This window comes from Labrus mixtus, chromosome 21 (genome assembly GCF_963584025.1).
Source record: "Labrus mixtus chromosome 21, fLabMix1.1, whole genome shotgun sequence".
NCBI lineage: Eukaryota > Metazoa > Chordata > Actinopteri > Labriformes > Labridae > Labrus > Labrus mixtus.
The window spans coordinates 23,272,221-23,560,578 of NC_083632.1; the positions used below are offsets into that span (position 1 = coordinate 23,272,221).

At 40.7% G+C, this 288,358-nt stretch overlaps 14 protein-coding genes and 1 pseudogene across 32 annotated transcripts in view; 7 read left to right on the forward strand and 8 right to left on the reverse strand.

Moving 5' to 3' along the window:
* Positions 1-4,771: 4,771 nt before the first annotated feature.
* On the reverse strand, positions 4,772-10,410 carry metrn (meteorin, glial cell differentiation regulator). The gene is made up of 4 exons (XM_061028287.1): positions 10,116-10,410; positions 8,995-9,428; positions 7,371-7,430; positions 4,772-6,622 (listed from the first exon to the last, which is right to left on the reverse strand). The coding sequence occupies exons 1-4, from the start codon at positions 10,220-10,222 to the stop codon at positions 6,309-6,311; spliced, it is 915 nt and encodes a 304-aa protein (XP_060884270.1). The 5' UTR covers positions 10,223-10,410; the 3' UTR covers positions 4,772-6,308.
* Positions 10,411-32,664: 22,254 nt separating this feature from the next.
* stub1 (STIP1 homology and U-Box containing protein 1) lies at positions 32,665-39,628 on the forward strand. Its single transcript, XM_061028292.1, has 8 exons — positions 32,665-32,815; positions 33,608-33,823; positions 33,985-34,183; positions 34,588-34,753; positions 34,877-34,952; positions 35,075-35,131; positions 36,486-36,602; positions 37,857-39,628. The coding sequence occupies exons 2-8, from the start codon at positions 33,710-33,712 to the stop codon at positions 37,980-37,982; spliced, it is 855 nt and encodes a 284-aa protein (XP_060884275.1). The 5' UTR covers positions 32,665-32,815; positions 33,608-33,709; the 3' UTR covers positions 37,983-39,628.
* Positions 39,629-40,283: 655 nt separating this feature from the next.
* On the forward strand, positions 40,284-42,224 carry LOC132955441 (C-reactive protein-like). The gene is made up of 3 exons (XM_061028294.1): positions 40,284-40,418; positions 40,891-40,969; positions 41,094-42,224. The coding sequence occupies exons 1-3, from the start codon at positions 40,416-40,418 to the stop codon at positions 41,702-41,704; spliced, it is 693 nt and encodes a 230-aa protein (XP_060884277.1). The 5' UTR covers positions 40,284-40,415; the 3' UTR covers positions 41,705-42,224.
* Positions 42,225-72,697: 30,473 nt separating this feature from the next.
* prr35 (proline rich 35) lies at positions 72,698-78,620 on the forward strand. The gene is made up of 4 exons (XM_061028278.1): positions 72,698-72,753; positions 73,381-73,412; positions 75,477-77,029; positions 77,367-78,620. The coding sequence occupies exons 3-4, from the start codon at positions 75,630-75,632 to the stop codon at positions 78,184-78,186; spliced, it is 2,220 nt and encodes a 739-aa protein (XP_060884261.1). The 5' UTR covers positions 72,698-72,753; positions 73,381-73,412; positions 75,477-75,629; the 3' UTR covers positions 78,187-78,620.
* Positions 78,621-81,929: 3,309 nt separating this feature from the next.
* Positions 81,930-85,926, forward strand: LOC132955446 (toll-like receptor 13; annotated as a pseudogene).
* Positions 85,927-86,924: 998 nt separating this feature from the next.
* On the reverse strand, positions 86,925-140,067 carry si:ch73-103b11.2 (GRIP and coiled-coil domain-containing protein 2). 5 transcript variants are annotated; one of them, XR_009665958.1, is made up of 27 exons: positions 139,244-140,067; positions 136,522-136,599; positions 134,215-134,280; positions 114,640-114,791; positions 113,311-113,395; positions 108,370-108,408; positions 107,575-107,803; positions 106,607-107,159; positions 105,224-105,365; positions 104,980-105,096; positions 103,325-103,381; positions 103,131-103,199; positions 102,966-103,055; positions 99,740-99,849; positions 99,550-99,588; positions 97,812-98,580; positions 97,598-97,714; positions 93,108-96,839; positions 91,820-91,967; positions 91,636-91,741; positions 91,276-91,435; positions 91,089-91,193; positions 90,907-90,993; positions 90,623-90,785; positions 90,044-90,129; positions 89,804-89,888; positions 86,925-88,275 (listed from the first exon to the last, which is right to left on the reverse strand). XR_009665958.1 is itself a non-coding variant. In XM_061028908.1 (26 exons), the coding sequence occupies exons 1-26, from the start codon at positions 139,361-139,363 to the stop codon at positions 88,204-88,206; spliced, it is 7,491 nt and encodes a 2,496-aa protein (XP_060884891.1). In that variant the 5' UTR covers positions 139,364-140,067; the 3' UTR covers positions 86,925-88,203. The 5 variants fall into 5 exon arrangements, 4 of the variants coding, with proteins under 4 accessions (XP_060884891.1, XP_060884894.1, XP_060884893.1 ...); XM_061028908.1 differs by lacking the exon at positions 89,804-89,888; XM_061028911.1 differs by lacking the exon at positions 89,804-89,888 and having other exon boundaries at positions 106,988-107,159; positions 139,244-140,066.
* Positions 140,068-142,153: 2,086 nt separating this feature from the next.
* Positions 142,154-166,258, reverse strand: LOC132955222 (actin-binding LIM protein 1-like). Of its 11 annotated transcripts, none has more exons than XM_061027976.1 (20): positions 165,853-166,253; positions 159,679-159,819; positions 153,719-153,902; positions 153,532-153,641; positions 152,715-152,841; positions 152,525-152,618; positions 151,935-152,022; positions 151,761-151,822; positions 151,572-151,628; positions 149,995-150,069; positions 149,038-149,208; positions 147,375-147,404; positions 147,107-147,233; positions 146,886-146,975; positions 145,429-145,476; positions 144,541-144,605; positions 144,148-144,201; positions 143,665-143,739; positions 143,176-143,256; positions 142,154-142,991 (listed from the first exon to the last, which is right to left on the reverse strand). In XM_061027976.1, exons 1-20 carry the CDS (start codon positions 166,163-166,165, stop codon positions 142,878-142,880), a joined length of 2,106 nt encoding a protein of 701 aa, XP_060883959.1. In that variant the 5' UTR covers positions 166,166-166,253; the 3' UTR covers positions 142,154-142,877. The 11 variants fall into 11 exon arrangements, with proteins under 11 accessions (XP_060883959.1, XP_060883963.1, XP_060883962.1 ...); XM_061027980.1 differs by lacking the exon at positions 165,853-166,253 and adding an exon at positions 164,392-164,572; XM_061027979.1 differs by lacking the exon at positions 143,665-143,739 and having other exon boundaries at positions 165,853-166,255.
* Positions 166,259-167,767: 1,509 nt separating this feature from the next.
* On the reverse strand, positions 167,768-176,389 carry mfsd1l (major facilitator superfamily domain containing 1-like). Its single transcript, XM_061028317.1, has 13 exons — positions 176,162-176,389; positions 174,511-174,611; positions 174,293-174,402; positions 174,088-174,143; positions 173,833-173,976; positions 173,582-173,740; positions 172,706-172,821; positions 172,499-172,599; positions 171,821-171,932; positions 171,611-171,748; positions 171,373-171,512; positions 171,182-171,293; positions 167,768-170,883 (listed from the first exon to the last, which is right to left on the reverse strand). The coding sequence occupies exons 1-13, from the start codon at positions 176,181-176,183 to the stop codon at positions 170,737-170,739; spliced, it is 1,458 nt and encodes a 485-aa protein (XP_060884300.1). The 5' UTR covers positions 176,184-176,389; the 3' UTR covers positions 167,768-170,736.
* Positions 176,390-176,713: 324 nt separating this feature from the next.
* On the forward strand, positions 176,714-181,587 carry LOC132955472 (probable crossover junction endonuclease EME2). Its single transcript, XM_061028320.1, has 8 exons — positions 176,714-177,280; positions 178,200-178,321; positions 178,535-178,630; positions 178,751-178,869; positions 178,966-179,044; positions 180,460-180,575; positions 180,694-180,883; positions 181,157-181,587. The coding sequence occupies exons 1-8, from the start codon at positions 176,821-176,823 to the stop codon at positions 181,310-181,312; spliced, it is 1,338 nt and encodes a 445-aa protein (XP_060884303.1). The 5' UTR covers positions 176,714-176,820; the 3' UTR covers positions 181,313-181,587.
* LOC132955470 (SPRY domain-containing SOCS box protein 3-like) lies at positions 181,588-187,367 on the reverse strand. 2 transcript variants are annotated; one of them, XM_061028318.1, is made up of 7 exons: positions 187,212-187,367; positions 185,496-185,631; positions 184,202-184,385; positions 183,875-184,062; positions 183,620-183,722; positions 182,650-182,775; positions 181,588-182,554 (listed from the first exon to the last, which is right to left on the reverse strand). In XM_061028318.1, exons 1-7 carry the CDS (start codon positions 187,334-187,336, stop codon positions 182,016-182,018), a joined length of 1,401 nt encoding a protein of 466 aa, XP_060884301.1. In that variant the 5' UTR covers positions 187,337-187,367; the 3' UTR covers positions 181,588-182,015. The 2 variants fall into 2 exon arrangements, with proteins under 2 accessions (XP_060884301.1, XP_060884302.1); XM_061028319.1 differs by having other exon boundaries at positions 185,496-185,664; positions 187,212-187,310.
* Positions 187,368-187,855: 488 nt separating this feature from the next.
* nubp2 (nucleotide binding protein 2 (MinD homolog, E. coli)) lies at positions 187,856-191,108 on the forward strand. The gene is made up of 7 exons (XM_061028321.1): positions 187,856-187,996; positions 188,484-188,599; positions 188,709-188,907; positions 189,053-189,207; positions 190,043-190,153; positions 190,267-190,336; positions 190,853-191,108. Exons 1-7 carry the CDS (start codon positions 187,981-187,983, stop codon positions 190,990-190,992), a joined length of 807 nt encoding a protein of 268 aa, XP_060884304.1. The 5' UTR covers positions 187,856-187,980; the 3' UTR covers positions 190,993-191,108.
* A 745-nt stretch (positions 191,109-191,853) lies between these two features.
* atp6v0cb (ATPase H+ transporting V0 subunit cb) lies at positions 191,854-199,572 on the reverse strand. Its single transcript, XM_061028322.1, has 3 exons — positions 199,296-199,572; positions 193,968-194,151; positions 191,854-192,888 (listed from the first exon to the last, which is right to left on the reverse strand). The coding sequence occupies exons 1-3, from the start codon at positions 199,366-199,368 to the stop codon at positions 192,684-192,686; spliced, it is 462 nt and encodes a 153-aa protein (XP_060884305.1). The 5' UTR covers positions 199,369-199,572; the 3' UTR covers positions 191,854-192,683.
* Positions 199,573-202,503: 2,931 nt separating this feature from the next.
* On the reverse strand, positions 202,504-213,959 carry tbc1d24 (TBC1 domain family, member 24). Of its 2 annotated transcripts, none has more exons than XM_061027689.1 (7): positions 213,830-213,959; positions 210,122-211,221; positions 208,028-208,186; positions 207,363-207,426; positions 206,352-206,447; positions 203,849-204,095; positions 202,504-203,729 (listed from the first exon to the last, which is right to left on the reverse strand). In XM_061027689.1, the coding sequence occupies exons 2-7, from the start codon at positions 211,099-211,101 to the stop codon at positions 203,575-203,577; spliced, it is 1,701 nt and encodes a 566-aa protein (XP_060883672.1). In that variant the 5' UTR covers positions 211,102-211,221; positions 213,830-213,959; the 3' UTR covers positions 202,504-203,574. The 2 variants fall into 2 exon arrangements, with proteins under 2 accessions (XP_060883672.1, XP_060883673.1); XM_061027690.1 differs by lacking the exon at positions 213,830-213,959 and adding an exon at positions 213,636-213,823.
* Positions 213,960-217,135: 3,176 nt separating this feature from the next.
* Positions 217,136-236,636, forward strand: LOC132955691 (alpha-1,6-mannosylglycoprotein 6-beta-N-acetylglucosaminyltransferase B-like). Its single transcript, XM_061028643.1, has 18 exons — positions 217,136-217,272; positions 217,625-217,680; positions 221,335-221,450; positions 224,687-224,816; positions 224,898-225,037; positions 227,307-227,371; positions 227,875-228,048; positions 228,153-228,320; positions 228,721-228,890; positions 229,005-229,136; positions 230,103-230,236; positions 231,709-231,851; positions 232,013-232,168; positions 232,285-232,431; positions 232,528-232,644; positions 232,733-232,807; positions 233,009-233,169; positions 233,316-236,636. The coding sequence occupies exons 2-18, from the start codon at positions 217,655-217,657 to the stop codon at positions 233,512-233,514; spliced, it is 2,253 nt and encodes a 750-aa protein (XP_060884626.1). The 5' UTR covers positions 217,136-217,272; positions 217,625-217,654; the 3' UTR covers positions 233,515-236,636.
* A 43,431-nt stretch (positions 236,637-280,067) lies between these two features.
* The window catches only part of ntn2 (netrin 2), a 39,818-nt gene continuing 31,527 nt past the window's right edge, over positions 280,068-288,358 (reverse strand). For all 3 annotated transcript variants that reach the window (XM_061027574.1, XM_061027575.1, XM_061027572.1), the window contains exons 4-7: positions 288,298-288,358; positions 285,727-285,780; positions 282,255-282,329; positions 280,068-282,161 (exon numbers count right to left, since the gene is read on the reverse strand). The exon at positions 288,298-288,358 is cut by the window's right edge and continues 89 nt beyond it. In XM_061027574.1, the coding sequence (XP_060883557.1) occupies positions 281,776-282,161; positions 282,255-282,329; positions 285,727-285,780; positions 288,298-288,358 (576 nt within the window). In that variant the 3' untranslated portion in view covers positions 280,068-281,775. The remainder of the gene's footprint in view (positions 282,162-282,254; positions 282,330-285,726; positions 285,781-288,297) is intronic.

Consider the following 288,358-nt stretch of genomic DNA (forward strand, 5'->3'; position numbering starts at 1 on the left):
TTTCTCTAATCTCTAAACCCAAACTGAAAAGAGTTAACTACTTTGTCAAAACTCCACAAATATCTTGCAGAATAAAACAGAGCACATGTTGCCTCTTCTAAAAACTGATTCCCTCCACCGATATAAGTCACACAGCTTTTATATGCTTATGTCTTACAGAGCATCGAATAAACACTGATGAGAAGCACAACCATCAAAGGTGTTCATCTATGTTTTGGCTTCATGAGGCCACGTTACATATTCAAATGCACACAAGTGTATTTTATTCTAAAGCAGCTTCAGTCGGACTCAATATGCAACACTAATGTTACCTACTTTATGTAACATGTAGCACCTGTAAGTACAATGAGAAACACTACAAAGAAAATCAGGGCACAGATACAAAGAATAATATTTATTTGTTACTGCAAAACAAAGTGTTTAGCTGAACTGACAGAAAAAAATCCAAAATACAAGAAACAGATCACTTTGCATCCTGCCTTTGAGTTGTTGGTGATCCCTCTTCTTGCCTAACACCTTGAGGCCTCTTTTATACTCAACATGATGCAAGTGTTCTTCCAATTGAGTTTGCACAGCTGCAATAAATAGGTGAGATAAATAGGTAATCAGGTTGTTGCATTAAGAAGGCCAGTGTTTAAAGGTGAACCAAGTGTGCTCAATGATGAAATGTGTGTTCAGAGATTTAGAGAGATATTTGATTGACACCAAGAGGATTGTGCTTAGACAATTTAGTGGTTTGTAGTCATATAGTTGATACACAAGATTCAAGTTTTCAGAATTGTGTGCAGTTTCATTTACTGTGTGTATCAAAAGTAGAAAAACTGTATTTCCTTATTTAGTGCAGCTGGTTCTCTGAAGTCACACAGACAGTGGGAATGTAGGTTTTAAAAATTATTTTGCATGATTCCTTTTTTTTATATTATTTTCCTTTTTACACTGCCAGTTCAAGGCGAGAATTTTAACCCCCTTTTTCACCTCGCACTCAATGTGAAACTCAAAGAGGCCTAACGGTGGGGCAAAGTTGTCCACCACTGATCCATTGGGACAGTAAACAACATCACTGTTACTGTTGGAGAGACAGGGCGGAAAAGCGCTGTGGGTGTATATGAAGCACTGCTGCCTGCTTAAAAGGTGCTTCTGCAATGCCATAATGCAAGGTTAAATCACACAATGCGGGCAATAGTACACTGTCACTGATTCAGTGTGAAACTACTTAGGACTAGTGACGGCTGAGCTTCATTTCAGCTCTTTGTCGCAATTTGCAAAGGGCAAAGACAGCATCCTTGGTTTTTTGGGGCTTTTTGTGCCTTTATTGTAGAGATAGGACAGTGGATAGAGATGGAAATCAGGGAGAGAGAGAATGGGGATTGACATGCGGGATGGGAGCCACAGGTTGGATTCGAGCCTGGGCCGCCCGCGTTGAGGATTATAGCCTCCATATATGGGACGCGCGCACTAACCACTACACCACCAGCGCCCCAGCATCCTTGTTTTTAATATTTTTTACCTTGCAAACTGCAGTCTTTAAGACGCTCTGAAATTGAAAATGTCCAGGTGTCTATCTAGGAACATAAAGGTTAAAAGATGGAACACTTGCTTAGAAGAAGTATAATGGCCCTTGTAGTAAAACTGCAATGAGCTCGTGCAGATCATTTGAATATCAGTCTGGAAAAGAAGCCTGCTTGTTATCTGTCACAATAAATCCAGTGTCTGGTGTTTGCAGGTCTGATTTGTGGACCTCTAAATAGTTTGATAATGGGGGAGTTTTCTGTGTTCTGGGTGGGTCTTGTTGTGTTGGACTTTAAGGGAGTGTCCAGAAGCACTTTGCCTCTGTGCTCTCATCTCTGGAGCTTTGTCTCCGACTCTTTTCCTCCCTCAGGCGCTGATGGAAGTCCACACCTAGCAGCTCTATTAGATCCCCTTTCCTGAGTGCTTCCGCTTTGTTGTGTGGATACCTCACCTCAGTACAGAACAGGACAGAGTGAAGACATGGGTGGGATGGGTGGGGGTGGAGGGATTTTATTGTGTCTCTGCAACTCTTGCAAGAGTCTTGGACAAAATATGTCATATACGTTTAATTTGAACTGTAAACTGTGTTTAAAGGTCATTCATAGTTGACAGTGGTGTAATCTGAATTAGTAAAGAAACTCAAGTATACATTTGAGATACTTAGGAATATCATTACATTTAGTGAAACATTTTACTTTGTGCTGCTCCACTACATCTCAGAAACAAATGTTACACTTTCAGCCCGTTACATATTGTCACAGCTGTAGTTACAGGTTCACTTTTGGATTTCAATTTTCCCGTAAACTTACTGCCCAAGAAAACAGCATTTCAAATGTTGTTATTATTTCAATGTTCATTGAATTTGGATAAACTGCAGGATTACATGTGCCTTTATTTGCTCAATAAAACTGATGCTCGCTCAGTTTAAATACCTTTTTTTTCCTCAATGCATTCTCACAATGCTGAAGAGAGGGTTGTGTTTTTTTTGTTTTAATTGACTAGTAACAGAGACACGGTTCTAACAGGACAGAGATGCAACAGTTATTTCTTACAGAACGTAATGCATTACTAAAGATTAACTTGAGCAGCTAAATACAAAACACACATAAATGTTAATCCAATCTCTTACATAATTGTAAACACCAGATAAGGACTACTGACCTATAAGTTAAGGAAAACATTTAAATACTTTCAAAATGATGCAGAAACTGTAGTGGAGTATTTTCAAAGGTATTATATTTCTTTTTTTTTTTTTTACATGTGTAAAGACCTTGGATTCCTCTTTCAACATTAATTATTCAGGGAGTGCAACACTAAACCGTGCCACTGTGTCATTGTGGCTGCACTGACATAAATGCTGCAGTTTTGGGGGTTCAAGCGAGGGTCACAATGAAGGGACAACAAAGCAGGAAGTTGAGCTTTGTCACAAAATGTCACATGATGTATTAGCTGAGGGGAGTATAATTTGAGTGCTCTTTGTTTTGGCTTATCAGGCCTGCAGCAGTAACCTCAGATGGACTGGAGAAGGGAGGGGGTTGAAGAGTGTGCGTGTGTGTGTATGTGTGCGTGCAGGGCCGTGCAGCTCCGGGCCCCCAGCTATGTGATGTTTTAAAGGAGCACTGAGGCAGTAAATAGCTGGGGAGGCTGGAGGTTCACTCTCATGAACTACTGATGCAGTGGCAAACCAGCATCAGGGTTTCTTTGGGAGTTGGTTTGCAGGACCGGGGAGGCATGTAGAGCTTTTGTGATTTTTTAACCCTAAACACCACGTTAAGTCCACAGCTGCTCTTTTTCAAACCGATTTACTGCATGCTGTAAATCTGAGATTTTAGTGAGGTGTGTGTGAGAATTTTGTGAGGAGAAGAAACAGGTGGTGAATTTATCAGAGGAGTTCAGTTTAGACCATAATCACACAGCATCCATTTTCCAGTTAAAGTGCTGTTATAATGACTAACTGTTGTGTTCCAGGTAGGATGCTAATTTAGAGTATCTGACAAATCATTATCATTATGGTTGCCTTCTTATTCATCACCAAGGCAAAAAGGACAACAAAAAAACATAAAAAATGTAAATCTTGGCATATTTAAAGTCAAAACAACATAAATAGTAACCCATTAGCTATGGTCATTTAGCGACTAATGTTATCTTTCAGCCACTTACGAGCTAATATTACAGCTAGCTAGAAAGTCCATGGGAAGTTGTTTTGTTTAGTTTAGTTGTGTTACATGATACATCAAAACATGTGTATATATTCCTAGCTAATTGAGTGCTATAATGTAGAGCTCAATATGTACCGGTATTTAGTTAATACTAAAGATAGCTAGCTAGGAAGTGGTTGAACGCGATCATTAGCTGTTTTCAAATGGTAGCTAATAGACGATGAAATAGCATATGTTGTGTAACAATGAAATATGGCCAGATGTCCTCTAGGTTTCTCTATCAATTGATATCTCACTATTCATTTGTAACTATTGAATTATAAATAGCATGGGAGGTGAACAGCATTTTAGCTTTACATCAGAGGAAAATGGCCATTGTGCATATCTGTAGGCCTACAGGTGTTCCTGTATTATACACCAGTTTTCCTCTCATCTTTTATAGCAGAAAGTAATGGTGAGCCATAGCAGATTACAGATATATGTGTGGTGCTGTTAATGAACCCCACAAGTACAGATATTAAAAATACACTTTTGCTTAAGGCTGAAAGCATCTTAATGCCCAGTGAGAAAGCATGCATCTTGATCTCTTCAGTGGAATGGAGACATTTACTTCGATTGTCCTCGCGTACATGTGTTCAGGATAAAGCGAGCGACTGTGTGGCACCTCACTTCAGCCCAGGCTGCCAGGCCGCTCCCTTAATGGCAATTTATTACTTCCTGAATCCTTAAAAACGGGAGGCCGAGGACAACAGAATTCCAACTGCTGTTTTCTACCTCCTTCCCCGTCTGAACACACTCAGGCTCCCTAAATCTCTCCTCCTTTTAGGCCTCTCGCTCTCCAAGGCAAGCTGTTTGTTCAGAGTTTTCAAGGAAGTGATTCATTGGCACTTGAAGTGAGTTATGTCTGAGAAAAGTTTACCATGTAAGAAACCTTTGGACCCCGAATGCTTTAATGTAGGTCGGACTGTATTGATGTGTTAGTGGAGAGGTTGAGAGAGCTGATGAATTAATGATCCGGCTGCATTATGTGTGAGGCATGAAATGAGCTCAAAGAGAAAACATAAGAAAGGCTTTGAAAGGATGAAGTGCCAACAACAAGAGAGTTTTCTTACAGGATATTTTAATAACACAGACACATAAAAATAATCCACAATACTGAACACAATTTAGTTCTTTCCACAGACTCTTTTTCTAGAATTTCCTTTATGAACATATATACATTCACATTGATATGGACAAAAATTTACATAAAGACAACAAAAAAATGGCAGTGTATGCATTTAAGATATTAACAGAGCTTCAGCACAAACAGTTATTTGGTATGAACCCCTCAACTTGTTGATATAGTGCACATAAGATATGAAGTCATTTTAACAGGACAGACTTTTGAATAAATGCATATTTAATCTTTCTATTGAGCTTGCCTTGTTCAATGACACGTTTTCACACCAAAAGCTGTTTTGATGTCTAATTGATGTCTTACTGGCAGTTGTAATCAGTTCTGTGAATATTGATGATAATACACTTTTTTTTTTTTTACTTGACATCATCTAATCAACAACAAAAAATAAGAACTGCTTTGGCAACAAGGCTGAAAATCCACTCCAAAACATGTTTTCAATCATTCTCAGTCAAATAAAAAAAAAATTAAATTGCATTGCTACTACGATGAAATGTGTTGTTGGAAAAATCAGTGTGTGAATGTGCAGGTGTGACCTGCCGTGTGAGCGCTTTGAGTAGTCAGAAGACTAGAGAACGCTCGACAATCTCAAATCCATTTACCCAGATGAAACAGGCTTCTTTAATGTGGGCGTCTCCTTTCACAATAAAAATCTCAGAGTTGGCTTGAATGTAAAAGTGCTCTCAGCACCACGTTGAGCTGTGTTAGCTGCTCAGCTCTGTGTCACTATCATGTACGTGCATCACATCATCTGTACATATATTAAATTCTCAATCCCTCTGCTATGCTACATATAGTTGCTTTTTTTTTGGTTTTCAGTGCTTGCAGCGTCACACCTTACAGTTTGTTCCCTTCCCTTCATCAGTGCAAATATATAATCTTTTAAAATGTTTTAGAGAGCTTTTTTTTAAAATATCCTGTATAAAAGTAACACTGCAGATGAGCCCATGTGAGGCTTTTACAGCAACATGACCAGACATCTCTGGACAAAAGAGGCCCAAACTGAATCTTGTCTTGGATGCAGACTCATAGGCAGTAAGCTTTATATCAAACTTTGCAGAAATATTCCTGAGTTTCTACACAGTGACCCTCAATAACCCTGAACTAATGGCCCCACTTCATTTATTCCCAATGGAAAGCTTTGTAAGAGATTTTCTCTGAAGCTGCATGATGGCATTACTCTGTGTGTAGATACCTATAGTCTGCACTTCATGTCCCATCTCCACCTGTTTCCTTCTGACCTTCCTGCCTGCTAATTGCACTGAAATGGTGGTTTAGGGGAAGTCCATTTCACTCCTCGGTCCTTTTGGGAAGACGATTTCCATCGGTGCCATGTTGTAACATCAGCCAACAGATGCACACTGGCTTCTCCCGAAACATGCAGCAGGACTAAGTTGGGCCTAAACCTCAGTCTGGCCTTGACTCTGAGAACAGATGAGTGTCTGCAGAGTGTTTTTTCCTCAGTCTACAGGCAGCTCACAGGGGATCTGCTGCGCTGCTTTGGCCATCATATAAGCCCTCTGGAAGTCCTTGTAGCGGGGCGCGCAGCCCAACCAGGCCTCTCCGAAGTGGACTCGGCCTGTGAAGAGGAAGCTACCGGGCCCGGGCTTGACGCCACACTGGAGCAGAGTCCTGACCTCGCCCCGGCTGCTCAGGCGACTGTTGCCTGTGAACAGGGCGTACTTCTGACGAAACACCCGCGTAGCGCTGACCTTAATCACTGCAGCTCGCAGGGTCTCATCCTCGGCCACCGAGCGGATGTTACCTCGCACAACTGTGGAAAAACAGAACATGAAGGTTATTTAATGATGTAGAGCTTTAACATGTGTTTTTACTTTTAATTACTTGATATTTTTTAAAGAGTTGTTTATGTCAGTAAAGTGTAACTGCAAATCAGCCGCTGTGTCTTTCGACTTACATAATGTTTTTACAGAAAAATGCTTCATTTAGGCCAAAACACAAGTCTATGTATTGGAATCAATATCGGAGAGGAATAAATACTATTGAATATCTGCAGTATTTTTGTCATCTTGCACACTATATAATTGATTCTTTTAGGGCTACGCTAACTAATCCTTTCAGTGCCACTATAGCTCAATCAGAGGCCTGCAGATTCTTCTCTGGGTGGGTGGTGTTAGGATTAGTCCACTACAGTGCCTCCATTAGGGGCTCCTGTGTGTGTGTGTGTGTGTGTGTGTGTGTGTGTGTGTGTGTGTGTGTGTGTGTGTTTGGGGGTGCAGGGAGCTGCTGTTTCACCTTTAACCTTTGCACTTTTGAGAGAAGAGGATTTGGAGGCACTAGGGTGCTCTGACTTTAAACCCGATTTGACACAAACCATTTGTAGATCCTGACCAGAGATCATCTAGTGGATTTAAAATTTGCTGTCAGGGGTCTTTCTTTTTGGTGGTCTGGATCAATTTGTAAATCTTTATAAGTTTGGGAATTGGATTGTGAGTATCAAAGACATTTACATTCCAGGTTCTAAGAGCTATATCAGCAACTTGTTATATCAGTTATCTTACCAAAGTCACTGGTGCAAACAGCCATCAGGATCTCAGTGTTGTTGCAGGGTCTGCAGGCATCTGGAGAAAAGGAAAAAGAAATAAAAGAGAGGAAGAGTCAGTTGGTGACCTCTTATAACTCTCTAAACTGCGACTAAACACCTATATGCTAATACGGATATAAAGGGAATCAACAACGGCGGTCCAGATCAGATGCACAGGAATGTGACATGTAAATCTGGATCTTAAACTTCCAGTAACAAAAGAGAGACCAACCACTGTGGTGTAACAGACAGCTGCTACTTTTACAGTTGGCAGAGGAGGACCAATGGAGCTTTAAGGTGTGAGCTTTTTCAACCCAGACAATTTAAAAGACCAAATGAAACTTCCCCTCTTAAAGCCTTCCAGGGTGTCTACAGTCACACCTCATCAAAGCCTGCAAGAACTAAGGGCTGAGAAGAGTGAGCGTGGGGGGAGGACTTTCATGTTTTTATTTTCACAAGGAGAACAATCCTAATTCCCAAAAATACTTAATTAAATCCTAAATAGACAATGCAACTTCCTATAAGTGGTTACAGGACTTGCAGACAGCAGCAAATAGGTTTGAACAAAACCAACAAAGCTTTTGTCTGACTGCACTGACTGAACTGGGATGTGGGTAGGGGGAGAAAAAAAAGTCCTGGCATTTTTTAAACTTCTCCTTGTGGTTCTTTGGAGGCCCCCTTGCCCACCCTACACATTCTCCTCCTTAGTGAAAACCTCTTGATAAATGAGATTCCTTCCTCTCTAGTCCACAGCAAACCCCCCATCCAAAACCTAACCAGTGTGTGTGTGTGTGGGAGAGAGGGGGGGGTTATACTCCTACAGACACGTCTCCCCACAGAGAGGCAGCTCAACAAAAGAGACAAGCATCTCAGCTGGGCAGAGGCCTCCCTGTCGCCTAGGAGACGGCAGTAATCCCAGAATACTCATGCGGCAGCCATTCAAAGGGGCTCTGGACTCTGGAGAAAGCCCCACATACTGTGCTTTTGTCCCCCCCCTCCCACTCCTCCTGCCCACTCCACAGCTCCACTTCTCCTACTCCAAACCAGCACTCCACTGTGGGGAAAGTTTGACCACTTCCTCCTCTGTGCAGCTCTGCGTGGGCTGTGGAAAGTCCAGGCCACCCTCAGAGGCCTGGGATCGATTATGAATCATTTTAATGGTGTATGATATCACCAGAGCTGTGGTTCAACCGTGCATCCCCCCAGAACTTCTGGAAGGAAGAACCACAGTTTTGAGTTACTTCATGACTTTTTTTGGCCAATGGTGTAAAAAACTGGAAAACATTGCTCTCATGATGACAGCAACACTGATATCAATCTATATCACTATAGATAGATACTGATATCTACACCAACACCAAGTTTTAGTATCGGTCTCCAACACTGCTTAAAATGCAGGTATCAGGGAATACACACCATAGCAGGGAGTGTCTGTCGATGCCAACAAAACAAAACCATTGTGTGTTTTCCACAATATGTATTGTTTAGGTATCAGGAAGGCAAAATGTGATTGGAACATCTCTATGACCGTCCCATCAACATTTGTCTCCCCCTTGTTTAAGTTGTGTTTCAATCCAACATGGCATCTCTCCCTGACTCACCTTCACTGTTGATGCGGTGTGAGTCCAGGGACAGCCGAGCGGTCCAGTCGCCCCTCAGCTCATATCTGAAGGTAGCGATCCTCCTGCTGATGTCCTGGTGAGGAGTCGCTTGAAGGAACAGAGCCACCTTCTCCCCTGGCAGGCGGCTGAAGCAGCGGACCCTGGGCGGGGGAGACGACTCCAAGCGGTCCCCGACGAGGAGCTCCAGGACCCCGTCTCTCTCCAGGTACAGCTGGGCTCCATGGAACTGTTCTGAAGGCTTCACGCAGGCTGTGATGAGGCCTGAGCTGCTGCCACCGGGACCCACCGCCACAGAGGGCAGGCGGGGGGACAGGGAGAGACGCAGGGCTCCTTTGGGATACAGCCAGTCCAGGGTGCCTTCTGAGCAGTGGAGGGAGATCTGCTCCACACTGCCCTGCTGCTGGGACAGACCACTGTGTGAGAGAAAAACAGAAATGAAGGTTAAATAAAGTTGTTTTTTTTAAGCAGGAGCTTGGGGTCCTGGAGGTAAAATCCCCCAAAAACTGAACTCTATATAATAAATGTGAGCCCTGCAAACCTGCAAATCAAGCAGACTTTTCATTACAAAATAATTTAAATTCAACATCAATTTAAAAATACATTTAGATTCAACTTTAGTAGATCTCATGAAGTCACAGTCAGAGAATGCGCCGCCTACTGGCAGCTGTGTGCAAGCGTGGCAAAACCTAAGCATCGTAAAACCTAAACTCCTACAAAAAAACTTCAAAACCTCTGCAGATATTTTTTTTGCAATATATCAATAATAAAAATATTCTTCAATAACGGAATGCACAGTATGCTTTCCCTCCAGACATCAGAGTTAATCCTGCAGTCTCCTCTATGTCTGGACCCCCCTTTGCCTCCTGCAGACAGCAGCCCGGAGGCGGAATCGCAGCAGAGAACTACAAACATTTTCATTTGCGCCCAAAGTGCAAGTCTCAACATGTTGCATTGGAACAAACATTGTCCTTTACCAGCGGTCAGTCCATGTGAAAAACCAAAGAGACACCCGGAGCATCTCTGAGTGGTAGCCTGTATTCAACCATCTTTTACATTCAGCCACATGCAGAAACAGAAAAGATCAAATGGGAAATACTTGCCTTCCTCTCCAGCTGCACTGGTCCTCCGAATAGTTTGACAAAGCCACGTGAAAAATAGCAAAAAGGAAAATCCACATTGCGTTAATCCAAACTCCGGATGAAGCCATTTTCAACGGTGGATGGTGCAAATAAAAGAACACGGTAATAAAAGGTAAATCCAAAAACTGCGTTGTTCCTAAACCTGTGCGACTGAATCTCCTCTATAAAACAAATGTGAGTCTATCTGTGATCAGCTCCATAGTTCAGTATCCTCTTACCCTAAAGTGTCAGATAAGAGAATACCTCTACAGTCTCCTCTAAACTTCTCCGGAGTGTGAGTCAGGGAGACGCAGTGCTCTCAAATTATTCCCTCACTGAGAAACTTCACGGACCAATCAGAGGCCGAGGACCGAAACTTTAAACCACTCACACACTACAGAGGGGGAAGGTCGTCTGAGCTGCAGACACTGAGCATCAGTATGCAGGTTTCCATTCTCCACCGTCTACAGAAGATGCTGCCTTACAAAGTACAACATTTACAGAAACTTACAGCTTACAGCTATGTTTCATTGACTTTCCTTTCATTTCTGATTTGCTCTTTCTTCATTTAAAAAAAAAGAATCATATTGCATTACTGAAATGATTTGATCTGTTAAATTATCACATCTAATGATTTTATTTTTAGCTGTAATTTGAAATCCTGTTTGAAACATAAAAGAACAAGTAAAAAGTTCATTATCACCAACTTTGATGATAATGAGACCCCTAAAAAATAAGTTTTTTTAGTTGCAATGCATCAATGAATCCATTGAATAAAACTCTCATTGACTAATAATTTATGCATGACAGGCGTTTGCTGCAAACAAAAAGGGATATAGCTGTAAAAGAGTCTTAAAATGACAACTTACCATTTTTCTCTAAAATAAAATAAAAAATGAAAATGTTTTGTCTCATGTTTTTCATTATTCAAGAAAATGCTTGAATATCTTTAACCTTCCTTGTTTCATTTATATAAATTGCATCCTGCATCAGGATTGGCTGACAGAATTGTTGTGATGTCACAAAGTCAGATACTCATGCTAATAAAACATACATGCTTACTTACATATCTTAAAAGATTGAAGTACAGCAAATGGAAACGTTCTCTCATCTGCAGTGAAATAAAACATCATCCATCATTCATGTGAGGATGAAACAAGTGATGACACAACAAGCAGGAGTGTCTTATCAAAATGCTTTCTCTTTCTGTTAAGCCAATGTTGATAGGAATTTGATTTCTAGCCACGTTGTTTCAAATTGTAACTGCTTTTAATGGCTCTCAGTGGGTTTTTTTTCTGATTCTGATTTATAGAATAGAATAGAATTACTTTATTGATCCCAAACTGGGAAACTGTGGCGTTACAGCAGCAGGTTATCCAAACACACAATATTAGCAAATAAACACAATATAATATTAAATACAAAGTAAATATAAAAACTAAGAATGAGAATATATACAACCAGGATTTAACTTAGCATTACTAGTCTTAAATACGAAAAGATTAAATACAACATACTTTGCTGGAGATAGATGTAAAGAAAAAATTCTGAGTGTTTGTTGTGTTTGTGATTGTTTTCCTGTGCTTATAATCTCGACGGCATTAGAAATGAGGGAAACCTCAGTGTCCTTTCAAGAATAAATAAAAGTTTGAAATGAAATGAAAGGTTACACAAAGACATTTTTTGTAACGTTTGCTCTTCTGAACGCTCTTATGTTGGTCATAGATTTTAGCAGTTGCCTCCTTCTCCATTACGCCACCATTATAACCATAGCTGCTTTTTCATAGGCTCCTTAAGAAGTTGAATATATTCATGGACGTGGCATCAGACTAAATCAATTAAACCCGTCAGAAGAGCAGACACACAGCTCTGGTCACAGCTGAATAATGATAACCTGATTATCAGACACATCATATACGATGATGATGAAGGTGAGGATGATGAAGATTTGCCTCCTCATGCCCTTTGAACTTCACCACGCTGGGTTTCCCTTTCATGTTGTGGTATTTATAACCAAATCAAATATTCTTTTGTGCTCACGCTGCCATCCATCTCCCCGAGCCACTGACTTTCTGTGTACGTGTGTGTGTGTGGAGTTATGACAAGACCTCAGACCGACACAAAGGCACATGTGCAGAAATCCAGCTGCTTTATTGTGTGCAGCAGGACGGGGGCTTTGTTTTCTGCAGGGCGCTTCAAAGCAGCAGAGTTTAAAGAGACGAGTGACAGGGGGAGACCTCGTCAAGAAGAATGAATACATTAATGCTTAAAGTTAGTGATGGACCTCACAGATATGTCACAGCAGCCATGTGTGCAGAGTGTCTTTAGACAGGGACACTCACTCCTGAGTGCATGTATCTATGACCCTGGTGACCTGCACTGTAGTCTTACCCTGACACTATTATATTCATGCTGTCATGTGGCTGTATGCACTGCTCAACACAACAGGATCTTGAAGTTCAAACATGTTAAGAGGAAATCTATTCCATGTGGTGATCAACAGATTTATTACAACATAAAAAGTCATGGAGAATGGGATGGATGAATAACATTAATATAACAAATATTAATTCATTCAGCTCGTGGTTATGTCATCTCAGAGTTGATGCCTTGTACCAGAGTAATGCAGGAAGTCAGTAGAAGGAGTGGTTCGATGAAAATAAGCCAATTAGCTTTCTTGCTGGGAGTAAGATGAGAAGATTGATACCTCTTTAATGTTTTTTAAAGCTCATGTGAGGAACTTTAAGTTTGTGTCCATTTTTGAGGCCCCCTGTGGACAAAGCTGTTCCTTTTATATCATTGCTGATTTTGTCCTGAACATGTGTCAGTTGTGTTTTTAATCAACACTTCTCCTCCTGCTTTCTTTAAGGCTGATTCTGCAGAGTGCTGTTAGCTTCTTGGTCTGACACCAACCCCGCAGCAACACTTTAAGGCATTAAAGATGACTTTATTGAAGTACTGAAATTTGTCTCTGATGGTCAGGTTTGCTTTTGTAGCTCCGTATAGTGTGCCCATATATTTGAAGCTGGGTTTCATTTCCAGCTAAAAAAACGCTTTAGGGAAACAAGAAGCCAGCAGTCATTTAGCTTAGCTTAGCGTAGCATAAAGGCTGGAATCAGAGAGAAAGTCAAAAACACAGCTTACCAATAAACATGCTATAACAGAATTTAAAGAACAAGGTGGTTTGTTTTAGGGGGGATATGGGAGAGACTAACAATGTTATACGTTTATTTTATTTATGATGAACTCTTAAAACAAAGCAAGTTATTCATTTTTGATGATATATATCACTTTATCATCAATACCAGCGAACACTCACATGTCTTGCCTTTTCTTCTTTTATATGAATGTGACATGAGAATTGTGTCTTAGGACGTCTGTGTTCCTGCAGGAGGAGAAGCTGCATCACACTGGCTCTCCGGTAAAGGTCCCCATGTGAACCATGAGACCTGCTTGTTTCCGCTCTGCATCAGGAACAATACCATCTTTGACTGCGATGAAACTCAGTCTGCTTGTCCTCAAACTCAAAACCACCGAAGCAGATTCCCATAGAGTTCTACATCTCCATTTCTTCCCACCGTCCCGCCAATGAGAGCGTCTTCAAACAGAGCTGCTGTACGCATACGAGACTTTGCACTCATGTGTTAGAGCTGAGTGTGTTGACTCGGTACACTGTAGTCTTTTCTGTGTGTGTGTCTGCAAACATGGGGAGGATGTAGCGACAGTGTGGTGTTACTGGTGTTTATGGGACCTTGACTTTATTTGAAACCTTTCTCTTACTTTTTGTTCCCGCTGAATCAGACATGATGAGACTCAAACATGCTGTACCTGCTATAAACTTCAATATTCTATATGCTGCGATGTGTGCATTATAGCAATTTCAGAAAATTGCACATTTTCCTTTGAAGACTTTTGATGACTATGCAGTTCTTAAACGACAGATCATAAAATGTTATTCAGATGCTTAACCAGTAACAGCTTTAGCACACAGTGATGATAATTTCTTTTGAAGTTCCAGTTTTGAATGACAGCTGGAAATGCCTCCATGAAGGTTACAACACAAGTCAAATATATCTGACATCTAAAGGCTGAATCCTGTAGCCAGACCCTCTCAAAGAAAATTGGTCTTTTATATTAGAAATGGTCATGAAGCAGCAGTATGCCATCTTTAATGTGCCATCTGATCTGTGTTGAGAGGTCAACACGTCCCTGTTCCCAGACTTCTCAGCAGCTTCCCATGGCACCTTAGTGTTAATCCATTTGATCTGATATCGCTGCTGTTTGTTTTCCTGCACAGAGCTGTCTATCTGCTGGTAATGAGATCTAAGACCATGCGAGGATGCTCTGATAGTCGGCCTGCTTTCAGGGTGGCACAATATGGCCTTTTCCTCCACAGGAATGTGCTGTGTCATATGTTCCACTGGTTAGTTGGAGGTAGTCATGGCAACTGTTTTTACTCAATCAATGACCTTATTTAAATGGACTCACATGTACAAGTCCATACTCCCTGGTTCCAGTTTTTTGGGGGGGTTTTCAGGACAGTATCATCAGTTTTAGGAAACACTGTTGGACATGTTTCCATATTTTCTGTCTTTTTTAAATGACCAAACATAAAAGTTAAGGATAGTGAAAATATTGACAGTTGGTTCGTTGATTTAAGCCATTGTTAGTTGACGGGGAAAAAAACACAACATCCTAAAAGCGAGAATGCTAAATACGTAGTGAAGAGTGCCTCATATGCCCCTAAAATAAATGCAGTAATGAAGCCTAAAAGGATTGGGTTAGGTCTGTCTGAAACCCTGAATTTGAGATGGTAGGCTACATTAAAAGCATTATTCTTACTTTACTTTTTTTCACATCATCTGCTGCAAAAACTGCAGCATTAAAAGCGTTTAACTAGTATTTCCATTTCTGCAAATTTTGTCAAAGTCAAAGTTGAAGGTTTGTTATCTGCAGGTGTCCTTTACTAGTGAGATATTTTAAGTATGGTCAGCAGGGTCTCTGAATCAAGCCCATACACCATTGTAGTTCCATGTTGTGATGAGTCAGTGAGAGCAGTGAAGCTGGCATTTTCCCAGCTCTCCATGCAGGTGATGAGCCTCCTGCATGGAGAGGACGGAGTCGAATGGGGGCCAGAGGCTGTGTGAGAAGAACCAACACTATGAGGCCGCTTCGAAGAATTTTGGCTGCTGATATTTACCCTCCGAGCCCCCATGAGAGCCGCATGTGAAAACTGACACCTGCTCTCTTATTGCACTTTCTCAGGATCCTGATTGTGTATGTGTTTGTTTGTATGACAGTAAATTTCTCTTCGTGCCTCTCATCTCCCGGTGTGTGTGTGTGTGTGTGTGTGTGGTGTGTGCATGCGTGTGTGTGTGTGTGTGTGTAAAGCCCAGCGGAAAGTGAATACAAAAGGTTCCTACAGCAGATAAACAGAGTCAGGGAGGGTTGATAGCAAACGCAGCTGGAGTCGTGCAGAGACACCCTGAGAATGCTCTCTAATGCTTTTCTAAACATGTAATAGATCACTTATAGCTTCACTGTCACATGACCGCCCCAGTGTGCTTTAATTTACTCCATTGGGACCTCACAAAATGTTTGCATTAAGATGTCTTATCTCTTATGATAAAGCCACAAATCACAAGAGATGTCTTTTTGGCAGCATGGATAGAATCTTAGTTTACACATTTTCTGCAGAAAATCCCCCCCCCCCCTCTCTCTTTTTCACTTATGCACACATTCTTTTGTTTTAGATGATTGTGCTTTTTAAACTTTTATTCATCAGCGTCATGTGTGTCTTTGCAACAAATCACTGTTTAAAAGATGTGCCTCTCAATCTTCTTGCTTGCACTACAGATATTCAGCAGTCCACTCTTTGCATTCAGCACCCCTAAATATAACCTAATTATAGGGCCTAGGGGTCAGAGGTCACAGCTGGGTGCCCTGGGGACTTCTCATTAGCAAAATGGAGGGAAGAAGCTGCAGGTGTCTTCAATGAACTTCTCTATCTTTTGTGACCAAATTCAGGAAGTTCTCCATCACTGTTTAATTTTCTGTTTTAATCCTCCAGTTCTATTTATTTTTTTACTTGAATCTTTGCACCTTTTTCATTTTGCATTTACTTAAATACACATTTAAAAAAAATTAAGAAAAGTAATTAAACTGAATGCTGTGTCAACTTTTATTTGTACTTTGACATTACCTTTTCAAGTGAATTTGTATCTTTCCTCCATTGTTCCTACTTTTTACCAATATTACAGCCACAGTTCATATCAACTGTGCAGATTTAGTGCTTTTTTCTCACCATTCAAAACTGATAATTTAATTAAATGTAGTACATTGTTTTAGAAGTAGCCAAAAGCATATCAAGTAACAGAGGAATGTCTGTTTGAGCAGGACTGTGATTTGAAGTTAATAACAGCTGTGTTAATATTCAGTACAACAGAACAACATGAATGTTTTATATTGCCTTTAAACAACAGTTCTACAAGCATCATACATAAGTCAAGAGCAGTATGTGTTCTGCCCACACTGCTTATGCAATTTAACTGGAACTATAGACTTTTCAACATATGAATATTTCCACCTACACATAGTTAAAAGTCTCAGAATGCTGATATAGGGCTGTTAGGCGCACTGACACTAGGCCCAGTGGCCCCATAACATCATGAAGCCTGATTGTCCCATTCCCCCGCTGTCCTGCACTCACACTGCTTCAGGAATAACCTGGCCTGAGCACAGTTACCTCTTGTACATTACGTCATAATGCAGCACATGCATGGCTTTACGTGATCATGTAGCGTGCTTACTTTTCAGGCAGAATTAAAAAAAATAGAAAAATCAAAAAAGGACTCACAGTTGAGTCCATCAGAGTCTCTTAGAATGCCTCTTGTCCAATCAGATCACTTGGTTGATACTAACTGTTGCATAGTTAAATTGATCACAACCTTAACTGACTAAAACTATATTATAGTGATGCATGCATCATTAATATCATACACTTCTGTATAAAGAATACTTTTATCTGTTAGGGACAGTTTGCTTATTAATACTGCTGCACACTCAGTCAAGTAAGATTTTGTATGCAGGACTTTGACTTGTATAGTAACTGTAAGTCTTGTATAGTAAAGTGAAATGCTGCTCTGATTCCATCACACAGTGCAGCTCTAAGTGAAGATTAAGACAGCAGAGGGTTCAGGATGCCAGCAACTCACACAGCAGGAACTCTGCCAGCTAATTTCACATTCATCAGCTGAAACTCAATTTCCTCTAAAGCTCTTATTTATTGATTTATTTATGTCAAAATTCCTGCATTTCACTTTTTTCCAACAAGATTTAAAGTTGAAAAAAAAGGAATTATTAGCCTCAATAAATTAATTTCCACTGTTTATTAACCTCTCAGCTCTTCTTAATTGTTGCTGTTGTTGTAAATAAAAAATGCATGATCCTTAAAGCCTGATAATGATAGTATGCTTATCTTGATGAAGAGTTTAGATGCAGTCTCTTATCTCAGTGTACACAGATAATGAAAGTGTCATTGAACTGAGGCTGACTTTAAACAGAGACAGCGTCAACACAGCAGCCAGCCTTCATGTCCTCTGCGTTGATTCTCACATTCCTCAGTGTTCAAAAGCACACAAGGGAAAAGTTTAGCTGCAGGGTAAACAGGCCAGACTAATGTTTCAAATGCAAAACCCCAAAAGGTCTTTAACAGACATTTCGGTCTCTTCAGAATGCACAGGAAGTCTCCTGCGGTACGTGAGGTTTGAGGATACATTTAGACTTCAAAGACAGCGTCGCAGTCTTTGATTGCAGCCACATTGAGTCAAACATGTGTCATGCATTCCCTCATTAGGGCTCGGGTGCATGTGGGTGATCTTGTCATGATTGCCTGACGTTTATTTGCAAAATCATGTCTTTGAATGGTTTGTTTTGTCTTGTTTTTGGAGGGAAACCCCGCTTCAGTCGTTGTCCTTTAGAAGACGCTGTCTCCAGCCTCTTTCACTTCACATTTATGACTCTCATTAGCTGCAAGTGACCAATCCCACTATTAGAAATCCAGATGAGAGCATTGTTATCAGCAGCCTGGTGGGTTTGATAGGCTGTGTTGTTGCAGCCCAGTTGAGGGTCAGACAGAGGTTCCCCCCTGTCTGTCTTCTTTGCGGTTTCCCCTCCCCCCCACTACTTCTAATTGGCCAGATCAATTTGGAGGGAAACTTAACAAGAAGCAGGATCCCTCCAAAACTTCACAATAGGTATAGTGTTTTACATATGTCCACAGGAAAGACAGATGTTGTGGCTCTTGACCACTCCACATTTGAATACCCTTATCTGGATACAATGGGGGAGAAGACAAAGACGAGATGTTTTGGCGGTCAAGGAGATGTATAATTTGGCCAACAAGGCCTGACCGCCAAGATAGACCGCTCAGACTTTTGCTGCTGTGGAGGGAATGATAAGGTTTTATTCAAATAACCGTGAAACTTTGAAACAATTCAAATCATGGATTCCTGAAATATCCACATCTGTGCCAGCTGTCAACATCAGGTACACATAAAGCAGGCCAATTTCATGTCAAACATGGTAACCAAAAATCTTTTTTTTTGATACTATCTTTTTATTGATATTTTCAGGGTAAAACAAGACAAAAGAAAAGAAGGGAATAAAAAAGAAAAAACGGGTAACATGGGTCATACATTAGTCAAAATACACAAATCAGGGTTTTTCAATTAAGAAGAGTTACATTCCGTACAGTACATATTCCATTTCTTCCAGACTTTTATATATTGATCGAACTTTAGCCTTAATGAGAAGGTCAGTCTCTCCATGCAGTGTATTTCGTTGATTATTGCTAACCAATCATCCTTTGATGAGGGGTTTGCCTGCAGCCATTTCCGTGTGATTGCTTTCTTAGCTGCAACCAGAAGGACTTAATAGAGATATTTATCGTCTGACGTGAGATTGTCCGGGATTTTGCCCAGGTATAGTATGATAAAAGAGCAGTCCACGTTTATTCTAACCAAAAATCATTTTGATCCTGAAAATTGGTTAAATGTGAACATCAGCATGTAACTTAAGATTGATGTGTTTAAAGACTTCAACCTGCTCTCAGGTCTGACTGAACTGAGGTGTGTGTGAATATTTCAAGGAATAGTTTGACAGTGTCTCTTAATGTTCTGTTACAGCTGCCACTGTCGGTGTCCAATATACAACATGCTGCCGACAACAATCCTTTGGCAACAGAGAGAGGTGTTTCACAAGTAAACTACAGCAGGAGGATTTCTTTTGTTACAGAACTTATGCAGGTACAGGATCTCACCAGTAACGACATAAAACACAGCGCTTTGTAAACAGAGGATGTTAAAATCCACACAGAAAGAAAGTCCCTCACAGTCGATCTGTGTACAAGATGACAAACATACAAGGCAGTATTTGATTTTCTTTACCTACTAATAGACAAGTTAAAGACTGGGACTACTTTCCAAAGCTTCCTTCCTCCTACAACATGCACTCTAAAATTAGACATATGTCACTATCTCAGTTTTGGCAATAAATGAAACCTTATTTATCGACCGATAGATAGATGTAACTCCTGGATCAAAATCTGAAGAATATTTCTATTAAAGCTGCATTTCATGATTCAAATCTTAACATAAAATGCATGAATTATAAAAATACACATTTGCACTCACATCACATTTTTAGAAGACAATCTCAATATGACCATAGAAGTTCCATTAAACCACAAAGCATCTCATACTGACCTTATAACAAATATGACTCAAACAAATCCTGGATGAACTTTTTTTTATAGTTTGAAGAACAATTTTTGCTTTGTTTTTATTTTTCCATTTAGAAAATAAATCACACACTGACCACACAACACTTGACAGTCAAAAAAAAGCTACAATCTACAAAAGTTAAAGGTTGTGTGGGTATCAGATTTCTTTTTCTTTTTTCCTTTTGCTGCCTGACTGATTCAATCTCCTCCTCCTCTGTCCCTCTTGCTCTGTCAATTGAGTTTGGCTGGGTTAGGTCATCCTTGGCCGTGCAGAATATAATTAGCCTGCCTACACACACACATACACACAGACTTTAAACTTTAAAACCCCCACCTATACAATGGCCGGCTCAGACAATAGACACATGCCAATACTCTGACCCCCTCGGCTATCTCCTCATGCACAACAAACCTCCCTGTTCATCCTCAGAACCTCCACCCTCCTGCTCACTCAGCTCAATAATGACACTGATACACTCACATTTCACATCGTATCAGTGAGGTAATAATGAGCTTAACAGGTGCTGAATCTTCGCTTTGCCTGTGGAGATTTGAAATCAGGCAGGTCATCAGGCTCAATGTCGCCTCTGAGTCTTACGTTCCACGTGATAAAGTTAATAAGGTGTTAAAGTTTCTAAGTTAGCTGCTGTGAAGTTTGTAACCAAAGATGAGCCGAGCTTAAACTTCACAAACAAGTGGAGAAGAATGGCCTGACTGGGACAAGATTACAAAACTCCAGAATGATTCTAAACTTTGTGTTTCCGTTTTAAATTCTGCCGGTGATGTTGTTGTTGGTTTTATTTTTTCCTGAATATTTGTGTGTATTTGTTTAATTTAATTTTTTCTTAGTTCCCTTGTTTAAACTTGTGTTTGTACAAACTGTAAATCTAGGAGCATACATGAAAATAATCCTCAAAATAAATAGTATAATATTCAATCATCTTATTAAATAAAATGTTAAAGTGAGATAATCTCTGGGTAGAAATAACATGATTGAATGACTGTAAATGTACATTAACAATACTCTTCTCTCCTGAGTTGTATCACAAGGACCCTCACATTTTCAACATCAGGATGACACTTTAAATCTATGAAAAGGACCGATGATTGCCCCCTAAATCTTTCTGCAGAGCTCCATTTATCTTTCACCAACCTTCACTGACACTCCATTACTGACCTGCAGTTCATCCCTGAGCCTCTTTTCATTTTAGTTAAAAAAAAAAAAAAAAAAAACATTACACAGGAGTTGCCCCCCCCCCCCCCCCCCCCACTCCAGTGTCCTCCGGCTCATCCATGGATCCTGCCCTTTAAAAACGTATACATCTGTGGCAAATGAGGTGCCCATTGTTTGGAAACCCCTTGAGGGAACCGCCAAAATGTGATGTCTACCATCACATCATTGTGAGGAGACCCCAACCCCCCAACTCCCCGTACACATACACACCTCTTACTTCAGGAGTATCATATCACCTCTCCCTCGGGGGTTAACTGCTGTGTAGGGCTCATGGTAACAGGTGGATTTGAATGTACACAACAGGTGGGGGAGTTTTTGGTGGTTTTCTTGACTTTACCAGTAAATTAACAAGTTTGGAGCCCGGCTAAAATGTTGGGGGTTTTTTTATCTGTCTTTGACATGATAAAAACAGCATGTTCATATTTTAATCCTTGAAGTTTCAAACAAGACTTTGTGTGGTGTTGAAATTGACCTTATTTCCTGTTTTTCTGGATAATAATACTTGTGCAAAGCATACCAGAGACAATAAATATTTATCCTGCTGCTCCAATGTGGTTATTTGGCTTCATTTTCTTTATCTGACCCATGGCTGATGCACAGAGGAAGCTGATAATGGAGGGAAAAAAGGAGGAGAGACAAAACAGAGTCTGTGCTTTGACTGAGTGACTCTACAATAGATGTGGTTTCTTTCTGCGGTGAACTGTGTCGTACTGCAGAGCGGGGAGAATGAGCCAAAAAAGGAATTTGCTGAATAACTAGAGCATAGAGTCCAGACACATTCATGCATGCACAAATATGCATCCACTCGCTTTTTCTCTCTATTCTTGCACGTATAGACAGACATAAATACAGACTTAATACAGAGTCCAAAGTGAAGGATTTTGGGCCTATCTGCACATGTATGCAGGCTAATCAGGGCCTCTCCACAGACAGAAAGCTCAGGGTCACTCAGGGTGAGATGTTTGTGATGGAAATTTGGACGGCAGGCGTAGGAAAACAAAGCCGGAGACAGGACGCCCCAGAGTCGACATACTTTACACATGAGATAACACGCATTGAGGAGTTACAAAAAAAATCTTTCTTACAAAGCTTTCTCATTTTAACGCTGATAAAGAGCTTCATGCAGGCACGATGGCCTTATTAAAGATGCTGTTTGTAGATTTCATTCTGAGAGGTAGCACCAGAGGAAATGTATGAAGTTGTAAAATTCTGATAGCTTGGGGAGTCTGTATGAAGAGATGATTACATTTCAGTACTCAACTCATCTTTGTTTTTCACAGCTGCACAAAAAGTGAATTACTTTTTGTAAATCTTAATAAAAGGTGTGTTTCTTTTCCCTCCAAGTCGCCTCAAACAACCAATGCTGCTCTATTAAAAGCAGTTTTCTGCACTACATCAACAAAAAACAAGCAAACTGTTGCTCATGATTGTTCCTGGCTCCAGTATTGAAAGTGACGTCATCCCAGTCATTCCTCTATCTTTACTAGACATGCAGAGATGGAGGTTATCCGATGGAACCTCCGCGCCTCACTGAGATATCACACAAAGATGGGATTTAATGGCCCTTCGATTGAGCGCTTCTGAAAAGCCGACCTCTGACCCCCCAGCCTTCACCCCTGCTAACCCCTCCCATCCTCCAGGGTCCAGTGCCTGTCATTGGTCATTAGTCAAACCCCTCGCACTGATCTGATTACTGACCAATTTAGGTTCTGCCGACTACACACTTCTTGGATCAAGACAAGCTTCTTTCAGCAACTTTACATGACAACAAATAGTCTGATTGTTGTGGGAAGAGTAAAGGGGACGAGGATTTGATCTATTCAGGCCGGAGAGACGGGCAAAACTTAAAATAGAAGCCAACCCTAGCGCCTTCCAATGGCTATATAGTCCGGATTTATGAGGAAGAGATCAAATGCTATTCTGAATCATATGCAACAAAGGAGGAAATGTTCAAGAGAAGAAGAGAGCGGATGAGTCATCCAAACTAATCATGTATGTGATCCAAACCTCATGAGTAACAGACACAGAACTTCCTCTCAGTGTACCATACACGTATGCCAGCTTTTATTATCCAGCACAGTTGCTAAGGCTATTTTTTAAAACACAGCCACAATCAAATAGTGAATATTCTCAAAGTATGATTTATGTGCAACTCAATGTCCTAAACAATCTACGTTCTAAGTGTGTCTCTTGAAACCCTGACATGCATTAGTTAAATAAACGTAAAGGTGATCCAAGACACTGTTGCATCACTGTTACGCCTTGCCTTCAATGTAAATGTCACAGAGGCACAATGGGTGGGCTAAGTCATTATACTGCTGAACTTGCATTGAAGGTAACGGAGGCAAAATTAAGGCACTGAGGTGTTAATGTACAAAAACAGCTAACACAAGAATATTTGTGTGGACGGACGATGAGGTGGGGTTGTTACTCCAAGTGACTCTAAACTACACTGTAAAAAAAAAACCTAGACTAAATACTTTATCAAAAGTTGAATCCACCTAAAATATTGAGTTAAATTAATTCATCAATTTAAATTGAATATATATTTATATTTTAGTCAACTTAAATAAGTTTAGTTTATAAATTTTTAGTGATTCTCTTTGTTTTTGTGGAAACTTTCAACTTCCTTTCAAATAAAAATTAAAAACAGTATAATCTCTACAGGTTATTAGTTTTATCATAGAAACCAAACAACGTAGGTTCTTCAACCTTTAATAGCAGATCAGATCAAATAGCGCATCTAAACATTTATAAATGTTTTGACCTTGAATACTGTGCTAGCTTGTTGGTAAAAACATTTCCAGCCAAGAATGTGCAAAAAACAGTTTATCATTTATCGGTCACTTTCCTCAGAGTTTTCAGTTGCAATAAACTTATAAAATCAATAATTTACACATTTAATGATGTGATCTTTTTATGGTAAAACAAACACGTCAGAAAAGATCTGAGACAATGTCCAAAATATTTCTTGGCAGCTTTCAGAAATCTCCCAACCTCAGTGTTTTCAGATCATATACGATTTCTGCCCTCGATGACAGTTTGTTACTCTCTGGATGTGTCTTCAGTCTCCTGTCTCGTCCAGACAGAAATAAACATAGTAAACAATCAACACTTATTACAGTGGTAAATGGATCTTGCATGCATTAAATGTAAAGATTTCTGCACAGTAACATATTTTACTCCTGATTTCGCACACCAAGACAACAAAGTGCCAACACACTCGTCCTCAGTTGGCTTGAAACGTCACTTAATAAATCCTTCAAACGGGAGCTTCTTGTTGTGCAGATCTTGTTCTAGCTTTCCTTGCCTGCTCAATAACTACTCAAGAATGTGATAAAAGTTTTAACATACTAAGCGGTCTTTGTTTTTTCTTGTTTTGTTTTTTCAACAATAGTCGAAGAGAGCCTATTTCTTCTGTCGTCGTCGGATGATGCACAGAGGCTTTGCCCGAGAACAGGTACTTCACATTATTAGGATGCATATATGTTTCTTCCATTTTGAATATTTTGAAAAATATTTTTATTTTCATTTTGACTTAGTTGACTTCTCTTTGACTCCCAGACTTAGCAGACTTCTACACAAACACATGTTTGAAGAGGCTGTTTGAGAGAGAGAGAGAGAGAGAGAGAGACTGTAGGTACCACTAGTAGGCCTGCATTCTGGGACCGTAATGTTCTCGAGGGGCAGTACGGCACTAGTAGCTCTTTAAGATAAGATGGTGCCTGGCCATTTAAAGCTTTGTAAGTGAGAAGAAGGATCTTGAATTCTATTCTAGACTGTATAGGGAGCCAGTGCAGAGAAGTCAACACAGGAGTGATGTGGTCCCATTTCCTGGTTCTAGTCAGTACACGAGCTGCAGCGTTCTGGACTAGTTGAAGAGTCTTTAGAGACTTACCAGAGCACCCTGACAAAATGCATGAATTAGTTTTTCTGCATCATTTTGCGACAGGATATTCCTGATCTTAGATATATTACGAAGGTGAAAATAGGCTGTTCTTGAAATTTGCCTGATGTGAGAGCTAAAAGACATATCTTGATCAAATAGAACTCCTAGATTCCTAACAGTGGTGCTAGATGCCAGGCTGATGTCATTAAGGACAGTCACATCACTAGAAAAAGTCTCTCTGAGGTTCTTAGGGCCTAGCACAATAACTTCAGTCTTGTCTGAGTTAAGTAGCAAAACATTTCTGGTCATCCAGGTCCTAACGTCCTTAAGGCACGTTTCTACCTTACATAACTGACTGGTACCATCAGGCTTCATTGATACATAAAGCTGAGTATCATCTGCATAACAATGAAACTGTATGGAGTGTTTCCTCATAATATTTCCCAGAGGAAGCATATATAATGTAAAAAGAATCGGTCCAAGCACTGAACCTTGTGGCACTCCATGGCTAACTTTGGTGTGCATAGATGACTTATCATTAACATGTACAAACTGAGATTGGTCTAATAAGTAGGATTCAAACCAACTTAAAGCAGTCCCTGTAATTCCAAGTAAATGTTGTAGTCTGTATAATAGGTCTGATGGTCAATGGTGTCAAAAGCAGCACTAAGATCTAACAAGACGAGCACAGAGAGAAGTCCCCTGTCTGAAGCTAGAAGTAGATCATTTGTAACTTTAACTAGTGCAGTCTCAGTGCTATGGTGGACTCTAAATCCTGACTGAAACTCCTCAAATAAACTGTCGTCATGGAGAAAGTCACACAGCTGTTTAGCTACCACTTTCTCCAGGATCTTTGAGATAATAGGAAGGTTGGATATAGGCCTGTAGTTAGCTAGAGTTCCTGAATCTAGAGTAGGTTTTTTAAGTAGAGGTTTGATTACCGCTACTTTAAATGACTGTGGTACATAGCCTGCCAGTAAAGACAAATTGATCATATCTAATATAGAGTTGCTAACTAAGGGAACCATAACAAGTCACCTCCGATAATTATTGGGGAGTTGCAAATGCATGATAAGGATGAAAATAAATTGTGAAAAAATTATGGTTCATCACAGTTTGGGCCATAAAGATTACCTATTGTTAATGAACGATTGTTGATTGATATGTTTATGAGTTTTTTTAAATTAAAATACATACTCCTTTGTTTTTTATTTTAGCGACCAGAAAATGAGTGTGTGAATTGTGATGAATTTAGCTTATTGTAGTCTGATTCTGAAAGGTGTGTTTTAGTAGACAGATGTTGGAGTTTAGCCAGATGATTGAATATTTTTGTTTTTTTGCCTGAGAACCCATTCCACGGATGTTCCAGGAGACAGATGTTAGTGCTGACATGTTGAGAGACTTATGAAAGCTTATATGAGACTATCTTAGTTTGTGTGTCAGTGTGAGGGTGATTTTATGTGCGTATGTGCGTGTGTGTGTGTGTGTGTGTGTGTGTGTGTGTGTGTGTGTGTGTGTGTGTGTACATGTATGTGAAACACAGAAAGGCCTGTAAACAAAAAACAAAAAAACGAGAAAACAAACAGATTTAGACACATGGAAACGAATAACAAAATAAATTGGGGTAACAAAAATGCACTGAGTCTGACTAATATCAGACCACCTACTGAGCCATGCCAGACAAAGGTACAAATGTATAACAGATCATTTTAGATGTCCTATAGAAGCCTAATTATTAACGAAGCTGGTGATGCCTGGAGTGTGTTAAAGTTAAAGGAAAGAGAGACACAACATTTTCATAGACTTGAAGTAAAACTAACTTAGAATGTTATGTTATCATGACTTTTTGTTTTTACAGTGTACAAAGAGAGTCAATGTAAAATAGATGTTGACTGGGAGAGAGCAGCACAAACAGAACTCTGGAGTCCGCCATTGCTGTAATCGCCCATCTACTCGCGCATGGCTATTGACTGGAAGCATAGCAACCTCCAGTGTTGAAAAAATTAAGCAGAAATCCTGCAGGTTGTCAAGGTTCTTTTTGAAGCTGTCTACAGAAGTCACATGCAGTACACACCCCATTCAAAAAAGCCAGTTTGAAATGAACATGTTTACAGCCTGGTTCAAAAAAACAAAATTGGTCTGATTAGCTCATGACTCAATTGCACACATTGTACAGGGATTAATTTCTTGATAACTCTTTGATAACTTTTATGAAGGATAAATCACAAAAAGGGGCGTGGCTGACCTGATTGACAGGCTGGTGTGGTGCAATGGTTTGTCAAGAGGCTTAAAACCCGCCTCAGCTCCAGCTCTCTCTCTATCAAAAATATGAAGCGTCTTAACATTCCTAGCCCTTAAATGGGATTTCAACAACATGATTTCAGCAACGGGTAGTATTTATGCACTCAGACCTCTGCCTCTGCCTGCTACTCTCAATTTTTTGCATCCTATTCTTTTACATTAATTGTGTCCATGAGTTTCTTACGATTAGGGCTTTTTTCTTTTTTTTCTATGTAGGAGTACAAAGTTCTAAATGTTTTGGGGATGTGTACCAAGCATGCACACTAGATTTGCACCAATGGACCACATCATAGTATTTAATATGTACCACTGTCTTTTGTGTCTTCTCTGCAAAGAAACTCAAAGCTATAACACAGATCTTCTCCTGATCCGCCCTGAGGAACTGTGATACACACACACACACACACACACACACACACACACACACACACACACACACACACACACACAGCCTAAACAAACCGCTGTCTGGCTAACGCTCACACACACAATTAGCCCTCTGCTCATTATGTCTGCTTTAGCTCTAAAGGACTGCATTGGGTTTTGGGTGTGGGGGCTGGGGATGGGTGGCTCCTGGGGATGGGTGACCCTTGAGAGGATGACCTTAGGGGACAATCCCAGAGTTAGCAGGGGGGATAGGGGGAAGGGGGCATGGACATTCAGGGAGGAAAAGTAACTTCTTGGTGTCCCTGCTGGTTGTGTCCTGTGGAGACCCTCATTGATTTTCTATGTGAAAAACACACTGATTAGTCATCTCCAGTTAATTGCATGAGCTCCACCAGAACGGATGCTTTTGACTCGATAATGTGATGAGATTCAACTAAAACAACTCATTACAAAAAAATCTCCATCTTCTCTTGTGCAGCCTGCAATTAATTACAATCATAAAAAAATATGGTTTCCATCAGGGTGTAGTTGTTTTGTAAAATAAACTATTTTTTATTTGAATGCATCTGTGATTGATTATGGGATGAGTTTCCCTCCACATCCCTGAATTACTCTGACACAAGAGTTTTGATTTCCCTCCAAAAACTCTTTTGTAAAACATCTCCCCCACCACTCATACACAGCAGCCTCCTCTACCCCCAGCCGCCACACATCAATCCTCAGTGTGTGTGCGTGGGTGTGTGTGTTTAGGGAGGTGGGGGTGTCTCAAGCGTGATGTTAACCCCCCAGGATGTAAAGGATTTTTTGACTAACACTACACGTTTAAAAAAAACAAATCCTTGGATCACAGTTTCCTACAGCTTCCTTTAGATTCAAAATAATAATCAGTTAGAATGACTGCAAACAAACCTGTCTTTAATAGTAAGTTGCAGAAAAATGTACAAATTAATTATTGATGTCACTACATCTCCTGAACTCTTTAACTCCATCCAATAACATTATAAAATACAAGTTTTTTCTTGCACCAGAGTTTCAAAACTTCTTAACAAGACCCCCCTGTGTGTGTGCAGTGACCAAATAAATGAGATGGAGCTATGCTTCCCCCCCCCTGTTGTCAGGAAGCTTAATCAGGGCTGCAGAGGTGTGTGGATGATCTATGACCCCAGGGTGTCTCTGGCTTTTCTTTTCCTTCCCTTTATTTTAGCATCAGCACATCCCCCATTTAACTCTTCACCTAAAGAGTCGACTTTTGCAACCAGGCACATTTTTACACAGCCGGTTGTTCACAATAAACGATTACCAAACACTTCTAACCACTAATAGACTGGAGGAGAATACAGGCAGAAAAATCTGATGTAACCTGTAACCCATGTAAAGTGAGCCTGCATGGGCAAAAAGCTGCAGTCTCCCTTCATATTGAAAGTATTTAACTTACAATATTATAAAAAGATAACATAAGCATTTCCTGTATTATTTAGGAATACTGACAACCAGAGTACCTCACTTAAGCTGAAATAACTTCAAGTGTGGTGTTCAAATGATGCTTTTGACTATGAGAATGGCAAAATATATCTGCATGTTAATGTCGGACAGACAAGAGAAACAGAAAAAACCTTCACACATTCATTTCATAAGACAGGTGCGTTGGAGAGCAATGTCTCCATCAGAAACTTAAAGGAAAACGTTTGCCTGATGAAGGTCTAGTACCAAGTAAGACTGTGCGGGACAGATAAGAGAAAAAAACCTCCAGTATCAGGGCATTCATTTTTGATTTATTTCACTTGGATAGTACAAGTTATTCTCATTCTGAAGAAAAGAATCACGTCTCAAGTTTAATTTGTAACTGTTGTGTTAAATCAAGTAATAATGATAAAATATTGATAAAAAAAACACAAGTGTAACCTGCTTCAGTGTGAGATGGACATAACTAAACCTTCCTCCCACTTTTCAGAACATAGTTTAACATCTTTTGTACAGAAAGCTGAAGACATCCAGGACCAGGAGAATGGATATTTAGTCTCCTCTGTGATTGTTAATTGGTTGTTTTAGTGATTTTTAAATGTTCTATTTCTATTTCAATATTTCTCTTCCCTTTGCCTTGATGCGTTAGATGTCTTGTAGGAAGCATTTTGAATTGCCATATTGCTGAAATGTGCTGTACAGTATAAATAATCGTGCTTTGCCATGTAAAAAAAGAGGCCAACTTGCAAGACGTTATATTACCAACTTTAACATTTTGTATGACTGTTTCAGCTAATTGGAATGAAGATCGTTGTGGATATCTGCATGTTGCATCTTTGGGTCCAATCATTTAGAACTGTTAAACATGTGCTTCTTTTCTCAAGTAGAGACAGGTAGCACATTACCGGTGTAAGGTTAATGTGTGATGATGAATCAGGGTCTACCTTTTGTGAGAGCAGCTTCCAATAATTATTAGACAGAACTGCAGTCAGTGCTTGTGCTGTTTGGCGGTTCAACAAGTACATGGAAAGCGAGAAAATTACGCCTGTTGGCTGACATGTGTGCACGTGTCTGAAGAAGCAGTTTTCTTTGTTCTAACAGTGTACAGCAGTGTGTGTGGAGCTGTTAAAAGAGCTCAATATACAAACATTTACACAGACACTGTTACATGAAGGACATACAGTGACACTGAGACAATACAGACACACGCCTGACATAAAAAGAAGCTGTTTAATGGGTTGAAACTGAAATTCAAACAATAATTTCCTGCATTTACATCTTCTTTCAGTTAACACAGAGGAACTATTATTTCACTTGTTTGTCTGTGTTGCATTCAGACCCACTTGAACAAACTGCAATAAGTCTATGAGCCTTTCCCCTTCTCAAAATGAGCAAACCCCCCTAAACAAAGAAGCACCGTTGTAGATAAATACGCCTTTTGTTTTACCCATTTGAACCTGAGGTTTCCCTTAACGCTGAGGAGAGTGTGTTCACCCTTTTTCTCCTTTCAGTCGCTTTGGCGCTGAATTGCGGACAACGCTGCCAAATTGGAAAACGACTACACAGGCAAAGAGAAAGAGCACAATCAATCAGGAAGTGGCAGCTTTTTCAGATGTGCCAAAGGAGCAGGGCAACTTCCTGGTGTGGTTGCCAAGGTGACAAGAAGCTCAGCCAACTGGTGCAGTGGGCAGCAGTTGGGGTTTAAAGGGGGAGTGGAGGAGGATGACGGTTGGGGTATTGGATAAGGGGAGCGAGGATGGGGCAGTTTAAATGTAAGCACTGAGTGCTTCAAACAGCATTCTTGTTGACACTCAGTATGTAGGCTTTCTATTCTGTTAACAATCCTATGCAAACAGTCACTAATCCCTCCAATTATTCCCAATTATGCCTCTGTGATTCTGGATTGTTCTCACCAAATACCTTGCTGTACAACTTTGAATGAGAAATAACCTTTTTAGTTGAAGAGGAATACACTGGCATGGGCAACATTTTAAGGCTTTTGTAAAAAAACAAAAAGAGGGTTTTATAATATAAAGAAGATTCTGGCAAGTGAATTAGGCTACAAAAAAATTGTAAAGATATAATTAGAAAAAAGCATTAATTAATGGTATTAAGTCATCAATTTTGGATTTGCATCATTCCTAGTGATATATACTGTTGCTCTACATGCATATCTTTTTATCTTCTTCAAAACATAAACTACTATGAAATTATAACTATTTTCCAAATCTGATGCATAGTGGGAATTTTTAAACAAGAGTCATAGTTTTTGCGAGTGATTATTGTAAATACAGGCCTGTGAAATTTTTAGTGAACACAAGGAAGGTTTTCAGTACGTGTTGGTTTGAAACTTCTCACTGATTACAGTTTCATATCTCTGAATCTAAACTTGCAGCATTAATGTGTTTCGCTTCATTAGTCTGTGTGTGTGGTACTGAACCCCTAAAAGTTGTGACTGGGGTTCTTAAATTGGATAGGTGGGTGTTCTGGGGGGATCAGGGGACCAGAGTGGCTGAGATGGGTAAACACAGCTGGGGACACACATCGCTGGTGGGTCTGCGTCTCAACGGCCCCCTTCACACATTTATCAGTGTGTTTGCTCAGGGGATGTGCCCTAATCTTCACACGCTGATCTCTGTGCGGAGCCTCCATACAGGCTGGGATGAAAGTGACCCTGGCCACAGTCACAGGCGTGTTAAGTCCTCCATGGCTAAACTTGCATGTTCTTCTCTTTATAAAGGCTGATAAAGGTTATCTGTGGATCTGTCTGTGTGTGGCTGAAGCTCTCTGTGTGTGGGATGTCCCTGATAATATAAACTATAGCCTTGATTATAATCTGACCTCTCTCTGAACATGCCTCCTGCATAAGAACAGATCATTGTCAAGAAGTGTCAAGAGTTTACTGGCCCCCAGACACAAATGTGCTCCCTAACCTACTTATTTATAAGGAGACACGATTTCATGAAATTACCTGTAACTTTATAATATTTCAGTAGGCCTCATGCTTTCTTAATTGAATATAAAACCCTTTTAAAAAAATATGCTAAGTGCTCCAAGTTTTGTAAAAGTTAAAGTAAAGATTTTTTTGGTCTGTCTGTCCTCTCTTTTTCCTAAGGGGTTTACATAAAAACTATGATTATGGAGCGCCATCTGCTGGTTATCATGTTGTATTGTAGTGCTCACTCCTGTTAAATAGCCTAGGTGTTGGATGCATAGGCTGTAAATATTGGGTTGGATGTTGTAAATTAAAGGCAGTAGGCCAACGGATTGTAATATAATCTATTTAGATATATCCTACTAATTGTAAGGGTTCTTTTAGAAAAGTGCTCACACGGGGGATATTTATAAACTCAGTTTTTAATACTCTCTAGAGGTGTATTTTTCACAAGGCAATTATTATTCTAGCTAAAATGTATTTGTTTGCTTAATTGTGACTGATATTTCTTTTTTTCAGATGAGCAGTAAAACGTAAATATCCTTTCGGTTTCCGTCGCCGGCGCGTAGACGTATGACGTCAGCATAACAACAACCTGTCATGACAGCTCGTATGAGAAAAAAAATATAGAGTAAAATTTGATATATAAATCATACAAAACTGTAAAACCTGGATGCAAGATTCCTTATACACGGTAAGGTTTACATACTACAAATCTCAGTATCAATCCTAATTTACAAGGAACTTGGCAAAAAGGGAATAAACTGTGTAGCAAACAAGCTAACCTAGCATTAGCTAATGTTCTGTTTTATGTTGTGGCTAACCGGCGTTGTAGTAAAGATAAAGGCTAAGAAGACATTTTCAGTCACAAAAAGCAAACGTTCAAGCTTACATTTTCCAATTTTGCTGCTGATTTAGTGACATGTTTGGCGCTAGTGGTTAAAAAACTGACTGGGAAGAACCAACAAAAAGCTTTGACTGATCGAAAATACGTAGCCGCTTTCCTAGCTAGCTTAGCTCGCTAACTAGCTAACAGCACCGATCTCTTGAATCCCCAAAACCAAATTTAAAGACAGTGTCGCCCAGTGTCTACATTAGCTGCTGCAACAAATGTGTTTTAAATGTAAGCAAGACAAACGTATTTTTCAGACATAAAGTTGTTTGTTTACAAAGATTCGTCGTACTGTAGGGATGTAACGTTACAGTTTCACGACAGAGTACAATGTTTTCTGATGGCTGAGCTGCTCATCTAGGTACCACTGATGTCCGTCACATGAATAGTTAATTCTCTGGCAATCTAGCCACCTCTCTGTATTTTCGGGATATGTGCACACTCAGCACATTAAAGGAATTATTTTGGGGTGACAGGACTCTGCACCTCATCCGCCCAAGACGCGCATTGCAGGTGCATTGCAGTTAGTGCAAGTTGTCAATGGTGACCTAACTTTACATGCACCGTCTCTCTGATCCTGTTCGTGAGATCCAGGAGGGACAGGGCATTCTTGAACCTGTCAGCTAGCCAGCCGAAGAGACGGGGAACAGGATAGGGAAGCAGGCCGAGGCGGGCCCCGCGGAGCCGGCGGAGAAGATGGCCGGCAGCCCGGAGAAGAGTTCCACCGCGCAGGAGCTGAAGGAGCAGGGGAACAGACTGTTTCTGTGCCGCAAGTACCAGGAGGCTGCTACATGCTACAGTAAAGCTATTGTGAGTAACTGTCGTTTTAAGAAACAATACCTATAGTGGAATTTCTTAAGCTGAGCTTGAATACATGAAGATATACTTTTGTCCATGTAAAAAAGGAGGCTACTTTGCTGTGCAGTAACATCATTGTACACGAGTATTGTCTGGTATTTTCTGTCTTTCAGAACCGTAATCCGTCTGTGGCGGTGTACTACACAAACAGGGCTCTCTGCCATGTGAAGCTGCAGCAGCATGACAAGGCTCTGGCAGATTGTAAGCATGCACTGGAGCTGGACAGCCAGTCAGTAAAGGCCCATTTCTTCTTGGGCCAGTGTCACTTGGAGCTGGAGAACTACGATGAGGCAATAGGCAACCTGCAGAAAGGTCAGAAGAATTGTGAATCTTGTGCAAGCTGGAGAAGTGTGGTAGTGTGTAGAAGCATCTTGCTTTATGTTGCACAATGTTACTCTTGTATTTCCTCATTTGTGTTTATTTCTGTTTCAACTCTGTCATTCTCTCTGCTGTCTGTGAATTCAGTGACGAAATGCTGAGCCTAGAATCCTTCATTCAAAATCTTTGTGTCATCCTTATGAAATTTCTGGGGCACTTTTTGATCACAGCATATATATGCAGCAAGGCATTACATTATGCTTTGATGGGGTTTTAAACACTAGACTGAATGATTGTGGGATGTTTTATATGTCAAAGTTGTTGCAGTTATCATAATGAAAGAAAACTCTGGAAGACAGTTTAATACGTTTTGCGGTTGTGATGCTTTTTTTCTGCAGCTTATAATCTGGCAAAGGAACAGAGGCTGAACTTCGGAGACGACATCCCCAGCGCCTTGCGCATTGCAAAGAAAAAACGTTGGAATAGTATCGAGGAGAAGCGCATCAACCAGGAGAACGAGTTACACGCCTATCTAACCAAACTGATCCTGGCTGAGAAGGAAAGGTGAGGCTGCTTACTTGTGTAGTAATCTCTTGATTATCTCACTGTAATCAGTCTGTCATGTGGGCATCAATATTATTTTGTCAAAGAGAAGTCATAATTCATCATGACTTTGTATTTATGCAGAGAACAAGAGGAATACAAAGAGAAACAGGACGACAATCAAAATGGAGGCGATGTGGCTAAAATAGCTTCTAAACATGTACGTTAAACAACTGGTTTGTGCTAACTGTGCTGACGTGGTTTTAATTAACACATTTATTTAAAATATACCCAAAATGAATATTGATGAATACGTGCTTATGTCAAATGTGTTCCTCCCAGGACAAGTATCTGATGGACATGGATGAGCTCTTCTCTCAAGTGGATGAGAAAAGAAAAGTGAGTATAAATAATTTACTTATTATTATTATTGAGCATGTTATGGTGTAAACTTGTTTCCATCCATGCAATCATATCCTATTCTAACCTGCTTCTACTATAGGTTGGAGAGGAGTTTATCCCAGCATGCAATGGGCAAAAAGTAGAGACACATCCTGCATAAGATATCTCTATCATCCATCACATTCACCCACACAAACCCATCTTCACCAACAGTGCACACACCTACCTCACACCATCATCTCTGATCGTTGACATGGCAACAAGGGAAATGGACGGAAGCACATTTTCTGATTAGTGTGCAGTTCTGATCACTTATTTATTTCAGATGGTTTGAGATTTTTTTAAATGGTAAATGGACTTAAGCTTATAAAGCGCTTTTCTAGTCTTCCGACTACTGAAAGCGCTTTTACACCATCTGTCACACACACCCATTCACACACTGATGGTAGTGATCACTATGTAGTCCATCAGAAGTAACTAATCACATTCATACACCACCACTGAATCAGCGGGAGCAATTCAGGTTTAAGTGTCTTGCCCAAGGACACAACGGACATGTTGCTCAGCTGGGGATCGAACCCTCGACCTTCCGGTTGAGAGGTGACGACTCTACCAACTGAGCCACAACCGCCTTTTAAGCACATGTACATTCTTTGTTCATCATCCCTGTGTTGTATTTATCTGCTTTCTGTGATAGTTGTAAGGGCATCTGTGAGAAGGCACTTTTACCAAAAGCTAGACAGACCGTTGTGTGTGCTGTTACCAGCCCGAGCTGTTTCCATGGTAACCGCCGGTATTTGTTTGCAAGGGCGTGTAGAGGTTCATTATCCGTCTGTACTTAGTTGTTCCCTGAGCTGAGGTAGACTTCATGTAATGACACCTCACAGACTGGTGTGTGTGTGTGTGTGTGTGTGTGTGTGTGTGTGTGTGTGTGTGTGTGTGTGTGTGTGTGTGTGTGTGTGTGTGTGTGTGTGTGTGTGTGTGTGTGTGTGTCAAAGGATGAATGCCTTGAGGTGTCTTAACTCTTGTTTAAAGAAATATATATTTTCTTTGTCTAGTACCTAAATTTCAACAATTGGGATATAATTATAATATAATATGTGTATTCTCAGCCTGACAGCTTTGTTACATTATTCAATCTAAACATTGTAGAAATTAAGAAATGATGAGGCTTTAAAGGAAAGATGTGTGTATGATTGACAAAACACTGTGTCATTAAACTTTTGGGAACCCTGTAAGCCCAGAAAAGATTTTATTTTGTTAGCTAAATTATTGTTCCACTAGACATTTGTTATTTTATATATGCTTTTTAATAGTTTTACTCTATTTGTATCTACTTTTATCCTTTCAGAAGCGAGAGATCCCAGATTACCTGTGTGGGAAGATCAGTTTTGAGCTGATGAGGGAGCCCTGCATCACACCAAGTGGAATCACTTACGATCGCAAGGACATTGAAGAGCACCTACAGGTAAAAGCAGCAGCAGCACTATGCTTCAGTTTAGAGGTTAAATGTTGAGCTAGTTACCTCTGTTATGGTAATACGTTCAGTTCATAAAGTTATCACTCTCAGAAAAGTATGACCTTCAAACAAGCGAAGGATGAGGAAACAGAGAAGTGTGAACGTCTGTGCAGAAACTCAGTGAACGCCACAGTAGCTGCCACAGTGAAAACAGGAAATGCTGTTCCTGTTAATCTTTCACTTTGCTGCGGCTAAACTTGTTTTAATTTCTCTTGATTATCTCGTACAGTCTACCAAATACAAACCATGCTGTTCCACAAAACTGATCTGTCATTTTCACAACCTTCAGATTCAAAGTCGTTTGTTTGAACAGCATTAAAGCTGAAGCTTAATTTACATTCATCCATTTGACAAACTTTTTGTATAGAGACAAATAACGACACACAGATTTGAGTCTTACAAACAGCTGAAGACCAATTTAAAAAATATCACTACTATTCAATAGTTAAATACGTCACCTATGATAATGTGGTACACTCTCACTCTTAGTGAGTTACACATTTTGTCATTTCTAAAACTGTTCTATCAGTATAAACTTTGATCATAAAAATATAGAATGTCAAAATGATGTCTCACCTGAAATCTAGATCTGTATAAATGAAGAGTATTGGAAAGTCTAATATGGGTACAGTCTTTGATCATATTCAAATCTCACTACCATTGCTTCAATATTACTTGTGTGCCAGTATACTATTTGTTTATAGTGTGTAGTTCCTTTGTTACTTTCAGAGTGTAACCTTGAAAAATACACCTTTCATAAGTTTATGAAATAGTTTCATTGACATATATCACGAGAAGCTAAAACCACAGATGCTAACAGTTAGTGCATCTTCACTACAGAATTCCATTACAGTTATCCTGTCTACGATTCGATATCACGATGCATCATCATTGGTTCCATCTTAAATTTTCTATATTACTGCACATGGCTACTTCATCATCATTGAAGACGAGCTGTCATTGATTTCTAAAGCACTTTATATATAATAACAAAGGGAGCTAATATTCATATGTCAACATAAATGTCTTTAAACTGTTCACCAAAATAGAAAAAGAGAGACTGGAAAATCTACAAGCAACATCGTTATGCGATGATTTATGATGTTCTGTCACTGCATTGATGCTGAATGGTCCATGTTCAGGATGCACAGTAGATTATTTTCAACACCTTCTAACAGTAGCATGTCATCGGCTTCTCTGCAGCGAGTGGGTCACTTTGACCCGGTCACCAGGAGTCCTCTGACCCAGGACCAGCTGATCCCAAACCTGGCCATGAAGGAAGTAATCGATGCCTTTATCCAGGAGAACGGCTGGGTGGAGGACTACTAAAGGGACCCCCCGCCTCCCCTCTCTCCGTCATACCCCCCTCAAAACAAAGACTGGACAACACAAGACTTTAGAGAACAGATCACCCTCTTGCCTGGATAAGAACTTTACACAGCAGTCAAAGCCACATTAAGGACTACCAGACGAGAGCCATATTTCCCTGTCCGCCTCCTCCTCCCCACATTTTATCTTTGCTGTAAAACTTCTCGCTCCAATCTTCTGAGGCTTGATGTTTCAGGCTTGCTTCTCCCTTTAAAGCCCTCCTTCATTCTGCTCTTTCTCTACTTTCTCTCTACGATCACTTCATGTCATTACATCTCTAGGCTTGACTCCTTTCTTTAGTCAAAATAAGGGGCCATGTTCTCAGGTCTCACTCCCTCCCTCTCTCTCTCTCTTTCTCTGAGTGCCACAATCCTTTTACAGCATCAGCATTGCACTCCAGTCTTTCACAGAAACCACCAATATTTAAAAAAAAGACATAGGGTGGTTTGACTTATTAAGATATTGGCCTTTTATTTGGCATTTACTACAGTATTTCTTGATCTTTTTTTTTTCCATTCATCCTCCACTTGTTGATGTATATTTGCTGAAGTGGAATCTAAAATGCCAAAAACCTGTTCTCATGAGGTTGACCAGTTTGTATGCAAGTTTTACATCATGATACATGAGGAGTAGTTCTAGAGGATTAGGTCCCTTCTCCCCACCTGACACCATACTGTAAGGTTTTCAGTAGATTGTAAAGGTTTTTCTTCTTCTTTGCATATCAATCCCAACCCCATTACAGACAATTGAAATGAGTTGAATGTATGAACAATGTACTCTTTAGGTTTGACCTGCGGTAATTCAAAATGTGTTGTTTTTTTTATCAGGACAATGAACTAAGGTTTTCATGAAAAGCGGCCTTGAACTCTTTACAAAAAAAAAGGAATGGAAACAACAGCTGCATACAAATATAACATAAATATAAACAAAACAATGACTGCTCACTAAGAAGAACTAACAGTTTTCACATTGCTGGATATTAATGGATAGTGTTGAAATGTTTGACTTTTGGTGGATGACATCAATCGCTCTGGTTGATGTGTAAATGATCTGTGCTGTCTGTGTCGGTCATAAAGAAATGTGTTTGGGCGTTGTGTTTGGCTCGTGCTGTTTGCCTGGAATGACATCAGATCAGATCATCAAGCATGACCTTCAGTTTATTTTCCTTTTTTAGAGGCAAGAAAATGTCTGTTTTTTCTTGTTGCCTTTTTGCTGTTAATCTGACACACTTTCTCTCCACCTGTAACAGAATACGGTTAGAGCAGCGTACACAAATCAATCCTCCGTTTGAAATGCTGGAAGAGTTACGACCATCGGATCTCATTCATACCTCAATCCAAGCTCATTTTCAGTTCAGCACTATCAGTTTACCTGTTTTCCAGCTGAATGTGCGTCTGTGGTGATTTAGGCCTGTGGGTGTTGTGTGTCGGCGTGCAGGCTCTGTAAATACGTTGCTTGTGTATCTCAGATTTTATTTCTTGACAACATAGGTTTCTTGTTTACTGGAGAAATCCTAGAGCTTGACAAACTGTATTAAATGTAGATATGTTGATAACATGAATGCCTGGTTCTGTTTTCATTTGTCCCCATTAAACCGTGACCTCTGACTTTTGTTTGTTGTCGTGTTTTTGACACAAGAGTTTATCATTAAAGAGATACGGAGTATGATGAACACTGAACTTCTGCTCATTTCTTACAGCTTCTCAGCATTAGGGTTAGCTTAATGTTCACTTTGAGTCTGAGAATAATGAATTAATTTTACTGCTTTCAATTCAGAGAGTGATGTGATGTGAGTGAAATGATAAGCCACTTCTTATGAGAACATTTTTTTTGAATGCATGAAGTTTTACCCTTTAAAGCACAGGTTGATGTTTTTATATCAATCACCATCTTTTAAAGTATTAATTTTAAAGACTCTTACAAGAAACCAGTTCCAGTGCAGTGTGCCCAGTCAGTTAACTATAAGGGTCAGTATGCAGAGTCAACAGAAACTGTTGCAGATCAGATATTTATCAAAGATGGCTAGCATGAACTGAATTTATTTGGAACAAATCTCAAAAATCTAGCACATGGTTTCTGTTATGATTTAGGCGAACTGATCCTTTGAGATGATGTGACAGACACCCAACTACAAAAAAAACCTGCAGAAACATCTGAGATCTGCTTACCAAAGACTGTTCCAACTCTGTAAGTTTATCATGTGATTGAGACACATACGTTTCTGCATCAGTCACACAATAAAGGCAGCGTCACTCAGAGCCTCACACACCAGGCCTTTTGTCAGAGCGTGCTCCTGAGAAGAGCTGACATCACAGCCTGTGCTAGGAGGGAAGAGGACCGAGGCACGTGGTGTAGACTGAGTTAGCAACACAGAGGAACACTGACAACATCAAGATGGTAAGAACTAACAATGTTTTTGTTTTGTTACATAATTTGTTCTCTTATGTGTCGATTGTGTTCTCAGATCATAATATCTGCTTAAAGGTGCACTATGAAGTTTTGTTAGAGAAATGTGAAAGTTGGTGAAATGTACAGATATATGTTCATAACTCTATACACAAACTGTCCTCAGAGGAAAATGTGGTTCCTGTTACACTGTTTGAAGATAAAATGCTACATGAGGATTTATGGTGAGGGGCCTGCAACAGTGACCCCGTAACTCTCCTGGTCGCGTTTTAGCTCCAAACAGTGTCCAGGAACCATTTTTTACTTTGAATAAAGTTTGTGTATTTAGTTCAGAAAATATAACATAGAATTGTTTCACTTCTCCAACTTTCAAATTTCACCACCAAATCTACACAGTGCACCTTTAATATCTGCTATAATATTGTCTTCTGTTGATAACGGATGTTTTTGTGTGTGTTTGTAGAGAGTCAACAGTGTGAAGCTTGCTGTGGTTGTACTTGGTGTTTTTGGATGGTCTATGACACTCTCTTCTGCCACTCAAGGTATTTTTACAAAACGTAACTTGAAAAGGTTTTACTTGTGCTCACATTTCTCCTTCAGATTTGTGTTTCCACACTGATTTTTTGGATTCTCATTAACTCTACCATCCCCGGTGCGTTCCTTTAGTGGGTCTGAGCGACAAAGTCCTGGTCTTCCCTTATGAGACCGACTTCAGCTTCGTGGCCCTGATCCCTCAGAAGGAGATGGGACTGAAGGCCTTCACTCTCTGCATGCGCGTGGCCACCGAGCTCCCAGAGGAGCGACAGATCATCCTGTTCGCCTACCGCACGGCCGACTACGACGAGCTCAACGTGTGGCGCGAGAAGGACGGCCGAGTCTCCTTCTACATGAGCGGTGACGGGACCTTGTTCCACCTGCCACCCCTCACCACCTTCCGCACCAGCCTCTGCCTCACCTGGGAGTCCCGCACCGGCCTCTCTGCCTTCTGGGTTGAAGGTAAACGCAGTACCTACCAGGTGTACAAACCAGGGCACACCATCCGTCCAAAGGGCACCGTCCTCCTGGGGCAGGACCCAGACAAACACCTGGGGGGTTTGGAGGCCGTGCAGAGTTTCGTCGGAGAGGTGACAGATCTGAACATGTGGGACTTTGTGCTCTCTAGGAGCATGATCCAGGCCTGGCACTACGGCCACAAAGTCCCCAAGGGCAACATCTTCGACTGGGCCACCATGGAGTACGAGCTGAGCGGGAACGTGATGGTGGTGGACGATGACTGACTGGAGGTGGAGTCTAATGGGAAGAGGGACGAGGCCTTAGAGATCTGTGTTGGACTGATACTCATCTGTGTCATAGTCCTGCTTAGATTTAGTGTTGTTTTATGTTAAAGTACACAGATCTCTTGTTTACTGTTACACCAAGAGAGAGAGAGAAAAAGGTAAAGAAATTTTAAAAAGAAACTCTATTTTATTTAAAATGCCCTTCCAACTCTTGGAGTTGTTGTACATTTTAACTTCTTGAATATTTTCTCTGATTTTGTTGGGATTAACTGGTAAATACTGAATAGAAAAGTTACCAGATGTATCCACTGGGAGGCACTCTAGTTCACATCAAACAGACACTTGAAGCAGTAACATATCTGCATCATTCTAAGGGATTTGGCATCGCTTTGTAAAAGGATGTAATAATAATAATCAATATTTTATCAAAATCTATGAATCTATGGGATGGAGATCAAGCAGATATAAAAATGGTAAATAAGTAACATGATGTATTTAAGAGCACAGCTTGAGAAGCTTTTTAGAAGCATTTTTATAATAGAAGACAACGGTCATCATAATGTGATGGTTTACAATTAAATGTTAAAATACAAAATATTGTGGAGTATTTAAGTAACATTTATAACACGTTAAGTACATGTTTGTTTGTCCAATGACACTGAGGATATTTATTCCTCCTGTAGACTTCATGATTTAGCAACACTGACACAACTAGTCATTATCATGTTTAATATCCATGGCTGGAAAGTTGCCTTTGGTTACTCACTCATGAATTTTCCATGTTTTGACTGATGTAAAAACGCTTTTGGGTCTGAAATAAAATCATGCCATGATGTGCATCACTAATAATGTTTGTAATTAAAGAGAATATTTCTCCTTTGAACTCTCGCAGATTACTTTTTAAAATCTACTTCTGAGACATTTTAAAGGAGTAAAAGCTTCTTGACATTATTTAAAATGTGGAATTATTCCATTTATTTTATTTAATCCTTTATTTGAAATTTAAATTATTGCACAATTTTGGCTAGATCATTGACCAATCATTGCTTTTTAGTGATAAAGCAAAAATGAATTATGATCAGAAATCAGATGTAGGGTGAAGGTGAACACGTTCTTTTTTTTTTTGCAATAACAGCAAATATATATATAAAAAAACAAGTTAACAGAATTACTTAAACTGTGAGGAAACCTGAACATTTATTGATCTGTTTTTTGGACTCATACTGCCACCTTAAATGATTTTTAAACTGCTTTGATAAAATGCCTTTTCAATGAGGATCATTTTAAATCTCTAGACTGGAAAGCTTTCCCTTCTTTGAGGCCTTTTTTTCCCTACATTTCTATTTCTCATAAAGACATAAAAATTCCCTTATGTCCCTATCTGCATTTTTTTCTTTTTCTCCCTCTATGATCATCTTTTTTCCTTTCTTACCAAGTCTTACTATCGTATTTTTAGATTGACACACCTAGATGGTCTTGTTTTAGATATTTATTATCAAGACAAATCCTTGAACTGAATGAAGGTGAAGTTTACTTTCCTTGTCTTGATGAGCAACTTTAATATAATATTTCTGACTTGAATGTGCTTCACAGTGCACATGTTTCTCAACATTTAAAGGTGGTTAACTTCCTGGATCCACATTTTGAATATAGATTTCAGGTGCTGTTATTATGCACCATCCCTTTGTGCTTGTTCTTCCTTAGATTTCTTTCTCAGAGGAACATTTTTCTTGTCTAAATGAAGGGTCTTAAAGTGTCCTATACAGATCATGATATATATATAATATATATGATAATCAGATCATTAGAGAAGTGTTTTGTTTGTATTTTTGAAATATATAAATAATATACAAATTGTGATGTTGTGCAAGAGTGTGCAACATTTTCTCTTTTCACATTCTTTAGTTCTGCATCCTACACACCTAGTTCATAAGATAGCTGGATGTGCCAACATCTCCTTTAGATACAGAGGTAAAACAGCAGATTTGACTTGGAGGATTATACATTTCTTGCAGCTCGAGCTCAGATGTTCTAAATCAGACTGAACCTCCTCTCTGCCCTCTTCCTGTCTGACCTCCATGCAGAGATGAGGAGGGAGAAGTTTCCAGCGCACAGCCCGTGTAGGCTTCCTTCAGGGTGGGAAAGTACTGCATTTGTGTGTGTTTATTCCAAATCAGCCATTGGCTCTCTTGAGCAGCTAAATAAGGAGAAGGCTGGGACGACGAGTTCTGACTGCGGGTCAGCAGCCAAATGTTCCACCTTCTTGGATGTTGCAATGAATCAATCGCAGTGCCCACTCACTGTGAGGTAACACCTTTATGGACCATCTGCCCAGGCCTGGCTTCTCTAAGCCCTCTGGTACACACACACACACACACACACACACACACACACACACACATACACACACACACACACACACACAATGTCTGTTATTTCCTTCTTTTTGCATCTCTGCCTAAGAGGGGAACTTATTCTTCATGCATGCAAAACCTCCCACTTATAAACCTTTTGATTGGGTGGGTATTTAAGTTTTCCTGTCAATGTCTCTTTAATTTTAAATCATCTTTGGGTTCTGCCCAAAAAAATAATAACAGAGCACTTTTTTTTCTTGTAAATTGAATGTAGATAAAATAATATAAATATAAAATCTTCTCCCTTTCTTTGCAGAGATGCTCTTGTTCACACACGCTCCTGTTTGTGCACCACAAAAAGCTCTGTAGGTATGTAACAGAAGGACTAAATAAGTGTCCTCTTCACAAACTGGATAATTATTCCCTCTGTCTTTCTCTATCGCATGTTTTATCCAGCCGAGCAAACCGTTGCAGGGCTCCTTGTCCCGCTCGCGGACAGGGGCCCCCGCCAGTGTGGGCCTGTGAGATCTGCATATTGGCCTGTGGTGGTTTTGAAGCAGTCTGAGGCATGGCAACCCCGCTGTGTGTACTGACTGTGTGTCCGTGCGTGTGGAGCTGGTGAGTGTGTTTTCCACACGAGAGGAGATAGACGGCGTGAGGGAGGCCCCGTGTGAGCCTGGGCGAGGGGGAGACAGAAGGAGGGCCGTTCTGGATTCCTTCGAGCAACTCCAAATAGATTTCCAGGCAAAACATATTTGCATACGCTAAGACAGTGCTACAAGCTATCCGAGTGAGCCGTGGCATGTGTGCATTGAACAGATGGATAATTTTTTTAAGAGCTTTCTTGCAGAAATTTCAGCCCATTAAGTCGAGATATTGGACATTATTCAAACATGAAGCTCACAAAGAAAAAACAGGATCAAGTTGCTCTCGGTTAGGCACTTGATAGATCACAGATTTATCTAAGAATGAAAGAAAACGTGCATGTTTTTAACATGGAATAAAGGGATCCATGCATTACCAAATCTAAGAGTGAAAAAAAAAACAGCAGCTGGACTTGAACACAGCACAGAAACTTAACTGAGCTGCAATCACAGCAAAAAAAAATCCACTTTCGAAGTTAACCAAATAAAAAGATTACAGTTTGTTAACTTGTGCTATTTCATGACACTCATTGGTATGCTTTAAGCAATTGCAAAAACTTTAGGATATTTCCTGATCTGAATATTTGTGCTATAATTTTGATGTAGAAATTGTCCTGGGGCAAAAATTGGGGACAAATTGCAATTTCAGAGGGATGTAGTTAACACATCTTGTCATTTCTATAAAAGTTAAGCTTATACGGTCATCAGCTAATATCAGCTAATATCAAATCAATCAATCTATCTGTGTCTTTATAGCTCAGTGTACAAATCTTATACCAAGACTCTTAACAAATAGAGCAGGTCTACACCGTACTCTTTGTTATATTCACTGATGACAAATATAGCTACAACCTGGATGCCACTTTACTCCTTCACTCTCCTGCTCTCCCTCCCCCTCTCTCTCTCTCTCTCTCTCTCTCTCTCTCTCTCTCTCTCTCTCTCTCTCTCTGAGCTTGTAATGTGCCAGTATGCTCGCTCGTCCTCCCCCTCTGGGCTGTATGAAAAATTCACCAGGCCGTCCCATTAGAGTCAGTCTGAATCAGGGCACCGGCGTTATAATGGCCACACACACCACAGTTTTTATCAATCCACACATAGCAACGCAAATGTTGTGTTTACCAAACAAAAAAAAAATCACAGCAGATGCCATTTTCTTTTTTTGCTGCAGGTCAGGTCAAGTACACACTGCACATACAGATGCACGTTGAGAAGCAGCAGCAGTCCTGTAGTGTTCAAAACAGATGGACTTTACCCTTTTCAGTCTGGGTTTTCACACTGATGGTGCGAGACCTGACCTTTACTGTGTGTGAGGGTGAGGGCAGTTGGCTCGTTACAGTGCGACAACACCTGCAGGCAGAACGGCCGACACTGTACCGTCTACCTCTGAGAAACCTGCACAGGAAGACTGGTCCATAAAAACAGTGAGGGCCAACAGAACCCAAGGAAATTGGGTGGGTGGGGGGTGGGGGATTCAGTGTTTAGTGTGACTGTGTCCAAAAGATGAAGATTCAACTGTAATTTGACTCTGAAGCTGAAATTTTAAACAAAAAACATTACATATAGAAAGTCAGGTTTTTTTAATACTCATTTGGAGTCCCAGTCTGTAAAATAAGTTATGTTGATTTCTGTGATCCTGCAGGAGTTTTTCAAGTGGAAAGCACTATCAGCTGTTTAAATGTGCGATATTTATGCCTCTGTGACATTTTCCCTTCAATACAGTATGAATGTTGTGAAGGCATAACGGAGTGGGAAGAGTGGGGGGTCAGCACTGTGTGTGTGTGTGTGTGTGTGTGTGTGTGTGTGTGTGTGTGTGTGTGTGTGTGTGTGTGTGTGTGTGTGTGCACGATGATGTGTGGAGCTCCCACTGTGTCCTGCTCGAGCTTCTGCAATGTTGTACGCAATGTGAATTCACAGACTGGGACATTGCGGAAACAATATAAATGTGGAATCTACGCCGTAGCATAGGCCGTAGGTAAATGTGGCCCTATACCAAAGCAGAAGCCCACCTACGTAGCCCGTCGTGCACGTCCTCAAAAATGAAATTACGCAAGCCCTGTGATTGGTCTACATTTTCCTGAATCTAAAACATCGGGAAACAGAGACTAATTATGACGAGAAGATAAATAAATGTTCTTTGTATCATGAACGTTACTTTGTTAAACGTAGGCTAATATAGTAGCCTGAGCTAACAATGCTGACCAGTTGAACATTCTGTCCACTCCTTCCATGTTTCCTCTCTCTTTTTTTTTGCAATAACTACAGAATAATCAAATTCTGCCCAATATTTATCTTCTCCAACTCCAACTTATACATGCTCCATTAGTCGCCATGGTTTCCGGAAAACAAGCAGCAGAGAATGGGGCTGGACCAGAAAGTAGCGATACAACTAGAACAGATATACTGTAAGTTTCAAAAGCTACGCAGAGACACCAACACATAAGTATGTAGCTCTCACAATGGCCTATAGGCAAAGCAGAGCTTCATTACGGCGCTGTGGCAGAATTGCACAAAGAAAGAGCTTAGGAGAAAAAAAAGGTTATAGTGTCTTCAGTTTGACTGAGCAACTTTATATTTTTACTAAAAGTGAATAAATACAAATACATGTTTCTTTGTGTATTAGTAATGATGAGGGAGGAATAATATTTATGGCCTTCCTGAATACAAATTGTTTAATAAGAAAGTTAAAAAGGTCTTTGTGACATTTGAACACTGTATGTATTTGAAATAAAAAAATGGTTTGGTCGGACAATAGGCTACTCATATGACTAAAATATACAAAATGAAAGAGGTTCAATCCCACTACCAACTAAAAGTCAGACAATTTTTGTCTCTGCTGCTTTCATTTTGAAAATCTTTTAGAATAAACTTGGAATACAATAAAAATAAAAACCCTAGGCTAGACTGTTACGTTATGTAATTTAAAATATTGTAATCCATTCTGAAATTTTAAGCTAAGAGTTGCTGGTTTCAGGCTCTGAAATTTAAAAATATTTTAAAACATCTTTTTTACGTTTTTCCACGCAAAACGAAATAATGAATTTAATTTGTAACTTTCTTTTTTTTCATAATGCTGTTCTTCTGTTTTTAAAATAATGTATCCCCCCCTGTGGAAGCCTTTTCATCTTGATGTGATGTCTTTTTATGTAGTTTGATTTATTTATTTTTTAAAGTGACACGGTCCATGTTATATTCATGACAGTAACACAGTGAGCAGGGGCTTAGAGGGATGATTGTCTGACAAAAGAGGGAGCCAATCTGAAGAGAAGTGAAGATGTTGTCCTGACACTAAAGTATTGTGAACAAAAAATAAACTGAAACAAAACAAAAATCAATCCAGATGTCTTCACATCCATCTTGGTGCCCGCATGCCAGTTCTAAGCAGTAAAAGAGAGTAAAAGAGCAAGGGGCTCTGTGGTTGAGTGCGTTGTGGCTTTTAGCAGTGAATTCCCCTCCGTCGCCTCTGGGCTGGCCTCTCCTGTGAACATATGAACCGTGCCACAGCGTGTGGTGCTGCGAGACGCTCCATGGCCTCCTGATTAAATATTACAGGCCTCTAAATGGATGGAGATTAGCCTCTGTGGGAATGTTAGGGCTTAATTTACCCCCCGGCCATGTGTGTGTGTGTGTGTGTGTGTGTGTGTGTGTGTGTGTGTGTGTGTGTGTGTGTGTGTGTGTGTGTGTGTGTGTGTGTGTGTGTGTGTGTGTGTGTGTGTGTGTGTGCAGTTAAGAAAGTGAAGGAGAGGTTGTTGAACATGGTCTTCAGTGTAAATGGATGCATGTTTCAGCAGTAGAGAGGATGTGCTGTGGTTTCATGGAGTGAAGGTTCCTGCAGCAGCTGCACAGGATGTTTTGTTGAGCCCATCAAAGTCAAGATTTATAAAATTTCAGCTTCTGAAGTTTCACTTTTAGCATTTTAAGTTTGAAAAAAGAGTTTAAAATTATGAAAACGAGTTATTCTGTTCACCACAAACTCTATTTCTCTACAAATCTACAAACTCATTGAAATCATTGAGTCCGTTTACTGCTATTAAAGGAACAGCCTTTATATTAAGGATAGGGGGATAGGGGGCCCAGAAGTGAGCAAGAATACAGTCACCAACTTTCCCATGTTACCTGTGTTATACCTACATGTAATATAAGAAAGATGAATAAATGCATACATGGATCTGTACATATGTGCATGCATGTTTTGCAGGCAACTGTTTGTTTTGTATTTAGCTGTTTTTCAGGATTTTTTAAACATGATTCATCAACTTTCTAATTGTGTTGTAGGAAATAAATCCTTGATTTATTCAAATAGCAAATAGCGCTATAGGTTTGTTTTGAATGCTAATAAGCTGGATAATGTAATCAGTATATCTGAAGTGTATACTACTGAAAACAATTGAATGGTTTTCAGTAAAAATGTTACATAGATTAATAAAAATATTAATAACTGGTTCCCAAACACATTAAAAGAACGATAAATCAAACATATAAATGTTATTGATGCTATTAATAAAAATTATTATATTAGGAAAGGGAATTTTAAGCTTTTAAAGTGAAAGGTGTATGGTTATATAAAGGCTGCATTGTGGAGCATGTTTTCTGTTTCCCACATTTATAATTAAGATGAATTAAGTCTTGATATGTGTCATTCACTGTATTAATATAATTAATCGTATATATATATATATATATATATATATATTAGCTAAAAGATCAAATGTCTCTTTTGCACTTCAGGCCTCCCATCACCACATTCAGTGGAAATCTTTCCACTTTGTCCATAACTGTTTATCGATGTAAAAGAATGAAATCAAATGACACAAGAGGAATGAGTGACTGTCATTTAAACAGCAGGCTGTTTTCTGTGTTCTGTTATGCCATCTCGACATCCGTTCTGAATTATTGATCACTTGGTTTTGTAGTTCACCTCGTTTAAAATGCTTTTAAGGACGTGAGTGCGTGTTTTGAGGTCTTTGCATGAAAACCCGGAACTTTATTATTTATAAACACACATAACCTTCATGGAACGAGGGATTTTCTTTTTTAATCATCTGCGATACACTCTCACATTCACTGAGCATGGCTGCAGTCTGATAAACATGTGTCTTCTTCTGCAGAAATGTGCATCAGATGTATCACTGCAAGGCCTGCGTTCTGTTCGTTTTCCTCTCTTACCGGACAAACACATCCATCAAACACACGCCACATATGTGTACAGCATCCTTAGACAATGACAAGTGCACCCACACACAGAAACTCAGCACCCTCTCACACATGCACAAACACACACACACACACACACACACACACACACACACACACACACAACCACTCTGCGCCACTGGGCAGGGACTAGCCTGAAAGATTGAAAGCAATTAAAACTATCATCTGCAGTGGCTCTGGGCAGGCCTGTGGCTGCGAGGGGGGAGCTGCCACTGTGCATCAGCCTCTCAGTCTCAGCAACGCGCAGCGACATGAGAGGGAGAGTCGCAGCCCGCACTTAAACACACATACACACACACACACACACACACACGTACACACACACACAAAGAGGCCCCGACACACATGTAAGCTCGCACAGGGCTTTGTCATACAACTAAACAACACTAAACCACACTCCTTCACCTGCTTCAGTGTTTCTGTGTCTTCTTCTAAAGCTGAGCAAATGATGAAGATCATATCTGAAGTATCAGTGTGCAGCGACTGAGTTAGGCTGTTGTTGGCTAATATTGACATTTCAACGTCATCTGGGTGAATACTCTATTCTGATTGGCTAAAGAGTGTCAATTAATTCCTGACAACTGTATACCTGTGATGTAGTTTTGGTTGAACTGTCTGTATACCATTCTTTATTATTTCATTGATCACATATCAGTCTATATCTAAAAGTATCATATGCAAAAGGGATGCAATCAAAGCCACCATAAAATATGATTAGGATGATTACTAGGTTTTTTAAAAACCTAAGAATAGCACTAAGAACCCCTGCACACCAGAGAATGCTGCCTGACACACACACCTCAGTAAACACACTGCCCCCAGATAGAACTGATACTATTGATCATATAGACTAAGTGATCATCTCACATCCCATTCACTCTGTAACTCACTATAGACAATGGTCCACAATGAACATGACACACATGACCTGTTATGTGTTCCAGAAAATGTTGGTGTTGATTTTGGGAACAAGGACATTACTGGTTAGCTAGTTAGTGTTGTTGGTTTACATACTGTTAGTCAACTTAACACAGTCTTATTGACTCTGAATCTCTTTCTCAGCAGCACTTTACTGTCATCCACATTGTTCTGCTACACAACAAACACCACACTTCCTTGTTACTCATCACATGTCCCGTCGTTAGCCAATCAGAGGTCAGGATGATTAAACTCAAGCCATACACAGAGGTAGATTCAATATAATTGGGTCAGTTACTAGGTGCTACTGCAAACATTAAAACATGTAAATATATCAATATTAACTTCATAAACTCAAATATGTAAACAGTTCACTAAATGTTAACTTATTTTTACCTTAAATACACGAATTAACTCAAATATATGAATTTACTTCACTTTTAAATCTTACACTAGCATACCTGTAGCCTGCATACCGTTAACTTTCTACATCATGAGACGAAGAGGTGCGTGAGCTAAGTCTATTTCTTGTTGCTAAGACTTTTTTATGTATTGAAGTAATGAACACTGTTTCTGCTGCATTAAAGCCTGATCTCCCATTAGGTTTAGGCCTGAAAAAATCAGGTAATAGTCAGAGCCTCAGGCATCACAAGGAAAAAACAAATTCATCTTATTTAGCTTAATTTTGAATGCAAAAGGATAGAAACAAAAATGATGGTCTTTTTCTTTTTTTGGAATTTGTTAGGTGACTACAGTCTGAGCAGCACACCCCCCTCCAAAGTGATCATTATCAGTAATTCATGGATGCAATGTTGTCCATTAATTCCTGATAAAGCACTCCTCATTGGGCATTATCCCTCACTTAAAGTAAGAACATTGTATGGATTCATAATGTGCCTGCCTGAAGCACAAGTGGCCGATGTGTCTCCAGAGAGGAAGTCACACAAACAGGGTGGAGGGAAACATGTGGACAAGATGCCTTCAGTGCCCCAATAAATGTTTGTATTTTCTACGTTCATGTGTTACATGAAAAGTCTGGAGCGCCTCGGATACATTCCAGAGCGAAGAGGAAATGTTGTTCCAGAAAATGCTTCATTGTACAGACACACACACACCTGGACACACACGTCCCCTCCATGTGATCTCATTAAATGTAAAGTACTGTAACTCCAAGCTGTTTGGGACAAACTTGGAGCAGTTTACCTGCGTTCAGATCCCTGGGAATGGTGGCTGTCTGCTTCTGTCTTCACCGACCCTTAACAAGTCTCCTCAGGACAACCACGCGACCATTATCAACTACTGTTACTTTTCCCCTCTCTCTCTCTCTCTCTCTCTCTCTCTCTCTCTGTCCTCTCAATCCGATCAGCTCTCCACCTGTCACTCTCACTTAGTGTCGACATTAGCACCGGTGTTTTCCTCATCCTGGTTCTCTTCACCCCTCCCCCGCCACCGTCTCCCCTTGGTGCGTTTGACTACATATCTCCGATATTCAGCCCCTACTTAATTTGACAGGCCCCTGTTTTGTCAGTCTGACAGGCCCAGAGCGAGATACTAATAGGCCACAGAGACCACCAGCAAAGGCACCAGCCAGGGAGGCCCCCGCGGTGCCAGTCCCCATCACACTCCACATCTCTCCAGGCCATGCAGGCAAGATCGAGGGGGTCAGGGGTGGCCGTGCTGTCACACCAAGGCCACGGCAGACTGGACCAGGCCTCAGTACTGACACCCGTCACTGCTCCACTACCACACACACACACACACACACACACACACACACACAAGAGAGCGAAAAGAGCAGCCAGTGGGGGTATCGAGGAATCTAATGACTGCGCCTGCCACTCACAGCCATCACTGCAGTCGTCACAGAGATGGAATGAACTCCACGCTGTTTGTTTGATGGTGCACCGTGGTGGAGCAGCTGGAGACAGAGGAAGCTTATCGATGTTTGTGTGTTTTCCTTTAGGCTGCCTGTCTGACTGTAGGTGATCTGCTAAACTCTGATCATAATTGGAGTTGGAAGGGGGTAACCCTAAATTTGATTCTTCTTTTCTTTAGAAAAGAGGTGAGGGGTGGAGACTGACAGTGAGCACTCGTCGCCCTGTAAATGGTCTTCAGCTTTTCTAGTCTTCTGACTACTCAAAGCTCTTTTACTCTGCAGGTCACACCTACACATTCACACACTGATGGTAGTGATCACTATGTAGTATCATCCATCAGAAGTAACTAATCCCATTCATACACCACCACTGAAGCAAAGGGAGCAATTCAGGTTAAGTGTCTTGCCCAAGGACACATCGGACATGTTGCCCAGCTGGGGATCGAACCGTCAACCTTCCGGTTGGGAGATGACGACTCTACCAACTGAACCACAGCCGCCCCACACTGTAGTTTTTTGTGGTGTGTCCGGTTCTATCGCTACCCGTCGGCCCCCGTCTGCCTTTTTTTGGCCGATTCGACATGTTGAATCGGCATTGGTGCGGTTGGTGAGAGGAATCACTATGATTGGAGGTTCGGAGGTTTCATTTAACTCCAGCTCTCGACACATGTTTGGGAAAGCCCCTTGAGCATGCCACTGTAGTATCCATGCTTTTGTTGTGCCCTGAAAAAGGGTAAAATGAATAAATGGACTCAAGACACGATGCTTCCTCTGTCAGCATCATGCAGAATGAGGCATCGCGGCTGAGAGCTCCCCCTTCCGGCCTCGGCAGGCATAACTAATCGCACATGCATTATCGCTTGATAGACATTACAGGTAGATCACAGATTCATAACTCTTGGTAGACATATCTGTATATTTCAAAGATTTTAAACAAAAAACTTGTTTTTAAAGTGTTTTAAATCCTTCAGACTGCATCTGTTTTAACACTGATATCTTTTACAAATTATTAACCTTAAATGAACTTCTACAATTGTTTTATGACATTTTTTACAAGAATTCAATGTTTTATGTCACTAAAATCATATTTATTTCTCCATGAATTTATTTATAACTTATCAGTTATTTCAAATAAATTACACCTATCACACTTTCACCCATTAGTGCGGTTTCTCCTCATTGGTCTCCTCCGCCTCTTCTTTTCTTTTTCCACTAAAAGACCAAGGGCTGACAACGTCAGCGCCCTTTTCTACTTTTTACCAGACATTATTCTCCATTACACGTAGCTTACCGATAATATGAGTGGTGACCGACAGCGGTGTGAAAATGGTCCTCTTGTATCATAACAACGGACTATCACCCCCTGCTGGCATGGAGAGTTATTTCCTCTCACGAGCAGAACGTCCATGGTGGTTGGCCGTCGGCTGTAGTCTTTGCGGTGTGTTCAAGTGCAACTTGCAACAAGACAAAGGCGTTGGGAGACCGCAGTTGGCCTTCGTCACCACTAGCTCTTTGCTGCCTGCTTGGTGTGTCAGGGTCTTTAAACAAGAGGCTAGAGGAGGGAAAGTACTTAAACAACTTTTATATAGATTGCCATGACAATTGAACAGACATTTATGGAGCCCAGAAAATGCACCCCATTGATGCCACAATTTTTAGTTTTCAGTAAAATATACAAAAAAAAACAGCTACTGGAAGCATAACCATGATATTAGTTGCATGCCTCCTTTCCCAAGACATTTCACTTTTTTGTGCAATATCTTCATGGTGATAGTTGGTGTTGCCATGTAACTCTCCATTATCTGTTTTTATTTGTATTTATGCTATGTACATCTTCCTGTTTGTCGGCTTGCTTGTTTCAATTAAAAAATTATTGATTAGTTGTGGGATTGGCAGAAACATTTTTCACAGCCACTCATCTCAGAAGATTTATTTTATTTACATTTATGTACCTATACAAAGGCATTAGGGTTGCTGGGAAACCTTTAATTATTGTTTAATCAAATGTAAATAAATAAATAAAAAAGAGTTTCAGGACTCAGGAGATGTTTTAACTTTTATCATCATAGTGCTGATGTCACATAGCGCTGTCTGCAGACAGGGAGACAGAGTCTTCTAAACATACTTTAATAATTGGGAATAAAATGTGGTCAAAAGCAATTTGCAAAAACTCTAAATGATCACTTAAACATCCATAATATCTGAAAAATGTCCATCTGTTGAAGAAGATAACGTGATATAATCCCTAAATGCACTTTAGGAATTGATTTCTAAACTACTGTCAGAACTCATTCTGTTCACGTCGAGTACATCATTCAGAACAAACCCTAATTATTTGATTTATGACATTTTTAATCACAATTTTCAGACAATTTGATTTCAGACTTCCTGTAGGCTTTTATAACAGTGTGAAGAGAAAAGTCAAACTGCCAGTTTGTGCAGTGTCGTCTTTGATTTGGACTGTTAACAGGCGCTGTGACAGAGAGAGATCCAGGGGACATACAGACTAGGATGAGAGCCAGAGACAGGGGGTCTGTTGGGGGGACTCCGGGGGTCTTTCGTTTAGTGAATTATTAAGGTTTACTAATACTTCATAAATCTCCTCTTTGTCCTGTCCATTACCAGCCTGTCACATCCTCTCGCCGCTCCTCCACTGACTTGCTGGTTTCATCTTAATGACAGAAGTTAAACTGTGTTCTAGAGGAGATGGAGGATGAGGAGGGGAGGAGGGGTGTGGAGCGGTAGAGGAGGGGTGGGGGACAACAGCACTCTGCAAGTAGGCCCCAGGGCTGGAAGGCTTGGTGAGAGTGTGTGTCAGTTCAGATTGTGTGTGTGTGTGTGTGTGTGTGTGTGTGTGTGTGTGTGTGTGTTCTCTCCAGTCAAAAATTAAACAAATATGTGAATTTGAAGACGATGAGTGAGTGACTGGATCAAAAACAGGAAGTCAATGGTTATCAGTCTGTGCTTTCTCATCAACTCCCCACGCATCTCCACCACCAGCTCACTCCTTCACCCCCCCCCCCCCCCCCCCTCCATCTCTCCTTCTCCCAAAACAGCAAACCTTGCCTCAGTGCGTGCCTGGCGGACTCTCTCCGCGGTCTCGACAGCCGAGCTGGTCGTTGCCCCGAGCGCTGAGGAGCTGTCGCCTCTCGTTAGTGTCGCTGCGGCGACCCGGAGTCCTGCCTGCCTGCTCCTTGATTAGAGGGTGAGGTGGATAGTGTGTGAGTGTGTGTGTGTGTGTGTGTGTGTGTGTGTGTGTGTGTGTGTGTGTGTGTGTGTTTAGTCAAGTAGGAGACGGAGGGGGTCATAGTCGACTTCCCTCCTGCCCGCAGAGCTGCTTTTAAAGATCAGTGATTTGGTCAATTGGCCTGGCAACTCCAATCCCACGGAAGGTCATTGATGACTCAATGGACCAGTCAGCGAGGCAGGCTGTCGTGTCACTATGTGTGTGTCCGCTTCTGTGTGTGTGTGTGTGGCAGCTACCAAACCCCTGAAAATCAATGAGGGCAAAATCTATAAAAATATGATCGGGATGTCAGAAATTCCACCAGATCATCCAGGATTGTTCAGAATTGAAATCTAATTTGAATTACTGCAACATTAGATCAGGTTAATCTCATGGATTGTGTTAGATTTCACAAACAGATATGTTTACATAACAATGGATATTTATAGGTGGCTTTCATTAAAGTATATTCTATGTGTTGTTAAGGTTTTTTTAGTGGTCTCTTTGCTGTTTACAGTTTGTATACTTCAATTTTATTTGATTTTTTTCTGCTGTATCCTCGGAAAATTCTGATTCAGTGTTTCATTATCCTGTAAAGCATTATCAACTATGTTTGAATCAATGGTGGGATGCATGGTGCAGTGTCATAAATACAAATCATGTGAGAGGAATGCCTCTGGTTCGATTCCGATTGCAAACCTTATTTACTGTCTGTATCTGTCCCGTTGCCCTGTGCAAAAGACAAATGGTTCTATAAAAGTCAAGTTGAACTTTGACTATTCACAGTCAGAGATGTGGTCGATAAACTGAAATAAGGTGAATAAAATACCAAACCTTGTGTTTCAGTCATATAGCCTAGGTTTAGCAGAAGATATACGAAAATAGTTACTCAGATCGGTCCAAACAATTCTTGTGGTTCTATCTTATTCTGCTACCTCAGACTTTGATGAATGGTGGATGTTGTCTGACCTTGTGAAAAACTTTGGATGGCCAACTGTCTGCCTGTCTGCTGCTGGATGGCCAGGTCACTGAGTCGCTACACCCTAAGGGAGCCATAAATACTGTGTGTGATTTCACTTCCTGGATGCCCTGCCCTGGGCACAGCTGTCCATCTCTGGGAAATTTCTCTGCCCAAAGGGAGGACTGACTGGCTCCATGGACCTTGTACACAAGCTGCCCATCTGTGACCGTCTTTCATTCACCCCCTGGAAAACTCAAGCAGACAACTTGTTTCACTTTTAATCAAACTGTAATCATTTTTACGAATAACCACCAAAAAGAGAAAATATGCATCCAGCAGTGTCACTGCGTAGGCACCGTAGATAAGCCTCCGCAGTGACACTGCTGAATCTTTGAACAGCTCATTTCACTTTAAAAATCACCTAATCAGCTGAGTTGACCTTGTGACATAAAAACTTTAACTAACAAATTGTATTTTTAAATGCAAAATAATGGAATTTCAAACAGTAAAAATGCAAATTTAGCAATTAATCGCGATAAAAAATGACAGACCCTTTACAAAAGAGCAGGTAAAAACCTTACTCTTTGTTATATTGGAAGAACCATACTGACACTCATATCCCCTGACTTGCTCTCTAGCCCAACTCGCATGTTCAAGTTTTACTTATTTAGAACCCTAAGATAGTCTTTCTAAATGTGTATTCTCTGACTTTTCCTTTGGTTTGAGCTTCAGATTGTCCAATACTTTCGTTTATAACCAGATACCTGCACCACAAGCACCAGGCTCAGTTTTTGTATATTGCTTGGTAGCAAATGTAAGTGTGCCAATACAGAAATTGTGAGAAACTGTATGTGTGATACTGTTAGTATGATGGTGTGTTGACATTAGCATTTAGCTGAAAGCATTACGACTTCTCATTACATTCAATGCATGCAATTATGGTCTGGTTATGTGTCTGTGTTTAAAAATCCGAAGTGATGGACTTTGATAAAAATATATTTCATCACCCATCTACTGTGTATCACAGCTCCAAATTGTTGGATGTGAGAAGAAGGAATCTGCAAGCAGCAGTGAGGATACACGAGAACGACAGCCAGTGAGAGGGAAACAAGACTTCCCTCTAGCTATGGCTTCCTGACTTGTTTATTTGCTAACTGGGTGGAGGGGAGGGGGGTTGGGTTGGGAGAGGGTGAACATATGGTTTGCTAAAACATGGACTTGTAGTTCGGAGGCCGAGGCACCCTAAGGGATGGAGCTGACGGGCTTTGGTCCCTGTCTCCCTCAATTCCTCCCGCTTGGACAGCCAGAGCAGAACAGCCGTCCTCCCAGAGTTCGCAGCACAGAGCAGCATCTCTCTCTCTCTCTTTCTCGCTCTCTCTCTGCTGCTACCCACACCCCCACACCCATCCTTGGTCAAACCTAGAGATGGTGAAGAAGGGGGAGGTGTGGCTCAGGGGAGATCATTGGGGGCTGCTGCTGGGAAACTGACTGACACCATCCACTTGTCCTTGGTCCCCAGAGTGTGTTGAGTCCTGTTGCTGAGGGAATAAAAGCTCCCATCCCTGCAAGATGAAGTGCTGGTACTACAGTCCCAACACATATGGACATTCGCACCGTTCAGATTGTGGGCATGTTTGTAAAGTAACAGATACCCTCTTCTCTGGGAATTTATCAGAATGCAGAAGACATCATTGGTTCAGTCAGACATCTAAAACACTGTACTGTTGAAAGTCAGAATTAAGAGAGACAATATATAGGGTAATGACCTTAAGAGACATAACTGGGTAAAAACAAACCTGGAACAGATCAAACTAAAGTAAGAAAATCTTTAAAGGCTTTATATGTGATTTCTTACACTTAAATGTAATATAAATCAAGTATATCCTCTGAAAATAACTCTGTGAGTCATGACTGTCTACAATGGGTGTAACACCCGAGTCCCACTGTCTGTGATGTTTTCAGAGTTTTCAGAGTCCTATCTTCAGTTTGTTTACATCGCTGGGACGGCCGGCTGACTCCTCCCCTCACGTATAAAAGTTGTTTAATTGAGGGACTAGAGAAAAGAAGAATAACATACTGTACTCACTGCTTAACTGTGTTTCTAGATCACGATCATTTCAGGTAAATTTACATGCAGTGTGAAGATACGAGCATAATAAAGATCACTAGCATTAGCATGCTAACACAACAATGCAGTGCGAGTTGTTTTGGTTTCATGCTGGTGCTCAAGGGCGACATCTGCTGGATCAAAAAATCACATATAAAGCCTTTAAGAGACAGTACTTGTAGGTAAGAAGTCAAAAAGGTGGTACTGAGTTAAGTTAGAACTTATGGAGACAGTTACATCACTGGGTTGCACCAGCTGTAATAATTCCAATGTAGGCTTAAGCTATAACGTAACTCTTAAACCTATCTCATAGTATGTGTAAAGTTCTGTAAAGCTTGGTTGACATGGTGTATCGTTTTCAAAGGTGAGATAACTTTGAGTATGAGGAGGAGCAGAGTGTTAAACTGGCTGTTCGGTGTGTTCCACGCATTAGATTACATCCTTTAGACATGTATGATGAATTTGTTTTGTACACCCACTTTTATTCCGCCCAATTATAGAGTAGGCTACCATGTAATTACCTTATGTAGTAAGGTGTCATAATTTTTGACAATGTCACCTGTCACTGTCGTTATTTAACACAGTTGACGATTAAGGGTGTAAAAATAAGATATCATCTAATGCTTTCTATTTTACACACCTTTTCATCACTGATCAACAACAGAAAGTTATTTTCAGCTGTTAGTCTGTTCTTTTGTAAGGTTCCAGATGCAGCACTGTAGCACACAGTGAACTAGTTAAGATGAACCTTACATCCCCATGGTGCAACCAAACAATGATGACATAAATTAGAACTCAACTCGTTTCAACATTAAGTTAGGCTTTGACATCATAATTTAAGACAGAAGTTACAGCTGGCGCAACAGACCACATAAGGTCAGTACTTCCAAACCAGAACTAGATAAGGACTAAACTTAACAAAACAGTACTGGGTAAAGTCGTGATTTAAAGAGACAGTACTGGGTAAAGTCGTGATTTAAAGATACAGTACTGGGTAAGGTCATGACTTAAAGAGACAGTACTGGGTAAGGTCATGACTTAAAGATACAGTACTGGGTAAAGTCATGATTTAAAGAGACAGTACTGGATTAAGTCATGATTTAAAGAGACAGTACTGGATTAAGTCATGACTTAAATACACCGTATCTGGCAAGGTCAGAACTTAAACAGAAAATACTACCGGAGTTTGAGTTGAGGGTTGTCAATGACCCACCAGCTACTGCAGCTATCTGATACAGATCACTGCGCTTAGATAGACTGTCTCTCTCTCACACACACACACACACACACATCCTCATACACACACCCTCAAGGTCTATGCGTTTACAGACACACTCACTCACTGGGATCAAGGCGCTAATGCACACACATGGTCTCATACACCCTGCATTGATGAACAAACATATGCACACACTCCCTGTGGGTCAGTGACTTAATATGCACATACTTACACACACACACAAACACACACTGGTTCAGTTGTTGATAGACTTATACATGCACACGCCCTGTACACTCCCTGAAGGTCAGCGCTGTGATGGACAGCGGTCCTGATGCGCTCTGACAGACTCGGCTGCTTCCTTTCATTTCCACTTGCTTTTCCCCCATCAGGTGACACCCACAGGTGCCTTGGCAAAGGGAGCCCGCCTCCTGCGGGTGTGTTTGGGGGCAGCTGGTGGAAACGAGAAGGCGGAGACTGAGACGATTATTGGAAACGTGGGCATCCGAGGGCACCAGCTGGTTTCCATCATTGACCCGCAGCAGAGTCACGGGTGTGAACTCCACGTCTCCTCACACTAGATATGAATGATCAACAGTGAATCAGAGGTATCAGCTGCATCTCTTTCCAAATGAATGCTTCTGACAAGTTTATTGTAACCCCTCTAAACTACTGATCTGCCACAAAGTCTCATCCCTACTCCGTGTTAAGACCCAGAGAAGGGCATAGATATCTGCAGAGAAAAAGAGTCATTGCTCCAGTCATGACTGAACGTTCACATCTGCCCTTTTCAGATATCACCCCAGCTCACATTGAAGGCTGTATCTTCACTTTGGAAAACAGCCAGTATACATCTAGCCCTCTTCTGTATAATTGTGTGTGCTCATTTAAGTGTGAAGCTGAAAATGTCTCATAGTGCGCTCCCAGCACTGTTCACTGACATACTGTGGGGGCAATTCACCTCCGAAAAGGACACGTCTGTTGTCAGGACTTTAGAACGTGGAAAGTGGGTCTGATAGCTTAAAAGATGATAACTACCTTTGAAAGAAATAGCTGTTGCAGAGATCCAAAGTTGCTGAAGAGAAGATAGATGATGTCCTAATGGCTGCTCATTAAAATGAAGGTGAGGTTTAAAGGAAGTCAACAGCTTGTTCAGGTGGCTTAGCACATCCTCAGAATTAAATGTGTATGGTGTACATCTTTTCATTTAACCCTTGGCAAGAAATCAAAAGCTAAATTATGTTGAGCTGTTGATTTAAAGTTTTTGTACAATGCTTCATGCTAATTTACAAATTTAGAGAAGAGGTCTTATAGATAAGCACGACGGCGGATTAGGGCCATGTTAAAAAAAAATAGAGAATAAAGTCGTACATTTACAAGATTAAAGTCATACATTTACGAGAATAAACTTGTAAATTTACGAGATTAAGCTCGTAAATCTATGAGTTTAATCTCGTAAATTAACGAGTTCGAGACCAGCCTGTGCGAAAATGATGAAAGTAGAACTCTTAAAGTCTTTAAAGAATAAAATAATAAAGTCGTTGTTTTAGTCTATATCAGAAGAGCAGCAGCTTCCTGTTCTCAAATGACAAACATGGAGCATCTTGTCCTAAAGGTTTCACTAATAAGGAAATAGGATACTTCCTTGGATAGTCGGTAAAAACAGTTCAAGAGAAGTTTTCTCTTCAACTTGAAAGATCTTGTTTATCTGTAAAATGATGAACAGGACACAAACTGTCTCTGTACATGAGACACTTTAACAAGGCAGACCGATAACAGACACAAATAGTTGTGTTGGGGCTTTACTTATGCAGATATGAAACTACACATGCTTTTGGCACATCATCATCTTCACATTGTCATAATATATCAGCACCCTGAAAAGATACTGCAAGAAACTGAAGAAAGAACCACACTGACTGGAAGAAAGTTGTCTGCAGAGGAAAAAGACTTTAAGAGTTCTACTTTCATCATTTTGCGCAGACTGGTCTCGAACTCATTAATTTACGAGATTATTCTCGTAAATTTACAAGTTTAATCTCGTAAATTTACAACTTTATTCTCGTAAATTTACGACTTTAATCTCAAAATTAAAAAAAATAATAATAATTTAACATGGCCCTAATCCTCCGTCGTAGATAAGAGATGAAAACTGACATCTCGGCCCATATTCAGCACAAAACAATGTTTTTCTTTCGATAAAAGTCTCTTACTCCACATTTGCACATCACACTTATCTGAGGTTTGGAAACTGGTATCATTCATGGTGCTGAGATGCCAAGCCAGAAAATGTACTCAGTAGCACTGAAGCTCTGGGTCTGATGAAGTGTCTGTGAGCAGAAGTGAGAAGACATCTTTAGTTTGTGCTCCAAAGCTGTGAACATTTTCAATTATACATGGAGCAGCTTGAGTGTGTACTGACTGTATAACTGCAATAATGATGTAAGATAGTTATTAGCATGATAAAGAATATAATTAAGATTATAATAAAAATGTGAAGTTTTAATACACACTTAAAGTAAAGCATGTTGGTAAAGCTGGAAATAGTTGTTGGAGTTTCTCTCCTTTGAAAATGGGAGAAAAGAAGGAAAGAGAAGAAGCGTGTTGTGAATAATTGATAGTGGCTGAGAGCGATATGAGTTTAGTTAATGTGCCCAGCAGCGCAGACTAAGAGAGGAGCAGTTAGCTATTCCACCTCAGGCCTAAAAGTCAGGCAGTGGAAAGAAGACTCACCCTGGGTTAGAGGTGCGTTTTTTAGTCATCCATCTTCCTGTCTGTATACATTTCTGTTAATATACAAAGTTCATCCTGTTGGATTTTGTTTGTGCATGTGTGAAGATTTTTTTTCTTAATTTGCATGGGTTTTGATTTGTGTGTGGATGTGTGTGGATGTGTGTGTGTGTGTGTGTGTGTGTGTGTGTGTGTGTGTGTGTGTGTGTGTGTGTGTGTGTGTGTGTGTTTGGAGGCATCTGCACAGCTGGATCTCCCTGGTAGCGGTGTTGTTGCAGCCCTCTGGTTCCTTTCTCTGAGTGGTAATAGAGTGCTCCTGTCAGCCGCCCCAGATGCCGCTCCATAAGGACCCTCAACTCTCAAAACTCACCAGGAGAGTTCTGTGCTCACACTGCAAGTCTCTGTTTCCTCATGTCCCTACGTTTCCTACTTCAAGTAAACACTGAGGTTTATGCCTGTAGTTTAAATGTACTTTTATATAATAAGCATTCAAACTTTAGGCACTGCTCATGTTCTTCCTTTTTTCAATGAAGACAAAAGACAGGAAGAAGAAATCAAGACAGACTGCATGGGCAAATCAAAGCCTGGTGTAATATCTCCTTGCATGCATTACTGCCAACATCAATGCCTTGTCACAAAATCTTGACTCAATCTATATGAGGACTGCTGTCAGTCAGTAAGTCAGGTGTGCTGTCAGTCAGTAAGTCAGGTGTGCTGTCAGTCAGTAAGTCAGGTGTGCTGTCAGTCAGTAAGTCAGGTGTGCTGTCAGTCAGTAAGTCAGGTGTGCTGTCAGTCAGTAAGTCAGGTGTGATGTCAGTCAGTAAGTCAGGTGTGCTGTCAGTCAGTAAGTCAGGTGTGATGTCAGTCAGTAAGTCAGGTTTGTTGTCAGTCAGTAAGTCAGGTGTGATGTCAGTCAGTAAGTCAGTTATGATGTCAGTCAGTAAGTCAGGTTTGATGTCAGTCAGTAAGTCAGGTTTGTTGTCAGTCAGTAAGTCAGGTGTGATGTCAGTCAGTAAGTCAGGTTTGTTGTCAGTCAGTAAGTCAGGTGTGATGTCAGTCAGTAAGTCAGTTATGATGTCGGTCAGTAAGTCAGGTGTGATGTCAGTCAGTAAGTCAGGTTTGGTGTCAGTCAGTAAGTCAGGTTTGATGTCAGTCAGTAAGTCAGGTGTGCTGTCAGTCAGTAAGTCAGGTGTGCTGTCAGTCAGTAAGTCAGGTGTGATGTCAGTCAGTAAGTCAGGTGTGCTGTCAGTCAGTAAGTCAGGTTTGTTGTCAGTCAGTAAGTCAGGTGTGATGTCAGTCAGTAAGTCAGTTATGATGTCAGTCAGTAAGTCAGGTTTGTTGTCAGTCAGTAAGTCAGGTGTGATGTCAGTCAGTAAGTCAGTTATGATGTCAGTCAGTAAGTCAGGTTTGTTGTCAGTCAGTAAGTCAGGTGTGATGTCAGTCAGTAAGTCAGGTTTGTTGTCAGTCAGTAAGTCAGGTGTGATGTCAGTCAGTAAGTCAGGTTTGTTGTCAGTCAGTAAGTCAGGTGTGATGTCAGTCAGTAAGTCAGGTTTGTTGTCAGTCAGTAAGTCAGGTGTGATGTCAGTCAGTAAGTCAGGTTTGTTGTCAGTCAGTAAGTCAGTTATGATGTCAGTCAGTAAGTCAGGTGTGATGTCAGTCAGTAAGTCAGTTATGATGTCAGTCAGTAAGTCAGGTGTGATGTCAGTCAGTAAGTCAGGTTTGTTGTCAGTCAGTAAGTCAGGTTTGTTGTCAGTCAGTAAGTCAGGTGTGCTGTCAGTCAGTAAGTCAGGTTTGTTGTCAGTCAGTAAGTCAGGTTTGTTGTCAGTCAGTAAGTCAGGTGTGCTGTCAGTCAGTAAGTCAGGTTTGTTGTCAGTCAGTAAGTCAGGTTTGTTGTCAGTCAGTAAGTCAGGTGTGCTGTCAGTCAGTAAGTCAGGTTTGTTGTCAGTCAGTAAGTCAGGTGTGATGTCAGTCAGTAAGTCAGGTGTGATGTCAGTCAGTAAGTCAGGTGTGATGTCAGTCAGTAAGTCAGGTGTGATGTCAGTCAGTAAGTCAGGTTTGTTGTCAGTCAGTAAGTCAGGTGTGATGTCAGTCAGTAAGTCAGGTTTGATGTCAGTCAGTAAGTCAGGTGTGCTGTCAGTCAGTAAGTCAGGTTTGTTGTCAGTCAGTAAGTCAGGTGTGATGTCAGTCAGTAAGTCAGGTGTGCTGTCAGTCAGTAAGTCAGTTATGATGTCAGTCAGTAAGTCAGTTATGATGTCAGTCAGTAAGTCAGGTGTGATGTCAGTCAGTAAGTCAGGTTTGTTGTCAGTCAGTAAGTCAGGTGTGATGTCAGTCAGTAAGTCAGTTATGATGTCAGTCAGTAAGTCAGGTGTGTTGTCAGTCAGTAAGTCAGGTGTGATGTCAGTCAGTAAGTCAGGTGTGATGTCAGTCAGTAAGTCAGGTGTGCTGTCAGTCAGTAAGTCAGGTGTGTTGTCAGTCAGTAAGTCAGGTGTGATGTCAGTCAGTAAGTCAGGTGTGATGTCAGTCAGTAAGTCAGGTGTGATGTCAGTCAGTAAGTCAGGTGTGCTGTCAGTCAGTAAGTCAGTTATGATGTCAGTCAGTAAGTCAGGTGTGCTGTCAGTCAGTAAGTCAGTTATGATGTCAGTCAGTAAGTCAGGTGTGTTGTCAGTCAGTAAGTCAGGTTTGATGTCAGTCAGTAAGTCAGGTGTGCTGTCAGTCAGTAAGTCAGTTATGATGTCAGTCAGTAAGTCAGTTATGATGTCAGTCAGTAAGTCAGGTGTGATGTCAGTCAGTAAGTCAGGTGTGCTGTCAGTCAGTAAGTCAGGTTTGATGTCAGTCAGTAAGTCAGGTGTACTGTCAGTCAGTAAGTCAGGTTTGATGTCAGTCAGTAAGTCAGGTGTGATGTCAGTCAGTAAGTCAGGTGTGCTGTCAGTCAGTAAGTCAAGTGTGATGTCAGTCAGTAAGTCAGTTATGATGTCAGTCAGTAAGTCAGGTGTGATGTCAGTCAGTAAGTCAGGTGTGATGTCGGTCAGTAAGTCAGGTTTGATGTCGGTCAGTAAGTCAGGTTTGATGTCAGTCAGTAAGTCAGGTTTGATGTCAGTCAGTAAGTCAGGTTTGATGTCAGTCAGTAAGTCAGGTTTGATGTCAGTCAGTAAGTCAGGTTTGTTGTCAGTCAGTAAGTCAGTTATGATGTCAGTCAGTAAGTCAGGTGTGATGTCAGTCAGTAAGTCAGGTTTGATGTCAGTCAGTAAGTCAGGTGTGCTGTCAGTCAGTAAGTCAAGTGTGATGTCAGTCAGTAAGTCAGTTATGATGTCAGTCAGTAAGTCAGGTGTGATGTCAGTCAGTAAGTCAGGTGTGATGTCGGTCAGTAAGTCAGGTTTGATGTCGGTCAGTAAGTCAGGTTTGATGTCAGTCAGTAAGTCAGGTTTGATGTCAGTCAGTAAGTCAGGTTTGATGTCAGTCAGTAAGTCAGGTTTGATGTCAGTCAGTAAGTCAGGTTTGCTGTCGGTCAGTAAGTCAGTAAGTCAGGTGTGATGTCAGTCAGTAAGTCAGGTGTGCTGTCAGTCAGTAAGTCAAGTGTGATGTCGGTCAGTAAGTCAGGTGTGCTGTCAGTCAGTAAGTCAGGTGTGATGTCAGTCAGTAAGTCAGGTGTGATGTCAGTCAGTAAGTCAGGTTTGTTGTCAGTCAGTAAGTCAGGTGTGATGTCAGTCAGTAAGTCAGGTTTGTTGTCAGTCAGTAAGTCAGGTGTGATGTCAGTCAGTAAGTCAGGTTTGTTGTCAGTCAGTAAGTCAGTTATGATGTCAGTCAGTAAGTCAGGTGTGATGTCAGTCAGTAAGTCAGTTATGATGTCAGTCAGTAAGTCAGGTGTGATGTCAGTCAGTAAGTCAGGTTTGTTGTCAGTCAGTAAGTCAGGTTTGTTGTCAGTCAGTAAGTCAGGTGTGCTGTCAGTCAGTAAGTCAGGTTTGTTGTCAGTCAGTAAGTCAGGTTTGTTGTCAGTCAGTAAGTCAGGTGTGCTGTCAGTCAGTAAGTCAGGTTTGTTGTCAGTCAGTAAGTCAGGTTTGTTGTCAGTCAGTAAGTCAGGTGTGCTGTCAGTCAGTAAGTCAGGTTTGTTGTCAGTCAGTAAGTCAGGTGTGATGTCAGTCAGTAAGTCAGGTGTGATGTCAGTCAGTAAGTCAGGTGTGATGTCAGTCAGTAAGTCAGGTGTGATGTCAGTCAGTAAGTCAGGTTTGTTGTCAGTCAGTAAGTCAGGTGTGATGTCAGTCAGTAAGTCAGGTTTGATGTCAGTCAGTAAGTCAGGTGTGCTGTCAGTCAGTAAGTCAGGTTTGTTGTCAGTCAGTAAGTCAGGTGTGATGTCAGTCAGTAAGTCAGGTTTGTTGTCAGTCAGTAAGTCAGTTATGATGTCAGTCAGTAAGTCAGGTTTGTTGTCAGTCAGTAAGTCAGTTATGATGTCAGTCAGTAAGTCAGGTGTGCTGTCAGTCAGTAAGTCAGGTTTGATGTCAGTCAGTAAGTCAGGTTTGATGTCAGTCAGTAAGTCAGTTATGATGTCAGTCAGTAAGTCAGGTTTGTTGTCAGTCAGTAAGTCAGGTGTGATGTCAGTCAGTAAGTCAGGTTTGTTGTCAGTCAGTAAGTCAGGTTTGTTGTCAGTCAGTAAGTCAGGTTTGTTGTCAGTCAGTAAGTCAGGTGTGCTGTCAGTCAGTAAGTCAGGTGTGCTGTCAGTCAGTAAGTCAGTTATGATGTCAGTCAGTAAGTCAGGTGTGTTGTCAGTCAGTAAGTCAGGTTTGTTGTCAGTCAGTAAGTCAGGTGTGCTGTCAGTCAGTAAGTCAGTTATGATGTCAGTCAGTAAGTCAGGTGTGATGTCAGTCAGTAAGTCAGGTGTGATGTCAGTCAGTAAGTCAGTTATGATGTCAGTCAGTAAGTCAGGTGTGATGTCAGTCAGTAAGTCAGGTGTGATGTCAGTCAGTAAGTCAGTTATGATGTCAGTCAGTAAGTCAGGTGTGATGTCAGTCAGTAAGTCAGGTGTGATGTCAGTCAGTAAGTCAGTTATGATGTCAGTCAGTAAGTCAGGTGTGATGTCAGTCAGTAAGTCAGGTTTGTTGTCAGTCAGTAAGTCAGGTGTGATGTCAGTCAGTAAGTCAGTTATGATGTCAGTCAGTAAGTCAGGTGTGTTGTCAGTCAGTAAGTCAGGTTTGATGTCAGTCAGTAAGTCAGGTGTGCTGTCAGTCAGTAAGTCAGTTATGATGTCAGTCAGTAAGTCAGTTATGATGTCAGTCAGTAAGTCAGGTGTGATGTCAGTCAGTAAGTCAGGTTTGTTGTCAGTCAGTAAGTCAGGTGTGATGTCAGTCAGTAAGTCAGTTATGATGTCAGTCAGTAAGTCAGGTGTGTTGTCAGTCAGTAAGTCAGGTGTGATGTCAGTCAGTAAGTCAGGTGTGATGTCAGTCAGTAAGTCAGGTGTGCTGTCAGTCAGTAAGTCAGGTGTGTTGTCAGTCAGTAAGTCAGGTGTGATGTCAGTCAGTAAGTCAGGTGTGATGTCAGTCAGTAAGTCAGGTGTGATGTCAGTCAGTAAGTCAGGTGTGCTGTCAGTCAGTAAGTCAGTTATGATGTCAGTCAGTAAGTCAGGTGTGCTGTCAGTCAGTAAGTCAGTTATGATGTCAGTCAGTAAGTCAGGTGTGTTGTCAGTCAGTAAGTCAGGTTTGATGTCAGTCAGTAAGTCAGGTGTGCTGTCAGTCAGTAAGTCAGTTATGATGTCAGTCAGTAAGTCAGTTATGATGTCAGTCAGTAAGTCAGGTGTGATGTCAGTCAGTAAGTCAGGTGTGCTGTCAGTCAGTAAGTCAGGTTTGATGTCAGTCAGTAAGTCAGGTGTACTGTCAGTCAGTAAGTCAGGTTTGATGTCAGTCAGTAAGTCAGGTGTGATGTCAGTCAGTAAGTCAGGTGTGCTGTCAGTCAGTAAGTCAAGTGTGATGTCAGTCAGTAAGTCAGTTATGATGTCAGTCAGTAAGTCAGGTGTGATGTCAGTCAGTAAGTCAGGTGTGATGTCGGTCAGTAAGTCAGGTTTGATGTCGGTCAGTAAGTCAGGTTTGATGTCAGTCAGTAAGTCAGGTTTGATGTCAGTCAGTAAGTCAGGTTTGATGTCAGTCAGTAAGTCAGGTTTGATGTCAGTCAGTAAGTCAGGTTTGTTGTCAGTCAGTAAGTCAGTTATGATGTCAGTCAGTAAGTCAGGTGTGATGTCAGTCAGTAAGTCAGGTTTGATGTCAGTCAGTAAGTCAGGTGTGCTGTCAGTCAGTAAGTCAAGTGTGATGTCAGTCAGTAAGTCAGTTATGATGTCAGTCAGTAAGTCAGGTGTGATGTCAGTCAGTAAGTCAGGTGTGATGTCGGTCAGTAAGTCAGGTTTGATGTCGGTCAGTAAGTCAGGTTTGATGTCAGTCAGTAAGTCAGGTTTGATGTCAGTCAGTAAGTCAGGTTTGATGTCAGTCAGTAAGTCAGGTTTGATGTCAGTCAGTAAGTCAGGTTTGCTGTCGGTCAGTAAGTCAGTAAGTCAGGTGTGATGTCAGTCAGTAAGTCAGGTGTGCTGTCAGTCAGTAAGTCAAGTGTGATGTCGGTCAGTAAGTCAGGTGTGCTGTCAGTCAGTAAGTCAGGTGTGATGTCAGTCAGTAAGTCAGGTTTGTTGTCAGTCAGTAAGTCAAGTGTGATGTCGGTCAGTAAGTCAGGTGTGCTGTCAGTCAGTAAGTCAGGTTTGATGTCGGTCAGTAAGTCAGGTGTGATGTCAGTCAGTAAGTCAGGTGTGATGTCAGTCAGTAAGTCAGGTTTGATGTCGGTCAGTAAGTCAGGTGTGATGTCAGTCAGTAAGTCAGGTGTGATGTCAGTCAGTAAGTCAGGTTTGATGTCAGTCAGTAAGTCAGGTTTGTTGTCAGTCAGTAAGTCAGGTGTGCTGTCAGTCAGTAAGTCAGGTTTGATGTCGGTCAGTAAGTCAGGTGTGATGTCAGTCAGTAAGTCAGGTGTGATGTCAGTCAGTAAGTCAGGTTTGATGTCGGTCAGTAAGTCAGGTGTGATGTCAGTCAGTAAGTCAGGTTTGGTGTCAGTCAGTAAGTCAGGTTTGATGTCAGTCAGTAAGTCAGGTGTGCTGTCAGTCAGTAAGTCAGGTGTGATGTCAGTCAGTAAGTCAGGTGTGCTGTCAGTCAGTAAGTCAGGTGTGATGTCAGTCAGTAAGTCAGGTGTGCTGTCAGTCAGTAAGTCAGGTTTGGTGTCAGTCAGTAAGTCAGGTGTGATGTCAGTCAGTAAGTCAGGTGTGATGTCAGTCAGTAAGTCAGGTGTGCTGTCAGTCAGTAAGTCAGGTGTGATGTCAGTCAGTAAGTCAGGTTTGGTGTCAGTCAGTAAGTCAGGTGTGCTGTCAGTCAGTAAGTCAGGTTTGGTGTCAGTCAGTAAGTCAGGTGTGCTGTCAGTCAGTAAGTCAGGTGTGATGTCAGTCAGTAAGTCAGGTTTGGTGTCAGTCAGTAAGTCAGGTGTGCTGTCAGTCAGTAAGTCAGGTTTGGTGTCAGTCAGTAAGTCAGGTGTGCTGTCAGTCAGTAAGTCAGGTTTGGTGTCAGTCAGTAAGTCAGGTTTGGTGTCAGTCAGTAAGTCAGGTGTGGTGTAACTTGATCCATTAATGAAGACCCAATGGTCTCATTGGATCATTTTTTTTAATAGACTGGCTGTAAAACATTTTTTTTAATTATAATAGTTGTTCACTGATCAGTGTTATTTGCTTTTGTCATCAAACATGATGGGGAAACTGTCAAAGGATTAGCCCAACAACTCTTAGTTTATCAGAATTAAGTATTTAGATGCGTTAAAGCCTAAATGTAAACTGTCCTAATTTAAAGAACTCAGAGTGTTGGGTTCAAGAAGACTTGTCCTTATGCAGGTTAAAAGAATTGGCATCTCAAATTCAAACAGTCTCATCCAGGACAGATTTGTGAATGAGAAAAAGAGACTAAAAGAATTAGACTCACTTCATATACTTACACTTATCAGTTCAAACTGACACAGTATCTGCAGCCGGAGAGAGACAGTCTTTAAACTCACAGCGTCTCCCTTGAGCCTGCACTTTAAGAAGGATCTTTCTCCTGTTTCTCCTCCTCTTACTCCTCCATGTCACAGTGTGCTCCTGTCGTTCTTCCTGATTTACCAGACATCCTCTTTCCCCTGCTGTCAAATTTGGTACAGATGGTTAGGCTCGTTGGAGCGGCCTGTCAGTCTCCATTTGGCCGCCTCAACGTGACAGCAGCTCTGATGGCTCGTGAAGGGCCCCCGACTTTCCCAGCACACGGACACTGACATTTCTCAAAGGGGCTTGCATGCATGCTTCCCACCCTGCCAGAGGAGGGAAACCAAGAACCTGGAGATGACCCAGAGCTGGCTACAGGCGGAGAGAGTCAGGGATGGAGAGAGAAGAGGAGAAACTGAAGATTTGAGAAGTTGGGGTAGAATTTAGACAAAGATTAAGAGTTAATGAAGGGTGAGGCATTTGAGCATAAGTGGGAGAAAAAGGGGTAGATAATGAAAGGTCAAGTGCAACAGAAGAAAAAGTAAATAATGTCAGGAAACATATGTCAGTCATTGCCTGGATGTGAGATTACAGCTCATGCAGTAACCACTTAAATGTCCTAAAATACGCACTTTTATGTGTGTCCCTCTCTACACCCCTTAGAGAACAGGTCAACTTCATCTGATGAAGTTTAAGAGAAAACAAACTGCTACATGAATCATCAAACGTCCAGGTGCAGACACAAATTCACAGAGCTGTCTCTGATCGCTGCACACAGAGAGAGTGCAGAGCTCCCTTACTTACAGTAAGAACATTATTTTCAGTGTTCAGTTATTAAAGTAATGCATTACAACATTAGAAGAGCAGATTTATTTTTCTTAAAAACGGACGGTGAAATGGGTATTCAAATGCTTACCTGTCTAAGACAGAGCTGCAAAAGATGAAACCTGGAAAAAGGATATGAAAAGAAAAAGTTATTTTAGATTTTTTTTATTATTGAGATAGACAGACAGATTGATAACTTAGAATTAAAGAAGTGTACACCTAAATGTTAACAGTCAAATCAATTTATTTTTTTCACTTTAAAAAAACAGTAAAACATTTTTTTCTCATATTCCTAACCTTCTCATGTCCTTTTTTCACTTCTGAATTTTCCCATGACAAATGAAAATAGCAAAAAAAAATCCTGGAATTATGAGGAACTGATTGTCAGAAGATTTTGAAAAAGAGATTTTATATTATGGCATTAATAGATAAGCCTTTTTTTTGTAAGTTTGCATTGAGCATTTTAAAGGTTTATATTGCCCCTGTAAGCTACACAATAGTGCTCAGACCAAATTAAGCTTTTTGCTATAGATACAAGAAGAAATGTATATGAAATGTATAATAAAAGTAGAATAGATTTCCTCTATTTCTCACATGAGGCTGCAGACAAACAGAGAATTAAACACTTGACCTCACAGCAGAGTGAATCACTTGGATAAATGTCCCTGTTGCCCTCCGTAGCCCTAATCATACTAACCTCTACCTTTATTGTAAATTATTATTCTGCATCTTGGCTGCAAGGTGGAGACCCCGTTTGACAATCCAGAGGGGGGAGAGGGAGGAGGGGGGAGGGGGGGGAGGGGGGGGAGGGGGGGGGGGGCTGCTGTATTGTAACGCCTGCGGGCAATGCTCCCAGTCAATATATATGTGCACAGTCGCTGCTGTGCTTCTGTTTGAGCGGGACGCGCTGAACCTCAGAGCCGCTGCAGAGAGACACAGACACACACCGGGACGCTCAGAGGTACAGTGAATACATTTTATCTCTACTTTGACATGTTTGTGGTTTTGCATGCAGGAAGGTTATAGTTTGTCTAAATTAGGGGATATATTTTAAAAGTAAGTTTAAAAAGAGGCCTGCTCAACATGATGTATTTCGAAGCAAATAAAAAAATAAAAACTGCACATCTTTTATTTTGAAGGTTTTGTAACAAGAAAATGTTAAATTCAATTTGTTTAGTTTCAAACAGTTGTGAGGATGAATATTGTCCCAAAATCTAACAAAATAATTGTTTGTTTTGATTTCCATGAAAACAGTTTTTGAGTTACTTTTCATTGCCATTTCCACTACACATGTAATATAGCTTTATAAAATTGGTTCTAAAGCATTTTCTATGACCAAGATTGTAAAGACCTTGAATTCATTTATTCAGCATTTAAAATGGTTTTTTTTTCTGTTTATGCATACAATTCAACTAATTTAAAATGTTTGTTTGTAGAGAGCTTGTTGTTTTTTAGGTTGTTTGAAGTATAAATAGAGATTGAAGAATATTTGTCTTATTATTTTTTTGTTGTTTTTATATTCTATTAAAGAAATAAAACATAAATAAGATAATGACATTTCATGTTTACTCTATTTCCTCTTTTTCAGATAACCACTCGTCATCCTGACAACAATCCAAGGTACAGTCTCTAAATTAAATACGTTGAAATAAGATAAAAGCTACAGAACATTTTTCCACAGTGTATATTACTGTACTGCCAGGCGGTCCCGTCGAGCTGTCAGCGGTCTGGTTGCATGTAACTTGTCAAAGCTTTTAGTGTGGTGAACCTCCTTAATTGTAACAATAGATGTTCAAGCGGTTTGGCTTGTTTGATCAGCAGCCCTAAAAGCTTAAAACAAGACCGCAGGGTTTGGATATGGGGCAACAGGGGGGCTAAAGTGCAAAGTCAGTGGAGAGCAGAGCAGATAGTAGTGGCCAGGAGAGGGAAAAAAACACTGTAAAAATGATTTTTATTGATTGGATCGTAGCAGCAGCTGTTAGGCTCCATTATAAGCTCAAAACCCAGGTCAGAGCCCCGAGGCGGACAAGTCAACCAATCAAATGGTCAGCCACTAAGCGAGCCAATTCTGAGGGTCCAATTGGGAGGGCAGTTTGCAACAGCCTGCCAGTCTGTGTTAGACTCACCATGTCTTTCATCTTCACTTTTCATGCTGGTTTTTATAGATGAGGTTGTCTGCTGTCTCTCAATATAACAGGCCATCCATCACCTGTGTGTGCTTCACTGGCCTTTATCTCAAAACTATCATGAACAGTCTCTGGATGAGTGTACTTCTTTCCTTCAGCGTAGACCCCAAACATCCCACAGACTTTCATCTGGGAATAACCCGGGGAAAAAAGACAAAAATAAAAGCCCTCAAAGCAGAGTGTTTCAAATTGAGAAGCGCACTTCATCTCACATCTTCTTTCACTGCAGGGTTCACCCGACGGCCTGGCTTTAAGTCTTAGAAGATCACAAAGTTTCTGTAATTGAACAGCTGAAAAAAGCACATAAGTGTTGGGTGCTTAAATTTACTTTAGGGGACTAGAAAAGAGAGATAATAAATTAAACCCATGACCTTACTTGAATGGAAAATTTAAGATGGAAAAAAACACAAAGATAAAAAAAGGTTCAGACAGTGTACAGTTGATAAATCAAAAAAAGAAAAACAGTGGATTACTTTCAAAGCTGTACAGAAACTATACAAGCAAAATAATGAATGTAAGAAAAATAAAAAAGTTCAACATAATAATAAATTACCTGTCAATAGATTGATGGATGCTGGAAGGTAATTATCCTATCGTATAAAACACGTCCAAATAATGAATCGTCCATCATAGTATTTCAAGTTTTAAATTCCTTTTGTGAACCACCTCTCTTGTTTGACACTTAAATGCCTTACAATGACTTTTAACCTCTTGATAAATGCTCTTATTGCTAATCATGTTGTATAGTATAACCAAACTCTTAATGCAGTAGTACTAAGACGAGACTGAGTTCAGGATAGCAGTTGAACTTCTGCACCATGTCCTGACCCAGATCCCAGTCCAGGCACTAATGACGCCCTTTAGGCATGACGCCAGGCTCTCATTAGGAACCAGGCCTCAAACCCCCGACTCCTCTATGCTAACCACAGCCTGGCCTCCGTTGTGCCTGTAGTCGGCCTCCGAGGGTCCAGCCGCAAACCCAAGCAGGCCTGTAAGTGCTTTGAAGGCCCCCTGCACAGGTGCAGTCCCCTGAGACGGCCCTGTTTGCCCCCCAGCCCTGGACCCTGTTAGCGCCTGGTGCTACACTGGAACTAATTAGTAGTGGCAGGTACAGGGAGAAAGGAGTAGCTTGGGCCTCCCTGCAGTTAGGTTAGTGGCAACGCGCAGCTTAGGCAGACAACAAATATGCTCATATGATATACATACTGTACGTGCATAATGATACAGAGCAGCCTTTAGTGCACACACATGTTTAGCTCAGAAATATAGGCACTTCATTTGTGCAAGATGTGTTTTTGTATTCATAACAATTTTTTTTTTTGGTACATTTTAAATGTTTTCTCTATTAATTTGTTTTTTTTTCGAGTTTTCAAGAACAGCTTTATCTTTTTCCAATCTTCATACAGAACTATGTTCTGTAAAGCACTGTGGTCAAGCTTGGTTGTTTTACATGTGCTATATACATAAAGTTGACTCTATTTAAATTCTGTGTTCACAGGTTCAAGAGATGCTATCTTTCATCTACCTACCAAACGGAGAGCCCTGCATCCAATGAAATGAACCCTGGCAAAAAAAAGAGATAAACCAGAAATCCTTCTTCAACTGATATCATTATAACAAAATCACACATCCTAAAGACCAAGAAGTAATCATGTCCAAGGACGAGGCTTGTAAAGTGACGTCCGCCAGCAAACACAAGGAGCGGAAGCCTAAGAAGCCTCACTATATTCCCCGGCCATGGGGCAAACCCTACAACTACAAATGTTTCCAGTGCCCCTTCACCTGCATGGAAAAGTCTCACCTGTACAACCATATGAAATACAGCCTGTGCAAGAACTCCCTTTCTTTGCTCATAGAGTCAGACTGGCCATACAAGAAGGGAAACATCCTGCATCCAGAGCAGCTCCGGCCCTTTCAGCAGGCACACAGCATTCACACTAACGGGAAAGACGGTTTAGAGCAGGTAGCAGGGACTGAGGAGAGGCAAAGGCAGAGCAGGGAAGATGAGGGAAAGGACAGGGAAATCCAGGGAGCAGAAGATGAAGAGGAGGGAGGACACAGAGAGGGAGTAGAGGTTGCGAGGTTGACTAAAGAAAGCACTGGAGACAACCACAGAGAAGATGCTACAGAATTTGCAACAAAGAAAACCAAACAACCAGAGTCTGAGTTTCTGATGGCCGACATGCTCTCCCTGGAGAATCAGCTGTTACGAGCGCGCTCGGTCGAAGTTGAGGCTCAGCTGAAACAGTATAAGCTGTCCAAGACGTGTCTCACTGCTCCTGGCTTGTTGTCTGAGCAATGGCGGATGTTAGCGTCCAGCCACACTAAGGCTAAAGCTGAGGGTGCTCAGTCCCGAGTGAGCACCTCAATACCCTGCTACCCTCCTCCGCCAAACTTGGTGGATTACCAGGATCCCACTGGACTCAACCTGTCAATGCTCGGGGTGGGCTACCCCATCAGTCCCAGCCTCTTCTCCTACATGAACTCAGCTTTTCCCGCTGCAGCAACGAGTGTAACCGCACAGACCCACGCACAGCTTGCCCAGTTTCCCTTCCTAGCATCGGCCGCCCAGCTGATGCACCCGACCTCCGGCACCCATGCTGACAGAACTCTCATCTCCCCTCGCCTCTACTACCCTTTCCTATGTGAGCACACATTCGGGGTGGGCGCCAGTCAGGGTGACTCCAGCAAAGCCCTCAAAACGTCCACAAACAGTCTAGAAGTGAATCCTCTGTCCAGCTTCCAGCCCAAAGTGAATCTATGGAAAGTGCCTGCCTTGCGGCCGGGGACCGCTGCAGTCAGCCAGGCTGGCTGGGTTTCACCTCAACAAGAGGCTGCAGAGCATGGCTACAGGGCGGGGGACAAAACGCAGGCTACAGCCAAGGAAGGCAAAGCAAGCTGGGGTGTAAAGAGGACAGGGGTGCCACTGGGGAACCACGAGGCACCTGTGGAGAAGAAGCCGGCCATTGGTTTCTCTTTGGACCTTTTGAAGAATATTCAGACTGCATCGACTCTCAATATGTCAGTGGACAAACTTATCTTCCCTGGAAGGTAAATGTTTCTATTTTGATTCTGTGGTATTGTAATGAGAAGTACATTTGTCTCTTTAACTGTCATGTGATAATCTGAAATGATATGGAACTTAAGGGACAAGGATGTCCACCAATGAATCTGATTCTGTTCATTCTGTTCTACTTTAATCTTTCAACTATTGGCAAGTGTTTGTACATTGGTGGATTTAAAGTTGAATCTCTGTAAATAATATTACAAACACTTGCTCTTTATATTGGGAGTCATGTTGTGCTATATGAAGAAGAACTGATAGATTGGCGATCTCTAATGTGTTATATTTACGCAAGGCAATGAACTAAAATGTTCCCACCCTTAGTTTACAGGATGCTCAGCTCCAGACTCAACCCTCTGACCTGTGGTACAACGATGCTCTCTCCAGTCTCAACAGTGAAACATCCTCTCTGTCTACCAGCGGGGGACCAAACAGCAAGGACTCCACTGCTCCCCGGACAATGGGGGAGGGGGCTTCACAGTCAGTGGCTACTCTCCTTGGTGATCTTTCCAAGGCATTGCAGGAGTACCAGGAGGCTGAACGCAAAATCTCCCATCTGGAGAAAGAGGACCTCCCCGCCCAACGCCACCTCTGGGAACATTTGAGCAAAATTCGCAGTGAGCTGTCCCACATCCACCAGGCGCTGGAGCGGACTGCTCGTCAGAGCGACGGGCCGCTTGACCTGTCAGTCAAGAAGAACTCCACGGATTCTGTTGCTGACCGTAGAATCAGAGAGGATATTAGCCTTAAAGATAATACAACAGAGACAGAGGATGAAGACGAGGAGCTGGAAGAGAAAAAGGAAGAAGAGGAGAATGAGAGCGAGAGGAAGGCAATGAAGGCATCGTTGGAGAGTCGAAAGCAGTCGTTAGACATGCTGATCAAAATGAGTCAGGCGTCTCTGGTGAACACAGAGGTTCTGTCTCCAGGTGGTCTTGGCATGAGGCCTAATTCTGCTGAGGCCTTGTGGCCGAGCAGAACAACAAAGTGTGAGGCGGACTCCAGCGTCCTGCTCTGCCCTGACGGTCGCTCAGTAGTGTTCACTGATATACCTCCCTCAGCCAAAACCACCAAAAGACCCCCGTCCATACAGCGACTAGACGCCCAGTGTCCCCCAAGCCCTCTGACAGCAACAGACAATTAAATACATCACCTGTACTGTAAAATGATTGATTTAAATGCAGTTGACTTTGATTTTCATCGGCTTGAGGAACTCCTTTTGACATTTAATGTGAAAAACCTCCACAATGTTTGCACCTTAAAGGACAAAACAGAGAATGACAGAAAAGTCCTACAAATGCACTATGGACCTTGATTGTGACATAAGACTCTCCTGAAAAGACGTTTTAAATACATCAGCATTTATAAGAATTACCATCAGGACCATTAGGACAATCTATTATTTCCCAACAATGTTGATCCACAACACTTTGAATGGATTGTAAATAATGCAATTATAATATATGTAAAATCTCTTAAATGGTAAATGCCTTTTATGGACGATGTCATGTTGGGTTGCATTGCACTTGATGAAAAATAATTGTATTATAAACACTGTATTTCTTTGAATAAACAGAGTCAAAAACAAGTACTTTCAATCTTTCAAAATACCCTCGAAAAAAGAGAATTTTATAGTTTGTGATCAAATCATGCAACGAAATGCTAGCACCACCATTAAGGGTCTACATAATGGGTAAAAAGATTGATAGTGGCAGCTTTACCTGAATCTCCTAGATCCGGCCTGACATGGTCAGTTGGCTGTGATAAAGGTGAAGCAGCACCTTAAGGTAAATGGCCACCAGTGAGGTCATTCCCGCCTCCGCTCAGGAATCCAGGAGCTCTCCTCAAAAGGTCAGGGCCTTGAGGGCGTGGCTTAACAAAGAGTAAATAGAGGCTTACCTGTCCCCCCCCAGGATGAGCACCTAGCACTGGGCTGCCCTGCGTCCCTTGGCCCTTTCACCAACCTCACACATAACACAAAAAGGCAAAAGGCCATCTGCCATTCCCAGGCAGTACAGAGTGGAATTTCAGTCTTTAAAATGACTGCATAGGTCGAAATAAATGCATTTTCTTTTTAACTTATATAAATTATTATTTGTTTTATTTATTTATTTATTTGCTTTTTAATGGCTTGATAAATTATTACAAAAATTAAATTTATAATTTCACAACTCCTTGAGTTATACTTCAAGCCAATATTTGGGAACTATTTGAATCCATTGTACCATGAATTATATTTGATCATTATTACTGCTCTTGAGAAGAAGAAAATGGAAAATAAATTAAAATTACTTGAAGATAACAGAGCACCACAATAATTTGATTCTTTAACAGGAATACAATCCTCAAATTCCTTTGCTTTAGCTTTCCTCCTCCAAAAAAACAAGTTTTCATCCATCCATGTGTATTTCCTAAGCATGTTGACCCAGATATCTCTCTCCTCCTCTCCCCAGCAACATTTTAAGCTTCTACTAAAACCTTCTCAGGCAAGCTTTTTGTTCTGTTTTATATCTTCCAAAATCCCACTGGTTTTAAAACAACATATTTTGGACAGAATCCATCTAAATCTTTTATAGAATTAAAGTTTAAAGGCAACAACACAACAGTTGGAAGGAATGAAAAATATCAATATGGATATCACCAAATATCTGTTGTTTATATTAAATGCCAATTTGAATGTTTTAAACATAAAAAATGATGCAGCATCTTTTTCTGAGCATCACTAAAAGCAAGATTCAAGCGAATAGCTCCCTCACGTGGGCAAAGTGTTTAGAGGCAGAGGGGTAGCTGCTGTCAGCACTTACACAGCGGGGAGAAAGAAAGAAAAGAAAAAAACTAAAGCTGCTAATTATAAAATGTTTTGTATACACTATAAGTCTCTAAAATCAGAGTTTCTTTAAATATCGTTAGGGCAGATAACAGGCAAGTACAAAAACAATGAGTTTCACATCCTTCGTCAAATTGACATATGTGTCAAGAGTGCTGAATTGGAGAACTGATGGTCGTTATAAAAAGCTCAGCTGCAAAGATTAAAGCACCACAAGAGGAGCAAGAAAGAGTAAGTTAAAATATTTGATCACTTTTTGGTTTAGAATATGTTAAATAATGCTGTACAGACTAAAATCACTATATATCCAATATTAACAATCAATATTATTTAAGAGTCTGAATAGAAGAAGTAATGCAGTCATGCAAGTAAAAGAGTAAGAAGGAGAAGAGAATACTTATACTATGTACTATATTTATATTAAAATGTTGGTGACCAAGCAGGTCCTCCTGTTGCCTGACATGGACCCTTAATTGAACCTTCGACTTATGTTATATCCAAGTATAGGAGAAATCAACCATTGTTTGAAACTGAACAAAATAAAAAATGCCTAAAAACTGAATTACACACAGTGATTAATGAATAAAACAAACATATTAATAATAATAATGATACATTTTATTTATAAGCGCTTTTCAAAAACTCAAAGACACTGTACAATAGTTAAAAACAGAAAGAACAGCACAGTAAGGACAGACTAACAGACATTGCAACATTACACACAAATAATAAAGATAACAACAATAAAGGTAAACTACAGAAAACAGGAAATACATCACAATCATACATTAAAAGTTTAAAGAGGTGAGTTTTGATCAGTGATTTGAAAGTAGGAGGGTCGGTGCAGTGTTGAATGTGTGTAGGGAGTGAGTTCCAGAGGGAGGGGGCAGCTATGGAGAAGGTTCTGTCCCCCCAGGTTCGGTGTTTGGTTCTAAGAGGGGGAGATAGGAGGTTTTGAAGAACGGAGGCTGCGTGCAGGAGTGTGAGGGTGAAGGAGAGCCGTGAGGTAGGAGGGGGCCTGGTGGTTAAGGGCTTTACGTGTGAGGAGAAGGATTTGAATTGGATACGGTAAGGGACAGGGAGCCAGTGGAGATTTTGCAGGACAGGGGTGATGTGTTCGCGTGTGAGGGTGTGGGTGAGGAGGCGTGCAGCAGAGTTTTGGATGTATTGATGTTCATTAAGGACTTTGAATGATGTGCCAAAAAGGATGCTATTGCAATAGTCGAGTCTGGATGTGATGAATGCATGGATTAGTGTTTCAGCAGCAGAAAATTAGCTATATTTTTGAGGTGAAAGAAGGCGGTTCTTGTGAGCTGGGTGACGTGGTGATCAAAGCTGGCTGTCAAAGATGACTCCAAGATTGCGGATATGATTGAGCTTATATAGCGCTTTTCTAGTCTTCCGACTACTCAAAGCGCTTTTACACTGCAGGTCACACAATTCAGGGTTAAGTGTCTTGCCCAAGGACACATCGGACATGTTGCCCAGCTGGGGATTGAACCCTCGACCTTCGGGATTTAGGGCCGATGATTATTATGTCCGATTTTGCATAGTTAAGAGAGAGGAAGTTGGTGTGCAGCCATGTTTTTATTTCATTGAGGCAGTTTGTCAGGGTATTGATTGATGTTTCTTCTTATGATCATATCTACTTGTATGGGATTGTTTTCATTACAGCAAATAAAGAGGTAGAGCTGGTAAATGGGTAACAGATGCTCATAGTTGTGCATTTTGCAGAAAATTAGCAGCAGCCATTAGCAGAAGAGGCAGATATTTTCCAAAGGAGAATTAAAAACAGAGCTGGTGGATGTGTGAAACGGCAGTTGTTTCAGTTCACCTTTTCAAAGAGGCCATGTCGGTGTTGTATTCACAAATTCATTGTTTCACAGAGGCGTAAATCAGCTACTGCAGGTTTAAAATCTTAAAATATTAGTGCAGCTACCTTTTGATGTGTATCATTTCTAACTTCCTCATGATGCATTCGTGTTTCTTTCTTAATATAGTTTGAGGTTTTTGTAGTTGAACCTCTTTGCAGTCTGTGCAAAAGGAACTGTGAAGAAAAGAAGATGCAAACTGTCCTGTTCCTTCTCCTGCTCTACGCCTCGGCCTGCTGTGGTTTTGGCTTCAGAGGCTGTACTCAGAACATCCCCCAGACAGACACCATGTGGTGCTCCAAAAGGAACATCGCTAACCTCTCTGTCCTTAGCATGATGCCAGATAACATAACTACTATCAACCTGTCTTTGAACAAAATCACAATCATCCCACCTGGGTCGTTCAGTCAGGTGCTAGGGCTCAAAAAGCTAGACCTGAGCCAGAACCAGCTAAGCTTTCTAAAAGGGGGAGAATTCAGAGGCTTGGATGCGCTGGTTTTCCTCAACCTCACCTGCAATAACATCTCACACATCCACTCCAATGCCTTTGGTGGACTCAGCAGACTCAAAACATTGCTTCTGATCCACAACTTTCTATCAACCATCTCCCTAGATATCTTCAGTTCCCTACCAGCTATTCAAGAAGTTGATCTTTCTTTGAACATGCTGAAGGTTTTCAGCTGTGAAGAGTCCAGTGGATCCTCCAGTCTTGGGAAGCTTGATCTTTTCGCAAACAACATCCAGAAGCTGAATGTGAGCTGTTTTCCAGCCCTTGAGTACATCAGGCTGTCCAACAACTCAAAGCTAGAGCTGCAAGCAGATGTTTTCTCCTCAAACCACAGGCTTAAAAGTCTTCTCTGTCAGAGTCTAAATGTAGAAGGTCTACTGAGACTCCCTGAAGATACAAAGAGAAATCTCACTTGGGTGGCATTTTCTCTGTTTGTGGAGAAATCTCCATTAACAATCTGCCAACTTCTAAAAGGAATGGACCAGCTTGAAAAAGTAGAGATATGTGCACTTGTTAAGGAACAGCAAATTCTTTGTTTTGTATACTGTACGTTTAAAGCCATTTGCATTTCATTTGATACAGGTTGATTTGAAAGGATCCAGGTTGCCTCAGAATAACTCCAGCCTGTTGGACTGCCCCAGTCCACCTATGTTTATTATGATGGATGCAAACTTTGGGAATGTGGACCAGTTGTCACTGGGTAGGGGGAATAACAGCAAACTTTATCTCATCAACTTAGGGTTGAGGCAGATATCGCGGACTACATTTGATGGTTACAAAGGACTGAAAACGTTGCAGGTGAACCAAAATAAGCTCATTATTGAGCCGGACACATTCAATGGCCTAACACATCTCACATTTCTAAGTTTTGAGCAAACTTCATGAAATTGACCCTAACTGGTTTGTCCCTCTGATAAATCTTACACGCCTTTCTCTCCTAAAAAATGAAATCACTGAGCTGCCACCCAAGGGATTCAGTGCCCTTATTCATCTCGAGCAGCTTTATCTGCAGTTCAACCTGCTGAAATACATCACCAGGAAGCCCTTCAGTAAGCTGAGGAGGCTGAAAAAGCTCAACCTCAGTTTGTACATCATTGATTTCATAGAAAAAGGCACCTTTCAAGACCTGACATGCTTAAGGTATAAAGTGTTTTCTGCTTGTAATACAATCATACATCCACTTTCATCACTGTCCATTTACTGAACACATCTATTGGTCCCTTAGATACCTGGACCTCAGTGGGAACCGCATCAAGAGACTGACACCACCTATCCTGTCAGGTCTGACAAATTTAATGTCATTTGTGCTGTACAACAACCGCCTCCATTTCAGATCCTATGAATCTCCTTTCATCAACCTTACTTCTCTGGAGGTATGGTATATTTTTAGTCAGTCATTAATGGTGCTGCATCATGTGAATGATTCTGTCCTTTTATCTGTTTATTCTTCTATCCAATTTGAAGTATTTGGAGATGAACTACCAGGGGCCCGGTGGTCAAGGCATTGGAAACATTGGACCACACTTCTTCCAGAATGCGCATCAACTTGTTTCAGTAGGAATTGGGCACAGCATCAAGCTGGACTTTCACCCTGATGCCTTTGTTCCTCTGGTCAAATTAAAATACCTCAGCATAGCAGGAGTTATCATGAAAACGACCAACCTGAGTGCTGTGTTGTCCCCTCTGAAAACATTGAGGAAGCTGACTTTTACAGGGCAGACCTTGAAACTCTGCCTGCTAACCTGTTGCCTCCAAGTAAATTCTCAAGGTCCAGTCAAACCACCTTCACACTGTGGACAAAACAATGCTGGATACATTGCCAAGGTAAAAGAAGCAACAGGAATGTCTCTAAAACAGCTCTTGAAGGAATATATAAAAAATATATAATATTATTTGTGAAGTGCCAATTCATAAGGAGTGTTATCTGGAGACCCTTTTAAAAAGAGCAGGTAAACGACCATACTCATCGTTGAGAAGAATAGGATATGGGGAGATGGGATAAGATGCTGTAAGCTAGTCTTTGTTGGTATCCCCTTTTGCTAGCCCACACATTGTCTGACATGCTATCCCCTGTAAAGATACAACTTTTTACACTTTGGGCTAAGTAAGGATGAAACTGACTTCAAAGTGTATGTTGATTTGAGCCTTAGTAAAGGTTGCCAGATTTTGTTACCATTCAACAAAGCCAGGGTGGCTGTTTCCCCTTTTTAAGGCTAACTTAATTTACTGCTAGCTAGTAGCTTCAAATTTACCATACACAACGTGGTATTGATCTTCTTCTCACCAGTAAAGTTATTTTTACAATAGGTTAGCAGAATTATAACACCAACTCTGTTGTTTTACATGTGTATCATCATATCATTTAACCACTGTTGTAGTTTCTTCCTTTGCCATGACACAAAATCCAGACATTCATTTACTTTTCCCTTCTAAAAACAGGACGGTCTTTATGTATAGATTTAGGTTTATTTGACTAAAATAGGTTATCAATCATGCTTTTTATCAAGTGTTATTTATATTTTTTAAAACAGTTTGTGCCAACAGAATAGCCAAATACATGCTGTACCTTTCCTTTTGACCCAATGTCAATTTCTGTGAAATCATTTTGAATAAAATTATCAATGTTTTCATATTTCCAGATTGCGTTTTTTGGATATTACAGAAAACCCACTTAGCTGTACCTATGATAACGCCTGGTTCAAGACTTGGGCCATCAACAACAATTACACACAGGTATTAAGATACAATGTGACAAAGATATGAAATACAGAAATCAGACTTGACTTTCCTTTGATGATCTCTCCAGGTGTCCAACTTGTACAGCCTGCATTGTGACAACAACATGAGGTCTCCCTACCTGTGGCAGCTCGATGATAAGGCCTGCTCTGGGGGCAAAGACCAGCTGTGGGGGCAAAGGGCCTTCGACTGTGCCTCCACCACAGAGACTTCCGCCCTGGTGCTGCTATGCTCGAGAACATCGAGTCAGCGATTTACAGTTCTCGCCACACCATCTGCGTGGTGACACGACACTTCCTGCAGAGCGAGTGGTGCTCGGTGGAGTTTCAGCTGGCCAGTCTGAGGCTTTTGTTTGACGGCAGTGACGTCCTGCTGCTGGTGTTCTTGGAGGAGATGCCCGAGCACTGTCTGTCTCCCTACATACGTATACGCAAGATCGTGCATAAAAAGACCTACCTGCTGTGGCCTGAGGACCCAAACGAGCTCGAGGCCTTCTGGGTCAGGTTTAGAGACGCTTTAAGGGACGAAGAGGACGAGGACAGAAGAGGAGGAGATGAAGAGTTGGCAAGGCTAATTGGCTAGACAGAATGCAAACTACTTCCACATACTGTCATGGGGGTCAGCCCTATGTTCCCACATTTCTAGGACATTTTCAAAATTAGGTCTTGTGTTCCTACATTTCTCTTCAATTTAAGCCCTATCCTCCCACAAGATTTTTTGGAAGCAAGCAAGTAAATTAATGAATGGATGAGTAATTTCGATATTTTGATCAGCAGCAGGAGAAATCATCACAATCATTACAAGAAAAAATAAAATAGGCTGATGGAAAAGGGTTTCGGCTGAAGCAGAGCTTATAGATGCCGAACCCTGGTTTTCATTTCCTTAAGTCAGACGAACAAAACCAGATAACATAGAAATGTGGGAACATAGACACGCTCCCCTGTCATGTCATCATTCATTTGACTCGTAGTAAAACGCATTAAGAACTCTTTTATTATCTACTCATTCTCTGCTAAGCTATTTGAGACTGTTAAAAGACTAGGCTACTTAAAACTTGAGTATTTATCTTGAAAACTTACTGTATGACAAACACTGAACAAGCTAACATGCCAGGTACAGTGTTCACATACACCATTCCTTTTTCCGGTTAGGTTGCTGCACATGCACGTAGCCTGAAGTCCTCCAAGTAGGCGGGAGTAAAGACTGTGGCTACTGTGCCGCATTTCATTACCCACTATCTCTCCCTGGTTTACTACTCTATCCACTACAGGCAGAAAGCCCAAAAATGAATATTTAAAAAACAAAAAGCATACCCTGTTATGCTTATTAGTGCCAAACTAAATGTCAACTTCACTTACTTTAAATGAAGATTCTTTCCACATTCAGTTGTAATGTATCATGAGATTAACCATAAAGACCTGACAGTTTTTCTTTTTATACTACACTGTTTTTTTGTTGTTTTAAGATTCATTTTTGGGCTTATTGTGCCTTTAATGGAAAGATAGGACAGTGGATAGAGTTGGAAATCAGGGACAGAGTGGGGATTTGAACCTGGGCCACCCGCTTGGAGGACCATGGCCTCCATACATAGCGCCCCTTGTACTACACTGTTAACATGATTGATTGATTCTGCTTTAAAGTTTGGTATTTTAATGTTGGGCTTTATGGGAATTCACTCTTTTTGAAGCCAGCCAACTGGATTTCTTTTTTCATATTTAGGGTGTCCATGTGCTTTACTCTTTTGTTCTGTTCCAAGATTTAAATGCAATATAATATTGCATTGCTGGAAAAGTAAAGTAAGTAATGAAATATGTATTCAGCTTATGATGTGATGATTGCTTTAAAATAAAAACTTACCTGAAAGTGGTCAAGGCTTCAGCAAGGTTTTGTAAAGAAGAAAAGTTTAGCTATGAACACCAAATCAAGCCAACACACGCATGTTAATATAACTCAAAGATGTCCAAACACTTCATTTATTTGACGATATACATTAAAATGAAAATAAAAAATATTCATATATATTTCATATAGAGCTAGTGAGCAAGATACAAGTTTAAAACAAAACACAGAAGTCCTCCGTGTGGCTTATATATACAAGGCGTGGTTTGAATACTATACAGTGTGTATCATAGCTGCACAGGTTTCGTGGATGTTTATATTCTTCTCTTAGTTGAGGCACGACTAGTGAGAGGACAGGGATTGGGCCAAGTGCTTCAAGACTGCCGCTTACAGTAAAACATTTCAATCTCAACTTAACAGTAGGACTTGCAAAGCAAAGCTTATTAGTGTTAAGAGTTCCACACTGAAGCGTTAGGAGAAAGAGGCATCATGATCGTTCTGCAATTCAAATGACACTGTACAGTCATGCAAAGTCCAAAATAGTTTGAAGTATCCAGAGCTGATTTTCTCACAACAAAGCCAAAACTAAGCAAACACAAATTTAAGATTTTAAGAAACTTCAAAAAATAATAATAATCCAGTTTAACAAACAAGTCACAGTTCATTAAATTTGACTGAAGTCTTCATTGTTTGGTTGCACTGTGAGAATTGACTTGAAGTCACTATACCGATTTGAGACAAATAAAATAAAATCCTCAAGTAGTCAAGTGATAAATGCAATCCCAGCCCTCTTCCCGCTTCACACACAGACACTCCATTTTTATAAAACTCTCATACATAAGCAAGATAAGCATCACATTGATTTCCACTATCAATCAAACCATAGTTATAGTACAGCAGATGCAAACCATACTCTGACAGAAATCCAGTAGTTATGTACAACAGAACTGGTGCAAACATTAAAAATGAGATAAAGAAAGTGTAACAATAAAATACAGCAGATACTTAATTTGTATTGGGAAATATATATTATTTATACTGTGTATTGCTGTCTGTTTTGGCATTCAGGAGGATCAATGCTGGCATGTATCCCTCGAACAGCATTTGAACACATCTCCAACTTGGACAGATTAAACACTGAAGTAATCCTTATAGAAACCTTTCAAATGATTCCATTATTACAACCTTTTTCCATTAACTAAAAAAAAATCAAACAAAAACATAACCACTTATCAAGCAGCAGGTCCAAGTTTGGAATTGACCTTCAAAGTGTTTTTATTTCCATTTCCTCTAAGAGTCCCCAGCTGAGTCTGCCACGGCTGTAGCAATCTGACCAATAGAAACAAGGCGAGAGCGAGACAAATCACTGCAGATTGATATTTAAATCTTTTTGGAATCTTTTGCCTCGAAAAGCTTCATACGCTCCTGCACAGTTAGTCCCTCTTTCAGGCTCTGTTCAAGACAAGAAAAAGAAAGTGATTTGTGATTCACAGATTACACAGTTATATCTAATCTCAAGCAAAGGTGACAGGCAAAAGTGGTGATGCTGAAACATTGTCATGCCACACAGAAGGAACTCACTGGTTCACACGATGCACAAAAATACAAACACAGAGTTCAAAAGTCAAACACACACAAAGACAACAGTTATAAAAAGAACATAGAAAAACAATGTTAAACATATGGGATATGTGAAATTAAATAAAGATTAAGTAAATCTGCCGACCTTACACCTACATTCCACTTACTTATGTGACGGGTGTACATCTGTAAATTTATGGATGGATTGATGATGGTCTGGATATTATTGATGATGATGATGATGGTAATGACGATGGTTTTTGTTTGATAAGGACGACTTATAAGATGGTTTCTATACTGATTAGAGCTCTCAAGAACTGCCCTCAATGTTGTGCTTTGCCTCTGGTCACTTCCTGTCAGCACCTGTGTGTCCAATCAGACTCAAAGCTGATCGTTTGCTCTTACTGACATTGTTCCCTTTTTTCTAGATCCTTGCTTGTGTTGTATTTACTCTCTGATGTACGTCGCTTTGGATAAAAGTGTCTGCTAAGTGAATTGTAGAATTGTAGAATTGAAACCTGATAACGACCTGTAGCTGTGGGGGAGACACTCATATAGTATGTTTTTTAACCATCTAGCAGTTGGGAATATGTGTTTAGAGAATATGTAACTGATAGTGAGGATGACTGTATATCAACAATCTGACTGTAAATAGTGTCTAACAGACTTGACATTCAACATAGGCCACTGATAATGGCCTGTTAGCAAGTTAGAAGCCTGTTAGCTAAGCTAGCACATGTTCTCTTTGAAACACAACATAAAAGTTACATTTTTTATTTAATGTATTTGAGGCAAATTCAGGACTAAAAGATAGGTAAGCGCTTTGCAGACACGTTTGATATCATGGGGATCCCGTCTCTTTACACACATGTACAGTATGTAAGGAGGAAACGTTCACCTCTAAACCTGTCTCATTTACATGTATCTTGATTTTAACCTGAAGTGAAACCACATCTTTTTAGTTTTCCAGTTAAGGTTTTGTAAAAATCAAATAAAGTTAGAAGTATGCTAGAAGGGGGGTTGTTTTTAAATCAAGATTGTCAACAGGTGTCACCCTGTTTCCAATCTTCATGCTAAGCTAACCTATTTGGTACGTAGACATGTGAACAGTATAAATTACTCACAAATGGATGTATTTTATGAAAAGCAGACTACTTTAATAAGCGTAGAGATGGGAAATCGATCACCAGAGAGGTTTTTACATGTCCGGTTTTTACTAGTTTTTGGACACTGTTTGCATCACTGCTTAACAACAGCTAATTCTCATGTGTTTGATATTCAATTCAGGGCTCTTGAGTTATTTGCAGTGCAGGGAGGGGCAAAACAGAAAAGTCGGTGGGAGTAAAAATCATGCAATAGTAGTTAGGGCATGCTTTGCTCTACATCATGCTATACCTACAGAGCACATGTTTGGGCGGGGGCTGAGGGGGAATCACCCCACAATAGGAGTGTCAGCTATCCCATGAGACCTGTTCAGTGACGGACTGATGGACAAAACACACACATGACTTACAGGTAAACATGTTGGGACATATCTCTACAGTATGTGGTGGCTAACAGAGGCAAAGTCTGTCTGATTGTTAGAATTTAAAAGCTGAAATCCAGGAAGGACAAACACATTGTTACATCTGACACTCACCTTTGACCGTACACCTCTGGATTGCCTGGAGGTGGATGATCGTTCTTTTTTTAGGAAATCAGGGTTACTTTTCGATTTCATGATATCTAAAACAAAACGAAGGCATGTCATTGCTACCATTGATGTGAATCAGTACACCAGGATCACAAGTGTCACAGCAAATCCTTGAATGAATACTGAATACTGTAAATATACAGTAAATACCTCAGGTCATTAGAAACCTATGGACCTCAGTTCTTTCCCTCTAAGTTCATTTATTACATTAAATACTCAAATAACTGGTATTCAATTTATCAAGGGTTCAAAGGTGGTAAAGTTCAGAGTTTAGTCCTGAAAACAATACACTTGTTATGCTCCATATTAAATGTAGAATTTATAAAATGTTTTAATCTTTCATTACAGTGTTTAACTCTTTACTGACCTCACTGCTAACAAAACCTTAGAGATAAAAAGAAACGTCTTCATTCAAAAGGCTTTAAATTAAATGAATATATATTTAAAAATGTAACACAGAACAATATAATAATATGAGATAATGTACATTACAATATCATAAGAATATCAATATTTTATATTTACCGTATCCAGATGTGACCGTGCCATCCACAGTCTTCTCGCCCAAAGCTTCTGTGGCGATGAGCAGCTTCTCCTTCAGTTTGCTGATGTCACAGTCGGCCTTTGCTTTCACAATGCTGAGCTCCGTGTAGATGTCCTTATATTTGTCTGTGGCGTATTTCTTGTCCTGTTGAAATTAAACTCATGATACTGCCCTCCTTTTTTCAAATGTGGTTTTAACACATGAAGATGTACAGTTACAAACCTTCCAAGACACTGATAGTTTGAATGACATTCAGACTGCTTACCCTTAAAGCCGACTGCAGTTCATCTTTCAAAGAGTGGATTTCCTGTTTCAGATACTGGATCTCTGACTCCTTAATTCGTAGCAACACCTACAAAATAAAGAGACACACACATTCGATTAAAAGAGCAAATCTAACTTGTGTATGTGTGTATTTGTGTATTTTTGCACGGAATGTTTACACACCTCGAGTTCATACACGTCTTTGCCCTGGCTAAGTGTTGGTGCTGTTTCACCGCTGAAACAAGAGCGCATCCGAGTGATCTCTACTGACAGCCGGTTATTCAGTTCCTGTTGTAGGGAATACAGTTATCTTTTAATCTGCAGACAGTAATGTTTACATATGTACGTGTGCATGTATGTGAATTTAGACCTGGTTGTGAGCGTTCAGTTCCTGGTTCTCTCTTTGACACTGCCTGAGTGCCTGCCTCTCGGCCTCTAGGGCCTGGGCCAGGTGAGCATTCTCCAGACATTTCTGAGAGTATTGCTCAGACAACACCTCCAGTTCTCTCTGGATGGACTGCAGCTCCTCTCTGCACAGTCACATAATCACAATATCAAATAGAATTCTTATCCCATGTTGAACAATGGACGTCTCAAATTCTGCATGCTCCAAACTTTTTAAGGTTTTTTTTAATAAATGATGAAGTCAAATGAATACATTAACATGAACCATGATGTGTCCTCTTGGTAAATTGTACATGTCTTAATGTTCCTGTAGGAATAAACTTACTCATATTGTAAGCGAAGTTCATCAATGTCAGAGTTCAGTCCACTGACTTGTGAGCGCTGGGTCTTCTCTAGCTCCTCCTTGTGGGCATTCTTCATAGCTTCAATAGCTACACAAAAGACAGAAAAGTTTAATTTCTTGCTTGAAGTGTAAGAAAAAAAGGTTGAATTATGTTGACATTCTGTACCAGCGATTGTAGCAGCAGTCTCCTCTGCCAGAAGTCTCTCCCTCTCTTCCATCAGTTTGGAAATCTCCCTCTGATGCTGCCTCTGGAGGTCTTGGATTACCTTGTGGTGCGTTTCTTCCATTGCTGCAAAGCCACGTTCACAAGTGGCCTATGGAAAATAAAATGTAATAAGATGTCATCACCAAATGCATATTTCAACTTCCACCTACATTTTAACAAGTGACTTTTAATCCAGTGCAATATCTACAAGGCTACAAAGTGTCATGCAAAAATCAGTAATAAAAGCCATGCAAGCATTTTAACGATTTCAAGCCCGGCTATGCTAGTTAGAGAGTGAGTAGAAATAAACTAATCCAGCTGAGCCTTTTTGTTATAAACAGAATAAGGTTTCCTTTGATTATTGAATGTGGGAAATGGTATGTCGGACATGTGCACTTTTAATAGTAAAGATGTAAAACAATTAGCTTTTCTGTATAATGTAGAACTATTGGGGAAGTCTCAGTCTGAGCCAGGAGGAGTCTTTTGGGAGATACTTTTTTCCATCTATAAATTTTGACTCATTTTTTAATCTTGTGTCTGCTCCAAAGATTTTAGCAAGAGTGCAACTACTGTGTGTATCATCAATGGATGCAGAAGGTGCTAAATTTTAAAAAAGCTTGACTGTATTTTAGCTAAAATTCTCTGTTGAGAATTGAAGTGCTGAAATCTGGACTCAAACTTGGGTTATTCATTTACTGGCAACAAAAGCCTTAGAGGACAAGCCAGGGGAACCCAGAATCATAACTTGATGATTGCACCAGGCCATGAATGGATGTTGGTGCCAATTGATCTTGTGGATGGGGAAATAATTCTCATTCTAAAAAAAGGTACATGGTAAGTCTGGATCATCCAATGTAATCCTTTCAGTAGTTGTTGAGGTACTTTGGTTATAACCAAAGTGGTAGACTGACCAACCATGCCATCCCTGCAACCATTACAGCATTTATATAGTAGCAGGTATTATGGTATTGAGGACCTGAAATGTGCAGAAAAAATATAAGGACACTGCTCAAAGTTGCAATTACAAGTGAACTACAATTTGAAAAGGGAGCAGATGCCATAACTGTTGCAGGTTTCATGTGTGAAAAAAAATCAAAGCACACCATTTCCCAAATTAAAACTCTTTGTGCATATTAGTGGAATGATGAACAAAATCAGCAGGCAGCTTAGCTATTTAACTATTAATATTCTACTCTTGTTTCTAATTGAAAAAAATATTTCACTAAGGTAAAATGAAAGAGCAAAAAACCTTAAGACTTTCAAAGTCTCTCTGGTATTTCTCTCTCAGGCTGGCCACATCTCCTTCTAGGTGCTTGTTCTCTAGTTCGTCCCTCATGGTGTTCATCTGAGTCTCCAGCTCTTGGATACGATCCTTCAGAACCACCATGGAGTCCACCTCTGACATGTTTTCCCCCTTCCCCTGTTCCTCCTCTTCCATCGGTGTAGCAGCCTCATCAAAGGGAAGCCAATGAGAACCCTCAGGACCTTTTTTGTCCTGTTGGTGCATTTGGACACGATGAATGTTTTCCATATACTGGGCATGTAACTTTTCAACCTCCTCTTTGTGGATATGCTGGAGCTCACATATCCTTTGTTCAAATTGCTCCTCCAGTTTCCTCACATGACTCTCGTGCCGTTCCTCCATTGTGTTCATGTCCACCAGCAGAACCTCAAGCTTCCGTTGACTGTCAGCCGTCGTCTCCATGAGGGCCATTTCTGTTGAGACACGGCCTTTCTCGGCTTGGCTGAGTTCTTGCATGTGTCTCTGTTTTAGCTTTTCAATGTCCTTCTGGAAATTCTCCTCTAGGAGACCCAGTTGCTTCTGCTGCTGGCAGAGCTGGTTTACACGTTTGCTGACGTCATCCTTCAGAGTTTGGTTCTCTTTCTGGAGAGCGGATATCGTTCGTTGGAAGTTCTTGCGCTCATCCTCTAGTGACGCCTCATATTTTTCTTTGATTCTGCTGACATTGTGTGCATGCTGCTGCACAAGAGCATCCATGTTCTGGCCTGTCTGTTTACACCAACCCAAGTCCTGTTCATGCATTGTCCGTAACCTGCATGCCACATAAGCCACTTGAGCTTGGATGAGGGCTTCGCGCATACAAAGAGACATACTAGTGATGCTGTGTGAAGATTGGTGCCCAAGAAGAGCATGGACCATTTGGGCCAGTCCAGGGTGGTTTCCACCACTTTCTATCTCCTGGGAATACTTATGGAGGATTGCTGCTTGTCTTTGAAGCTCGTTAGCTAGGCTGTCATGTGCATTTTGAAATGATTCAATGGTATCAACGCCACAAGAGGGCATTTCAGAAGCCAACTGTCTCTCTACAATTTCCTCAGCCAAGTCTCTAGCCTCTTCCATTTCAATCTGTTCCATATAGGGAGCAAGTTCAGGAGGGCGAATGTCTGCCAACTTGTGTTTCTTAAACCCAAAGTTATGTTTGACTTCTTTTATTACATTTTTCAAATCAGGTGTTTTGGAAGCTTCAATGATTGCTTTCAGAGCCGTTTCCCTTTGATGTAGGTCATTATGAGCTTCTGTCAACTCCCTTTTCAGTATTTTGAATTTCTCTTCATAACATTGTTTAAGGTGTTGAATAGAGTATGCTAGCTCTGCTTTAATGAAGGTGTGGAAGATTTTGTTGGCGTCTATATCTTCATCAGCTGAAACACTGTCCATTTTGGATTTGGCAACATCTAGCTCAGCTTTCTCTAAATCTTTCCAGAATGCACCTTCTAGCATCAACTTCCTGGTTAAGACATCAGCATAAACTACAGCCAAGCAATCTTTGTCACTCTTTTTAATGTTCTCTATGTCTTCCCATATATCAGCAAGACCTTGCAGGACATCTGACTTTGAAGTCTGTATCAATAAAGCCATCTTGTTTAAAACGACAGCCTCAAAAGACAACGTTTTGGCAAAGAGGTGCAAAGTGTCTTTATCTACAGTCTCTGGAATTTGTTGGACAACTGGTGACTGCTCTTCCGATGACTTCTGTCCTTGTCGGATGTACAGAGATGCATTGAACAAATCGTTCTCTATCTCTGACAATGAGTGCAGCTGTGAATCAGTGGTATCGTGAGAGCCACTGAGAATACCCCTGACTTTCTCTCGACTGCTTTCTACACACACCAGGGCCTTAGCGTAATGCTTATTAGTTGCTATACTGTGTAACCCGCTTTCACAACTAAACTCTTTATCAAACTGGGTTTCTGTCATTTTTTGATCAATCTCTTTGCTCATGTCTTCTGCTTGGGTGGAGTGTTGCTCCTCAAGATTCTGTGTGAGGTTTCTTAATGTATCCTCAGTGGCCAGCAGTTTGGTCTCTAGGGCATGTATGATTGAGATAAACTTCTCTGGGTCACTACTGTGAGGGCATGTTGCATCAGAGGAGATGATTCCTTCACTTAGCTGCATGTCTTCATTTTCACTCTGATGCATTGTTTTTCTTGTGTCTGAAAAGTTGCTCACCTGGCTACTATCCAGGCCCTCTTGATTTATGTACTTATGACACTGAATAGTGGAAAAACGTATCCTTGGTCTCTTGGCTTGAGACTCCTTATCATCAGTGGAGTTATCTGACTTGGATCTACTGTCAAACAAAAGTTTGGGCACTGTGTTTGCTGATAAGGAGAGCGATGTTTTAAGTCTAGCTTTCTTGCCATGTTCTGGTATTTGCTGTCTTTCCATGCGTAGGTCAGCGTAGCCTAGCTGCAGGGCATTAAGATGCTGCTCTAGCTCTGCTATGCGGTCCTCTGCAACCACAAGCTTGGCTTGCAGATCCTTTTCAGCACTACAGGGCTCAACCCTATTTAAGAGACCTTGACTCATTTGACAAAGAAGCTCCTCTTTAGCTTGTAACTTCTGTTCCGTTTCCTCTAAGCTGTTTCCGAGTGCAGCCATTTTGACAAAGGCCTCCTTCAAGTCTTCTTCCTTGCGTTCCATCAGCCTCTCATACATCTCCTTAGTCTGCCGGATCTCTTCCTCTTTTTCTCGAAGGAACTGGCTTATTTTCTGAAACTCTTGGGTAGCCCTTTCATATGAGCTCTCCAAAGTGTAGTAATCTGCCTCCTCTGATTCCAGGCGATTGCGGAGCTTATTCACCTCACGGTCTGCTTCAGCGATCTGATTGAGAAGCTCCTGACAGCGGCAGGTGAGTTGCCCTCTCTCTTCTTCTAGCCTCTGCACACTCTGCCTTAGTGACTCCACCGTGTCAGTCTTCTGGGCCAGTTCCTCTTGTAACTTCAGAATCTCCTCCCTGCTTTCTTTTCCTGCAGAGGCCTGTCTCCCTCTTAAGAGGGCCTCTACCTGCTGCTCGGCCTCCAGCAGCCTCTTCTCCATCTCTTTCTGTGCAGCTTCAGCCTCAGCTAATCTCCTGCACAGGTTCTGTCTCTCCCTCTCGTGACTCTCTTGCATGGCGTGCTGCTCCTTCCTGAGGCGCTCCTCCTTCAGTGCCTGACCCTCTTCAGTAGCACCGAGCCGAGCAGTCACCTCTTGTAGTCTCTCCTGTAGCCTCTGAATCTCTCTCATGTGGTCTCGCTGCAGAGCCTGCTGGCGCTCCAGGTGTCTGAGGGCCTGGTTTCTCTCTAAGAGACTGGCCTCTACCTCACGAAGTCTATCTTCACTGTCCTTTAGTTGGGTTCTCAAAGTCCTCTCACCACGGCTGTATTCCTCCTCGTGTTCTTTTGAGCGCTCCTGCTCTAGCTTGAGCTCATTGCGCATTCTGGCCACAGCCTGTTCACTAGCCAAGATTTCAGCCATTGCAGACGCTAGTTTAGCCTGCAGAGCCTGAATATCGGCCTCATGGCGGTCTACAGCGTCCTGGGCTTCTGTGTAGCTTCTCTTCAGTGTCCGGATGTGCTGCTGTGCGAGGTCCTGCTTGTGCTTTTGGGCCTCCAACTCCCCCTGCAGATCTTGATTAAGGGTATGCAAACGTTGCCATGGCACTCTGTGCGGTGAAGAGGAAGGGGGTGTTGCACTCTTGAAAAAGATTGTTGACACAACTTGTTAATTATATCACCTTACCTTCCATAGCATATACGGAGAACCACATCTCGTAGGTTATTTTTTTAAAGATTTTTTTCCCCAAGCTTCCACTGTGCTTTTTCAGAGGTGACCCCCCGCCCCCCCCAAACAACTATGTGACTATTGAAATAATGGTAAAATGAATTAAAAAAGAAATACTTTATAAACTAAATAGAATTATAATCTAGCTTTGTGATACTTCATCTTACAACTTCAAACTGCAACATGTAAATAAACAATTAGTAAATGCAATTCTGAAACACCAAACAACGTGCAGAAATCAAGCTTGGAATGGACACACATGAACAAATGAAGAGAGAGAAAAAGCACAGTGCAAGGCTTCTTACCTCAAGTACATCAGATCAAATCAATTAGTTTCCCAGGAGATGTGAAACTCCGTAAAAACAGTTAGTGAAAATTCATGCTAAGAACACCCCAACCATGCGCATCAGAGAATAAGCACCCACACCAGTTAGTAGAATATTAAACAAGTTACAATAGAAATATATACACAGTTTACAAGTGCATGAAAATGTGTAAGAAACAAAGTTTGAACAGTAGATAAAGTAATATAACAAATATATCATCTTGTAGGCTTAATGTTCTAATAAATATAACAATATTTTGTCATCTGAATTCATGTAAAATGCTTGTATACAATTTACATTTTAAAATGCATACTAATCCTGCACAATTAATGTTGAGTGTATTACCTGCAGTACATAGCCATCTCTGGCACTTTGCTCTCTCCCGAGTGCATCTTCTAACTGCTCTTTTAAAGCGTTGTTTTGCTTCTGCAGACAGTCTAGCTCCTTCTGCTTCTGTCCTAACTAAACAAAGAAGCAAAAAAAAGAGAAAAAATAATGAATAAATGTAACATGAGGGGAATCTACAAACGTGTTAATTACCCTCTAAAAGGCGACGTACCTCTTTGTCTAGCAGCGCAGCTAGCTCATGTGCAGGCAACCTGTCAGAGTTTCCTACAGCCGAGTTAATTGGCACTTGTTTCTCTTCTCTGAGCGGTGTGGTCTCCACCTGATGCCATCGCTGCTCAATCTCTCCTTGGACATCTGAGGTTCTGTTGTCCTTTTTAGCATCACCTGCAGGATGCATGGCTGCAGGGTGGTCTACTTCCATCCTTCCTTGCTCTTGGCCTTCATGCACTGATGACGCTGGCGATGCAGTGTTAAGCGTGGACATCATGGTGACACTAACTGTATTTGGCATCTGAGATGCACTGGTTGTGCAAGGTGGAGGGACACCCTTCCTTACATTCTCTTTTTGTGCTTCTTCTGGCATGGACTGTGGGTGGGAGCCTGACACAGAAGAGGTCTGGAGCGAGGAGGTAGAGACGGGAGAGGACGCTAAGGAGGACGCAGAGGAGGAGGGAGAGCAGTATGAGGACGTCGTGGAGAAAGATGAGCTGAGGTCCACTGTGTCTGCTCGTTCTTTTACAGGTTTTGCGGCCTGTTCCATTTTGAATTCGGACCAGTCGTAGGTCTTGGAGCGACCCTCTCGTCTGCGCTCACGGACTCTGCTTTTCCGCGGCTCAGAGGGAGGCGCTGAGGCATTGATGATGGCCTGCTTTCTGTTGACATCAGACCTGGGGGCCTCAGGACTGGGGCTTGGCTCAGGGGTGGCTTGTGGACATGGCTCCAACATCACTTGGGCTTGTATCTGCTCCTCATGGAGGGATCTGAATGAAAAAAAAAAACAGACAAAATAAAAGGGATACATAAAATGGCTTCAACAGAAGGTGAAAATTAGATTTCTAACATCTACATGAGCAAGACATAAAGCTGGACAAAACAAGAAGACAAACATTTCTTGTATAGCAGAATCACCTAGTTGACGTTGAAACATTAAACTAAATGTGTCATGCGTTCAATGCAAAGAGCACATCAAAACACTTTAAAGGCACACTGAATTAGACTGAAAGCAGCTTTAGTGTTCACACTCATAATCTGACGTAAGCCTGATGGCAGATGCCAGCCCTTGGCTGCTATGTGAATGCAATGTTTTACAGCAGCTTAGTGTAAAGAATGTGTTTCCAGTAAACTGCAAACTGGTTGACATGTGCAGTGTTATAATCTATTTTCCCTACCTTGTGTGGAGGTTAAGTGAGTGAGGGGGAAAATGAGAAGGGACAGTAGTCAAGCAAGAGAAAGAGGTGTCTGTGAGGCGTCTGTGCAGAAATACCAAGAGTATCACACACGCTTTAGTAAGAGACACACTGGCAGAGTAACGAGTGTGACTCAGAGCATGTATTCAGTATCACATGTGATGAGCCATGTGAAAGGCAACACTTGGGTTTTTAAAAAATCATCAAGTAAACAAAAAAAAGTTAAGTTCAAACTTGTTTCTTTTCAGGGAGGGGGCTTTTTTGTGCTTCAGTTGGTGATTTGTTTTTGCTGTTCTCAGAAAATGATCATTAGATTGTTGCTCGACATCATGTTGGATTGGTCATTGTAGTTTGTTGATGTGATCGCAGTGTGTGTCTCAACCTGACAGGGACACATTACTCAACAATCACATGACACAGGGACGACAAACACGCCGGGCCTGACATTGCTGAGCAATAACATCAGTGTTGGAGGTTAGGAGGGGGGGGGGGGTTTGGGTGGTAGGTGGGGTGAGGAGGGGTGTCACACACAAGCACTCCAACCTGGGCTTCAGAACGGATAGTTTCAGAGAGATGTTTTTCCTGGAAGCAGGTTGAAAATACCATTTTGATGGAGGAAGAGAGAGAAGGAAAGATAAAGTGAGGAGGAGAGAGGGATTAAGAAAAAAAAAATGTAGAAAAGCAGTTGTTATATCTGCCGGTGTTGAAAGTGTTAATCCTCTTTGGGTATTACCGAGTGACATCAGGGGCGATGGTGGGTCGCACATTCTTCATGATCGCCTGAATCCAGTTGCGACGGATTCCAGAGGTCATGGCTGACAGGGTGCATGCTCCATCTTTACACTGGAAGCAGAAAGGCATTTCATCACAATGAGCGACAGGAACGAGGCCACATGTCGATTTAAATAACTTCCACACTTTAAGAAATGTTACCACTTGTTTGTCACACGGACGAGCCTGAAATAAAATCAAGATATGCAGCAGTTATCTTGGCTCTTTGTATGCGTCGGTTCAACTGACTGTTCATTCTCTTTTGGCTCAAAATGGACCTCAAGTAGCCACACAAACGCTGTTATATCCACATTGGAATAATAATTTAGTGAAATAAAAGGGAAAAAAACTTTTGCCTAACTATAATCTGTTGTGCCACATGGAACTCAGACTTTCTGCTGTTGGAGGTTTCTAAGTGCACCTTAAGCAGAAGTGTAAACATGTAAACATTCACAGTGCAGGGTGGAAAAAGTATGTGAACACTTGGATTTAATAACTGGTTGACCCTCCTTTGGCAGCAATAACCTCAACCAAACGTTTCCTGTAGTTACAGATCAGACCTGCACAACGGTCAGGAGGAATTTTGGACCATTCCTCTTTACAAAACTTTCTCAGTTCAGCAATATTCTTGTGATGTCTGGTGTGAATCGCTCTCTTGAGGTCATGCCACAGCATCTCTATCGGGTTGAGGTCAGGACTCTGACTGGGCCACTCCAGAAGGCGTATTTTCTTCTGTTGAAGCCATTCTGTTGTTGATTTACTTCTGTGCTTTGGGTCGTTGTCCTGTTGCATCACCCATCATTGATAAACTTGGGAATTCATTTTTCCGTCGATGATAGCAATCTGTCCAGGCCCTGATGCAGCAAAGCAGCCCCAAACCATGATACCCCCTCCACCATACTTCACAGTTGGGATGAGGTTTTGATGTTAATGTGTGCTGTGCCTTTCTTTCTCCACACATAGTGTTTGTGTGTTCCTTCCAAACAACTCAACTTTGGTTTCATCTGTCCACAGGATGTTTTGCAAGTAGTGCTGTGGAACATCCAGGTGCTCTTTTGCAAACATCAAGTGTGCAGCAATGTCTTTTTTTAGACAGCAGTGGCTTTCTCCGTGGTGTCCTCCTATGAACTCCTTTCTTGTTTAGTGTTTTACGTATCGTAGATTCGTCAACAGAGATGTGCCAGAGATTTGTGTAAGTCTTTAGCTGACACTCCAGGATTCTTCTTCACCTCATTGAGCATACTGCGCTGTGCTCTTGCAGTCATCTTTACAGGACAACCACTTCTAGGGAGAGTAGCAACAGTGCTGAACTTTCTCCATTTCTAGACAATTTGTCTTACCGTGGACTGATGAACATCAAGGCTTTTAGAGATTCTTTTGTAACCCTTTCCAGCTTTATGCAAGTCAACAATTCTTAATCGTAGGTCTTCTGAGAGCTCTTTTGTGCAAGGCGTGGTTCACATCAAGCAATGCTTCTTGAGAGTAGCAAACTCAAAACTGAAGTGTGTTTTTTATAGGGCAGGGCAGCTTTAACCAACACCTCCAATCTCGTCTCATTGATTGGACTCCAGGTTGGCTGACTCCTGACTCCACTTAGCTCTTGGAGAAGTCATTAGCCTAGGGGTTCTCATACTTTTTCCACCCTGCACTGTGAATGTTTACATGCTGTGTTCAACAAAAACATGAAAACATATAATTGTTTGTGTGGTATTAGTTTAAGCAGACTGTGTTTGTCTATTGTTGTGACTTAGATGAAGATCAGAAGACATTTTATGACCAATTTAATCAGAAAACTAAGAAATTCCAAAGGGTTCACATACTTTTTCTTGCAACTGTAAGTGATAAAAGTAACACAGGATGCTCTTGTTTGACGTGCAGTACATTTAATTTTACAGGAGAGAATGTCGACAATACTTCTGTTGTTTGCAGAGTTTTGAATTATTAAAAAAAATAAAGGTTCATCTTCAACAAATGATGCATATTTGAAAACAGCATGTTGCTCTTTTTTGTCCTGAAGACTGAAGCTGACTGTACCAACTCTTAAGAGCTGTTCCTTTGTCATAATAAAGACTGACAATAAGAGTGGAGTAATCAGTGGTACACACACAACAGCTGCTGTAATCTGTGCTGAATAAATCAAGTCTATCTTTCCCAAAATGCTTGTTTAAACTTGACCACCACTTTAGTAGGAGTAGAAATCTCCCTTTAAATATAGTTATCCTTTACCCAAAGTCCTAACCTCTGCTTATTGTGTGTGCAAACATTTTTACTCAAGCCTTAAGCACAGTGACATCTAAAAGGCCACAGTGATTCTTTAAAGCATCTGAAGACACAGAATGCCAGGTACTGTTCACACAGCTACAGACATCACAACTCAGCTCCACTATGCTTTAACTGCTATGACAGGACAACACCTCAGAGAGCACACATTAATACTGGAGATAATCATCTGTCAAAACCAAAACTACGGTGATCTCAGCCGAAAAGACAACGATCCCTTTGTATGTGCCATTTCAGACTTCCTCTAGAAAATCTCAGGGGGGCAAATGTAAACAAATGATTGAGCCTGCAGCTACAGTTGACCTCATATATAAGATTAGTAATGCAGTTTAAGTCTATATGTAGCAGGGACATCAAATGGATAAACAATGCATTGCAACTATACATGTCCAGGAAGTGTTTTGCCAGCAACAAGTGCTAAAAATGTTTAATGGACAAGGATTATATGACGAAAGTGTTCCCTCATAGGTTTCCAAGCAGGATCGGAAGAAATTGCACACACATTATGCAATTATGGTCAGAAATATTTTTGAAACCTCAGAGTTAGCCAATGACATTTTTTTTTTTTAATGACAGAGGTTAGGTAAACATATTGTGCAGGAAGAGGGCCACATGGTTTCAGAGAGACAAGCGGGGCTGGCAACGGCTGCAGCAGATTTAGACCACCATGATGTCACTCTCTTGTGGAGAGATGACAAGTCAAGTGACATCCGTCATGACGGACAAACAATCGTTTCAGACTGAGAAAAATGACAAAACCCGATACCTAAAGTTGCTCCCACATGGTGTCTAAGGCTGTTTATAGACCAGCAGGAGACAGCAGGGCTCAAGTGTGTAGACAAAGAGTTTTATCTTTGCTGTTGATTTACGACGCAGGACAATCGATGACATGGAGAATAAACACTCACCACGATTTGAAAGCCGTAATTCCTTTGGACTGGGAACTCTTTGACATCGTAACATGTAGTAAGGTCAATCTCACCATCCAGTTCTGAAGCCTGAGGAGAAAAAAGGTTAAAGGAAAATTTTACAAATGGCAACAAAAAGTCAAAATCATGTAGTAAGACTTTTACCTCTTCAGCTATGGAGTCCTTGTAGTACCTCAGACTCTGATCTGTCAGGACAAACCAGTGTTTCTTCCACTGAAGGAGTAAAAGACAGCATTCATTTGATGACAACACCAGTCCTCTATGAGTATACTATGATCTTATTCAGGAGGGGAAATAAACAGATGGTAATTCAATCCCACCAACGAAAACAAAATTACCATTCCGTCGTCGTAGAGCTTTGTCATCCATCCTTTTTTAAAGTTCAGCAGATCTGGCTGCAAATCAGACAGATCACAGCGATGATATGTTATCATTTGCAGAAATGAAGAAATGATCAATGAAGGGTCGTGCAGCTACCATTGACAAATCATGATCACATCAATGCACAAAAAAACAGAAAAACAAAAAAGAAGACAAACTTGAACATTTTTGAACAATTTTCCTTTTTTTTGTTATTAAAGAAGAATCCATCCTTCAGTGAGTTGCAGGTGAAATTCATGAAAAATATACTTTAAATTTCCTCAAACACTGAGCATTTAAGTGCATTTATTTACATTGAGGTCACAACCTCATGAGGTATATCTGCCGATACGTGGCTCCAGCTAAAGAGAGCGACTGGCGGGAGCTGGACTTTCCCAGTGAAACACAAACTGCTGCACATTGAAACCAAGCTCAGGTCTGTTTATAGACCTTAAAGTAAATCACTCGTCTTAAACCTGCTGCTGCTCTCTGAACAGTACCTTGCTTTTGTTGAGCTTCATGAGGTGCGGTGTCACCGTCTGGCACAGAGTCATTCTGACGGCTAATTGCCTTCACTTCATATGTTGACAATCTGTTTCTGTCCGTCTGTCCCGGGGGCAAACACACGACTGTAGCTGCTTCTAAACGGGCTATTTATAATCAGCAGTAGCATTGGCGGCAGTGGTGTGTACATGAATGTGTGTGTAAGTGGGCGGGTGGGGGCTCCGGCAGCTGCAGTGAGACCAACCCCACGCCGGCTGGATCGCCCTAACAGCGCTCTCTGAACTGACCTCAGATCAGTGAGGTGTCAGACTGGTGGGAGTCAGACCTCAGGAGGATATCAGTGCAATCTTAAGCAACTGGAGGACATCTTTAATCTGTCTTATGAAGACTGGAGAAAACAAGTGCTGATGTAAGAGTGTATACTTGGATGCAGTTGGAGTTTTGGTGCATGCAATATAAAATAAATAAATGAACAATATCACGTTTCCCAAGGCGTGTAGTCACTCCCTGAGCAGTCTAAATGACTTGAAGGCCGAGATTACATCACCTTCTTAAACAATGCTTACATACTCACCATAATGATTGAATCACTCACAATAATTACAATAATTAGTATATTGAATTGTTTTCACTCCTCTCACTTACAGATTGCCAAATGTCATTTACATATTGTCAACGCCATTGTCATTGACCCTGCTCCTTTACTTCTTGAGATAGAAAAAGATAAATAAAATCAGCCCCCTGAATGTCCTTTGAAAGTATGAAAATAAAGTCTCACTTTTATCTCATGGAAGCGTGTTTCTTTTAAACCATACATCGCTAAATACCAAGTGTGTCTAAGTTCGTTGTTTTACCCTCTTGGTCATCAAGTTGGCACAGATGAGGAAAATAAGCAATAAAATCTTCCCCAAAACACCAGGCCTCCACTGCAGCATGATGGGTTCAGTCCCTGCTGCAGGGTTTCTAGACATCTGACAGTATTGAACACCTTTGGCAGTTTTTGATGCTGAGGAAGCGGTTTAGGATCAAATCCATCATTTTTTTTTATTTCAATCCAGTGTTTGAGACCTTGAAAGGATCTAGCGGTTCATTTCTCATTACAGAATTCTTCAATACTGTCGGTACTCACCGTCATTGAGGACTCGGTGACTCTGCGATCCAGTGACTTTGCTCTTCTTAAATTTGCAAAAGTGGAGCTGGACACATCAGGGACTGAGCGGTCCTTGCCTGCATCCAGTGACATATCCTACAAATAAAACATTATCGGGGGTGTGAGACTCACTTATTATTTAGAAGGATTTTTTTTTTTTTTTTATTCACACATGATCACTTTAAAGACACAGTTCTTCAGGATTAACAGAGGACTAGCATACATGTTTGTTAGCCAGATAGCGTCTCTCGCTGCGGCCTTGTCTCTGGATTTGCGTGGTGTTAGCGGGGGGCTCGTTGGTGCTGCCCGTGTCCATCTGCTCCAAATGCTTACCCTCTTCATATCGGCCGATGATTTGAGCACGCCTGTGGGACACAAACAAACCATTCCTTTATGCCTCATCCCTGAAATAATAGTCTAAAATCAACACTTTTGATTGAGTTTAGCATCTAAAACAACTGTTATTAAACAGCAGCATATATCAAACATACCATTTTCTTTAAAAACACGATGCAGCATATCATCTTTAAATGGGGGCAGATTGGCATAAAAACAAAACTAAAGGATGATATAAAAGTAAATTTGAGTCTTTTTCCATGATGTGTACAAGATGTTTCAGTGCAGAATGCAATGCTGCCTTAACTGCACAATGTTTACATTTATTATAAGAAAGTCTGGCTTCATTCTAGACTCAATTTCGCTTTCATGATTAAGAATGTGCAACATGAGGTAGAAATAATATCCCCAAAGAGAACAATCCAGAGACACACCAAAGAATAAAAGTAATGTTAAATGACAAGAGAATAAACTTCAGAGGAAAAGGACTAGAATGGTGGATTAAGTGTTTGCAGAAGGAGCCGCAATGGAAACACATTCAGGGTTACCTTAGGAACTTGGCTTGTAAAGGTTTATGTATGTGGTTAAGAGTCAGACACAGTGTGTAAACCCACCACCAGAAACAACCACCAGAATATTTGAGTATTGCACAGTATACACAGGAAACCAGGTGTTTATGAATGAGAGCGCTCCCAGGCAGTGCAGAGATGAAATGATAGAAAGCAGGAATCAGCGGTGACCAGCAGGGAACAGCATTGGGACAGGGGTGGAAGGGTTGGTTGAGCAATAGGTCTGAGAAGCTCTGTTCAGAAGCCCCCTGGAAAAGATCAAAACAACAAACTAGCAAGGTAGCAAGAGCAGAGAGTAGAGATCATAGATTAGAAAGTAACACATGCATTTAAAGCCTCAAAATCATTACTTGCAAACCACTGGTAAGCCAAGAAGGACAGCTTTAGCAAAAATGCACAAGAGATCAAAGTGCCTTGAGGACAGCAGCCACAGGGTGGTGCTAAAAAACTCAAATGTGAATGCTTAAAGCAATGCATGGGCTGTATATAATGGATCACTTTGCATTTTAACCACATGTTTTTAAGGCTATGCTAAGGGCTAACAACCAGTGGCTCAATAATGATTAGAAGTCTTGTTTGGCTGAATACATCTGTATGTTTCTGTAAAGTGATGTATGTGCAGCCCTCATGTATTATCAGAAAGTAAGTGAAAACTTAAATGACTCAGTTTTTTTTCTTTTAACTGATCAACAACCTCTCACCTGCGCTCCTCCCCAAACAGCCGAGCCACCTCCTCTCTGCCAGGACTCCGAGTCCGCGCCCTCAGCTCTTGCCGCTTTTTCTCTGAGCGGAAGGCTTCGCGGTAACTCAGTCTGCGAGCACGGGGCACATCCGACAGAGCCGTGTATTCCCTTCCGGGCCGGCCCACTCTGCCTCCTCCACCACCACTGACACTACCAGTGCTTCCTCCACCACCACCGTGTCCCTCCCAGGTAGGTGTAGTCACGCTGGGATCAGAGTCCAGCGAGCTCTGGGAGGAGCTGATGGTGGAGTAGCTGGGGGAGACCAGAGAACCTGGAGAAGGGAAAGGATCTTGGGAGGGTTGATAAGGGGAAGTTTGGGGGTCTGACTCGGACTTGTACCTGGGACTGGTAGCTCCTAAAGAGGAGGAGGATGCTGAAGAGGACAGGGGCAGATGCTGGGGCGGCTGAAAATGCGGTGCAGACTGTGGAGAAGGCTCTGACTTGGTCTTCTCCAGGGAAAAGTAACCACTCTCCACTCGTACCTTACGTCCAGTGCTCACAGTGGCAGCATCTGAAACGAGGACGCACAGATATAAAAACATCACAGACAATCAGAATCAGAATCAAAATCAGAATCAGGGTTTATTGCCAACTACATTCACACATACAAGGAATTTGACTTGGTGTATTGGTGCTAAACAATTAACAAGGAAATAAAGCAGAACTAACAACAACTTAAATAATACAGTATAAGAAGATATTACAATATATAAAATAGAATTTAAAAATGTAAAATATAAAAATAAAATATAAAATGTAAAAAATAAAAAACACAAAATTAATGTAAAAAAGGTGCAATGTAGGAGCTGTGCAGTGGATTATGAGAAGAAAAAAAATGAATCACAAATCACAAAGAAGTATATTTTAGTAAGTAGTATTTGCATATTAAGTAAACAAATGGCTTTGCAGGTGAATCAAGGCCTCACCATCTTGAGTAGTGATACTGGACTCTGGCTGGCTCTGGTTCAGCTGGCTGATGCAGGAGGCACTGCGGCTGCAGGGGATGGTGGCCCTGCTCCAGCGGGTCTCCTCTTGCCACAGAGTGGCGCGGCTCATCGGGACACGCTCGGCGCTGGCGATGCTGCTGGGCAGGCAGGGGATGCTTCCCCCGCTGCTGCTGCTGCTGGTCACTGTCACCTTGGCCGGGCCGGGCTCCTGAGTGGGGGTTTGGGATGGAAGGAGAGGAAGGGAAGAGGAGAGGACATGATGGTAGGTAAGGTCACAGAGAGACTACAACGAGGATTACGAGGAGCAAAGAGATTAAAGGACAATTAAAATACTGACAAGTGAGCTCAACAATATGGAGGTTTTGGAGAAAATAATCAGTCTGTGATCAGTTGCTTGGAAAGGAGACAGAGACCAGCAGCTTGTCACAGATCAGGTTCATTCACAGCAAACACATCCGTGTCAGTGAAGGATCGAGAGTGTTCTGCGGAGATGGAATCATTGGAAGAGAATTTCTACAGACAGAAAAATGTAAATATAAATCTCTTCATCAGATAAAAGACTTCAGCTATGACTCCCAGGTTCATTTATGTTAAAAAGAGAAAGCAAGATTTCTGAAGAAAAGCACATCCCCCACAAACATGCTGCTGATCATCACTCTTGAGAATCAGAGAGAAATCAAAAAGATTGTCCTTTTTAATCACCTTTCACCTGAATAACTTTGATTATAATAAATGTGACTTATAGGGGCAGGGAATCTCAAAAGTAGGACTCACTGGGTGTCCATTCATGTCTTCAGTAGCTGCAAATCCAGCCTGCCAATCACAGAAAGCTTTTAATGTTAATGTCTGTGTTCCATCTGTAACCATTAAAATCAGCTATATGACAAAGTCTCTCTCTCAATAGGTTCTTTAAAATGTTAACCATGAATGAATATCCTCCTTCAGTTACTCTATCAGATACAAATGATCCCAGGTATGCTCCCCCATAAGGATTTAGCTCCTTTACTGTATATGGGTTTAGAAGACACATGCATCAAAATAGCTCCGTAATGTCTCTCGTCCTCAGAGGTCTCGACCCACCAGACATAAGAAAATATCAGCCAGGGGATCATTTGTGTATTATATCTGATTAGGTGCCTACATCTCTTTGCTTTGATAAGAAAGCTCAATGTTGAAATACCCCTGAAAAAACTATTATTTCTGAGAAATGTACGATCTTTGAAGTTTGTTTGGACTAATCCAATTACAGCTTTAAGTATTAAAGCATGGCATGCTGTCAGAAAATTAGAAGGCAGGGGTGCATTCGAAATGTCATTTTTTCTTAGGAAGGTTCCTAACTGAGTGAAATGACCCGGAAGCATTTAAGTAGCAGCCATGATAAGAGTCGTTCGAATTCTCTATAAGCAAAGGAAAGGTGGGTCGATGCTTCCTTTATAACCTCCTTTAGCATAGGATACACTGGACCATCCTTTACCAAAGGATATGAGATATGCCGCCCCACAGTTCCTTGTGGCCGCAACATTTAAAGCGAGGCGCGCATCTGACCGTTCACGAACATTAACGATGATCGTAAAGTGACACAGATCATGAAAGGGATAAAAAGATAAGAGACATTTTTATCCATATGATTTTTTATTTAACGTATTTCATTCACCTAAGAATGCTTTGTGCAGTTGTACATTTGTATAAAACATTATGTGGAGGTTATATCTTACATAAATGTAACAATTAATTTCATACTTATGTTGAAGTTGATTTCTGAGTGGACAGGAAGGTGATGGTTTCACTTTTCTTACTTGTAGCCTGGTAGCCTATATGGCTTTTATTTCAATCCCAACCTTGTGGTGATTAGGATTATTTCACCGGTAAGAAGGCACAGGGGAAAGTTTTTTTAGATGCGTTTTTAGTAGTCCATTTTCTGAACATTGTAATTTCAACACGGCGGACTCACGTCATTAACCTCCGCCGGCCCGTCGCATTTAATGACGTGGCCTAGTGGAAATGTGGTCGGATTGTCAGAGCAACGAGACCGCCTTTCCCTAAGTCCTTTATGAATTCTCCTAACATCTTTCCTTAACCTCATGACGTTTCCCCGGGGTTAAGGTAAAGTGGATAGTGAAAGGAGATAGGAGGGACAATTTGAATGCACCCCAGGTCTCAGGTCAGCTCTGTCTTTACTCCACTATGTGACATCCTGATTTTCCACCTGGAATAATAGACATTAACTATTGACTTTGGGAAAAATAAGTGATTCCTTATTTGCACAAATTACGGTACTTGAGGGATCCCCCTTGATGTCTTCAAGTCAAACAATTGGAAGATACATTATTAAAAAGAAGGACTTTTTCCTGTATTTACAAGTAAGGGAATTTGTCATAAGGGACACCACAATCCTTAAAAGTCAAAGTATTTCAAGCTCCGAGAGACAACTTTTTATAAAACAGCTGGGCAGCTCTTCTATATGCTTAAACCTGGGAAAGAGGTCTCAATGTTGCAGACAACTCCTGGAATGATGTTTGGGAGAATGCAAAAACATTAAAAAGGTCTGTAACAGAGTGAAATCAATTTAAGTCATGATACTGCAGAGGGTCCACATATCCCCCTCCCAACACTTATCCCCATTATGTTCCAAGAGCAAAATAGAAACAGGTGGTCTCACCCACTGCCTGTGGCCTTATAGAAAAGTGCGGCAGTTCTGGCAGATTATAGAGGAGGAAATCAGGAAGATTATGTCTATTAGGATGAATGGTGACACTTTATATTTGCTACTTGGTATTTCTCATACAGTCATCACTGACAAATTTGAAAGGAAACTCCAACCTTGTGTGTAATAAATGTATTCTTTGAACTGTATCACATCTGAAACACATTGTCTCATTGCATTATTATCTTTTTATGTGAATGCTGCACCTCTCACCTATATGAATTTGAATGCGTATGTGAGCCAAAATGTTCAGTTCACATGTTTTTTGTTTTTTTTAAACATGGAGTTCAGCTTTACTGCTCTGATTATCCATTAAAAAAACTGTAAGCATCTTAGACTACACAATAATCTGAAGACTACCAATATGAGACAAAAGAAGGTTGCCCTCACTCGACTGTTTGGAACTCAAGGTATGTGAATTAAGAGGAACTACCCAGAAGGCAAACACGTCACTGTGCTAAAGAATTTACAAGAGTTTTCAGACACGTGTTGCAAGAAAGTCGAGTAAAGGTGGAAGGTGAGTTTTCAGGTGGAAATGTGAGATTTAAATGATATTAACCTTAACATATTTGTGGAATCTTGTCGATATAGGAAATATCACATTGCCATCCAAAAACAACTGAGCAGCTCATTAGACAATTATAGATAACTACACTGGCAAGCAACGAGCCAGTCACATTATGGGCTGTGATTACACCGTGTTGTCCCTGACCTCTTCACTGTTATTTCAAGTGATGCTCATTTCACACACATGCAAGACAAAAAATAATCTTGTTCCATTGCATCAACCAGGTTTTGTACTAAGCCTACACGATATGGAAAAAATATGCAATGTGCGTAAACACTGGTCAATTTTTGCAGCCATTAAGATGTGAAATGCAATTTAAAAAACAAAACATAAAGAGAGCATAATGAAATATAAAACATGTTTTATGTCTATGTGAAAATGTGAAAGTCTTGGGATGTGCAGAGCGACAAAGAAAGACTTTAAATACATCACATGGGACACAGTGAAGGTCACGGCTGTCTCTCTGCAAAAGAGCCTGTTAGCGTAAAGCCAGCAGGGTCACAGTCTGGTTCAGGGCAGCGTCATTAGAGGAACCAGACAATCAACTGCAGAGACAATCTTGTGTACACTCATCACAAATTTGGCCTTACAACAAAAAGGAGGAAGCAAAGGGGAAAACCGTTTTCCACAGTGGGTGGTCTGAACAACACTCAAATATATGCTTCATTCTGTCATTATAACTATTTTTATAATACAGCTTTATGAAGTCCTGTTGTTTTATTTCTATCTAACAAGCAGGAATTAAGACTGCACCAACATGAAACAAGCCTTTTTGTTCTTTTTTATTGTCTTCAGTGTCATCTATTATTAACTCAGAGTGCTGATCACTTTTCTATTAGACTATTTAACCGCATGTGTTTTGGTTTCTAGGTACTAATCTTTGTAAAAATATACTTGTTATTGTTATGTTATTTCCTTCTAGACACTTTGCCTACCTACTTTACTTACTTACCTGGGTCTCCTTTAAATGGCTAATCTTGAAAATCAACTAAGAGACAGAACTACAAGGGAGGAGGGGTTGCATGTCTAATTTTGCCGACTAAGGTATGCATCTATAATAATTCAGCAGGGGCTCAGGGTTGGTAGGGTATACAAATCCAATGGACATGGACAGTTTGGGACAATAAGAAGCTTTTACAGACTATTTCCTGTTGTTCAGTTTTGAAAAATATAAAAAAACAGGAGTCATATAAGAGTAGTCTGAAACAGGAAAATATGTTTATGAGGATATGACAACGGTTTGTTTTCACCATATAACAACAGAAATGGTCTTAAAGTCAACATCACACAGTACCCTACCATTCCTGAACTAGAATTTGGAGCTGTTGCCACATTTTTACAGCCTACACATAGGTGATGATTTTTCAAAAAAGGAAAAATCTGTTTTGAGCGGGCACACAAGGCTACAGGAAAGACACAGGGCAAAAAGCCGGGCAGATGATACAGCAGCTGCTGGACGTGACAATGAAACAGAGTGCATGAGCAAATTCAGAGGCGAGAGGATCACGGTCACATTGCTGAAAGTTAAAGCTGAATGTTATTTTAGCTGGCAGCTGGCATTGTTACTCTTAACTGTTTGCACAGAAATGTTTTGATAACTCGCTTAAATTGCCTGCCAGCTAACCAGGTGATACTGTATTAAAACCAGAAGTTGGAAGCATAACAAAGCTTCTTCTTCTAAAAAAGAAGCAGCCAATATGTACAATAGTACTTTATTACAACCAATGAAATGTTAACACTGTAACTCTTTAGCTAATGTCAGAAAAGTATGTGGCATGCAGTCTGTGTGTGTATAGAACACCTCATGTGAGTCAAGAATGCAAATATGGATTGCTGTTGATCATGCTGCTGGCAGAAAAACAATACATCTCACTCCATCTGAGGGGAAAACAGCTGGTGCTGTTTGAGTGGAATGAAAAGCCTCCATGCTTACATACCTTCACAGCACACAGTCCTTCAGAATATGTGTTATTTTCTTTTCTGGTTGTAGCAATGGTACACATTCGGATCACTTGTAATGTTTATTTCCTACAGTATGAATCTGAAAGTCATGTCCACGTTCAAAGTGTGAGCAGAAAAGCCAAATATAGCTCACTATCAGTCATTTGGAAAGATTAGATTTTTCGGCCTTCACCTAAACCTTTGTAACAGGCACGAGTATCAGAATGGTTGCTGCACCTGTTTCCAATACAACCAATTAGATTAAATGACATGAACCTTATAATTTTCTAACTCATTTGTAAGACCACCCTCCTTTTTCACCCTCAGAGGAAAATTCTGTTGCTTCAGGCTTCACTGGAGAACCCTTTTTTAAGTTGAACATGCACCATCCGTACAATAGGAAAAGAAAAGTCGTTAAAATAACATGAAGTTCATCTGAATTTGGTTCAGTGTTAGCAAGGTAACAACATTTTACTATGGAGCAGGAGAAGAATGTTATTACCTGGTGAGTGGGAGGATCCACCTTGCGTTTCTTCTTCTGGTTCTGCTTATTGGTCCGAGGATAAACAGTCAGAGCCTCCTGCCACCTACACACAGTAAGATAGTCAAAGTGTTGTTCTTGCACCCGTGGTGGATCAATATATGATAAGAGACCGAGTTCTATGCAGCAAAACATAAAGCATTGTGCCTGCCAGAGAATGTATTTGCACAACAGGCAGAAAAAGATACAACTCTACCAAAATACATTTAACACCAACTCCTCATTAAACAGGGAGGTAGTGCACACAGAGCTTCTTAAAGCTTTTCTTTAGTATTGTGACATTATGTCTTGATCATTTATATATTTACTGGATCAAACAGTCCAAAGTGTTTACTTTAAATAATAATGATGAAGTGGACAAAATAAAACTAAATCAAACAGTTTATTTTATAAAAATATCCATCAAGATTGACATTTCATTCATGTAAGACACAAGATATGAGAAAGCCCTGGATGTTTTGTGGAAAGAGTCACCGTGGTACAGAGCAGTTAAATACTTTTCTATACCACCCACTAAGTAAAGAGTCCCAGTATAAACTGTCGTACTTTAGGTACACATGATATGACACAGGTATTGAAGAACCAGTGCCCACAATGGAGCTACTTTAACACAATGAGTCAGATAGGAACATAAAAATAATATATATTCATTAAAATAATCCAGGTTTTTATGCCACTGTCAGTCAATGATGACCTTGCGGGGGTTGACATGATTGAGTGACGGCAAAGAAAGGACCAATGGGTGCCAGATGACAGGAGAAGTGCAGGGATCGAGCAGGTAGAATAATGGAGAGTGGGTGTTGTGAGTCACAGTACCCTAAGAATAGCCTTAATATGCGAGAGCCAAGGAGGGAGAGTGTGGTGCAGAAACATACTTTGATTTGTAGCAGTAGAGGAAGGTGACAGTAAAACAAATCATGAGGCTTAGAGTGTGTGTGTGTGTGTGTGTGTGTGTGTGAGGCATACAGGGGTTTGTGAGCAGGGAGAGAGAGAGGGCAGGAGAGGAAACAGTTCAAGAATGTGCACTGTCACTGCAGTGTGGATTTCAAGTCTCTGAAGAGCAGAGCCTGAAGGAGCCAGTAGGGGGCAGAGCAGTTTTGGCAGCAAAGGCAGTCACACATAAGAAGTCTTAAGCCTCTGACATCCACTCAAACCAAGAGAGAGGGAGAGCACAACACAAGCCATAATACCCACTGGAAACAACATATTTCCCTTTTAAGACATGAAGGTTGATTGTATATTTGGAATTCCTACATTTAGAGATCAATGTCCTGGTTTTTTAAGCCTTACCCGTTGATAATTTCTTTGCACTCAGCTCGTATAAAGTGCTCTTTCTCAGGGGTCAGGATGCACAGCGAGTTCTTCTGCCCCGTCCTGGACTCTCCATCGATGACGTCTGAACACTGGTTCATGTTGATCGTACCCTGGGGGAGAGTGCTGGGCTGGAGGCCGCAAAAAAAAAAAAGAGTGTTAAGTGAGGAAATGAACAGACGTGCCCACATATCCCTCCACATGTCTTTTCACACAATCCGCCCCAGCATCACTTTTCCTGGCAAGTTTGTCATGCCAAGCACTGATATAACAGTCTGTATGTGCAGGCCAGTGTTCCCGTTAAATCTTGCTGTGATATTTCAAATTTCTGTGATACAAGCTCTAGAAATTGCAAGACACTAATTAGGCCATTGCATCATACATAACGCTTTAAACTTCACATGCACCATTCAGAAAGAAAGCGTCAAAGTAGAAATATTAAGGATGATTTTTAAAAGGGGAAGTGAACATTAATTGTTTGTAATATTTATGTATTTAGCATGACATTATTGCGTTCAATTAATAGAAGCAATGCAGTCCAGGCTCAAGTCAATAACAGGAATAAGGATGCATTTCTATTAAATTCAAAGTCAGGCATAGAAAAGGCATACATTAAAAATGGTTACATTGTATCCTTTCTTAGGTATTTCATATAGTTTTGTAGTTTTTCTGGTTGTAGTCTGATGTGTGTCTATTGATGTCTTAGTATTTTGCTGTCTTTATTTGTTTTATTTTATTTTTTACTGTATTTTGGAGTTGTTGTCCTGACCTTGTCTGTTTGTTTTTTTGTGCCTCATTTGTTATGTATATGTCACCAGTTTGTCACTCTATTGCAACTAATAAAAATAAATAAAAAAATGGTTACATTGTTTATCAAGGTTACTAGATTTTTCTACATGAAGAATATTCACATTTCATCCATTACAATCTGAATATAGCTTCTGTGAGCCGACGGAAACGCAGAGAAATTCACGATACAATACGTCACAAAAAACAGTGATTATGTGATAACTGCTATATTGAAAGATTATCCTGCTTCTTTCTCTTTGACCAATACCTTCCATTCTCATTTCCCTGATTCGCAGGCGCCACAGTGAGGAGTCATGATGTAGTGATGCGATTAGTCAAATTGCCATGAAACTCGTTCAAAGGGCCAGATTTACTAAAGGTTTGAGTGTCTTAAAACGTGTGCAAACTTGATCCCACCAGCAAAAAAAGTGCTATCTGATCTACTAACGGCGCGCAGTGAGGATTGCGTCTTTCAAATGAGCAAAACAACACGCATCGTCCATTTAGTACGTTTGACTTAATGAATATGCAATATGGAGCGTTTCTGCCCTAACGTGCAAAATACTGGGAGGAGAAAATGCAAACAAGTTAAGTTAGTACACGCGTTGAGAGTTACCAAACCTGACAAAAACTGAGGTGATTGTGACGGTGTCTGAATTTAACACCTTTGAAAAGAACATGCTAACCCAGGAGACCAGTGTTACACACAACAGACTGCTGTTATTGAAGTTAGGAGGAGACAACAAAAGAAGGCATACAGATCGCGTTTTTCCCCACTAGTGTTTACATATTTCAAATGACAGAAAAATAAATGGCACGCATTTATTTTTTAATTTGATTCAATATTCTAATCGTTAACGAAGAGAAACACCATGATTAAACTGGCTATTGTTGCCAAAGCCTACAGCCAAAGCAAACTGAACATTCACAGCCTCTGAATTCTATAGAATTTCAACATTGACATTTATTTCTTCCTATTTCCCTCTTTTCGCAAACATTATATTTTAAACTGGGGATTTCAATTTTCTCTGGTCTCTCGTCTCTCCCCCAGCTCGCCCCCCTCTGGTGCGCTCCTCTGCATAATGCGCGCATCACCTCCCTCTAAAGCCCGCTGCTGCTACTCTGTAGGATGTTTGGATTGGGGGACCTCACCACTGTTTGTACCCCCGTCTTCGATACCTCTCTCCAGGGCATTTATGTCCAATCAGACACAGCGCTGACCAGCTGTCTGCTGCACAACAACGGTGAGTGTAGAGCACCCGGTCCACAGAGGACACAGCTCACACCTCCTGCACAGTGTATGACACTTCATTCTTAAGATTAAGGGAAGAAAATAGAGACCATGTTTAATGCCGATGTTTTCTTATAACCAACATTTTTTTTTGTAATATTCAGATTTATCTCCTATAACTCAAAAGTATTGTGCGTTTATTTGCCTCTCAAATACCTATTATAATACCTATAATACCTATTTTGCGCTTGCAGTCATCCTGCTTTCTGTCCAAACTCTCCGTGATGTAAACCAGTAGAACACGCAAAAGCCTAACTTAAATAGTACCACCTCCACAAGGTTTGCACCTGGTGTCATTCACGCAAATTTTCTTAGTAGATCACCCGCAAAACGCCCACCAACCAAACATGCAAACTTTTGGACTGAACACGCAATTTAGTCCTCATTAAATGGGAGCTCAGTAAATCTGGCCCAAATCTATCTATCTATCTTTTGTAAATTAAAAGATCAATATTTGGTACCAGCGATTCCATGATTGCATCACAGGAGTCTGAAGAATGATATATTGCTGTATGGATATTTTTGTTGTGTATTGTATTGTTAGAAAGAGGAATAAAGACTGGTGACATTAATGCCTGTTCTATTTATAAACTGTGTGAGTTCAGGGGGTCACTGAGCTGTTTTCAATTTAATCTGTCTGATGCCTGGCTGTGAGGTGGAACTATGCACATTGACATGGAAGCCATCTGTCAACCATAAATAACATGACCGCAGGACTACCACAGTAACACTACTCTTTGTAAAATGCCTTAAGGTTTCTCATGCAGGTTTATGTAAGCACACATTGGCTTTGTTCAAAGGCACGGCCCATTTACAATGAATAGAGGCATGTTGGTTCAACTTAGAGCAGATAAGATTATCTATTCAGACTCCAGAATACTGCATGAACATAAGTGAACCTGCTGTGCTTGAGACATTTTTGTAAAATATATGCTTTTATTTTGGTTCATTAGGTATTAAAACACTGGTGTATTTTTCTAAGAATGCATCTACACATTTATGCACGTTACTATAAATTCCTTATTCAGAAACCTGACGTTAGCTTAGTCTGACCTCTAAATGACTCCTACTCACAAAGGGAAGAGCCTTTGTTGTTTTATGTTGACTAAGAGAATTGTATTTGTTCAATGAAATAAAGGTGGACTGCATTACTGAGCATTACAGTGGGCATAGGTGGCTGTTATATCAGCTTTTGGGCGCTACTTTCACAGACAAGCAGAATTATAGACATCAACATACCACAGTGGTTCTGAACTGTAAGTACCAGGTACATACAGATGATAAATTACAGCCCTCGCTAAATCAGATTATATTAAGAGATGGAGCTGGAAAGAAAATTAAAAGGAATCATGTTTATGCTAGCAAGTCACCAAATAAATCCAACTCAGGGACATAATTAATGCTGCATAACCATAGCCTGTCAGGATGAGAGCAATGGAGGCTCACGCATGGCCTCTGATGTGGACAGAGGAGTCAATAGTTAACAGTTGGTGGTACTTCCACCCTGAGGGCAAATGAGAGACCTTGTTTACTTTGACACTTTTACTTTGTTAAATGTCACTTTCACACTCAGCTCTCCTGTTGTTGTCTTTAATATCAAAGATAGTGGAGGCAAAGTACTGGCACAGAAAACTGGAACAAGAAGGATTGTATGTTGGTGTAACTAGGCCAAGAGTATCAGCATGGCCAAAAAAAACAAGTCAGTAAAAGAAGTAGGTCTTAAATTAAACTTTGGGTTAATATCTTCTGGTCCATCAACGAAGGGCTCCTGACACCAAGGTGAGAGGCCAGGGCAACAGCCGGGCCTGACACAGACGGACTAATAGACCTTTAAGACAGCTGGGCGAGAGTCTGGGCCTGTTTCAGACTGGACAGAGAGACTGGCGTCAGCTTGACCTGAGAGCCCTGTCACTGTCAGACATGGCTTTGGGGACGGAGAGTGGGGAAACATTGAGGCTGAGAAAAGGGGGATTAAGTCTCAAGCCGGTGGGCAAGGAGAGCAGCAGTGATGTAGGGGGGAAAAAGGGAGTTTGTGGACTACGACTTTGGACTGCTAGGGCCATCTGTTTGAGTAAACAAATATGGAGTGCAGCAAACATGCTGGTTTGTCCTTGAGCCAGAGTCAAAGGAGGATAAACGGCACAATATTTTTAATTCTGAGAGCAGTTGTACAAGCAGCTTAAGCCCCCAGTTTTATAATCACAACATCGGATTCTGTAGGATGCAGAAAATACATCAGAGACTGACTACAGCTCTGATTAAAAAGCTATTTTCATAAAGCTGCTCACCTCTGAGAGAGATTTGATCGTGTATGTGCAGAAAGTGCTTGTTGAGTGGGAACACAGCAAATGTTTTGCACTGGAGCAGCATGGGACTTCTCTCACACGTGTGCACCCTCCCTCCATCAGCACCCTATCAGCTGAGCACAAATACACGCCCCTACTTTGGGCCAGCCATCGCAGTTTTAGCCCCCGATCCTAGGCCCCTTGAACCCAAACCTTGCTGTCACCTAGGCTAGACCCAGTCCCCTCTCCCTGGGCCACCGCTCTCCACAATGAGCCCTTTGTGAAGCAGCAACAGTTCACACAATGTGGGATTGTCAGCCACCACAGTCCACAGAGCCACTCCTCCCCTTAACCCTCAACAAGGAAATGACTGAGAGACAAGAGGCCAAAACAAGTGTTTTTTGTCATCCCAGCATGGAAATTATGAAGCCAGCATAAACTTATTCTTGTTTCTGGAGATGTTCAGACAATAATATGAACGCTGTCTCAATGGAAGTCATCAAGAAGAGTCTCAAGGGGAGACAGGGACAATTTAGAAAGAGAATTGATTTCTCTTTCTAAATTGTGGACAAGTGGAAACATTGTCAATCTAAACATCAGGTACTACTACTAACTGTAAAATTTCACTATTCAGCTATTGAAAGTTTAAGATTCTATATTGGATATATAGAATCATCAGTTAGCCATCTGCCATTCTGGCAAAAGTTAGCCAAAATGGCAGATGGCTAGCTTAGCTTGATCTGACTGCCTGAAAATAATGTGAAAGCATATTACCCAGGCTCCGATCCAGTGAGTAAAATGTGTTGTTGTTGAGCGAAAAGCCTTACTTGTCAACATAAAGTAATGTACTGCGATAAATTCAGACTTTTGAGATGGCTTCAAACTTCACAAATCCAGTCTGAAAATCAGAATCTTTTTGATCCTGTTCATTGTTTAGGAGGTTTTACTGGGAAGTCTGATTCTCCTCTCCAAACCAACAGACTGATTAAAAAAAAAAAAGAAAGTCAAATCAATGAATAAAGCACTTTCTTGTCAAACAGTGTTTTTGAGGCCTTTTTATGTGTCTTGGAAGGCTTCACAACAAGCTATCGTTAAATGTTTGTCCTTAGCAGTTTTAAAGCCCTCATAATTTAAAATGCTGAAGTATTTCTGTGACAGCCAACACACAATGTTTTGTGAGTACAAAGTCTAAGAACCGGTCCTTAAACTGGTAAATAAACAAAAGTTATTTACAGTTGACTACAAAGAGGAGGTGGCTCATGTTGTCCTTTACTCCACTAATCTAAGATACAACTCCTCTACTGACAGGTTAGTATCTAGTGTTTGCAGACTGAACTGCAGATATTGCGCTTCATAGGGGTTTGTTATGATAGCTTATTCAGGATTCACCTGCATGTCAAGTAGATTAAATCCTACTCCTATGGGCATCAAGCATTAGACAGTGATGTCACCGTCATACAAAAGTAGATTGTTATCAGCTAGCATCTTTTATTCATCCTTTTATAATAAAGTGCTACGCTACGCTTCAACTGTGATGTGGTGATTTGTTTGTTTGGACGCTTCTGCACTAAGTGATCAATAAAACCGATAAGCTACTGAAAAGCTATTTGATTCAGAAAACAGTGACACTTCCACTAAGCTACTGGAAAATGTAGTTAAACTACTAACTTTACTATCTGTGGTGACGTCACTGCCCAACATTGCCAGCATGTAATATTCAGTCAAATACAATCAGAAACTAGAAACCACGATCAAATGAATGGTCGGAGTTTAAATCAAGTGTCATTGTATTGAAATATATGTTCGCTGTGAAGTAAGGCCCATATCTTTTTCCTTTCCAAATTCATCACGTCTTGTGATCTCTGTCCAGATGTTATGTAGTGATAATTAGGAACCAACTCTATGTTTGGAAAATGGTAATTAATAGGTTCAGTGCACTCATGCATGCATGTCTCTGCATCTTTGGCTCTCTTCACTCTTGGCCATTCTGCAGCAAAGCAAAACATCCCATTCTCGTTTAAGACACAGCCAGTGAAACGTTTGCTTCTTTTGGCAGCTGGCTGATGGTCTAACTTTCATTTTTGGTTGTGAAGCAAATTCTCCCCCCTGCCATCACATTTTTTTGGGTTTGACAGAGTCATTACTGGAGCTGGAAAGCAAGAGTGCATTTGAAACTGACTCAGTTTAGAGAAGTATGAGGGAATGATGAAATTGCATTAAACTACACAAGTGAGTCACTTATTGCAACATCACAATGCAGCCATGTAATCTCTCAGTCATATTCTATCAGTTTGAATTCATTCTAGTATTACTCAAAGTCAGTTTAGAACACCTGTTAACTAATCTGAAACATCTGTTATTTGTTTTAGGGTGCCAGTTTGTCTGCCAACTTTCCTGGTGACAAATTTAAAAGCTTCAATCTCCCTCGTAAAGTTATGTTTCTCTACTTAGGACGTGCAATAGCAGGATCTTCTAGTACTGTTTCCATCTTCCTCCATAGCTATTTCACTTTGATCATTCACAAAGTGGAGGACTGATGAACTGGCATCGCCTCATCCTGACTCATGGACATGGCCAGGAATCAGGTCTCTTCAGGGTCCAACATCCCCTGCTCATTACCGATAACAGCAATTATGCAATAAATCTTTTCCTTAGCAACTTAAGACAACAGAGGTAAACACACATCTTTGATACCAGCGTGCATGCCAACAAGCAGCCGCGGGGAAATATCCTCAGGTGCCAGACGGATGCAGTCACCTTAAGCGTAGCTGAAGAGGACTATCAACTGTGTCTCTTTCTTTTTCTTCCAAAGTCCAAGATAATGATTCAAACACAGATATACGTCGAAATCTGGCCAGGAACAAGATGACAGATTGAGACAGTGATGATTGTAATCTGGTCAATGACCAGGGTCTTCAACATTAAGGTGTACAGTCACACCTGATATTTACCTCTGGCTCAGCTATGATCCAAACTCTTACCCCTGCCTTAACTTTAGACAAACATATAGCTCTATAATAAACCATATGGTGGATATCTGACATCTCTGTTGCAGGGCCACGTAGTCCTCCAGGCGTTCTAAGATTACACCTCACCCCACTGGTATGTGCTCAAGACGTTGAAGATGAAAACTGTATAGGCATCTGCTTTAAGCCCGGGTACACAGGAACATCCATACAAGGAAGTCCGAGAACATTGTATCAACATAATATTCAGAGAAAGAAAATGAAAGCTGCATATTTCACACATATTTGAGCCTGGCATTTCAGAGAGTACTGTGGGTGGTAGCTGTACTGCTCTTCTATTTGAGAAAGGTGAGAGGATGTGGGCGGTTGAGTGCTGTGTTAGGAGGCCAGCAGCTGACAAATGCAGAGGAGGAGGAAGACGAGGGACAGTAGGAAGATGAAGGCTATTTTCTCTGCTAGTACAGCAGGTTCTTTTTAAAACAAAGCTAGGATTGTGCAGACCATCAATCAGATGCAGCTACGAGAACAATATCAGCTTCTCTTTACTACGGTGGGAATTGAATAATAAAATGTGTGTGTGGGTAACAAATTATACTAAATCTTTGGTTTTTAATTTCTAGTACATACAGCACTGCAATTGAAGCTGTTTTTCAACAGTGTTTATGTAATCTATACAACATTAAATGAATAATGGTAGAACAGACAGAGTGTGAGAAATCAGTCAGTCTCCGTCTGGGTGGTGACGGAGTGGTTGTGCCGCCTGGAGAAACAGGTGCTACAATCGAGTTCTGTCTTGTTGTGCTGGCTCTCCACAGTCAGGCTGTCTTAGCAAAATGAGTGTGAGTGTGTGGTTTCCAAGATTTGGAACTTTATTTTCTTAGTTTTTGCCTTTCTATCAGTGCTGCATGTAGTTCAACATTTTCACAGTATCAACTGAAGAGCATAGAAGAACATATTTAAGACTAGTAATGTTAAATCCTGGTTCTATATATTCTCATTCTTAGTTTTGATATTTTTAGTGCTTATTTACTTTGTATTTAATATTATATTGTGTTTATTTGCTAATATTGTGTGTTTGCATAACCTGCTGCTGTAATACCACAATTTCCCAGTTTGGGATCAATAGTAATTCTATATTCTATTCTATACCGGCAAACAGAAATCCTAATACAGTGATTTCACACCCGACTTACTATACAATGTTTGGTTGCACGATGGTCATAAACATCATCATCCACTCCCAGCCATTCGCTGTGACTTTTTTCCTGAATATTTCCTGCTGTGTTCTCACATAGGCTCATCCTGACTTCAAGCAGAACATTTACCAGGGTAATGGCAGAAAATAGTCTAAAGGGTTCTAAATGTAACTTTTTGAGTTCACAAATGCAGCTGAGCCTGAAAAGTTCAGGAGGTTCTCAGGAGTTTTGTGCACATGTGAATGGGGTTTTAAAAAAAAAACATATGATGCTCATGGCATGTGATTCTCTATTTTAATGTTTGCAAGGTGCAGAAAAAATCTCTTTCAATTTTACTGTTTTACAACAGGTGTGGCTATCATATGTCAGCAAGCTAACTTCCCAAATCTGGACTGGTTCTTAGATTTAGGTGAAAAGGCAGACAATAATGAGCTGAAGGAACCCTTCACACCCTTGAAAAGAAGCACCTGGGTCTAAACTACCCTGGTACGTTTGGTGGGAATTTGTCTTCAATGTTCTGGCCAGTTAAGAACCACTCATTGATATCTAGAGAGGTAATTCCAAATGTGCAGCCCTAGGAAAAGCTTTTCTCTCCTGTAAAAGAACAGTTACTCCAAGGTAACAATGTGTCCCAAAACAGCAGAGTCTGGATGACTGCAGCATCCAACACTGAGCTCTGACACAGCACTTTTAAAGTGGACCAAGGTGAATAGGCACCCATTACAAGCTGTCGTACTGGTCATAGTGAAAAATATTCCTATTGAAATAAAAGAGTCGCATAAATATGACTAACTTTTTTTTACACCATTAACAAGACATTGTTTCATGCATTTCTGTCAACACAACTTAAATAAATGACATAAGATCTGCTGTTAGGCCTCAACTACCTCTGTGATAATGACTGAAAATCTGCCAAAGCCTTTCTAAGTCAACACAAATTAGCCCATCAGGCAGAAGGGAAAGGAAAATGGGGGAGGGATAGGAAAATGGTCCGTTGGGAATTCAGCTGATACCTCAGTTTCAAGAACTGCCTTTTTTCCACTGGGCTGAAGAGCAGCTTCCTAGACCCAGGCTGTTTGTAAACCTGCCCAAAGTTGTACTTTCAGAGGATGGCTTTCGAGATTGGAGAAGATATAAAAAGATACATTTGTGGGAAATGAATTTCGAGATTCCTTTTGGTTTACTTTCAAAACATCAAATCTAGTAACCATACCATATTAAAGTCTCTGTATCGCAAGCAGTGGTTAGATGGCAGGTTATTATTCACTGTTACATACCGTACAACATTTTGCCAGCAGTCAAACAGTAAATACCAACGTAAGGGTTGTCTGTGGAAAGTGTAGAATACAAATCAATGGATAGAACTTCAAAATTAGAAGTATGTTATTTTGTTCAGGTATACCAATAATTCAGAATATTAAGCATCTCTGCTTTTTAATAATGTGCAAGTTCTGGCTGAACTGAATATGTTGATGTGTTTGAATAGCTCAAGTTTATTAGAGACAGACATGATTGCTTCCTTGTTTTCAGTACTTAAGACTGTTGATACTGATAAGACCATCAACTAAATGCAAATTTAAATTCAAACAAGTTGACTACTCAAAAGGCAAGAGAACACTGTATATCATGGGCAGTCGTTTTTGTGATGAGCTGGGTTACCTTTGAGTAGTTTGCTGCATTACAGACACAACATTGAACCGGCATTGGAGGTCTATATTAATAAAAAAATGTATTAGTTTAACCAACTAGCAAGGGTGACGATGTTTAATCATCAAGCCCACTAATCATGTGCATCCCTAGTTGATATGAAAGAAATTGTCAGACAGCTAGCCCACTTCATCATGATCGTGTTTTATTATTATATATAAATATGAATCTGTGTCTAATGTCAGTGCTTTTTTATATTTATTATACTTTAATCTTGGTTTTTTTAGTCAGTACTTAATAATTCAGAGTACTGCAGTTCTTTTGAATGAAGTAGCTTTCTCTTCATAACAACAGAGAGCAATAAGATGATTAGGTGCTGAGGCTGGAGTTCAGCCCGTCCATTGCTGCTTGAGATGGGAATTTTGGGCCAGAACCTAAGGACGCTGGAGTGGGTTATTAAAGAGCAAGTGCTCACCCAACAACAGCTCAAAACAAGCCTAAATACTCCAGTTGCAGGTTATGTGGCTTTAACAAGCAAGCTTCAGATGAAAGGATTTATCCTTGCTTTTGTATGTGAGTCATGATCAGACCCAATTCCAAGGCTGCACTTTCTTTCCTTACTAAAAATATCTGCTATGCAAAGCCAAAACCTTAACAAGTGGTTGGATTGGCAGGTCTCCAAGCTGAGGTCAAAGTTTAAAGTTCGTCCACTACACCTGCACCTGTTGCAACTCTTCAAGAAGTTCATCTGCAGCTGTGGCTACTGATAGCCATTACAAGGCCACAGTCTATTAGACCATGTTACAAATGCACTTTCATGCAGCAGAGATGTCTTAGTGCAGTGACACATCCAACAGTCCACTCTGCCATCCATCAACACAACCTAAAATCTGCTGATTTAAAGATGAAAAGCAGGAAAAGTTCTGCAAACTCTTAAGTTTAAATGGCAAATCACACCTCAATAACTGGTTCTGAAAAAATATTGGTAGTATTTTAATTCTAGACTGGAAATGCCTCTCACCGTCCCTACACACCACACATGTGGTGCAGTCAACTTCCCACCTCTCCCACTGTTTTATTAGTGCCTGTCTCAGAGCTGGCCCCTCACCCCGATGCTTTAAATGAAACCTTTTGTCAGTGTCCTGGTCTAGTGTTTAGAACAAACTGAGCGAGCAGCCTGTCAGGCCGTGTTTGGCTTTATAGACGAAGGAGGGTTTGTGGGGAGAGAGAAGTTACACAATACTGCTTGCTGCTCTCTCTCTCCAACACAAATGATTTATTGGCCAGTGAGAAACTGGAATGAAAGAAGGAGATACGAGAGAGTGGCAGAATAAGAGAAAGAGAGGAGCTCAAAGGAAAGGAAAGTGAATCGGAGTAAGTAATGGGAAAGTTAAAAAAAATGAGGGCCGTGCGAGCGAGAGTGGGCACTGGTTTAGCCAAAGCCTCCTGGAGCCGGCCTTTCTCTGGATGATGAATAGCTGGAAATCATTAAAAAGAACCAGAAAATGAAGGAGGGTGCAAGAATGGTAAAAGACATCCAGGAAAAGAGAGAGGACCTTTTCTCACCATCAAGTATTTGGTTCAACTCAACATGGCAATCATTTTCACCAAAGAATGAAAGGAACAAAAGTCCAAGTCACCATCAAAAGGTAAACCACATGAGCAGAAAAAAGATATCTTATGAGAAACCATTTGCAAGGAGCATTAAAGTACTGTTTTACCTGGGGTGGTGATAGGCCTAGTGCCCTGTGTTTAATGATCCTGTCCACAGGCTCACGCTACACTGAACACTAATATAATAATAGAGCAGAGGGTTGAAGAGAAGGACTGTGTCTCTTTGCTTTCAGTCGACATTAGTTGAAGCTAAATGATAAAGCAAAAACCTTCAACTTGTGGTTATGATGAAAAAGCTGGAGAAGTTTTGACATTTTAAGAGGGACTAACTGCCTCTTACAGTATTGAGATGAAGTCTTGGATTTCAGTATTTGTCCAGTTTATCTATGTAGTTCCAGGTCACCAGCACTTTCTGGTGAGACAATGAAGGGAACCAAAATAGTCCCCTTCTTTGTGTGTTAGGGCTGTGCACGCTGGAGAACAATGCAGTTTTATTGACTGTAATTTGAATTTAATACATGTAATTTGACAGCAATTATTTGTAGACTCATTAAGCCTTTTGACACACACACACACACACACACACACACACACACACACACACACACACACACACACACACACACACACACACACACACACACACACACACACACACACACACACACACACACACACACACACACACACACACACACACACACACACACACACACACACACACACACACACACACACACACACACACACACACACACACACACACACACACACACACACACACACACACACACACACACACACACACACACACACACACACACACACACACACACACACACACACACACACACACACACACACGGAGTGGGAGGTCCCTGTTGTTCACAGTTGATCCCTGAGAGTTTAGAACACAAACAAAAACCGCAATTAAGTTTAGTTTCAAATCAGCTGGGAGCATGTTTCCAGGCACTTCTCCATGTGTGTCTGAACACTAATGAAAGTAACCGCTTTGAATTATGCCTTTAAAGATAAAGACTATAAAAGTGACCACAGTGACTGCCAAGTAGAAATAGTGGCTGACACTCAAAGAGAGCTCAGGGGGGTTTCATGTTTAGAGAGCAGACTCGGCCCTGAGCCAGACGGGGGTCCAGGACTTCTGACTGAAGATATCTGAGAATTCAAACAGTGGACAAGTGGTAGAGATAAGATTTTATCTTAGTCACATCCGGGATGATGGGGTGACTAAAGCCAATGGAAAAATTAAAGAGAAGGGCAGAAAGGCAGTGGAAAGTCAGACTAGAAGGTGAACAGAGAGTCAGATAGGTCATCCATCAAGTCAAAAAAATACACAATAGACCCTCTAAGAGTGTTTTATTGTATCAGCTTTACCATACTCTCCTTGTTATGGCAAAGGCATTTCTCTTCAATCTGTTGGACATATTGGATCACTTGCTGGACAGCAGGGCTCTTGATTAGCTGTTAAATTGTGTGCTGGTATATCTTCTGCCTAAGATGGAGATGTACCATTACTGCAGACAATCAAATTACTTCTGGTCTAATTTTTCGAGAAGCTACAGTAGTAACAACTTTCCCTGCTGTGTCAGGTCAATCATCTCTCTTGGGATCAAACTAAGAGTAAAGTAGACTCCTTGGCTTAGATCTGGCAGGGAGACTGATTCTCAAAATACTTGGTGCTTGGTTGGGGTAGATGATATTGGGCTAAGCTGCCTTGACACAATGAAACAAAAACCTTATTAAAGTCCTGTTAAAAGTAAGAAGGCTACAAAATAAATCAATTCAATCTATACGATTTGATTAAACAGCACTGAATCAAAATACCAGTTATCTCATGAAACTACACATATAGACTCAAACACACTCTATTATTTAAAAAGACCAAACACTAATCCACCATGAGCATTTACTTGGCTAGGAAAAACTTCCTTTAAACAAGCAGAAACCTCAAGCAAGACCAGACTCATTGTTGGACAGCCATCTGCCTCCACAGGAAAGTAGGTTGGAGACAAAGACAGAAAAACAGAAAGAGTGATAGATATTATGATGTTTCTTGATAACACTTGTGATGACATAACAGTTCCTGTCATCCTGATAAAGCTTTACCAACAACACTAACTTAACAGGAGAGCATTGGGTGTGGTACCTTATTTTTAAAACTTGTGCTCCCATGAAATGACATCACACCCTTGTAGGCAATGGTATAGCACAGGGATAACACCCTGCTCCCATTCAACCTCCCAAGGAAACAGCACACATGGTATGGTGACAAGGTCAGCATTGCACAAGGAATTGGGAATTTCGAGAATTGTTGCCACTGCTGCATCCCAGTTTGGTATTCCCATTTCTTTACTAAAAACAAAATCAAAAGGAATGGTTTTCATCACTATACTATACTGGGTGACAGATTTTGGGTGTGGGGTTCCCATTTAGTTGAGTGGCAGTTACAGCATTGTAGACCCTGATGATTACAAGTTGTATGAATGGCTGTTCCCATGGTTTTGTGGCTTTATGCAATGGGAACAGTGACCCGACTGTAATCCATGGCTGTTTACATTCCAGCAAATCAGTTCCTACTGGAACCATGGGGAAGGAAGGGCAGGGGTTAAAGAAGACTCTCACGCACCGTATCTCTAAAAAACCAACACACGCTTCAGCCAGGACCCACACACTTAGTAAACAATCCACAATGATCCAGTATGGAAGGCTTGCAAAGTCTTATCAACTGAGAAAACACCTAATTTATTTCTATCCTTTTTTCCACGAAAGCAACTGCTTGGTCCCCCAATCCTGAATCTTTGCTTCTTGTAGTTTAACTCAAACATGTGTACACCCTTTCCGATCCATTTCCCATGGCTTGCTGTGTGGATGACTGAAGCGCCCCCATAAGTATCCCTAATTTAAGGGGTGGAGATCCCACTTATTCCCTGCATAGAGTGCCTGCAGGCGACAACACTGCTCGGAGGCCCCGCCCACTAATCTATCTCCTAACAGCTCTCCTCATCCATTAACATTAGAAAAAAGTTTGTCAAAATGGTGAAAAATAGCCCTCAAATTCACATTTCAAGAGGCTACAAAAGATAGAGTTTATGCATGCTTCAGCATGTTTGAGGTTTTACATGTCTGAGGGCAAACACTGGCTGTGGTTGTTTAGCTCATGTCTGGCAGATGCAGGAGAGAAGCAGCAGAACAGTGTGCATCAAGTTAAAAGAATGCACAAATGTGTGGGAAATGGAGGGAATGTTGTCTAAACTCTCAGTTCTTGGACAGTGCTACGGGGCAAGTGTTCTACTATTTGAATTCCAGTAAACACAGGAAATTAATTGAGCTGATATTAAATGAGAATGACTTCAACAACTGAAACATCACAAGAACATCATGTTCTGCTCAAAAAAGAATGCATACAGACAGTCAGCTTCCTTGACTAGATGCAGTCTTAAGGCAGATGCAATTCATGCGTCTTTGAATGGGCCTTTTGTGAGGTGCAACTCAATAGGCGGCCTCGTTTTATTAGCAGGTATGCCTGGTGTACTGAAAAACATGAACTGAAAAGATTGAGAACATAAAGTGCACTATTGATGAGCAGCTCCAAAAGCCTCCAACAAAACCAGGAAACATTGTAAGCAATCCATTTTCAACAGTAATTAAAGAGCTTCATCATCTAAGGATGTGAAAACAGTGAGGCTGTGATTCAGTGTGAGCTCAGAGACCACAACAGAGATTGAGATATCCAAAGAAAAAAAAAATCAGTCTAGATCATATGATCAAGAGTGTGTGTGGGTGAGTAACAATTGGGTCAAAACAAGGTCAATGGGAGCTAGGTGTTGTGTGGTATTTGGGAGCGCGTAGCAAAGCAGTTATTATAGTGTGGGTGTTCATCATTTTAAACCACACTGATGTCATCAAAGTGGCTTTTCTGTGCTCGGGAGCACTTAACACCTACACGCCTGCCCTCACTGTGAGGTGATAATGGATTTTGTGTTTCGTGTTTCTCATGTCCCTTTAACAACTTGAAAAGCTTTATCACAAATGTTTATTTATCTTTCTTTACCTGTATTAAAAACAGAAAGCTGTTAGTATTATTTCATCTTCTTGTCATGTTCTATCCAGTACATTTTCTCTGATGCCATCAGGGCAGCGTTGTGTTTTACCTGTAACACTAAACCTTTTTCTAATTTATTCATATCCTCTGCCATCAGATTATTAAATGCTCTCTATGGGTTTTACATTTAAAAGACTTTTGATCCTTTTTTCATTAATGTTACCTTTTGAGCCAGACTAATCCTTTAATTCTTAGTATGTTTATTTCTACCAGTCTATTTGATTATCAGTATTAATGTTGGATTTTATTCCAGATTTTTTGAGCTTCTATATAATTATTTGTAATCTGTATGTCACTAATAAATGAACATTTTGGCGTTGAACTGAGAGTCCTAAGCTTAAATTAGTTTAAATCTGGAGGTTTCTTTCTGATTCTTGCCACACCTGTTCCTGACACGGCTTTTGCAGTCAAGCACCCTCTGTCCCAGGTGCATTCACTCACACATGCAGACCCTGAGAAGCACAAATGTGCGATCTCAGCACAAACTCTCACTCTATAAAATCCAGCGTTGCACATTTGTTTTCGATGCTGTGTCTGAGGCTACCGTAGAAAGGCTCTGTCACGATCTGACTGAGCCTAGAGACGGCTTCAGCCCACACACTCTTTGCATCCAGAGCGTTCTGTACTCTTTTCCTTCAGTCAGGACAGAGACAACCAGAGCTCTCCACAAAACAGAGAATAACTGTCCCATGCTACACATGCCACAGTCAACTGTTGCTGGACAATGGGACTAAACATGTTACCATGGCAACGTATTCCTGAAATAACTTTGTTGGGTTGCTCTGGGAAAATCTAGCTTGTGCTTACAGGGAACACAGAGGACTGAATTAAGATATATACAGCTGTCTAATTGTACAGTGCTAAAATACAAACTTTGACAACACTTTTCAGGTCCCTTCGGTGCAAATGAATTAGCCTAGCATGGCAGCACATGTTCTTTGCAGGCGATCATTTACAGCTAGCTAGTCACGCTCTCCAACCTTCCGATCAGAGCACATTTTCCCTTCATCTTCCTCTCATACTGCACTGTCTTCTTCCTACCACTTGTCTCTTCAAAGCCACAGCTGCTCTGTTTGCATGAAATGATGGCAGTAGGGTGTAGTGTTGGGTGTTCACTGTAGGTGGGCAACCCCAAATCGGTGGCCCTGCCGAAGCCAGGCCTTTGCTAACCCGTTCCTTTCCCCTCAGTGTGGTGCCACATCCTGAAGGTTTGGACCGCATCCCATCTGGGTTTGGTTAGAGCCAAGACACAAGAGCCATAAAACTAGGCCGAGAGAAAAACAGAGGGGGCACCCCCCTCATCTGCATCCCCAACCAGGGCTCTCTGATCAGGGGCTCTGATGTGGTTTGAAGCTATGTTATGAAGGCCGCAGAGCAGGCAGTCTTTACATTTGACCTGCAGTCATTCTCAATAAAACAATGTAACTGATGTGGTCTACTTTCTAGATTTTGTTTCTCCTTGATTGAACATATAAATACAAATAAAGTTACCTTACATATAAAGCTTTTTGCAATACAAGGCAGTTTCTACTAATCTAAATACTCAAATTACTTTAGAGGAAGGCAATACAAACCCATCTGTTAAACCAACCACTTAGCTTCAATCATTGGTTTAAAGAAGGGACCAACTGGCTCTGTTTTTTATAGCTTCACACAATGTTTTGACAGTGCACTTAATGTTAATTAATTAACTGAACTGTCTATCAAAGAGAGAGGGGCTACTTCATCTAACCTCAATGGCCATATGATTTAATTTTGCTAGCTACATATGAAGATTTGCCAAGTTTTTGCAGCTGTTTATTCAACAAAAAAAACAATTATTCTAATTAATTCTGATGGGTTCGATGTGACAAGTGAGCTTCTATATTTAGTGTCACTTGATATTTTCAGCTCTAGACCCTTGCCGTCCCTCCTCTCCTTTTGATCAAGCTTTCAGAAAGGAGATGAAAAGATGAAGAGTGACATCCAGGGAGGCGGCTGAATGGGAAGGAGGACATCCGCCTCTTTCCTTTGTTTCTTCCAGTAAACACACATCCATCTTTCTTCTCCCCCAGTGCCTCACTAATATACATTTACTTCATTTTGAATAACAAATGAAGCCCGATGTAGCATGTTTTCCCATTTTTAGTATGATGAAATTCTCTTTAAAAATAAACCTTTTCTGCTCCTGGTCTAATATGTAAATAGGAGCCTTCACATCGACATATAGGAAATATCTATAAGGGAAAACTGACCCTAAAGACCATAGCCATGAAAAATATCTACACAGCATCCAGGCTCTTGTGGCCTCTATTACATAAATCCTCTCAGCTCTGCCAGAGAATGCCACATACAGTATGAAAGGGTCAAAAGCAACAAAGCTTGTGCTGTTTCAACTACTTCTGCTTTCAGCATTTTTCAAAGCACATCCCACGTTCAGAAAAAAGCTGCCGAGCACCGCTTTGGGTCAATCGATATTCAGCCAGCCCACACGCTGCAACATAAAGCAGCAGTAATAGAACCAAAAAAAACTATTCAGCATTAAGTGACCTACATAAACAAGAACTCCAGAAGAGAGACAGTCAGACTGCACAGCCACTTTATGATGACTGTATAGATATGAGACTATTGGTGGTACCAATAAAATCACTGAAGACTTGAGTTTTGCCGATGTTGAGTTGTTTTTACTGTTTTTTCTTTCTTTCAGAAGAGGAAGTCATCACAGGGCTCTTGCACAATAAGAGTGTAAGCCCCTTGAACAAACACACACAGCGTGGCACATGACTTTCAGTATCAACACCATGTGGTGTCACTTGATTCCTTTGACACCATTGTGCTAGTTAGGCCAGTGTTTAACACACTCACTAAATACTCTGGTGTTAACTGTGAGGTGACCTCATGGTCAAGCGGAAGTGACTGTAACTACAATTATTGACGTGTTGGAAAAGTTTTCATATTAACATGTCCACATCGTGGATCCTTCAATACCAAGAGTTTTAAAACAATACAATATATGTTGTTTTTATCATCGTTGGTATCAAAAAGTACAGGAGCTTTGATGAAGCTGCAGATCCTCAGTCATTTATTTTTAAACCCAAAGCTTCGCACACACAAGAGGACCAGACTTTTGTGAAATTTAAACTTTAGCAGTTTACTATAAATTACTATATCTGGTGCCTAGGACTTATGTTGCCGTGGTATCCAAACAGGTAGTGATATCATTTGATTAGTACTCGTACCATATCATTGTTATTATATCATATCATATCATATAATATATTGTGCTTTGATTGTAAATCCTTCAGTAAATGAAAAATATCAGGCCTCGATTTCATTTGTTATGTCACCTGGTTTATATTTCATCATATTTCAGTAATAAGCTAATCTTTTTGGTCATCTGTTCTATTTGTTTCTTTTCACTGTGTGCTGGTAATGCCAGCTTTCTTCGCCACTTTCCCTTTTAATACTCCCAAACTTAAAGGGGAATTGTCACTTCCCTTCCACTGACATATATTGTGCTGAGTTTATAAACACAGATTAACAAAGATGAACAAAAGCTCAGAGGAATGATAGTTTTTAAATGTAATAGATTACTTTTGAAATGGACAGAACATAATGTTGACTGATGTTGGGCTATGAAGGAGGGAGGAGCAAAGCTTTCACCTACCATTTCGTCCAGAGCATAGCGGAGCAAGCCATGCTCGTACAGGATGAAGAACCTCCTTTGCCATTTCTGCATAAAAAGAAAACCAGAATATTCTTGATTACACACATGGTCATGTGTTAAATATGAGGATCAATCCCAGCAGTAATAGAGTAATAGAGGATGAAGCAGCATGTGAAGAAGTTGTGTGTGGGTTTGACAGCTGTTTATTTATTATGAATTGACCAATTTAATCATGCCAGTTAAGTAACTGTCACAAGTACAGGCAGATATTTGATTATAAAGCCACAGATTCAATATTGGATCTGTATTAACACATCTATGTATTTTACAATTAAAATCCTGAATCTCATAGACTACTCAGTACACCTCCGGATATAAACACTTGGCCACATGAAGGAAGCATGCACAAACAAACAGAACATACACAAGAGTATGAAGCCTTTGGGAAACAGTTGCAGCACAGTTCTTAGTTGGCAGAGTTTCAGGCTTTACCACATCACAAGTTTTAAAGCTGGCTGGAAACCCATTTTCATCATGCTCCAAAAAGGTCCATCATCCAGTTTTTAGTTTGCTTATACTATATTAATTAAAGGTTCAAGATAAAAGGTTAAAAGAAGAACAAAACCTATTTAAAGTAGGACCTAATATTACATTTTTTGTAACATTGGCCATGCCCAGATCTGTCTTAAAGGTTACATATTAATGCATTAATTCTATATCTGAGAGTATCATGTTGGTGTGACAAATGTACCCCACAATACTGAGGAATACTGATTTGTTTTTTTTAAACAGCAAGTTTAAATGTAGCACATAGTGGAGTCAGGGTTTCTCTTGGTAATATTGATACTTATATGTCAATGATATGTTGAAAGTATCCATTGATCTCTTTCTGAGCTCTCCACTGACCCCCCCCCCCCCCGTTATCTTAATGCACCGTTTTGTCTCAGTATTAAATAACCAGCTCTCCTATTCCAACCGGGCCCAATCCATTAAATATTGAGAGGTGCTTGTAACCTAAAAAGGCATTGGAAGGACTCCACAGGGATGCTGATAAGCTTCACGGGTTAAGTTGGCAGGAGTTATCCATTAAAGATATCCACAATAAAGTAATAGAGGTAAATTCTGAAGGACAAATTAGAGTCTCCAAGCCACAACTAGTAAGGGTTAGGGTTAGTGAGTAGTTGTAAGTAGTCCTAAAACATGACTCATCCATCATGTCAGCTCCTTTTCTCTGTTATTTACTTGTTGGTCATTTTACACCAAACCAACCAGCTCACCTCAGCACTGCGTTCAGGCCAACAATTATTCCCCCACAGTAAAAATCTGATTGTAAGAATAGGCAGAACACACCAGCGATTACGTCAAAGCGACAGCAGCGAGCTGTTGACAGCAGTTGAATTGAAGGATCTGGAGGTGCTTTTCACCAAAACCCATATGGAAGCCATCAGTGTGGCTGTGAGAACTGGGACTTTTCCTCTCTCCTCCCCCACACTCTCCCAACTCCTCTTTGGGATGCACCACCACAGAGTAATCTGGGAGAGCTGATAAAGGAAGCTGTGCAACAGAAAAGGGCTCTCATTACATGTTGCTAAGGGAGTAGGACTGATAAAAATAATAGTCAATACAAGACTCATTATGGCATGAGAATGAGGAGTTTTCTGATAAAGGCCCGAGGCTCCCATAGGAAGCTGCTGAATCCCTGACACAGCGACAGAAGAAGCAAAAAAAAAACAGACCTGCTGTTTGTCAAATGTCAAATGAGTGCCAGACTGTTGAGCAGAATTAAAAGAAGGGCTACTAGAGGCATTGTTTCTCTTGGAGCTGATAAATCTAAATCAAAGCTATACAACTTTGATTCTTGAATATTGATGTTTATACCTTTTCAACTATTATAACACAAATATCTACAAAATGTCAATAGTAGAGGCAAAAACTCACAAGTGACTTCATAAATGTAAGAAGCTATAACAATATTTCATCTTCTCTTATGCCTATTAGAAATGCATATTTTGTGCAATTCGTTACACCAAATGAAGTTTATACTTTGCTTGATGTTCAAACTTTCCACTTTGTGCTAGCATAGAGTTTTTCATGTTTTTCCTCTTGAATAATTACCCCCTCTCTGTTGAAAAACAATAAGCATGAGCAGAAGCTGCAGACGATGAGTGAAATAAACACGAGTTGTGTTTTCATGACGCAGTAACAACATTTCCTTCATAAAGAGGGAATCAGAAAAATGTGCAGAGACAAAACTATGCCCCATGTTGTGAACATAATCCACTCAAGCCCAGCAGAGGAACCACTTACCCGAGATCTGTGCAGAGGATTGTCAAAATTTGTTCCCTCTGGTGCCAGCAACAGCCACCCTCCATACACAGGTTTTGCCTGGTGAGGGAAAAACACAATTGCAGTGTTGAACGCAAACACTAAAGCAGGAACATTAACATATTGATTAGCAGATCAATAAAGCACATTTTGATCCAGTGAAGGAGTAGCTGGAGGCCTGTACATGGTTTACACTCTAAAGTTGTGACCAGACAGGATTGTGCTGACAAACACACATTTTAGCCTAATAACAGAAAGGTGTGTCTTAGTCACAACTTGCTGCCCAGAGGCTACATTCTCCAGCTGGCTCAATCCCAGAGTACCATGCTGCCCTGAAAAAAAGAAAAAAGGAAAGGCTAACACACATGATTTTCCCTCTGATCCTCTAAGTGGATGGACTAGTGGGTGGAACGGGGCAGCTAAAGGCAGAAGTTAGCAAAACAGTGGATCAGAAACAGGAGAGTAGCACAGGGTCTGAGCGCTTTAGTGGCTACAGATTTGCAATTCAAACTCATAACAAGACATGCAAGTTGGCCTGGCCGGTCTGGTACAACCTTGAACTTCAGCCACACTAGTAGTGTTTGTTTGTTTGTTGAGTCAAAAAAGAAAAACCCTGTAGAACAACTGCAGGGTTGTGTAAACAGGAGCACACATTGTACTTAACGTGTATACCACCAGGTATCCACCTAAAGACCTTAACAAATTAAGAAGGTTACATAATTCAACTGCAAGTCTCTGGAACACAAGCCTGCAAATCAAGTTGGAAAAGCTTTTTGCACCAGCCTTGCACCTCCATGTGTCCCACTATCAGTGGTTTTGATTACAGTCATAACTTCAGAGATAATCCAGCATCACTGCTCAGCTGAGTGACTCTGTAAACAAAGAGGATGTAACAGGAATGTTCTATCATATGTCCTCCTAACCCATTTCACCTCGCAGGGCAAGACTTTCTGCAAAAGGAACAGCATCCATCTGTGGGAAAGACGACCTGAGAGGTTATGACACCTTGCAGATGTTATTTGATAATGGGTCTGCAGGAAAGGGTAGTTCCCACCAGTGTTGAGAGAATCACACTTCTGCTAGGACACTAGCTTCCCCCTGTCTGTGAAGAATCTAAAGACCATGTATATTAAGATTAAGATTAAGATTTACTTTTATTGATCCCCGCAAGGGGAAATTTCAGTTTTTACACTCTGTTAGTCATGAACACACACTGAAATATACACACACATGCAGAAACAGGATCCTATGGACATGCACTAATGGAGAGATGTCAGAGTGACAGAGCGGCCCACAGTGGGCGCTCCTGAGCTGATGGTGGGGAGGGGGTTCGGTGTTCAGCAGTGCTCAGGAGGTGATCTGGCACCTCTCCAGCTACCAGACCAACTTCCATATTTGCTCTGCACCAGGACTTGAACCGGCGACCCTCCGGTTCCCAACCCAAGTCCCTACAGACTGAGTTACTGCCACCACATATATGTACAGACACTTTCTCCTTACATGACCTGACAGCAGCTTGATAACAAGTCCTCCTGAGAAAGAGGAATAGACAGGATGAATCTAGGTCACATATACCCTTCAATAGTTCAGTGTTTAAATTGAGTCTTTAAAGTGTGGTTGTGTGTTTTCATTTTGCAACATTCACGACCCCCATCATAAATGACTGTGTAATACTGCACCAAGGGACAGCGTGGGTCTGTGAACTTCTGTCATAGGCCGGTCGATGAGGCAACAAAGAATAAGACTTGCAGTCCATCAGGATCTACTTGAGGTAGGACTCAAACAGAAAGACTGTCCTGGGCCACACAATAAGGTTGATAATCAGTGGGTGAGAAATTCTCCTCAGAAGGACAAATAACCTCAAGACCATCTCCAATCTGACAACTAAGAATATATTTTTAATATGTGAAAAGATTTGTAATGCTGCTGTACGGGATTGATGCAAACAAAATGTTGTTGTGTTCTTTTATAAAAATCTATCTATTCATCTCCAATGACAAACACATTGGTCATGATGGGGGACATCACATTAATATTTTCCAATTTTAGCTCAATATAAGTCCTTATAATGACAAGCTGTAGACGATATCAACAGAAGAAGAATTACTGCCAGGAGTGTAATTCATCCAAACTTTCTCCCTGGATAAAGGTAACTCTTTAGCCTATCCCAATCAGCTTAGCAGGAGGACTGATCACGATACAGTGTGACCTGATGCCACCATTCATGGACTGCCAAAAGCAACAACACAGTTCAGCAGGCAGTGTGGGTGAAACAAATGCAATTGTGATATTTTAACTTAATGTAAACAACTATTTAGATTTGTTTAAGTCTCCTATAGGGGCTCTAAGGGGGGGGGGGGTATTGACTGCTCAATTAGGCATAGTGTAAAACAGTGAAGCAATCAGGCAATATGGCAAAAGGATGGGACAATGTAGCAACAGTAAGCAGCATTTTCAACCTTAACCTTAATGATGCAACCGAAAAGATATAGGTTACAATGCTGGATGGATGAATTAAGGTCAATATGCGCCCTTGGGCTGGAAACTAATTATGTCCAATTAAGCTAACCTTTGCACTTCATGGTGTATTGACACATGACAAACAGAGCAGTGCACATCACACAGGCTTCAGTGTCACAGTCACACAGGTCAGCTCACACATATCTAAAGTATGAAATGTAAGTGTTCAAAATGAATTGTTTACCTGATTTAGGTCTTCGTCATTCAGCAAATGTGACTCTCTGGGCTTGAAGCAGTTCTGGCATTTACTTTTGTTGAAAATGTTGGCTTGAAATTTCCGACATGGATTGTCTTTGAGTGACATGATTGATGGAAAAGGCGACACAAAAAAATATCCAAGAACTCCTTGTTTTTACACACAAAAACTATTCAGTGGAAAGGGCTGGAGTCAAGTTGCTGATGGTGAAATATAATGAGACAACTTTGTAGAAGATTGGTATCAGATTCAAAGTCCGTTAACAGGTAAGAGTGCGTCGTTCACCTGTCCTGGTAGGTTACCTGAGGCGGTGAAGAACCTCTCGTTATGTGTTATCAATGATAGTCATGTTGAGAGAGGGCTCGCATCGCACAGCTAACTTTTGCTTTTCCGCTTTACAAAGAAGTTCACAAAAAAAAGTCGTGGACAGGTGTGCGCGAGCTTTTCTTAATTACGTCCTGCGACGACGTGCCGACGTTTCACAGGTGACATTCCGGGCCTCGAGCTCGCTGCAAAACGTCCCGTCAACCTCCATCGGGCGGAACGAGCTCTACGGAGGGAGGGCGTTCGGCCCCTCTCTCTCTCCGTCCTTTCTATCAAACAAGTGAGATCGCATTCATTGTCGTAAAAACTCTCTCGCTCTTCTTTACGTCTCTGTTTAAGGCCTCAAACCGTTAGGTAAGTTTAAAAACGCCATCTACTCGGCTGTCACTCCGCGGAGTCCAGAGCCTCGGGCCGCGTTCGTCTTTACACCCCTCTCGTTTGGACTGGTACGCAGTTTGCTGTGGCTGTTTTCGTGGAAATCCTCGCTCGGGCCCGCACATCCAGTTGGTGGGGAGGTGGGGAGATGGGGAGGGGCTCAGGAGAGACGGAGGTGATGAGTGGCAGCAAGCATGACCAATCAGGTTTACTGAAACGCCCACAGCCGAGCCAGCGTCCAATAGAAAGCGTAATAAACTCTCCAATACTTTCACTCATGCTTGGTGGGCTTTAAAGAGCCCTATGATAATAACCAAAACTATCTGTGAAACTGCAACGTTTTGAATATTAACCTGAGCTAACATTTTTACTGTGTATAAAAAAAAAAACAGACCATAAGCTTCAAGTTAGACTTGCTACTAGATTATTTAAAAGAAAAACAAAGTGTATTACTTTTGGCAACAAGCAATTCATGAATCAAGTAGAAGTCAACGATTTATATCATTGTTGAAATAGATAATTTTTCTGATAAAGGCCCAATGACTATGCCTAGACTTTACTAAGCCAAATCTAGGCATAGTCTTAAATATAATTGATCATTGACTTAATTGGAAGCCACATAGGCCTATAGATGATGTTAAAAGTATAATGTCAACTTGGCTGTATATTCTACACACACTTCATCGCTCTCTCTCAGCAGGCCTGTAGTGTATGACCTACTGTGAGGAAGTATAGAGTACACAGACTACAAAACAAACACATATTCTAATTATATGTTAATGAAGAAGTCTAAGAATTGTGAATCTATGTGATGATTATAAACCAACCAACTCACTTTTTATTCATTAATGTGCTCAAAATGTGATGATTGAGTTTAATTTAAAACAGCACGAATCATTTACAAAACAGAGAAAAACGTACAACCAACATGTATTCAGAGGTTTTTCCAAGTTAGAGGGAGCCGGTATGAACTTCAGGGAACAGAAAGGCGTATTTAAAAAAATAAAAAATCACTCATGGATAGTATGCAAAAGTCTTAAGCCATAAAATGTACTACACAGAAAAAAGTTCCCTCATGATCTACTTATCTGGTGAAACAAAATCACACAAAATATTTAAAATAAAATAAAAACCTCTACAGAAATGTTTGACATTTTTGATGATATGGGTATATTCTGTATAGCCCTTAACAAGGGGCTTAACAACAGATTGGTAAATAAAAGAACATTAATACTGTACATTTTATGGGGATTTCGTTTGCTGACATGATCATATCTGTCTTGTAATTGGCTGATAAAGAAAGAATCAAACGATGGTTCAGTGATGGAGGCCATTGTCACACCACTACTGCATGGCATTTTGACAAATAGAGAAAACATACTTCACAAAGAGAAGCATAAAGATGACTCTTTAATGAACCTTTTAAACATGGAAACCAATCCTGAATTCATGTTTTGATTCCCGGCTCCAGAGCACCATCTGTTGGTCTTAGACTATCAATGGCCTGGGCTAAGATTGTACAACGGTGAGGGAGCCAAATCTAATGGGTTTTAAGGATTTATGGACAGTTGGAGTTAAGACGGGGAATTTTCAATACTTCCACCATGCAACTGGTTTCATGAGTCAAAATACCAGAATCAGCTATACTGGCCAGGTATGCTGTTTGAGGACTCTGACTTTAATAAACTTCTCTCCATGTAAATATGAAGTGTTGCTCGATGTTGTGATGTGATGAAAATGCTGTCATGCGTTGCAGCATACTGGTATGGCACATGTTGTCTATTAAAAAACCACCAATCACTGCATTCACTTCATAACCATAGATAAGATGTCACGTTTAAACGTTTTTAAACTGCTTGGCGGGTGATAATGGAAACACTGCGGTACTTTGGTTATCGCTTCTTCTTCTCCATGAAGTTTATCTTCTGCAATGCTTTTTGTCATTTGGTCTTAATTAAGAGAAAGGAAAGCTCAGCTTATTAATACCTCAAAAGGCATTCTTTACCGTAGCTATTGTTGATTTTGACAAAAATATGCAGCCTTTAAAAAAATGCATGCTGTATGGAGAGAGCAGTGTTCATGAATGTGACTCTATCAGGACATTACATTCTCCAGGGAGCTGTGCCTTACATACAAGAACACAAATTCTCTAGGAAGAAATATCTCTTTGCACAATCACAATGTCATCATACAAAGGCATTCTTTCCTCAGTGTGAGAGTTTATTAAGGGCGCTTGAGTTGTTGTGATGGGAGAACAGCATCCACATAAAATATACTGTGATGACTAATAGAGCAAAGTCAAAGCAAAATATCAAACAAAATTCAGTGTCTTTTTAAGAGTCCAAAACAAAGCACATTTCAGTGATCATTCAGTGACAGACACACAAGACTGTTTTTTCTCAGTTTTGATGCTTCATCATATTGAGTATAAAAGGTGTCACAAAAAAAAGGAATAGCATAAGAAAGTATCAACAAAAGTCAAATGCATCCAGTTCTTAAAAGAATCCACTATTATATAAATCATTGCACCATAGATATCAGGTATGGATAGTATTTTCAAAAGGCTTTTAAGTAGGACAAACTGACTGTGCTTCCAGCATGCTATAAAAATGACATGCAATCTGCTGCTTTTTGGATTTAGCAACAGCAAGGTAAACTGATTTGTCCAAAGCAAATGTAATATCTGGGGGCTGACAGATGATTATTACTGAAGCTACAAATATAGATAGAGTGAGTTCTCATGTTCATATCTGCCTTGAGGTAAAAAAAAAAAAAAAAAAAAAAAAAAAGAGTTATTTTTAATAAAGTAGCCCCAGAAAGGATGGCATATTTTTTTTTTTGTTTGTTTTGTTTCTTGTAGCAAATGCAAAACTTTACATTTACTGCATATTCTCAATGAGCTGAAAGATTCTTGAGGCAGCATTTAGAAGAGATTTGCCGTCTTCTTCATGTCATTACGTTTCCAAAGTGGCAGTTTGTCAAATTCTTGAATGTCCATGCCAAAGACCTCAAAGAATGAATCCTGGGATAGGTGGCGCTGCAAAGGAAAACAGCAAAGGTCCATACAGTTGATTTGAAAGGTGCATTTTTTGATAAAGACTTTGACATCAGTCATTTCTAAAGAAAGACATTAAGCAGCTGCAGATTATTACATATTGTACTTAACATTCTGTTTGACATGAATCACTGCCCACATGGCTTTTTGTGGCATGTAACAGTACCTCGAGTCGTGTTCTGTCGACATCCCTGGGAAGCTTCACTCGTCCTCTGTTTACTACTGTGAGTATTTCATACGGATAGATCTTGACATAACAAAGACAGTTCTCTATTAGTTCATTCACAAACAACTGAACCTAATATACCAAAGAGCTCTGCGATAGAAAAAGAGAAGATATACATATTGTATTGTAGCATGCATAGATGCATCTTGTGTAACCACTGTATACTTATCACAGATACTTATAATCTGTAGTATCAGTGTTTGAGTCTTAAGGGTCAGGAATACAGCTAGGAGCATGTTCTTATTAGCACTAGTCATGACTTTCATAATGCTCTCACACTGGATCGTGCTAAAGCATTACTGGAAGGTTTCACATGTGCTTCCATTGTATTCCAAACAAATGTTTGCTGTTTAAGTTTTTCTCTAGCACACAAAAAAATGAATTAAATTGTGGTAAAAGAAAACATAAAAAAGGTCAAATAATACTTGCTTTTGGTTCCAACAAATTAGGCATAGACACTCCTCTGTCCATGTATGTTAATGGGTGTTGACCGCCACAGATGAGCTACAGAATGAAGCAAACACATGCAACGAGGGGGAAATGTCATGACAGGATTAGTCACTGCAAAGCTGCAAACTTACTGGTCAAATAATGAAAATTAAAGTCATAGAGTCCTGTGTCAAGTGCAATAAAGGTTGTTTACAATTAAAAAACCTATTAGTGTACTTTGCACTGAAGCTGAGCAGAAATTAACACTTCATAAAAAACATGCTCATGCAGGCAGTGAGGAGAGAGAGCAGTCCTTTAGAGAGGCAGTGAACTGGAGAGGGACACAGATTGAGATCACTCCATTCAGGTTCTTCTAACATACCTTAAAGTCTGAAGAGAAAGGAAAAGAAAAAACAATTAATATCTAATGGATTCATCGCTTACTGTTTTGTAACTTTAGTGATTAATGGATATGGTGACTACACACCTACCTTTGAACCTGTCACTGTTGTAGTTGGAGAAATCAGCAGACCTTGGCTACATGAGAAGAAAACACATTCAAACCTCTCTTTTGTCCACAGTTTACAAGAATGAATACTCAAAACTCTTGACACAGCAACTCGGATGTGTGTCAACATCAGTTCTATGTACCACTACGACTATAGTTTATCTTTTTGCAGTGTGTATATATATATTATATTAGAAGTCTACGTATAAATCCTGGAAGATGACATGACTGAATTGAAAAGTTTCTTCATTTGAATTTGAATATTCACTACATTCAAACTCCTGAATCACATGAATGTTCTCTGAATGGTATTACATAGTAGAGTACGTCAGGTATCATCACAATCACAATCATGGTGTTGTTCTTACCGGATTGAGACCGCTGCGACCGTATCCGGGCAGGGAAAATGTTTGGGATGTGGGGGAAAGAGGATCTATTTGGAAGTGAAACAGCAGACAGATTAGCACATGGAGTCAGACTCAGGTCTTTGCTTAAATTAGATCAGACTCAATGAGAAGAAATAGACCTCACAAAGTTCTTTAATTAGCCTTTCCTAATTGTTCTTTGAGAGGGAATTCTCAGCACTGCTCTATTTTGAGGTTTTCCATAAGCCCGTTTGGCGCTGCTGTTGAGGTCAAACGTGTTTACTTCACTAACTGGTTACCTGCAGCTTATAGTAAATACTGACTTATATTGTACTGTGACCTTACACCACACGGTGTGAACTCTGGAGGGGTCAGACAGCCTATAGCTCTAAGGCATCTCACAAAACAAATACAAGGATGTATCAAGTCGACCTGATGTGTGACTGCTAAAACTGAAGCAATACATTCATGTAAATTGTTGTTTATAATTGTGACTTTAATTTGAACAGAATGCATTTACTTCACTGTCTTTTACTTAAACTCTGTTATTTGTTTATTGAACAGGACACATGCAGTGAACATTGCTTCATATATTAAATACAAAGTAGATGCCGTGCAGACAGGTTTCTCGCGGTGGTTAATTTTCACCCCCTGTCCCTGGCTCAGCTTTTAGGATTTAAACAGAGTCATTAGACTTAAAGAAGTACAGAAATAGTGATACTATACAAATATAGACATTATAACCTAAAGAGACTAAATCGAGGACACAGTAAGATATTTGGTTATGATGCAACAAAGGATAGTTCAGACAATGACAGACAGCTATCAGAACTTAAGAAGGAACAGAGAGACTGTTTGAAGCAGCAGAAAGATGAGAGACTCATACTGTACCTTTCTGTTTGTATATCGGAGGCCTCCTGTACATGTTGAAGCCTTCGTCTGCAGATAGAACAGAGTTGAGCGTCAGCAGAAAATGAATTATAAGGAAAAGGAATTATACTATAGTGGTTCAGATGCATGCAGTTGTCCATCAAACCCTTTTTCTTCTCTATATATTTGTCTTATTGACATGTGAAATAGGATACAGAAACTGAGACAACATGCAAAAAAGCCGCTCAATGACAGAGTATTGGACATATAGAATCTTGTTTTGTTATAATGAAGAGAAATAACAGTACGGGTTGGGATTGAAGTGCTACAGTATTTACAGTATAACTAGTGTTTCAATATCAAATAATTATATGTAGTAACGTAAAAACCTGTTTCTGCTCAACCTGTCAAACATTATTTTTAAAAAAGGCATACATAAAAATTAGGAGGCTATAAGTTACAAAACAATATCAAAGACTTTTCACCGATTTAGTTTTCCATATAAAACAACAGAATCAGTTTGGAGTAGCATTTGAACATGTCGATCTTAATATAAAGTGGAATTAGTGCTCAAAAGCTTGAGGTGAAGGTTTAACATGTAAACAACAACTGTGGTGACCTTTATATCACATTCTACCTGAGTCTAATCAGGGAGCATAAAATAGGCCAGCAGTGCAAAAGAATAAAAAGTCAATGGAGTTTTTTTTTCTGAAATGATCATCAACATAATTTAAGAATCTCATGTTTCAAATCGAGCGGTTCAGGAGGACTCAGTATACAGTGAGACACGGCTCGCCATTACACGGCTCGCCATTGTAAACAAAAATCCAGGCAGTGCAGGTTGTTACTTATTTTTAGATCCACCACAAAAAACCTGCTAATGATTAACTGTCAAAGTATTTCATATCTCTTACACACTCACACACACACACTAAAGCAGGCTTTGAAATATTCACAGCGCTGCTATAAATAGAATCAGGTGCAGAGGAATTTTGACTGAAGTAGGAAACAGGCACAATCCAAACAGTATATATTTATATATATATATCTACTACTTTGAAATCAATTTGAGCAGGTTTATTTTTAGATGTAGGTAAAATGGGTAGAAAGAGAAAGGACAAAGTGTAGTGAAATATTTTGAGGGAGCAGCTTGTGTGTGTGCTGAGCTGTCTCATAAAGTACCAAGAGGTGAACGAGGTGTGTGGGCGGCTGACAGTCTCTCTGAACTTTGACCACTAGATGGCTCAGTGTTTCTAAGAACAAAGTTATTCACAGCCTTCTCCTAAACTTCAAATCCCACCCTTAAATCACTTTGTTTTTACTACTTGAGGATTTAATTTGACTGTTTCACTCACCATGTTCCCTTACATTGTAAAGCATAGATTGTGTATGAGTTTAATAGGAAAAGTAGAACAAAGCAATAATCAAGGCAACAGTAATTAGAGTAGAGGAGTTGCAGAGCAGATGGGGGATCTTACCTTTGGAGTGAGGGAGGGTGGGGTGAAATATAGGGGAGGTGGGGCTGGTGATTTTGTTGTCAGAGACTAAAGAGGGAGAGGGCTTCGAGCCTGCTTATTATACAAGAAGAAAAGTGGGAAGAAAGTGGAGGAGATTTTGAGGTTGCAGAGGAAAAAGTGAGATGTGTGGGATTTTTGCAAAGGTGGTGAAGGAAATGAGACACTTGGATGTCGTCTCTCACCTGGCCTGTGGAAGTGTTGTGGGGATCTGGACAGCGTTGGGGTGTAGCTATGACGAGTGTGCATCCCAACTCCAAAAGATCCGTGGCTTGTAGATTGAGGTATGTACTTCCGTATTTCTAAACTGTCCTTTAAAACATAAAAGAAAAACAGAGTTAAAATCACAACAAACCAAAGCTATTAAAGTGATATAATAGAATTTTACAGGGGTCATACTAATATCTCTTAAATATGTTTATGTAAGGATCTTTAATAAAACAGTTTCTTTACCTCAGTGGTTACAGATACGTTTCCTGGTGACTAAACAAAAAAAAAAAAAAAATGTGCAGTAGTAACCATTAAAACAAAGCATTTTGCAGAAACGTGCGGTGAAAACATTGTATCTCCAAATTTGTCTGATATCACGACAAACAACCTCGAGCTTCAGAATTAAAAATATTTTCTTTGACTGTTTGATTATATGTATTTTTAACTGAAATATTTCAGCTAGATTTCAAAACAAATTTGGAGTGAAGAGGTTTTCACATAAAGACATATGGGGGGGGGTTAAAAGGAGGCTAGATATTCTAGGAAGCCATTAAATACTAAAGACTTTATTTTCTTAATGAGTTGACGACACATTTAGCGAGCAAACATTCTCTGATCTGAATCAGAATCAGAATCAGATTTATTGTTCAGGTATGCTTACACACACAAGGAATTTAACTTTGGTGAACTGTGCTCTCTTATGTACAGGTACAACATTAAATATAAATAAACATAAAAAGAAAAGACTAATATTTACATAAATATGAAACAGTGCAGTGGTGAATAGTGCAAAAGATGCTGAAGTAACATGATAAGTAAAATGCAGTTACGTGACAGATGGGTCAATTAAGATGTCAATTACAGTATTTACATAAATAAGTGTGTGTGTATTGATCATTTAAATTAAATAATATATATATACATATATGTATATTCATAGTGACGGTTTGGTTTAGAGTTATTTCACTGCTGATAGTAATGTCAGTTACTCAGTATAAGCATCTCGTTCTTTAAAGCCTCAAGACATGTGGCATCAAAAAGTAAAATCATGGTAGAACCTTATTTTTAGCATCCACAAAATAAATACTAAATACTATCAGAAAACCTCACTTTTTGAATAATGTGTGAGTGCATGTGACTTCAGTGTAATGCAGCCCTAAACATTGTGCTTGAGACATCAGAGTCAGAAATAGATTATGAAGAAGCAGAAGCCCTGCTAATAGATTTTAAGTTCATTTCAATTGGTCACTGAAAAGTAAGTTACAAAAGTAGTTAGCATAAAAATGCAACATTAGCTAAAATGCACCTATGTTCACAAATGTGTGCTAGCTAAGTGTGGCATAAGCTAGTGCTATATTAATACATGGCTAACTCCCTCAACCCTCCATCCATGCTGTAAATAAATCATCAACAGCCTGCAATAAAGTCCTGCAACCAAAAACTGACACTCGGGTCAACATCAATAACCTTTAAAACTGTCAGTAATAACTGATGGGTGATGCTAGCACTTTTGAGTTTTTAGCTGCCCAAGAGACTTTTATTGTGTTTGTTTTTGTGGTGTCATTTCTGTATTTAATAACCAAACTGTACTAAAACCAGTATAAGGGAAGATTGAAGAACCTAAAAAGACACATGTCAAATTTGTAATTTAATTAAATTAATACTTAAGATGCTTACTAAGAGGAATGTTGCAGATCCTGCCTGCCTTATCTTGACACCTACAAACATGTATCTCTTTTCAGATCACAGTCCTTTGCATAATGGGCCAAACACAGTCACATATCCAAAGGACAAAACACAACCTCACTTGGTTTGACTCGTATATCAAACCAAGAAAAACAGACACCTAACAATGACACACAAACATGTCAGTGGATCAATGCTCGGAGCGGTGAATGGAGTTTACCTCTGCAGGGCTCTGCCTGTCCTGTCTTTGGCTCTTGTTGTCCAAAGTAGAGGGGGTGTCGTTCACACTCTTATAAGATATCATATCAGGATGCTCTATATCATAGATAGCCTTGACTCTGGGAATCGCCGCTAAGTCTCGATAATCAATGATCTCATTATCTACTTTTGCCTGGGACCAGGAGAGGGGAGGAAAGGAGTGAGGAGAAGGACACAGAGGGGAAGATAGAGGGAGCATACAATAAAGGGTCAAGGGTCACTCATTACATCACATCATGGAATGAAACTTGAATCCAACAACACCATTTTGGCACAAGATGTGAACGGATAAACATTATCTGTAGCCTTTCTGTTCAAAACATAAAGTGTTACTCAGGCTTTCAGTAAAGAAAAAGTAAATATTAGTTGGCTCATATTTAATAGGTGTTTTAATGGATGTGAAATTTATTCCACACGGTAAACCACCAGGGTTTGGATCATAACAAACTAAGTGGAGGAATCAAAAGGACATTGAAAGCACTGGATTTTTTTTTCTTTTACAATCAAATACAATCTGAATTGCCAGCAAATTCAAATTGATCAAGCGAATTAATCTAAACTCCCGTTCAATATGTGGTTGATCTTTTTGCTGTGTATCTATGATTACATTTAGAAATTGTTCACGCATCATTCAACCACAATTGAAACCCCATTTCTCTCTCATGGGCAAGATGAAACTAGTTCCGACCAGTCAAGGTAAAACTGAAAACCTTCATTACCAAAAAATGTTTTCAGCTTTCACATTTTCTATTTTCCTAAATAAAAAAAGTCTGCATTAACTGTCAAAAAGAAACATCTTGCATGAGAGACCCTTTGTCCATGCGATTCCCCTGTTTGAATAAAGGATAAACTGTAAATCAACCAGCGGTGGATGGTGCACCTCGGAAGACACAAAATTGACATTGTTGCTCCAACTTACGCAGATGGTTCGACCAGGACTCCCCGGGGTGCACGAGCCCGGCCTGGAGGACGAGCTTTCAGATGACGATGTTGGCTGAAGAAAAATAAATAAATACAGCGGTCAGGTTTACATTAGTTTCTGAAGTGTGTCACTACAACAAGCACAGCTAGTGTCCTCTCATTGTTTTGTCTTTGGATCATTATGTAGCAGTGAACAGTGTCAGTATATCATGCAGTCACATGAACAATCATGTGTAGAATAAGTACAAATGAAAAGGAACTGTTTTCTAGGTATCAATACATGTAGAAATGTGTCTCAAAAAAAAAAATGCTCAATTAATTTACACTTTTTTAGTCCCACAAAGCTTTCACACATGTTAACCTAATTGAACTAAATATCCATAACTGTCAGGAACAACTCCTTTGCTGTTTAGACTATTCCTGCAGGCTGTGCTGGAGTGACAGATCATGTTTTGATAGACATCCCCCCGGCTCATACACAACAAAAGCCAATGTGAGAATAAGTTCAGAACTTAACAGTATGTTTGATCTGTTTGAGACAGAATCAGAGGAGGAAGCAGGAACACTGCATACTGTACGTTACAAAATGCTTTGCTAGCCATAGAATAGGTATGACGCTGTGCAATGTCCACTGAGATTCATTCTTTCAGATTGAAATGAGTATGTCTATTTATTTCCTATTAAAGCAAACAGACTATCAACTAGAAAATTCTTTGTCTGAAATGTGTGAAATTGCTGTCAGCGGTAGATGTCAAATAAACTGATTGACAGCACTCTGCAGAAATAGACTTTTATGATCATTTTTCAGTCAGCCGTTAAAAGACAGCAACATAAAAAAAAGTGTTTAAAGAAAACCTTTTGCATGAACAGGACAAAATCAGCAAAGAAACAAAAAGTATCCACAGGGGGCACAAAAAACTAACGCCCACAGCAGAAAGTGTATCATCAAGAGCCCACACTAAACACCCACAGCTAAAGAATGTGGTCAACATTCAACATCTGCAACAGTGAAACCGTGACTTTACAGAATTGTCTTATTAGAAATATTGTGTCATTTTTTTAATTATCTTCTAACCTGTATTACTCCTCATTCAAACCCAATGTACATAACACCCCAGAGTATATATTTAAATGTGATTGTTGATTGGGGTTTCTTCAACACAAGGTGTATATTTCAGTGTGCAGTAGGTGACAGTAAAGAACACAGAATGCAGCACTGTCATCATTCATGTTTCATACAGACAGTTATTGATTAAAGGAATGCATTAAAGTTGTACTTTTATTACATTACCTTTACAAGCACATATTTTTCAAACAATTTTTCAACTGAAAAATGTAACATATTCAAAGCAATCTAATTCAAATGATCCAAAGGTTGTTGTTTTTTTTTTTTCTTTTTTGAATCAGAGATGAGATCTAACTGGCCCATTGAGCAAAGTGTTCACATCACATGTGAAACAAGTAAGTGCTGTTAATCAATTAATTAAGAGGCAAGATTAAATCCCATGTAAGCCCACTCACTATAGGAAAACTACAACAGTGCAAACGGCTGGCAGGCTCTGTGACAATATTAACCTTGACTTCACGTGGGGGGTAATAGAAATCAAGACAAGGTGTTTTTTGTCTGCTGACCTGGGGAGGAAGAGAATGTGGAATAAAATGTCAGTGTTCACGTCATCCTAGGAATTTACACTAATATCCCACTTACATGCTCTCTGTAACAGCAGTAACACGTGTTAAACATATGTTTGACTGAGGTCTTACCCTGTAGTTATCCTCCGTTCTGCTGCTGATGTCTCTGCAATGAGGGTGCCAAATAGTTTTTCCTGTAAAGGCAGCGACAGCATCTGAGTAATTATTATAAAATAGATTACAGCGTGCCAAAGACATGCACATGTATGTAAATGTATATCTGCGTGGATGCTTTCTCAAACTGACCTTGCAGAAACATTTCTTCCCCTTCTTTAAAGACTTTGTCACAGCGGCTGCATCTGGCACAGCTGGGGTGATAATGTTTGTGCCCTGCCTGGACAGTCAGGGTCAGAAGCAAAAGAATTAGAGCTCAAGTGCAAACAAATACATGCTACTCTCCTCACTGTAAAGACTTTCAAGTTTTTACAGGTGTAACATTTCCGCTTTAGCTGAAATATGTCAAAACAAACTCATTCTGCACGATGACACCTAAAAGTCCAGGTACAGAAAACTCATTTATGAGTATGTGTTTTATTTTTTGTTTTCAAGATGATTTGTGAGAATTAAAAAAAATATCTATATATATATCTATATATATATATAGATATATATATCTATAGATATAGATATAGATATTTAATTAAGTTTAAATATAGTTTTGTTTGCTCCATTCTACATCTAGGGTTTAAACCCTAGATAAGATGGCCAGAAAAAGAAAGAAAATTTGTGTGTTGTTTTGGTCAAGTCGCATCCATTACACTTTTGAGAAATCATCACAAAAGGCAATCACAGATTAAATCAAGGCCTTACACTTCAATTAGAATTGATTTTCTCACCTCTAAGACTTTTCCAGTTATAAACTTCTGGCATGCATGACATTGTATCCCAAACTGAAACTGGTAATCCCTCTCACAATATGGAACACCATCTCTGAAAGACAAGGGGATAAAACATATTCCTATATGTGTAAAAGCTCTGAAGGAAAACACAACAGAGAGAAGAATAAGAATGAGACAAGATACTTACTTGCTGATATATTCTCCACTGAGCACTTTGTTGCAGATTTTACACTTGAAGCAGCCGAGGTGCCACTGACCAGCCATGGCTAACAGAGCCTGTCCGTTCTTTATGTCTCTGCCGCAGCCAGAGCAATCTGAAAACACACACATTAAGAGAAAACTTACAGCCTCTATTTGGTACAGTGTGTCTTGCTTATTCTTGAATTGTATAAACCAACCAATAAAAGTCCATTTGTCAATGCAGAACTCGACTTTCTGTTTAGTCCTATAGGGGGATCTTGATAATCCAGAGGCTCTGCGAGTCTGGATCCTCTATTGATCCCTCTTCTATTTATAGTCTAAGGGCTGCCTTCTATTCTTTCTCTTATACTTGACGTACTTGACCTGGAAAGATCCAAGAGGTTGACTGGATTTTCTAAGGTAATGTAAACTGTAAAAAAGATTTATACAGTGCGCCAGGAGGGACTAAGACTGGAATTAGAGAAAGTGTTTCTCTTCTATTCCTGGGACTGACTGAGCACAGAGAGGCCTTTCAAGACATTACGAGTGATCTCCTGGATGAAAGCTGACCATGTGTCAGCCTTAATCAAAAACAGTACACCCAAATAATCATATGATAGGAAATACACGCTTGTTTTCATCTCCACATGATCATGAATGACTTAGAATAAATTAAACAAAAGAAACTGGACAACTGCCTTGATCTTCTTTTAAATGATGTCTGCAGAGGATCAAGTCTATTTATAAAATATATCAATTCGTATTTTAAACCTGACTAAGATATCCTTTGTTTGGGAGTATAAATTCTATAAGAATGAACTTACTGCTGGGATAGCTGACATTGTTCGGAGTGGGTGATATGGGTCGAATACAGCGCTGACAGAGGCAGTCTTTTCCACTGAAGGTGACACAATCCCCCGCAGGAAAGCGCTGTCTGAAAAACAGATAAAGACACAAAGGTATGCCTCACAGTCCTTTTCCTCAGAATTGCACAAGTAAGATTTTAATTACCTGCAAAGAGTGCACACAAAGCATGATGGGTGGTACGTCTTCCCCAGGACTGTGACCACCTCTCCCTCCACAAACTCCCCACAGCCGCTGCACAGCGTGCCGTGGAGCCTCTGGAAGTCCAGCGGGCACAGGTAGTCGTCATTCTTCGTGAAGAAGCCACTTTGAGCCAGGTCACAGCCACATACTGCGCACACACACAGAAAATAGATACATTAAGATCTGTTTTTAACAGAAGTCATTGACACAGAATCATTGCACTGTGTGTCACAGAGAGTCTTGCTTGTATTGGTTCTGTCATCCACAATAAATTAGGACCCAACTCAGCTACGCTCTGCTTAAAACAGTCTTTTTGCTTTTTCGGGACATTGTTTTGGTATCCTGTTTTTTATGGTTGAAAGAAAGAAGCTGTCAGCTGTTTTCATCATAGACTGTATCAAAAATGGACATTGTCTCAGTGATGTCACACATTGGTTTCAGAAGAGACGTTATGAAGCCTAAAGATGGGATGGCCAATCTAGCTTGTCACATAAATAAAGTCGACAGTTTAAGGTCAGTTAAGGGATTCGGCTAAAATAAAGCCTAGAGCCTCCTGACAAACAGTCACAACACATCCACCTGTTAATCAAATCAGCTACGTCCTTATTTTACCTTATTATGATCAAAAAAAGATGAGTTATACAAACTAATTCACCCTCAATAGTGTAGACAAATTAAGAAATGTTTTGGGACCAAGATTTCCTTTGTACCAGGCTGTAAACATTTCTAGTTCTGCTTTAAAGACGGGCATCTTGGGGGCCGGTGGCCTAGCGGTTAGGTTGTGCTTCATGTACGGAGGCTATAGTCCTTCATCGAAGGGTTGGGGTTCAGGTCTTACTCCTTTCCCGCATGTCTCGCCCCACTCTCTCCCAGATATCCCATGCTATCCACTTTCCTATCCAAATAAAGGCGAAGAGCCCCAAAATAATTATTTAAAAGATTGTGTTTTGGGTAATGGGATCTAATACGGTTTCCGAGCCTTTTGCAGCTAGCATCTAGCTGACACTTGAGGAACTGCAGCGTTTCCTATTTTTTAACATGTCTTTCATCCAAACAGCTTCAATGAGGCTGATGTATGCTATACCCAGCAGCCAGTCAAAGCTAGCTACTAGCTGCAGAGCTAATCCAGCTGGTGAAGAGTTGCTACCTGCTAAGTAGCTCAAGCGGTGGAGAGACTTGACCCGATTCATTGAAACTTGTCTGTAGCTTAATATCAGAGTAACATGCCTGTTGTGTTTTCAGCTTTTTTCTCTCAAAGTCGTCAAAGATCACAATTAAAGAAGCTTTTATGAAAAAAGTCATTTCTGACACAACAAAAGTATTTTTCTGTCCGGATGTGGCTGTGCATGGTCTTTCGTTTTAAGAAATGTTTTTTTTAAGTCTGAATAAAAAATGCACTAACATGAATCTTCATTTTCAAAGATTGTTTCATAGTAATGACAGATGAATGAATTCCTGTACAGTTTGATGCATGGCTTAAGGCAGTGGTACTCAGCCTAGTTTAGATTTAAGAGCCATATTGACCAAAAATATTTCTGCAAGAGTCACAATCAAATAACCTCTTTCTTTCCTAAAATATGTGTGGGAAACTACGGAGCCCTGGAGGTGACATGGATGTTTTGTTTTTTTATCTTGCACGCGCAAGTTATTATCTCGCACATGCGACTTACTGTATCTCACTTGTACTCTGGCTCAAAGGATTGGAGGAATTGCCACTGACATAAATGGATGTAGGGAGTGGGGAGTATGACTTAGGAGTCATCAATTTTGTTTACCTGTGCTTGAATGCAGTCTGGAGAAAGATAGTTGATCATTCATTGTAGTAGTCATTGTTTTTTATGTTTGGCATGCATGTTCTTTTACTGCGGTTCTGCCAATAGCACTCTGTTCAATAGTCTGTTATTTAACTTTGAGTTAAGCTTTTTTACTTAAATGCTATTGCAACCGGTCTGAATGGTCTAGTGTGTTAATACAATATAACTAGCACATTTGCAGTATTTGGAGGTGTCTCCTATGAAGATAAAGTATCAAGTTGACTAAACGCTATTTCCGTACCTCTAGAGTGTAGAAATTGAACCAAATGGATTACAAATGGGTAAGGGTACATGTATGGTAATTACATACAATGTTTTATTAATGAAATAAAAAGTATGAAACACATTATACAGTGACAAATCCAGAGGTAGACACTCAGAAACAAGTCAACTCAAGGTCTTACAGTAATGCATAGCTGCATGTTACAGGTGTGAAGTCACAGCAACTGAAGCAGCAGTTACTTTTCAAGGAAAGTACTTCAATAAATGAAATTACCATTAGCCTTCATTGTTCCCATTTTCTTATATTTCCTTAAAAGCTGCTATAGGCAACATTCAGCAACAAAATGTCACGCTACACATTCACAAAACAATGGTTTACACATTTACTGTATTCCTCACCTATACTGATCAGAACTTATTAAAGAATATATTTATGACAAATAAACTATTTTGAATGGACAATGTGTCACTCAGTAACAAAAAATACTACTACTGAATTCTTAGGACTCATATGAGAACTCACACAGGTGAGAAACTGTACCTCTGCAACACTTGCATGGAAAGATTCAGTCAGTTAAGAAAGTTGCAAAGGCATGTAAATCTTCATACAAGTTACAAGGTGTAGGTAAAGAATTGAATGTTATATTATATACAGTGTTTCTAAAACTACAAAATGTTTACAGAAATGTTATTGAAATGATTCCAGGCAAGGTATGATTGGAGAGAGGGGCACGCCAGTGTCCACTCCTCTCTCAGACAGACATGGTGGGATAGGAACCCTCTCCCCACTTACACATAGACAGAGAGACACAACACAAAATACTACTCAAACAATTGAGGACGGATAACATCCCTCAATGACATGTAGAAATCCAGTGCCTCTGATGTGTTGTTTGGAAAGCCTAACCCTGATTCTTCCATGGTGATGGTACAGACATCAAAAATGTCCTCATCACATGGGATGGTTGTTAGGAACTTGCAGGTCTGCTTGGCTGTAGCCAGGTCAATGGCATTAAAATGGACTATGTGGTCATCTGCACCCCACAAATGAGGTGCTGAAAACATGATGTTAGGTATCCCACTGGGCACAGTAGGGTTCCTAGATGGTCGGATGCGATGTGTGTTCCAGACATTTCGTATCTCATTTAACTCCTCATGTTGTTATACTTTTTTCTGAAAACATATAGCAGCAGGGGGGGGTGTCATTTTATGCCACTGTCCCACATACATTTGGTTAACAAATATTGTAATTAATTAATTAATTTAACGTAATGCTAAGACAAAGATACATACAGACAATCAGATAGGTAGGTAGATCTACTTTACATATCCTACTGTAATATTCTTCTTCCTGTAAATGATACTGTATATTAACTAATGGGATTCCAACTAAACAAAACAAACAAACAATAAAAGACAGGCTAGGATTAATACAGTAGGCTACAGTAGGCTACATCAGGTCCTAACGTGCCTTAAGGACGTTAGGACCTGGATGACCAGACATTTTTTGCTACTTAACTCAGACAAGACTGAAGTTATTGTGCTAGGCCCTAAGAACCTCAGAGAGACTTTTTCTAGTGATTTGACTGTCCTTAATGACATCAGCCTGGCATCTAGCACCACTGTTAGGAATCTAGGAGTTCTATTTGATCAAGATATGTCTTTTAGCTCTCACATCAGGCAAATTTCAAGAACAGCCTATTTTCACCTTCGTAATATATCTAAGATCAGGAATATCCTGTCGCAAAATGATGCAGAAAAACTAATTCATGCATTTGTTACCTCCAGACTGGATTATTGTAACTCTCTTTTGTCAGGGTGCTCTGGTAAGTCTCTAAAGACTCTTCAACTAGTCCAGAACGCTGCAGCTCGTGTACTGACTAGAACCAGGAAATGGGACCACATCACTCCTGTGTTGACTTCTCTGCACTGGCTCCCTATACAGTCTAGAATAGAATTCAAGATCCTTCTTCTCACCTACAAAGCTCTAAATGGCCAGGCACCATCTTATCTTAAAGAGCTACTAGTGCCGTACTGTCCCTTGAGAGCGTTGCGGTCCCGGAGTGCAGGTCTGCTGGTGGTACCTACAGTCTCCAAGTGTACTATGGGGGGTAAAGCCTTCAGTTATCGGGCTCCTCTCCTCTGGAACCGCCTTCCAGCCGGGGTCCGGGAGGCAGACACAGTCTGTATTTTTAAGAATAGACTTAAAACTTTCCTTTTTGATAAATCTTATAGTTAGGGCTGGTGCTGGTGTAGACCAGCTCTTAGTTATGCTGCTATAGGCTTAGACTACCGGGAGAACAGGCACCTTGAGCTCCCCTCTCTCTCTCTCTCTCTCTCTCTCTCTCTCTGCATATACAGTACATCATATTACTGCATGTATCTATCTATAAATCTCAGTCACTAACCACCTACTTTCCTGGGAGCTCTTGAGCTCTCCTAGGCTCCTCAAGATCGTTGGTTGACGACCTGCCAGAACAATGAGTAAGGTCTTTTACCTGCTTCTTGTAAAGTGTCTCGAGATAACACTTGTTATGAGTTGACGCTATACAAATAAAAATTTATTAATTGATTGATCAATCAATCAATTAATCAATACTTACTTCCTGCAAGTCCGAAAATTGTCAACGACAAAGTCTGTATTCTCCAAGGATTCTGATAAGATGCCTCTGGCTTAAAATGAAACCATATAAAGCTATGCTTCTAAGTATTTCTTTATGACGCATACCTAAATTGAAGAAGAAAATGATGAGACTGTCTCGATCCATTACAATAGGCCTGCATTCACTGCTACTGCTTTTCTGTACTATCTGTGAGATAGTAAAGGAAGGAAAACTCCTCTTTACTCCTTAAAATTCCTCACTTATTATAAGTTGCGCATGCAAGATAAAAAAAAAAAACATCCATGTCACCTCCAGGGCTCCGTAGGGAAACACAGTGACATGACTTGCAAAGAATAATTCCTGCTGACAATGTTTCCCTTTTTTAAATAATTACTTTGGATTTTTTTCTCCAAGTAGAACCTAAAAGAGCCACAACTAGTCCCAAATGAGCCACGTGTGGCTCTAGAGCCTCAGGTTGAGTATCACTGGCTTAAGGTAATAGTGTAAATCATATTTAGTTTTAAAATAATGATACTGTTAAAAAAAATCAATATATTATTGTCATAACTCTTCTTTAAGCACCACACAGCTGATTTAAATTTAAATGAATCTCATTCAAAGTGAAACACTTTAAAGCAAAGTCTGATTCAGTGAAGGCCAAATACCCCTTCCATCCCTATAGGTCTCCTCACTGTTAAAGTTCTGCAAAAGTACTGAGAGTCTCTTTGTTTCCTCTCCACCGTAATCACCATCACAATGCGATGAAAGGGGAACAACACGAGAAGCTTGTCTGATTCAATTAGTGCAGACAAAAGCATGCTGAGGAAATATGTTTGCCACGAAACAGAGTAACTCCTGTGAATGTCTGTGTGACAACTCTCAAAACAACCCTTTAGAAATGTTTTGATATGAGGCAGACTGACTAATCATGAGTGAGAAGAAAATTCTGCTTAATAAAATACATGTTTCTTTTTCTCTTACTGTTACCTAAAGGCTTAAATGAGACATGCATTGATGATCACATGATAAGGCCTCTCATGACTTCCAGCCTACAGACCACCCTCAATAAAAAAGTTTTTGCCTTTATTGTATAGGACACATGAAGAGAGACGGGAAGTGTTGCGAGGAGAGCACCCCTGGAGTCTGAATGTCTGTAATAATGTGTTCAAGGCAGACACAAATTCATCTCCACTGACACAATTTCTTGCTCTCAAGTTGTACCAAACAACTAGAGAGTGCAGCATTGGGCTGGCCTAAACACAGGTCCACTGATGATTGTACTCACCCTTGCATGAAAAACACTTTATGTGGAAGTAGCTGTTCTGGACACGCAGTACCTCTCCCTTGCATGGATCCCCACATCTGAAACACTGGATGACCCGTTTCCCCTCCGGAGGACACGTGTGGCTGTCAAGGTTGTGCAGGACTGCAGAGAGAAAAAGCAGGCTAAATGAATCCTGACAAATGTATTAGCATTGTCTGTAATCAGCTAAATTATATAATGCCTGCAAAGGTGCAAATGGTTGAATTGTAGCATTGTTAAGGAAGTTAGCAAGTAGGCTAGGCCCATTTTTTACACTAATGTTTTATTCAGGAAAGTACTGTGAGGCTAAATCTGCAACGCACAATGTTTTAACAGGCAAGTTAAATTCAAAAGTGACACGTTTTTGAACATTAAGTGAAGGGGGTCTTTTACAATCTACAGCCATGCTAGCAGCTCTGTGAGGCTAAACTTCCTTACAGCAATGCTTTGAGCTAACACTAACCGGCTACACACAAAGTAAGACTTTAGCTAACCGGTAGAGTTTTTCAGGTATTTGGCTCAAGTTATTAACCAGAAACTAGACAAGTCTTCTCTAACAGTTGAGCCTGATTTCCATCCCCCCCAAATTCTGGTCAGACCAATCACAGATTTTGTCATAAAGATCCAAGATGGCTGCCAATACCGTGGATTTATCCTTGTCCTAAGTTGCATCAGTAATAAATTGGAGGGTGGTTCATTGAAAGAATGAATATTACTGTACAAGAAATCGTTACTTCTTTATGTAATTCCATCAGCAAATAAAAAAAATAGAAGCCATGTGTCTTACTTGTTGATAATAGCTATCAGCCTACTACTTCTTAGTGACACATAAGTGCTATGGTTGGTTGTAGTGTCCATAAACATTTATAAGCCTGTAAATAATGCCTTAGAAGTTAGCCAGGCTGGCAAAGTATTTATCAAAAATAAAAGACTAGCTATCTATACTGAAAGTGAATATAATACCAAGGATCTTGTATTACATAACATGCTAACATCATGGTGGCGCTAAAGGAAACATAATGGAAATGTCAAATTCATCCCATTATCTGGAAAATATTAATGTCTGTACAACATGCTCAGACAATCCTTTAAGTTGATGTTGAGACAAATGTGAAATGTGTGTAAAATCACATTTTCAATGTTTTGTTTTGATTAGAAAAAGCAAATCAGAAGCACAATCCTGTCAGTTTAGAGGACTGTATCATTCAGACAGCCGGTTTATCCTTTTCTGTCTGATCTGTTCATACAACAGTCCCTTAGAAATGTGATTACAATGATTATATAACAGAATGTAATGTACAAAATAACCTTGCTTTTGCACAGAAACGCACGCTCATGAAACTCAGACATACACACAGTCATATTAGTCTGAAGAGTACCTAAATAAGATGAGAGCTTCCAAAAAAAGTAGCGTTATTAGCTACAAGCAATAAACCTTAACCGTCTTCCTTCTCTTTCTGTCTATTTCATGTTTGTATGGCAGCAGAAGCAGTGGATGCCTGTACAATCTAATCACAGCCCACTTGAGAGGTCTTGAATGTGATTAGCAGAGGAGAGAGAGGAAAGAATGTGGTGCGTCGAGAGCGCCCAATGTTTCAACACAGAGCTTAAAAAAATAGATAAAGAGACACATGAGCTAAGCCTTTTTTTTCTTCTTTTAAACACGGTAAGTCCAAGAAAAATATCATCAAATCTTAAGAAAATAACAGCGACACTGGAAATACACCTCAGATAATCCCAGCCTCAATCGCATGGATGACTACATTTATTTGACTGAAACAGAAATATTTCCACACACCCAGAGCTGGAAGTGAAAATGTTCTCTGAACTATTTCTACTCCCTGCGAGTTCCTCGAAAATTGAGTCAGACACCGTTGGTATGCGGCCCCAAGTCAGACCCACAACAGGAGAGATTTGTTGCTATGGTTACAAGTATGCAGTAACAAACTGGATTAAGAGACCAAGTTTTCACAATGGTCAACATAAAGTTCACCGTAACTGATTGTACAGATGCAGTGTGTACATTATGTGATGTTAAAATGTCACTGTAGAACATTTGCTCTAACTCAGGCTGCATTAATGATAGTTTGTGAAAAGACAAGATGAGCTTTGTTAAATATAGTCATCAAGTGATTAAGACAGAGAAGTAAAGGGGCTAATGAAATTATAAAAAATGACTGAATAGAAATAATAATAGTGTAATAACTAAACACACTATGTACCCTGTTTCCCTTGTGGATTTATACTTCAGGTTATTTGTTGCACACACATTTAAAAAAAAAAAACATGGTGTTTATAATTGTGATATGAGGTTAAGATAAAATGCCTTGGTAATATTGCAGGATGTAGGAGAGGGTTACAGATAACTGTACATGATTACAGGATTTTTTTTTTTACAGTCTTATTGCTGCAATCTTCTTTTTATGTTGCGTTGATGGTGAGTTGCATATTCTGTTTTTTGTTGTTCCTGGTGCAACGACGATAGAGATGTTCTATGCTATTATATCCCCTTCTATATTCTAATCTATTCTATTCTATATTCATTCTATTCTATTGTAATCTATACTTAATTCTAATCACATTCAGTTCTATTATACTCCATTCTAATTCTATATTCTAATATGTTCTATTGTAGTCTTTATTCTATCTATTTGATACTATTCTATAATCTATATCTTATTCTATTCTTATTCAGTTCTATTCTGGTCTTTTTTACTCTATTCTATTCTGTTGTATGTATGAGGTAGGTGAGGACACATCTAAAATGTGTGCCTTATATATAACATTTGAATATAAGGCACACATTCTAGATTTTAATATTTAATATGAACAGTTTGTAAACAATCTCATGTCTCATGGAACTGATAAGTGTGAAAGTATCAAAAACAAAACAAACATTAAACTAAAAAACTATCACGCTCACATTGAAAAGGTAAATACTATATCAAAATCAAAACAACAGTGCTCACATGAATAGACTGGTTTATTGTTTGATCATGCTGCCTTTGCTCTACAGTTTATGTCTATTTATTTATTCTCTCCTTATTGTTTCTCTTTGTTTTATCACTTTTCTCTCTATCTTAATTGTTTTCCTTTCAAAGCCTCCTGTGGACAGGTGTTGAGAACTAGCATGCTTGCTAAAACACTTAAACAATGCATCTGCTTCGTCCAATGTGTACCAAATAAAGTCTATTATTATTATATCTGCCGATAGAAACACATTGTGATTCGAGTAAAACATTGATTTATGCCATTAAATCTTATGAGATGTAAGTGTTACTTCTACCAAACTTAACAAAGTCCTCAAGTCTTTTCTGGTTTCAGCTTCACTGCCCTTTGTCCTAGAACACCTCAGATATTTATGTCTGATGGTAACGACAGAGCTGTGAAGCCAACACAGACGCATTGAAACCATAAATGAAAAGGACTTACACAGAACGGCTGTAAAGTGTGTTTATATCATATGGAATCTCAGTGATGAAGGAGGAGAGGAGAGGAATCAAGTACATACAAACAAAAAGGAAACAGTGCTGTATGTGTGTGTCTGAACTCCTCTGGATATAAAACTCTTTCTTCATCTCTCCCACAATGTGAAGCTGATCTGGTGTCAAGTCTTAGCAAACGGTGGATTTAGACGGACAGCAAATGGAGAGAAACTTGAGATCGACAGTTAATCACACTACTATCTCCAGCTATGAAAACCTGCATCAGTGTTTGTGTGCGTTTGTGTGTGAGAAGCTCGGGTGAGGGGAGGGGGATGAAAGGCTCTATTTTAAGTTTCCAGAAGTTTCAGTGTAAAAGTACAACTGATTCTATTTATGTGTGAGTATAAAGACAGGAAATGTTAGGTATGCTCACTAAATTTAACCACTGGGTTCAGGTCATGTGATGCAGATTCTCTCACACTGTTAATAACAATTACTGTATGTTTCCCTTTAAATATTCTCCTGTTTGTGTCACTGTTAGGAATATAACCGCCAAAATAAAGAGGACATGCAAAGGTTTTATGTTTTGATTCAGGATCACAATCAAAAGTTACAGCAAATGTTTTGAATTATAAAATGGAGTTTAAAGTTTCTATTAAACTTCTTTTATTAAGTAAAGATGAAGCCGTTTCAGTGATCATTAATAAGTTATATTTTGTCCCGACAGCGTGATGTCACTTATTACTGCTGCACAGGTGACTGAATAACTGAATACCTTCAGTCTGACTAAGTAAAGAGCCACAATCGCAGGTCTTGTTATCCCTGTTGCTACCTAACAGTATAATCAAGCTGAAACACTGTTGACTTTCTCTAGTATTGTTGAGATCACATGATGATGTACCATTAGCCCTGACAGCAGCTGTGCTCACACTTTTACCCACTTGGCAGCCAAAGTTTTTAACTCTTGATTTAGTGTCTAGTTTAGGAAACATTTAAAGTCTTAACAGATCAGAAATAAGACATGTTAAAAATGTCATTCTCATCAGAGGTATTAGACAGACAAGGCTCAAGTTTTCCCAAGAAATGCTAATTGACAAATGTCCCATCAGTGTAGCTCTCAGGTAAACATGTTCAGAGGACTGACTGGTTAATCACACATATGTCAAGGCAAACAGAAAACAGTTCGAGAACAAACAGACACTAATTTTTTCAGCCTCAACAACAAACATGCACACCCATGTGTCTAACAGTCATTTAAAAAAACATCTACCTTTCTCTTTCATGACAGCTGCTTTCTGCTCGTCTGTCGGCGCTCTCTGCAGCACGAGGGAGTGAGGAGAGGAACTCACTGGACGGCTGGTCCAGGAGAAAAGAGGGCTGTCCAAAACACAGCTAGAGGGCCAGAGCGTGTGTGTGTGTGTGTGTGTGTGTGTGTGTGTGTGTGTGTGTGTGTGTGTGTGTGTGTGTGTGTGTGTTCTCAAAGAGGACAGTGGGAGTGGCATTTGTTACCCTCATGTTTCTGAACCATGCCCTCAATCATGCTGAACAAGAGAATATTTCAATTTGACTGCAATCCGTTCACAGACTGCTGACACTCATTGCAGTTGGAAATCAGGGAAAGAAGTCATTTAAGGATATCTTTCTGATAGAACAGGACAGCTGTCATTAAAAGTAACACAAGAACACCAAGATTCCTTCAAGTGTCGGCGTCCATCTACACGCACCCCCCCCCCCCCCCCCCCCCCCCCCCAACATGTAAACCTAGGGGAATAACTGGTTCTGTTGTTCAGCAGACATGACTCAGTACTTATATTTGCTGTTGATTATATTTCTTGTTGAAAATTCCCTCTCTAGGATTAAATGACTCTATATAGAGATGACCTTTTTTATGTATGAGTAATGTCTCCTATGTTACACAGGCTGCTTGTGTTTTCTTAGTCAGAAGGCTAAATGACATGCCTTGTTTTCCTATGACCTCTGAATACATCTAAATATTGACCAAACGTTGGACTTATTTCCTGCTGAATGTGAACTGAATGATGTTTTGGATGCCAGTTTAAATACTCAGGTTTGTTATAAAGGTAGCACAGCCAGATGAACAAATGCTAAAGGGCTCAATCAAGTCTATATTGACTCTAAACCAACCGTCACTATGAATATACATATATGTATATATATATTATTTAATTTAAATGATCAATACATGCACACTTATTTATGTAAATACTGTAATTGACATCTTAATTGACCCATCTGTCACATAACTGCATTTTACTTATCATGTTACTTCAGCATCTTTTGCACTATTCACCACTGCACTGTTTCATATTTATGTAAATATTAGTCTTTTCTTTTTATGTTTATTTATATTTAATGTTGTACCTGTACATAAGAGAGCACAGTTCACCTAAGTTAAATTCCTTGTGTGTGTAAGCATACCTGAACAATAAATCTGATTCTGAAGTTTAGATGTGTTGTCTATTTCTTACATGACAGGGCAGAAATGTATTTTTGTATTGTCTGTTTGACCAACAACCTTCAGTAATTACTAGAACTGATAAACTGTGTTGACGAATTTGAAGAAAATGTTCAATCTACTCAGCATTTCCCCTGTTAAAGATCCATGTTTTTTACTTATATTCACAACAGATAGAGCATTGTGAAAAGTTACTAACACTACAACCGATCACCTAAAACACATCAGCCATGGAGGGATAAGGTTAATACTCACTGTCTAACATGTCTGCAGTGGAAGAAGCCAGCTTCTCACACACGATGTAGTCGTTGGGGTTGAGAAAAGGCAGCTGCTCCATCATGGACTGTTTGGGAATCAGATAGAGGACCTCGGCTATTTCACCATCTTCAATGATCGACATCCGCCTCACAGAGTTCTTCCTCTTGACCCGGTCCAGCACCACCATGTCGTTGCTGGAGCCGCAGATCCGGCCCAGGCCGCTGAGGTTGAGGAGGCCTGACATGCTCATGCTGTCCAGGCCGTCAGCCAAACAGTTGAGGCTGCAGATGGACTCCAAGTGAGAAACCATAAAGCAAATGTCAAGAAAATAAAAGCCGCTTGCTGAGTGTCAGGTATTAAGTTGTCCTCTAAGACTCTGTGACTGACTCAGCGTGGGTTTGTGTGTGTGTGTGTGTGTGTGTGTGTGTGTGTGTGTGTGTGTGTGTGTGTGTGTGTGTCCACCGGGCAGTCAAAGACTAACTCCTACCACACACCCCCTTAAGAAGATTAAGAAAGGTATATTTTTAGGTTGTATCTGCATGGTAAACAGAAGATGAGAGACTCTTGACCTTCCCTCTGTTCCTCTGACTTTGACCTTTGCGCCGCAGAAGAATACATCCTTCTAATCCAGATTATAAAGTGGAGCCGGTATCGTATCATAAAATCATATTATCTTAATCTAAAATAAATTACCACCGTGTCTGTAAAGGCTGAGCATGTTCTGTATAATCTTTGTTTGGATTATGGTTTAAATACAAAGAACAGCTGGACACACAATTATTCATTTGAGGAGTCTTTCATAAGCAGTCTCAGTAATCTGCTGTAACATTCAGCCTGATCCACAGTCTTTTCCTTCTTGTCTTTAGAGCAGGAGACTCTCCACTTCTAACCTGGCACAGAGTCAGGACACTGGCACCCTGTGTCTGAGTCTTTATAGTAATCTCACCTGAGTATTTGAGGACTCAAGTTTATTTAAGGGTAGACGAGTCAACCTACAACCTTTTACAAACTCTCAGATTTTTTCTTTTGGGGTTATCACTGCCTAAACCTATTCCGATTGGGTAAAAAAAACGTTAAAGATCTACCACGTGACCAACTTTATCCATGAAGAAAAACAAACATGTCCATTCACTATTCAAGCACAAATGAAATGTTGCTGCAGCTCTTTAAATGTAGTCTACATTCTTTCAGTCGATGACAGTATCATGGATGTGACCTGAAGTGCGGTTGTCTTGACTAAAATACTCTAAATGACTGAGACAAAGGTTTCTTACTTGAAATATCTTGTTACAGGGATTCCAAGTAAATCAAATATAAAAGTGCACATGTGAAAAAACAGCTGAAGACCCAGAGCGAGGTTATAGTAAAATCGACGGAGAAAAACAAACAATCACACGCAAATGAAAGCAAATGTGGAAAGAGCTCCACCTAGTGGCTATAATGTGGTACAAACACTGAGCTGAGTATTCAGTAGAAAATGATTCTGGTTCTTATTTATATCGTTATTTTATAACCATATATATTGTAAAGTAGTTGTGTTAATATCGTCCCTTTGTGTAAGTTATTTTTTGGGGCTTTTATTAGATTAGACAGCAGAAGAGAGACAGGAATATGTTGGGAGGAGAGATATATCACTATCAAGCTCCTCAATGTTACGCAGAGCTGCAACTCAGGGATGATAATGGTCTGCAGGGTTTATTAACCAGGGCTACTCTTTTACATTTAAACACTGTTTCTGTGAAACGATTTAATTAGGTCTGCCCAAAGTTCCCTCTTTGGATCAGAAAGTGTTAGAAATGTGGATTCATGATGCTACTGTGTGAATGTGATTACCGTAGCAAAGAGACAGACTATGACTAACTTGTTGGTGTCAAACATTGTTCAGGACATACATGTAACGCAAAGTCACATGTGGAAACAGGTAATATGATTTTATTTTTGCTTTTCTGTGATATGAAATAGATCAAAAATCCCTTTTTTCAAAACAAGAAGCGATATCCAAAAACACAAAGACAAAACATACAAACAATTCACTGTGTTGGGTTAGATCAGGGGTGGGCAAACTTTTTGAATCGCGGGCCACAATGGGTTCTAAAATTTGACAGAGGGGCCGGGCCAGGAACAGATGGATGGAGTGTTTGTGTGAACTAATATAAATGACATGTAAAAGCCATTACATGAAAGGATTTGGCCTTTAACAGGTAGCAAAGCATGAATATGCAAGGCTCATTGTACAAATTGATTTCCAAATGCATTCATTTAATTACACTCATTCATGTGTGAAAATATGTCCACAGCAAATGCAAAGTCACAAAGCCAGTTCTTGTCGCTTAGCTCAAGAAATTCGTCGGATTTCCCCATTAACTCCAAAAATGCACTGATCTCCTCTTTCAGCTCCCACACTCGTTGAAACACTTTGCCCAAACTTAACCAGCGGACACGAGAGTGGTACAGTAAGTCCTGATGATCCGCATCAGTTTCCTCCAGGAACATAATAAACTGACGATGCTGAAGTCCCCTTGCTCGTATCAAGTTAACAAGTTTTACAACTGGATTCACGACATGATTAAGCTGCAATACAGACTTACACAGAGATTCCTGATGGATGATGCAGTGAAGGAAAATAACATCCTGGTCAGGGTTTTCCTCTTTCACTTTATCCTGGATTCTTTTCAGCAGCCCAACATGTTTTCCAGTTAAATTTGGTGATCCATCCGTTGTGACATTGGCAAGTTTACTCCAAGGTAGCTTCATTCTCTCGATGACAGCAGACACCTGGTTATACAAGTCCTCTCCTCGCGTTTTTCCTTTCAGGGACTCCATGGTCAAAAACTCCTCCGTTATCTCAAAACTGTCATTAATCCCTCGGATAAAAATGAGGAACTGAGCAGTGTCTTTCATGTCATTACTTTCATCCAGCGCTAGTGAATATAACTTAAAGGACTCAGCCTTTTTGTTTAATTCTCTGGCTATATCTTCGTCAATCAGTTCCACACAGTGAGTCACAGTCCTGTGTGATGAACTGATTATTTCAAACTGGCCTTGGCTCTCCGGACACAAGAGACCTGCTGTCTCTACCATGCATTCTTTTAAAAACTCGCCTTCGGAGAAAGGCTTGCTAGCCTTTGCTAATTTGAATGCCAGCTAAAAACTTGCCTTGGTAGTTGACTCTTGAATCGCAGTTTGTTGGTGAAAAAAATGTTGCTGAGTCTGTAAATTATCCTTCAACCTCTGAGCCGCAGCCGCCAGTTCTTGCGGGGACTGCTTGCTAGCGTAGTTAGCATGCTTCGTAGCAAAGTGACGGCTGATACTGTACTCTTTGAAAACTGCGACAGTTTCTTGGCATATCAGGCATACAGCCTTTGATCGGACTTCAGTGAAAAAATATTTAGTTGTCCACTCCGTATTAAACACTCAGCATTCACTGTCCACTTTTCTTTGATCCGCTCATCTTTACAGAAGGGCTCATACGGGTTCATAGGGCAAAGTGAATAATACACCACACTCTGAAGTGCGCCATCTATTGGGGAAACGCGGGCATTACAGGGGAAAACGAACAAGGTTTAATTATAATAAAATTTAATTTAATAATAATATAATTTGGACAAGTTCGGCGGGCCGGATTAAAAAGCCCAACGGGCCGTAGTTTGCCCATTGTCTTTTATGGTTCTAACCGTTAGAACCATAAAAGACAATTACAGTATATTCACACAGACCTGACATATTTGTGACATTTTCTTTACATGACATAAAAAGATTTATGTTTGGCTGTCTATGTTCTGATACCATGTTTCTGTCACTACTGTCTGTCTTATGTAATACTTCAAAAAGTGAATATATGTAGCAGTAACCGCTGGCCCAGGAACATTACTTTTGATTTGAAGAATAACAGTCACCAATTTACTCTTGAACCATTCTGATGCAAAAGTCAATTACAACTTTTATTTAATTAATTGAGCTCTAATTATAAAAATATTGTGTATTTTTCTTATATTTATGTGCTCATGTTTATTCACCATGCTGGTAACTGTAAGAGTCTATTTAATCTGATATTAATATGAGGCTGTGATAGATCTGGAATCTCTCCTTCTTTCTTCTCTGTGAGAAACTCTTCATCCTTAGATCTTTACTTTAGGAGCTCTCTTCAGGGCTAAGATGCTTTGTGAATACCTTTAATCTTTACCAGGATAGTCTTTAACTTTAACGTGTTCCAGCTCCTCCAGCTGTCTGTCACTGTGGCTCAAACTTTTCTCCCTTCTGTTTTCGTCATGCCCTGCTGTCACTCTCCACTCTTCCGGTGATTTGTTTCCTTTGAATGCTGATTTTAGCTCGGCTTTTGTCGGGCTCTGATGGTTTTAAAACATGTTTTTTTATCAGAGAAAACCTGCGCTAAAATCTGTGTGCGAGTGTTCAATTCGAGAGTAGCGAGCGGGAGTGAGAGCAGTGAAACCTCGGTTGCCTTTTAACTGTGACACACCTGCGCACGCACGAGCGCTTATGATACGTTGATGCTGTAGCAGTTATTAGCACAACGTTTAAAAATAATTACTGACAAAACACCGGCATGACAGGATAGCGCTGTGAAATTGAGAACGTGTTACTGTCTATTTTTTTTTTCAGGCAGTATTTGAACTGACCCGAGCTGGTCAGCTGAACGTGCAATCAGCTGGCCCGACTCTGACTCTGTCAATCATTCATCCGGGCCAGTTATAATGTCGAACCCTGACCTAGTTGACTGTTAATAACCATGAATCATTCTGAGTCAATGTACTGCTTTATCATACACTGTAGTAAGATGAGGTAATTCATCAAGTCCATGATCAAAATAAAAACTAGTACATACAAAAATATATCAAGAGAAAGAGAAAACTGTTGAAAAGCTCAGGAGTTGATAGAATGAGATCTGACCGCCTCCTCTTCCTCCTCGTCTTCCTCCTCCTCCTCCTCCTCTGCCTGGTTGAGCGGCTCTCTGTCCGAGTCTCTCTCTGCTGCCTCTGACCTCTTGGTCGTCTTGTTCAGGGTCCCGCCCTGGAGAGGAAAAATCACAAACTGACTCAACACACTGCTAAATTCAGCAAACAGACACAAACACATGCTTCTTTTACATACTTGTATCATATATGTTTTAAATGTTTGTTCTTTGTTTAACTTCTATTTCAGTTTCTTGATTGTAGCAGACATCTGTTTACGTGTTTCCTGTTTTTATGTCCACCGTTTTGCACCAAAACTCCAAGACAAATTCTCTTTATTACGCAAAAAAAAAAAAAAAAAGTGGATTCCGATTTTTGTCGTAGTAAATAAAGGAGCAGTGTGTAAGATTTCTGACCTGTCTGCGGTCGACAACATTAAGCAGCACTGAGGTGACGATGCAGCTGACCGTGTTGGCTAACATAAAGATCATCATCCTCTGCCAACGCCACAATGGAATCTTGGTTTCACTGGACAGGAGCAAACAGAAAGTTCAAACACATGACATATTCTGTCTGCGACAACATCCTCATCTGAACTACTTCCTACCTGGACTTGGTACCCAAAATCTGCCCGACCACCAGATTTGACACCCCGATCCCAATCATCTGTATGGAGGTGGCCATACCCATGGCCGTCCCCAGAGTCGCCTGAGGAACCACGAGGGGGATGGACGGCCACATGCTCGCCTGGGAGACGACACAGAGGGATGAATTAAAGGAACAAGCCTTTCTAAACACGATAACAAACTTATTTTTGGACATTTTTGGGGGGGTAGTAAACATACTGCTGCGAAAGAGTAGGTGATTCCGAGCCATATGGTGGAGACGAGAGGCGGTACAAATGTGAAGGCGAGGAGCCCGAACACGGGCAGCGTGAGGACGGCACAGGCCAGAGCAAATATGCCCCTCAGACCCACAAAATCCTGAAACAAAGAAGTGACAGATTGTGGAACAGGTAAGTCAACAGGTAAGATATCCAGGTTCCAGATACTTACTATGAGAATGCCCACGCTGGCCGAGAGGATCAGTGAGCTGTCGTAAACCGCCCCGGCAATGTACGCCGCCTCCTTCTGACTGTAGCCACTGTACTTATCCTGAATGAACTTACTGGACAGGGAACAAACAGCAGACAAAAAGGACTCTTGTTAGTGTGCTTGGGTCATAATAACACAGTCCTGAAGTTATATATAGACTTGAAGGGGCAGGTAAAGTTACGCAGCACATTTAAGATTATAACATTTTATAGTATTTAAAGGCAATAAATGATCACTTAGCTTCCTGGGAACACTGATTTAATATTATCTCTATCGGGTCCCTTGTTCTTATGTTGAACCATACAGTGGTTTATTCCTGACTCCTGCAACAGGGGCCTGTACATACATTCCTTTTATGTAGTCCTCATTGTGATTGCAGTGCATCCTAGAATGTCTTGGTTATGTATTTATTTACTTATTTATCTATCACTGTTGTCCATAAACTGTGGGTTTCATTGCCCAAGGAGACCACACGAGGGTGTCAGTGTACCAGCGCTCATCTTTATCAAGGACTGATTTGTTTGTAGTCTCTGACGTACTCCGCCTGATGTTTGTAAATGTCTGCATGTATTGGGTAGACTGTGGAACCAAATTGCCCTCTGGGATAAATCCAGTTTTGAATGGTCTAAGTGGCTCTACCTAGCATCTGCGATGAACGGGAAGATGCCATTGTAGAAGAACATGATGGTGAGAACCAGCAGCCAGTATCTCAGCGAGAGGAGCTTCACATCCTGAATTCTCTAAATAAACACAGAGAATCATTTAGTCTTCACACTGCAGGACACAAACAAAGAAAGAAGTTCATCAAATGTTATTTTAAAAAAGGCGGTCAGATCGTGTTCATACCACTTTGCGGGACTCCTCTTGAATGGCTCCATCAAGACCGAGCTGTTTCATTCCGATCTTGTCCATCGTGCTGACGAGAATGGCGGATGCGAAGCCAAGCACACATAATATAGCACCTAGGAAACAAAGCATCAAGTGACATTAAGCAGGAGGGAAAATGTTACGTTCACACCCTGAATACAGAAATGGATGTAGCCACCCTGAAGTCAGACATTTATATAAAAGCCTCTTTTGAAGCCTTGGGGGCAGCTTTAGGCCGTCAACATCTTGGTTTTCTGGAACTATAAATGACCATGTTTCAACAACAGGGTGGATTTGCACTGGTATGACTTTATCCTGGTTTAAAGAGGTACGTCCTTAAAGGGATACTTCACCCGTTGAAACATGAATCTGTATTAACATTGGGTCATATATGTAGTAGAAATGTGAAATAACTTTTGAAGTTGGTGCCTTCTTGGCCGAGAAAAGACAGAAAGTGTCTTTTTGGCTCGTGGATGAAAGACAACAACTCCCAGAATGCACAGCACCACAGGCCACTCCCACTGAAGCTAGGGTCCTCTAGTTACAGACATTTACTACAACACATACCAAGCTACCGAGCAATATGGCGGACGTTAAGTTTTGATTCTGGGAGTGAGGTCCCACCCACTGATCTGTGATTGGTCTGTAGCTTCAGTGGACGAAAACATGAAGACTTGTGTTTGTCTGAGGTAATAAATCAGCTGAGAAGTAGAGTCCCTGTTGGCCATTAGAAAAAACAGTTTTAAGGCACCTCCAAATTGGCTTCACTTTGAAACCAAGAGGCGACGTCCACTTCTTGTATACGTTCTACTGTCATGCTTTAAAGTTTGAGGTTTCCATCCTCTCGTTACGTACCACCCCAGAGGGTCCACTGCATGCCATATTTTTCCTCAAACTTCTGGGTGAAGAAGAAGTTCAGGACCGACCCCAGACGAGAGAATGCCAGGGTCACACCGAAAGCCAAGGCCAGCTCCTTCCCTTTGAACCAGAAGGCTGTGATGCGGTTCTGAACAACTGATAAAAAAAAGTAGAGGAGAGAGCGGTTTAGGAAGCTTTCTCTGAGCTGACACTGCACAAGCATGTGACTTCCTGTAAAGAGGCCTTACTGGTCAAAGATCCGTTGCCCGATCCAAACAGTAATCGGCCTGTGAGCATGAGCGGCAGCAGGTAGGGAGTTCCTTTAAAGTGAGAGCCCAGTGCAAACAGCGACGAGCCCAGAACACACAGGAAGGAGAAGAGAAACACTCCGACTGCAGAGAGGACGCAAGGAGAATCAATTCACACAGAGCTACTTTACAGAAGGCAGTTGTTCTGTTGTTGTTTGATTGAAAGATTTGCAGATACACTTCATTTAAACTCACAGCGATTTCCTAATTTGTCAATCAGGAAACCAGCAAGGACAACCACGACTGCATTCCTGTAGATAGGACAGAAAAACACAAAGTCAAGCTTTTCTACGTTCAGTATGTTACAGCACAAGCTGTGTGTGTGTGTGTGTGTGTGTGTGTGTGTGTGTGTGTGTGTGTGTGTGTGTGTGTGTGTGTGTGTGTGTGTGTGTTTACTTACGTCCAAGCATATATTGCATAAAGCAGATTATACTGCTGAGGACTCATCCCCAGTCCCTCCACACAGTCCACTGTCCCATTGATCACGGTGGAATTGGGACATGTCAGGTTCTGTCAGACGAGAGAAAGCCAGAGATTAAAGTCATTTGATATCATCGTGGTATGTGGAGATATCATCATCTATAAACTGGTCTGCCCTGCGACCTCAGACTTTCTTACCCCTTGGAACTGATCCTGCAAAACACTGGGGATGTCAAAGCAGAAGTAGGAGCCGAATGTCAGCAGACAGTTGAAGAACAGCACCACAAAGCGATAATACGCTGTAGAATAACAAAAAGAGTGAAGAATGAGTCCTTCCTGGCAATTTCAAAGACAGGTAGAAAAACCAACACCTGTGTTTTTTTATACATAGAAAATCAGCATGAAAGTTTATACTTTATTGTTGCATTTATCACTTAAGACAACTTCATTTATCCCTGTCTGTGGTGGAATCTCTGTAGTTATTTAGATTATAATGTACAGATGTCATTATGTTTATTTACTGTTCTCTAATGTCAGTCAGACCTGACAGAGTTCAGCTGTTATTAGAACACCAAGTACAGCTTAGAGAGTGTCAACTGTTCTTCCTGATATCTGTAAGGATGTTTGGTAGACTTGTTGTCTGCTCCAGTGTTATAGACGTCACAGATTAGTCTAGGTGGGTCAATGTGACCCTGATAATGGTAATGTCTTTTAGGATATATGCGATGCCTTTTGAAAAGTTCTGCAGATGTGATTGAGCAAGACACGAGTACAGAAGTGTGATGTTGAATCATGTCTCCTCATGAGTATTCTTCTTATGTTTAAACTTTCATCAACGTAAGCCATCTGAGTCAACTGAGTCTTATTGTGTGGAGTCAAGTCTTAGTGATTTCCTCAACACAGAGGGCAATTCTGTTCCACAGTCCACCCAGACAATGCAGATATATTCACAAACAAACAACAGAAGGAGATTAATCAGAGACAACAAACAAATCAGTATTTAAAAAAGGTGAGCGTTGGCAAGCTGATACCATTGAGTGGTCTGTTTGGGCATTGACACCCACAAGAACCATTGATTACAATGTTCATTCTGAACATACTGAAAAGCATGTGTTCATATATAAAACACTCTGCTTTGTACAGTCTCACTTAAAACTTACATCATTGAAAGAAGCAAATAAATGCCCTTCATACTTAAACTAGTGAGCATTACAATTTACTGCCAAACTTAACAAGTACTCATAATAAAGACAGGATATTATCATGTGAATTATACTGACTGTAATTGATTTATTTCATAGTAATCATCTGAATCTCATATTTACCAAATACCTCATGGTGCCAAATAAATATTTGAATACCAAACAAGTATAAAGTTGTACTGAGTGGAAATACGAAAGCTACGTGCAGTACCTCAACAGATGTAGCCTACTTAGTAAATTCTCACACTGAGAAAAAAAATGTAATTTTAAGTAGAGAGGAGCTTAAAACACTCCGTTTGGTCTTAAAGTATCTATAGCTTAACTCGGTCCATTGAAGACCTTCATGTTGGCCTCCAGAGGAAAACAATCTGTTGTTGTGAGAGTTAGCTGAGTTAGCTTAGTGTGTTAGTAGGCTAAATTAAACAGCGAATAAGACATTAATGAAATAACAAACCATTAGGCAACTTCCAAGTTAGTCACATGAGCTTTTTCAAGAGACTTGAAGTGTAAAGTGCTGAGTGGGTGGTTCTGTGGCCCGGTCAGTTTTTAGGGAAGTATACAGAGGGTTGTGAAACAGGGGTCTGGATGTTCACAATACAATGATTTGAGCAACTTCGGTCAAATAAAAAAAATATATTCAGACGTACCTTTCTCTGCCGGCTGCGTCATGGTGAGAAAAAAGCACAGTGACTACAAAACAAAAAAGTATCACATCATTTCAGAGTTGTTTACATGGAAAGCTGGTGAAGCAGGTTAGCAGTCTGCTGCTACGATTCTCCTGCTGCGGTCCGCTGGCCACAGCTTTACTAACCACATGGAAAGACCTGCAGCTCTGCAGGGACGCAGCAGATCGTTTGGAAATCTCCGCAGACAGCAAACGCTACGCTGGATTCAGTGGGTTTTTTTCTTTGTTATTCCCCAAAACTTTATTGAGCAGTTTCAGTTTTCCATTTAAAGTATTTTCTACAGTTATGAATAAGAAAAAACTAGAAGCCGAAGCAACAATATAGGTTATAAGATAGGTTATATTCTAAATTTTAAAAATACATTTTAAAGTATTTACCATAAAGCTGCAAGTGAATTACATCAACGTGAGCGAAGTATAAAATCACCACATTATATCATATTATATTATATTTAATTATATTATATCATATCATATCATATCATATTATATTATAAAGCGCGGTTTACTGTTTTGTCCCTCAGCGGACACCGTCGAGTTGAGACGGATTTCATTTAGGAAGAAGAATGTGTGTACGTAAAGGTGTTTGGGAAGCTTTTGAATATGTCTTAAACATATGAAATGTCTGTTCTGCGCAGAGCTAAAACATGGGAAATATCTGAATCTGAGGAAAGCGACACTGAAACGAAAACCGAGTTAAACCAGGAGGAAAGCAGTCAGGCAGCAACAGTCAGCAGCAAAGTGTCCATAAAGAATCAGACTTCAGACCATTCCTGCAAAATCACCCAACTACCTGCAGACAACACAAGTGAGTCAGTTAAAAGTTCTTCACTGTCTCCACCGCGAACAGATTTACTAAAACCGAGTCCTGCAAGAAAACGTCGCACCAAGGGGGAGGTAGAGGCGGAGAGAGAGAGAGCCCGGGAGCGGAGGGAGGAGAGGGAGAAGCAGAGAACAGCCAGAGCCAGGGAGAAGGAGGAGAAGAGACAGCAGCAGCAGAGGAGGAGAGAGGCGGCAGAGAACCTAAAGAGTCTGCGGCCGGAGAACTGCCTGAAGTGTTTGACTGTCTGCATAGATCCAGGTACACAGGCTGACCGTGCTGCCTTCACATGCTGTCGGAAAATATCATTCCAGGAGGTGTACAGGGAACGCTTGTCCAAAGTCAGGGATTTATTGACATTTTTTTGGCATAATACGTTAAAATAAAAAAGAAAAGTGTATAATGATTCACATCAGAACGACACATTCAGACAACTCATCAGAACAACAAGGAGGCAGTCAGAGGACACATAACAGGGAGTACAACAAAACTACAAACGTTTGTAGCAGAATTGATGGACAAATTAATCACCAGGTGAGCAAAAGACACTGACAAATGTGTGGTCATGTGAGCAAAAGACACACCGAAACCAGGGTCTGTAACACTAAATGTACCTTTAAAGGACAGTTAGACACACACATCCCTTTGTTTGCACATTTGGAACCCCGTAATATATAACATCTGGAGAAGTTTGATTTTAAGACATGTTAACACAGCTTGTTTGTTTATATATTTTTGTATGCTGCTGTGCCATACAAGCTGCAGACAAATAAGTACAAACACTTGCTGAAAGGAAGTTGGTTCACAGTGCTTATTAACTGTATTGCATAAAATGAGTTTCATCATTTAGGTTTTCAACATTTATTTTTGTAAGTTTACTAAATAAATTGTATTTAAACAAACTATTTTTAGGATGAGGACTTCTTGGTTTCCCTAAACATAGCAACAAATAATTTAATAAACATGCAGATCCAGAGGTTGTAACACATCTGGTGACATTTTTCTAGCTACTGGATGATAAATCAATAAAAAGTCTAGTTAAATTTCTTTTGTGCTTACCACACACTTCCTTACATCCATCAACCAACAGAAGTACTCGGGTAGTAGCTTAATTTTTCTTAACAAACCAGAATTGTTCAAATTGTAAATCTGTAAAGAGTTTGGGGCTTTTCTTCTCCAGCTCTTCTGCAGCAGGATGGCTCAGACTTCTTGCTCGACACCCTGGTTACATTTGAATGGAGGTTCAACATTGAGAGCAAACAGCTTCCACACAGCATCACCTGGACGAGGGACTTACCCCAGGTAGGGACTTAATGTAACATAAATACTGTGTTTCACTTCTGCAATCCTGTAGCTTTGACTAGGTGAAAATATCAAATGCACACGTACTCATCTGCATGTATGTTTGTTTCTTTCCTCTGTCATGATGCTTTTCATGTCTTGTGTGAAGCACTCTGAATTGCCTTGTTGTTGAAATGTGCTATATAAATAAACTTGCCTTGCCTATGTCTGTAGAGAGGAGATGGCAGAGAAGGCTTTTTAGAGGAGGAGCAGGTGACTCTGGTGCTGAATATGACTGAGTTTATGGACATGGTGATCTCCTTGAAGAAAGTAAGCAACCTCTTAAATTGTTAATAATTACGCTTGTTGCACGCTCACATTAATGTCTCTGGTGGTCTTAGTTACATCCATGCTGCATTCTAAGCACTCCTTCATATTCCTTTGTTACAGCTCCAGATGCTTGATAGTGAAGAGGAGGAGACGGGTACAGGGTCCATCCTCAGTCTTCTTTTGGAGTGTCTCAACCGTGATGCTAAGAAGGTGGTCACTCTCTTAGTGACAGACTACAGGTCAGTGTATGATCCATAGATAACAGAATGATTACTTTCTTATGTTCCAGCTTTCATTACCTATGGTGTTAACACACATGTTCTTATTGCCAACAGGACAAATGCTTGTGATGTGCGTTTATTAGACGAGACCTTCCAATCCAAATTTGGGATGGAGAATGTGGACGTAGAGGAGGTCAGTTCAGAATCAGAATCAGAATCAGGGTTTATTGCCAAGTACATTTACACATACAAGGAATTTGACTTGGTGTATTGGTGCTAAACAATTAACAAGGAAATAAAGCAGAACTAACAACAACTTAAATAATACAGTATAAGAAGATATTACAATATATAAAACAGAATTTAAAAATGTAAAAAATAAAATAAATAAAAAACACAAAATAAAAACAAAAATAAAAAACACAAAATGTACAAAAGGTGCAATGTAGGAGCTGTGCAGTGGACTATGACTAACTCTGCAGCTGGTTGATCTAAAGTGTTCTTTTTCCAATGTTTTACTACCCAACGATTTTTCTGAAGGTTGAAAGTTAACATTTTTTAAATATTGCACATAATTAACTTTTTATAGTACTTGAGCTGGGCTGCTTAAACCATGTATGTAATGACTTGAAGAGCTGTGTGAATATATTTCAGTTATTAGACTGTGAAATTGGCAGTTAGTGTTTTAGTTGTGTTTGTTTTCCTCCCTATTTATGTGGAAGTGAAGTCAAAGACTCTGAATTGTCAGATTTTTTTTATGTTGCTGGGTCATGGTTGCCAAGCGATTGTAATTGGAGAGACCATCTAGATATTTCTTGTTTTCTTTTTGAGTGAGGAGCAGGCAAAATATGATTTATTCTTTTCCCTGCTCCTTTCCAAACATGGATTGGGATAAAAAGTTGTGAATCGTTTTCTGTGAACGTTGTGTGTTTTGGCATGTGCAGAAGAAATAAATAAGTGAAATGAAATGAAATGAAATGAATATAAACATGGACAACAGGTTTTCACCCACTCCTGTTGTGCAAAAGTGAAGCCAAATACCCCTTGCAACAGGCGCTGACAAGTTGCACTGGTGATGTCATTTGAAGCCTGAGTTGTCCAGCAGAGATTCTGCTAATGTATGGACATCCTGCACCTTCTGCTAATCAAAGCACACCTTTCACTGCCTCAGATTGGTACAGTCCACAACAGAACTGACTCTTATGTTGGTTTTCAGTTCAGTTTGTTTAGTTTCCTCTACTCTGCTAATCCGGTAAAGACCCCCGCAGGAGCGGCATTGACAACGGAGCTTCAATCATAATGTTACATCCGCTCTTTTCACCACCAAGTAACTAAAGTTCTGAAAAATGAACACTTGGTGATAAATCAGCTTTATAATAACTAACTATAATGACACAAAACCATTTGTGAGACCTCTGTTTCTATAAGTATTTCAAATTTAGTTTTTCCTTGTGTCAACATTAGGTCTGCACGAGGAGCGCTTAATGTTTTGGCTTCACTTTTGGGGAGCTGTCGTGTCGTCCATCTTTTTTTATACCTTTCATGGCTAAAGCTAATCAGATCTACAAGATGAGGGGTTTCATATGTTATTTTTCCATTCCTCTCCAGGTTCTTGTTTACCTACAGCTCTACAAAAATATCTCAGTGGTGTTCCTGGATGGCTGGCAGGAGGTCACTGACCATGTATGTGCTGTCACCAAGGCCTTATCCAAACGCCCTTTCAAGTATGCAGCCATCAAAGTCATTGTCACATTAAAGACTCCAAACTTTCTATCAGGCATTAAACATCCATGATCACTAGTTGTTCATTGATAATAAGTAGACTTATCTTCATTTTGTCAGACTGCTGAGCGAGCGAGCAGAGCTGCCCTTCTGTGTGGACGGTTCCTGGGCCAGCGGGGTGCGGGTAGAGAGAGACGGCTCGGGGCTGACGCAGGTGTGGTGCAAACAGATCCAACAGCTTAACAGAGTTAGTCCTGCTGTGGCTTCAGCCGTGACAGCAGCATATCCGTCACCGCCGCTGCTTCTGCAGGTACGCATGAGGACAGGCAGGGGGAGTGGCCTTAAGTCCTATTAAACCATTCACTCTCAAAGCAAGACACATTTACATGCATAACAACTTATCCAAAATGATTCTTTGAAAATGAGATATAAAAGCAAACTTGTTTTGTCTTTTGCTTGATGAAGAGAAATGAAATGTTGGAAATGTTTGAGATTAATCAAATTAAAAGTGAATTCATAAAATCAGAAAAAGACATACATTAAGTAGAAAACATTGTTAAATAAAATATGTCATGATTTTTAGGCATACCAGAGTTTGGAGTCGGAGGAGGACAGAAAAGGACTGCTGGCCGGTGTGTTAGCGAACAGTGGAGGTAAAGAGAGACGTGTAGGACCGGACATTTCTGCCAGAGTTTACCGCTGCATCACAACCACCAACCCTCAGCTGGTCCTGGACTAACGTATCAACATGAAGACCAGAGAGTGAATGGATGTAACTACTGAGCTGCTAATATGTTGATGTCTAATAATGAGCCCTAGATGTTCACCAAAAGCACTTTCTATACACATGTTCTGACTCATGGAGTGAAATCTGATCACAAAGGATGTACAGTATATGATGTATTGTTCTGATACAGTGCTCTGTTTATGTATCAATGTGAGATAAATTCTTAGATGCCCCTATTCATAACTTGTTTATTTGAAATGTCCTATAAAAATGAGCTGCAACAGAAATTCTCATTTTGGTTTTATTTTATAGAATTTCCTGAGTAAGAAAGTTCATTACAAACTGCATATAGAAAAACAAATCATCTTGTCGGCATGGTTACCAAACAACTTTTGGTATTTAAGCCAGACGCTGATAATACAACATGTTAACTGTACAAAAAGTAATTTCTTCTGTATCAAAAAAGCAGATCCTGTCCTGTCTGGACTCTATCCTTCTGAACAGTTTTACCTGAAACGCTCTTAGGTTGGCATAAATAAAAAGTGAAAAGGTGCAATACAAATGGTTCTCATTAACCCGTGTATAGATGTTGGATAAAATGAGAACCCTGGTATCCCAATTCTCTTGAATGTCTCACTGCCTTTATAGTTTCTTACTTCGCCCATTCATTGTTTGAATGCCATGAAATTAAAACCTAAAAGTTTTTACAGCAGAGTCATGTCCAGCGGCATCTTTTGCACTGGTAATCCTCTGGCTCAGAGCAGCAGCTGTCGTAGTCACTGCTGGGGGGAGTGGGAGGGCAGTGGCATGTGCAGGGTTGAGTCTGCAGTGACGTCTGACATGGGCACGGGTAGGGGACAGAGTCAGGAAGTGGACTGTTGCAGGGGCTTGGGGAGGCGCAGGCACTCAGGGTGGAAACTGGACTTGGGACGGGGCTGGAAGGCCGACTAATCTCCTCCGTGAAGACCTCATTCAAGTCCGGGTGTTCTGGTAAGTCAGGCTCCGGGCTGCTGCTGCTGAGGGTGAAGACCCAGCCGAGCTGTGTGTGGAGGAGGGTCCGCAGGCCGGGGGGGAGCTCCACAGTATTCAGTACGTCTGGGCAGGAGGGCAGCACTTGGCGGAGCTGGGCACAGCAGAGGTACTGCAGGGAGGTGGGTGTGTAGCAGGCACGGATCACCTTCATACTGCTCTTAGCTGCTGTGGAGCAAACCATGGGGAAGAACTTCTTGTTCTGCAGGCGCGTGGCAGCGACACCTGTTGGAGCAGAAAGGTGGTACAGTGAGATCGCCTGAGGGGAGATAAAGATGCTGCTGATGAATAAGATCTGTTAGTATTACAGAGAAACACACCTATGCAGTATCGGTTCTTGTAAAAGGTTAGGGTGCCGTGCCAGGTGTCTAGGTGAACTCCGATGATGGAGCCCTGACCAAACCGAGTGGAGAACTTCACTTTGTCCCCTTTGTGCTGGAAGTGACCTTTAAACACAAAGAGATGCCAAATAGGTGAGTAATGGTAAAAAAAAGTATTCATGGAAGAAGTATGTAAATGTAGCAATACTACAAAATACATTTCTACAGGTTGTGCCAACTAAAATCTTATTAAGTGAAAGTAAAAGGACGATTTATCAGCAGTAAAAAATGAACTTTTAATTAACTTCATGTACACTGTAGGTATTTTAATCCAGTTGTTCCAATGTAGAGCTTTGCCCCATCTTAGGGGTCACAAGATGAATCTGAAGGGTCTCAAGGGACTGCAGATGTAAATTAGCCCAAAGCTAACTCTGGTGCAATGCATCAAATGGTTACATTTATGTTTTAATTGCACATGGTCCCTTACAAATAAAGTTCAATTGAATTTAATTGAATTTAATTGAATTTATTAAATAACAGGGCAAATGGAGCAAAACTATGAAAAACCTGACAGAATTGCATGTATTTGAGAATTGTACAAAAGAAGAAAATGGACTAATGTGTGTAGCAGAAGATTATGTTGTCTTCTCTTTACTGCCCTATTTAAAGAAACCTTTAGAAACATTTAAAGAATAACTTCTGAAATGTGTCTTGACCAGTCACTGCTTATTTTACACAATGACACAATGGTTTAATATAAAAAATGTTTTTATTTTTAAGTTAAAAATAGTCTAAGTCAAAGAAAAAAAGACTTATAAGTTATAAAAATGCACAAAGTCAAATTAAGAAGTGTGGAGTTAAATACAATAAAATAATCAAGTGAAGTACAAGCACCTCAATATTTCACTTTTCAACATTCTTCATACCAGTGGTGGAAAGCCTCAGTGGTACATTGTGTTGTTTTACTGACCTGTGTATGAGAGCCCCCAGCTGTCCTCATCGTGGCCCAGCAGGCTGCCAAAGCTGTACTTGAACTTCTCCAAGTTCACCTCTGAGGTCCCTATCCCCACCATCTGCACAATCAAACATTCAAATAAAAAGGATCAAACCAGGTTCATCAACAGCAGTCGTTGATGATCCTCAACATCAATAAAAACCAAAGTGAGATTTCCAAATAAGCCCGGGTGCCTTTGTTATCTGAAGAAGTAAAGCTTCTGCTACCCACCATGTCAGTTCCGTAGACAGGAGATGTCATCTTCACTTCCCAGAAGTGTTGGCCGTCTGCGAGCTCCTTGGTGCCACGGATGGCCGCTGTGCCGCAGCTGTAGTCGGAGTGAAAGGTCACCTTCCTACTGTCACAGTTGAGGAAGGCTCCAGAAGACTTAAAGTGCTCATCCCACACCCAATCAAAACCTGAGGAGACACAAACTGTGTTAGTAATATATCTGAATGTGTAGCTATTGTTTAGAGAAGTTAATTTAAGTGGGATTTATCAACAAACAAGTCCTTATAGTGTCCCATCAGTCATATGCTGTATCTGTATTCTGCTCACCCTGATCCTCCTCCCCACAGAGGCAGTCACTGGTGACACCAAAGCCCGGGCTGAACTCTTCCTGTCGCTCACACTGGCAGAAGGACTCCCCTATCACTGGCTCCGTGCTGGGCAGGGCCACCGCCTCAGACTCCATCTGAGAACTGGACAGATAATCCACCTCAGACTCCTGCGGGTCGCTGATCTGGGTGACACAAACATTGCAAACAGCATCTGGTAAGTCCATAGATGTGGCCATGGTCCAGGCAGGGATGTTGGCTCGGCAGGAGGGAAAAAGGAATTAGATCAGAGCACAAGAGAGGAGCCTGAGGATTTTAGGGAAGCTGTGATTTTGTAAAGAGCCGGCAGGGAGAGAAACTGAAGGAGTGCGAGGTTGTCCTGTTTGGATTTCACTGGGAGCAAAGTGAGAGCCATCTGACCTGTATGTCATGTTTCACAGGCTGAACAAGAATGCCTTTTCCCTGAAAGCTGTTCCTGCTTCCTATTGGTGAAAGATGACATGTGTGCCCATAAGTAAAATTAGACCCCTTCCAAATATAACAAGCCCCCCTTTCCCTGCCTTTGATGACCTGACCGGGTCTCCCTGACGGCCTTTTCAGAGAAGAGGCAGTCCCAGTGGAAAACTACTGGTGCTCAGAAGAAATCCTTCTTGTTCATTTAACTGTTTTTTATATTAAACACTTCTTATATCAAGTTAAGAAAAGATGCTTAAGTGTCTCAGTCTGCAGCCAAAACTTCATTATTATCATATTAATAAGCAAATACAAAGCCTTACTCAGGATGTGTGTGTCCCACACACATCCTGAGTAATCCCAGGGGGGTATTTTGGCCTCCTTTTTATTTCTTCCAACCTCATACATTTTCCTTCTTTTATAACTCTTTAATTCATTCAAGTATTTTAAATAATTATTTCTTAATTGTTTCTTTCATGATCATGATTTTATGACCTGTCGGTTTTATTTTGCTTCTTTTATGAACACATTGTAACTCAGAATTAAAAAGTGCGTGATAAAAAAGGTTACTGGTATTGATTGTAAATGTCCTTTTGGAGTATTGTGTATTTGTGCAGTGTGTGTATTTTTCTTGTTTTTAAATGTTATCAAATGCAAAAAAATTAAAGTATATATTAGATTACATATACTTTATTGTCCCCAGGAGGAGTATATATTTAAACAATTGAAATTACATTGTCAAATTGAGCAACCTACTAATAAAAACATATTTGAATTCTAAATTTCTCACTTTCCAGACTCTTTTCTTTCTCAAATGTTACTGCCTCCTCATAAAATCTCACCTGTGTAGTCGTCCGGCCCTCCCACTCCTCCCTGTGCGATGTCTGGATCATTGCCATGGCATCTGTCTCGTGCCGTGTTTCAGTCAAGGCCACGTGTCGAGCTCGCCCGTTCCTGCCTCTCCTCAGCATGGCAGCTCTGTGGACAACAGACCTGACACCTTACCACCAGCTGGCAGGGGCCACATAGACCACACACACACCAATGTAGGTCAAGTAAGGTCAGTGGTGAACTACATTTCCCAGCTTATATATTCTTACTCAACAGATGCATATCAGATGATACAAGAGATTCAGGATGGAAGAGAGCATGACATGATGTTTCATATTAAAGAGGGGTTTAGTAGAGAAATTACGCTGATTATAAGTTTTTACAGCAAACAGGGACTGACTCAACTTTTTAAAACGTGTTTGCATGTGTTCTCATATGTCTCACAAACTTGAGCGGCTGAAAGTAGGTCAGTTATTAACAGTGACCTGGAGACATTTTTTAACTACCTCACCCTTCTACACCAGCTCTCACATTGATTGTGAAGTTGCAAACAATCCTTGTGAGGAAACGACGCACATAAAGACTGAGCCCTGTGTGCTATCCTGCCTTTTATCCATCAAGCCCATATGTCACAGTTGGCAGCAGGAAGTGTTTCCATGCACTTGTTTAACCTTTAAACCTAACCCTCTGCTCTGCCACTGTGGCAGCGTGTCTGTCAGCGAGCTGCATCAGCCCATACACAGATAAGGTCACATGACCTGCTGACTGCATTGTGTATTGATCATAAGATATATAGATATATAGGTATATATATATATAGATTTGTGAGACCTTTTTTTTATCCTGGGTCAAAGTTTGCATCATTATTACAATGGGAGACATTTTAATGTGACAAATGAACACTGAACAAGTGTGTTTCTTCTAAAGACAAAACAACAATCACGGAAGTTGATGCAATAAAAATAACAAAAACATTTTAGGAATTTGTCCTCCATCTTTGTTGGTGAAATGTTTTTACAGAATAAAACAAAACAAGCTTTATTCTTAGTTACCTGTATAGTTGTTTTTCTGACACTTTTTTTTACATTACAAACAATCATTATGAGTTCACTCTTTAATAACCCAGAAATGACTGCAACAAGTTTTTACTTCGTCAACACTGTCAGCCTGATAGCATGTCTCTGTTAATGCCTCCTCTGAACACAGCAGCTGGTGACTACTTTGCAAGCAGGTGCAGGAGATAACTGCCATTAATTTAGATTAGCTAGTCTGGAGCTAGTCTCAATTTAATTGGTCTTTACCCTACATACTGTAAATGCATCATCTGGACAACCCAGTGAAGACGCACTACAGTACCTTTGCCAACCATAGTTTTGACTGATATGATATGGATGCAGTCATATTAGAACAAAGACAGTGACGTCAATGGTTTTCTTAGATGTCAGCTATTCCCAGACTGTCTTACACAGACTTTCTATTCAAACACAACAGTAGTGTCTTTTCTTAGCGATCCACACAAGTTTAGACACAAGTCAGAGCACATGGACTGTCTTCAATAAGCTCTGCTAGTCACCAAAGATAAGAGCATCATTTCAGTGTTTAAAACTCATCATACTTTATTTACATTCAACACTATAACTGTTGTTTTGCGTTAACTTTATCTGGAAAGTCAGTCAACCACAGTCCAGTACAAATCCCTACATTTGAAAAACGATGTATGTTCTTACCTTACAGTAGTCTTTCTATACACAGTCTTGCAGTGGCTCATTGGACGCTGCTGTGCCTCTGTATCCGCCCGTGTGACAGGTGAGTTTGCACTCTGTCCCACTTCTGACAGGCTAGACGTAAACATTACAGCTCCACGCCCCTATCTCCTTCTTATTGGTTAAGAGTCACATTGGGGGAGGGGTTAATGTCATTTATTTACTGAATTTTCGCTAATATGGGTAACTTTTCTTTTTCACGAATTATGCTGCACCTTAATGTGTACATCCTGTAGATGAAGGGCAAAACAATTAAAAGAAAACAAACAGAAAAAAAAGCGCTGTCCTATATTTAATAATAAAATGTATACAAATATTATACTACGTAGATTTTTTCAAGCATTCTTTAGGACTAAACTAGCGTATATTGCAGCTTATAATTATGTTGAATAACTCTTAAGGTGAACTATTGAGCATGTAGTTTATCTGACAATTGGGGAAAATAGCATAATCAAAAAGAAATCCTGCGTTGTCTGGAGAAAGCTGCTTACCTTTAGAATGGGACATTTTCCTCTAAGTTTACAATTAATTAAACCTCAAGTGTGGAAAAGCTATTTTAGCTATGTGACGCAGTTGAATGCACCATGGTTTGCGTCGGTAGTCTATTGGTGGGATTGGATTAAAGGCGGGACCAAAATGTAAAATACGCCCAGTGATTGGTTAGGTGGCAAATGACGATCCACGGAAGTACTGAGCTGCGCAGCGTGCATGATTGAAATCTCACATCTAAAGTATGGAACCAAATAATGGTAGGACAAGAAGTTATTAAGAAGTTTTACCATTAATGTACTGCTCTTTTTGAAGCTTGTTAATCCGAACATTTTAATATTTGTCGTTCTTTAGAGAAGGCAGCTGTAAGAAAAGGCTGCGTGTTCTGTAGGCTACTTGTTAACCAAGAGTTTAGCTAGCTGGCTAGAGAACGCTAATAAAGCAGCTTTAGTTTTATAGTTTTTTATTTAGCATACCGAGAGGTGTTTGTAATGCTCGTATTAGTTACAGAGAGCTAGTTTATAGTTACTAACGTGAAAGTCCAGAGGAGGACCTACTTGTGTTGAACTCGGGTGATGAAACATTTCTCTCTGACCCTTCTTCACTCGGGTTAGGGTTAGCTGCTAATGTACAACTAGTCACATGACAGTCTTGTGATTATTTGCTGACAGTTAACTTTGAAATATTTGGTTGTGTATCTACTGTCCTGGCGTTAAAATAAAAACATGTTTTTACTTTCCACATGAGACGGGAGCTTGGATCTGGTCCGGCATGTTGTTCTGATCCTGTCCGGGAAAGGAGGCGTGGGGAAGAGCACCATCACCACAGAGTTAGCGCTGGCTCTCAGGCATGCTGGTAAGAAGGTGAGTTTAAAGTTCAGACCAGAATACAGAGTGGCTGTAATGCACATACATCATTCTTCAAATATCAAGAAATGAGTAAACTGACTGGATGTTAAACTGTGTCCATCAGGTAGGCATCCTGGATGTTGACCTGTGTGGGCCCAGTATCCCCCGCATGCTGAATATAGGCAGGCCTGATGTGCACCAGTGTGATTCAGGATGGGTGCCTGTCTATACAGACGCAGATAAGAGCCTCGCCCTCATGTCTATCGGCTTCCTGCTGGAGGACCCTGATGAAGCAGTGGTGTGGAGGGGACCCAAGAAGACAGGTATGCCACTTGTTTTGGCTCTTAACATTAATAAACAGACCTATTGTTGCTTTAACATTCATGTCTTATACTGTGTTATTTCCACCCACTGTATCTTGTCTATTATCTACTTTCTCTCTCCATCTCTGATTGTTCTCTCCTACAGCTCTGATTGGCCAGTTTGTGTCAGATGTAGCGTGGGGAGAGCTGGATGTGCTGCTAGTGGACACGCCACCAGGGACGTCTGATGAGCATTTAGCAGTATTGGAAAACCTTAAAAAACACAGAGTGGATGGAGCTATTCTGGTCACCACACCTCAGGTACCCATGAGTCTGTGAAACCCTCTACATATAGGATGAGCAAGAAGACTAAAGATAGTGTAAGGAACAGGCAGTAAGGGAAGGTTCACACAGTTTTAAAGAAAGCTCACATGTGGCTGTTTATACGTTCAGCCTGTTGCAATAAGTAGTCTGAGATAAGATAAGAAAAAGGGTTTGATAGCAATGTAAGAGAAATGAACCAGCCCATGGCTCAGTTTTGTAAAGATTGACAGAAAAACAAATTAATATATATTATGTTGTCATATGTAAGAGCTTACTCCGATCACTGCTGTTCAAATCTAGATTGAAACCAAAGTTTAAAAAAATGCTTGCATATTATAACTCAAAAACAGTCAGAAGTACAGATGTAGAAAGCTCAGTTATTTTGCAGTACACAAGTTAACTGATGTCTCTGAATCCAAAATAATTTCAATCAGCAGAAGTGCTGCTTTTATTAAACACAAGGTCTTCATCAACTATTACATTTACCTTGATCTTCACTTCTCACTCAGTCAATGTGCTAGCTTGCCTCGCAGCGCAATGAAGTTGACCCCAATTCATACTTGGTAAATAGTAGCTAGATGGGGTACCATTATATTGGCTTAAAATTATGAATGCATGACCCACGTGTCAAGGGCTCCATCTGAAAAAAGGCTCTTATTTTCATTTCATTGTGTTTCTTGCCGTCTTTAGTGATTTGCTATTTGATATTTTCATATCAGTATGACTTAATGTGCGGAACTTCTGCTGAGATTGTGCTGTATATTAAAACATTTTTGTAAGAGGCATCATGACATTCAGTGAAAATGTTTTTGTCTTGTGTTGTTTCCTCCAGGCAGTGTCAACAGGGGATGTGAGGAGAGAGATCACTTTCTGTAAGAAGACTGGCGTTCGGATCCTGGGTATCGTCGAGAACATGAGTGGCTTTGTTTGTCCACATTGTTCAGTAAATACTTTCATACCATCAAATGTGTACTATTCAGAAGTGAAATATCAAAAATGCTTAATGAAATTGTGTCACAATCATGTGATATGTAATGTAATAAAACATTTTTGCAGGAATGCAGCAACATCTTCTCAAAGGGAGGTGGTGAAGAGTTAGCCAAGCTGACTGGATCGGTCTTCCTAGGTGAGCTCATTAAATAACATGCAGTGCTCGCTTCCAGCCACAAGGTGTCACATCACACTGTGAGAACACATCACTCCTCTCCCATCCATTCATGATTTAGGAGGCATTTTACATCACTAGCTTGCTGCTAAAATGGTCGATCCAGACTCCAGTGCAGAGGTTTAAAATAGCTCAGTAAAGGCACGATGCTGGTTATCAATGATCCTCATTCAAATAAATTGATCTACTATATTTGCCTCAGTGGTTATCCGCTTTGTTTGCGGATCAATCCTGTGAGTAATGATGCAGCTAATTCAGCTTGGCCTGTGGCTGCGAGAAGGCAGCTGTGTGTTTGTGCTGCGATGCTTTAGCAATGCAAGTATTTGATAGGTCAATGCTCTGAAACACCCACTTGACTCTTACTATTAATTATCAGATTATTCAGTAGTATATTGAGGCATTAAGGTAGTGGTAAAGCATTCATGAACATTGATATATCAGGTGTTAAATACATTCAATGCTTTTCCTCTCTTCCAGGTTCTGTGCCCTTGGATCCTCTGCTCAGCTCGAGCATAGAGGAGGGCAAAGACTTCCAACAGTCGTTTCCTGACAGTGCCACCTTCAGTGCTATCAGCAGTATTTCTCAGATTCTTCTAAACAGCCTCCAAACTGCTTAAGCCATCAGTTTCTTTCTGGATTGTGTTGTGAAAAGTCCTGATTAATGCAGATGTAATGATTTCTGTTTTGATATTCATCTTGTACAGTTGAACATCGTATAAAGCTTTTTACTTATGATCTTGTGCGATACCTTATTTCAAATGTGTAACTGCCCACAGTACAATACAGACTTTCTTATCAGTTCTCTCAGGGCTGCGGCTCTGCAGGGTGTTAACCACAGTGTGAAGATCATCATGTCTCACTGCAGAGGGGAAACAGTGAGAGTGCTACTGTTTTACAGCCAGTTTAGAGACATGCAGTGATACAACTGTAAATCAAAAAACACTCTGCCTTTATAAAACTTGTTTCCCAGTAAAACATGCAGGACTGAAAACCCCTCATCGTGTGCGTGTGCGGAACCAGTCAACTCTAAGTTGGAATCTTCTTTAATTCGATAGTGACACACGTCGACACATCAGGATTAACTTCAATACCAGTGGTAATACAGGATTGTAGATTGGCGCTTCAGTAAATGCATCAGTAGCAGGTCCATTTTCAGAAAACAAACTCCAGATCAAAATGTACTAGTGTTTTCATGAAACTAGGCCAAACCTGAGCATTAATCTCACTGGATTTCTGCTAAACGCTACACGGGATAGCATCAAGTCTTTTCTTTTTTTTGGGGAGGAGCTGTACGACATTAAACACACATTTTGATTTGGTTTAATCTTCTGAAACTAGCCTGCTTGTCAGCCTTATATCCAACAGCAACAAGACACTGAAACCCATGCAGGATCTTAATGGCTGGAATGTGGATGAGATGAAGTACAGCCACAGATGAGAGGAAGTGGGTGAAAAAGATGGAGATGGAATTTTGGAAATTACACTTGTGAGACCCAACACGGGGCACACACACCTTTAATGCAAACAGCAGTACTACAGGAAAAACACTGAAGTTTGAGAATGTTTGCGTAATGATTAGAATACAGCTACACACAAAAACTCCCACTTCACCAGCAACATACTAAAGGCAATCTTAATTATTAAACCAAGAATTACATCCAGAGGAATTCCAACCACTTATCACAATTACCCCACAGTGCATTAAATCTATCTATATAGATATTTATATGTCTGTATATAATATGTATAATATATCCTGGGGATTTAAAGACTTTGCTGCATTAAACAGTTCAATGAACAATTTCTTATAAATAAAATCAGTGGAAAAAAATCGTAAGTCCATATACATTTCTCTTTACAAATAGATCCTCGAGATTAATGCAGAAATTGTGTCACTCCCAGGTTGATATAGGAGGAGAAAAAGCTGTGCGGCCCTTTGGTCAGCTCTCTACGACCAGAGGCCGGACTGCCTCAGCCGGCCCTAAGGCCAGAAATAAGTGGAGGGAAAAAAGGAATCTTCATCATACAACTGTTTTGAAACACACACACACACACACACACAAGACAGACAAATCACTACATTGCGCATTTACAAGTTGACTATCAAATCGGGACGACTGTACACATTGTTGAGATAAGATCATATTTATGGAGCCATTTTAATTAATTTTTTCCCCGCCTTCCATCTTGTGTGGCAGAATTATCTTTCTTTTCTTTTTTTTTTTACAATTTTTTCCCCGTTTAAAACTTTTTCTCCAGCAGCAACATTAAGGACAGATCTTGTAGTGGAGATGTTTGGGTGTTTGTTTTATTTCGTGGAGAGGATGAGGGCGACGATGAGCCCGTAAAGACCCAAGACCTCAGCAAAAATCAAAATCAGGATCATGCCCACAAAAAGCCTCGGCTGCTGAGCTGTGCCCCTCACGCCCGCGTCTCCCACGATGCCGATCGCGAAGCCTGCCGCCAGCCCGCTGAGGCCCACGCTCAGCCCAGCGCCCAGATGGAGGAAACTCCTGAGCACAAAGAGAGAAGTGTTTGTCAGCAGGAGGAATATCAAAGATGACAGAATTCAGTATCAGAGAAATCGTCAACTAAAAATGCAAAAGTCAGATCATTTTGTTCTACTGTGAGCAACTCAGCTATCGATTGTTTGATAAAAGATGTTGTGTTAATTAGGTGTTTAGTTTGTCCAAACTGGGATTACTCTGCTACATGCAACTGCTGAGACAACAGAAGTAGGGCCCGACCGATATGAGATATTTGGGGCTGATATTAGGAAGAGAAAAAAATCAGATATCAGTCGATATCTTTCTTTGATCTTCAGAGATAGATATAGATATACAGATGTATTGCGTTGATCCCTCAAATGCATATATTCAACAATTGTGGAAAAGATATTTAATGACTACAAGATGGTCACTCAACTGGAAACTAACTGCACATGTACTTCGGTCAGGCTATAAACCAAATCTGTGTGGTTTCTGCTAGTTTTACTTTTTCCAATCTTTATAATGCATGCTCATCCTTCTCTTAAAAGAACAGTGAACTGTTTTCGTATGACTCATACATTTGCAGATGTTTTTAAATTATATAAAAAAGGTATTTAGTTCATTTTTATTTGGTATGGTTGACATTATTGTATCTATATGCTGCATCTAGATTTAAACATCTGTTGTTCCCCTAAACGTTATACATTAAAAAAAAAAGATATATGGCTGCATTGGGAGACAAATTTCTTCATAAGTATGGGACAACAAGTTTACATCTGTTAAGTTAAAGTATATGCCATTTACTGCATATGCTTTAAATAGCCTGAACTGCTGTCCAAAGTTTTAAACTGTACTGGCAGGAGTACATCACTGTGGTTTCTTTTTTTGTTTTGTGTATTTTGTTTTTTAAATGACTGAGTAACACCTAGGTCTGCATTTTGCTTCTTTTTTTTTTTTGTTTCCTATCTTGCATACACCAAGCCCCACAAGACTGACAGGGCCAAACCACGACTGTGTTTAAACCAATTAATTGAACCCCCCTGACATTTTCATGAGATGTATGGCCTAATAACAAAAACATACATGAGGTCAAGCAAACTCACTTGTAGAGAGAGACTGTTTCTGAGATGTTGTTGGCAATCAGCACTGCTACTACCAGGCCGTAGATGGCTATAATACCCGCCATGACTACAGGGATGATTGACTTCATGATGAGCTCCGGCCTCATCACAGACATGGCGGCAATCCCTGTACCGCTCTTGGCCGTGCCATAGGCTGCTCCCAAGGCTGGTAGGGCAGAGAGAGAATAACTTAAGATAAATAAACAGCAAAAAACTAGAGTACAGGCAATACAATGAAAGGTGCAATATGCTAGCAGCCTGACTAGAGAAACTAGAAGACACAGCTGAATAAGGAAGCAGAAGTGAAATAGGAGATGAAGCAATACAACAACTGTTTCAGTTTCTCTTCCTCTAAAAATTCCAATATGTTTCCACTGGGGGAATTTTGCTGGTATCAAGGAGGAAATAACAGATCTCCTTCTTGATGCAGACTCGAGACCAAAATACACCTTTGTCACACTTTCTCATCTCCATAAAACGTATTCAGCCCTTGTGATTTCATTGATGTCTCTGCCAGACAGAGGCAGAGTTGTAAATAACAATCTGAATGAAAAAGCCTCATAAGGCTTAAGTACACATGTGCTGCTGATGTCGTAAAAGAGCAGGATTCCACACCTCCAGAAGCAGCAGTATGGGCATCATAGGAAGACTAGTAGTACACATGTCTGCTGTGTGCATCTTCCTGTGCACACGACTCTCTGGCCAGCATCAGTGAAATGTGGCGGGGAGGGAGGGGAAGAAAAAGCTACATCAGCATATTAGCTTAGAAAGCAGAGTGCACCTACGTCACATGAGTTTCACTGCAGGAGAGTGAAAATCAATAATCACTATGCTCTAAAATTAGAAAAGATGTGTATACAGATAAAGAACAGAAAGTGTACATAAGGAACTAGTTTTTATGTGTACATTGACAAAAAAATCAGAAACAAACACCAGAAGGAGCAACAGAGGAAGATCCCTCTTTCAAGAGCAATAGGCAGATATGTAATAGATCTCATATTTACATAATCGACTGTAATCTGTCTTTTGCAACAAACAACTAAGGCTCACAGATCTCAGGAATGTTTCATGAACCAGAAGCTAACGTCACAGGTGTGTACGAGTGCTGATGGAAACCTGTTTATTTCCTCAGCCAAAGCAAAACAAGTTAGAGGAAAAAAAAGATGATTGAACCATTGTGCAGCAGCAGTATGTTCACTACTAGCAGCATGTTCACTACTAGCAGCATCGCACACACTTACATCTTTACATGTAATTTATTGTGAAACAGGAAGATATTTGCAACTTCTACAGATTCTAGGATGCTGCTTTGATGTTAAAATATCTGTCTGCCCTCTGTAGCTTTTTATTGCAATAACACAATCTTGTTGTCACTTGTGCGCAATTTGTAAAACAGAGCCAAATTGCTCTGTCATACAAACTTATGCAACATAGTCAAACATTAAAAAAGCAACATCATAAAGGAGTAAGCTAATACATCCTTGGATTATTGTGCACATCTTGTCATGTTATTGGAGTATTAAAGAAAGACCTTGCAGCATCATAGCCAACATACTGATGATGATTAAAACAGACATGCGTCCTGAGAGATGATCTTTGGAGGCAGCATTGTGCACACAGTCTGAGGTGTCCCTGCCCTCAGTTCTTCCATTTCTTGGGACAATGTGTTGCTCAAGCCTGGAGGGAGTTCTGGTCAACTCAGAGACTAGCTGTCAGGCATTCTGGCAAAAAGATCGGGGAGGCAGACACAAGGATGATGAGGGCCAATCTTCAAATGTGCTCATGGCAGCTGGCCACATCCCCTACATTGATCTATCATCAGACTGTTGCCGTCAATACAAGGTTAAATCACTCCTGCCCATTTATAGGGATGTGTCTGAGTAAAACCTGGCTCAACACAAGAAACCATCTCAGATTTTTTTCTACTGACTTGTGGAAATGTCAGACTGCTCACAGTATAGTTTGTGCTGGCTTTATATAATGTATTCTGAGGGCATCACATTAGACAAATGGACTTGCACTCTAAGAAAAGCCACAAAACATTAAGAAGTTCAAAAAAAAAACCTGACAAGGATAGAAGAAATAAAGATATTTTTCAAATCAAATTCAGCAGCTTCAAGAGAATATACTGGAAACATCTATGCCTTTAGCTAAACAGCTTTTACAACCAGCGTTATATGTTACCGTCGGTAACGTTATCCTCCCCCTGTGTTATTTCTCGGTAAGCCTGGCCTCACTGAGGTGTGACAGGTGAGGCTTGATGGAGAAGCCCTTAAGTCCTCAAACATCATACTGTCCTGACGATTAAACATTTGATGGATGGTAGGTCGGCTTCTGCATTTGTGTGGAAGCACAACGTCTGGGTTTATAATCCTAATCCCCTCAGTTTAGGTGAACAGCTTTTTTCTCCTTTTTCTTTTTTTCCCCTCCCTGCAGAATATTTCATGTATGGGATGCCCTTGTGACATCTTGTGATGTCAGAGTGGGAGGTGCCCGCAGCCAGGGATGATCTTGCATGCAATAAGCCCACGCAATACACAGCACACTGGTCTGTTCTGAATAGTGGGGGAATGGGGAAGCACACTGCTTTCAAAGAATTAAAAAAGGCGGAAGGTCATACTGTAGTTGTAAAAACGTTTTTCCAGCTGCATACCGGCTTCAGCCAACACTGCCTATGAAGGTACATGTGGAAATAATGAGACTGGCTAGAAAATCAGAAAATATTCTGCCATCACCAACTATACCTAAGCACTGAAGAGTGTGTGCCAGAACCACCAGGCATTTTATTGTAAAAGGGATTTAGAAAGGCAGATGCTCATGACAAAGAGAGATGCTGTTCTAATCTTGGTAGCAAACAGACATCTAAAATTGTTGTCAGCGCAACTAAAAGTACATTGTCAGTCTTTATCAAAGACATAACACCGGTTTAACTTGTTTTACTTAAAAAGAGATAAAATATAAGACTATAAAATAAACTAATAAAATTAGTGAGAGACAGATAGAAACAGCTTCAACAGAGCTACAGTGGGTGTGGTTGTTCTAGTCTCAGAGGTTATGGCCCCTTGTGAGTGTCACCTGTTCAGAGCCAGGCATCACTAAAGAGGGAAGTCCTCACAACAGGTCACCATCAGCAGACTACTCAAACAGTACAACATCTTCTGACACCTGAACACTACGGATCATGGCTTATAAATGATATTCCTCAGCATAGTGATGATATTAAAATAATCAAAAAATAATCAATGTTCACACTAATTGAGAATTGTGCTGAGTGTGACATTGTTTGATGTTTTAAAAAATGTAACCTGGACCAATCCCCAAAATATAACTCACTGAATACATAGGAAGTGAACAGCTGAAATTGTCTTTTAGCTACATTTCAGTGACTTAAATCTCAAGCCAAAATGTCCTTTAACTGACACCAAGCACTTCAAGACCCTTAAAGCTGAAGTCTGAATCATCAAGTCTCCCTGTCTATCCCGCCACTACCACGTCCCTGCTTTGTGCCAGCGTGATCCCCTCCCTAGCTAATTCCCCAGCTGTCACTCCTTCACTACAACAGACCAGTAGTACTGCTAGTCTTCAGGGCCATCACCACCACCACGCTGCCCTTCCCTATCACTACACATTAAACCTGAGCTATGACAAGACCGGAGTTGGCGTTGGCTCTGGACACTGCCCAATGTAAAATCAAATACAGAAGCTGCATGGCACAATAGGGTATTTCTACGTCATGAATTGTGAATTGCTAGATTAATCTAAATCTGAAATTCTTCAAACCTCAAGCTGAAAAAGAAAATGTATAAATCTGATTTCTGTTCAGCGTGCAGCCTAAAATAATTTGCTGAAAGGCGATTACAAATTATTTTTGCTATTTGACTGATAAATAGGCACGTGGGAAAGACTTAATTTTAATTCAGGAAAAACTCCTGGACAGAAATGTATGTATGCACCATCTATCACCAAAAATTGCTCAGTTTTGGCCAAAGGCCTCGAGCTACAGCAGGACATGCCCTCTGTGACATGGTCAATTAGCACTAGTAGCTTGTGGATTTCACATTGGAGCTGCATCAATCCCACCAGTCACCCTAGTCACATGCAGGCCACTTGCTGCAATAATAAAGCATTCCCTTGGCATATGATGAAGCTCCTATCTTTAGGAAATAAAAATAATAAACAAGGGCCCATAAAAACAGGTATGACCAACAATAAAGAAAGACAGTTACAAAGTTCCCTTTCTGTGCCACTTCCCATTTTCTACCCAAAGACACCAATATGCTGTCAAATAGTCTCATGAATTAAAGTAAATATTATTTTCTGCACACGACAATTGCTTACTATGTAACAATACACTCGTTTTTCAATAGATCAGTAGCCAGACGAGTCAGAAGTCTCATCATGTGATAATCATGTGACCTTATGTCATCCTTCTCAGCAATAAGGAAGTTAACCAGCTGATCCTGGTTTCCAGACCAGTGGTCATTGAAGTTGTGAGAAAATCGGTTTTCAGATAAATATAAATGCCAATAAATGTGATTTTGCGTGCAGAGATTTGACAGATGGCAAATTGTGGCAGTGCAGCGACAGTGAACGCAGCACGACGTCAATACAATTACTGTGCGTCACTGGATACTGATACATACAGCTTCAATAAACAGTTTTATATATTTTATCACATACACTTTCATAGTTTCAATATCTCAATTTATATTTTAATATGGAACCTAAAGCGGAAATAAACGTAACCAATACAAAAGTTCAGGGAGAAAAAGTATCAAGCTGTTGGATTATAAATGAAATACACGTCGACACCTTCAGATATCTGTACTCTAACAGGCACTGTTTCTATAGATCAGTCGTGTTTTATGAAGAGTGAGCATCCTGTTATTTCTCTAACATTCAGATAAAGCATAACGTTACAGCGAACCTAGCTAACCTAACTAGGCTAACGACAAAGCTAACATATGTCATCGTCAGCAACCAGCTACTTTACCAGTATTATCTGTCTTTTGTTGAATTAATAGTATTAATTTACTATAACTTGTAGAAACATTCCCATGCTAAAACTTAACCTAATTCAGGGGCTACCCTAACTGACAGTTACGTCTAAATATATGACAGCTCAAGATTAGCATTGCGAGTTAACATTAGCAAGGCTAACGCTAGCGGAAGGCTTTTACTAGAGACCATCGTTGACAATTAAAAACACCCTATTGGGAATATTTAAATTCACATGGGGCTAGTAGCAATATCACACATTGACATTTCGTTAGAAATAAACAGATGAAATGCAAAAGGTGTAATAATTACCGCTGAACACCATAGCCGCAGAGGCTCCCATCACTGCAAAGAACGGAGAATATGCGGGGCTTTCGGCCGACATTCTTACTCACACAGTATAAAAATAAACTAAATATACAAAATTAATTATAAGTATGGACGCAAAAATCGCACTTCGAGAACCCTATCAAAGGCCACAGACTTGAAGTGAAACCCGTCTGAGCAGCTAACTAGCAGTGTAAACGGGATAGTCACGACTCTCTGATAAATACCCGGCGCAGCAGGACAAAATGGCGAAGCGGAAAATGTATCACCTGACTGGCCGTATGGATAAAATCTATCATCTACTGGGTGTGGGGGGCGTACCATAACCGGGTTTGTTAATGATATACCGGGTTTCAGGAAGAAACTTGTGACATTAGGGGCGATAGTTAACACGAATTAAGAACTACTACGAATAAAGAAAGTATTTAAATGTTTTGTTAATTTTTTATTTTTTGAAGGTCACCCCTATTGGGCATCATTTTGGTGTGCTCCGCTGCAGGCTCCCTTTTGATATTATCCAGCATTCACTCTTTAGAGGCTGAAGGATCAAATGAAAAGATTAAGCAAGAGGGTGTGGTGACATTGTTTTAATTTTTAATTTTAGGTTTTAAACAGGAAATACAGAATCATACAAATTCTTCAATGTTTAAGTATGCCAACATTTTATTAATAAATAGACTAAATGTTTTGCTTCAAGAAAACCCATCAACTGATTAAAGGGATCTCTCCAAATGCTCAAATTGTCAATGTTGCATGTGTCCAAACACATTTCTGCATTTTGCACCAGGACTCTACCATGCAGCAGAGGGTGGTTTCACAGTCAGCCGTGATATGCAGCAACGTGGAGCGTGAGAGTGAGAGAATTTGAGGTTGAGTGTGTACGTGTTGGTGGGGGAGGGAACCGAGAATCCCCGTTTCACTGTATAGCTCCCAGCAAGTGTAGGCTCAGAGATCCAGAAAGAGGAGGGGGTCGGGAGAGCTAGGACACCATAGGAGAAATGAAATGTGTGTGTGTGTGTGTGATTGTGTGTGAGTCAGAAAGAGCTTGCAGTCCCCATGCCTCCTCCTACTCCTCCTCCCGTGCTCTCCCTCCATCCATCCCTCCATCCTGCTTCCTCTCTGCATTGCCTGGTCTAGTCAGCACCAGAGATGGACCCCTCCCCCTCATATCACTGAAAAGCCCCTCCACTAGTGATGCAATTTCTACAGCAGCATCAGAGGCCTTCTTCCTTTCAAATGCTTTACACAGCAAACACCATACTTCTGCTGCCAAATTATGCATAAGGAGAAGATGGTTTTTGGAGGCATGGATGATGTGTGTGTGTGTGTGTGTGTGTGTGTGTGTGTGTGTGTGTGTGTGTGTGTGTGTGTGTGTGTGTGTTAATCAGTAATAACAGAAAGGTCACACAGTTAAAAGGAGGATTTGTTCTCGGCTGACTGACAGGCCATTGATCCAGGATTCACTCCTTAAGGTGGATACGGATGTAGCCCGTCTCTTCAGCTTGGAATATGATGTTTCTATATTCTGGAGACATTTGCAAACAACCAGCTCATTTAAAAACATACAACAGTAACATGTATCAAATCATTGTTTTGTGTTTGTTTTGGGCGAATGGATCAAGGGTTAAATTGATGCCCTTGTCCTTGAGTGGAGTGGATCAATAGAACAAGATAAGACCAAGCTTTATTATAAGGCTGGTCCTTCAAATTCAGATTTTTTCAAGAAAGGTGTTTAGGGAACATTGTGACCAGGACATGACTAAATCAAGATGCACCATGAAGCCTTTCAACTGTTACAATATCATTCAAGGTACACTGACAATGCATGACCATCCTAAATCTAGATCCTTTATCTTTCTATGGCTCTGTCTGGTACTTTCTCATCTGATTGGGACAGGTTCTACAGTACTTTGTGTAAGGTTTGTCCAGCTTCTACACAAAGGATAGTCCTATAGGTTTAGAATTTCCCCATTAAAGATGATTTCAGCAACTAAAAACACAACTATTAAGCTTATTTAAGTTTACATTACTAATTTATTTCCTTCAGACATTAGCTAAAAAAATATAAGTCATGAATAAAAAAATTTAAAGGGCTGATGTACAGTCCACAAGGCAGTAATCAGTTACAATGTGTTGTAAATGTAAGCATCAACCAAATATCTATATTCATACTGTGCATAAAAACATTACTTGTTGGGACGTCCTCAGTCTGCCTCTTAATCCCCCCCGTCCACTCCCCTTTATCTAAGGGGCAGGGGGCTGTCCGAGCAGAGACCCATCTCTGTGTAGAGTTAAACACTTAAGCATCTTACTCCTCGAGGCGAGGAAGCGTGGTTTTCAGGAGATGCGCCAGACCAACACCCAAAGGAGAGGCTAAATATAGAAGTGCATGTGCGATTAGCAGAGTGTGAATCCTGAATGAATAGCTCAAGAGTCGATGCTTCCTACTGTAAAGACACTTTACATTCTAAGATACAACATTACTGCAGATGCATTAGGATGTGCCACACCCACTGAAAATGAAATCTCTATTCATGGAGCTGCGACGCATCGATTAACAAGGAATGGTTTTAAACTGTTATATTTAATTTTAAAAAGGTGTGGGAAGAAAAAAAAGAGTGCTGTGAGGAGGCTCCTTTTCCCCTATTAGGTGTTACTGAAATCCACAAGATGGCTGATAAAAAAAGAAGTGGAAGGCTTTTGTAGATTTATTTGTAGTATAACTGACTCATCTCTGTCAAACAGTTTCCAGTCATGCACTTTGCTGTCAGCGTCCACAAAGTAGACACATCCACAAAATGTCCAATAAATAGACAAAGTGCATCAAGAAGTGTGTATGAGTAATTATGAAAAAAGGGAAGATCAGGTCAATTGTCATTTGATGTATCTGCTCAAACATTTGAAAAGTGTTTATATACTCGATTTGCACTGATGAATGAAATACATTTTCTTATCATGTAAAGAAAACATGTTTTTGGGAACAAGCATGCTAGCTGTAACTACTATGAGAGTAGAGTTAACCACACAACAAGGAGACAGGGATTGGGGGGTCACATGACTGTGAAAAGGCATCTGGCACACTTCTGTGACAGTCTGAAGAAATGTCCTCCTCTCGTTGCAGGACGGAGATGGGACAGATTTGAAAGAAGGAAAAGCAAAGAGTACAAACACAATGAGACAAAGACAGCTGCTGAAAGTATACTTGTGTATTTTCACATGTAGAATACATTTGTAGTTTCTTAACTGATATTTCACTGGAGCACTCCTGAACATACAGAAACAAACCCCAACAACACAGTTTGCAGTCAGGGCATACATTTGGACTTTTTTGTTGCTATCTTCACACTGCAAAGGACGGAAGTAACAGGAAAATGGTAAGAAGAGGAGGAGGAAAGAACTGCATTTATATTCATTATTTGTAAACCAAAACACCTTGAGTTTTCACTTTCTTTAAAAAGTTTGTCCTGTTAGTCACATGAATCCATTCACCATACAGAGAGACTGTCACTGGGTCAAAAAGAAAGCTTCCATATAAAGTGCAGAAATGGCAACACTCAAATTCACCACTGATATTCACAAATATTTACCACGATTGATACATGAGAGATCTCAAGCCAGGGATTTTTTTTTTTTTTTTTTTAAACTGAGACAAAAGTAAATCATAGCTGGACCAACTTCACCACTTCTTCTTTTCATACATTAAAAAGCATCTCACCACAATAATCAACGTTGACTTCACATTTTTTAACCTTTAACCCTACTTTATCAACACGGTTAGCTTAGCGACATGTTTCAACAGACTGCAGAGCTACCTGTACAGTTCATTTGGCAGATGAAGCTGAAACAGAGAACATTAAAGACCACGTTTACATTCAGGCATTTAAACCTTTTTCAGTCCAGCATGAGCATGAAGACATCACAGCCCACTTACAAACTGCTTCAATAGGCTTTTTCTGTATACCTGAACATATCTTTCATATCACCGAACACCTTCACATAATTAGTAAACCATAATGACAAATCTGTAAATACAAAAATAAACAGGGAAAATGAAATCACATTTCTATTCACATGTTGAAATGTTTTAATAAATAAAAAAAGTTACCTATCTTAATTTCTTTTAAGGACGGACGTAGTTTTGTTTGCATATCGGTGTTCACTTGACACTGCTGGACATTATATATGAAGATTCTGTTTTTTTCTATGTACAAGTGTGAACTGTGTATGCATGGATTCACATGTGTGCGTGTTCATGTGGACAGCATTATTTGGACATGGTATCCTCAAAGCCCCACGTTTCCAGCAGTGAAACCTGGAAGCTCTCAGCGCAGAGGGGTGGGTTGTCGAAGGTGGTGCATCGGCCGGTGCGCCCGTGGTTGAGCTCAGAGTCGATGTAGAGAGCGTTGCCTTCACCACCACCTGATCACACACAAAACATACTTTTTATACAGCTGTCTTACTGTTCCTATTTAGATCTTTTATCAAAAGACATGTGATCAAAGGTTAATAATCCAACACAACATGAAGAATCCACTCACCCACTATGATGGAGTCAAAGTTCCCAGCCATGAACATCGATGTATTCTTGGAGTTGAGGTTGAAGTGGCGGGCAGAGAGGAAAGGGGACAGCTCTCCAACAGGTTTCTCTGGCTGCGCTAAGCCGTTGTTTTCTGTGTTTGGGGCTTCAGGGGCGGCTCCATCTTCCTGGTCCTGAGGTTTGATGGAGGAGGCCAACTCAGGGTGGCGGATCACCACCCACTCATAGCGCTCCATCTCTGGCTTCAGCTACAGAGGGGAGCAGGAGGTTACACACATTCATTGGTGTAGCACAGCTCATTTATTAAGTCCCACACCTACAGTATGTTAGACACCTATGAAGTTATTTTCTTTTTTCCCCAACATAAATTGATGGAGATACTTCATTCTTTTCTATTTTTTGTAGGCCCTACCACAAAATGACTTCTCTCTCATTTAAATTCAGGGGGATGAAAAGTAACGGGATATTGTAACTTAAGCTGTCACACGTGTTCAAACTTATCTGGGAATGACTAGTTTCTTTCTTACTATGCTGCTCCATAAAAAATATATCTAAAAAGTCATTGCTTTATGCCTGTCATGACTCTCTCACTCTGTGGCTCCCTCCTGACTGAGGTTCATTCATTTCACCTGCTGAAACCTGCACACCAGCTCTCCATCTCCTCATCACCTCAGCAGTATATATACCCCGGCTCTCCATCCACTCATCGCCAGATCGTTGTGTCAACTACTGCGGTAGACTACATCGCAGGCTAATTAAGATTTTGAACGATTTTTTTCAAATAATCTCTTGTGCTAGTTTTGTTTTTGAGTCTCATCCTGTTTTTCCTTTGCTTCAGGATCACCATTCACACACCTGCCTCAACCTGCTCTCTGGACTCAAAACTGCTCAGCCACACTCACACCCCTACTCTGGTCTGGTCAGCCTTCATCCCCTTCACTCTGCCAACCTCCAGAATCTTCAACCCATCTCCATTTGCCACAATAAACCTCATTACCAATCAACCTCTCTGTTTATGTGTCTTGCATCTGGGTCCTAAATTCACTAGTCCTAACACTGATCACCACAGACTGTATGATTTTGGGTTGCAATATCTGTGGTCGTGGTCCTACTTCACACTGTGAGAGAGGATCGAAGATGACCATCTCCTGATCTTGTGACCGATGACAGCCTGCAACAAATATCTGACAGTGTCAGATATCTAGGACGATACTCTAGCGTGACTTATGGGGACTTATCTCAAGCTCTCTTTGTAACACTGGCAGCCTGAATTGGCCTCTTCTCCCTGCACAACCGAGTCTATTCCTCCTCTTTTTCTTTTAACTATCTACTGACCGCCATGGCAACCTCAGCCGCACACCATTGACGCTGCCTGTTGACTTGCAGCCTACGATTCACAGGTACCTCATGCACAGGGTATGTGCATAATGTCATAATTATGAGATCTGTGTCGCATCATGTGGTTTGCAAAAAACATATAAAGTTGCAAAACTGAGAGTCTGTAGGAGGCATTAAAAAGTGTGAAGTTTGGCTGATAAAGAATCCTGCAGCAATCATGACCCCACGTTCCCCTGTCTGGATTTAACTCTTCCATCACGATGATAATAAAACCTCCTACTATAGAAATTATGATTTGACAAAATAAATTGTTTTATGGGTTTAAAATTATAAAATATCTTCAGTTAAAAATATTCTGTTAGACTCTACTGTTACTGCATTCATAGGATCATTACATCTGAAAGTTTTCATTAAATTAGCTGCTTAATTCAAATTAAACTGAAAACTTCATAGACATTGAAGACAAGGTCACCAGGCTACATGAATCCCGACAGATCTGACTGAAGTATTTTGCCCTGTACCAAACAATACCAATAAACATTATGCAAGTACGTCTGTATACTCTAAACAATTTTTTCTCTTGAAAATGGAACCATGATCGCCATGAGAGCCAGGTTGAAATAAAGCATTAAATAAGATAAATAATAAAATGTAAAAACCATCTGATCGACATCAGTCCTTGCTGACTGTCTCCATTTTCGGCTGGTGTCAGGTGAGGGCTGGGTCAGATACTACTGGATCAGGTTACAGGAGTTTCCGATCTGTGTGTGTTTAAGTATTAAGTGTGTGAGATGACGCTGTTTTGTGGTTTGCTGGCTCAGACAGCTTGCAGCTGTGCATCAATACAGGAGCCAGCTGAATAATTCATACAGAAGGCTGCTCTGCTATTTCTAGCCCAGGTGTTGTTATGACTTGATGCAGCACTATCACAAGCGGTAAAGCAAGATGGTATGGATGTTATTTTATGTCATGGTGAAGAGGACATGTCATATTGTGAACTATGACCTACAAGGCCGGCTATCCTAATGAAGACCTGACCTGCAGTCAAACAAAAGCAAATATCAACCTCTGGTGGCAAAAAAGTGGTACTGCAACTATGATATTCATATATCACTTGCCTTAAGTCCTACTTTTAAATCAACCATAGACACAGATGTTAACCTTACCCTGAAGACAAAGCACTCCCCCGTCCCAAAGAAGCTCAATTTGTTGCCTCCTCTCTTTCGCTCCTCCCAGTCTGTGGACAGGAAGGCTCCACACACCTGAAGCAAGAAAAGAAAAAGAGTTTCTGCAACAAGTCATACTTATACTTATGGATGATTACCATGTGGAACATCACTATCTGTAGCCTCTCAGTGTTTGTGATGTGATCCTTTTGTAGCATCATAATCCAAGCGTAATACAGGTGTGAAATCATGACCTCTGGGACTAATGTTCAGTCCAGGACAAGAATAAAAGCTGAGTCTAGTGAAATGAAAAAAGCTCCTGTGGACCTTTCTAGTTACTGAAGAAAGAAAAAAAGACTTAGAGTGTGGAGGTCTGAATAGAATAAATGTTGACATTCAAATGAAGATATAACATAACATTAAAATGATATTTAACATTTAACGATGTGTCCTTGGGCAAGACACTTAACCCTGAATTGCTCCCGCTGCTTCAGTGGTTCTGATGATACTACATAGTGATCACTACCATCAGTGTGTGAAAGGGTGTGTGTGACAGATGGTGTAAAAGAGCTTTGAGTAGTCAGAAGACTAGAAAAGCGCTTTATAAGCTCAAGTCCATTTACCATTTCAAACCTTCTGCTTGCAACTGTTTTAGCTGATGATTTGATTCTTACTGTTCTTATTATGAAATGTGTACTGTACGAGGTTCAGTGTTTATGTTGTTGAAACTGTGTGTTGCTGCTTTTTTGGAAAAGTCTCCAATTTAAAAAAAGATCTCTGTCTCAGTGGGACTTGTATGGAAAAATAAAGGTTCAATTATTATTCTTTTTTAATCAATAAAAACAACAAGTAGATCCCTGACATTACGAACGACTCACTAATATCATGAAATAAGTTTGTGTGTGTGTGTGTGTGTGTGTGTGTGTGTGTGTGTGTGTGTGTGTGTGTGTGTGTGTGTGTGTGTGTGTGTGTGTGTGTGTGTGTGTGTGTGTGTGTGTGTGTGTTGCTTACGTCTCCGTCTGTGGTCCGGATGAGGAGCAGCGTGGGCTCGTAGCCGTCACAGTGCGAGTAGAATCTGGAGGACAATGTGAAAGTTGAATTCTTCTCAATCTACTTTACTATGGTACAGTTAATTAAGGGACTGAATTCTTCATTAATCAAAGACCTTTTACTTCTGCTGAACATTAGAGAGAGAACCAACCCAGAGGAGGGTGAAAGATGTGTTTTATAGAATTTAGTAAAAGAACAGTAAAGGCAGGTCTGCTGGTTTCTGCAGACAGAATCTGTTACAGAAGTGGACAGCTGTAAGAGAAGAAGTCGAAAAAAAAAGGACAGAAAAAAGGAATAAACAGGGGGAAATTATATTATTTTCTTATAAAAATATAAACCAAGGCAAAATGTAAGTATACTTTAAAAATGTATTTAATTAATTTATTCCTGTTTTTAAAAAAACCGAAGACAAAAGGAAAACTGACTTCATAAACTTATGATTATTAATATTTATTACAAGTTAAAAATGTATTTTTTTATTAAACTTAATTTTTGTTTTTATATCTGTATTGTTATTTCAGCCTTTTAGCATAAATCAAATTCTTGAAGTTAAACAGGTCCCACATGTGGATCGTTAGCAGCCAACAGCTGGATTAGTGTATTTAGGGGGGTGTTGGATAGTGTACCTGGTCAAGCTGCAGCCATGATTGGACGTTGTGAAGAGAAGTTGTGGTTGGCACAGGGCGAAGCGCTCAGGGATCCACGACCAGATGTCTCGCATCTCTTTGGCGCTGACGATCTCCGAGGAAAAGGTGTCAGGGTTAAGTGCCAGCTGGACGTTCCTCCTGGAGAGGACGGAGAAATACAGACATGGGAGGAGATGTAGAAGTAAAGAATGAGAGGCCATCAAAGTCTTATAAAGAAACTCATTTTTATACATTATTAGTCTATGGAAAGTGCAATAATAATGTATTTGTTTTAAAGAATTAGAAATGGATCTGAAGCACAGCATAGAGGAGAGAGAACCCACCTAGAGCTGAGACATAACCAATGAGATGAACAGGAGTGGAGTGCAGATAAGACAGAAGATGGTGGGTGGAAAAACGTGGCACAAACCAAACAAGAAGGATACAAACATGTGTGAGACAAGGAGGTAAGAGCAACTGAAAGCATTTCCCAAAGCATGCCTGAGAATAAAGCTGTAAAAAGAAGAGGACATTCTTTACAATGAAGCCAGTGTCTAATTTATCATAACAGTCTGCATGGGCTCTATTTTAATAGGGCCCAACCGATACATTTCTTTGGGCCTATACCGGTATCGATATTGGGATATCGATATATCGGCCGATATCTTTCTTAAATCTATGTTCCATCTGTAGAGATAGATAGAGATACACATTTATCCCTTGATCGCTCATATGCAGATCAAACACTTGTGGGAAAGATATATAATGGAGACAAGACGGTCACTCAGCGTAAGGTAACTGTGCATGTACGTGCATCATTTTTAATGCTAACCTCACTCTTGACGAACATCACCCCTAATTTAAATCGCACCTTTAATGTTTGCACTGCCTGTTATTTAATGTCTGTTTTTTCTTCTTTTTAAACATTGCTGTACATATATAAACAACACAACTTCAGAAGGTCAACACTTTTTTATATTCAGGTGTAATTACAGATTTTTTTTTCCTCAACTGTTTAAAGGTTCTTGCTTTAAATGTCACATATATTTTTATCCCTGCACGGGTTATGTACATTTCTTGTATAAGTCTATTTTTTAATTGCACAGTTTAAGTTTGATTCATCTAGAGGTATTCTTTAAATCTTTTTTTCAGGTTAATATATATGTATGGGAGGGGGGTGGCGTTGTTTTGGTTGTTAATTTGTAACAAATGTTTCATGTCATGTACGTCTTTGTAAACTGCTACTGGATGCTTTGAATTTCCCTCGGGATCAATAAAGTATCTATCTATCACCGCTTGACAATAAGGAGAGTGATCATGTTTGATGTGATCTATACAGCACACTCTGCTGGTGAAAGACAACTGATAGTGTAATACAATGATACCCAACTGAAATGCTTTTTGACTGGTGACTAAATCTAGTAATATCGGCGATAAAATTAGCCGATACCAATAGTCCCTGGATAAGCTGATATCAGCTGGCTGATTGATCGGTCGACACATTTCTCTCATTCAGTGCATCCCACTGGGATTTTACTTACCAGTAACTGTGTCTTACATTAAAAGAAGTTCAATTAAGTCCAGTCAAGTTGCAGCAGTAGATATACAAGCAGATAAACAACATTTCATTTTGAATCTTAAGAGATTGTTCTCTATTGGTTAATTTACTATATTAAAGTAATTTCCCAAATACATCTGCCTCACCAAGTGGAGGCTGAAAGATGATGTGATTGGCCTTCTTTTATTTAAAGATCAGCCCAAAGAAAAGGATTTTGATAATGTGACTTCCCTGACAGAAAAAACGAACATAACTGGGTATTTGAGGAAAATATTAATGTGATATATTGTGACATGATGTCGTTACTATGAACATCTTATTTTTTGTATTGCTGATAATACCTTTTCAGCGTATTGTCCATATATACATATATATATATATATATATCTTTGGAACAGTTTTGCCAAAGCATCAAAGTACAGACACTTGTGCCATTAAAGCCTTTAAATTGAAAACAAAAAAAAACACTTAGAATCTAAAGTAAAAGGCAGGGAAAAGATGCTCATAATTCACACAAATCATATTATAGAGCCTACCGCTTCTGTTTGACTGTGATTCCTTTCTGCTGCAGGGACTTTTCATTAGTGAGCTGCAGCAGCGTGATCTCCTTACGACTGAACAGGCGGATGGAGAAGGCTTTTTCCAGCAGCTTCTCAGGAGTGACGGTAGAGGCAATGCCCTTGACAAAAGCCTGAATATCCGCCCTTACTTTGCCCGAATCCTGCTGCTGGTTACCCCCCTGGACTCCTGCTTTATGCTTGCGGTAGAACTTAAGCAGGGCAATTGCCACGCGGAACAGAACCTTGTAGCCCTCCACGAGGTAGACATCTAGGATCCGGACTATGTGGCTGAAAGGCAGGTCGCCCAGCACCCAGCGCTGCCAGTCAGAGTACACCTCCAGCACATCCTGGGCGGTGGCAATGATCAGTTTGTGTGCGGGCGCGCAGTACTTGTTAGCAAGATCCCCAAAAGTCATGCAGCTCGACTCATATGCCAGGAAAGTCTGGTCCAGCAGGCGCTTGCCCGGCTCGTTGCAGGCCAGAATGCGGCTGATATGCTCAAAACACTGAGCTTCGTCCACGCTGAAGTGCAGGAGTAACGATGTGATAGCAGGCAGTGATGGACAGTGGGAGATATCTGGAAACTGTCCAGCCACGCAGTTTATGATCTGATGCGCTGAAGCTAACCCCTCCGCCTTCAGACAGTACCGTGGCACCTCATTGTCATCCACAAAATCTGGAAGTGGGACGTGGGAGGAGGGCTTCTTGGTGGCTGCATTTCCCATAATGTCACGGTACACTTCTGCATCTGGGGTGACTGTACGGCAGGGGATGGCTTTGATCAGCTGCTGGTAGACCTGGGCCCTCAGTTTGTGGTTTTTGGCCCAGTAACCCTGCCGAGCCATCTGTTTGAACTCTTTCAGGTCTTTACAGTCTACCTTGGTGGGCCCGCTGCTCTTGGCCAGATCCCCCATCTGGTTCCAGTCCACAAAGCTGCCATAGTCTTCCTCAGCCATGATGTTGGAAACTTTACTGGACTGTCTGAGTGGGAAGAGAGGAGGGACTCTCCGGAGTATTACTAACCTTTTGTCCTACACAGTAGATCACTAGTCTTCATTAGCTGCCCATGGTTGTTACTGGAAGACACAAAAACAAAAAAGATTATAATGAAAGAAAATAAGTAACAGCAGTACAGGTCCAAAATCAAACTGTAAAGTAAACTTGGCCTTCAATCTCTTAAAGCTAAAAACTATTCCTAATGAACCCAGACATTTCTGGACTACTGGCTATCCTCAGACTTTGGTATCAATTAGTTGTGGATTAAATAAACTACAGATTGTTAACCATGTTTATTGTCTGTTTCAATAAGATAATTTTTCAATATGTTAAAAGGAACTACACAATGGCAACAGGAAATCTATACAGTATGCCATAATAAAGCATTTTCATAGATTTTGAGAGTTCAATTCTGCTAAACATTATCAGATGATTTAAAGGCAGTTCATGATCTGTGAGAATCAAATCCAGTTAACTCATAGTTTGAATGGAACGCAGCTCAAGATTTTCTTAGTGATATATAAACAGCTTCAAATGACATGTGATGCACAGTCACACCTCAGATTTAATTGGTATAGGCACAGTTTGATAATAAAACAATTAAACAGGGATTTCCAGTGCTGAGGGAAGTAGTTATGTGTAACTAAAAAACACTTCCTGGTAATGCAAACCCACAGATACACGGAGAGGCACGGCCAAAGATCAGTTGCAATATTCTGAAAAATGGTGTTTTACAATGATTTCAAGCTGTTTTTTTACAAGTCACATGGACATGCACATCCAAAGATCACTTGCCATCTATTTGAAATTACTGTCATAAAATCATCAGATCATGTCACACTGCCTCTAAACAAGTCACATGGGGTCACATACCAACACATTACTGCGTGGTAACTGGAAGCATCTGGAGGTTAGAGAGATTTAGTGTCCTAGTTGGCGGTGAATATGTTGAAAACAGCTACAGGTTGTTTGGTCAGAAGTTTACTCTTATCTTATCTAGTCACATCTAAAAACATGGAATTGGCAGAAAGGCTCACTGACATCTTAGTTGATTAAATAAGTTCTCAAATTCAAGCACGTTAAGCTGTCTGCACCTAATTAAATCAGAGAACATGGAGTTGGATAAACAGAGATCTACAAAAAGATTAACTAAACCAATATACTTGCAAAAAGGCAAGGTAGCATACGTTGCTGATTATTTAACTGGAGCTACTTACATATATCTTACATTATGCCAAATCGACATCAAACACTGGACAAGAATGCTTAATAGGGCGTTAGGGGGCTGCAGAGTATCCTGACAACATGTTTCATTTAATGTTTCAGAAAAGGCTCTAACAGTACGTGTCCTCGTTTTTATTAAAAAAGAGATTAGCCTTCTTAACTCATATTTGTGATACATGTTTATACTACTTTCTACTGTCTGTTGATATAAAGCAAACATATTGCATGTTATGTCAGAATCAGATAGCACATCAAGGTTGATAACTACATCATGTGTTACACGTTACTGGTCATTATACTTTGCAGTATTCCCAAACAGTTGAAAATGATGACCCAATTCTTTTGACTGTTGACTTTAGGGGTCAGTTTCCAGGCTAAAGATTAAGCTCTGTCCCAGAATAAGAGGTTTCAATGGATGGATTTACTGAAGCCTCCTTAGCCTTAAAGGTTTAGTTGGTTTTCAGATGAAAATGACTCAATAATATGCAGCGAGCAAATGTAAATGACAACAAGTAAAAGTTATGTCCTTTGCACTAAAAGCGTACAGTTCGTGTTTTCTTAATGCATTTTATTGAATTCACTTTTAAAAAAATAAGCTAAAGAAATACCTCCACTTATCTAGGCTTTAGGTAATATCTATTGGACATTACATTCAGTTATTTAAGAGGTTGCAGAATATTTGACCTTTTACTGAAGCACCTTATAACTGTACCTCTGTAAAACTGGAAAAGATAAGGTACATTTACTGTAGGCTGAGTACTTGTACTTAACACAACAGATACAAAAGCACAAGCATTTTATCTGACGGTCCTAATGTCTACCATTGTATGGCTGAGCTGTAAACAGGACTGCAGGTCCACTTGTGTAAACACAAACTGGACTGACAACACACACCAAGCTGCTGGAATACATTTCCAGTCCAATAACCCATCACCGTAAGCTAGCCGGCTCAGGCTGATTTTTAGTTAACATGTCAGTTGAAACAAGTGAAAACGGGTCACCAGGTGTTTAACATCAGAGTAAATCTGATTCACCCTTTTCCATCTACACTTGCCAGGTTAGCATAGCTAGCGCTAGCTAGCCACAAGCAGTTCCTGTCAGTGCATGACAGCAGTGAACGAAAACGCAATCGGACACACAAAACAAGATGCCAAAAAACATAATATGCAAGACAGATCCTTAGCAGTGCACATATTAACAGACGCCGAAACAACGAGATAAACACACGTCTGCTAACGTTGCTGCACCCGCTAGCATGAATGATACCAACCCAGTTTGATTTGGTGCTCAGGCTGCCTTACAGATAGTTGATGTGGTGAGATTTGAGCTTCAGTTTGTGGAAAAAGCGATGCATTTGAATGTCCTACCCGACGAACGGGGTTAGAGTTATCTCTATTACAAATATCGAAGACTGGTAACCAAATATTGACTTACTAAAAGCAAGTACACGGACGTTTTCCTTACCTGGATGGGAGATGTCTTGAGACGTCAAGCAGCGTTCATATTAAGTTGCCTCGAGCATGCGCAGTAGCTACAACCCGGTCACTGTCCGCGTGTGAGTGTGCTGCTGCTGCTGGAGCTGCAGAGGGGCTCGGGTGGGCTCAGGTGGGTTAAATATACAGCCGATTGGAACTCGTTGTTAAGATTTATACACTGTGAAGGAAGAAAATCAACTATGTTATTGGCTTTAACGCCTCCTTCTATGTGTTATGCTTATATCATGTGCAAATATTTACACTGTTCCATGTGATATACAGATATCAAGAGGATATCATAAACGCACTAAATGATGTTCTTCACTCCAGCATCCCAACAAATGTACTAGCATGTTCCTTTAATAGTTAAGCTGGTTCTTGAAGACATCTCTATACTGCTGTGACCTTGCAGAGGTTGCATGACAGATCTTGATTTGTCTTGTTTACTTGCAAACATGCGAAATAAGTGACGGCACTGAGACAGGACATGAAGTACCCTCGCAAAGCCAACAAGCCATGTCTTTGTCCTGCACTCAAAGAAACCGCCCAACACATGACAGTTATTACTGATAATTCAATTGTGGAGCCATCTTTGCCTTACAGGACAACTCAGTCTAAAATGTTGTTCATCTTGTTCTAACACAGCTGATGTTTTTCATGTCCTCATTTTCGAATGACCTTCTGTACTTACGCAACCAGTAGGTTTAAGAAGGGTGGGTTATGTAGTTGCATTTGCTTTCCACCAAAATGATCCACATCAACACACATTGCATTGATCATTATAGGTGTTCTTTATTATATTGACTGTGTTTTTTGTTTCTCTTTTAAATCCAAAAGTATGCTCCTTCATGGCTAGAACCCCATCCATATCCTCTGACTTGTACACAGCCTGTGCTCTGAACTGGCTGAAAAAAACATGTCACATGAGGTAAGCCGAGCATGTCATTATGATGATTTCATATTTAATTTGCACGCACATTTGGATCAAAGTGAGCCTTCTATAGCTCATATACTGTGTGCATGTGTTAGCTATTTTGAACGGTGTGGAAAAAGTTAGTTGTGGGTTATTAAACTGATAAAAAAATTAGAAAATATTTGAAGGGACTGTCAGTGTTTGTGTATGTGTGTGTGAGAGAGTGAGAGAGAGAGACAGATGGGTGTAAAGCCAGTAATCCTTTAGGTCCAAGCTTATGGAGGTTTATGCTCATCAGATACTTCCGCTCCCACACGCTGTGTGACATCACTCCATGAACCAGCCCCGCCCTATCCTCCAAACACACTTAAATACAAACATACACGTACACACAGAGACTGAATAAATACTTATGTACAACATATATGACCTCTCTTGTGACCGATCCATTAAGTTTGATTTTATAATTCACATTGGGCAACTCAGTTCCACCAGCGGCCTTCTGTAGAAATGCTAAAGCACAGAGTTTGACTAACACAGTTTACATCAGACATGAGCTGAAGTTTACAGACCCCTTTAGCTTGGAGAGATTCGAGATTTGCACTTGATTATTATGGGTAGAGGAGAATGAATGTGCAGCTATTGTCTTTCAACAAGGAATTAAATCACAAACTGTTCCAGATGTACGGTGCAGCTACAAATTGGTTAAATGTTATTACACAAAAACTCAGTAGAGGCTGAATTTGTAGATCTGTATGTCATTAAAGTTTGTAAAAAGGTCTTGATTCCTCTTCTGTTCTGTGTTTTGATTTGATACTTTTGGTCATATAAATGAGAAGAAAGAGTATACATAAGGAAAAACACATTTGGTTGATTCATGTTTTATTGATTGGGAAGTTTCAATCAATAATCAATAATTCAGATCATGTTTACTTGTCGTTCTATAGTCATATGTCCCTCTCCATAAACAGCAGATACTCTGGAGTCTGACTGCAGACAGTGAATGACTTCTTTTAGTGTTCAAATGTGGTTTGGAAACATCTGGAAATCACAGGAAATTGGAGTAAATAGCATTTTTGGATGCATATCTGCTTCTGGTTGTCATAGTTGACTGCTGGTATTCATGGCTTTAGAAAAGGAAATTTAAACACTCCATTTTAGCAACACCCCTGTATTTCTACAATTCTACAATTCACTTAGCAGACGCTTTTATCCATCAGCCGATTAAGCAGTTTTTTTATTTGCCATGAATATATGCATCTTTTTAATTTCTAATTGGTTAATTGGTGTGTTTAGCATTTTTTTGTGCTCCTGCCATACTGCTGCATGTTTGTTATCATGATCTTTCTTTGAAGATGTTTTAGTTTTGTAAAGTTAACCTGTTTTGACTTATGCACCAATCACAAACAAATCTCTGTCTCTTAAGGGCAGTCTTACCAGGTATACATTCATTCCTGTGGCTTTTCCTCTTTTTGCTATTCATTGATTTGAGTGGATTTTCTCCATAAGGGAAGCTTTCCTATAATGTATGATCAATGGTGTAGTGGTTATACTCTTACATTTTTCCCCAAATGTTTTTGAGTGGCCGTCCAGCAGAGTATGCACGAGTATGTAGACGACTCTTAGTCCGTACTTGCCAATTAAAGACACAATAGGGAGGGTCATCCCTGCACCGTCCTAGGAAAAATAATAGAAAACCTACTGCTGAATATTGTCCATCAATCACTGCTGTGAATCAGAGAAGGATTTAGAAGTGGTATAAATAAGAGAGACTGAAAAATAAGTGGATATATTCCGTATACCTGCGTAAACACTGAACTACATCACTGTTTATGATATAATCAAGTATTTAGACTAAAAATAAATATGGTTTTAGCACAACAACATACCCTTAGTTTGATAAGACTCCCATGCATTTAAATTCAGCTCTTATACCTCAAAATAAAACCAAATAAATTCCTGACCTCATTCTTGTCTTTCTAATTAGGCAATGAGACAGAATTACAACTCAACTAAATAGCTTTTAATTGTTTTATTTATGTTTCCACTGAGTATTTTATGGGGTCTTTTATGAAGTTTAATGAAGTTAGTAATGTCTTTGGTCTGTATTGAGCCATTCTGTGCCGAAGGGTTGAACCATTTAAGTTTTTTAAATGAGCTCTCTGCTTGAGTATCACTTCACATCCATGGCTTAAGTCTAGCCAGTGAGACTGAAAGAAACTGTGTCACCCAATAGCGTGGGCTCCATTGTATGTGTGAAAGGCCTAAGTAGCACTCTGGGTATTGTTTTCTTTAAAGGGGAGTCAGGTTACCTTGGCAACAGCAGGATGCCCACCCATAGGCCTTAGACAGAGAAAAGACCCGGCCAGAGAAGGAGGGAAAGAAAGCGAAAGAGACAAAAAAAAGGAGGCAAGATCCATTCCAAACTTTATTTCTTTTCTCTCTTTTTTTGTCCAAGTTTGTGTATTTTGGAAACAGGCCTGATGGTTGCCAGTGAACTGAGACGCAGACCCGCGGAGGTGAGGATGTGTGTCTGTGTGTGGTTGTGTGCATGTGTGTGTGGTTGTCCTTTAGCTACCTCATTTATAACCAGAGACTGCTGATGTCTCTGTATCTGTCCCACACTGACACACACAAGGACAGTTTGGTTGCAGCAGCTTTGTTTGATTACTAGCAGAGACCCTTCATGACCACATGCTGCCAATAACTTTATTTTAAAATCTATTTTCGCCTTCTTACTGAACCGTAGCAACATTTGTTGAAAGTATGACCTCTCTTGCGATTGCATTTTCCCCATGCAAGTCTTTTATAACTATACATTTATAAGTGTGCATTATTCACTTGTATTTGAAATGTCTTTGTTTTCAACAGTGAGATCCAACATCCTGCAACCAGAAGGCCATGCATGTTGCACTGAGGCCACGCAGGTACAGTAAAGTGATACACCTCATTCATGTCCATGCCACATCGTGCTTCTAATTTGGCAGAGAAGTTGCCTTTGTCTATCTTTTTCTGACAGCAGATTGGTCTGAGGGGCATCTCTAAATGACCGTTAGATTTAGACGTGGAGCTTTACCTCCTCTGCATGTAACGTCATCCTTAGTTGATATAATGCCAACTGTAGCAAAGCACTATTTTTCTTATGCTTCTTTATAGCTGTTCTACCTCAACCTGAGGATTGTGATGAGTGCTCTGACAACTTTGATGAAACGCAGATTGATAGACTGACATTAAAATGATTAGCCTGCATCTGCATTTTTAGCTTTATGGGAACTAAGAGACTACAAACTATTAGTGCATGTACTTGAGGTTAGCCACGCTATGCTTCTTTGGATAAGAGTTGGTGGGTTTATTGGACTGATGAAACCGAGAGTGAAGAGATGGCTCCCTCTGCCCCAGTTGAACTGAGACTGTGAGTTTATGTGAGCAGTGAGCAGACACATGCTTTAATTGTACAACACTTCTAACATTTGTTTTCACTCACCAGGGTCCTAACTTGAAGTCATGGAACAAAATATCTCACATTCTCAGTGTGCTTGATGAAAGGCAAAGTCAGGCTCTCCAGCTCTTTTTAGTATCAAATCTGCTCTTAGAAATAAATGCTATTAATGTTAAAAAGCTTAAAAAAGCAAAAAAAAAAAAAAAAAGCAGTTTAACTGTTTTATTATGATATAAATCATAAATAAAGTAACCTTTTATGTAGTGCTGGGCGATATGGCCTAAATTTGATATCACAATATTTTTTTGCCTAATGTCGATATTCGATATGACTCGATATTTATCGTATTAAAGTTTTCTAAATGTAGCCTATAAAACTGAATCTCCACTGTATAAAAAAAAAAAGATCACTGGCCCGACCATTGTAACCGCTGGCCCAGGAACATTACTTTTGATTTGAAGAATAACAGTCACCAATTTACTCTTGAACCATTCTGATGCAAAAGTCAATTACAACTTTTATTTAATTAATTGAGCTCTAATTATAAAAATATTGTGTATTTTTCTTATATTTATGTGCTCATGTTTATTCACCATGCTGGTAACTGTAAGAGTCTATTTAATCTGATATTAATATGAGGCTGTGATAGATCTGGAATCTCTCCTTCTTTCTTCTCTGTGAGAAACTCTTCATCCTTAGATCTTTACTTTAGGAGCTCTCTTAAGGGCTAAGATGCTTTGTGAATACCTTTAATCTTTACCAGGATAGTCTTTAACTTTAACGTGTTCCAGCTCCTCCAGCTGTCTGTCACTGTGGCTCAAACTTTTCTCCCTTCTGTTTTCGTCATGCCCTGCTGTCACTCTCCACTCTTCCGGTGATTTGTTTCCTTTGAATGCTGATTTTAGCTCGGCTTTTGTCGGGCTCTGATGGTTTTAAAACCGTTTTACCAAACGTGTGTTTGAGTAGAGAAAACCTGCGCTAAAATCTGTGTGCGAGTTTACTATTCGAGAGTAGCGAGCGGGAGTGAGAGCAGTGAGAGCAGTGAAGCCATCAGCTGAACGTGCAATCAGCTGGACTCTGTCAATCATTCATCCGGGCCAGCGGGACACTTATAATGTCGAGCCCTGCGTTATGTGCCCTTTTTTTGTTAGTAATTCGGCCTCGCTCACGTCTTTCTCTTTCTCCTCCTTGTTGTTCGCTTATAAGAGTTAGGCTACTCAGCGGCCAGAGTGGAGTCTCCTCCGCCCTTTCGTCTCCGCGCAACAAGCGCTGCCGCGGAAATCTCGCGGGACAACGGAATCTCGCGGAGCAACGAAATATCGCGAGAGAAAATAAAAAAAATAAAATAAAATCGATGTTCCCTTTTCCATATCAAGCATTAATTAAATATCGATCGAATCGAGCTTTACGATATATCGCCCAGCACTACTTTTATGTTGTGTCAAACATAAAACCAATCAAAATACTGTGAAAATAAAACAGGATGACATATACCATTTTCAGACTCAGTTGTTAGGGTGTATATAAAGGCTATAGATCTCAACATACACAGATTAATTGAAGTTAAACTGTGCTATAAAGCTCTAAAATATTCCCACATACTGAGTCAGCTGCAATTCCTTTAGCTGAGATTTTCTAAGTCGACCTAGCAAGCAAACAAGGAATGTGGAAGAAAATGATGGATAAATTAAAGGTAATTACCTCATTTTACACATTGTGTAAAACTTTGTCCGTGTTAAAAAAGGGAAAAGTAGCGAGGAAAACATGGCTCAGTGATTGTTTGGTAAAATCATGACTAGGCCTTAAAAATCTTGTTAAAATTAAAGGATAAATGCTTGAAATGATAAGCTAAAGTCAATGGACTAATTAGTTAAAGTAGCTAGCAAAGAGTAATGGAAGGACATTGTTTGCTTGAATGGGCAATGATTGCTTAAGTTAAAGTGATTGATAAATGCTTAAACATTAAAAATCATCATTAACTGCTTGAAAATTGTTACCTGTTTGTTATGGACACTTATTTGAATTGTTAGCTAAAATTGATGGCTAAATGCTTAAAAACGTTAGAAAAAAATAAAAATATTCAAAATGGCCTTAAAATGGTTACCTTTATGTAATGGATAAATGTTTTGAGTTGTTATCTCAAAGTAATGGCTAAATGCTTCAAATTTTAGCTAAAAATATTCAGAAAAGGCTTGAAAATTGTTACCTGTAGGCTAATGAATAATCGTTGAATTGGTAGCTTAAAGTAATGGCTAAATGCTTAAAAATGTTAGCTAAAAATAATCCAAAACGGCTTGAAAAGTGTTAACCTATATGAATAACGCTTTGAATTGTTGGCTTAAAGTACGGTAATAGCTCCATGCTTATAAAGGTTTGTTAAAAGTAAATGCTCCATATTTAAAATTGTTAGCTAAAAGTGATGGCTTCATGCTTAAAATTGTAAGCGGAGAGTGATAGACATGTAAAGTGTTTGCATGAAGTAACAAGTAAATAGTTTTTTGATTCAATTAATAGTAATGGACAAGCATGGGGGGATTGTGTGCTAAACGTAATGTTCAAATGCTTGAAATTGTAAGCTAAAATAAATAAATAAATGATTTAAATTTTAAGCTAAAAGTAATTAATATACTCTTAAAATTGTTCTGTAAAATATAAAGAATGAAAAATTGTAATGGTGAGCAGATATTAGATAAGACTTTAAAATTATTATCTTAAAGTCAATCAAATAACACAAACCCAGTAATAGCCCTCAGTATTTTGACTTTGCTGTCAAGAGACATTAATGTCAGTTTGTCAGGTTTCATATTTAAATAGTTACTATTTTACACTTAAAGTAGGCTTTTGTAAAAATGCTAATTGATAGCTAAAAGATGGTCTAATTGATGACTAGTTGGTATTGTTAGCTGACAGAAATGCATAAAATATTTTAATCTTATCAAATGACTCACTGAATATTTACCCTGGCAGTTCAATGTGACAAAATCAAATTATAAATGGGGTAAAAAACAGTTTGTTGTCATGTTAAACACAGTGGTGTCATGGGGAACTTGAACTCTTTAGGTAAAATGGGTTTAGAACCACATCTGTACTGTACAGTATGTTGTAGTCTTAAAGAGGTTTCTCTGTGAATTGTGCCCTCTAGTGGTTGCCTGGTGCTCTGTCTGTGCCTGTCTGTGTTGACTCTGCTGCTGCAGAGCCTCTGGGTGCCGACTGAGATGACTAGTGATGAACCAGCCGGGAGGTCACCTGAGGAACAAGGTAACTTATACACACATGGTTGAGTTAAGATATTTAAAAGAAACAGATCCCTTAAGTATGTCAACAACCTACATGACCTGACATTTGAGCACCACTGACTTGAAATAAAGTAAATAAAAGATATTCAAAACATCACAATTTTTGGGCACATAAACCTTGGTTCCTAACACTAAGAATTGATTTGGGACATGCAGCAGAAGAGTTGTGTATTTCTCAGAAATTGACCGTCTTCTAGTGTTAGGTGAAGCTTTGTACACAGTGCGTGGTGGGTCTGACAGTTGCGGTTTGTGGCCAAGATATTACCTTGTCCAATTCAATTGTCTGGCTAAACTGTTTCTCTAAAGGAGGGTTTTCAAGAAGGCAGTAGACAAGGTTGTTTGGGCAAACGCTTTTCCCTGGTTTACATATGAAGAGACAAATGTTGTCAACAATCTCCTTCAGAGAGTATGTTTTTCCTGTAAAATCAGCACTCTTTTCTCATGCAGCGGATGAATACATTAGCATATTTTGGCAACACATGTCTCCCAGAATTCTTGAGTCACTCTTATACATCTTACTCAGCAAGCTTCACTTTATGCTTAAGGTGGTTTAGGATATCTTCAATTTATGTTCAGTGGCCTATTTGATTCTTTTTAAGAAATCCAAATGTTGTCTTAAATGTTATTTAGCAGTTTAATTTATTGGCATCACTTACTCATAATGCAGTCACACCCTGGATTTAAAAAAAAGATAATCTTACACAGATGCTGATTTATATTTCTTAATATCCTCAGCCTTTCAAAGTAGCCATCTTGTGAGGGTGAATAATCAAACAGAACTAACTTTTCGTGTGAGACTCCGAAAACATGGCTACTGATGAATCGGTTTCAAAACATAATCGCAGACAATTACTTTTTATCTAAACATCCCAAACCATTTTGCCTCAAATTGTTGGAAAATTGTTTTAGCCAGACAATGAAACCCACGGGTGCATCTCAGCCACAGAGCCACAATTGCTGTGTGCTCACATGGACCAACCACAGGCTGTGTACAGAGAGAAGTGGTTGTGTTGGAAAATATGCCACATGGGGGAAGCGGTTGGTCAGCAGTTAATCCAGTTCCAATTTATCAACAAATACTCTGTTTTCAACCAGTCTCTGTAAAACTCTACTGTCAAGTCAAGGGACTTTATCGCAAAAAATACACGTTTATTTTGTGAAAAATCTTCTTGTGCCTTCTGGAGTTTTGTTTTAAAAGCATACGGATATTAAAAGACTGAACTAAATTGTCTCCTTCATTGGCAGAAATATTTTCCCGCTGACATTCAGGAAATGGTATCAGTAGACTATTATTATTTCCTTTAACACATAACTTTATTATAGAAACACATGATAAGAAGCTTTGTACAGCATATTTTTTGTTGCCTTGTTGTCTGACAGTGTGCACAAACAATTCATGATATATTTCTACTGTGTGATATGCAGCTACATACATTTATAAGCATGCACACTTCATGTAGTTATCACACACAGCTTTCAGTATCACCACCCCTTCTCTCTCATTCATGTCTCATTACATCTCTGCCCTAAAGGCCTCTGTGAATGTAAGATACGCTGACAGTCAGCTGTACAAACAGAGAGGAAGTGACATCATCCGTCTGTGAGATTTTACTGCGTATCACAGTTTATAGCTTCATCCCAAAGTGGATCTTTACTCTGACTTGAAATCAACCCGAACTCCAGAAGCAAGCCTCAGAAAAGAAAAGAGTGAAGTCTTTCCAGACGACTGTTTCCATCGTCCCTGATGTCACCAATATAACACCTTTAATATGTCTTATTCAATGACAACACAGCATCTTTAACTGACCACTTTGCTTCATGTTTAAATGATCTTTGATCTGTTGTCTCAAAACACTCAAACATGCACGCACACACACAAACATTGTTTTTTTCAGTTCTGGCTGCACACTGCTGGAAGATGTGTGGTCACTTGGGTGGCTAACAGAATCTAAAACTTTTAAACAATTAACGGCTTTTATTTAAGGGCCCCAAAGCAAAATATGTTTATTTTTTCTAAAATAGGTTCTTTGAATGTCAAGGCACTCCTCTCTTCAGAAATCTTAAGGTTAGGAAAAAATGCTCGATGGCTGAGCTACAGTTCTAAAAACCACATGTTAAGGTCGTGCTTTAAGGTCAGTCCTCGTGACATTGGTTTGCAAGTTGACATGGAATCATCTTTCGTTGATGAGCCAAAAAGGATTGGATCCGCTGGTTAAGTGAATGCATAACATACTGACCTCATCCAATGTAAATGTGCTGTTGATGTTCTTTTTAAAAAGCTTCACCTCTTTTTGAAGGTCACGATCATATATGAGCTTATCCAACATCTTAATAAATCAACATTTAAGATGATATCCATCCATGAAGGTAGCTGTTCAAACACTCAGGAAAAAACATATTCAATATTCAATGAAAGGCGTCTGATCTAACCTTAACAGGGTCCTAAGACGCTGACTAGACTCTTCTCCTCTGTCGCCCCCCGGTGGTGGAATGAACTTCTGAACTCCATTTGATCTGCAGAGTCCCTCTGCACCTTTAAGAAAAAGCTAAAGACCCAGCTCTTTCATGAATACCTACTAACTTAATGATGATGGTCTCAATATTATTGATGATGATGATGGTAATGACGATGGTTTTTGTTTGATAAGGACGACTTATAAGATGGTTTCTATACTGATTAGAGCTCTCAAGAACTGCCCTCAATGTTGTGCTTTGCCTCTGGTCACTTCCTGTCAGCACCTGTGTGTCCAATCAGACTCAAAGCTGATCGTTTGCTCTTACTGACATTGTTCCCTTTTTTCTAGATCCTTGCTTGTGTTGTACTTACTCTCTGATGTACGTCGCTTTGGATAAAAGCGTCTGCTAAGTGAATTGTAGAATTGTAGAATGTAGAATAACATGCATGCAGCATTTGTTAGTGTACGCTCTGCCTCTGGCAGAAAGAAAAACAATTACCTCTGTATGATAAGATTACAAGCTAATATTCCCTACGATGGAATCTAAAAATATGCAGAGCTAAGACTGCTACATCTACAGCAGATCATAGTGAAAAGAAAACATAACTGTAACTACTGTTTCATGGGAGACAAACTTTGGTTTGACATATACACAGTATAACTACATAAACATCATGATAGGGGCGAGCATATCATACTGCACGTTTATGACTCATTATGGTGTTTAACTCTAATGTGACAGGTCAGCGTGGTCTCGGCTTTCGCAGGCTGTCTCTTCGTTTGGAGGCTTTGAGTACTCAGGTTCAGAGGCTGAGCAAAGAGAGAGACATCACCCGTCTGACCAGAGATGATCTCAGTCTGTTACTGCATAGGTAAACATTACTGTGTAAACAGTTTCATTAATGCATCTGTTCTTATAGTGGTAATCTGTAGGTTCCTGTTTGTTTTCCCAGTTTCAGACAGGACCAGCAGGGCTTAGTCCTCCTGGTAGAGAGGGAGCTGAAGAGAGTGTCGCAGAGGCTCGACCACCTCAGTCGTCATCAGACTAACACAGCAACACCACATGAAGACCTCAGACCACACACAGCTAAAGGCAAGATTTTGTTCTTTTTCTAAACTTGTTTTTATTCTGCACACATTGCACAAAGAACATACAACATGCAGGAGATGCATGTTCGCATTGAGCAGACGTTTATCACAAAAAACTGTCTGAAATGATTCATGTTTATTACTTTTGAGGAGTTTTGATTTTTTCGACCTCTTTATTATAATTTTTCCTTTTAGGATTTCAGAGTTGTTTTAAACACGCTCCTGATTACCACACTTGATGCTCTATGACATGAAAGAAACACAGGTGATAAAAAAGACCTGCTGTCTGTGCATCCAGATTTCTCAGGATGGAAAGTTTAGGAGACAGTTTTTTACATTGCATCCTTTTTTTGGAATTTGTGTCCAGTGAGTGGACAAGCTCCGACCCAAAGCCAGGATTTGATTCCAGAAGATATGAGTAATGTACCTTATATCTATGTACAGATTCTGCATTAAAAAAAGCAGAAGCTGGAGGAAGGTATAGGATGTGTTCTGGTTTTGATTTGTAGTAAGAGTAGTATCAGTATATCACAAGTGATTCATGGGAAATTGGCTGTGTGCAGGAAAACGTTATATAGTGAGCTCAAAAATGGCGAAACCGATACACTGCAATGCAATCCTGGAACTCATTGGCAGTCCTCTAATGGCAATTTAGCTTCGGTTGATGTCTATAAACAGACAACTGCATACAAGAGTTGCTAACAGTCCTCTGTTAGACATCATCATTCATAAACCTTCATGCTTACTCTTCAAGTTGCTCGTCTGTTAACAATGACATACACAGATAAAAAGACTTGACTGAAAGTCCTTTATCACAAACAGCTGACTACTGCAGAAGCCCTGACAAGTTTACCATTGTTTCCAGAGGCATACATCGTCATCAGAAGATAGCAGATGGGTTCTGAGATTGAAAGTCTGACAGAAGTGGCGAGTATATCAGGCTCTTATACACAGATCTAATGCAGCTCTAAAACAGTTTATTATACAAGCCTAAAGAGTGATTTTAGGGTTTGTTCCAGTTATAATATACTTTAATGTTCTTGCTACACAGAATAAATACACTCTCCCATTCCTCCCTGTTTCCAGCTTCAAGGATCGGCCAATAATTGCAAAGCTTTTCTGTGGTTTACTGCTGCTGCAGAGTGACAGTCGGAGCCCAATGCACGGTTCAGAGCCTCAAAAGAGGTTAACCACACAGTGAAATTAACAAGCTGTGATAATGGAGGGTGTGAATGGGGGGTTAGAGGGCAGTGGGTGCAGGTGGTTATGGGGGATGAAGTCCTCGAATAGAAGTTTTACAAGTACTTTAGAGCCGGAGCTGATCATCTGGAGGCTACGCTACGACCCTCCTGAGAGGTGTCAGGTGAGAGTCGGGTTATGCACCCTAGTTGGCACGTGCGCGTGTGTGTGTGTGTGTGTGTGTGTGTGTGTGTGTGTGTGTGTGTGTGTGTGTGTGTGTGTGTGTGTGTGTGTGTGTGTGTGTGTGTGTGTGGGGGGGGGCTTACTTTCTTCCTGAAAAAGTCCGGGCCACACAGACGCCATGACATTCATATGTCGACATGCACACACTTATATGTCATATGCCACACGCATACACACAAACACACTTCCCCGTCAGCAGCCTGTTCACCCCTTACTCTTGTCCTCCCACATTACCTCACACCTATAAAATACCACCAAATTACCCACGAGTCCTTTCACCAACTTGTCTACTCAGACTCTTGTTTTTGCAAAGAGAGCACTTTTTTTTCTTTTTTTCCTCTCTCCTCCTATAGATTACTGTTTTTAAGCTTTCACACCTCAGCTATACGTTCAGGTTGTTCTTATCTTTTTTCCACTTTTTTTAATAGGTTGTTTTACAAAGTCATGGACTGTGTGTTTTGGCAAAGCCTCACATTGTAAAAAAGGGTATATTTGGTAGGAGGCAGGTGGGTCAGGTGTGTGTGAGCGTGTGTTCATTCCAGTTGATTGACATTGGCTGGAGATGGTGGGGGGGGGCTTTCGGGAAGGGGGCCTCTTGAGAACACACTGCCTCTACTCTCCTGCCTCTTACACGCACAGCGGCACTATACACCGTGCTGATGGCTGCTGTTCATTGTGAATATTTCACTCCAGAGGTTGTATATCAATGTTATTATTCCCTTGTTCTTCATTGCCTGCAGTGAGTTCACTCTACAATGTTCCTTTCTGTTCCTGTAGCTAGTGGGATAATGATGTGGGTCAAAATGGGCAAATAAAGAAAAAGTATGTGATGTTAAATGTTTGCTCCATAGGGCCCAGTGAGAAGTGTGAGGTGCCAGTGGATGCTGCGTATCCGCTGTGTACAGAGAAAGTAGAGGTAAGAAAGTGTGAATATGGCTGGTAGAATGTGTGTGTACTGTTATTGAGCTGAAGTGCTTAGATGACTTAAACTTTTGTGTTAAGTTCAAGTTTATTAGCTGGATATAAAACTAACATTAAAAAATGATGGGAGTTACAGCATGTAGCTGAGCTTTTATTTATAATGAATCAGTCTTCATCACCAAAAGTGTTTTTCTAATCATAACTTATCATTATTTTTTTTATTTAAGTTATTTTAGAAACATTTAAAGCACATTTACAAAAATGGACAGCAGTTGACATAATACTCAAGAACCAAAAAAAGCACAGATTTTATAAAAGTAGCATCATCGCTGCAGTTTTATAACATCACAAATCAAAGGTTCAGTTTAAAAGTCAACAAACGATGTGTCCAGTAAAAACATGTATCTATATAATGAGGGAATATAAGAAGCCAACTCATTTTATTTGGAGAATGAAAGATTTTTCAGCATTTTGATCTAACCTGTATCTTCCCTGCAGTTTCTGCGGGCCCGTTGGCAGGCAGATCCCTGTTATGCTTTTTATGGGGTGGATGGTACCATCTGCTCCATACTAGCTTACCTCAGCCAAATAGAAGACTTTTGTCCTCCACGTCATGGAAGAAACAACCCTGCAGTGCCATGGCATCCGAAAAATCACTCCTACACAGAGAGGGTACAAGCACACAAAGCTCGTCAAGAATCACTTTAGAGGGCAGAATAATAAAGCTCATGATGCACTTCACTACCAACACCACTCTCTACATTATCTCCTGACAGGCTGAGACACGTACCACTCTGGCTCCTCTGTATGCGCTCCTCAGAAACAGCACTGGTCCTGCCATGAACTTCATCCGGTCCAGAGTGGAGAGGATGTCTGATCGGTGGATCCAGGCCGGTCTGTGGATGAGGCAGGGCCGGAACAAGACAGTCACAGGCCAGATGAGGGTAAACCCAGCGTTATGATTTCTCATGCTGATGTGATACACATGTCCAGAATTATAATAGTATAAATACTGATTTTAAATACTACAAAAAAAACAAGGTTTTCTGTGTGTTACCATGGTTTCCACTACAATTTTCCAATTTATTTATCTGTTTTACCAAAATAAATGAATACAATAAAGTTAAATTGAAAATAGACCAAATTGGAATAGATGTCAAATGTTTAAATGAAAATACACTTATAACCAAAAGCAATCAAACTGAAAAGACTTGACCAAGAACACAATAAATGGCTGCCATACTTCAGAATCAGTGATTAGACACATCAATAGTAAATCTCAGCTTCTCTTAAATAAAGAACTTCAGATAAATTATTGAATCAACACTCTGTAACATCCTCTAGGTGCTGCTGTATACCGGTGCCCTGGCTGGGAGTGTTGGTCAGCGTTTTGAAGCCCTGGTGAAAAGAGGGGGTCCTCTCGGAGAGCTGGTCCAGTGGGCCGACCTCAGTGCCTGTCTGACAATCCTGGGACACAACCTCACCTTCAGCACCTCACTGCAACAACTCCACAGGTACATTATGTATTCATTAGTATCAGGTCTTTGAAATGGTGAGTGGAGAAAAATACCAGTCCTGAAGGGTTTCCTAAGTTTGCATTCATGTATGTTTTCTTGTGATTGCTCCAGTCTGATTGGTGCAGCTCCAGGCCGAGGCAGCTGTCCAATCCAGAGGCCCCTCACCTTTGACCTCATCTACACTGACTACCATGGCCTCTCTCACCTGCATGGTGCCATGGGGCTGGCTTTCCTGCATTACAAGTATGACCACCATTCATTTGTTTTAAATATATGACAGTGCTTCTTCTTCATTCTCTGAATAACACTACATCCTTATTTTACATTTACTCCCATTTGAAGACCCCTAATGTTATGATGAAAAAGCAATAGTAAAACCTGACAGTGGCCTACTTTTATCATAAAAAATATATTCTAAAAGCTGTATTAAATTCCAAATTCCAATTTCCATTTTAATATGTGTCTTTAATATGTCATACTTTGCAGTTTTAAAGTACAAAATCCACTTAAAAAGGAAGAACTGAAAAGTGTATTTGGCTTCCTAAGGCCTCTTAAGCCTTAAAATAAAAAATTGCTGAGAAATGTCAATCATAAAGTCACATAGGATGCTTCACACACTGCATTTGGGTTGGCGGCCTGCCAGAACAACCCCCCACACCCCCTCCCCTCCCCACCGGATTGCTGATGGACGGTCTACCTCCCCCCACCCCCTTGCTCTCTATCCCTCTTCCTGCATCTTATCCCATCTCTCCCCCTATCCCTTTCCAAGCCCGGCGCAGTCTAGGCCTGTGAAGACTGTTTCGTCATGAGCCGGGGATCCGGCCGAAGATTTCTGCCTTTTAATAAGGCAGTTTTTTCTTACCACTGTAACTTTTGCTGCTTTGCTAAAGTGCTCATGATGGATAGGCCGGATCTTTGTAACATAGCAATAAGTAAGGTCCTTTACCTGCTTTTTGTAACATAACAATGAGTAAGGTCTTTTACCTGCTCTTTTGTAATGTTAACAGACAATGAGTAAGGTATTTTACCTGCTTCTTGTAAAGTGTCTCGAGATAACACTTGTTATGAGTTGACGCTATACAAATAAAAGTTGATTGATTGATTGATTTGTTGTGTTCATATGATAATTGTTGAATTTATAAAGTTGTAACATCAACATCAATAAAGTTGTAACATCAATGTGATTTATATTTTTTTCATACGCTGCAGGTGTCGCTTCAGGATCCTGGACTCTTTTGGCACTGAACCGGCCTTTAACTTGGGGAGCTATGCACGTAGCACAGGATATCAAACACTGTGGGGCAGCTGGGGTCTGCAGCCTCTGCAGTACATGACCATGTTCCGTGAGTTTCTGTGTGTTTATTTCATTTAATCTGTGTGTCCACATATGTAACTATGCAAACATGTGTATCGGTTTGTGTGCAAAGCCATGTCTGTGACATTATCTGAGACGTACAGATCTCAATGCTGCAACACTGATCCTTCACACACACATTCCTCCATGCAGTCTCACAGTGACAGGAGTAATAGCTCAAGTTATATGAACTGGGTGCCCAGACAGAACTTTCATTGCAACACTTCTTCCTGTCATCTTCCCCACCTCGCTGGGGGATAGAGACAAGCTGGACACACTGGGCCCATAGCCACCCTTCATGCCTCAGCCTGGATCACTGTTTATTTGACCTGCTGAGTACGGAGAGAGTGATGGCTCATGGAGGAGAAAGGGCAGAAAGAAGCTTGAGAAAAGAGAGGGCGGATTGTTTATGCTTCTGTTTTCAAATGGAGGAGAAGGAGATAGTCGATTAAAGGATAAGCTGCTGGAGCAGAACTGTAAACAAGCAGCACGAACACTCAAATAACCAAAACTCTAATCACACCCCCACATGTTGCAATATCTTGATTATATCAGTTTGACTTTGCTTATCTATGAATGACAAAGATGTTCAGCAGTAAACCAAGACAGGTGTAAGAGACAAGTGATGACAAAATGAGGCTGAAGAGGAGGAGTGAGGAAGAAAAGCTCTGCTGCTTTAAGGGTTACTGAAGTCAGAAACATTGAGACACACACATACAAATGTTAGAGAGTCAATTTACACACTCGTCCATGCACACACACCTTTGCTGGCACATTCCCTGTAAAGTAAATACTCATCTTTCACACCTTCTTCAGTATGTTAGACAGCAGCAGGGTGGCAGCCGCCAATCCAAACAGCAGGACCTTAACCTCTCATAGAAAAAGATTTCTCATTTCCTTTTACTGTTGATTTATACTGCACAGCGTGTTCTTCCTTGCTACACCTGAAATATTTTTAGCCCTATAAGTTATCCCTATGCAAAGGTGTTTTTTTTCCACACAATGTGTTTCTCTTTTGAGTAAATTTTGTGAAAAGTTTTCACGTTTTCACGTTTAATGTTTCATACTATTCAAGATTTCAAGATTCAAGTCTTTATTGTCATTGTGTTCAACAAGAAAACAGCAAAACGACTCCCTGACTAGCGGAGTGCAGTATAAGATAAAAGCAGTATTAGGAATGGAATAAATAAGACAAAACAGAGATAATAATAACATAGTTATGACAAGTTATGGCAATACTAAATATTCATCATCTGCAAATTTTAGGATGGAGTTTGAGTGATAGGAAAAAAAAGGCTGTAAAGAAGTGGACCTAGCACACATCCCTGTGGAGCACCGGTGTTTAGTGACAGAGAGGCTGACCCCTGAATAAAGTTCTAGTCCTCAAATATCAACTTCTTCAGTGCAATTTATTTTTCTTTTTACATGTAAGGTAACTCCTCTATTTTCTGTCATCTCCAGCTCACACTCCTGACAACTCCTTCCTGGGCTTTGTGAGCGAGGAGTTGGCAAGGGAGGGAGCGAGAGAGGAAGAGCTGGAGCCGGAGGGCTACAGGAAAGACCGAATAGCAGTAGTCTATGGCAAACAGGACTACATGTGGCAGGTATAATGACTGAAAAATAAACTGTATACAAGTTAAAAGTCTTTGAGTGAGCTAGACAAATATCAAGAAGTCAGTCACTGTTTGATTTTATGATGTGCAAGTTTTAATTCAACAAGTCTGGATGCCCTTCGTCAGGTATGAGCATCTACTGTATATTCTAGGGCAAATCTGAATATGTGGGACTGATCAATGAAGCGCTTGAGACCCATGCCACAGTCTACCAGCCAGAAGGACACACCTCTAATCTGCCCAGCTTCATCAGAAACCACGGCCTGCTGACTCAAGAAGACTTCTTACGCCTTCTCCGCAGAGCCAAGGTCAGAACCTTCTGCATGCATCTGCTGTATGAATGCTCAATCTGCCTGCTCTTCCTTGTTTAAGCTTTATACTCGATCCTCAGTGAGATGCTAAATAAAAATGTCTTCCCTCTCAGGTGTTTGTAGGTCTTGGATTCCCCTATGAGGGTCCAGCTCCCATCGAGGCGATAGCTCTGGGCTGTGTGTTCCTTCAGCCACGCTTTGACCCACCGCACTCCTCACACAACAACGACTTCTACAAAGGAAAGCCCACCACAAGACAGGTGAATCACTCCTCAAACTGGAGCCAATTACAGTTTGAATATAAATACCAAACATTATTTTTTTAATCTAAAAAAGTAAAAACCATTGCATCACAGATCTCCTCTCAGCACCCTTATGCCGAAAGCTTCATCGGCAAACCCCACGTGTGGACTGTAGACATGACCAACAAAACAAATGTAATGGAGGCAGTGAGAGCCATTCTACACACAGAGGTGGGGCCTACAAAAATAAACAAACTACAGTATATAAATCTACTGTATATAAATCTATTAGTATATAAATATGTGTATGTTCCTGCAGGTGAAGCCCTTCACTCCCCGGGAGTTAACGTCTGAAGGAATGCTGGAGAGGGTTCACAGTTACATCACTCACCAGGTAAAGAGCTGTTGCCATGTTAGGATTTTGCAGAATTGTTGTAGTATTTTGTAGAGCTTCACTGCCTTTTAGGAGCCCTGATGTGTGCAAGTAAGAGCCTTTACGATATAATTAAGATACATTTAAAGAGAGTTTTTGTGACATAAGAAACCGTTCTGTTTTTTCTTCCTTCAAACCTCATTCATTGTCAACTTTCTCCAGAATTTTTGCACTCAATCAGCTCCTACTTGGCCACCAGAAAGTGCTCTAAGGATTCACCTGGGTCCCCTTGGTCAGTCATGTGTAAGTGTGTGTCGGCAGTCCTCTCATGTGTGTGAGCCGGCTCTGTTTCATCACCTGAACACACCTGCTGCGTTCACCAGGTGAGTAGTCGGCAGGCGCACATGGTTCCAAATTGACTTTAGTATCCCTTCAGTTTTTTAAACTACAAGACAAGACCAACAAGAACAATACTCTTAGATGAACATTCCATAAATACTAGTGACAGACTTTTTCTCCCTCTTTGCAGACTTGGAATAAGCTGCTCCAGCACAGGGCAGGAAGCAAACCACCTGTTTCCTTCCTACAGCCCTTGGGGACGACACTGTGGCCTCCAGCAGGAGCCTCTGCTGTTCAGTTGTGCTGGTTCGGACTCCTCTCATCGCAGACTGTGTCCCTGCAGAGCTCACTTACCTGGACAGGTGGCTCTGTGCCCTGACTGCCTCTAAACAATTCTTTGAAAGAACTCAGGGAATTTCTGGATGAGCAAAAAGAAAAGGTATTAAGAAGAAGAAAGCGCCAAAGAGCCATCTGCAATGCACGCTGTATGGGTAAAGCTTTTATGAAAAATGGACCAAAAAGAGACAGTTGTTCTGCCAATGTTCTTGAAAACCTTGTGATTTTGTTTGGGAACCTTTCAGTTTATATAACAGCTCTGGTGCCAGAGTAATCTGGCATAATCATCAGTGTCCGCATTCTTGGTATTTAGTACATGATAGTATTTTAACACATGGATGGCAATTATGAGACAAAATGTACCAATAAGGTGAAGTTTTACCTTCATGAAAAGTTAATTATGACAGGATTTGTTCACTTGCTGTATTTGTCCAACGATTTTGTAATGGACAAGATTTTCTATGACGGTCATTTCTCAGGAGAAACAACTTTGTGAATGTAGTTTCAAAAGTACTTAAACTGTTGAAGGATGAAGAATTCAAGGCCTGGTGTCTTGTTTTTGTAGCTTTTCCTTGATCCCTTCAGCAAATAGTCTTCAAATGACCACGCACTTCAGGGAAATAGGTTTATTTAAATAAGTGAAAGTGGCACTTACGCCTCTAAAGCCATTTAATCCTCGGTGTTTTACTTCTCTTCTCATGTTCCAGATCATACACAGAGAGATCTTCAGTATTTTGCTTAATAAGTATCCAATCATCATCATACCCCTTACAGTTATATATCATACTGGTCAGCGTTGCATGGGATTGCAGCTCATGTAACCCCTCATTGCATTGCTGGCTGCAGATATTAGCCGGGGCCTCAGAGGAGAGCATGTGACAGCCTAAGTGATGAGGCTCATTATCTGAGTGAATCATGGATAACCTCTGGATGCCTTTGGGAGGTCACAGCCTTATGACCATGGTTATACTGTCATATAAACCAATGGTTTCCAACCATCTTTGACTTAGGAAACTCCCTTAGCTTGATTTTATTCCATGCCCAGTAAAGGCAGAACCTCATTGTTTATCTTTCAAACACATATTCTGCATCAGAAAGAGCAAGAAAAAGTCACTGAGTGTAGGATTAATTATGTTTTCTTGTGTTGTTTTACTAGAAATTACCCCTAAAATGATTTTGATCATAAAAGATGACTCACTTCACCCAGAGTTATTGTGTTATTCCTTGACTGCCTCGTGAACTCCAGAGACTTGGAGTCCCCCCAGGGTTATTTTACACCCTGGGTTGATATGAACATGGAACATACCACCATGCGATTTGGCACACGCACAACACAAAGAGAAGTTTTACACTTGAACATTTCCATTTCTGAAATCAAAAATGGTCACACAGACTTATCCAATCATCCCTGCCTGAAGAACAGATTGTGAAAGAAACAAATGATAACAACCAAAGGCCAAACTGCAACCCGTAAACGCTGCGGTAAGTGATAGGGTGCTGCACTTACATGACACAGCTGTTAGCAAAGATGGCTCCAATACTGGCAGCACACTGCTGTTTTAAACTGGATCGATTTGAGGTTTTTCTTGGAAATGACGCCATCCTGAACGTTAATTGGCAGAACAAGAGACTTTTTTTTCCGCTCTGATACACTCTGTACTGTGACCAGGACATATTGTCATTTAGAGATCAGACTGCTCAGGGCTGCAGCCACAGGACCGTTTGAGAATGGGATTGACAGATAAATGCCTGTGAAACAGTATACAAAAACAACATTTGTAATGACTTGGTGGATTCTAGTTTATTAATTTGGCCCTGTCACATGTGCCGTTTGCTTTAGTTGATGCACGGTCCAAAGACGATGGAAATTAACTTTTGTTCATGTCAAAGAAGTGTTTGGATAACAGAAAAACAAAAGTTTCTTAAGACGCAAAGGGACTTCCCTGAAACACATATTTGGAAAGTGATGTGTCATTTCTGGATGAGTCATGTTCATTCATATCAGTTACATGTGTTATGGCCTATAAAAGCTGTCACTCACCTCCCAGGGGGCTGATAGCAGTGGGTTCAAACTAAGGGCTCAAAGAACTGCACAGAGTACATATAGAGAAAAATCGTTAATATGGATGGACAAAGGTTTTAGTGTTCCAAATGACTGCATAACGACGGGAGACTGCAAAACTAACAGTTCTTCATAGAGTGAGATTATTCACTTATGAGACCTCTGGTCAGCTTTTTAAAGAAGTATGAAAACATGAAAGTTAATTCTATACAACATACAGGTTACCAATGTAGTATTTAAATAAGTAGCGAAAGTGATCCATAATCCTCATTCAAGTTATGCTTGTGGCTACAGTTTGCCAAATCAACTGTAGTTTAAATTTTTTAGGTTTTCTTTGAGTCGAAACAGTTTTTTTTTGCCATTTATATTCAAAATTGTGTCAGCGAGACATCCAACAAGCATAATTTGGACTTGGTCATTTACTTGGTCATTTTGTTAACCAGAACTGTACACTTCAGTGTCATCAGCATACAATGATAATTGACATGGTGATAAGAAACAATATTTTCAATATGGCAGTAAAACAAGTTAACAAAAGTGGTCAGAGAACACTTCCTTGAGGAACTCTTTATTCAATATGCCTTTGTGGTAGCTTCCCTTAACATGTGGAAAAGCTTACCATTTCAATCAGAATCAGAATCAGAATAAGAATCGGGGTTTATTGCCAAGTACATTTACACATACAAGGAATTTGACTTGGTGTATTGGTGCTAAACAATAAACAAGGAAATAAAGCAGAACTAGCAACAACTTAAATAATACAGTATAAGAAGATATTACAATATATAAAATAGAATTTAAAAATATAAAATATAAAAAATAAAAACACAAAATGTACAAAAGGTGCAATGTAGGAGCTGTGCAGTGGACTATGAGAAAAAAATCTTGTATGTAAGTAGATCTGCCCCCACTCTTGAATGTTATTAAATACTTTTTGAAGAACCATCTCTTCCCTTAGGCATTTCTTTCAATATGAGATTGTTGTATCCCAACAGATTTTATTATGAATTGTATGATTTTCTTTCTTGATGTTTTACATTTTTATTCTGTGAAGCACTTTGGTTAACCTTTGTTGTTCTTAAGTGTGCTATATAAAGTATAAAGTTGACTTGACTTGAAATCTTGTGTTTCTCTGTTACATAACAATGCTGGCTGATAGATTGATGGACGGATGGTTGGATGGATGGATAGGTAGGTAGATGGATGGATGGATGGATGGATGGATGATGGATGATGGATGGATAGGTAGGTAGGTAGATAGATAGATAGATAGATAGATAGGCATGTTTCCCCAAGCACAAGCTTAGTTTGGCCATCACTAAAATGATTATACTTTTTCCAAAGGAGCCATTTTAATTGATTGAGATAATCATTTGAGATATTTTAGTCTAGACCAAAGTAGGCCAATGAAGGCCACAAGCCGGAATGCTTTGGTCTAATTGTTAATAAAGTTGATCTTCATTCTAGGCTGGGGCGGCTGTTGCTCAGTTTGTAGAGTCGTCGCCTCTCAACCAGAAGGTCAAGGGTTCAATCCCCACCTGGGCAACATGTCCAATGTGTCCTTGGGCAAGACACTTAACCCTGAATTGCTTCCACTGCTTCAGTGGTGGTGTATGAATGGATTAGTTACTTCTGATGGATGATACTACATAGTGATCACTACCATCAGTGTGTGAATGTGTAGGTGTGACCTGCAGAGTAAAAGAGCTTTAAGTAGTCAGAAGACTAGAAAAACGCTATATAAGCTCAAGTCCATTTACCATTTACTACAAATGTTGCTGCAGCTTTTTGACCTTGATTAGTCCAGTCCAAAGTGGTAGACCAATGTGCAGGCTGACATCCAAATGGCCATGGCTCACTATTCTGAGCTTTGTACTTACAGTATGTCTGCTGTACGCCACCTCTACATGTTTAAATAACGATGGACAGTTTGAAAATAAGGGTTGATTGATGGAGGAGAAAAAAAGGGAACACTTGAAAAACCAAGAGAGGAAATCTAAACCTGTGTCAGGGTCAGCCAGACATGGTGGAATGTTCACACCCCATTACAGGTTCAATAACGTTTGTCTCAGTGCGCTTTCATTTTACATGGGAGGCAGGAACATTTTTAACCACATGGGGACTCTTTCTCTTAAACCTTAACTGTGGAATGTGTTGGCAAATCAAACTTCACTGCCAAGAAAAATCAGAGATCATATTGAAGAAAGCAATACATGAGAGTTTCACTTATATTCAAACTTTGAACTTGTGTCATTTCTGTTCAGATGACAGACAAAGATTTATTCTGAACTAAACTCATGCTATAGAGGTGAGAGTGTTTTCATATCCATTTGTAAGCCCGTTTAAAACTACATTTACAATTTGGAATGGCACAGTTTGCATTAAGTTAAAAAATGATTGCACTCTATGAACTCAAAGTTACATAGTCAGAGAGATATTATAGACATAACCCACCCATGTTCTTTTCCCTGAGAGTTACTGGAAAATGTTTTAAACCCCCTAAATTTTTTTGCTGAATTACACTTGCATGATTGTTTACTATCAATCACAATGTTTACACTGGCCCTTCAACTGTTTCTCAACTTCTTTCTTGTATCCAATCAAACTGAATGAATGCCTCCTCTTTTCATTTGGTCACCAGCCATATTTTTGTCCCCCCCCTCCCCCCTCCCCGAACCTTTTCACTGCAGGTTTGTCCCTTAATATTTACAGTCTATGGTTTATCCATGCTATAGTCTAATAATTCATAGCTATATATCCATGTCGTCATGAATACCACTTGTTTTGAGTTCATAGTGCAATTATGTATTTTAATTGTGGAACAGCAACTGTATGTACAAATCTAAAAATCTCATAATTTCAACTTTTTATCTCATAATTTCGACTTTATTATTTTCATTTTTATTTTTTGAACTGGCGGAAATGGCCTTCCATAGAATTTAGTATAAACATCAGATACTATGTAAATCACTGATATAGGCTACCCCCACAAAGAGTTATATCGTTTTAAAAATGTTCCGCCAGATGCATGCATTTATCGGCAGGCACGCTTTTCTAACACCTGTGATGTGCCAAGCAGGTAGCGTCCCGCCCCTTTTGCGCAACTGCTGAAACACTATAGTGGACTATAGCCTACTGTGGGGGACTACAAACAAATATAATAACACTACGGTGTAAATAATACGGTTCCGCATAAAAATAAACTACAGATTCTGTAATTGCAGATTGTTCATACAGAATCTGTAGGCTAAGGCTACTCAAGCAGCAAACAAAACAGTGCACTTGTGAAATACAACAACTGTGTGGCTTTATGTGAGCTAAAGCTGATAAGCTAGTCATGTATGACTTAATGAGGGAGAGAAGATAATTTGACTGTCAACATAGGACCGACATTGAGGATTACGATTGCTAATGTGGGGAAGGACATCATAATTCTTATAAAGAAGAGGAATTTCCAAAGGAGCTGCATTAACACTGCCGGTAAGAAATGAATTCTGAGCTAAAAGTTAGCTTTTGTCTTAGATAAGTAAGTGTAGGCTTTTATCTGTGTTATTCTGCCATGTGCTGTGCTCCTCGGGCTAATGCTAACTACAAGCTAGGTAGCAGCTAACTACAAGCTAGGTAGCAGCTAACTAAAAGCGAGGTAGCAGCTAACTTCAAGCTAGGTAGCAGCTAACTAGCAAGAGTTACATTATGAGTAACATTTACATTATCCAACTCAAACCATTACCAGCAAGGTTTTCTTCACAGCTGCAGTACCATGAACATCCCCATGGTCCATGGTTAAATTTATTGTTTGTTGTTGTTGTTGTTGTTGTTGTTGTTGTTGTTGTTGTTGTTGTTGATGTTGTTGTGGTCTTTAATGTTTGCATTGGATTAGTTCATTTTAAATGTACAGATTCAGCAATGTTCGGGTTCTAAATGATTAATATTTGTTGTCTTTGTTTGTTGTGTAAAAATTCATTTTCTATAGGCTACTCTGGACCCCCATACTCCCATCAAAAGGCTTAAATTAAATCAAACTCAATGCTCAAATTCTTTAAATGGGAAACACTTAAAGTTGACTGCATACTATTGAATTTGTTACATTTCCCTTTACATTTCAGATTTGTTGAATTGCAACTGCATGTTGTTCCCAAAAGGGGGCAGTGTGGTCAAATCAACCAGGTAGCACAGCAGCAGCCGCAGTTAAAAACTCAGCAGCCTGGAGTGAGAGGGATGAAAATAACGAAAGATAAAACATAAATGAGAGTAAAGGGATGTCTGCAATATGGGCAAAAAGAAAGATTAGAGAAAAAACTGAAGTATTTAAGTCAGGCCAAATGGAGACACTTCCAGTCTTTTCTACAAGGAGGAGCTCTGCATTTATTCCACCAAACACACTTGTAAAAGGAGGAAGGGTGGAGAGTGGCTTAACTACCATAAGAAAGCAGCTGCTTTTATTGAAACCTGTTATTGGCGTGCCAAGATTACACTGAACAACAACAACCTCTTCCCTGCAAGCCAATAAAATGTCAACAACAAACACTTGGCCTGCCTACAGCGCTGTTAGAAGCCACAGAGGTTGGCCTTAATGATACTCGGTAACTATTACACACTATTAAACTCAATGAATAAAAGAGGAAGCCAGTGAGAGTGAGAAAAAGCAAAAGGGGGAACGGAGCAAACATTTTTTCATTAAGAAGTTGTTTCCAGACATAAGAAGGTAGCTGACTCATTATTGGCCTGCATTTCATTGATGAACATCAATTTAACTGTTGACTGAAACATATTTTGTGTCTGTCCAGAGAGATAAAAAAAAAACATCCTCCTGGATTGCTGTTATATCCATCAGCAACACACACATACAGACTAGAGAGCTGTTGTATATGCTTGAGTGGTTGGGGCATGGCAAAGGCCTTTGTGTGCTTTTCCCCAAACGTCTCATGTCAGTATTTCAGCTATCTTAACACACCTCAGTGACTTCAAGGCAGACGTGATGTTGTCTGTGTCTTATGTGCCTGTATATGCGTCTGTCTGGAGAGCTGTTAATTCCATTGTCTTTATGTATATATTCATCTGATCACATTGGCAGACCTCTTGAGAGATCATTTGCGTATAGGTTGACATATAAGCTATAGCAGAAAGATAAAATCCTAGTTTACATGCTGACACAGGCCTACTACAGAAAATCTATTGTTCCTTTGCAGCTGACCTTGTTTTTGTTTTGTCTTTTTAAACATTTTGCACGGGACACTTGGTAGAGAAATCTTTTCTGTTTTGGTGTATTGGCCCAGCCCTCTTATTTAGCACAGAGGCTATAGAGGAGAAAGTTTTGAAGAAACACAGAGCTACCAGCTAGTCCCCAGAAAGCCCTTGTCATCTTTCATCCCACACCTTTGAATTGCCTTCATTTTCTGGGGGCCCATAAATTGGCTCTTATTGTCCCATAAATGGCTCCTTTTGGGGTGGGATTTATAGTGAGGGGTGGCAAAGGGCTGTGTGTGTGTGTGTGTGTGTGTGTGTGTGTGTGTGTGTGTGTGTGTGAAAGCACACCTTTTGATGTCCCCCCTGCTTAACAGGCAGTACAGACGCGCCTGTCCATATGCTGCACGGTACCTTTGCCACACACTGCTAGCGTGCGGCTCTCACACACAGGCACATTAAAAGATATTAAAGAGCTTTTCTGCTTTCATTCAGAGTCATGGGATGTAACAACCGAGCAGGGTGGTTTGCGTTAAGCTTTGCCACTTCCTCTGCCGTAATTAAAGCCGCCCATGCAGGGGGTCTCTAAAAGTCTTGTTTTGCTACACCCCTGGTGTTGAGCTTTTAAAAGGGGGGGTGCATGAACTTACATTAATGTAGGCTGGAGTTTTTTCTAGGGGTGGTATCAATGTTGTGTTGTTACTATACAACATTTGACAAACAGGTAGAATCCATCAACTCAACAAACTGAAAACACGAGATTTGAAAAAGTGGACTGGCCTTAAGTTCCACAAATGCTCAGATAAAAGTAAAAATTGAGCAACATTTATTTAATCCCACTAGACGAGGATCACAGTATCTGAGGGTAATCAATGTGAAATTTGATTATAGTTTAACACACTAGTAGTTCTGTTGCCGACTAGCAAGGGTGCCAACTGTGGTTGTTTAGTCGGCTGATTGTGCACATCATCCCTCGATGAAACTACATAAAGTGTCGGGTTTAGTTTGGTTTCTTTCACATGATGCCTAAAAGACTCTTTGATCCAATATTAGTATTTCAATTCAATCCTGAAATTAATTTCTTGGTATTTACAATTTCTCGAAATCTCTAAGTTGCATGATTTCGAAAATGTCACAACTTTATGTGCTTCAGTGTTTTTGGTGTTTTTAATAATAGGTCGTAGTGAAATGATCCCAATAGCCTTGTGTTTTTTTTACCTAACAAAACATATAAGATCAGTAAAATTATAGCCTTGGTGACGTCTCAATGCCAGTTCAACATTAATTTGGCGTTCACCTTGCTGTTTCCTAGCAGCTGTGTTCTCACAATACAACCCCTCTTTCATGACTCTAATGCGCAGAAGTTGAACCAACTCATTTACAACACTGTCGGTTATCTAGCTAAGCTACTCAATGTTTATTGCCAATTGAGCACTATAAAAAGCTGCATTGTGCCTCTGCATAGATTTATAATCGCAAACGCAACTGTCTACCACAGTGGTCCAAAATCATTCAATTGACATGTAGTGACTGAGCGGACCGAAACACATGTTACTCATTATCTCCAAAACAACCATTAAGAGCCACTAAAGGGAAGCATCTGCATTTTTGGAAATGGTATTTCACTCATTCATTTGGATTTTTCCATTAAATAGTCGGAATGCATATTTAGACTCAGGAGTGAGAGGACAGTCAGACAACATTGCAGGAAGTGATTGTTAGCTGTAATACAGTATACTTCAGTATATGGCAGACTAGGAGCTATTGGGTGAGCAGTTGACTGGGTCAAGTAATGAGCTGAAGTGGACAGCTCAATATTGACCACTAGTGGGCAGGTGGAGAATAACAACTTGAGCTAAAAGACAGATGTAAAACAGAAATAATGTTTTAGAAATAACATCTGTTCAGTGACAAAATGTTGGCAATTTTTTCTCCCTCATTTGTGTCTCATTTTCCCTTTTCTCTCTAGAATCCATTTGTCTTTCATCTTTTCTGCCCTCACCTTCTTTTCACTCTGCCTTTTCAATCCTTTTCTTCCTTCTCTGCCCACTTCACTCTCTTTCAGAGACAGATGAGCCAGGTGATAGTGACACAGCCAGCTGTATGCCAGTTACCACGGCGATGACAGCTGCCAGCCCAGGTGCACAGGCAGCTGGGAAGGCGAGGAATGTGTGTGTCTATGTGTGTGTCTGTGTGTGTGTGTGTGTGTGTAAACGTGAAGGAAAAGAGAGAGGGAGACGTCCGAGACACTGGTATCTGTGTGTATGTGAGCCTCTCTGTATGTGAACGATGGGGGGGGGGGGGGGACCTGGATGCTAGTGAGGACACAGGTGTGTTGGTGGAAGCGTGGGAGAAGGCCAGGAAAGGAAAGAGGAGAGAGGAGAAGTGGAGGGGGGATTAACTGACTTTTGACCCTTTTGGTCATCTGGGCAGTTCCCAAGCTCCATCTGCAGAGACTCAGATATTTCTCAATGTCTGCTCTATGTCTAGACGTGTGTCCATCACTCACTTCTCCCAATCGTGTCTCAGTGAGTGTAATTGAGTCAAGACATGAAATCATAGCAGGAAACACGCAGCGAGCCTAGTTAGTGCTCCAATGACATCAGCCTGTTAAATAAAACAAGGTTATGTGATGAACTACAAAGATAATGAGTGAAATCCTGGACGTTCCCACATGTTTGGTAGTTTTTTCTCTCTTGTTTCATTGATAGTTTGAGTCATCACAGTGAGGCACATTCTTCTGCGGTGCACCTGTGAAACGAGCACAGATGATACAACAACCCTTCAAACAGCATCTTTTTGTCTCTCTTTTCTTTCCTTTTAAGCGTTCTCTGTCTCTTCTGGGAACATTCCAATCTGCTCCTCTTGTGCCCCCTTCTCCTCTTCACCTCCTCCCCTACCTGACCATGTTCTCTCTCTCTCCCGAGAGAGCGGGAGGCCGCAGCGCCGTCACTCACCACCTGGTGATAACTGGCACAAAGGGGGCCTTGCTAGCCCTGGCTGCGGCCGCTCGAGATGCACCGTCACTGGGGAGAGAGTCGAGGGAATTCCCCCCACCTCTCCTGAGTCCCTCGAGTTCTTCATCGTCCCAACCTCCTCAGACGATGAAAACTCTGTCAGTGCAGATTAAGGAAGGAGCGGTGTGCGCCGGCAGAGGGAATAACAATGATAAAAGCTGTGCCGCCGCACCTCTGCATGTCCATCCCTCTGTCAACTCACTCACTGTTTCTCACTTTAGACCAATTTTGGGATTGAAAACCTTTTCATGTTTCTTCCACGCTGCCAACTGTGGTTATGCTTCATTTTTTATGTGGAGTTTTAATGGGCTCCCATTTAGCCCTGTAGTGAATATTGCTGATCAAAGCTAGCTTTTTGTTTTATATACTTGAGTACATCTACAGGACAGGTACTACACAGTAAAGTACACTTTGATAGTCAAAAGATGCAATCAATTAGATGTGACCAAAACTTTGGATATTTGGCAAAGAATAGGGTTCGGAAGGATGTCTGGTGACAACGGCAGGTACCCATTCCCAGGTACCCATCCTCTTCCTCATCTGTGGATGGGAGCACTTCCTTGGGGAGGATGGGCGTACTGTTTTTTCCTAGCTGGCACAGGAATGGTCTTGCTTCGTGGTGAGGGAAAATGGGTGCTGAAGAAGGGTGTTGGGAGGTGCAGCATCCTCAATTGATTTCATGCCAGAGTCAGACATCGCCCCAGGGAAGGGATATTATGTGAGTGTGGAAATGAAGATAGGGGGGGCAAGAGAGTCCAGTGTGAATTCTGAGGGGCACACAATGCCAGAAGTAGAGAGGGAGAGACAGAAAAGAGAGGGGCTGACCTGCATCAAAGAGGTTGGATCTGCATAAGAAAAAGCATGCTGCTATTATGCTGTTGACATTGCAGAGCCACAAAAAGTGAGTGCTTGTTGTTAACTGATTATTTCAGTGAATTGAAACATTTTTTTTAAAGGAGATTACATTCATTATTTACACTCATATGTCAGTCAGCTACAAAATATCTTAACATTTAATGCTCGTGAGCAAAAATGATGTGTAGTACTAAAAACAAAGGCAAAGATTGACCAGAAACACAGTTGATATAAATTCAAATCTTTAATCCTTTAATGGAGATTTAACATCACTTATTGATCATTTTACCACAGAATATTATTATTATACTCTTCATACCCCAACCTGATTTAAAGTAGGCATGCAGGGACTGGAAAGGCAGCAAAAAATCTCATCAGTGCACATTGGCATTTATGTAAAACACATGCAGCAGGCTCGCAGTGATTTCCATACACTGAAAAAGATATTGAGACCCTAAGGAATGGAATCGAGGTTACGAGCCATTTAAGAGTCATTTAATATTCTGCCTGTTTCCTCCTTCTAATGTCCCTCCCACACACTCACTTTCCTTCACACAGTGGCATACTCTTGATCAGCAAGTATTTTTTAACACACGTAATGCATGCACACAAACACACAAACCTGCACTGATGCCTTCACTCATACTTGTCACACGTATCATAAACTTTCTTCCCTTAACTTCCTCGTTGGAGTTTTGTCCCGTGTTGCGTGCCCTCACTTCCCATCGGCCTCATACTTTCAGTCAATCTCTCCCTTGATCTCTCCCCCTGTCCCTCCCTCGCTCTCTCTCCATTCTCTCGCCCTTCTCTGTCGTTTCCCCCCTTTCTTGGCATCGGCGGCAGCATCTCTTTTAAGGCACATGTCAGGGGAACTGTCTGCTGCTTTCAAAGGCTTTTGTGTCCAGCCTTTCTTCTCCTTAATTTGGTTTCCCCAAAAAACACTTTCCCATAGCATGGCCGTCTCGCCCCTTTCTCCCCCAGCTACCCCGCTCCTCTCATCTCTCCCTCCCTTTCAACTGTCCTGAACACGTTTTTACTGAAGATTAGACGTAAAAAAAAAATTGATATTGAATGTTTATTTATGTGAAGCAAGAAATAAGTTGTCAAAATGTATTCAAAATGAAAAATCTGAACTTCTTGATTTGAATATTAAATCAGTCATTTGAAAGATCAGTTGCAACAGATGTGTTGAAGAAAGAGATGAAGATGAAAGCATTTATAGAAAATCTGTGAAATGAAAAGCATCACTTTTAAGGAACAGACCCTCCTTTGGGTCTTGAGCACCCATTTCCTCTTTGCCCTCTTCCCATGACTTCTCTTACTGCATAGGTTTCTTAAGGGACCTTCTTGTCATGGCAACGCTCGACCAAAGTATTCTTCTTTAATCCGGGGAAAGTACGAGGGGGAAAAAAAGCTGCTTTATATATTTGTTTTGCAGGAGGTAAGAGATGAAGGACGCAGAGGAGATGACACGTTCAAAAGTTTTGCAGGCAGCAGAAAGTTGGCAGGAGAAATGCATTCTGGAGAACGAGCGTGCAGTGCCCCTGGTGAGTGCAAGTGACGCCATTCTTCTTCACATGTGTGCAGCGTTGCGGTGTCCTCACCTCAGGCAGACACATGTGGTTTTAATCCACTGTATACGGACAGACTCCTTAACTGTATCGGCATCTCTTTCTCTCCTGAAAACCTCTCCTGTGTCTCTTCATCTATCCCATCAGCTTCCATTCCCGGCTCTCTGACAGCAGATTTCCTTTCTTTCACAAAATATTTATTTCCTTTTCATATTTCTCATATCCCTTGCCAACATCTTTTCTACATTGTCTTACCTTTTTGATGAAGTCCTTTATTCCTCTTTTCCCTCTCTGTGTCTCCTGAACACATCAGCTAGCTCTGTACCTGTCATCCATTCTACACCAGAACCTTTGAAGTATGTTCCTACAGGAGTATCACAACTATGTCACCACAGGATGCACCTCTCAAAACACACCGCTTTGAGAGAGTCATGCCAAAACCATCTCCTCTCCAGAGATGTGTGATGGTGTTTTTTTTTGATGATAGGTCTTGTATCCTAAACCACAAGAGGTCAGAGAAACTAACTGTATGTTTTCATGACTGTCGAGGGACTTCAAATCTGGAGTAGATATAGGACTTCTTGCATGTGTGTGTGGGCAAGTGGATAAGCCACTGACTTTCCAAGAGACAGTTTTATAAGCATTATTGTGTCCAAGTGGTCTCAGTGTGCTGAGAGCTTTAGCATGATAAAAGGAGATGTCTTTATTGACCTGTCCACCTCACAGGACTTATATAATCCTCTGCTTGAGCCTTGAACTTCTGTATACAGACATGCTGGAAGTTTCCACATCTTGGAAATGAAACAAAAAAAAAATCTGCCCATTTTTGAAAGGTGTTTCAATTTTGACAGCTGGAAAAAGGCCAATGCAAACCATCCTCATACCTCGTTTAAAGCAAAGGCACCAGGCAGTGTTTGATTTAAACTTGCAGAATCAACAATGATATTACATTACGGTTACTCTAGTGATACTCTGAAAGCAATGAGACATTACATGCTTTGCCCAATCGTGTGGCCCTTTTTAGAGGGATGATGGTTATTGAGAGTGATATGGAGTGAGAGTGATACGGCCAGGGTCAGATTGAGTCCTCCTGCTCATAACAAAACATGAGAGTCATACTACAATGGGCCGATCATGATGGAGGACATTTGCTTCTAATTGACCTCCACCCCCTTGACTTTGGGCCCCCCAGTCAGGCGTGGCCCATTGCCCTGAGTAACCTCTCGCAGCATCATCACATCCCACATCTCTGAATGAGACTCACACAGCCTTGTACCTTTGGCCTGAGCAGCAGTGGAGAGGTTGTTTTTGCTGTCTGAACTCAACCGACCATCAGACTGCTCCCAGCTGGGACCCAGCACCAGAACCTAGGATCAGAACTCTGAGGAAACTAACATTAGATTTGCTTCCTATGGACTGACATCAGATACGTTAAGTGTTGTGGTGATTAGGGGTCTGGACAAAACATCGATTCAGCAATAGATTGTATATCCTGATATATAACATGCGCCGTACTGAGTGGCAGCACGTCCTTGTAGCTCTTGCAGTTTGTTTGTATCAAGTGTGTTTTCGCGTGTTTTCGTTTGTGCTTTTTTTGACCGACAATGACTACAGCTCCGGTGAAAGTTGTATTCATAAGAGGAAGCACTCCTTGCGTTGCAATGGACCAGGCGTGGAGTTAAACACACTATCCCGGCTGAGCTGAAGGAGCCGTATCGTGGATGCAGAGCTGGTGCTAAGCTAAGGGCTAAGCTAACATCTAGGAGAAGGAGATACAAGCCGGTTTTACCATCGATTATCATGGGGAATGTCAACTCTCTGTCTAACAAATGTGATGAGCTGGAGGCACTGGTGAAGAACCAGCGGGCATACCGGGAATGTAGTCTTATGTGTTTTACGGAGAGCTGGCTGAATAACAACATCCCGGACTCCTGTGTTGAGCTACCCGGCTTCACTGCTGTACGGGCGGACAGAGACACCAGGATGAGTGGAAAGAGCAAAGGTGGGGGACTGATTCTGTATGTGAACACTAAATGGTGCAACCCCGGTCACATCACTGTAAAAGAGAAGATCTGCTGTCAGGATGTTGAACTGTTGGCGGTCGGTATCAGACCATACTATGTACCGAGGGAGTTTTCTCACATCGTCGCCATTGTTGTTTACGTTCCACCGCGCGCTGGGCCGGCAGTAGCCTGTGACGTCATTCACGAGACTGTCGCGAGAGTACAGACCCAGCACCCTGAAGCATTCATCGTGATATCAGGAGATTTTAATCATGTCAGCCTCACCTCCCATCTGACCGGCTTTGCACAGTACGTTGACTGTCCTACAAGAGAAAACAGGACACTTGATCTGCTGTATGCAAATGCCAAGGAGGCATACAGTGTCTCATCCTTTCCACCACTTGGCAGATCAGATCACAACCTGGTCTTTCTTCAGCCTTCCTATAAACCCTGCGTACGAAGGCAGCCTGCAACTACCCGCACATTCAGGAAGTGGTCACCAGAGGCCAGTGAGTCTTTGAGGGCCTGCTTTGAGTGCACGGATTGGGATGTACTGCTGGAGTCACAGGTAAATGATAATAACTCGGACACTGACATTGATAGAATGGTTGACTGTACTACAGACTACATTATCTTTTGTAGGGACACTGTCATGCCAACGAGGACTGTACATTGTTTTTCAAACAATAAACCCTGGATCACCAGTGACATTAAGACACTCCTAAACCAGAAAAAGGAGGCCTTCAGGAATGGAGACAGGGAGAAGCGCAAGGAAGTGCAACATGAACTAAAGAGGAGTTTAAAGCAGGCCAAGATGGACTACAAAAGGAAAGTGGAGAGAAAGCTGCAGCATAACAACACTAGAGAGGTGTGGAGGGGTATGAAGATCATCACCGGCTACAAGCAGAAGAACTGTCAGGCAACAGCGGGTGGTGTGGACAGGGCTGATGCGTTCAATCACTTCTACAACAGGTTTGACACGGCAGCTGGTGTCGACCCTGCCCCTGCCAGCACAGCCTTGCCCATCTCCTCCCCCATCGCTTTAGCTGCGGTTTCCCCCCCTCCACCTTCTCCCCCACCTTCTCCCCCACACCAACACCGTGGCAGTCCCATCACTGTGGCTGCACCTCCTCTCTCACCTGGGCCCCCCCTCTCCTTCACAGCAGACGAGGTGAGGAACGAGCTAGGGAGGCTGCGCCCAGGGAAAGCTGCTGGCCCGGATGGTGTGTGTCCGAGACTGTTAAAGGTCTGTGCAGCTCAACTGGCTGAGCCCCTCCGGAGGATCTTCAATCTGAGCCTGCAGACAGGGAGGGTCCCGGTTCTGTGGAAAACATCATGTCTTGTTCCGGTACCCAAGGCCGGGCGCCCGGCTGAGCTGAATGACTACAGACCGGTGGCCCTCACATCGCACATCATGAAGACACTGGAGAGGCTGGTTCTCCGCCACCTGAGACCACAGACTGTACATGCACTTGACCCCCTACAGTTTGGTTACCAGCAAAACATTGGAGTGGACGATGCTGTCCTTTTCTTGCTCCACCGGGCTTATTCTCACTTGGATGAGCCGGGGGGTTATATGAGGATTATGTTCTTCGACTTCTCGAGCGCTTTTAACACCATTCAACCATCAGCACTCAGAGGAAAGCTCGAAAAGATGGGTGTTGAGCCCTCCTTTACCTCATGGATCACGGATTACCTGACAGGAAGACCACAGTTCGTCCGACTGGGGAAATGTGTCTCTGGAACAGTGGTGAGCAACACAGGCGCTCCACAGGGGACTGTTCTTGCTCCATTCCTCTTTACTCTGTACACAGCGGACTTCAAACACAACACTGAGTCCTGCCACATTCAAAAATACTCTGACGACACAGCTATTGTGGCGTGTGTGAGGAAGGGTCAGGAGGGGGAGTACAGGGATCTGGTTAAAGCTTTCACTGATTGGAGCGAGAAGAACGGTCTCCTTTTGAATACCTCCAAAACCAAGGAGATGGTGGTCGACTTTCGCAGGTCGAAGCCCCCACCTAACCCAGTCAACATCCAGGGGAATGACATCGAGATTGTGGAAACCTACAAATACTTAGGGGTGCACCTAGACAATAAACTGGACTGGTCCGTGAACACAGATGCCCTCTACAGGAAGGGACAGAGCCGACTATTTTTCCTTAGGAGGCTCAGGTCCTTCGATGTCTGCAGTGAAATGCTGCAGATGTTTTACCACTCAGTTGTGGCGAGTGTCCTCTTCTACGCTGCCGTCTGCTGGGGAGGCAACATAGCAGACAAGAACATCAGACGGCTGGACAAACTGGTCAAAAAGGCTGCTTCGGTGCTCGGGAGGAGTCTGGATCAGCTGAAGGTGGTGGTGGAGAGACGCACACAAAGTAAACTGCAGGCCATCACGGACAATGCCAGCCATCCTCTACACCTCACACTGGCAGAACAGAGGAGCGGCCGCAGCAGACGACACATCTCGCTGCGCTGTAGGACTGAGCGGTACAGAGCATCCTTTGTCCCCACAGCCATCAGACTACACAACACCTCAGTTGAGGGCAGGGGCTTATTGTGACTCTCTCCCACTCTCTCTCTCTCTCTCTGCCCCCCCTCACATGCACACACACACACATACGCGCAATGGACAATAGTGCAATACTTATTTATTTAATATCTACCTCCGGCTCTTCTTTTTTATATACAATTTTAATTATGTGCAATATTGCTCACTATTTTATTGACTTTTATTGACTTTTATTGTTTGTCCAATTTTTTGTTTGTTTGGTTTGTTTTTATTTGTCTGACTACGTGAGCTACTGGATACCTGAATTTCCCCAAGGGGATGAATAAAGTATCTATCTATCTATCTATCTGACTCGTAGGATACCGTTATTAAATCCCTGGTGCCAAATATCAATATTGCAATAAAAAAAAACAGCACTCTTCAAGGTTTTCTCTGCCAAAGTGACTCACTGTGTCACTGCTTCATGACTCCTTATGGTGCTGCTTATGACATGAATAGAAGTGATTTGGATCAGATGGGTTTTTTTTAAAACATGGAAGAGTGCTGGTATTTCACAAATACGAGATCTCTTTTTAGATGGGACTCTAAAATCTTTAAAAGTTAATACAGTTGTGCTCATAAGTTTACATACCCTGGCAGAATTTGTGATTTTTTGGTCATTTTTCAGAGAATATGAATGATAATACAAAAACTTTTCTTTCACTCATGGTTAGTGGTTGGGTGAAGCCATTTATTATCAAACAATTGTGTTTGCTCTTTTTAAATCATAATGACAACAGAAACTACCCAAATGACCCTGATCAAAAGTTTACATACCCTGGAGGTTTTGGCCAGATAACATACACACAAGTTGACACACATGGGTCTAAATGGCTACTGAAGGTAACCTGCCTCACCTGTGATCTGTTTGCTTGTAATCAGTGTGTGTGTATAAAAAGTCAGTGAGTTTCTGGGCTCCTGACAGACCCCTGCATGTTTCGTCCAGTGCTGCACTGACGTTGCTGGATTCCGAGCCATGGGGAAAGCAAAAGAATTATCAAAGGATCTGCGGGAGAAGGTAGTTGAACTTTATAAAACAGGAAAAGGATATAAAAAGATATCCAAGGATTTGAGAATGTCAATTAGCAGTGTTCAAACTCTAATTAGGAAGTGGAAAATTAGGGATTCTGTTGAAACCAAGCCACGGCCAGGTAGACCAACAAAAATTTCAGCCACAACTGCCAGAAAAATTGTTCGGGATGCGAAGAAAAACCCACAAATAACTTCAGCTGACATACAGGACCCTCTGAAAAAAAGTGGTGTGGCTGTTTCAAGATGCACAATAAGGAGGCACTTGAAGAAAAATGGGCTGCATGGTCGAGTCGCCAGAAGAAAGCCATTACTACACCAATGCCACAAAGCAGCCCGCTTACAATACGCCAAACAGCACAGAGACAAGCCTCAAAACTTCTGGAACAAAGTTATTTGGAGTGATGAGACCAAAATGGAACTTTTTGGCCACAACCATAAACGCTACATTTGGTGAGTCAACAAGGCCTATGATGAAAAGTACACCATTCCTACTGTGAAACACGGAGGTGGATCGCTGATGTTTTGGGGATGTGTGAGCTACAAAGGCACAGGGAACTTGGTCAAAATTGATGGCAAGATGAATGCAGCATGTTATCAGAAAATACTGGAGGAAAATTTGCACTCATCAGCCCGGAAGCTGAGCATGGGGCGTACTTGGACGTTCCAACATGACAATGATCCAAAACACAAGGCCAAGTCGACATGTCATTGGCTACAGCAGAAAAAAGTGAAGGTTCTGGAGTGGCCATCTCAGTCTCCTGACCTCAATATCATTGAGCCACTTTGGGGAGATCTCAAATGTGCAGTTCATGCAAGACAGCCCAAGAATTTACAGGAACTGGAGGCTTTTTGCCAAGAAGAATGGGCAGCTTTACCATCTGAGAAAATTAAGTGCCTCACCCACAACGACCACAAAAGACTTCAAGCTGTAATTGATGTCAAAGGGGGCAATACACGGTATTAAGAACTAGGGTATGTAAACTTTTGATCAGGGTCATTTGGGTAGTTTCTGTTGTCATTATGATTTAAAAAGAGCAAACACAATTGTTTGATAATAAATGGCTTCACCCAACCACTAACCATGAGTGAAAGAAAAGTTTTTGTATTATCATTCATATTCTCTGAAAAATGACCAAAAAATCACAAATTCTGCCAGGGTATGTAAACTTATGAGCACAACTGTATATAAATCCCTGTGTTAATCCTGCACTTTACGTCCTTAGAGGCATTAAATGGTCTTCACTTTATTAATGAATCATTATATGATTGTCTTGCGATATATCAGTTATTGCAGAATCGCTATATTGTGATATCATTAAAGTGATGATAGTATGATATAAAAAAGTGAAATAGTTTAGGTTCAAGAGAACCTAAACTGTTTTAGCCTCTTTCAGCTCAGGATTTTGGATTTCAGTCCAAAACTTATCCCGGTTCACTTTTACCAGTTTCATCAGCATGGATAAAGGCGCTGATGAAAACTACTAAAACATGCCTTTAAGTCTTCCTTTTCCAAAAGTATACAAGTCTCTTAAGCTTTGGTTGCAGTTAAAACCCTAAAAGGCAGATAAGTTAACTACCCAGAATACAAATGGAGGCACTTGATATGGCACAAGAACTTCTATTTTCCACAATCAGTTAAGCTGATGTCAAACAACTCAGTGAAATTGGCCATTTATTTGGTTTCCAAATGAGACAGGCAACCACTTCAAAGAGATTGATTACTGCTGCCAAGCATGCATGAAATCACCAGACATATTTTCAGTTGCACCTAAATTATTCCAAGCACTGCATTTTAGAGGTTAGACCTTTCCTGATCTCTCTCTCTCTCTCACACACACACACACACACACACACACACACACACACACACACACACACACACACACACACACACACACACACACACACACACACACACACACACACACACACACACACACACACACACACACACACTCTAAGTGAAGACTCAAAGTGGAAAGGGAATGCAGGGTTGTGTGTGTGATGGGAGGCTGGTCGGGGGAATAAGAGGGAGAGAAGACACAGCCCAAAGAAGAGAGAGAGTTGGTGATCTGACAGCGTTTTGATGGCCGCAGGCTGGAAACAATTTGTGGAAGGGGGGGGGTTGAATTTAATACAAATTCCTCTCAGTGCAGCCATGTGTCCCGCTCGACCTGAGCTGCCCCAGCACACCTCCTTGGAAACTCACACCCTCTGACCGTCTCCCTCCTCACCCACCTTCCAAGCTCTCAGGCATGCTTAGCTGTCACTCATGGCCGCCTGTCACATTCTCCTCACGCTTGATGTGTCCGTGTTTGTGTGCATAAGAAATGCGATGTTTGAAGAGAGAGGTATTCTGAGAGTCAATCATCTCACGGCTCAGAGTGACAGTCGATGGCCCCGTTGGAGGAATTGAGTTTCACAGTACCTAAAACTGTTATGTCTCAGCAGACCTCGCCACCATGCAAGTTTCAAAATATAATACTGTGGCGGCTCTGCTCCTGTCATGAGGTGCTGTGACTGATCAAATTATATATTGACTTAAAACCAAACTCAGGAGTACCTGCGCTTTGGAGGAAAATAGGACATTCTTCAGAGGGAGTTACGTAAGTTGCAGTTGACATTCAGAAATACGCTCTCATACTGTTTCAACCTGTTTGCCATTTCTGCATCATTTGTTTCCCGTTTGATCAAATAGGTCATTTGTGGTAAGGATTAGACTAAGGTTATACTTAGCAATCATTGTTCCAAAGCAGAGCGGCCAGCTCCAACTTCATCATCCACTCTTCTCGTAAAGGGATACCCTACATTTTTCTGCACCATTGGAAAGCATGATTGACCACAATTAGGCCAATTACAGCCAATTTTAATGACTGGGACAAATTGATGACCGGGTTTATGGAAGCAGCTGTCCTCATTTTCACCGTTTTTACTCTCATAAGCCTGGACATCGCTGAATGAACCTGAGACACAGCTAGAAAGGTGGAATCCACCATACATGTGTGGAAGCGTATACAAAGGCTGAGTGAATGCAGTTGTTTGTGTGTGGGTGTGTGTGGATCTGTGTGTGAGGGTTGGTGTTGAGTCGTGTCCACGGCTGATCTGTAGTCACTGCTGGGCCAAGGCTGCAGGTGTCCCTGCGCCCTGTCGATTGTGAGCTGCCTCCTTTTCCCAGGAAAATGCTTTCAACTGGAGTTGGGTTACGGCAAAGCAGCACAGACATCTGAGAGATGCTAGGAATGTCCCTCCCCATCAAAGGACAGCATTTGGCAATTTTTATATCTGCAATTAAAAAGGGAACAATAAGAGAGAAGAAATAGGGTGAGTGCAAGGATAGTCTGAGGAGAGAGGATGCATGTGCTGCAGAAAAATCTGCAGAAAGATTGTTGAGGAACAATTCTACTTTTACTTTAAATAAACCCGTTCATAAAAGGGAATGACCTCTCTTGACCCCAACTTTGCATGTGGCTGTAATTGTTTGGGGAAGCACCTAGTCAGTGACAGAATTGGATCAGGGACCTGTGCAGGTGAATTTCTGCTGGATGCAGGATATATTTTTGTGGCTGTTGTGGTATGGAAATAACAACACATTGCTATTATCTTCTTCTTGGCACTACTACCGTTAAAAAATAAATAAAGGCGAGCAAATATATTTTTTTAGGATTTCTCAATTTCCTGATCTGATAAAATGATCCAATCCCTGACTTAAATCTCTTGATTCAACAGAGCATAAGAACTAAATGTGCTGAAACACATGTTTATACGACACAAAAACACAATTTGTTATTAATATGCTCGGCCGGTGATTTGTTCCATCTATCTGCCACCTTGGTGAGTCAAAAAGTTAATATCGGACCCGGCCTATGAGGGTGGCAGACAGGTCACACGCAGTATTATTTGATATAATTCGTAACTTTATCTTAACATTGAAAGGCAGTCCAAAGCCTAAGTGTGACAATTGTAGCGGACCACAGCCATTCCTTAAATCTCCACCTTCATCTTCTGCCTTCATGACAAAGATACAGAGTCCCCTGTGCAAAAGAAAAACATATAAAGCATCGCTTGTCTCCGTTGCCATTAAATATCCCAATTTGTCAGGACACTTAAAAGTCTGTTTGATAATATGTTTTGTTTTGAAGTGGGCTTTAAACATTTTTTTATTTGCAACCTTGTTTGAATGTATAACCTTCTGTGTATATATATATGTATATATATATATATATATCTGTATATACTGTATAAATTTGCACACAAGACAGAAACATTTCAGCCTTTGCATTCAAAGATAGACAAAGTATCTTCTATTCTATTCTTCTGCTCTAGAAGACATGAAAAACAAGCTGGTCCATCTTGTTGCCACACATTAGTGCACCACAGAGCAAATGCATTGTGAAATCTTTGTTGACATCCTTGAGGTGTACAGAAGCTGGTGCATAATGTGAAATGATCAATAAGTGGTGAAATCACAATATTTTTTTTGATGGCCATCAGAGGATACACTCTACACTCTTTGCTATCACTGACATGCTGTATAGACTTTTGTTTGCTTTGTTTGAGTGCAGCATATACAGAAGTGCTTTAGCATAACTCTGCCAAGGCTCATCAAAACACAGCACTCTGTTTCTCCAAACTCACCGCATGACAAGCTGTCAGCTTCACCGGTGGATGAGCAGCCAGGAGCGACACAAACCAGCATGAAGGAGTAAAGAGAAGAGGGGGGGAGACTGAACAGACAATAGACAGAACAATAGATCAGATAGTTATGAGAAGATTGATAAACAGATGAATTACAGGCAGCTAACAGTTAGGTAAGTAATAGCAAAAGGCGATGCAGTGAGGAGTTGGCTCACTCATGAAGGCAGACTGAGCAGGAGCAGAGTAGTTTTGATGCACTTCATTTGAGGGGACATTGTTTTATTATTGGTTTGAAATTAACTACATTAATAATCTCAGAACTAACCCGCCCACTTTACACCCAATGTCAGAAGAGTTTCAGATACTACAATGACAAAATCTCAAAAACAGTTGGTAGGTAACTCCTACTATGTTAAGAGAGTTGATATTATGTTCATAAATAACATAGTTAGAAGCTTTTTGTGGATTTGGATATCCAGAGGCTTTAATATTCCTTTAATATAATTTGGTTACGGAGGGACACTTAAATGATAAAACCTCAGTGTATGCATGTTTTATTAAACTGTTTGACCTGATGTATCCCATCTCTCCCCCTATCCCTTTCCAAGCCTGGTGCAGTCTAGGCCTGTGAAGGCTGTTTCATCATGAGCCGGGGATCCAGTCGAAGATTTCTGCCTTTTAATAAAACAGTTTTTTCTTACCACTGTAACTTTTGCTGTTTGGCTAAAGTGCTCATGATGGATAGGCCAGATCTTTGTAATATAGAAATAAGTAAGGTCTTTTACCTGATTTTTGTAAAGTGTCTCCAGATAACACTTGTTATGAGTTGACGCTATACAAATAAAAATTGATTGATTGATTGATGACGGACTAATATTGAAAATAAAAATAAACATGATAAAAACTCTTTCCAACCACAAATACTGTTCAATGAGGCAGAGAGAACATTCTAATCCAGACATGATAAAGTGAGATTTAACATTACATTGAGGACAACAGTGAGAGTCCGAGCCTCCCACGAAGACACAGCAGTGGGCGGAGTCAGCAGAACCTCCAACGAGAGCTCAGGAGTCTGCGGAGTCACAGAAATACGCAGACTCAGCAGGTCCTCTGACGAGGACACAGGAGTGGGCAGACTCAGCAGGACCTCCGACGAGGGTGCAGGAGTCTGCAGGACGTTCAACAAGGACACAGGAGTGTGCAGGGCCTCCGACGAAGGTGCAGGAGTCAGCAGGGCCTCCGACGATGGCATAGGTGTCAGCAGGGCCTCCGACGAGGGCACAGGAGTCAGCAGGGCCTCCGACAAGGGCACAGGAGTCAGCAGGGCCTCTGACGAGGGGACAGCAGTCAGCAGGACCTCTGACGAGGGTACAGGAGTCAGCAGGACCTCTGACGAGGGCGCAGGAGTCAGCAGGACCTCTGATGAGAGCACAGGAGTCTCCAGGACCTCATACGAGAGTGCAGGAGTCGCCAGGACCTCAGACGACGGCTCAGGAGTCGCCAGGGCCCCTGACGAGGGCGCAGGAGTCAGCAGGGCCTCCGACGAGGGAGCAGGAGTCAGCAGGGCCTCCGACGAGGGTATAGGTGTCAGCAGGGCCTCTGACAAGGGCACAGGAGTCAGCAGGGCCTCTGACAAGGGCACAGGAGTCAACAGGACCTCTGACAAGGGCACAGGAGTCAACAGGACCTCTGACGAGGGCGCAGGAGTCTCCAGGACCTCTGATGAGAGCACAGGAGTCTCCAGGACCTCATACGAGAGTGCAGGAGTCGCCAGGACCTCAGACGACGGCTCAGGAGTCGCCAGGGCCCCTGACGAGGGTGCAGGAGTCAGCAGGGCCTCCGACGAGGGCGCAGGAGTCAGCAGGGCCTCCGACGAGGGCGCAGGAGTCAGCAGGGCCTCCGACGAGGGCATAGGTGTCAGCAGGGCCTCCGACGAGGGCACAGGAGTCAGCAGGGCCTCTGACAAGGGCACAGGAGTCAACAGGACCTCTGACAAGGGCACAGGAGTCAACAGGACCTCATACGAGAGTGCAGGAGTCGCCAGGACCTCAGACAACGGCTCAGGAGTCGCCAGGGCCCCTGACGAGGGGACAGAAATGTGCGGGGCCTTCCACAGAGACACAGGAGTGGGCAGAACCTCCCACGCAGACACAGGAGTCATAGGAGTGGGCAGGGCCTCCCACGGAGACACGAGAATGGGCAGGACCTCCAACCAGGAAACAGGAGTGGGCAGGGCCTTCCACAGAGACAGGCGAGTGGGCAGAACCTCCCACGTAGACACAGGAGTCAGACGGCGCTCGGCCGGAACGGGAGGCAGACAGCGCTCTGCCGTAATAGGTGGCAGACAGCGCTCTGCTGGAACAGGAACAGGGAGCAGACAGCGCCCTGCCGGAACTGGTGGCAGACAGCGCTCTGCGGGAACAGGAACAGGGGGCAGACGGCACTCCGGCGGAACTGATGGCAGATGGCGCTCTGCGGGAACAGGAACAGGAACATGGGGCAGACAGCACTCTGCCGGAACTGGTGGCAGACAGCACTCTGCGGGAACAGAAACAGGAGGCAGATTGCGCTCCGCCGGAACCGGTGGCAGACAGCGCTCTACTGTAACAGGAACAGGAACACATGGATGAAGAGGCCTGGGCTGAGGCCTGGGCTGAGGCCTGGGCTGAGGCCTGGGCTGAGGCCTGGGCTGAGGCCTGGGCTGAGGCCTGGGCTGAGGCCTGGGCTGAGGCCTGGGCTGAGGCCTGGGCTGAGGCCTGGGCTGAGGCCTGGGCTGAGGCCTGGGCTGAGGCCTGGGCTGAGGCCTGGGCTGAGGCCTGGGCTGGTTCACCGGCTGCTGAGGACAAACAGGCTCAGAGGTATAGGACTGTGAAGCAGGCGTAGAGAAAAAGTCTCGAGTCCACTCAGGGAGTAGGTGTTTGAGCCATGGTCTAGAAAGAATTTCCTCTTGAGCCGTGGAAATGGCTGTCAGTCTTTCCTTGCTACAGCAAGCATATTTTAAGTCATTTTTTAAGCATGTGAGGTTATAAGTAAGCTCATGCAATTCCAACGAAAATAATCCTGCTGGGTCCATTTTTTTCATTCTGTCACGGATCGAGAAAACCAAGAGGAGGACCCAAATGCAGAATTAACAAAAATATTTAATTAAACAAAAAGGCAAACAAAAACTTACTTCCAAAAATCCAAACAGGAGAAAACAAGGAGCCACGGGTAAACTGACATACGACAACCGACACCGACAAACACATACAATGAACTGACACAGAAGACTAAATAGACACAGGGGTAATCAAACACAGGTGAGACTAATGACACAGGTGAAGACAATGAGGGTAATCACAATGGAGGGAATGAATACAAGAAACACTGAGGACAACTACAAAATACATACATGAAACACTGAAGACACACAGAACTCAAGAATGAACAAAACACACTAGAACATAAAGAAACACTAAACACTGAAAAACAAAACTAAAAAAGACCAAATCATGACAAGAATACAGGTAATAAAGAGTTTATAACTCAAACTTTATAATGGACATAAGGACAAGAGTAGGACCCTATTGATTGACCAAGACCAGTCTCTCTACTTCACATATTTTTCTTCAAATATGTTTTTATGGGCCAACAAACCAGACAGAATGAGGCATATAACATATACCATTGGGTTTTTGAGGCTTGTTAAAAAAAACGTTTTTTATTGCATTTTCTCTCTCTGAGCCACCTGTGCACATTGGCTTGGTATAACTACTTCACTTTCTGATATACAAGCTGTGATTCTTTTTTGATCAAAACACAATGTGGCTTTAACAAAATGTTCACTTGGATTCTCCCCAATCATTGGCATCAATGAGGATTCCAATTTTGATCCATGAAATTCAGTTTTCTGCAGTTGGCAGTGGAGAAGTGGTAAAAGTTGGTCGATCCTGTGAGTTGGGTGTGACTGTATGTTTGGCAAAGCTAGACGAGTCACTTAATGGACTTTTTACATGCCATGTCTAAATCCTTTGCATGCGCCCTCTGTAGCCCCCTCCTTCTTTGGCTGCCCCCCCTCTCTCTGTGACTTTGGGAGCTTTCAGTCGGCACATTGCGTGCGACAGTGGCGCTACAGGCTTTAAAGGCACAGTCCAGGAGCAATAACATGGTCGGTACAACGTAGAGGTCTGTGTGTGTGTGTGTGTGTGTGTGTGTGTGTGTGTGTGTGAACTTTACTGTAATACCAAGAAAGTTGATGCACCTGTATTAAACTGGACTGCTTTTTTTTGTTAATATCTGTTGGTCTACATGCATGCAATATGACCTAAACATCTGGCAATCGCTACTTTAGGTTCAGCAAATCGCCGCTTCGCCTGTGACACTGACTTCCCTCGCCAGCTCAAACAGGCAGCTGTGTTCCGGCGCCCTATAAACAGAATTCCTGCCTGATTTTACAATTCTTTCCTTTTCCTTGTTCCCGTCAACAAATTGAGGATTAGGAGGGGTGCCAGACTCTTTAAGGCATGAGCTGGAAAGCATCCCTGAGGCATCCAGAGATTTGATCGGTGCCACAAATAAAAGCTATAGCAACAGCGTTTTAGTAAACTGTTCAAACCAGGTAACACTTGAGCTAGTCAATCTAAAAGATGCAAGAGGCCCACTATTTGTGAATACTTTCATATTGTCAAAGCAGCTGGTTAAATAACACCTTGTTATATTGACCACCACCTTTTAGTACTAGTATGAGTGATCTGACAGGAGCTCCATGACCCTCTATTTCATTATTCTGCATGTTAATACATAGATTATTATAAACTGAAAGGTCATTACAAATCTTTTTGATGAACATTCAAGGGAAGAATATTGATTGTCTAGTGACCCGCTGTGATGCTACAGTGGTGCCTTTTTATTACAAGTTTTTCGGGGTGGGGGGAAGCAGGAAGTCCCTTTGGACGCTATAAAGCTTGCTCATATAAAGGGGTAATCCCCAGATAATTACAGGTGGGCTGCTCTATATACAGACTCAGCCTGAAGGGGAGGCACCACCACCCAAGGTCAACCCCCCCCCCCCCCCCCCTCCAAACCAAACTTCCCTACCCCAAAGCATGGATGATAAAACACTAATAGGGTGAGGCCAGCACACCATTGCCAGCAGTTTGTTTCCCTACTGTGTTGGTATAGAAACTGAGCCTGAACAGGTGGATTTTTAAGAGTTTTAACAAACTGTTTCTCCTTTACTCTAAAGAACTCCTTTAGAGTGCAAACATAAAGCAACAGCATCATGACGAGTGACGTAGAGACTGAAGTCAAGGACATTCCATTTATTTATTTATTTAGCAGATTAGGGGTTAGGAAAAGGACTTGATGCTTGTGGTTTGACCCTGAAGCTGCACACACAGATTCCACAGTCAGTGGTTTAACCTCTTCCACTAATATAGTGTTTCTTCTACACTCTCTCATACCAGACATCCTCCAAAAGGTCACCAGTAGAATTACAAAGCAACCAGCACAAAGCAACACTGTCACCGGCGCAGTCTAGGCCTGTGAAGACTGTTTCGTCATGAGCCGGGGATCCGGCCGAAGATTTCTGCCTTTTAATAAGGCAGTTTTTTCTTACCACTGTAACTTTTGCTGCTTTGCTAAAGTCCTCATGATGGATAGGCCGGATCTTTGTAATATAGCAATAAGTAAGGTCTTTTACCTGCTTTTTGTAACATAACAATAAGTAAGGTCTTTTACCTGCTTTTTGTAACATAACAATGAGTAAGGTCTTTTTACCTGCTCTTTTGTAATGTTAACAGACAATGAGTAAGGTATTTTACCTGCTTTTTGTAAAGTGTCTCGAGATAACACTTGTTATGAGTTGACGCTATACAAATAAAAGTTGATTGAAAGTTGATTGATTGTCACCTGAAACCTTTAGAGCCAATGTTACTTTGAGTATGTGGTTTATTTTTACAATTTGATCCAATTGAGACAAAGACAGTTTCATTACTGACTTCAGTATCTTGGGCAGATCACAACATGAAAGAAATGACAGAGAAAAAGAAAAATGCAAACAGGCAGGCGTTCACGTGTTTGTGTGTGTTGAGGAGGTTATGAAAGGTTGATGTCAAAAGCTTCAATGTGTGTTCGTCCTGTTCAGTTGCATTTAAGATTTTAGTCTGAAACATTCAGAAAGATAGGTCAGTGCTGTGTTCTGATTCACATGAATTTGCAATATTGACTGCAAAAAGATGGACGACATGGCTCAATGAAAGTGAAGCCAAAATATGTGGGGCTCCACCTACTGACTGGCTGGGGTAAAGGGCTTAATCTCCACCGCGTCTATGTTAACATGTGACACGAGGCAAAATTTAAATCAAAATGCATGTCAATCATATTCTCATGTCTGTTAAAGAGGTCATATTCTGCCCTTTTTGGATTTCGTATATTTAATCTATGTACCTACTTTTGTATGTTCACAATAGCTAAAGTCCGAAAAAAGTGTCTGTTTTCATGTACTGCTCCTCCTTGCTCCCTCTACGCTCTGAGTCCGTCAGCTACACTCTGCTGAGCCCCCACTGGCCAAGTCTGCTCTGATTGGTCTGCCGATCCGCTCTGTCGTTATTGGTCAGTTGCTCAGCACGCGTCTCAGAAATTTCAACATGAGCTGCTGGGCTTGCCACAACGAGCCAATGGGCTTAGATCAGTGATATCACACTGACAATGACATCGGACTGACAAATTTTTATCGAGGGGGGCTAGAACCGAGCGTTACATGCAGCTAATGCTACAGCTAACAGGAGGACGTAGGAGAAGCCGCGTTTCCGCGGACTTTGAATTTTTGCACATAGATGTGCCTAAACATGCACAGGACACTTGGAAAACACACTAAAGAGCATATAAAACCAGAAAAAGCATAATATGGGACCTTTAAGTTAGTTATTATCCCGATAATTTGTGTCCAAGGCCTCTATTTTCCTCTGAGATGTTTAAAAATGTTAAGGCACATTAGCGCCCCCCTTTCCCAGTGTTTGGGTAGTGTAATTAAATCGATAACATTTTTAAAACATCGCGATATGTACCGTTATCGTTTTATCTCCCAGGCCTACATCAATGTGTTTTGGTTAGCGGAAGGGGCAGGATGCAGGCACAGTTAAGTGTTACTCCTACAACAAAACATATATTTTGCATATAAACTTCATTGTGATTTCTCACTTATATATTTATACATTTCAGTATTGCTGTTTAAGGCTATAATACAGCAACCCATTTTACACAATGCTTGACATCAGGGTTATATACCTGCCCAGTGCATTAACAATACAGAGTACAGTGAGAGGAGAGAGGGAGAGAAAGAGGAGGGAATGACTGCCAGTTTGGTCTGTGGCTGGCAGTAAAGTCAAACTTACTGTAGAGAACACTTACATTTTCACTTGCTGGTCGACACCTGATACTTTTTACATTAACCAGCCTGTCCACATCAGGAATTAGTTTGTGAGCAGATGCGTCTTCACGTCATTCAGATGTGTGTGCACGTCAGCCGACTGCGCAGAGAAAGCCTGCTCACTTTATTATACAAACATAGAAAGTGTCTTTGATGCAAACACTGTTATCTTCGGGTAATTCAATGTCAGGCATTATAAAATGATTCCAAACAAACAGACATGAACTTATCCTTCAATGGTGGGCACTGCAGCCACATCAGCTCCAGAAGTTTGACTTGGCAATACAGGGAACATAAACTATTTGTGTTGTTTGAATGCAGATTTGGGAGACCTGGTTGCAGTACAAGAGATCACTTTTGTCAAACAACATGGTCACTACTTTACTGTTTTCGTCTCAACTTGTCTGTTGAGGAACTGTAACATTCTGTTGGGGGTCTATTGATGAACAAGCTGGTTAGTTGCGCAGCATGTTTTTATGGTCAATGAGGCATGACGAGCTAGCTGAACTGTTGGTTTGAAAAAAAAAAAAAACACAATGTCTGCCAAATGAGAGCTATGTTGGGTGGCAACAAGACCAATTTGTATCAACACCTGAGACTGCATGTTCCTCGATTACCAAGCAAGTAGAATCAAAATACGATTTTTTAATATTTCAATTGCAATATGAATTTCCCCAAATCATGCAGTACTAATCTTTGGTCACACTATTTTAATATATTCCAGATTTGTTTGTGAAATGTAAAGTCTAGCAGTATAGTATTACATTTTTCCCCAGTGCTTAAATACCTATGTGGCATATTCAGAACTTGTACAAATGTTGACAGTGTGATAAATAATGCAATCAGGAATCAAATTGCAAATTGATTTACAGAAACAGCAGTGTGGGAAACAACTGCAACCATTACTCAAAATACCAGTATTCTATATAAGTGTACACCAGTGTAGACTAGTGTACATTTATACAGAATACTAGACCAATATGTGGCTTTAATGCTTCATTAAGCATGCAAACCACTATAGATTCAGCATGGCATAGTTTGCTTACTGTCCTTACTGTGTTAACAGACAGTACCTGATAGGTATTTCCAAGCAGGTTTTGCTTATAATCTGATAAAGCAGACTTTGACATGTACCTTTTGGCAAGTGCAGATGAAACCAGAATGACGAGTGTGACTGAAGTGATAGAGTTATTGGTTTACCAAAATAATAACTGCTTCAACTGATCCTGTGAAAAAGGTAAACACATGGAATTAAGTAATTAACTTATGGAATAACCATATTCCAATATCATTTGAGATAACATTTTAGCAGCATGTTTCTCATACAAAAAACATGGAGGATTCATGGGGCAGTTGTGGGAGCATGGTATTCCCTAAAAACACTGGAGGCCAAGTGAAATTGAGCCTAATTCCCTGGAATGTCGCTTCCGTCTGGACATGTCGATAAAAATACTGCTTATTGTGATAGTGGGGGTTCAACCCCCTAGTAGAGTAATGAAAAGAAAACTGGCAGAGCTCCCAATGGGAAAAGCTCACCTTCCACTCTGCTGGCCATTCGCAACATAACTGTAAGAAGCCATACCTATGGGGGGGGGGGTTGGAGTGGGAAGTATGGGTTTCTTTGTGCTTGTTGTGTTTGTATGCACGGTTATGTGAACTCGTACAGGCTGTCAGAATGTTAAGCTGCACACAAACATGTACTTATCCAGTGTCAAGTGGAAGGAAAGCTATGAGGGAAAGTGAATGAAGGGTTTGGAACCACAACAGGTATTTACAGTAAATAACTATGCAGCTGTTTGTTGGTGGTAAGAGGTGGCAGGGCTAAATCACTTTCTGAATTGAACTACACCAGAATCTCACTCATCAAATTTCACAGTTACAGCACACAAATAAACTGTATAAATTGTGAGAGAGAGATAATTAAAGAGATAGAAGTTAAGTGTCAATGAGCTAGATATGACAGGTCACTGCACAGTTTGCTTGGACTAGAAGCTTTATGAGCCAGCTCAGGTGTGCCTCTGTGAAGGCTTTTTACAAGCGATTTAATGAGACTGGCTGGGACTGATCAATGGCATGATATACCAAAATCACAGTTTAGACCAGAAACTCATAACCACTGGCTGCATAACGACCCAAATCTTTGGGGGAGTGGCTGTTTATGTCAAATCATGTTTTTCTGTTACTGTTTTACATGCAGTTTCTGTGCCTAACTGCTTTGAATTTATAGCTTTAAAGGTAAATGTGGGGTCAAATAATTTGTTTGTTATAATAGGGATTTATAGACCTCCATCAGCTGAAAGTAGGTCTATTGACTGTCTAGCTGAATTGCTCTCTCAGTATACAAACTCTGAAATCATAGTTATGGGTGATCTAAACTTGGATTGGTTGACCACCTCTGATTACCTGAAGGAAATCTCATCCAGTCTCAATTTAACCCAATTAATTAATGAACCCACCAGGCCCAACTTGAAGAATCCTTCAAGATCGACTTTGATTGATTTATTGTTCTCAAACAGAAGTGAAAAAATGACTGCAAGTGGTGTCTTTGACTTAGGGGTTAGTGATCATTGCCCTATTGCTTGTATTAGGGATATGCATCTAAAGAGAACTTCTTCACGTATTTTAGTTAAAAGAAATATGAAACATTTTAATGAACCTGCTTTTATGAATGACCTATTTGAGAGCCACATCCATCTTACATCTCAATTTCAAGATTGACTAAATTACTTTTTTACTAATAAGTTCCTCTCTGTGGTAAATAAGCATGCACCTTTTTAAAAAGTTAGGGTAAAAAATAGATCTGGTCCATGGTTTTCCCCTGAACTGTCAGCTGTATTTCTATCAAGAAACAAAGCTTGGTCCTTAGCTAGACGTACAGGAGAGACATCCCACTGGGCTTCTTTCAGAGCACTCAGGAATAAATGCACTTCACTTGTGAGAAAAGTAAAATCAGTTTATTACTTGAATTTGGTCTCTAGCTGCTATTCCAACCCTGCAAAATTCTGGAAGGTGGTAAACTCTAATAATAGCAACTCTGCTGCCTCCCTACCTAATACTCATGTCAGGTTTGATGACTGCTTAGTGAATGATCCTAGTGAGATCTGCTCTGCCTTCAATATGCACTTTGCAGCAGCCGGTCATATCTTTGAGGATGTGGATAATAGAGTGCCCGCTCCTAGCATTAACCTTCCTCCCACTGACAATGGCTGTATTCCCACTCCAAATCATACTTCTCAGTTTAACTTATCTCCTGTCTCATTCTGTGTAGTTTTAGAGGCTCTTCAAACCTTAGATCCTAAGAAATCTACTGGTGAAGACAAATTGGATCCTCTCTTTCTCCGTCTCTCAGCCTCTCTGATTGCTGAGCAATTAACTCACATTTTTAACCTTTCCATTTCATCCAGAGTAATTCCCAATGTATGGAAAATCGCTTATGTTACCCCTTTACACAAGAGTGGCGATAAGAGTGACCCTAATAATTATAGGCCAATCTCCAAATTGTCCTGCTTAGCAAAAATATTAGAGTCTCTTGTAAATCACCAACTCAAGGAATTTCTCTCAATAAACTCTGTTCTAAGCCCACATCAGTCTGGGTTCAGATCTATGCACAAAAAAAACATTGTGCTGCCATCTTTGTCGACCTCTCCAAAGCATTTAACACTGTTGACCATTCATTGCTTTTGCAAACTCTTGGTTTTATTGGTTTTAGTGCAAGTGCGTGTGCGTGGTTTTTGAACTACCTCACTGACCGACGGCAATCAGTGAACCTGGGAACCATCCACTCTGAGTTTCTTCCAATCACTAAGGGTGTTCCACAAGGTTCAATCTTAGGCCCAGCCCTTTTTACATTTTTTATTAATAAAATTATTCCATTATTATCTAGCAACCACTCACATGCTCACTTATATGCAGATGATACAATATTGTACTGTATTGCTAATTCTGCTCAGCTTGCCATGGAGAACCTGCAACATTCCTTTAATGTTCTCCAAGTTGCACTTAATGACATTAAATTGTTTTTAAATGCTCAGAAAACTAAATGTATGTTGTTTTCTAGGGCTAAATGTGAAACTGATAATAACCTTCACATTACCACCCTGCTAGGATTCATTATCGAGAGAGTTAAAGCCTATAAATATCTTGGTATATGGATAGATGACAGACTAACATTCAAACTTCATATAGATAATCTTACTGTCAAACTACGTCAAAAGGTTGGTTACCTATATATAAATAAATCAAATTTCCCTATGTTCTGTCAGAAAAGGATAATTGAAGCAGTTTTTCTTTCAGTTTTGGATTATGGTGATGTGGTCTATAGGCATGCCTCTTCCACTACGCTAAAGCCCTTAGATGCTGTTTACCATTCTGCGATTAGATTCATCACCGGTGATAGCTACATGACTCACCACTGTTCATAATAAAGTTGGTTGGCCCTCCCTCACTGAGAGACACAATAACTACTGGCATCTTTTTTATCTATAAAGCCCTTACTGGAAAGCTTCCATCATATATCACCTCATTGTTACATCTGAACCCTGGTCCATTTTTAACCCGCTCGAGTGAGAGGCTGCTTCTCCAGGTTCCTCATGCCAGGACTGACCTGGAGAAAACTGCTTTTAGTGTTAGTGCTGCAAACTCCTGGAACATTTTACAACAGGACCTGAATTTGAGCACTTTTATCCCTTATGGACACTTTAGAAATATTATTTTTAACCGCCCAATACCTGACTGTACCTGATTTATTTTAATTGCTGACTTATCACTGTAGTCATTTCAAGCTTTTAAATTATTTTAGTGTATATATTTTATTGTTCTTATTGCTCTTTTATTGATTTTATTTTCTGTAGTAGCTTTATCTCATTTCTCGTTGTTTATCATTTATGTATGTTTTCTCGGCATCATTGTAAATGAGGGTCACCCTCAATGATCTCTCCGAGAACTGAAATAAAGTTTGATGATGATGATGATTCAGAAACCAAGACAGTATTTCTAAGCCAATCATAAGCTTGGAAATACTGCATTGACATGACCCAATCTGAACAAACGCTCTGAGCCAATCAGGAGTCGAACAATTTTGTGATATCATCAGGAGACAGATAAGACTTAACCAATCAGGTGCCAGAACACTGGGTTTGGGGGCTTCACTTTAAACTTCATCTAACATTATTCTAACACTGCCACAACACTATAGCAGCAATTGAAGAGTCAGTAGTTGATGGTAAGCAGACTAAGCAGCAGAAGCCACAGGGTGTATTGGAATGCTGGCTTTTTGTATGTTTGGACTGCTGCAGCTGGGCCCAGCCACAGGTATGTATGAGGCTGTGAGTTGGAATACTCCTAATGGGTGGAGGTCTATGCCAGCTGCAGCCAGGCTGTGCTCTCTACCGTGGGAGAAAAGTGGAAGGATAGACACAGCAGCTCGCACAGTGGTAGGGGATGTCAGGATAAATAGACAGCAGGAGCAAGAGAGGGGATTCCTTGGGCTGGATCAAGGCTGAAGGATGGCAGCTGGGAGGTAGTTGTTGGGGATGAAAGTTAGCTTTTGGGCTTGACATTCAGTAGAATTTTAAATATGAAAGACTGACTATTGTTGTTGACATGAATAAAACTCCTAACTGTACCATTGATAACAGGAAAATTATCAAATGAATAATAATCGCACTACTGATTCAGGACTTCCAATTCACACAGATTAAAAACGTCCCCCTATTTTCGCTGTATGGCCACCTTTCTTCTTGGAAAGACCTCGCCTCCCAGGTATAACAGTGAGACCTGCATGCATGTGTTACTTTCAATCTTTTTGGGGTGTGGGGGAGCATGCTGTGGGGGTATCCAGATGGCCCCTTAATTAAATCCAGATGGTTGCAGTTGTAAAAAAAAAAAAAAAAAAAGAAAGGATGCATTTATTTCACTGAGATATGATAGTCACCTCTATAATGGCATGGGGTGAAACAGGTAATCTTTTATTTTGGGGGGAATCCTAAGGATAATACTAAAGGGACTCTTAATAAAGTTATACATTTTTTAATGGTACATTCCTCTGGAGCTTTGATTAATTATGCAAGCAAACATTTGAAAAGAAAAAAAAAGTATTTAAAGGGAATTTAGGATTGCTTTTAAATACTTTCAATCATGGCTGTGAAAATGATGCAGTAATAAGAGACATACTGTACAAATTCTAAAACACTTGTATTACCTTTACTTAATTTACTAAAACATATTGTGGTTACACCTCACTGAAAATTAAACATGCCTGCTCGAGAGACTTATTTCTGATGACATATGTCTTTACATTTTCTAAACACAGATAAATATTCAGGTCTATATATTTCTGATGTAAAACTCTGACGGCTACAGGTCAGCATCAGTACCCACCAAAGTACTCGAGTCGATTAAACTCCACAGTAGGCCATGCTTATCACCGCTGAAAAGTCATAACCACAGTAGTTATTCTAGGGTCGGTGTTAGCAATATTGTAGCTCAACACCTTCTAATTACTGTCAGCCTATTGCGTCTCACTTTAGATGTGTAACCCGATACCGCAGTTCACACCACAAACCTACGGGTCTTAAGGGACTTATCAAAAGGTGTCCTGTAATTGACTCCCACTGACTGTCAGCCTAAACGAACTTGTAAGATTTGTTGTAAAATAAATAAAGAATGAAGAGAAGTTCTTGTTGAAGGGTATAACATGCCAGAGACTAATGGAGTTTCTGGCATTCAAAGATGTTCTAATTATGAAAGTAAGATTGACTTGTTTCATTTCAAACATGGCAATTTGGTGAAGTATGTATTTATTTATTCTAGAAAGAAAATTCTTCTTTCTATCTTTTATGCTTTATCTATTTCCATATTCTCAAACATAATGCATCCACATTTTTATATTTTTAATTACACAAAGCTTCAGGAATCTCAGTCCAGTGAACCTTCGAAGCCCTCTCACCTGGTTGTTATTATATCTGCTTTTTGTGTGGTACGACGGCCTCCCTCCCTTTTCCCCAATAACCCTCTCCTCACCTCAGCCTTGAAATAATAATCATAACTTTGTCATAGCACCCTGGCACACATAGCCCCCTGAAGAGGCCCAGGAGCTTGGAGCCCAGGGATAACTGTCATTTGTAGGTTTGTAGCGCTTCAGCACAGGGGATATAGTTGGATTCAGGAGTTAAGTGCTTCTTCATGATGCTATGCTCAGGTCTGCTGTGTTTTTGATTATGCCAAAAGCTGCTTCATCTCTCGTTGAAATGACCTTCTTGTGTCAGTGGACTATGTAAACACCCGAGCCTTCACATATGAACATCAGAATTGACTTTCCACAGCAAAGGCATTAGGGAAAATAAATATAAAGCCTACAGGTCACGTAAGAGAGCACACTGGTTCGATCAGAGTGGAGGATTATTGTTTCAAATAAGAAGGACTTTTTAAGTACACATAAGCCAAAATAAAGTATTTTGTAATTCTTTAAAAACAAAATGACAGAGAAGCGCATCTTGCCCTGTCACAATGGCTTCCATGGGGTTTTTCCCGGCCTCAATTCCTATCTCGGGTTTCTAGGACGGCAAAGGCAGGTGCAGACTCAGGTGGAGCATTACTCAAAGAGTCTCTTTTCTTACTGGCAGTCCAGTATCAGAATACTATAGCACTTGTTTTTTGTGGCACCGTTTGTACACCTGCATTCTGCCTTTTTTAAGTATGAAGTGTATGTCTTGCTATTCCTTTGGCAAGTAACTTAAAAGCAAACATCTTTATCTCCTCTTCATGTCACATATGAATTATGATTTATATAGGCCAAATATTGCAGGTGGCAGAAGTGACACTTTATGGTAAACCTCATTTATGACAGTGGTAACCATGAGGAAAACATGTTCTTCATCATATTCAGTTTCAGCTTCTCTGAACATCATAATGGAAATAAAATAACATTTTGGAGGTAAAGCTTCCCTGACACAAAGGTGGGGTCTCCCTTATTTAAAAGAGGAAAAGATTTGGGTCGTTATGCAGCCTGTGGTTATGAGTTTCTGGTCTATGGCACTGCTATGGATCATTTCCAGTCACTCGTGTTTGCCCAATGAGGTACTTTTTCTTCCCCTGCTATGAATGCTTGAAAGTAATGATTTACCAACACGCCACACCACTCCAAGGCATGTCAATGTTTTTGAAGCATAACACATTTATTACCCAAGAGGTAAAGGAAAGAAGAATAGATAATGCCGGGATGGCTCTGTAGTGTGTTACTGAACACAGATTTGGTAATGCCACCCTGAGGTTACGGAGCCAAAGTAAAACATAACGGCTTTCTTGTTTGTGGCCTTGTTCTACCACATGCAGCCACTGCTTGTGTTGCCGTGGCCAAAACTTGGCTTCAGCCATTACAGCTCAAGAAACAGGAGTAGAGGACAGGAAATGTGGTTTCCTCTGGTTTTACAGCACCATGGCAGGTCTTGGGTCCTGTGCAGCCCTGCCAGCCACTGAACTGTGACATACAATCATAGGAATTTGTTATTTAAAACATGACTTGTTGAAGCCTCAATTACTTGATGTAGGTGTACTGAAGTGTTTTGCAACTCCAGGGATTTTTATTTCTGTGCATGCATGCTTTTTTAATGTTGTTTTATTTTCAGCCCAGAACTCTTCAGTTCAGCAATCAAGTCTTTTTGGCCTCTATTTTTGCTTTACTATAACATAAATCCACACAACATACTGCACCCTCTCTGCCATGAAAACCAGTCCTCAGCCTTACCACTAGCCAGCAAGGTGTTTTATTGGCCCGCGGGTACTGCTGCCGAGTGGCATCTGTCATCAGAACATACCTTTGCTCTACGCCAAGGTGAGTTTATTTGGTTTGATACGTGGTGCACTGCCCATATTTTCACAGGTGCCTGTGCTGTTGAACCAAGAGCCTGATTCCTGCTTTCCCTGGCAGACACAAGGCCTCGGTTGTCCAGAACTTCCTCCGATGGACAGTTGGAGAAACAGTGCCCCTCTGCTCCCATAGCAAGCTTTGCCATAAAAATGTCTTCTCTGAAAATCTCCCAAACATTTTTTTATCCGTAATTTTGGGGGTTGATTAATTGTATCTCCAAATGAACATGATAATGAGAGGCATTACTTTGACAGGATTACACCACCTCTGGGATGCTACTTGTGGGCCACAGTGCAATCTTTTTGTCAGAATCAGCAGCACAGTGTGACATTAGTTTAAATTGTAACCAAGACTATATAGACTAGAGTTTATTGAGCCAGTGAATGATTTAACGTCAAGACTGTCAAAAAGTTGTAGGTAAACCGACATGGATCAAATCCTTGGGTCCCCGACCCTCTGACAGTTTTTCACATTACATCAACATAATAAAGTGCAAATATCCTTGGCCGATTTTGACATGGTGGTGGAATAACAGTCCAAGAGCCATCATTGGCTCTCTGGGTAAAGTGTCCTCATAGCAGAACGACATCCTGGTGAGCAGCTGCAGTCAAGTCATGCAGGGCACACTTCTACAACTGGGCTAAGCTTTCCTGGGTTAGCAGAGAACAGTGTGCTTTCTTTGAAAATGTAGACATTCAGTTTTCCATGTAACATTAGGGAAACGATGCTGTCTGGATGTGGCTTCATTGAACTGTGGTAAGAATGAAAGCACCATCATGCTTCAAATAACCTGCTTGTCAATCTGAAACAGCAGCTGAAACCTCCTTCCATAGACCCTCAGTAGATTGTGTGACGACTAGAACAGAAGCCAAAGCACATTAACCTAAGGAACCAGTGTCCCTCAAAATCTTACCCGGTACGTTTACTGCACTATCCACCAGTGACAGGAAAAGTAAATGCAGGAAAAGGCCCCTGTCTTCACAAAACCTTCAAACCACATAGGTCACCTGCATGTTTCACAAACCTTCCTAACTGCTGCCCGTTCCTCCCGTCTTGTACCCATCCATTCTTCATGTCACTCTATAATCACTTTCCTTCCCCCTCCTCAACCTTTTTTCTTTAAACCTACTTGTCTTGTTTTAAACCCTCCCCATTCTTTTATTGTCCATCGGTCTTCACAGATAAGTAGGCATCCCTCACCTTTCACATAGCATCACATGGTAGCAATCAGAGTGGGCTTTGGCAGACAAATTAGGGCAGTTAATGTAGACCGGAGATCAGTGCAGAGGCGGAGAAGCTGGTGATAAATGCCAACAGATGGGGCCTGAAGTGGATCGGCCAAGCCTAATGCAGTACGGTACAGTATAGCCTTGGGTAGAGACGTGACAGAGGGCTTCATCCTTCAGGAAAGAAGAGCATTCTTACAAGGTCTAGTTTTTTATTGGCAACAATTGAAGACTTCAGAGCATGAAAAATTGTGGAAAGAGAATATGAAAATGTTGACAGTGGGTTTTCATTGGAAAACTATTGAAAGGGTCTTGTGTAAAATAAAACTGTCCAGAACTAGAGATTCTTTTGAAGACTTATTGTCAACCCTATTCCTCCCTGGCTCTTCACAACATGTTCCTCTCTGCTCATTTATAGAAGAAACTATGTGTTTGTATTCCAAAAAGAAGTCAGATTTGTTTGAAACAAAGCTTGCCTGTTGGTTCACTGATGAAATATGCATATTTAATCAAATGTTTGGCACGGCAACCTGTGAAGCACAAAGCCAACTTAGCATAGATACTCCTGAAACAATCCTCTGTCATCACATGTAAAATATAAATGAAAAATGTTTTCTAATTGTAAATGCATTTGACATGTTAAATGAAGGATTCTTTGTACATCATTCAGTGAGTATTTCCCTTGATTATTTATTCAATTAATCGTGGTTGATAAAGTATTTGCCTTTTAATAATGATTAACAGACTTTATACACCAGATCCAGTCCTCTCCAAATTTCATCCAGTTCAACAAAAGTGTGATTTAAAGACTGTGATCTGAAAGATCGTTTTGACATTTTTTTTATCCTTACTGTAAGTCTCGGCAAAATCAAAGCCAACTTTCTCTTTTTGTTGGGGATAGGGTTAAGTCTGGTTTCCATGGTTGGAAGCCTGCCCCAGGCTTGATACCGAATTAGCCTGCCACAATCAAGTCAAGCATTTTCAACCAATGACAACACTGCCAAATATTGAAGTTGCATAATTGCAGTGCCTTAAGGCAAGGGTTATAATTCCTAAGTTAAAGCCATAGCAATGTGACCTAATGAGTGAGTGAACACACAAAGTGCTTATAATGCTGAATTTATCATTGTAATTTATTTTCAACAATTCACTGTTTGTGATCACCTTTATATGTGAGCAACACACACACACACACACACACACACACACACACACACACACACACACACACACACACAAATTCCTCTTATGTTACAAGCTTTGAAGAGGCAGACTCATCCCCATTTTCAACAGTACCCAATCAAACAGAAAGCTGAGGGGCAGATTAGGAGCAGGCTTGTGCTGCACAATGCTCCTATCAGGGACCACACTAGTTTTAAATTACCCCCTATCCCTCGTTCATTTTCAATCACTCACTGGCCCAATAAAGCTTGTTTCACCAATAAAAAAGACCAACAAAGGAACACTGAATCCCAGTTTTGTGCAACAACGGTCCTTTACAATCCTCCACACTGTGTGTTTCTGTCTGGAAAATTGTTTGCCAGTTTCATTGATAGGTTTTGCCCATCAAGAGCGGAAAAAGAAGACGATTCTATTTGGGGGGAAATGGACTTTTTTAGAATGATGGAAAAATGGAAGGATTGAGATATTGAAGGATGACAGATGTGCATACAGAGGTGTGGTCATTGTCACGCATGTTGTCAGTTCCAGACAGCAGCTGGTTTCACTCAAAGAAAAGACATGCAGCAGAGAGAGAAAGATCAGACCCTCACCTCTGAATATTTATGATCCTGGTCCACACAGATTTCTCGCCACATTTTTTGCGGTTTTCAAAAGGTGGGAAGGGGGGTGGGGGGGTAGCACTGGGTGACCCACACACACTCAGTGACTCATAAGAATGTTCACAGAGACATTCAGATATTCACACATCCACTGTCACTGAGGGGGGACTAAATGGGGAGATAAATGAAATAAAAAGGTGAATAAAGTCAGAGAGATTATTAGAATGGAAAGTTGTGAATGTGGCAAGAAATAAAAGAAGTACATTTGGAAAAAGAAGGGATCTAGAAGACAGACCCAGACACACACACACAGACTACTACCCCATGCTGGAAAACACTGTTGTTGAGCTTTGAAGCACAGTGGTAATGAGGCTCCATTTAAAGCCAATGAAGCCGCTTTGGCAGCTTATGAAAGCACAATTGGTAAGCCCCCCTCTTCTGCCGCTGGGTGGTGTGTGTTTGTGTGGATGTGTGTGTGAGTGTCAGAAGGATAGGGAGGGGGAAGAAGTGACAGTATTTGGCTGGTTCTGCTCTTTTTCTACACTTGAGCAGCAGCTCTCTCCCAGACGAGTCGCTCCCCAGAGCTCAGGTCTTCTTTGCAAACATTGAAGCTGTTTCCAAAACACACTTTGTCATTTGTCATTGTACACAGCTTTAGGAAATCAAAACCATTATCCATCAGGGCCATTATTGGCAAGGAGCTCATGATGCGATGTGTATCACGATACATGGGTAACGATACGATACCTTTCCAATAGTATACTTATCACATTCACATAATGCAAGTACAGAAAAAGACACTAAACAAATAAGTCATCTGAAATACTGTTAACAGTAACACAAGGCAGGTTGAGAAGGGAATAGACAAAATATTCCAGTAGTAGTTAGTTTTGATTACAGGAAGTTAGGGGAAATAAAAGGACAATTATAATTCATTTAATGTATCGATGTGGAGGACAGGAGAATTGATGTAGTATCGTGTAGTGCGGAAACAGATCAAAGCTGATCCATGATCATTTGGATCAGCCCCCATAGTTCAGATCACATGCAATCCACAGATTCATGGAACATGTATCATCCTGGTGTGAGATCATTTGTACTGCCACTACATCCCTGTGTGGAGTCTGGGTGAACAAAATGTCAGCTGTGTTTAAGGATTACATGTATGTTCCCTGGAGATCAGCTGTACAAATAGGAAGACAATTCAGCCTCTTAAATATGTTTGTAAGAACGTTTTTTTTCGCAGATCTTCCCACAGAAACGATGCTGTGTTGATATTTCATTGTGTATGGTTACTTTGTTTCAAACAGTGCTTTGACTTTTCTCTGTTTCATCTCATCTCATCTGCATTTATTATGCAGGAATCAGCTTGTGGCTGTGTTGAGCATCAATCTGAAACTTAACATTCTGAATACTGCAGCCTGCTGTACTCTGTAGCTGTAAACTTAGTCAAACAAGATCTGTTACAAAACGCTGTTTGCTCTAAAAAATTAAGATATAGTCTTTAAACGCACAAGCCCCATTTGTTTGGTGAATCAACACAGCAGCCAGTGCACACACACACACACACACACACACACACACACACACACACACATCTGCTAAATAAACAGTGTGTATGATGTGTTCAAGATGTCAAAGCTCATATGAGAAATAAAGATCCTATCTTATGAAGTAATTCCCCCCCCCCCCCCCCCCCCCCCCCCCCCCCCACACACACACACACACACTTACAGTCTGTCTTAGAGGCTCACATAGACTCAGCCCTTGTTTGACTGAGTCTACCTTTTGCAGAATCTCTCAGTAGACCACAAATCTGCATTTGTACTGTCCATGTGGCTGTTTGCCATTCATGCTGTTTTGGCATAATGGTCACTGGATGGGAATAGTTAGGTGATGGGAGGCTGGGAATGAGTGTGCTTGATGCAGAGACATGGCATGCCAGTGTGTGTGTGTGTGTGTGTGTGTGTGTGTGTGTGTGTGTGTGTGTGTGTGTGTGTGTGGACTATCTTAGCTACCTATCCTCTCAAAGGCTGGATGGCCATGCCTGGGGAGAGAAATTATAAATGGTCGCTTTCCTGTAATTTACCTTCAGGAGGATGGATGGAGCTGGCTGTTTGGTTAGAGGGTGGGGAGATGAGGAGAGGAGACTGTAGGTGAGAGAGGAGTGGGGGGAGGGTGCCAGGGGGGAAGGAAGAAGAGAAAAAGAATAGTTTCCTGCTTTGGAGCTGACTCTGGAGTTGGGTTTCCTCAGAGGTGAGGTACACAGTCAAGTGTGTGTGCCTCTGCCTCACTGTTTATTTACAGAGCTTTAGGTCTTGCTCTGTTCGTAGTGGAGGGGAGCCGCTCTACCCCGTCTGCTCCCCCTCAAACCTCGATCCAGCCCCTGTGAGTGGAAACACTAGTGCACTGCCCACTGTATATGAGCATACTTTCCAATAGCGATCACACACATATCAATTAATTAAAAAGACAAATGACCAACACAACACACAGCTCATTAACTAATAATTTATTTTTTTGTCATTTAGATTAAAAAGTCAGTGGTTCATTGCCTCAGAGGAAAATATACAAGGAAAACGTTGATATAACAGAAATGAAGGGCTGGGCTGAAATGAGGGACGAATCCCTTTGTTCCAAAAGGAAGGCAGGATGACTATTTCTGTGTAAGTGAAAGATAATTCTCAGGACATTCAAAGAAAAATTGGTGGGTGGGATTTTTGTGTTGGTTCCTCCTGTTGGAAAGGGTCCTTTAGCCCCTTTCACATTTTTCACTCGATTCTCCTCAGTCATTTGTAATTGGGTGGTAGTTTTCTGGAAACAACATAAATCCTAAAAGGACTACATTCTGTGTAATATTTGAACCACATCTTCTTGTGGTGATCACAAAAGCATATGTTTCTGGTTTCTACATCCATATAACATCATCTGGTTTGTACATCCATACACGTGACTCATCCAGGGCCAAGTCATGATTGGCAGAGGCAGTTCAGTACATATTTACAACAATAAAAAAATGGGTCAAGACTTAATGAACAGGATGCAAAGACGGCATGATGAAAGTGAAACATACAAAAAAATAAACAGGCCAGGATGGTGTGAATGGCAATTCTTTATCTTTCGTAATACAAACCATAAAGAGTGGCAAGAAAAAAAAGGCTGCCTTCAAATAGGAGTGATCTCCCCTCTCTGCATTCTGAGTTCATGTGCATATCACTTGTTTACTTGGGTAGGGTTAATTAGACAAACACACACACACACACACACACACACACACACACACACACACACACACACACACACACACACACACACACACACACACACACCTGTGAATGCTATAAATTCTACAAAAGGAGGTGGCTGGGCAAAGCAGTTAGAGCCTCAGTTCCACTGCCAAGCTGCTTGGCTTGTTAAGGTAAAACAACAGGGCGGCTCTCCCTATGAGGCTCACTAAAGAGCTTTCACAAGACTACACCTCCACCCCCAGAACAACATCTGGCTCACTTCTTATCTTCATTCAAACATTCAGGGTGGGCACCAAAGGGAAACCAAGCCAATAGTAAGAAAAGAGGAAGTTTGTGCGTTCCATGAAAGTCCAGATTCAAGGACACAGCAGTGACCCCCTAAAGAGTGTTGAACACCGAAGAGGCCTCAGACTCATCTATCATAATGTGGCACACTATACATACCATGAGGAGGACACTGGTGCTACTGTCACACCACCTGTCTGACAGGCCGGATCATACAGCCAACGCACAAATGATTGACTATTTGGTTCTGCATTTTTGTGGTATTCCAACCGTGGGAATTTTGACGTATCAAAAAAGGTTGTGTTCACACCAGAAATCACAGTGGGTGATAACTCATTTTGGTTACGTGGTTGTTTTTGGATTAGATTATAAAAGTGTCAATATTGGACAAAAAAAGCATGAATATCATCAGTCTGTCAACAACATCTAAACCTGTTCATAGTTTATAACATCAGCAGATGTCATGGTGTCCACATTCTTTAGCTTGGTGACAGTATTTCACAAAAACATTCAGACCATACACCTGCATGAGTGTGTTCTTCACAGTTTGACATACATTCTGGGAAGATGGGAAAACAAGAAGTACAGTGCAGTACAGTACACCACTGAAGAGTTCTGGCAGCCTTGTTCTGAGCTGCCACTTATCTAAAACACTGAATACACAACATGCACAAAGGGTTAAAGAGAACGTTTGGGGAAGTGGCTGACAGAGAAGACTGCAGAAGAGAGACATTTTTGGATGGATGACAAACCAAACATACCACCGCAGCCAGAGGAGCATAACCACAAACTAGCATGACATGCCTGCCGGCACACTCACTTCTACGCTGGCTTGATACGCCCCTCAAAACTCTGTGTTTATCTTGTACTCTATTTAAATAAATTGTAATGTGCTTTACAAAATGAAATAACAGCAACAGGCAGATAAAAAGCTTGAGAGCAACCAGACGGGTCTCTCTGTGGTTTCAGTTGGTCTTGACTTCCATAGTGTCTTCATTGAATTTAAAAACTGACTATGCTTATTTGGCAAAGGATGACAAGGACTGTGTTAGGGTAGGCAAGTGGGGGGAAGATGATTTGGGAGGTTTTCCTTTGGATCTCGATGCTCATGTTGGTTTTAAGGTCTTAGTCTGCTCACTGTAAGGTTTTGATGGACCAGCAAAAACCCACAAACATGCAAACATAACAAAGCACATGAGGAATGTTATATGATCCTCTCATGTCAGAATACAATCAGTGAGCACTAAAAACTTTCCAGCCTCATTCATTTTGTCAAAATATGCTCGAGAAAAACACAACTATGTTGTTTATCCGCCTTGGTTTTCTTTTTACTGCATGAAAAGGAACTCTTGTTTCAATCTCTTATTTTGGCAAACAAAAGCCTGCCAGTCACTGGACACATCAGGAAAATGTTCAGACATTTAAATACAAAGACACGACATTGGCCACACAGCAACATCTAGAGGGCGGAGACATTATCCATAAAGCGAAATGTCTCCTTGGAAATATTGGTATTGTTCTGAAGTTCCAGCCATTTGTCCACAACGCTTAATCTGTCTTCCATAAAATGTGACAAGCAATGAGTCATGATGGTGATGCATGACTTTACAAACCACTGGTGAGAGGGACTGGTGGTGAAGAGGCACAACCCTGGAGGGCTGGAATGTGACTCATGATGCTAACAGGGTTTATCCTGCTTAAGATAAAACACGATATGTAAGGATATGGATGCATGTGATAAAACACTTGACGAATACAAACTGTAATATGAGCAGTGGCATCAAAACGTTGCAGATATAACGGCCTACATGAGCAGTTTATTCTGTGAGGGATGTTTGGTGGCAGCAGCAGTGGTGGTGAGACTGAGGTTTGCTGTGGAAAATGTCCCTTCAAAGGGAGCCCTTGGTTCCACACGGGACAAGAGTTTTAAAGTAACAGTCTGTAGAAGTTACTGCAGAGACCTGGAACAAGTAGGCCCATTTGTTAACAGCACAGAACATTTTAACAGCAAATGCTGAAAGCTTGTCAGGTGATTCTGATCCAAGCTGTGTTTGTTTCAAGAGTGAAACGCCATGAGGCCTAGCTGAGGAGATGCAGCTTGTCTTTTGTTGAAACCAGCCAGTCTCCGAAGTTACAAACACTGTCGAATAAAATCCTCAGAGATGCATGTGAAGTGTGAGCGCTTACATTATGTGTCAAACAAAGTGACAGGAGACAGTCAGTATGACAGGAGGAAGAGGAAGCGGAGGGTCAGGGGATTGGAGATGGTGGACGAGTGGACATTTCCGCTGTCGTCGCAGAGGGAATGGCGTTTGCTTTTACACTTCATACCCTTTTTAATGGTCCCTTTTTAAGGCAAACCAATTGTCAAAAAAGACAAAACAAAGTCAATACTTGAAAAATAAGAAGGAAAATAATTATACAATATACACAAAACGTGGTCCTTAAATCAGGTAGGGTACATGCAGTCTTTCTAATGTGCAGAGTTCCCATGATGGTGGAAACAGAGGATTCAAATGGGAAAAGAAGGGGGTCGGGGGGTGGTAAAGGTTTATGATGGAGGGAGAGGTAGGGATCAACTGCTTTCCCATCACGCTTTGCTGCACTTTCCCTTCTTCTCTTTGCGCTGGAACTTCCTCAAGCGTCTCGTCCAAACGTCCCTCCACTGGATCACCAGGCTGTTCTTATCAGCCACAAGGCCCACACGCTCTGCCCCTGGACTGGCTGCACCAGCACCAGGTCCAACACCTGGACCCACTGCTGGGCCTGTTCCGCCGTCACTGCCGCCCATCACCAAGAAGCGTTTGCTCATCTGGATTTTGGGACATTTGCAGGCGAGGTCTTTCATGTGCACCCACAGGATGTTGTCTCCTCGCTTTAAGGGCTCGCCGCGACTCTTGTACACTGACACCACATTCACTGAGAATTTGGCCCAGTCCCCCACGGTCTCCATGTCGAGCACATTCACTTGGACAGCTGAGGAAACATTCATAAAAATACTCAGTTCAATACTCCCAACACATTGTTTTTATTTAAAAAATCACACTTGATAATTATTTCTTCCTTTACCATAATCCTTCTTGCAATATTTCTTCATGTTGATCTTCAGATTGCCCTTCACTGGTTTACAATAGGTCTCACAGTCTGTAAAATAACAACAACAAACAAAGAGAAAACATGAACTCATCTGTTACTTCATGGATGTTCTTGACAACCTTCAAATGACACACATAATGGGACACTTACACACTTGAAATCAGAATTGTTTCCTTTTAAGGCTCATTTTACACCGTTTCATTTTACACCGTTTCATTTTACACCGTTTCATTTTACACCGTTTCATTGTGCATTATGCACTGCTGTAGTAAGATGTAGTTAGCAAGCAGTAAAGACTGTGTGACAGATCAATGGAAATTGTCAGATACTTTGAAACCACCAACAAACACTCAACAACAGCTTCAAAAATAAAACACATTGTTCTTCATTTTGAAACACACTGTTCCTCTAAGGCATGTGTCCCTTGAATATGTTTTAGATTATATGTGTTCTTTTTCCGTAACTTTGTAGCAGTTACTTATTCAAAATTGTCCTCACATCTACTTATCCACAAATAAAACCAAGGGCTACGAGGAATTGGAATAGATTGTGAAGTGCTCTAAGCTTGTTTGGTTTTTATGTGCTAAAATATAACTTCTGACAGTTCACACAACAAACCGTTGCAACAGCCGGTTCTGGGAGGCGAGTGAAACATACCAGAGTAGTAAAAGTGTTCAGTTTGACATGTTTTCTGGGATTCTGAAGAAAGACAGAGCATGCTGGAAGCGGGTCATGGTTGGATGTATGTGAGTAGACCTTGGCTGCCAGCGTGAAGACTGGGACCACACATTGGATAGATGACCTCTGTTGACCACTCATAGGTGGAGCCACCAGTGATGAGGCGTTAGAATTCACATTGTGACAGTTTAAGTTGAGTGACCCATCTGAGAGTTCCTCTTGACTAACATGGATTGGTGAAGATGTCAATTATCTACGAGTTTTCAAAGATTGACCTTTTTAAATAAAAAATAACACAATTATTTGGGACATTAATGCTTAAAAAATACAGTGTACTTTTCTTTTTTATAAGCACCAACAAAGTGTAACATTTATTCACATAGAGCAGAAGCATGTGATAATTCCCCATGATTTGTTGCTCACGATACTGGAATATTATTTTTCTCCATTAAAAGCTTTGCCTCTCTGTGATTATGAAACATGTTTCTATGATCTTAGAGCAGAAGAAACTGGGAACAAAGAAAGGCAAAATTAAGAAACTTTAGAAAATAAAATAATATCTTCAGGTTTGGCATCAAATTCAATTAAATTATAAAAACTGTGCTGTTATTCTTGGAATATTCCTGATATCTAATGCTACTGGAGCTGTATCAAAAAAGAAAAAGGCGTTGATCATTAGCACGGCTCTACTGTACTTGACGCCACTGGATTTTATGGTGCGTGGAATTTTGGATATATTTAATTCAATTTCAAAACTAATAGAAGGACACAAGGTTAAGGAAAAATAAAAATTATTGACTGAAATGTAGAGAAGGCCAAGACGGCCATTTCTTGAACATGTTTCTAGTTGGTTTTAGTGAGGGGACATGAAAAGCTGACCATGCTTGGAATGTCAGGGCATGAAACTGAAAAACCACATGCTGCTCACTGGACTGGTATCTGTGGTAAGACTTCTCTCATTGCCTTCAAAAGGAAAACGTTTCAGTTGTGTTGCTTCCTTAAGAAAACCGAATAAATATGCTGGATATGAAACGCCCCAATTAGAAGAAAAAAAAATCATGTGAGAGAGAAATTTTGCTTTTGGGGTTGCATGAGAGTGGGAGTGTTGTATCATTCATTTTTTGGGGGAAGGAAATGGAAGGAGGGCAATAGGAGAGAGAAACAGGGGACCAAGAAGCCCATAAAAATGTCCAGGAGGCTTGGCTGTATATCAGAGCGCTAGAGATTTTATTAGCCTGAGAGTGGAGGGAAGAGGAACGAAAGGGAGAGCAGATGGCAGCTTCCAATAACCTGGGTGACTTTAGAAGGAAAACTATGAGCCGAGGTGTAGATGTTGACAGATGTTGAGGTGAACGTGTGGATGGATTTGTGTGTATTGCCCATTACTGAAAACTATCAGAAATGATGCTAGGTCTCATAACTTGCTGTCTTTTGTATTTTAAGTGAGCATGTGGTTTCATGTGCAGATTATTATCATGCAAGTGTGCAAGCAACTGTGACAGGCATGCATTAGCATGAGATGTGCATGGGTTTCATTACTGCCTCAGTGTGCTTGTGTGTGGTATACAGTGGCTGGCCTGAAGGTATCTCTGAGGAACTGCTGGTGAGGAGACTGTTTGTGTGTGTGTGTGTGTGTGTGTGTGTGTGTGTGTGTGTGTGTGTGTGTGTGTGTTTCCCATGAAAAGTCACTCACTGCTGGCTGTTCACCTGGAAAAGCTCTCGGTCAATCGCCCACTGACCCAGAAGACCAGCCCAATGAAAACATTCACAATTGGCTCTGGGGACTCTCGATGCCCTCGTTCTCTTGAGCCCCTCTCACTGTGCTACGACAAGGACAAATTGCATCCACCACCCCTTTCACAAAACATTTTGGGGATCTGGGTTGCTAATGGCATTGCCCATTCTTTGGTAGTTTAGGAAGAAGAAAGATGGGGGAAATGCACTTGAGTCTGAGGTGAATTGGCGATCAACAACTCTTGTTTTCGAGGACCCTGTAACATTTTCCCATGGAGGTAGGAAACAAGAAAAGACTAGAACGTGAATATATATATATATTTATATATATAAATATATATATTTTTTAAAGCCTGAGTGGCCAAAGTAATCAGTGGAAACAGACTAAGAGAAATGCAAAAAGAAACAACTGAATAAAGTAGATTTTTTGAAAAAGTGACAGCTTTATGAAAACAGAAAAACGCTATGCATTGCAAAGTGCACTAAAGTGTCATTGGCAAATTTGGGAGTTACAGCATTAAGTTATGTTATAAACTCACTAATGAATCAATATTTCCAAATACTCACCAGTATCTAAATCAAAGAGACGCAGAATGAAAAATAAGGATAGGGTAATTGACTGGAGCCTAAATTGGACGGTAAGAAGGAGAGAAATTTCCCTGTCACTTGCCAGCAACTCTTTTCACACCTCAAAACTCTCCCTTCCACTCTATCTCCCAGCTGAACTTATCACCTCTGCTGTCTATCTGCTGGCCTTGTGTTTAAGCTTTACTTTGAGCACAGTGAGCCTCCACTAACTTGAGGTTTGCAGCTGGGGAAACTGCGCCAAGGACGCAGGTTTGTTAGACAATGGAAAATTCTGCAGGCCCCAGTGCCCTCGTTCTCCTAGCAGAACTTCAAAAGGAGGGACCCACCCTTCATTAATATTTATTCCACACCTCAAACTCCAGTCCAAAAATATGAAAAAATGTGTTTTTGTTCCTCTCATAAAGCCGTGTTGCTAATGGGCGAGGTGCAGAAAGCGTTTACTAACCTGCTGGTTCCTCTGTGCTGCTCACCACAGCTGTAGGGTTGACCACGGGGATTTCTGGAAAAAAACACAAGAAATACCAAGTTATTTCTGTGGTCAAATGTGAATCCATACCTTCAAATATGATGTAACTAATTGACCATATTCCTGCCAAAAATGCATGTGTAGAGAGGCCGACAGTTGCATCAACCCGGAAATAGCCGAAAGGACATGAAGAAAAATGTGCAGCATATTTAGAAACTATGTACAGTAAATTAGGAAGCACCGGCAAAAGGTTGACTTTGCTTGCATACGTGTAGTCAAGAATGGAAGTATGTCAAAAGCCATTGAGAGAGCGGGTATGGGAATGTTTCATGAATACATTTATACAGCCACAAAAGAGGCTCAAGCTAAGTGTTGAGAAAAGTTTCTTAGCTCACCAAGGCCAGTAAGAGGGAATGCCAGGCTTGTCATACAGTGGGCCTGGACTGTGACATGTGTCAATTATGCATGTTAAACACATGGTACAACACAGACAGATATACTAGATAAACACTGACAGACTGACAGTGAAGCTTATTGGTGGTTAGAGGGAAGACAGGCTCATATAAACCATGCATTCCTTAGACTAATTTGGTGGTTTCACCGTCGTTTCTAAGAAATTCATTGAGAGATCATACATTGACCAGACCCTCAAAGATCAGAGGACCACATTTAAGTTTTTAGTCAAACTCAGTAAATAAACCACAAATTCACCACACAATTTGGTTAGGTCAACTGATTCAAAGTGGGCACATCTGAGTCAGAGAAAGACTCTTTGAGGCACACACATTCAAATGAAAAAAAGAGGCTGCACTAGATTAGTCTTGTCCTCCCCAAACAGATGCCGGGTTAACACTGCTGTGTAATCTCCGTACAGGGATGCATAGACAGATGGACAGATGGCAAAAGGGCAATTTTGGTTGGATCATCTTGAGACAGATGCAGCCCTCCCTCGCTGTGCCCGCTGGCTACTCTAAAAAGTGCCTTGTGGAATTCCTCCAGGACATCTCTTCTAATCGTATGCAACTCTCCAATACAAATGCTAATGCCAACGACAGCTCCTCTGCTTTACCGTAAAAAGACTTGCTGGAACTCCGGCTTAGCATCCACCCAAAGGATCTGGTTTTGATTGGATTTGGAGGTTGAAGGTTTGAAACAAGTGAGTGGGAGTGTGTTGGCGGGAGGTGGTGGTGGTGGGGGGGGGGGGGGGGGGGGGGGGGGGGGGGGGGGGGGGGGTTGGAAAGCTGTTTTTAGGCACAAGCAGCAGTTGTCTCTCTGAAATTATGGACACCCCGCCAACAAAAACAAACAAGGGCTTGGAGCTTTCTGGAGGCAGGCACAGCTGCTAGAAGCCACTTTGAGTCAGTGTGTCGTCATGGCCACATCTCGTGGAGATCAACAGATGATGAAAGAATCTCTCAGATGAGGGTTGCTGACGTGATGCTAATTGGCTGCTTAATGGGCTTATCTTCTGTTAAAGGGTCCAGGAGACCCAAGAGGAGATGGGAAGTCCACCATGATGCCATATTGACACACACAGTTTGTATTAATACAATTTGTCATGGATCCAGATTTGCACATGTACTTGAATGCATATTCATAACCCGTCCTGCTCTCACTGGATGCTTCAGTGGCACTCAAACGAGTTGGGGTTTGCCATCCATGACCACAGATGATTTCTCCTTTTCGCCCGTCCACCATCTGGTCTGGGAGCCTCATGTGTGTGTGAAACAACATGGCAGCATGTGGCACAGTATGGCACAGCTCAGTATGGCATTGGGCCACACGGTTTGCTTTGGTGGAGGTTGTCCTGTGAGTTTGAGTAATGTGTGCCCGCATTTTGCCCGGCACACAGCGTAGTGGAAAGTAGCCCTCATTTACACATGCCTGCATGTGCTTGGGCCACTGGGAAGTTTCATAATCAACATACACTACACACATCCGCGGAAATCCCAGGAAATTAAAAACCTGATGTAGAAGATATGCTACAACAGCAACTAATGAACACACTTATTTAACAGCATTGACGGGTTGAAGAACAATAAGCACGTTCACCCATTTCCAGCTCTAGAATGACTTGCAGTTTAAATCAATCAATAAATCCATTTCTACTTTTATATTGCCAATTCATCACAAATGTTATCTCAAGGCACTACAAAAAGAGAAGGTCTAGACAGTAAACATCACTTTACAGTTAAGCCTGACCTTACATACAGGCCCACATGTTTCCCCTCTGAAATGATCATTTCAATTTCAGTGGAGATTCAAACCCAAAGAACATGTGTACTGTGTATATGCAGAGCAGAGATTGGTAAATGGTAATGCCTGTCTAAATCCCAAATTGACTTTAGGCAACAGCGATGTGTGCTTCCAATTTTGATCCGTAGATTGTATGATTCTAGTGTAGATCAAAACTTTTGTTCAGTTCAGTAATCCCAAATGGAAGAACGTTGATTTACTCTCACACTATTACAATGATCTGGTTGAAGACAGTTTAAGGTAACATATCAAATGAGTGGTAGTTGTGTTTGCATGTCTTTGTAAGTCACTCACTGATGCATGGAGCCACAGGTGAGCGGCTCTGCTGGTAGCCCTTAGCACAGCGGTTGCAGGT

Coding starts and splice junctions, on each gene's coding strand:
- metrn (XM_061028287.1), bottom strand. CDS start 10,222: ATGGCTTCATCCGGAGTTTGGATTAACGCAATGTGGATTTTCCTTTTT. Junction 9,429..10,115: donor CAGTGCAGCTGGAGAGGAAG/GCAAGTATTTCC, acceptor TCTCTCACACAG/TGGTCTGTCCCAGCAGCAGG. Junction 6,623..7,370: donor TGTTTGCACCAGTGACTTTG/GTAAGATAACTG, acceptor GTTTTTCCACAG/TTGTGCGAGGTAACATCCGC.
- stub1 (XM_061028292.1), top strand. CDS start 33,710: ATGGCCGGCAGCCCGGAGAAGAGTTCCACCGCGCAGGAGCTGAAGGAG. Junction 34,754..34,876: donor ATCCTGGCTGAGAAGGAAAG/GTGAGGCTGCTT, acceptor GTATTTATGCAG/AGAACAAGAGGAATACAAAG. Junction 35,132..36,485: donor AAGTGGATGAGAAAAGAAAA/GTGAGTATAAAT, acceptor TTATCCTTTCAG/AAGCGAGAGATCCCAGATTA.
- LOC132955441 (XM_061028294.1), top strand. Junction 40,970..41,093: donor ACTCTCTTCTGCCACTCAAG/GTATTTTTACAA, acceptor GCGTTCCTTTAG/TGGGTCTGAGCGACAAAGTC.
- prr35 (XM_061028278.1), top strand. CDS start 75,630: ATGTCCAAGGACGAGGCTTGTAAAGTGACGTCCGCCAGCAAACACAAG. Junction 77,030..77,366: donor AAACTTATCTTCCCTGGAAG/GTAAATGTTTCT, acceptor TCCCACCCTTAG/TTTACAGGATGCTCAGCTCC.
- si:ch73-103b11.2 (XM_061028908.1), bottom strand. CDS start 139,363: ATGTCACTCAAAGACAATCCATGTCGGAAATTTCAAGCCAACATTTTC. Junction 113,396..114,639: donor TGCAAAGAAATTATCAACGG/GTAAGGCTTAAA, acceptor TACTGTGTGTAG/GTGGCAGGAGGCTCTGACTG. Junction 91,194..91,275: donor AACTGAACGCTCACAACCAG/GTCTAAATTCAC, acceptor TCCCTACAACAG/GAACTGAATAACCGGCTGTC.
- LOC132955222 (XM_061027976.1), bottom strand. CDS start 166,165: ATGGTTTCTCACTTGGAGTCCATCTGCAGCCTCAACTGTTTGGCTGAC. Junction 153,903..159,678: donor AAAGTGTTTTTCATGCAAGG/GTGAGTACAATC, acceptor GTGTGTGCGCAG/TATGTGGCTGTGACCTGGCT. Junction 145,477..146,885: donor CACCCTCCCTCACTCCAAAG/GTAAGATCCCCC, acceptor TTCTATCTGCAG/ACGAAGGCTTCAACATGTAC.
- mfsd1l (XM_061028317.1), bottom strand. CDS start 176,183: ATGACGCAGCCGGCAGAGAAAG. Junction 174,403..174,510: donor TGCAGGATCAGTTCCAAGGG/GTAAGAAAGTCT, acceptor CTCGTCTGACAG/AACCTGACATGTCCCAATTC. Junction 173,741..173,832: donor GGGCAACGGATCTTTGACCA/GTAAGGCCTCTT, acceptor TTTTTTTATCAG/TTGTTCAGAACCGCATCACA.
- LOC132955472 (XM_061028320.1), top strand. CDS start 176,821: ATGTCTGTTCTGCGCAGAGCTAAAACATGGGAAATATCTGAATCTGAG. Junction 177,281..178,199: donor GACTGTCTGCATAGATCCAG/GTACACAGGCTG, acceptor TTTCTTCTCCAG/CTCTTCTGCAGCAGGATGGC. Junction 179,045..180,459: donor AGAATGTGGACGTAGAGGAG/GTCAGTTCAGAA, acceptor ATTCCTCTCCAG/GTTCTTGTTTACCTACAGCT.
- LOC132955470 (XM_061028318.1), bottom strand. CDS start 187,336: ATGTTTACGTCTAGCCTGTCAGAAGTGGGACAGAGTGCAAACTCACCT. Junction 183,723..183,874: donor CTGTCTACGGAACTGACATG/GTGGGTAGCAGA, acceptor TTGATTGTGCAG/ATGGTGGGGATAGGGACCTC. Junction 182,555..182,649: donor CAAGAACCGATACTGCATAG/GTGTGTTTCTCT, acceptor CTGCTCCAACAG/GTGTCGCTGCCACGCGCCTG.
- nubp2 (XM_061028321.1), top strand. Junction 190,154..190,266: donor TTGTTTGTCCACATTGTTCA/GTAAATACTTTC, acceptor ACATTTTTGCAG/GAATGCAGCAACATCTTCTC. Junction 190,337..190,852: donor GACTGGATCGGTCTTCCTAG/GTGAGCTCATTA, acceptor CCTCTCTTCCAG/GTTCTGTGCCCTTGGATCCT.
- atp6v0cb (XM_061028322.1), bottom strand. CDS start 199,368: ATGTCGGCCGAAAGCCCCGCATATTCTCCGTTCTTTGCAGTGATGGGA. Junction 194,152..199,295: donor TGCGGCTATGGTGTTCAGCG/GTAATTATTACA, acceptor CTGCCCTACCAG/CCTTGGGAGCAGCCTATGGC. Junction 192,889..193,967: donor GAAACAGTCTCTCTCTACAA/GTGAGTTTGCTT, acceptor CTTTGTGCTCAG/GAGTTTCCTCCATCTGGGCG.
- tbc1d24 (XM_061027689.1), bottom strand. CDS start 211,101: ATGGCTGAGGAAGACTATGGCAGCTTTGTGGACTGGAACCAGATGGGG. Junction 208,187..210,121: donor ATCACAGTCAAACAGAAGCG/GTAGGCTCTATA, acceptor CGTCCTCTCCAG/GAGGAACGTCCAGCTGGCAC. Junction 203,730..203,848: donor CTTTGACTCCATCATAGTGG/GTGAGTGGATTC, acceptor GTGTGTGATCAG/GTGGTGGTGAAGGCAACGCT.
- LOC132955691 (XM_061028643.1), top strand. CDS start 217,655: ATGCATGTTGCACTGAGGCCACGCAG. Junction 228,891..229,004: donor TCACTGCAACAACTCCACAG/GTACATTATGTA, acceptor TGATTGCTCCAG/TCTGATTGGTGCAGCTCCAG. Junction 232,169..232,284: donor GCCTTCTCCGCAGAGCCAAG/GTCAGAACCTTC, acceptor CTTCCCTCTCAG/GTGTTTGTAGGTCTTGGATT.